Below are 243793 nucleotides of genomic sequence, written 5' to 3'. Positions count from 1 at the left end.
TGAAATCCATATATTAGAGGCTAATGAATATTTAAATTGACTGATTTCCATATATGAACTGTAACTCAGTAAAACCATAGAAAAATGTTGCATGTTGCGTTTATATTTTTGTTCAGAGTATAGTGATGTATACCTGGAGGTAATCAGACCTCTTTGAAATGAAAATTTGACCTTGACACAAAACAAAAACACTTTGGAAAAGCATCAAGTCTATAAAACCTGGTGAATTTTTTTTCTTTTATTAATTTAACCTTTATTTAACTAGGCAAGTCAGTGAAGAACAAATTATTATTTACAATGACGGCCAAACCCGGACGACGCTGTGCGCCGCCCTATGGGACTCCCAATCACGGACGGATGTGATGCAGCCTGGATTTGAACCAGGGACTGCAGTGCCTTAGACCGCTGCGCCACTCGGGAGCCCTGTGTTCGTAACATTCTAGATTTTGGAAGAGAAACATTTATTGAGATCAGATGTTTCATAAATGAGAAAATTGGCAGAACGTTGGCCCAGTTTCACCTAGTTCCATCCTCTCTCACTACCATATTTGGAGGTCAGAACGTTCTAATGGATGCTTCAGCATTATAGCCCATGTGACGTGACTGGGTTATCCCTTCTGTCTATGATTGTCCTCTCCAACAGGGAAAGCTGTCATTTAGGGCCCGATTCAGACTTAGGTAATGTATGCTTTTCTTATGCACTTCTCAGTACTTGGTATTCAGACATACCTTATGCAAGGTGCGTAACAAGCTTTGCACGCTGAAAAAATGGAATAGAGTGGTGAGGAGGAGGATGAAAATTAGCATACTCCAGCTAGTTTAGCCAGGGAAAAAGCTCGAGCGTAGTGCACATGCTCACCCAGCTAGGCTATTTCAGGAGATGGATTGTAGTTTTTATGCCCTGGCGGTGAAAAGTTTGAATAAACAATTCAGAGACTTTAATAAATCACTTATATTTAAGGAGAGCAAATTGAGATACAATCCTGAAATCAGCTGTAACTGTCAATTGTAAAACAACGCTTAAAATGTTTGAGTGTACTCCGAATACAGAAAATTGTGAATTCGTTTCCGGACACGGTAAACTCCAAGGGAACCACACCTGCAAAGCACATGCATAAGCTAAGTCTGAATACCAACTACTGAGACGTGCTTAAGAAAGGTGTACATTTTCTACGTCTGAATCGGACCCTAAATGACAGCTTTCCAGGTTGGAGAGGACCATCTTTCCTGGCCAAATCAATCCCTAAAACCCAGACAGGAGCACTTTCTCCCCAAGCCTAATGGATTGGTAGAGCAACGAGATGCCTTATGAGGGGGGGACAATGGATTATTTGTTGCCACAACAGCTGATAAATCACATCAATGAGAAAGCAGCATCTTTTACGCATATATTTATATGGTACATCAATGCAGGACCCGTCAGGAGCAGGAAATTAACTGAAACACTATGGAAGACTTTATGAATTGCATTTCAATGAATGCCCTGAAATTGACAAGAGTTTGGATGAAATTGGCCCCAACCATAATAAAATGGCCCTATTCATCATGACACAATAGACAAGAACAGTTTCAACTTTTTTTACTTGAAATGTGAGTTTACACAGGGAAACTGAATGTCATGTAGGTGGGTTAAAAAAATAAAAATCATTATGAAAAAACAAATCACACAAAATGGTGTGGCATGTCTTCGCAAATATAGCCCAAGCGTTCCACTAAATCCAAACCTTGACATACAGAGGCACCTCGCTCTTAAATAGTTTCATTTAAAGAATGAGAGTAATTAGTTATAAATATCAAGGCGCATATACTTTTTCCAAAAGCAAGTATAAATGTATTGTTGATACAATTACAAAATTAACAAAAGTATATTAGCCTAAACAAAATCAAGCAGAAATGCAAAGACAAATTATATTGGCAAACCATGACACTGGCACGTGAGGATAAATGAACAGATAAAAAGCACATTCAAAATAATAGGCACTAGTTCATTAATTTATGGCACACTAATACCATCCCTATGAATCTCAGCACTCCTGATTTATTTTAAAGCACAATGGCAATGGCCACTAACCTATTGAACTTTTCCATTATAGTTTTATTTACGATATTAGGATCATTGATTCCATCTTGACATAACATACACTGACAATATTGTTGCAGGTTTTAAATGAACTACATCAAGCCTTTGCTGCATGCTCAGGTCTCATGGCTACAAGGGTTGGATTTGATATATTTTACTTGCAATGACATATTAATCTAATGGTGGAAAGCAATAGAATTAACTAACCAAACCAGAAGTAGATCTGGATTGAGATTGTGACTACTGCTATTGACTGGCGCAGCTCAACATCACTAGCCAGCCCTGAAACAGATGTGATAGTCGATACAGGTTAAACCATAGTTATGGTTAGGTCTGGGATGGGGCTTTGGCCTGTTTCTACCAGTCACCTGTGTTCTCAACATAAAAACATCAACACTCAAATATCCTGTTATGAAACCATCTAAAAATACTTTGGAGAATTAGCTTTGCAGTAGAGGTTTTGAATTTTTTTTCAAATAATAATAATAAAAAAAATATTCAAATCAATAGAAAACAAATACTGAATATGGATATTTGGAAAATGAACTCTTTAAATAATGATTTGAATAAATAATGTCAAACATTTCAATACATTCTAGTTCATTCACAAGAGGAAAAAACTGATTTTTGACAAGACTTTGTAAAATGTTCACAATTCTTTAACATTAAGGGAACATTTTACCTGCACAGCATCATCATCATCATAGAGATCTCTGACAAAGGCATCTGTTGAGAACAGACTGCAAAAAGAGAAATGTGTACAAACACTTCAACCTGAGGGAGGTGAAAAAATAGAGAGTGAGAGAAGCATTTTGTGAAGACTTATTGACTGATTGCTGAACAGACACACTGAGGCAGATGAGAGTGCCCTCTGGTGGCACTGGGATGCTGGAGCTCAGCTGGTTTCTTTGGCATTCTCTCTAGGCTTCCGCCTCCCAGCCCTGCCTGGCCCCTTCAGATCCTCTCCACACAGATCCTCTCCACACAGATCCTCTCCACGCTGCTTCAGCTGTTCAGATCATGTTCCTCATGATAGTAAGACGAAAGACGAATTTGACTTTGTCTTTGTTATAGTTTATTCATGGTAAAAGTAATCTTGGTTGATAAAGTGCCGCATTGTAATGTTGGTCTGCCTCTTTGTGCTGATCAGAGGGCCACACAGTGCCCCATGCTGACCAGGCCAGCCTCAGTAGCAACCCTCCCTCCAGTTATCTCCTTCCCTTCCGCCATTGTAGGTCCGAGGGGCAGGTAGAGACCTGAGGAAGAGAAGAACCAGAGAAACAGATTAGTTCTGTGAGGCATTAGGCAAGACTAAAAAGGTCTGATACACCTGCAATCAACTGACAACTACACTTGCCTTGAAGCTGTGTGTAATGTGTGTACCTACCTGCGTACTGGCTGGGCCAGTTTGCTGCGAGGCACAGGGATGCCGCCGCCTCCCCCCCCCCCTCCTGCACTGGGCCGGGGCAGGCCGCTGCGTGCTGGGCCCAGGGAGCGTGTGGGGGTGGAGGCTCCAGAGCCAGGGGTAGACGTGGCCTTCACAGGTTGCCTCAGGGCCAGGGGAGACGGAGTGGCCGGGGTTCGCAGCTTACTGGGAGAAGGGACTGGATGAGCAGGAGACGGGTCAGTACAGTACACTATATTATGAACAGATGGAATAGAGGATGACACTTCACTACACACACAACAGAGATCTACATCACTCAGTGTTTCACCACTGAGCAATTAACAACAATGATCTGAGGCACATATGATACAAAAACAATATGTATGAAAAATAACATATGTAGACTATTACCTAATATGCATTCAGAAGAATTCTTTAAATAATTTGATAATGGAATTTTGCATTAAATTACAAGACCCATGAAACCAAGGAAAAGGAAACGATGACTGAAGATAAGAGGCCTTGTATTAAGTATTTACACAGACTACATAGTCCCACTATAGTTGATGTGTAGGATGGATGAGCACATGCCCTCCAGTGATAGGGAGGCTACAGATAATGCCACAACATTAAGACATCATGAAACCACAAACACAATATATAAAAGTTGGGAGCATGATCAGTGAATACTCACTGAAATCACCTTCTTCTCCAAAGCAACAGGAAAGATGGACTAAACAAAGATGAAGACAGGAGAGATTTGACTTCATTCAGAACAGCAGGAGAAAGTGCAATAGATGACATGGATGGAAAAAGATCTCTGGACTAAGAAGTCTTCTAGAGCCTATACTATCACATACTAACTACTAATACAAACCAATCCACAACCATTACCAAGAAGAGTTCGGGAGTGACTGCAGTGTGGTCAACCACATCAGCAGTGCCATCAGAAACTGATATGATCAGAAACAGCCTTGAGGTCTGTGAGCCCAAAGGCATTCCAGCAGGTTCTCCCCATCACCAGTAGGGGAGATAAGAGTTATCTGTTCCAGACAAGACCCAGCAACACCATGGAGACACTCAAACTTTCAAGACCACACTCCCGACCAGAAGCTGCCTACCTGACCATCCCAGAAAACAATTACTTGGCTGGAAAATTTTCTGGCACTTTATATTTGGTCGAGTGCATGCAGGTACGTCACACAGGCAGGCACACAGCCAACCAGTCACAGTAAAACACAAAATGCTTTACGTTTGGTAAAGAATGTGGTCGTGTGTATTACTGAGGATGTGTGAGTATATAGGAACCTTAACTCGTAAGGTGAATGATTCCAGGCATTGGCAGACTTTTACCTCGCAGAGAAGAAGGGCTTTGGAGGTGCTGTTTGGGTTTCGGGGACTGTAAGGATCGAGGGGGAATTCCTGTTTGGGAGGAGCGAGGGGGAGTCGAGTACCGGGAGTGGAGTGGAGTGGAGGAGTGCTGGGCTACTGGGAGAAATGGAGATGACAGTTGGGGAGAGAGAGTCAGCCCTTACTCTGACCTGCTGTACTGTTACGGTTACTGGACCAGGGAAAGGAGATGATAGAGTTGAGCCAGGCAGCCAAAGAGGAAGGAGGGGTGTGTCAGTGAGGCAGTTCAGCCACTGTAAAAATCAGCCAAGCCTGGCTTAGTGAGTGTCATTCTCAGGCAAAGGTATAATAGCAGCCTGAAACACTAGGGGGTGCTGCAGTCAGACATTCACAGTCCAGAGAGACTGCCAGGGGTAAAGTACTGCCAGAGTAAAGCTGGGCCAACACTAGGCCAAACCACAGCCAGTGCCTCAGCAGAAAGAGAGGGGTGGGTGAAAGGCAGCACATGCTCTGCAGTCAGATAGAGAGGCAGGGATAGTGATGTCAATGCACACCACAACCAGAAGAAGCCCTGAAAGGTAAAGGAGATGACCCCTATTATCAGCCAGTGTCAAGAGCGAAACAATACAACAGTGATATAGTACAGGATAGTACAGAACATATGTATATTGCACATATAGTTCAAGTCAAAGGTTTGGACACACCCACTCATTCAAGAGTTTATTTATTTTTTACTATTTTCTACATTGTAGAATAATAGTGAAGACAAACTATGAAATGACACAAATGGAATCATGTAGTAACCAAAAAAATTGTTAAACAAATCAAAATATATTTTATATTTGAGATTCTTCAAAGTAGCCACCCTTTGCCTTTGACAGCTTTGCACACTCTTGGCATTCTCTCAACCAGCATCATGAGGTAGTCACCTGGAATATATTTCAATTAACAGGTGTGTTAATTAAAAGTTAATTGGTGGAATTTCCTTCCTTCTTAATGCATTTGAGCCAATCAGTTGTGTTGTGACAAGGTAGGGGTGGTATACAGAAGATCGCCCTATTTGGTAAAAGACAGTCTTACTTTAAGACATAAAGGTCAGTCAATCCGAAAAATTTCAGGTCGCAAAAAAAAACCATCAAGCTCTATGATGAAACTGGCTCTCATGAGGACCGCCACAGAAAAGGAAGACCCAGAGTTACCTCTGCTGCAGAGGATAAGTTCATTAGAGTTACCAGCCTCCGAAATTACACAGACTTAAAGTAACAGACACATCTCAACATCAACTGTTCAGAGTAGACTGTGTGAATCAGGCCTTCATGGTCGAATTCCTGCAAAGAAACCACTACTAAAGGACACCAATAATAAGAAGAAATGTGCTTGGGCCAAGAAACACGAGCAATGGACATTATATGGGTGGAAATCTGTCCTTTGGTTTGATGAGTCCGAATTTGAGATTTTTGATTCCAACCGCCGTGTCTTTGTGAGACACAGAGTAGGTAAACGGATGATCTCCGCATGTGTGGTTCCCATCGTGATGCATGGAGGAGGAGGAGGTGTGATGGTGCTTTGCTGGTGACACTGTCTGATTTATTTAGAATTCAAGGCATACTTAACCAGCATGGCTACCACAGCATTCTGCAGCGATACGCCATCCATCTAGTTAGCGCTTAGTGGAACTATAATTTGTTTTTCAACAGGACAGTAACCCAACACACCTCCAGGCTGTGTGAGGGCTATTTGACCAAGAAGGAGAGTGATGAGTCCTGCATCAGATGATCTGGCCTCCACAATCACCCGACCTCAACCCACTTGGGATGGTTTGGAACGCAGAGTGAAGGAAAAACAGCCAACAAGGGTTCAGCATATGTGGAAACTCCTTCAAGACTGTTGGAAAAGCATTCCAGGTGAAGCTGGTTGAGAGAATGCCAAGAGTGTGCAAAGCTGTCATCAAGGCAAAGGGTGACTACTTTGAAGAATCTCAAATATATTTTGATTTGTTTAACACTTTTGGTTACTACATGATTCCATATGTTATTTCATAGTTTTGATATCTTCACTATTATTCTACAATGTAGAAAACATTAAAAATGAAGAAAAACCCTTGAATGAGTAGGTGCGATTAGGCAGTAAGAGATTTTAACTATGAGAATTCAGTTGGTGGTGATATCAAAATAACATTCAGTGTTTTATTCAGTTCTCTCTGCATTCTAAATCCTCACAATAATCTACTTTTAAATTTGGATTCTAATTGATTTGGATAAAAAGGAGAAGAGTGCACGGAAGGAAAAATTATTCAAATAGTGAAATGAATCAAAAGGAGAGAGAATCCCAAACCATCAAAGCCAAGACAGTACAAAGCAAGAGGTTTAATAAGGGGGAGCGAGAGGGATGTATGGTATACCCACTCACACACTGACTAGCTACAACATCACCAAACTACAACACTACACATTATTCCTTTCATAACATTACTGATGTTGAATATGCTTGAGAAACAAAAGTTATGTCAATATACAAGAGAGAATAATATGAAAATGACAGACTGTCTCAGATTGCTATTACCGAGTGAACACGCGAAATGATAAACATTGTGTATGTGTGTTTAGTACTCACTGGCTGACTGACTGACTGCCTGGTGTCTGGGTGAGCCTCCGTTTGGCACTTGCAGGTTGGACTCAAAGCTCCTGCTGTTCCTCACGGGCTCTGGGCCCTGCTGGGCCACGTTGGAGCGGGTCAAGTTAGGAAGACTCCGCCTCAGCTTCTCTACAAATAACACAACAAAGGAAAACAACTGAAAACAGGACTGGACAACTACGCAATGGCCCAGAGTTACACATGACCTTTGACCAGCAGTGGTCCTAATTTGAATCAGAATATATAATTGAATCATGTAATTTGTCCTTCAGATAACTATGAACAAAACCATTTCCCCTCTAGTCTCTCAATCCTCAGGAAGGAGTCCTGAGGTGTAGTGAACCAGTGTCTCCTTACCTTCGTTCTTCACCACGTTGGTCTGCAGGTCTTGGGGGGGTGTGGCTTTGCAGGGAGTGACGTGGTGCTTGCAGCCGGCTGATGATTGGCTGCGGGGAGCCTCGGCTGTGGGGGTGGCTGTACTCCAGGGAGCGTGCGGGGGAGCGGGAGCGGGGGGAGTTTCTAGGGGAGGCGTGAGGGGAGTGTCTGGGGGGAGGGGGAAAAGCGGTTTGAGGGGATGTGGAAGGCGGGGTGTACGGCCTCCTCATCGTCCTCTAGACTGTGGGCGTCCAGCTCCTGGTCACTGAAGGTGCTGCGTCTCAGAGAGTGGCAGGACGAACCAGAGCTTCGTCTGGACGCTGTGGCATAGTCCTGCCGAAGACCTGGAAACACAGACGGTTAGACATACATCGCTCGTAGTGTGTACTGAGAAAGACAGTATAAACACACAGCATCTCTGACAGGTGGGGAAATGTTTTCCCCGGACAAACAGACAGAGTTAGAAGATGGTACGTACTCTCCTCCTGCATGCGAGCCAGGATTTGGACATCAGTGACATCGTTGAGCTTGTATGTGGTGGAGGATCCTACAGAGTCCTCGTCCATCTCTGAGGTGCTCAGCTCACTGTCTATTGAAGACTGAGGGCTGACCGCCGGGGGGTTCCTTTCTCTCTCTACTGAGCCACCACGCTGCTGCTGGTGAGCTGCTGGGACACACATATTAGGTGTTCATACTGGTCCAACACACACACACACCTGTAGGTCTAAACCAAGCTGTCAACTAAAGTTTATGTTTTAACATAAAGAAGAAGAGAGAGGGCCACAGAAGGAGAGTTAAAGACAGGCTTTATATGCCAGTGTACAGTACCCTGGTTGACGGGTGGCATCAGCTGCTGTCTGACGATGGGCACCCTGCTGGGGGTGGAGGAGGGGGAGTTGAAGCCACTGCTGTAGGGGCTGTTAGCTGTGTTTGTGCAGTATGGGCTTCCGTAGTTCACCTGCGGACTGTAGGGACTTCCATACAGGCTCCTACGCTTGTTTGCTGTGGAGAGAATTCAAATAAAAGTTTATTGGTCAAGTGCACCAATTTTCAGGTGTTATGGCTGGTGCAGCAAAATGCTTATGTTACTAGGCACCAAACAGTGCATTAGAATGTCTCACAAATACAATGGAAATAATACATAAATAAGAATTGCCATAAACATACTGTGATAAAGCCTATATCTTCATCACATAAGGGACTGTTGTACAGCCATCAAGCTACATCGTAATAACCAATCATTCACTGAGATAATATCTTACATGGGAAGTCATTACCGGTTGCCCCCTCACAAGCTGCATTATACCAACCACTGACACAAACACTAATGTGCACAGTACACAGTCACACACATGTTCTGAGTCCTCTCCTCTGTAGTGTGTTGACAGTGGTGCATATTCTAGAGTCACTTAAAACACATGGCAGGCGTGGGCGTCTTTATGACGGACTGGAGAAAGAGTTAACAATACGGCCTATTCAACTCAGTAATACACAGTGAGAGCAGCACTGTGATATCTATCCAGCTCTCCACAGAGACTCTATTCAACCAGTCAGTCAGTCAGTCCCAGGGAGGCAGACTCACCATGGACCCTCCCTTAGCTGAGTCATTAGACCAGGCCTGGCTGGCTGGCTGGCTGGCTGGCTGCTCTGACAGAGATACAACGCATTAGCCAATAGCCATTACTGTTGTTGACTGTTGTACTGCAGCCCCACTCGGCTCAGCCCGCAGTGCTGCATACACTCCAATCTCCAGAGCCACTCGTTTGCTCATCACTCTCTCTCCCTTCTTCCCCTGTCTAGATGTGTTTACACAGCTGGGTGGTGACTGGAAAGTAGCCTTTAATGATCAACTCGCTCTCCTTTCTGTTTGAGTTTATTTTGACAGGGACAGTGCACAATAATCAACGTTTCAGTAAAAGTGCCAGTTTTAGCCAGCCGGCTAATTTTTAAAAACACTTACAATACAGACAAACAATGAGCAGTGAGCACATGCAGCGCAACGTAGAACACGCAACACATTCTCTCCATCGCTCTCTTACCCTCTCTCTCAAAATAACATGTCCACTCAACTCACTCACTTCCTTAGAGATCAGCCACTGAGGAATACTAGGATCACAACAACATGCCACAACCCCAGAACCACCTGCACACTTAGGCCTTAACCAGGGACACAAGTACTCTTCTGCAGACTTACACACTTCTTGATCACTTTGTCCTCTGTGGATTCGCAGATAAGGTCATAAGTGTCTAACATATCTAAAACAGTGACCTCAACAGAGACAAACGTGTCTGTAGTACAGATTATGTCCAAACTCCTAGTGCTGATAGAGCTAGTTATAGCTGAGATATGTTGTGTTATGATCAACAGTATACCTATAGGCCTACAGGATACAGGTCCTCAGTCCGAGAGAGCTGATAAGGATCTAACACAGTGAGCTACCAGCCTCTGAGTTGCACCTCCATGGGTCTGTGTCATCTGTGACCCAGAACACAACCCCTGGCAACGCATTGTTGAGGTCAACCTCTGGTGGTCCCAAAGGGGAGATTACTGCAGCTACAAACCACAAGGACAGAGTTTCAGAGGATGCATTCAGAGCTGTTCCCCATGTATCCAATGGTGCCAGGCTAGGCAGGGGTGAATGAGTTAAGAGCTAGGAGGGGATTAGATGGAACAGTAAATCAGTAGGAGTAACAGTCAGTCAGACTGCTGGCTCCCTCTCAGCAGGGATCTGCAGCACTGGGACAAATTAAAATAGTGTTGTCCTAAAATACTGTACTAAAACAAACCATGCAAAAAAAAAAAAAATATCCCAGAAACCTAAATAATGGTTAACATTTATATACCTGTCATACAGAGGTGCTTAATCAACATTTAACACTTGCTTCCTCCATGCTAAAACCATCCCATAACACTACTAAGTTGAGGAAATGCAGGAAAGCTACTAAGGAGTAGGGTTGCAAAGGGTCAGAAACTTTCCATGGGAAGTTAAGGCCGGGAATTTTGCTTAAATAAAAAACAAAATTAAGTTGTTTTTTTTTGGGGGGGGGGATACACGTAAGGCAATTCTAAGTCTTGTGGCATATTTTGGTTAAACTATCCCCAATTCAATGGAATTGCAACCCTCTGCATGCACAGTGCATTCTTCCATCACATGTACAGCTGATTCTCAAGATCTTGCACACTAATGAGATGCTATTGAGCCCACACTATTACACTGTCTGGGCCAAGGACTACATGCTTTCTGGTAAGTTGATTACAATACTGGGTGGGGTGAATACATTTTATATGACATTTGTTAACTAGTAAATAGTAGCCTACAGCGAAGTGTGTTTAAGTCATTTCTAACAATTTCTGCTAGTTAGTTTTTGCTACCATGTGGGTTTTAACTTACATTTACATTTACATTTAAGTCATTTAGCAGACGCTCTTATCCAGAGCGACTTACAAAATGGTGCATTCACCTTATGATATCCAGTGGAACAACCACTTTACAATAGTGCATCTAAATCTTTTAAGGGGGGGGGGGGGGTTAGAAGGATTACTTTATCCTTTTTAACTTGCTTGACCCTGATAACTGAGGAGTGTTAATTCACCTGTTTCCATACACGTTTCATTTTAAAACATTTATCTTACAAAAGGAGTTGTTCAATCTAACTACACTGCTGAAAAAAAGTGTGTATATATATATATATATATATATATTTTTTTTACACTTACTTCCTAATCTTTACAGGAAAATGCCACGGGCACTACCTGATGTGTGGAGACATTTCACTGCAGCTAATGTAGAAGGAAAAGCTGTGTACATTTGCAAATACTGTGTCAAATCATACACTACCGTTCAAAAGCTTGGGGTCACTTAGAAATGTCCTTGTTTTTGAAAGAAAAGTACATTTTTTGTCCATTAACATAAAATCGATCAGAAATACAGTGTAGACATTGTTAATGTTGTAAATGACTATTGTAGCTGGAAACATCAGATGTTTTATGGAATATCTACATCATCGGTGTCATTGGTGTTAAAGTCGAGTTGCAAGTCATCATATTTGTGACTCGAGTCTGATTCGAGTCCAAGTCATGTGACTCGAGTCCACAGCTCTGCATAGGCGTACAGAGGCCCATTATCGGCAACCATCACTCCTGTGTTCCAATGGCACGTTGTGTTAGCTAATCCAAGTTCATAATTTTAAAAAGGCTAATTGATCATTAGAAAACCCTTTTGCAATTATGTTAGCACAGCTGAAAACTGTTGTCCTGATTAAAGAAGCAATAAAACTGTCCATCTTTAGACTAGTTGAGTATCTGGAGCGTCAGCATTTGTGGGTTCGATTACAGGCTCAAAATGAAACAAAGAACTTTCTTCTGAAACTCGTCAGTCTATTCCATGCGAGAACTTGCCAAGAAATTGAAGATCTCGTACAACGCTGTGTACTACTCCCTTCACAGAACAGCGCAAACTGGCTCTAACCAGGTTAGAAAGAGGAGTGGGAGGCCCCGGTGCACAACTGAGCAAGAGGACAAGTACATTAGTGTCCAGTTTGAGGAACAGACGCCTCACAAGTCCTCAACTGGCAGCTTCATTAAATAGTACCCGCAAAACACCAGTCTCAATGTCAACAGTGAAGAGGCGACTCCGGGATGCTGGCCTTCTAGGCAGAGTTACTGGTGTTTTGCAAAAGGGATAAATTATCCTTTTAAAATTATAAACTTGAATTAGCTAACACAACGTGCCATTGGAACACCGGAGTGATGGTTGCTGATAATGGGCCTCTGTACGCCTACGTAGATATTCCATAAAGAATGTAAAAAAAAAAAAAAAAGCAGTTTCCAGCTAAAATAGTCGTTTACGACATTAACAATGTATACACTGTATTTCTGATCAATTTTATGTTATTTTAATGGACATAAAAATGTGCTTTTCTTTCAAAAACAAGGACATTACTAAGTGACCCCAAACTTTTGAACGGTAATGTATGTGAAGAATGCAACAAAGATGCAGAATCATCTGGCCAAGTGCATAAAGTTCCCTCAGCGCTCACAACAAGCAACCTCTGACAAAAGTCCCTCTACTTCTATTCGAGGTGAAAATGATGAATCAGACACCTTATCGATAGCAACAGCTCATGGTCCTCCTGGAATCAGAAGTTTTTTTGACTCAATGGAGGAACATAGACAGAGAAATGCTGATGAATGTCTTGCTCGAGCTGTGGTTGCAACTGGTTCACCTCTGATGCTCACAGGCAATGTGTATTGGAAGAGATTTCTGAATGTTCTTCGCCCAGCATGCACCCCTCCAAGCAGACATGATTTATCTACTCATTTGCTGGATGCAGAGTTCAACAGAGTTCAAGTGAAGGTCAAGCAAATCATAGAGAAAGCAGACTGTATTGCAATCATCTCTGATGGCTGGTTGAATGTTTGTGGGCAAGGAATAATTAACTACATCATCTCCACCCCTCAACCAGTATTCTACAAGAGCACAGACACAAGGGACAACAGACACACAGGACTCCACATTGCAGATGAGCTGAAGGCAGTCGTCAATGAGCTTGGACCACAGAAGGTATTTGCACTGGTGACAAACAATGCTGCGAACATGAAGGCTGGTTGGTCTAAGGTGGAGGAGTCCTAACCTCACATCACACCCATTGGTTTTGCTGCTCATGCATTGAATCTGCTCCTCAAGGACATCGTGGCACTGAAAACAATGGATACACTCTACAAGAGACCCAAGGAAATGGTTAGGTATGTGAAGGGTCATCAAGTTATAGCAGCAATCTATCTCACCAAGCAAAGTGAGAAGAATAAGAGCACCACATTGAAGCTACCCAGCAACACCCATTGGGGAGGGGAAGGAGTGTCTCCAAAAAAATGGCCATATCACAGTCTGCCGATATGGACCGCACCATCAACAGGATCCTCCTGGATGATGTATTTTGGGAGAGAGTGGTAAGCAGCCTGAAACCTATAGCAGTACCCACTGCACGGATTGAGGAAGACAATGCCATCCAATCTTATGTTCAGAATCTGCTTGCAGATGTAAGAGAAGAAATCCGTACTGCCCTGCCCACTTCACTGTTGCGCCAAGCAGAGGAAACTGCAGTTCTGAAATACATCAAAAGCGTGAAGACTTCTGCCTGAAGCCCATACACGCTGCAGTGTACATGTTGGACCCCAATTACGCTGGCAAGAGCATCCTGTCTGGTGCAGAGATCAACAAGGCCTATGGTGTCATCACCACCGTGTCTCGCCACCTTGGCCTGGATGAGGGCAAGGTTCTTGGCAGTCTGGCGATGTACACTTCCAAGTAAGGGCTTTGGCATGGAGATGCAATATGGCAGTCGTGCCAACATATCTCATCAGCCACCTGGTGGAAGGGACTTTGTGGATCTGAGGCTCTTTCGCCTGTTGCCTCCATCATACTCTAAATCCCACCAACATCAGCCGCCTCAGAGCGCAACTGGTCCTTGTTTGGGAACACACACCAAAGCACACAACAGGCTGACCAATACAAGGGTTGACAAATTTGTGGCCATCCGGGCCAATTTGGGGCTTTTTGAGCCTGACAACGAGCCATCCTCAACAAGGTTGGAAAGTAACAGTGAAGATGAGGCCTCAGAGTCTGATGTTCAAGAGGGGGACATTGAGGAGGTCCAGGGAGAAGACATGGAAGCCTGACAGGAAGACAACCAAAGCTTTAGTTTCTAGACTATCATTTTACAGAAGTATGTTGAAAACGTTATTGGGAGATGTGATGGATCATTCAATATTCCTTTTCTTTTGTTGTTCAGTGAAATCATCCCATGTGAAGAGTCAACTCATTTAATTAAAGTTCATTTTACATTTCTATTGGAAGGATTTAATAATTTGCAATTATGTCTACTTATGATAAGGTAAAAAGGTTTATGTTTCTGTCTCCATATGATATGGTAAATATATCCAATGCAAAAAACATCTACATTTAAATGGTATTAATATTAATTCCCATATATTCCCGTTAATTCTCATGGAAAGTTTCCATCTGTGAATATTCCCCAAAATGTGCAACCCTATTCAGGAGTATAACCACTAGTGATGATGGGGGGGCGGGAATCGCTAGTTACATGTCGGGATATTATTTTTGACAATATATCGTATATTTTTGACAATATCACAATATTATTTTTGTGCTAGTTGGCTGTACTTGCACCACAACTCAATTTTTCCTTCATAGATTGGCTCCCTATTTAAAAAGATTAAGAACAATTTGTTTTCAGCACTTTAATTTCCCTGACTGATCAAAACACATTTTCTCATGGCTCTCTCTTGTCCCTCTGCAATAGACACATTGTGGGTAACATGTCTGGAACATTGAATAGCAATTGATAGCGAAGTATCGTGAGGTCCCTGGCAATTCCCAGCCCTAATAACCACTATTTCCATTCATTTTTAGCCAAGAGACAAGCAGTAATAAAAGCTCTTTCCCAGCTAATGGTTTGACTGCAGAACCTCCAGTTTCCACTGGAATTAGCTTAGACAACATAAAGCCTGTAACCAACAGGAAAAAAAAGGATTGTTCGGTATAATTAAACAGCTAAGCTAGACAAAGAAAATGTAAACAATACTTTGCATTGAAGCCTCCTTAAAGTGAAAAAGAAAAGGTTCTTGAGACGGACTGGGACAGCTACACTACATGGCTAAAAGTAGGTGGACAACCATTCAAATGAGTGGATTTGGCTATTTCAGCCACACCTGTTGCTGACAGGTGTATAAAATCGAGCACACAGCCATGCAATCTCCATAGAGAAACATTATCAGTAGAATGACCCGAACTGAAGAGCTCAGTGACTTTCAATGTGGCATCATAGTGATGACACCTTTCCAACAACTCAGTTCCTCAAATTTCTGCCCTGCAACATCTGCCCCAGTCAACTGTTATTGTGAAGTGGAAACATATAGGAGCAAAAACGTCTCAGCCGCGAAGTGGTAGGACACACATGGTCACAGAACAGGACTGCCGAGAGCTTAAGTGCGTAGCGAAAATCGTCTGTCCTCAGTTGCAACACTCACTACCGAGTTCCAAACTGCCTCTGGAAGCAATGGCAGCACAATAACTGTTAGTTGGGAGCTTCATGAAATGGGTTTCCATGGCCGAGCAGCCGCACACAAGACTAAGATCACCATGCGCAATGCCAAGTGTCGGTTGGAGTGATGTAAAGCTCTCCGCCTTTGGACTCTCGAGCAGTGGAAACACGTTCTCTGGAGTGATGCATGCTTCACCATCTGGCTGTCCAAAGGACTAATCTGGGTTTGGCGGATGCCAGGAGAACGCTACCTGCCCGAATGCAGTACCAACTGTCAAGTTTGGTGGAGGAGGGGCTGTTTTTCATGGTTCAGGCTAGGTCCCTTAGTTCCAGTGAAGGGAAATCTTAACACTACAGCATATAATGACATTATAGACAATTCTGTGCTTCCAACACTTTGTGGCAACAGTTTGGGGAAGGCCCTTTCCTGTTTCAGCATGACAATGCCCCCTTGCACAAAGCAAGGTCCATACAGAAATGGTTTATCGAGATTGGTGTGGAAGAACTTGACTGGCCTGCACAGAGCCCCCACCTCATCCCCATCGAACGCCTTTGGGATGAATTGGAACGGCAACTGCGAGCGAGGCCTAACCGCCCAACATCAGTGCCAACCTCACTAATGCTCTTGTAAGCAAGTCCATGCAGCAATGTTCCAACATCTAGAGGAAAGTCTTCCTAGAAGAGTGGAGGCTGTTACAGCAGCAAAGGGGGGAATCAAGTCCATATTAATGCCCATGATTTTGGAATGTTCAAAGAGCAGGTGTCCACATACTGTAGCTCTTAGCATTTCACATGAGGAGCAGGCAACATAATTGTGTGGCTCAGGGAGAGAAAGGAAAAAACAATCAGGGGAGAGAGATTAACAAGTGAAAGAACATGACCTAGAGAAGGCGGGGATATCCAATTCATTATAGCTTAAGTACTGAAACTACATGTTAGGGCGAGCATGGCTGGATAGGCCAGCTATCAGCCTGGGGTTAGGGACTGACTTTCTGCTGTAGAGAAGAACTGGACTGAATCTGTGGACAGTTTTCAAAGCACAGTTCTACATGGGCTACATTCTGAATATAGCCCAGCATGACAGGTCTGGTACTGGCAGTGTAGTCCCTTTCTGGGCCATGCTTCCAGTTGTATAATGTTATAACAACGACCAGAATCTACTTTTGCAGAATTTCACAGGGACATTGAAGGCTCAAACCTCTGAAAGGATTTTCCAGAAAGCATTGAATATAATCTTATGATGTGGTCCAAATCCACGACCAAGCTGTGTATTACATTAGTCATGAGCCAGACGCCATGCCCTGCTCGGTCCTTCACCAGAACAAACACAATCCTCACACGACGCCATGGGAAAGAGAGAGGGGTGTGGTAGAAAGGAGCCAGCAGCCATAAAGGAGCTGAGGAGCCCACAAACAGTACAACCACACAAGATGCATAGTACACGCTTAGGCCCGCTCTGCTTGTCATGTGGTTGACGTGCAGTCATGTCTGACAGCTGTCTACCTCTTCTTCCCTCAGGTATAGGCAGATAGAACCCAGTCACCAGGTGGGTGAACCCTTGTTAAAGGTAGAAAACGACGTTGTGACGAGCAGCACTGCAGAGATTGAGATGAGTTTGGTGCAAGACTTCTCTCTCACACAGTATCTGCGCATGTGCACGGGTGTGCTTCACGCTGTTTGCAGCGTGGTAGCCAGGGCACCAAAACAGCGGAGAAGTTGAGCCTTGCGGCACATCATGTGCTCACTAACAGATCATGTGACTTGTATCTGCTCTGTGATAGGACAATAAAGACCGCAAGACCCATGGTTAGTGTAGGTTGTGGTGCTCTTTGAAACAGAAACTGACCGTAAAAACACGATTTCTCAACACAGAGGTTGAAACATACATAACTAATGGAAGCTACTTTAACGTACAAATAGTTTTGCTATCTCAGCAGTAATATCACCATGCGTTACAAGGATTGAGAATCCACTTCGGAACCCCTAGGTGCAGCCCTATAGCCTGCACTACTGTTTTCTGCTGGTTAACGCACACCTAAATAATAATGGGTCAACCAGTTGATCTGTAGAACTTCCCTTTGTCCTTGGAGTGAGGTAGAGATGGGGGGCACGGCAGTGACTGAAGCATTAGGTCATGTCCATACTTTATGGATGACATAATCCTCTCCTAACCTAGTATGATGATATCACCACCACCCATTCTCCCCCTCCCTCCATTGCTTCTGTGAATAGTAATACCCATTTAGTATGTTGTCACCCACCAGAGCCCCAGTCTCTTCTGATATAGTCTGAATTTAACTTCAGTGTACTATGCACATAAATCCACAGGAAGGGATGTGAGAACTGGTCAGGTGTTGACTCTGGATGACAGGACAGATACCCCATGAGGATGCTGTCTGTCCGTCCGCCTAGGGGTGTGTGACTGGAGTGTTTCTAGGGCTGTAACGATTATGGAATTTTGAGAAATGATTATTTGTCATAACTCTAATTTTAGTTGAATATTTTTTTGAGCTTGTAATGCATCTTTGTAAATTAACTAGGACATAATGAATACAAAACAGTTTTGGTGACCCCTGTGACCGCTGACAACTTTTGGAAATGAAGCTTCTCCTCCCGACCGTGCTGTTCTGCTCATACAATGATTACCAACTTTACCCACATCATGTAAAAATGAAAAACTGCTATTGGGTAAACTATATCTACTTGAATATGAAGTTGAATATGATATTTGTGCCAGCCTTAGGTGTTGCGTAACTACTATTGCCACCTGATCAGTGATCATTACTCAGAACACACAGGATTAGGGATAGCGATCTTCAGCAAAATATTGCTCAATACAATATGGGTGTTACATGAGCATACCTCCAAAAATGTAACCTATCTCACTTTAGCCGGGAGTATTTGGCACCTTGGTGTCCTGATTGAAGGGATTGTCTATTATTATCCCATAGGGCGGCGCACAATTGGCCCAGGATCGTCTGTTTTAGGGTTTGGCCGGGGTACGCCGTCATCGTAAATAGAAATGTGTTATTAACTGACTCGCCTAGTTAAATAAAAGGTTAAATAAATAAAATCTCTCATAATACGCAGAGGGAAACAGAAAGACACACACTCATACAGGCCATGATAATGCAGAAAACACTTTCATACAGCACATATGCCTACTACAAAACAAACGCATATTTGTCCTAGATGTGTGTATGCTTGTGTGGAAAAGAGGAGATAGAGAGGGAAGAAGAGAGGAGGAGAAGAGAGGGGAGAGGAACGAGGAAGGAGTAGAGAAGCATGGTGACAGTACCTGACATGGTGACGTCCAGTCTGTGGATGAGGGAGCGCTTGGCTGACTCCATATCAGGACTGGGATTGTCCAGAGCCTGGCGACACCACACAATGGGACTCAAGGCTTTCTGCAGTGGGCTGTTGAGCTTCGCCTCATACAGCCTGAAGGAACACAACACATTCATTTAACACACATACAATCAATGGACATCGCACACGAAATACAAGACATCCTCTTATCTAATACATGATGGTTGATGATACAGGTTTGGTGAGTGTTATAACCTGCTTAGGCCTATATCTCATCACAGTTGCTATGGCTGATACTTAGGCCTTATACTTTGACAGAGAAAGTGCCTCTACCAGGAAGAGGAATCTGAGTGAGCAACTGTGTGCTGTCTCAGCCACAGAGAAAAGCACTCGGATAACCACTGGACACAAACACCAAGGCCTACTATTAGAAAGATGTAGGCCAAGTCTACATATTTTGTACATTCTATAGGCAACTAAAAGTATGCCACAGAGGTTTCACCATAACATTTAAAGAATCAAAGTTCAACCAGATGTATAGGCCTATTGGGCCTACTCTAGTCATTAGGCCTAAATAATGCTGTGGATCCACATGGCTATGCCTTTACATAGTGCTTATAAGCCTAATTATCCTGTAAACGTGCATGGATGGATCATCCTAACTGTAGCAGCAGGGTGGTGCTGTGCGGTTGTCAAACCGTTGCAAATCCTGTCTGATGCTAATTCAGGGATTATGGGAGTCAGTCTATGACCAGGACTGGCAAGTCCTCAGTTAGTAGTACTATGGGTAATCCTGTGTTTGTGTTAATCACCAGCCAGAGGAGAGGTGTGTGTGGGGATTGGGTTAGCGGGGCAATAGGGAACTGGTAGAGAGGCCATAGTAAACTTCTAGGTCCTTCTTCCTCATCCAAATATAGAAAATATAGTTTCTTGAACTGTAGTCGAAGACGTTTCTGTATCCAATGCATTCACATAGCAAACTCACACACTGAGCCAGGCTTGGGAAAGGCTCTTTTGCTCTGATCATGTTTTTAGGGGTTACCAGGGCCCATTCACAATTACTATCCAGACCATTGGAGGCTGCTGAGGGTTGGAATGAATGGCTCATAATAATGGCTGGAATGGAGTAAATGGAATGGTATCAAAAACATGGTTTTCATGTGTTTGATACCATTCCATTCCACCCCATTCCAGACATTATTATGAGCTGTCCTCCCCTCAGCAGTCTCTACTGATCCAGAGAGTCTGGCCATCATTAGTGACTTTCCTTTCTATAGCTGGACTCCTCTGATTCTTGACCTAAAGCACAACCCATTACCATCAAGAGGCCCATTATATGCCAATAAATAACATTCCTGAAACCGTACCATGGCATACAAGGGCCTATCTCTCAGAGAATGAGAGGAGGAGAGAGCTGGGCACTGACTGTCCTCATTATAGGCTAAAGCTTACTATGGCTCTAATAAAACTACATCTCATTTATAAACAGGGCTTATTTCACATCAGCTCTACAGTGAGGTCTCATCTCCCTGTAACTCTCTAAAACCGTTTGAGGGATTTCCTCAAGTTGGGATCAGCAGTGAGATGTGTGCAGCCTCACAAATCCAATCAAACATCTCCAGTTTCAAGGATTAGGCTACACTTCTAAAAGTGAATCTGTGTAAGGCCCTTACCCTATAACCCACAAATGCACAACAAACAATACATGATCCTGAAATTCCGTGTGGTGGTTGAAACTGTGGCTTGGCTGTCAAAACAATTTGGATACTATAACATTGTCAAAATCACATAGGGTCTAGTAGGCAATTACTTTCTCTCAACCTCTTTTCATACAATTATGGCTGGTGTGTGTCATTATTGGGAATCCTTCTAACAAAGAAGGTAACCATGGTTGTGGCTCTTGCACTTTCCCCATAGGCTTTGGCTGGGTAAACAACTTTCAATTTCACTGTGCACACTGCTCTCTTCCCACTACCATGACAGTTGTCTAACATATGTCACCAAAATAGTGCAACTGGCCAACATATGAACTGAACTTCCCTTATGCTGAAGACACTATATACTGTAGACTTAACGGATGACTACTAGTTTTTGTGGGTGATAATTTGACAATAAACAAGACAGCTAAAATGCAAATGTTATGATTAAGGCCTAATAATAAAGGGCTGTGATGAATTAAAGCACAGGAGCAACAACCACAGAACAATGAATGCCAAGTTTCACTAATATAATATTGAAGAGTATGTAATGTGACAAGTGCAGGGGGTGGTTTGACAGTTCCCACATGTGATCCCCTTTCCATTTGATTTTCATTCCAACCACCACCCCTCACTCACGCACTCACTCACTAATCAACAATGAACGACAGACAATCTGTCTGCAGTGTGTGTGATGACCTCAGTGTCTGTGGCCGGCTATTATTGTATTGAGAACATGACCATTCCTATGCTGCAATTTCAGCGAGGATTATTTCCCTCCCAGACGGTTGTCATCGTAGATAGCTAATGTCTGGAACAGCTGCGCTCGGCTTTTGAGGTGTCACATATATGGGCGTACAGGTACACTGGTTGACTGGTAGCCAAATGCATTAGGGCGTGCTGTGCGAGAACCCTCAAACTACTTGAATTGCAGATGGTGTAATCGTGTTGTATCACTCACCAGCTGTCTTGATCTTCGTTAAGACAATCCATGTCTTCGAGATCGAGGATTTCTACTTCATCCAATATAGAAGTTTCTGCTTCATCCATAAAACCCAGTGTTTCCCCTGCGTCAGTAAAATAGGAATTGGTGCCAGTAAAAGAGGTGGCAGCCGATGCCCCCTCGCCCTCATATGCTCTCCTGAAACTGATGCCATCATATGACAGTCTGGGGCTCAAACAACGGGAGTTTTCCAAAAGCCCTCCATACCCCGTTCCGCCGAACCCCACCCCAGGGAAGCCGGCCAGCCCCGCCGCTGAGGCGGCTGATAAGCGAGAGTCGTATCCTGCACTATGGGGTCTATGGTTCCCTGACACTGCTCCAGACGAAGACCGACTACGGAGCTGCTCGTTTTGTTGTTCGAGTTTCTTTACCAAGTCCTGTAGCTTCCGCACCTCCAAGTCCGCGTTGATGTTTGAGTTGATATCCTCCATAGCTAACGTCGGTTAGCGCCACCACCAGCAACACAAAATAAAAATGCCGCTGCTGTGTGGTCTTTCGTTTCCTCTTTTTCGCTGGTGGTCACGATATGTTAGTCACAGTAAGCAATATTTAGGTGTTTACTGAAGACACTTTGGTGTTCAAATAAGTTATTGAGCTCATCGTCGTCATCTTCTCCAAATATTCATACAGACAGGCAGGGTTGAGGCCATTTTCGCTGTTCCCGTCGCCAACTATGAAAGACCAACAGGCAAGGCTAGGTCACGTCATCACGTGAAACATCGGTAACGAGCACGTAACCAAGCTCGGGTTTACAGTATCGATAATACCGCACACTGTACTGAATGGACAGTATTGTGTGAGCTAAAATACAGTACAATGAAAGTATGGTGGTTTCAGCTAACTGCTGCTAAGTATCAGCTAACTTCTGCTAACACGTTGCTTATCAAGGATCTAGAATTCAGTTTTACTTTGCTCTCCAGAACCCAAGGCATTAAGGCATTCTGCCTTATCCCAATGGTTCTCAGCTAGAAGCACTGTTTACCGGTGGGACCATGTGAACTCCAATCCCCGACGCTCGTTTCAATAGTCATTGCTTGCTATACGGTTTTGGAAAACATATGGTACTTATCTTTCATATCAGTGAGAATTCAAATAAAAAAAGATACTACTCTATGTAGCAGATTTGCACAGCTATGTCTCCAGCCGACCAACAACACTACATTAGTCCCCTCCTCTACTCCCTGTTCACCCACGACTGCCGGCCAAGCACGACTCCAACACCATCATTAAGTCTGCTGACGACATGTAGGCCTGATCATCAACAATGATGAGACAGCCTATAGGGAGGAGGTCAGAGACCTGGCAGTATGGTGCCAGGACAACAACCTCTCCCTCAACGTGAGCAAGACAAAGGAGATGATCGTGGACTACAGGAAAAGGAGAGCCGAACGAGACTTTCAAGTTCCTTGGTGTCCACATCACAAACAAACTATCATGGTCCAAACATACCAAGAAAGTTGTGAAGAGTGCACAACAACGCCTTTTCCCCTCAGGAGACTGAAAAGACTTGGCATGGGTCCCCAGATCCTGAAAAAGTTCTGTAGATGCACCATCGAGAGCATCCTGACCGGTTGCATCACCACCTGGTATGGCAATGGCTCGGCATCCGACCGTAAGGAGCTACAGAGGGTAGTGCTTACAGCCCAGTACATCACTGGGACCAAACTTCCTGCCATCCAGGACCTAAATACTAGGCGGTGACAGGCCCAAAATATTGTCAAAAACTCCAGTCACCCAAGTCATAGACTGTTCTCTCTGCTACCGTATGGCAAGCAGTACAGGAGCGCCAAGTCTAGGTCCAAAAGGCTCCTTAAAACCTTCTACCCCCAAGTCATAAGACTGCTGAGCAATTAATCAAATGGCTACCCAGACTATTTGCATTGACAAACCCCCCCTTGTTTTTACACTGCTGCTACTCGCTGTTTATTATCTATGCATAGTCACATTACCCCTACCGACATGTACAAATTACCTCGACTAACCTGTACCCCTTGGGCTCCCAAGTGGTGCAGAGGTCTAAGGCACTGCATCTCAGTGCAAGAGGTGTCACTACAGTCCCTGGTTCGATTCCAGGCTGTATCACATCCGCCTGTGATTTGGAGTCCGGCAGGGCACAATTGGCCCAGTGTCGTCCAGGGTAGGCTGTCATTGTAAATAAGAATTTGTTCTTAACTGACTTGCCTAGTTATATAAAGGGAAACAAAAAAAACCTGACTTGGTACCCCCTGCATATAGCCTTGTTACTTTTTTATTTATTTAGTAAATATTTTCTTAAAACTGTGTTGCTGGTTAAGGGCTTATAAGTAAGCATTTCACAGTAAGGTTGTACCTGTTGTATTCGGCGTATGTGACAAATAACATTTGATTTCCTCCCCAGTTATGTCACCCGATTAGACTACAATCACCCCATTACTTTTAATAAATGAATAAACCTATTACAGATCATCTGGCTGTATATACAGCAGAGCTGATGGCCATACTGTTATTTGCTCTGATCCATGTGCAGTGTTGATGAGTCTCCAATCCTTTAGGTCACGTAGCAGACAAGACCTGCTTTATGAGGTGCTACAAACCCATGGCAGGATTAGAACAGATGGGTATACAGATAACATTTACTTGGGCCCCAGCCCATGTGGAGGGGAACAAGGAAGTTGATGTACTGGCTAAACAAGCACTTAGTAGTGGGGATGTTGATGTTGTAGTTTCAATGAGCAAGGCAGAGGGGAAAAGCCTGACATGGACAGTGATGGTGCAGAGATGGCAGGAGCAGTGGAATAGAGAAACTAAGGGCAGGCATTTATTTCAGGTACAGAGGAGAGTTGGGGAGGATGGCAAGAAGGGACAGAAGAGGCTATGTTTTACAAGATTATGGGTGGGACAGTTGAATAAGACCTAAAATGTGATAGGAAAGCATCCCACAGGAAAGTGTGATTATTTCCAGGAAACAGAGACCGTGGAGCATGTATTGATGCAGTGTGAGCAGTATCAGAGGGAAAGAGAGAGGCTGAGATCTAGTATGAGGAAGAAGGAGATACAGGAAATTAGTTTAAAGAGTATGTTGAGTAGAACATCATCAGATATAGTGTCAAATATTTTATTATCTTCTTTAAGAGCAACAGAGCTGGCAGGTAGGATTTAGTTTGGATGGACTAAATTTAACTTTGCCCACATATATAGGTGTGGTCTAGTCTACAGTCGTGGCCAAAAGTTTTGAGAATGACACAAATATTAATTTTCACAAAGTTTGCTGCTTCACAGTGTATAGATATTTTTGTCAGATGTTACTATGGAATACTGAAGTATAATTACAAGCATTTCATAAGTGTCAAAGGCTTTTATTGACAATTACATTAAGTTGATGCAAAGAGTCAATATTTGCAGTGTTGATCCTTCTTTTTCAAGACCTCTGCAATCCGCCCTGGCATGTTGTCAATTAACTTCTGGGCCACATCCTGACTGATGGCAGCCCATTGTTACATAATCAATGCTTGGAGTTTGTCAGAATTTGTGGGTTTTTGTTTGTCCACCTGCCTCTTGAGGATTGACCACAAGTTCTCAATGGCATTAAGGTCTGGGGAGTTTCCTGGCCATGGACCCAAAATATCAATGTTTTGTTCCCCGAGCCACTCAGTTATCACTTTTGCCTTATGGCAAGGTGCTCCATCATGCTGGAAAAGGCATTGTTTGTCACCAAACTGTTCCTGGATGGTTGGGAGAAGTTGCTCTCGGAGGATGTGTTGGTACCATTCTTTATTCATGGCTGTGTTCTTAGGCAAAATTGTGAGTGAGCCCACTCCCTTGGCTGAGAAGCAACCCCACACATGAATTGTCTCAGGATGCTTTACTGTTGGCATGACACAGGTCTGATGTAGCACTCACCTTGTCTTCTCCGGACAAGCTTTTTTCCGGATGCCCCAAACAATCGGAAAGGGGATTCATCAGAGAAAATGACTTTACCCCAGTCCTCAGCAGTCCAATCCCTGTACCTTTTGCAGAATATCACTCTGTCCCTGATGTTTTTCCTGGTAGAGAAGGGGCTTCTTTGCCCCCCTTCTTGACACCAGGCCATCCTCCAAAAGTCTTTGTCTCACTGTGCGTGCAGATGCACTCACACCTGCCTGCCGCCATTCCTGAGCAAGCTCTGTACTGGTGGTGCCCCGATCCCACAGCTGAATCAACTTTAGGAGACGGTCGTGGCGCTTGCTGGACTTTCTTGGGCGCCCTGAAGCCTTCTTCACAACAATTGAACCGCTCTCCTTGATGTTCTTGCTGATCCGATAAATGGTTGATTTAGGTGCAATCTTACTGGCAGCAATATCCTTGCCTGTGAAGCCCTTTTTGTGCAAAGCAATGATGACCGCACTTGTTTCCTTGCAGGTAAGCATGGTTGACAGAGGAAGAACAATGATTCCAAGCACCACCCTCCTTTTGAAGCTTCCAGTCTGTTATTCGAACTCAATCACCATGACAGAGTGATCTCCAGCCTTGTCCTCGTCAACACTCACACCTGTGTTAACGAGAGAATCACTGACATGATGTCAGCTGATCCTTTTGTGGCATGGCTGAAATGCAGTGGAAATGTTTTTGGAGGATTCAGTCCATTTGCATGGCAAAGAGGGACTTTTCAATTAATTGCAATTCATCTGATCACTCTTCATAACATTCTGGAGTATATGCAAATTGGCATCATACAAACTGAGGCAGCAAACTTTGTGGAAATTAATATTTGTGTCATTCTCAAAACTTTTGGCCCCGACTGTAGTACCTCCCAATGCAGTCTGTACTGTATTCTAGGAATGTGTTAATCTCTCATCTTAAAATACTACAGTTATGACTGAAGCATTGGTTGCTCAAAACAAAATGATTGACTCTTATCTGTGAGGATCAGATTCATGTTACATTATCTATCTACACTTGCCTTACAGACATAGGGAACAACCACATGAAAACATAAACCAGAAGGCTCTTTTCTTATCAAAACATTGATTTATTTATTACTTTGTCAGGGATAAAAAGTGCTGGGAGGGGGACGTCGGCTTTGCAATGGTGGCATTAATTATGATTACTGCAAAAGTACAGGGGGGGGGGTTAAATTGTTATTCTGGCCTAGATAAGGTAGTTAGTTCAGCAGGACACAACGTTTTAGAACATTCAGATAGGCTATTTCTATGTAGAAGAAACATGCCTCACATGTAGAATAGGGAATCATATCAGCTCTATTCATGTAATTTCTATCTGCAGCGTTCAAGAACATTTGGCAACTGAATGTGGGCAAGGTGTTGCTATGAGAGCTCCAGTGCTTCCCCAGACTCTAGAAGCTCCTTAGCCCTTTGTCCCCCTCCCTCAGTCTCTCCTCCCTCCGCCTCCCCCTGGATGGCCGGCGTCTCCTCCAGGCCATCCTGGTTAGAGCTAGCGTTCTGCGACTCAGGCCGCTCTTCATCTTCCTCATCTTCCACGTCCATCTCATACACACGGACGTGCCGCAGGTTGGAGCTCAGCTGAGAGGGAAAAAAGAGAGAGGAACCTCAGACAGAGATTCTGAACCATTTCTCAACCACTGTTAGACCAAACTGTTTTGTTGTTCAATACATGGTCATTGAGGTGCATAGCTGCTTAGTGAAGCCAGATAAAACCTTAGTAAGGGAATCCCCTTTCCATTGTCTTACCACACAGGCCACTTTCCGGATCCCATTCACAGCCACAAACTGGGCCTTCATGTTCTCCAAGTCTCGCCACTGGTTCTCTAGCACCAGCCCCTTGACAGGGATGGCGCCGCTCTGCTGGTCCAACCTGAGAATACAGATACCACAGGTGACCCATGGTGACTACTACAGTGGAGATAACTAAAGTAGACACATAGCAAATATCTACAGTAAATCTCTAGCTTAGAACATGTGAATTACAGGTTAGGGTTATAGTTGATGTTTACTTGCACTGGAGGTGCAAGTCTTGAGTTGCAGCTTGTAATCAGGTAGATCATAATTGAGGGTTTGAGGTGAGTTGTAGGTTACAGTTACGAGTAGATCACTATTTGGGTTTAGGAATATAGGACTAGGTTTGCATGTTGGGGAGACAGGTGTTTCAATCACACACACCTAAGACTGGGGTCCCAGTTGAACTCCTCCTCACAGCTGAGGGCGGAGCCAAGAGGGAGCTGGGCAAGGACACGCCCCCTGTTATCCTCTTCTGATGCTCGCAGCACCACTGTCAATGTCTCGTCATCATAGAAACGAGCATCCTGGCAACTGTACACACAGTCAGAACTGAAACATAGACATGCAACAAAAAACATGGTTCTATAACAATTATTATCACTAATAGAAACGCACAGGGAATCCATTGCAGATCATCATAAGAGCAAAGTAATATGCAATGCATGAGCCCATCATTTGCCTGTATAGTTGAGGTTGAGGTAATTGAGTGGATTCTAGGAAAGCGAGGAAGACAAGAGGCACTCACCTGGCCCCCGCAGCATCATCATCAATACTGTGACTGAGAACATTACTCAGATCTATCGCCATGAGAGTATTGGGAACAGGCCTGTGACATACATAAAAAGATAAACAATCAGACAAACAAAAAAAGCACATGCTCAGTCATAAACATTGGGCTATTTGGGGATCAACGACAAAGCAAATCTGGATTGAACCAGACTAAAACAGGGTACAGTGTTGTATTGTACCTGAATGGGTCAGTAAACTTCCGCAGTAGATAAAGCTTGCAGGGTGAAATCTCTGGCATGCAGAACACTCCATAGTGCATATTGGTCTTCTTATCATTGTACCTGATCATCAATTAAAAATGTGCATCAATGTTAACATAATAACAACCTTGGTAATATACATTATCTACATTACCATTATGAACAGAGTGTTTGTGTTTTTTTGTTACTTACAATGATGGAAGTTCAAAAAGCCTTGGAGTGTTTTCTGAGCTGCAAAGACAAACAATAAAATGAAACAAATAAACATAACTATTTTATTTAATAATTTGTGGTATTGTCAAGAGTAGATAAATATGTCCTTACCTCTCTGGTACAGTGTAGAGGGGCAGACAAACAGCCTGTTTCACCGACTTACCAATGACCTCCTACAAACAGAGAACAAATAAGTATCACCACAACTAGCGTCATGTCATGACTCGACTCAAATTCATATGCCTTCGTTTGGATTCATGTAATCTCTCAACACTGCTGTCCAGTTATAGAAAAATTATTCAATTAGAAAGATAACCGTTTCATGAACCTGCAACATGCAAACAGTGTTCCTTGGGTATGTGGCGATCACAGGAGGCTGCTGAGGGGAGGACGGATCATAATAATGGCCAGAACAGAGCAAATAAAATGGCACCAAACACCTGGAAACTATGAGTTTAATGTACAGTTGTTGAAGTCGGAAGTTTACATACACTTAGGTTGGAGTCATTAAAACTTGTTTTTCAACCACTCCACAAATTTCTTGTTAACAAACTATAGTTTTGGCAAGTCGGTTAGGACATCTACTTTGTGCATGACACAAGTAATATTTCCAACAATTGTTTACAGACAGATTATTTCACTTATAATTGACTGTATCACAATTCCAGTGGGTCAGAAGTTTACATACACTAAGTTGACTGTGCCTTTAAATAGCTTGGAAAATTCCAGAAAATGATGTCATGGCTTTAGAAGCTTCTGATAGGCTAATTGACATAATTTGAGTCAATTGGAAGTGTACCTGTGGATGTATTTCAAGGCCTACCTTCAAACTTAGTGCCACTTTGCTTGACATCATGGGAAAATCAAAAGAAAATCAGCCGAGACCTCCACAAGTCTGGTTCATCCTTGGGAGCAATTTCCAAACGACTGAAGGTACCACTTTCATCTGTACAAACAATAGTACGCAAGTATAAACACCATGGGACCACGCAGCCGTCATACCGCTCAAGAAGGAGACGCGTTCTGTCTCCTAGAGATGAATATACTTTGTTGCGAAAAGTGCAAATCAATCCCAGAACAGCAGCAAAGGACTTGTGAAGATGCAGGAGGAAACGGGTACAAAAGTATCTTTATCCACAGTAAAACGAGTCCTATATCGACATAACCTGAAAGGCCGCACAGCAAGAAGCCACTGCGCCAAAACCGCCATAAAAAAGCCAGACTACAGTTTGCAACTGCACATGGGGACAAAGATCATACTTTTTGGAGAAATGTCCTCTGGTCTGATGAAACAAAAATAGAACTGTTTGGCCATAATGACCATCATTATGTTTGGAAGAAAAAGGGGGGAGTCTTGCAAGCCGAAGAACACCATCCCAACCGTGAAGCACGAGGGTGGCAGCATCGTTGTGGGGGTGCTTTGCTGTAGGAGGGACTGGTGCACTTCACAAAATAGATGGCATCATGTGGTAGGAAAATGATGTGGATATATTGAAGCAACATCTCAAGACATCAGTCAGGAAGTTAAAGCTTGGTCGCAAATGGGTCTTCCAAATGGACAATGACCCCAAGCATACTTCCAAAGTTGTGGCAAAATGGCTTAAGGACAACAAAGTCAAGGTATTGGACTGGCCATCACAAAGCCCCGACCTCAATCCTATAGAACATTTGTGGGCAGAATTGAAAAAGTGTGTGCGAGCAAGGAGGCCTACAAACCTGACTCAGTTACACAAGCCCTGTCAGGAGGAATGGGCCAAAATTCACCCAACTTATTGTGGGAAGGTTGTGGAAGGCTACCCTAAACGTATGACCCAAGTTAAACAATTTAAAGGCAATGCTACCAAATACTAATTGAGTGTATGTAAACTTCTGACCCAATGGGAATGTGATGAAAGAAATTAAAGCTGAAAGAAATCTCTCTCTATTATTCTGACATTTCACATTATTAAAATAAAGTGGTGATCCCAACTGACCTAAGACAGGGAATTTTTACTAGGATTAAATGTCAGGAATTGTGAAAAACTGAGTTCAAATGTATTTGGCTAAGGTGTATGTAAACTTCTGTCTTCAACTGATACCATTGCACTTATTCTGCTTCAGTCATTACCACGAGCAGGTCCTCCCCAATTAAGGTGCCACCAACCTCCTGTGGTGGCGATGTGTAGCTTGTTACTGCAGTGAAATCCTATTACCACCGGAAAACAAAAGAAAAGTTGGGAAGGAGGATAGAGAAGTGATGGACAAGGTAACTAAAAGTGTGGGAGACAGAGGTGGGAGAGAGGGATAGAATGCAATATGAAAACTCTGTTGCAGAGAGTTAGTCCGATTTATAGCTGCCTGGAACTCCTGGCAGAAGGCTTATGACTGCATGACTCAGCAGATTCTGAGCCAAATTTCACACGGGCAGTGTGGGACAAATTACTTTCGTATTTGTAAGAAAAACTTTGGCAATGTACTTCTTATGCCAGGGACCAAATTAAGTAGTGTACACTTCAGTACTAAAGGCAAATGAAATTGGGTTTCACTGTGTATGTGTTTCAGACTTACAGCAGGTTTCTGTAGACACAACTCAATCACCCCCTCCATCATCCTCTTCACAAAGTGTAGGGACTTCTGAGAGTACGAAGGGAAGAGGAGCGGGCTCTCTGGATAAACCAATCAATTAGGTACAATGTCAGTTCAGTAAGGCAGTCACAACAATAGAGAAATACAATGGCAAAGCAATCTTCCGCCATCTAATTACAACATGATGGATAACCACACACTTTATTAAAAAATATATATATTTGACCTTTATTTAACTAGGCACTTCCTGCATAGTTGTCTATTCTGAGATAAAGGTTATAGTTCACCTTTCAGTTGTGTGCTCTCCTGCAGAAACTTCAGCCATTGGTTCCCCTTGGTGTTGGGCGGAGACACTAGATCTTCATCCTCATCCTTCAGGTACTGCAAAAAAAAAGGACAAAAAGTGTGTCATTGTACACTGATCACACACACACACATACTAAAATATACACAGAGACTACGCTTGTCCCTCACCTGACCGACCCGCTCCACATTAAAGTACTTCCCTTTCCGGTCAAACAGCTCTTCGTTCTGTCAGAGCAGAGGAGAGGGCATGTAATTGGCTAGTTTGTGAAAAGCTGTGGAAATGAAGTGCTATTCTATTTATCCAATATTTATCTTACCTCACTGAAGTGCTCAGACAGGAAGTCCGCCACAAAGGCAATGTCCTTCTGGGTCATCTGAGGTCAATGGGATAGATTGACATTATACCAACAGATGAGAAAATAATACACATGGAACCATTTATCACACTACTTTGATCAACTCTTCCTCTGTCTCACATTCACAACCTGAATCTCACCTTATTGAGTTCTGGAGGCACGTGTTCCTCTGACATTCTTAGCATAGCTGCAGGAACATAAAAATGTATTAAAACACTTGCATTTAATAATCAATGATATTTTAAATATACTAAAATGTTCCATCAGTCGCTAAAAGGTGGTATATATCTCAAGCTCCCAAAAAAGGTGAGGTCTTACCAACATACAGCCACCGGAAAAAGGCTTTGAAGTTCTTCATGCTCTTGTCAATCACTCTGAGTAAGAGACAGACAGTGAGGAATGACATGAGGGGGAGAGGTTTAACAAACACCAGGGTTGAAGTCAACTCCATTTAAAATTAGTGATGTGTTATTAAAATAACAAAATACTAATCTAATAGCATGTCAATAAGCATGAAAACTCACTGTAGAAGTTCATTGGCTTTCAAAGTGAATGAACCCACAGCTGTAATGGCATCTATAACAAAACAGAAATATTCACATAACTTTAATTTGATCAAATCCTGCGAGCAGCTTAGAAAACACATTTTGAACAAATGTTCCAGTCATGCAAATTACTAATGAGTGTCAGTCCTGATCTCATCACAGACAAATTAATTGCACAATTACATCCACTTTAATCTTGTATTTATCAGTAAAGATATCACAGTCATGGTTTATGCAGGATCTAAGCACTATACGTTCTATAGCTGCTGAGTCCAGGCCTAGAGGCTGGAACTTCTGTTTCCATAGAGACATCCCCTTCACCTCACTGAGGTGGTACAACAGAGCCTCTGAACCACTGGAGAGAGGGAGAGGAGAGGAAAAGAAGGGATGAGGATTGGTACCAAAGATTGTGATACCAATCATGATGCAATTTCTTGACATTTGCATTGTATGGTCCCGAAAAAGTGCATTATGGGTCACGATAAGTGAAGTGATAATTATTCATGTCAGTTGAGTTGCTACCTCTGCAGGTGGCTGATCACCAGCTTCTGAATGCTGGAGTAAGAGGTTTCTATAGACTGGCCCAGCTTCTTCAGCCCCTATGAAACAAACAAATTACATCAGTCTTACAAAGCTACAAAATGACCACCCACAATCATACTCAATCTTTGAACAACTTTATTATTCAGCTCACCTTGACGGTCAGCTGATTCATGAGGAGAGCCTGTAGTTCAGGGCTGGTCAAAAATAGAGAATTTGGTTAAATAAAAAAAACGTTTAACATCTCTAAATCAGTCTTTTCCATGTCAGATGAGGTTTATGATGTAGTGCCACCTACAGGACACTTTGAAGTTCTACATCTCAAATGAAAGGCCTGTTGAACATGTTTTTGCATTAGTGCTCACAACTACATGCACTATTACTTATTAGAAAGCATGTTGTGGAGGACGTGGTAGTGTACAAGGGTCATTGGATCACAGTAACGGTTCTCACCTCGACTGTCCCCATAGTAGAAGCTCCAGAAACTCATCTTGGACTTGTGTGCTGGTGTTCTTCTCCTAAAAATAGGAATTGGTTCAGATCATGTCTTTTAGGTGTGCTGTCATTATTGGAAAATGGGCTGGAGGCAGACTGAACGGGGCCGGGTTTCCTGATAGAACTTAGGCTTCCGAGTGTTTTACATGATGCATCTTTCCTACAACGGCCGAAGATGTAATGCGTTTCCCGAAAGACCACGCAGAGAGAGAACCTTCGCTAAGTGCGTCGTTGAGGCATGTGTCAATACTGATCTAAAGAAAGGCAGCGCTGCCCCTTTCATATATTACCTTAACATTAAAATTATTCAACAATACTGGACGACGGTTCAGCTCCTATGAGATAGTATGACCTATGGCTACAAATATTGACGAGGCTTATTCTAATGTTTAACCTATAATAATAATAATAATGCACTAAATCTTTGGCACATCAAGGCGCACATGTCACACATCATAATATATTAGGCAACAGAAAGACAGTAGCCACAATGAAAATAGAACCATTAACTGAAACTATGAGTTCTATAATTGACATACAGTTGTTGAAGTCGGAAGTTTACATACACTTAGGTTGGAGTCATTAAAACTCGTTTTTAAACCACTCCACAAATTTCTTGTTAACAAACCATAGTTTTGGCAAGTCGGTTAGGACATCTACTTTGTGCATGACACAAGTAATTTTTCCAACAATTGTTTACAGACAGATTATTTCACTTATAATTGACTGTATCACAATTCCAGTGGGTCAGAAGTTTACATACACTAAGTTGACTGTGCCTTTAAATAGCTTGGAAAATTCCAGAAAATGATGTTATGGCTTTAGAAGCTTCTGATAGGCTAATTGACATCATTTGATCATTGAATTCCTTGGATCAGACACGCAAAAATCAAATCAGCCGAGACCTCCACAAGTCTGGTTCATCCTTGGGAGCAATTTCCAAACGCCTGAAGGTACCACTTTCATCTGTACAAACAATAGTACGCAAGTATAAACACCATGGGACCACGCAGCCGTCATACCGCTCAAGAAGGAGACGCGTTCTGTCTCCTAGAGATTAATATACTTTGTTGCGAAAAGTGCAAATCAATCCCAGAACAGCAGCAAAGGACCTTGTGAAGATGCAGGAGGAAACGGGTACAAAAGTATCTATATCCACAGTAAAACGAGTCCTATATCGACATAACCTGAAAGGCCGCACAGCAAGAAGCCACTGCTCCAAAACCGCCATAAAAAAGCCAGACTACTGTTTGCAACTGCACATGGGGACAAAGATCATACTTTTTGGAGAAATGTCTTATAAACAACAATATAACTGTTTGGCCATAATGACCATCAATGTTTGGAAGAAAAAGGGGGGAGTCTTGCAAGCCGAAGAACACCATCCCAACCGTGAAGCACGAGGGTGGCAGCATCGTTGTGGGGGTGCTTTGCTGTAGGAGGGACTGGTGCACTTCACAAAATAGATGGCATCATGTGGTAGGAAAATTATGTGGATATATTGAAGCAACATCTCAAGACACAGTCAGGAAATTAAAGCTTGGTCGCAAATGGGTCTTCCAAATGGACAATGACCCCAAGCATACTTCCAAAGTTGTGGCAAAATGGCTTAAGGACAACAAAGTCAAGGTATTGGACTGGCCATCACAAAGCCCCGACCTCAATCCTATAGAAGATTTGTGGGCAGAACTGAAAAAGTGTGTGCGAGCAAGGAGGCCTACAAACCTGACTCAGTTACACAAGCCCTGTCAGGAGGAATGGGCCAAAATTCACCCAACTTATTGTGGGAAGGCTGTGGAAGGCTACCCTAAACGTTTGACCCAAGTTAAACAATTTAAAGGCAATGCTACCAAATACTAATTGAGTGTATGTAAACTTCTGACCCAATGGTAATGTGATGAAAGAAATAAAAACTGAAAGAAATCTCTCTCTCTATTATTCTGACATTTCACATTCTTAAAATAAAGTGGTGATCCCAACTGACCTAAGACAGGGAATTTTTACTAGGATTAAATGTCAGGAATTGTGAAAAACTGAGTTCAAATGTATTTGGCTAAGGTGTATGTAAACTTCCGTCTTCAACTGATACCATTGCACTTATTCTGCTTCAGTCATTACCACGAGCAGGTCCTCCCCAATTAAGGTGCCACCAACCTCCTGTGGTGGCGATGTGTAGCTTGTTACTGCAGTGAAATCCTATTACCACCGGAAAACAAAAGAAAAGTTGGGAAGGAGGATAGAGAAGTGATGGACAAGGTAACTAAATGTGTGGGAGACAGAGGTGGGAGAGAGGGATAGAATGCAATATGAAAACTCTGTTGCAGAGAGTTAGTCCGATTTATAGCTGCCTGGAACTCCTGGCAGAAGGCTTATGACTGCATGACTCAGCAGATTCTGAGCCAAATTTCACACGGGCAGTGTGGGACAAATTACTTTCGTATTTGTAAGAAAAACTTTGGCAATGTACTTCTTATGCCAGGGACCAAATTAAGTAGTGTACACTTCAGTACTAAAGGCAAATGAAATTGGGTTTCACTGTGTATGTGTTTCAGACTTACAGCAGGTTTCTGTAGACACAACTCAATCACCCCCTCCATCATCCTCTTCACAAAGTGTAGGGACTTCTGAGAGTACGAAGGGAAGAGGAGCGGGCTCTCTGGATAAACCAATCAATTAGGTACAATGTCAGTTCAGTAAGGCAGTCACAACAATAGAGAAATACAATGGCAAAGCAATCTTCCGCCATCTAATTACAACATGATGGATAACCACACACTTTATTAAAAAATATATATATTTGACCTTTATTTAACTAGGCACTTCCTGCATAGTTGTCTATTCTGAGATAAAGGTTATAGTTCACCTTTCAGTTGTGTGCTCTCCTGCAGAAACTTCAGCCATTGGTTCCCCTTGGTGTTGGGCGGAGACACTAGATCTTCATCCTCATCCTTCAGGTACTGCAAAAAAAGGACAAAAAGTGTGTCATTGTACACTGATCACACACACACACATACTAAAATATACACAGAGACTACGCTTGTCCCTCACCTGACCGACCCGCTCCACATTAAAGTACTTCCCTTTCCGGTCAAACAGCTCTTCGTTCTGTCAGAGCAGAGGAGAGGGCATGTAATTGGCTAGTTTGTGAAAAGCTGTGGAAATGAAGTGCTATTCTATTTATCCAATATTTATCTTACCTCACTGAAGTGCTCAGACAGGAAGTCCGCCACAAAGGCAATGTCCTTCTGGGTCATCTGAGGTCAATGGGATAGATTGACATTATACCAACAGATGAGAAAATAATACACATGGAACCATTTATCACACTACTTTGATCAACTCTTCCTCTGTCTCACATTCACAACCTGAATCTCACCTTATTGAGTTCTGGAGGCACGTGTTCCTCTGACATTCTTAGCATAGCTGCAGGAACATAAACATTTATTAAAACACTTGCATTTAATAATCAATGATATTTTAAATATACTAAAATGTTCCATCAGTCGCTAAAAGGTGGTATATATCTCAAGCTCCCAAAAAAGGTGAGGTCTTACCAACATACAGCCACCGGAAAAAGGCTTTGAAGTTCTTCATGCTCTTGTCAATCACTCTGAGTAAGAGACAGACAGTGAGGAATGACATGAGGGGGAGAGGTTTAACAAACACCAGGGTTGAAGTCAACTCCATTTAAAATTAGTGATGTGTTATTAAAATAACAAAATACTAATCTAATAGCATGTCAATAAGCATGAAAACTCACTGTAGAAGTTCATTGGCTTTCAAAGTGAATGAACCCACAGCTGTAATGGCATCTATAACAAAACAGAAATATTCACATAACTTTAATTTGATCAAATCCTGCGAGCAGCTTAGAAAACACATTTTGAACAAATGTTCCAGTCATGCAAATTACTAATGAGTGTCAGTCCTGATCTCATCACAGACAAATTAATTGCACAATTACATCCACTTTAATCTTGTATTTATCAGTAAAGATATCACAGTCATGGTTTATGCAGGATCTAAGCACTATACGTTCTATAGCTGCTGAGTCCAGGCCTAGAGGCTGGAACTTCTGTTTCCATAGAGACATCCCCTTCACCTCACTGAGGTGGTACAACAGAGCCTCTGAACCACTGGAGAGAGGGAGAGGAGAGGAAAAGAAGGGATGAGGATTGGTACCAAAGATTGTGATACCAATCATGATGCAATTTCTTGACATTTGCATTGTATGGTCCCGAAAAAGTGCATTATGGGTCACGATAAGTGAAGTGATAATTATTCATGTCAGTTGAGTTGCTACCTCTGCAGGTGGCTGATCACCAGCTTCTGAATGCTGGAGTAAGAGGTTTCTATAGACTGGCCCAGCTTCTTCAGCCCCTATGAAACAAACAAATTACATCAGTCTTACAAAGCTACAAAATGACCACCCACAATCATACTCAATCTTTGAACAACTTTATTATTCAGCTCACCTTGACGGTCAGCTGATTCATGAGGAGAGCCTGTAGTTCAGGGCTGGTCAAAAATAGAGAATTTGGTTAAATAAAAAAAACGTTTAACATCTCTAAATCAGTCTTTTCCATGTCAGATGAGGTTTATGATGTAGTGCCACCTACAGGACACTTTGAAGTTCTACATCTCAAATGAAAGGCCTGTTGAACATGTTTTTGCATTAGTGCTCACAACTACATGCACTATTACTTATTAGAAAGCATGTTGTGGAGGACGTGGTAGTGTACAAGGGTCATTGGATCACAGTAACGGTTCTCACCTCGACTGTCCCCATAGTAGAAGCTCCAGAAACTCATCTTGGACTTGTGTGCTGGTGTTCTTCTCCTAAAAATAGGAATTGGTTCAGATCATGTCTTTTAGGTGTGCTGTCATTATTGGAAAATGGGCTGGAGGCAGACTGAACGGGGCCGGGTTTCCTGATAGAACTTAGGCTTCCGAGTGTTTTACATGATGCATCTTTCCTACAACGGCCGAAGATGTAATGCGTTTCCCGAAAGACCACGCAGAGAGAGAACCTTCGCTAAGTGCGTCGTTGAGGCATGTGTCAATACTGATCTAAAGAAAGGCAGCGCTGCCCCTTTCATATATTACCTTAACATTAAAATTATTCAACAATACTGGACGACGGTTCAGCTCCTATGAGATAGTATGACCTATGGCTACAAATATTGACGAGGCTTATTCTAATGTTTAACCTATAATAATAATAATAATGCACTAAATCTTTGGCACATCAAGGCGCACATGTCACACATCATGAAATATATTGAGGCAAACATGAAAGACAGTAGCCTACAATTAGCAAAATAGAACGATTGAATGAAACGTATTTCTATATCATTGACATACAGTTAAAGTCAGAAGTTTACATACACTTAGGTTGGAGTCATTAAAACTCGTTTTTAAACCACTCCACAAATTTCTTGTTAACAAACCATAGTTTTGGCAAGTCAGTTAGGACATCTACTTTGTGCATGACAAGTAATTTTTCCAACAATTGTTTACAGACAGATTATTTCACTTATAATTGACTGTATCACAATTCCAGTGGGTCAGAAGTTTACATACACTAAGTTGACTGTGCCTTTAAAGAGCTTGGAAAATTCCAGAAAATGATGTTATGGCTTTAAAAGCTTCTGATAGGCTAATTGACATCATTTGAAATAAATCAGCCAAGACCTCTACAAGTCTGGTTCATCCTTGGGAGCAATTTCCAAACGCCTGAAGGTACCACGTTCATCTGTACAAACAATAGTACGCAAGTGTAAACATCATGGGACCACGCAGCCGTCATACCGCTCAGGAAGGAGACGCGTTCTGTCTCCTAGAGATTAATATACTTTGTTGCAAAAAGTGCAAATCAATCCCAGAACAGCAAAGGACCTTGTGAAGATGCAGGAGGAAACAGGTACAAAAGTATCTATATTCACAGTAAAACGAGTCCTATATCGACATAACCTGAAAGGCCGCTCAGCAAGGAAGAAACCACTGCTCCAAAACCACCATAAAAAAGACAGACTACTGTTTGCAACTGCACATGGGGACAAAGATCGTACTTTTTGGAGAAATGTAACAACAATTTAACTGTTTGGCCATAATGACTATGTTTGGAGGAAAAAGAACATCATCCCAACCGTGAAGCACAGGGGTGGTAGCATCATGTTGTGGGGGTGCTTTGCTGTAGGAGGGACTGGTGCACTGCACAAAATAGATGGCATCATGAGGTAAGAAAATTATGTGGATATATTGAAGCAACATCAGTCAGGAAATTAAAGCTTGGTCGCAAATGGATCTTCCAAATGGACAATGAGCCCAAGCATACTTCCAAAGTTGTCGCAAAATGGCTTAAGGACAACAAAGTAAAGGTATTGGACTGGCCATCACAAAGACCTGACCTCAATCCTATAGAAGATTTGTGAGCAGAACTGAAAAAGCATGTGCGAGCAAGGAGGCCTACAAACCTGAGTCAGTTACGCCAGCTCTGTCAGGAGGAATGGGCCAAAATTCACCCAACTTATTGTGGGAGGCCTGTGGAAGGCTACCCGAAACGTTTGACCCAAGTTAAACAATTTAAAGGCAATGCTACCAAATACTAATTGAGTGTATGTAAACTTCTGACCCACTGGTAATGTGATGAAAGAAATAAAAACTGAAATAAATCATTCTCTCTACTATTATTCTGACATTTCACATTCTTAAAATAAAGTGGTGATCCTAACTGACCTAAGACAGGGAATTTTTTACTAGGATTAAATGTCAGGAATTGTGAAAAACTGAGTTCAAATGTATTTGGCTAAGGTGTATGTAAACTTCCGACTTCAACTGAATATAGGCCTATAGCCTATGCTGTGTCTTAATTCAGTCATCTCGGTTTTCATTTGAAACATCTTTATATGCTTCGCTTGTTTATAACAATTGCAAAAATATTGGCAACTTTGTATGTGTTCACATTCATTCTAAAGTTATTGGCGATAAACAGAAAGACAGTTAAACATCTTGATTTTATATTCAGCGGAGATCTTCTCTCTATAAAGTGATGCCGAAAAAGCTAAAAAAAATATCTAATGATGCACTTAGCTGGTCTGAGCCAGCCGTTAATTAACAAGCCTTTTCAAGTGCAACTTTAGTAACGATATTGGGGAACGGCTCGGAGATTCTAACAAAGCTCCTACAAAGATTCTAACGATGGACTAAGCCTAAAGATGCTTTTTGGAAACCGGGCCCTAAACAGTGACCACTAACCTGAACGAACTTAGTGAGCCGAAGGTCCATCTGCATGAGGATATCCTCCCAAGCCTCACACATACAGGTGAGAGAGAGACGCAGGTACTGAAGGAACGATACAGAGAGACAGAATAAGTTGGAGAGAGAAAGACCAATGGCCAGACTAGTCTGATGAATGCCCTCAAATATCACCATGGAAATATGAACTATGAGGAGACTTCTAGTCATATTCGTTACATAAGGAGGGCACTGACCTGCAGCAGAGTGGATATGTGGGTGAACTTGCGTGCCATCCTGGTGACCTCAGGGAGACAGTCGGACAGCAGCCCTGTGTCGAGCTGGATGAGACAACAAACATACACAGTCAAAGACCTCAAATAAGCGAAGAATATAGAAGATGACGGTCAAGATGGGTAAGAAACATGCTTCATTTCACTTAAATGGGGGCATAACGGATTACCTGGATGTAGCAGACCTCTGGGTCGTTGCCAGCTGACCTGATCTCTGTGATGATAGACAGGGACTTCAGGTCACTGGACAGACACAGGCTGCTACACATCCCAGGAACCTGACGAAAATAATCTGCTGGTTACATCATAGTTACTGCAGAGAGTGGGTGACTGAACCAGTGCATAAGTGTGTGAGTGCAATCTTACCCCTGGTAAAGTGGCAATCTTATACATCCCATAGGCATACAGCTCCACAAAGCCGGAACCTCCACCAAGAACCAGGATGTTTAGTCTGCAGACAATTGACGATGTGGAAGTATTTGTAGGTGTACATGAGATTGTGTGTTAACAAAATGTTCAATAATAAAGCATGTGAAACCTTCAGCACACACCTCACTTCTCCTAACAGGTTCAGGATCTCGTCTGACTTCTCCTCACTACGAGACAGAGGGTTGGTTATGAAAAAACATGTATTCTAATGCAGACAGATTGTCTGAAATATCATTTAAATGAATCATCGTTGCTGAAGATATATAAACATACCTGAATATCTTTGATGTAGTACTGTAGCTAAGAATAAATAAAACATTCCTTTAGGGGTGGGGGGGCAGATGGTGCAAAACAAGCAAAATGCTGTACTGTTTAACACAAGAACCAAGAGTTTCCATAAATGTATTTTACTTTAATAAATGTCAAATGGCTGATGTGTTGTCGGTGACATTATACAGACATGTTTACCTCTTGGGAAGAGTTGGCAACTTGGGAAGAAAAAGGTTTGACTCATCTTCAGAGGTGTAGAATGAGTTGAGGATGCTGAAAGACAGGAGGTTTATATTTGACTATGCAGTTCACACACACTCAAATAGAAGTCTAGTGTAGCCACACATCCCCTCTACAGACCTGCTCTCCTCTAGCACCTCCATCCAGTGCATACAGGACACAGGGTTCTCCAATGGAAACAAGTGAAGGATCTCTGCCTTCTCTGCATCACACAGCACCACCAGTTTAGTGTCCCCAAGGCTAAAGGCCAGGACTGAACACAGCACAGAGGACATACATTAGATAGGCAGTGAAACAAGGCTTACACACTGTGCTGTAGTAAATATGTTGTGTTCAGTGTACAATGGTTTATTGTTGTAACAGTGGTAAAGTAACATAACTCTGCAATGCTTCCAATGTGATTAGTTATTTAAGATAATCAGGTCCATATCTTGCCATCTCTTACTTTTGCCATCAGGTCTCCAAGCAAGTGCAGTGATCTCCTTTCCCGTATTCTCATTGGGTGGCAAGCTCCAAACGCGCTGGAAATTGGCAAGGCGATGCAGTAGCAGCTACAACACAAACATCAATTGACACACAGATTAATGAAATTACTCCCAATATAAGCAAATGTGATCTGGCATTAATCTGGGTATGAAACATATGGGGGTGTGTTTCTTTCCCTACCTCGCCAGCAGTGTTAGCGAGGGCAATAAGATCCCTCTTTGGAGACCATGCCATACACAGAACAGGGTTGGGGAGCTGCTTCTCCCCCACTTGACGGAATGCAGGCATTTTTGTGGGCTGAAAATAGAACACAGAAGCATTAACAAGGAAATAAGTGGCAGTCAAGTTTTGCTATACTTGTCAGTGAAGAAGTAGCTAAATTGACAGTGGCTGGGTGAGTTTGGGAATCATCTATAATAGCCCAGACCAGGCAGGCAGTGACACCTATCCAATAACCTTGTACCCAGACTAATTGCAAATATTATGATAACTAACCCATTTCATCTGTGCTAATTGTGCATATGCGGAAGTGTTTGGTGAAAAAGATTACCTGTGGTGTATTCATTATTCGGGTTTCCATAACAAAACGTTTCGTCTGTTGCAAACTTTTAACGTTTACTCTAGGAACCAAAACGGTAACAGAGCAAACGGAACGAAACGGTGATGGACCTAGCTGCATTTGTCCAATAGAAACTCTCGTTTTCGTTGCAAAATGTTTTTCGTTTGGAGTAAACTGTTTCCGTTGCAAAACGTTTTGCAACGGAATCCGACTAATAATGAATTGCTTTTTGTTCTATGTTGCTCTGTCTGTATGCTACGTCTTGCTTGTCCTGTGTTGCTCTGCGTGTGCTCACTGCTCATTGTTTGTCTGTATTGTAATTGTTTTTAATAACCTGCCGAGGGACTGCGGTTGAAAATTAGCAGGCTGGCTAAAACCGGCACTTTTCCTGAAACGTTAATTAATGTGCACTGTCCCTGTAAAAACAAAACAAAAAAAACAAACAATATACGACAGGTAATCTCGTTCACCAAACACTTTCGCATATGCGCAATTAGCACACATGAAATGGGTTAGTTATCATAATGAATACACCCCTGTCCTATCCGATGCAAAATAAAAATACAAGACACCTTTATCAGTTAGCTAGCTTGCATGCTATACTATCTAACGTTATTACAATGTTACCCCTTTGCACTAACTATAAAAATGTTAGTTAGTTAGTTAGTTGACGCTGGATTTATCAAAAATACAAAATGGGTTGTAAAATTCACTTGTCAATAGCTACTAACTAGCTAGTCAACTTGCTAACAACAACTGCGCGGTAAACATAAATAGCCAGTTATAGTATCTTACTGTACTGGGATGTCTGAGGACCAACTATGTTACTGTTACTTTGAAACTAGAAATAAACAATACGCTAATGTTTACTTCTTTGCAGGATACTGTTAGTGTGATCTAGCTAGCTAACTAGCTCCATATTCGCCACGACCAGCGCCACTGAATAAAGTCTTAACCAATCATGTTCAAGTCTGAATAGCCAATGAAATTGACGCAACGGAGACCCTGAATGGACAAACTGAACTACTGTGCTGCTGCAGTGCAAAGATTGCTTCTTCCTATCTGGCTCACTGATCAGGCTGCTACATAGAGATAGATAGAGGACAATCTCTAAAACGGTTCACCTGATATGGATGAAAATACCCTAAAATTAAAGCTGACAGTCTGCAATTTAACATCATAGTTACCGCATAATTTCAAAACCCAAAGTTCTTGAGTACAGAGACAAAACAACAAAACATGTGTCACCGTTCCAATACTTTTGGAGCTTACTGTATCTCATAAATGTCTGGCCACTTTGTGGATAGGGATTGTGGCCTCTTGGATGATTGGGACACCAACCCACCTAGAGTTTAGTACAGGGGTGGAAAATAATTTTGGCTTGAGTGCCACATTGGGATAAAAAAATGTAGTGGAGGGCCGCACAGACCAATTTGTTCGTAAAAAGCAATTTGCGGGCCAGAAAAAGGGCAGTTATTTAAAACGTGTAGGTCAATTATAACTTCAACATACTTTCTATCTAGTTTAACACGTTGAAAAGTGGCCATTAGTGTTTTTTAACTCAAAATAAAAAATTGTTTTACTCAAACATACAGGTGCCTGATTGAATGGGCTCGCATGTTCAGAAGGTTTTATGTTTATTTCCACCGCTGGTCTAGAAGTGAATCATTTAATGTGTGAGGTAAAAAAATGTATAAAAAAATAAGAAGAAATCTGAAGTAAGTGATAAATGGCCATAAGTGTTAACTGACAGGATGTCAGGTCTGTCAACTCTAGCTGAAAGGATGATCAGATTTGGAAAGCTCAATTTCTATTCTTGCCAGACCATGAGCGAGGCTATTCGAAGTCACCAATTAATGCAGTTATTTTTAAATGATACCCTCAACAAGGTACACTTAAGCTATTTCCATATATGAGTTGGATTGTGTGAGTGCATGGGGCTTTGGAAAGATGAGTGGGGGGTTGGTTCTGGGGCAGTGAATGAAGGGTCAGTGCTGAAGGATAGTCAATGGTAAAGTGTTGTTGAGGTCAGTTGCTTGGCAGCATGTGTGTGTGTGTGAGGGGGGTTGATGGTTTGAGAGAGCAGTCCAATGGACATTCCTCCCTGCCCTGTCACTAGCACTTAACTGTAATCAGTAGATAGTTGGAGAACCGGAATAGCTCTGCGCTGTTAGGATCAACCGTCTGCGATATCGGCCCACAAATAGACCAAGTGAGGCTGCAGAGTCAGAATGTGTCTGTGCCCTTTTAACCCAACCATGAGATGCGTCAGCCATCAACTTTTCCACGCGAAGTGGATAAATCGAGCTCAAGCAGAGAACTGGGTTACTACCAGTCACTCAGGGTATACAATTCCGAGGCATCATTGAGACACAGCCTGCAGAGAGAGGCCAGAGAGTATTTCAAGGCTACTGGAGAGGATGGGGGCTCAGAGAAGGCAATGAACTTTGACCATAAGTTACCCTGGCCCCCAACCTCCATTGTGCAAAAAACGCTCATACACTGAAGAGTCTATACTAATAACACTGAAGAGTCTATACAAATAACACTGAAGAGTCTATACTAATAACACTGAAGTGTCTACAATAATAACACTGATGAGTCTATACTAATAACTCTGAAGAGTCTATACTAATAACACTGAAGAGTCTATACTAATAACACTGAAGAGCCTATACAAATAACACTGAAGAGTCTATACTAATAACACTGAAGAGTCTATACTAATAACACTGAAGAGTCTATACTAATAACTCTGAAGAGTCTATACTAATAACACTGAAGAGTCTATACTAATAACACTGAAGAGGCTATAATAATAACACTGAAGAGGCTATAATAATAACACTGAAGAGTCTATAATAATAACACTGAAGAGTCTATACTAATAACACTGAAGAGCCTATACAAATAACACTGAAGAGTCTATACTAATAACACTGAAGAGTCTATACTAATAACACTGAAGAGTCTATACTAATAACTCTGAAGAGTCTATACTAATAACACTGAAGAGTCTATACTAATAACACTGAAGAGGCTATAATAATAACACTGAAGAGTCTATACTAATAACTCTGAAGAGTCTATAATAATAACACTGAAGAGGCTATAATAATAACACTGAAGAGGCTATAATAATAACACTGAAGAGTCTATAATAATAACACTGAAGAGTCTATAATAATAACACTGAAGAGGCTATAATAATAACACTGAAGAGGCTATAATAATAACACTGAAGAGTCTATACTAATAACTCTGAAGAGTCTATAATAATAACACTGAAGAGGCTATAATAATAACACTGAAGAGGCTATAATAATAACACTGAAGAGGCTATAATAATAACACTGAAGAGGCTATAATAATAACACTGAAGAGGCTATAATAATAACACTGAAGAGTCGATACTAATAACACTGAAGAGGCTATAATAATAACACTGAAGAGGCTATAATAATAACACTGTGTCATGTCCTGGCCAGTATAGGGTTAATTGGTATTGTAGTTTGGTCAGGACGTGGCAGAGGGTATTCGTTTTATGTGGTTCGGGGTGGTGTGTTTTGTTGAAGGGGCATTTGGTTTAAGTATTCCGGGGTTTTTGGGCACTGTTTGGTTTTCAGGTATTCTATGTTTAGTCTAGTATGTCTGTTTCTATGTTTGGTTAATTGGGGTTGGGACTCTCAGTTGAAGGCAGGTGTTGTCTATCTGCCTTTGATTGAGAGTCCCATATATTAGGGTGTGTTTGTTATTTGTGGGTGATTGTTCTGTGTTTCGCCTTGTGCCTTACCAGACTGTTTTTGTTGATCGTTCGTGTTTTGTTATTTTTGTACGTTCATTTTGAAAGTAAATAAACAGCAAGATGAGCATACACATACCTGCTGCGTTTTGGTCCTCTTTAACCGACGACAAGCGTGACACACTGAAGAGGCTATAATAATAACACTGAAGAGGCTATAATAATAACACTGAAGAGTCTATACTAATAACACTGAAGAGTCTAGTATACTAATAACAGCTTGTTCAGAGGCTTAGCGGCAGATCTCGGGTCGAGGAGTGAACTCAACTGGCCACAGTAGAGCAGTGTTACAGTTCAGAGAGAAGGGTGATGGTTGAATCAACTTTGTTTCCAAGTCATTTCAATTAAGTTACATTGAACCAATGTGGAATAGACATTGAATTGACACCTGTGCCCAGTGGGATGGTACTGACAGATGCATGTACTCTGTAGGTAGCAGAGTACACACATTTTTCATGACCACCAGCTGTGTGGGTTTGACAGTGCAACATGGTAAGGTACAAAGAGAAAAGCCCCTCAGTTACATGTGTCAGATGTGTGTGTGTATGTGTGAGTATTTTGTTCTGCGTATTGAAGTACTGTATTTATTGCCATCAGTAGAAAACATTGCACCCCTGTGATTTTCTCAAATACAGCGAGGGGAAAAAAGTATTTGATTCCCTGCTGATTTTGTGCGTTTTCCCACTGACAAAGAAATGATCAGTCTATAATTTTAATGGTAAGTTTATTTGAACAGTGAGAGACAGAATAACAACAAAAAACTCCAGAAAACGCATGTCATAAATGTTATAAATTGATTTGCATTTTAATGAGGGAAATAAGTATTTGACCCCCTCTCAATCAGAAAGATTTCTGGCTCCCAGGTGTCTTTTATACAGGTAACGAGCTGAGATTAGGAGCACACTCTTAAAGGGAGTGCTCCTAATCTCAGTTTGTTACCTGTATAAAAGACACCTGTCCACAGAAGCAATCAATCAGATTCCAAACTCTCCACCATGGCCAAGATCAAAGAGCTCTCCAAGGATGTCAGGGACAAGATTGTAGACCTACACAAGTCTGGAATGGGCTACAAGACCATCGCCAAGCAGCTTGGTGAGAAGGTGACAACAGTTGGTGCGATTATTCGCAAATGGAAGAAACACAAAAGAACTGTCAATCTCCCTCGGCCTGGGGCTCCATGCAAGATCTCACCTCGTGGAGTTGCAATGATCATGAGAACGGTGAGGAATCAGCCCAGAAGTACACGGGAGGATCTTGTCAATGATCTCAAGGCAGCTGGGACCATAGTCACCAACAAAACAATTAACACACTACGCCGTGAAGGACTGAAATCCTGCAGCGCCCGTAAGGTCCCCCTGCTCAAGAAAGCACATATACATGCCCGTCTGAAGTTTGCCAATGAACATCTGAATGATTCAGAGGACAACTGGGTGAAAGTGTTGTGGTCAGATGAGACCAAAATGGAGCTCTTTGGCATCAACTCAACTCGCCATGTTTGGAGGAGGAGGAATGCTGCCTATGACCCCAAGAATACCATCCCCACCATCAAACATGGAGGTGGAAACATAATGCTTTGGGGGTGTTTTTCTGCTAAGGGGACAGGACAACTTAACCGCATCAAAGGGACGATGGACTGGGCCATGTACCTTCAAATCTTGGGTGAGAACCTCCTTCCCTCAGCCAGGGCATTGAAAATGGGTCGTGGATGGGTATTCCAGCATGACAATGACCCAAAACACACGGCCAAGGCAACAAAGGAATGGCTCAAGAAAAAGCACATTAAGGTCCTGGAGTGGCCTAGCCAGTCTCCAGACCTTAATCCCATAGAAAATCTGTGGAAGGAGCTGAAGGTTCGAGTTGCCAAACGCCAGCCTCGAGACCTTATTGACTTGGAGAAGATCTGCAAAGAGCAGTGGGACAAAATCCCTCCTGAGATGTATGCAAACCTGGTTGCCAACTACAAGAAACGTCTGACCTCTGTGATTGCCAACAAGGGTTTTGCCACCAAGTACTAAGTCATGTTTTGCAGAGGGGTCAAATACTTATTTCCCTCATTAAAATGCAAATCAATTTATAACATTTTTGACATGCTGGACATCTGGATTTTTGTTGTTGTTATTCTGTCTCTCACTGTTCAAATAAACCTACCATTAAAATCAATAGACTGATCATTTCTTTGTCAGTGGGCAAACGTACAAAATCAGCAGGGGATCAAATACTTTTTTCCCTCACTGTACCCCACACCTCTCTCTCTCTCTCTCTCTCTCTCTCTCTCACTCTCTCTCTTCTTCTCTCTCTCACCAGCATTCTGGCTGTGAAATCTGAGCCCGGGGCCAAATATAGCCAGACACAGTGAGTGGTCAGATGCTGGGACAGATGGGACAGCAGGCCACACTGGAGGAACCACTCAAGTAGACCTCGACCTGCTCACAGTGCTCGCACTCACTGCCTGACCAAAAAAAGCTACTCTGCTGGGAAAATACGCTTCTGTCTATTCTCACAGACATATAATTTTAACAGCAAACTGGAACTACTAGACTGGGACAATACCTTTGGACAAAAACTTGAAGGTAAGGCTGTCCTTTCTCATTTCTTGTTGACATTATTAGTGGAATGTCCTGGAGGCGCTGTTGTTTCCTTTGTTTTATATTGAAATGCTACTTACAGCCTATCAGCAATCAAGAGATCCTTCGAATTTTGGATATTAGAAAAACGCTTAGAAAAATCTGTTGATATCAATTTACTGTCAGTGTATGTGAGGATATTCACTTTTGCATTTGAGATCAGGTTAGTGTCAGGGCTACAGGTGCAATATGGTTATTTTCACAAGATATTAAAGGTATATTAAAGTACATTACAATGGAAGTACTAAGTACATAGTTATTGAACAGTGACAGCAGAAATGATGTACTCTGTTCTATTCTGTAATTGACGGCATTGGTGACAATGACCATTGACAGTAGTTATTGACCTTTTGTCAATTAGTTTTAATATTTTTTAATAATCCCCATTCATATTTAATCAATGTTGTATAGTAAATGCATTTTTTCACATGGAAAATAACAGCCTCTGAAGAGAATACTATCCCTTGTGTCTGACTGTGTATGCATATGTGTGTATGCATGTGTGTGTCTTGTGTGAGCTCATGTATGTGTTATACTGCAGTGTGTTTAAAGGGCCCTTATTGAGGGTGGGGTTGTGCTGCTGCTGTGAAACATAGCCCAAGGGGATTCAAAATAACAACACCTGGTCTCCTGGACGCCATAGAAGGCAGAATGTCACACTCGTATATGTCCAGTATACCATACTGACACACAAACACACTAATTTCTATACAGAGTGACTATTGCAAGTTCGGTTTCATTCACATGCTCCATCCTCTACATTATAGTCATGGAGCTCACATGTACAGTAGCCTACGGTACAGTCGTGGCCAAAAGTTTTGAGAATGACACAAATATTAATATTCACAAAGTTTGCTGCTTCAGTGTCTTTAGATACTTTTATTGACAATTACATGAAGTTGATGCAAAGAGTCAATATTTGCAGTGTTGACCCTTCTTTTTCAAGACCTCTGCAATCCGCCCTGGCATGCTGTCAATTAACCTCTGGGCCACATCCTGACTGATGGCAGCCCATTCTTGCATAACCAACGCTTGGAGCTTGTCAGAATTTGTGGGGTTTTGTTTTTCCACCTGCCTCTTGAGGATTGACCACAAGTTCTCAATGGCATTAAGGTCTGGTGAGTTTCCTGGCCATGGACCCAAAATATCGATGTTTTGTTCCCCGAGCCACTCAGTTATCACTTTTTCCTTATGGCAAGGTGCTCCATCATGCTGGAAAAGGCATTGTTCGTCACCAAACTGTTCCTGGATGGTTGGGAGAAGTTGCTCTCGGAGGATGTGTTGGTACCATTCTTTATTCATGGCTGTGTTCTTAGGCAAAATTGTGAGTGAGCCCACTCCCTTGGCTGAGAAGCAACCCCACACATGAATGGTCTCAGGATGCTTTACTGTTGGCGTGACACAGGACTGATGGTAGCGCTCACCTTGCGTTCTCCGGACAAGCTTTTTTCCAGATGCCCCAAACAATCGGAAAGTGGATTCATCAGAGAAAATGACTTTACCCCAGTTCTCAGCAGTCCAATCCCTGTACCTTTTGCAGAATATCAGTCTGTCCCTGATGTTTTACCTGGAGAGAAGTGGCTTCTTTGCTGCCCTTCTTGACACCAGGCCATCCTCCAAAAGTCTTTGCCTCACTGTGCGTGCAGATGCACTCACACCTGCCTGCCGCCGTTCCTGAGCAAGCTCTGTACTGGTGGTGCCCCGACCCCGCAGCTGAATCAACTTTAGGAGACGGTCCTGGCGCTTGCTGGACTTTCTTGGGCGCCCTGAAGCCTTCTTCACAACAATTGAACCGCTCTCCTTGATGTTCTTGCTGATCCGATAAATGGTTGATTTAGGTGCAATCTTACTGGCAGCAATATCCTTGCCTGTGAAGCCCTTTTTGTGCAAAGCAATGATGACGGCACGTGTTTCCTTGCAGGTAAGCATGGTTGACAGAGGAAGAACAATGATTCCAAGAACCACCCTCCTTTTGAAGCTTCCAGTCTGTTATTCAAACTCAATCAGCATGACAGAGTGATCTCCAGCCTTGTCCTCGTCAACACTCACACCTGTGTTAACGAGAGAATCACTGACATGATGTCAGCTGGTCCTTTTGTGGCATGGCTGAAATGCAGTGGAAATGTTTTTGGGGGATTCAGTTCATTTGCATGGCAAAGAGGGACTTTTCAATTAATTGCAATTCATCTGATCACCCTTCACAACATTCTGGAGTATATGCAAATTGCCATCATACAAACTGAGGCAGCAGACTTTGTGAAAATGTATATTTGTGTCATTCTCAAAACTTTTGGCCAAGACTGTACACACCTATGTTCCCAAGCACATTCTACATATGCATATAGATGCTTCTACTTCCATCTGATGTGTGTTCTAGACCACCTGTTTAGGAAGTGACAGAGCTATGCTTGATGTTACGACTGCCACTGAAGGTGGCTCCTCTCCCTGTTCGGGCGGTGCTCGGCGGTCGTCGTCGCCAGCCAACAAGCTGCCACCGATCTATTTTTCCTTTTCGTTTGTGTCTGTCTGTTTTTTCACACCTGTGTTCATTTAGTTGATTTCGGTGGGTTTATTTACACCCCGCTGCATGCTAGTTTTTGTGCGGGATTGTTTGTATGTGTTTTACATTTAGGGGTGCGTGTCTGCACCACGGGGTTTTCGTTGTATTCGGTAGTGTTACCGTTTTTCGAGACTTTGTTTAGGAGTCGAGGTTTCTCCTCCGTGTGTGCAATTAGTTTCCCTGTGTGGCGACTTCGTTTTGTACGTGTTTTTCCCTCATGTTGTATTTGAGTTCGGGACTACCATATTAAACGTTTTGTGCCACTGGAACTTCCTTGCTCTCCTGCTCCTGATTCCTGCACCCCCCTCCTACTAGGAGGCATTGTAACAATTGAGCTATTGACCACTGTCAGTGGAGAGTTTCATAAATGTGTGGTATGACCAAAACAAACACAATCCCGCTGTGACGGTGCGCACACGTGGGTGTGTGTGTTTGTGTGGCTGCCGCTGTAGTTTATCTAGTCTTTTGCAGTGTATGGACAGTACAACTCTAATTATAACAGAATTATCATGGTTAAAACTTTAACTATTTTATAGTTGTAGTGAATTGAGACAGAGGGAGAGAGAAGAATAAGGAAGCGAGAGGAGAGTGAGGGAAATAGACGATTAGGGAGAGGGTGGGATGGTGACAAATGCCAGTCATGCACACTTTGACCTCCCAAAAGCCTTTGTTAATACCAACCAGCTGAGCCCAAAGAATGCCAGCCTAAATCATCCTCAACTGTATGTTGATGAGGGAGGGTGTGTTGCTGTTGACTGTGAGTTCTGTTTTTATTTATTCAGATGACTATGTGTATGTTGTTTATAATTAGTGTCTGGCTATATCTACTGTGTTAACTGAATGTCATATTGTGTGTGTGTGTTTCAGGATGCAGGACGGGAGCTGGAATCAGTCCCTCCCCCTCTCTCTGTTTATGAAGGATGGGGGCAGGGTTCTAGAGGGAGACGGAGGGGTGTTCTCAGAGACGTCGTCTGATGGGGATCTGTACCTGGACTCTATGGCGGGTACTGGATACCGGAGTCGGGGACTTTTCAGATCTTACCGCCTTCCTCAGCCAAGACGAGATCAACCGCAGCCTGGACCTGGCTCGGGAGGCCTTCAGTGATGCAGAAGACCGGGGAGTCCCTGTCTCCCCTATTCCCAGATCCCAGGAGCCGGCTCTCTACTTCCCCTCCCCCACCCCCCTCAACACCACAGAATACCTGACCAAAAGCCCCAGCTTCCCCCACCAAACCAAAGCCCACTCCCCAGATGACAGCCACTCAGTCAAAGTCACCTCCAGCCAGAGTTTCTACCTCAGCAGGCCCATACAGGCCACATGCGAAGCCATGGCCTTGCCTGAGAAGTTTGTCTGCCACAAGAACATCACCCCAGTCTACAAGCAGGACAAGCCCCGACTGGTCCATGAGGGCTTGGAGCTGAATGAACGGGCTGCCTCCGCCACTGAGTTCTGTAGCCGTGCTGCCACCTTCATCGAGGAGCTGTCCTCCATCTTTAAAGGCTCTGCCCGGCCGGAGCAAAAGGGGGAGGAAGACTCCTCCTCTCCCGACAGCGGGTATCTGTCTCCTAAGAGCCACTTGCCGGCCCCCCAGGGCTCTGCCTCTGTCCCCCCACAGCCTCTCATCCAACAGGGGGCACCACAGCAGTGTGAGTCAGGCTTGGGTATCCAGCCAGCAAGCATGATGGGTGGAATGGGTGTGACGGGTGTCCCTCCTCTGAGTGTGATGGGGGTTCCAATTGTCTCTGATCTGATGAGTGTGAATGAGTTGATGGGGAAGCAGCAGCACAGTGGAGCCCAGTTGATGGGGAAGCAGCAGCACAGTGGAGCCCAGTTGATGGGGAAGCAGCAGCACAGTGGAGCCCAGTTGATGGGGAAGCAGCAGCGCAGTGGAGCCCAGTTGATGGGGAAGCAGCAGCACAGTGGAGCCCAGTTGATAGGGGAGCAGCAGCACAGTGAAGCCCAGTTGATAGGGGAGCAGCAGCACAGTGAAGCCCAGTTGATGGGGGAGCAGCAGCACAGTGGGGCCCAGTTGATGGGGGAGCAGCAGCACAGTGGAGCCCAGTTGATGGGGGAGCAGCAGCACAGTGGAGCCCAGTTGATGGGGGAGCAGCAGCACAGTGGAGCCCAGTTGATGGGGGGGCAGCAGCACAGTGGAGCCCAGTTGATGGGGGAGCAGCAGCACAGTGGAGCCCAGAGCGTAGATGGAGACTTGTCACTGCCACACTTCACCCAGAAGCTGAAGAGCCAGGAGGTGGCAGAGGGACACCCCATCCGACTGGAGTGCAGGGTGGCAGGAAACCCTCAGCCGCTGGTCAGGTAAGGAGAATGGTGGTAGGTGGAAGTCTGATTTGGTTGTGATCATATTGGTGATGAGTATCAGTAGAATGAGACGGTTAACACCAGTGGTAGAACACAAGAGGTTCATTGTGTGCATTATCAGTATAGTAAATATGACTGCTGCATGTTCCTCAACATAGTTGATTTATACGCTACTGTATATCTGTTTATCCTTTTATTAATTAAGATCTCCAATGGTATGTGTTACCCATTTGATGTAGTGGGTAAAGATCAGAACTCTGTCATCATACTATATTTAATGCTATCGTTGCAAAGGCAGTTGATCCTCTTGTTGGTCTGACACCAATTTCCTTCACCTCTAAGGGAAGTGGATCCCCATGGTGGAGACTTTTAAAACGATCCCCCTCGGTAAGGGAGTCAAATCAAACACACTGACTCCAGTGGAGGCTGATGAAGGGAGGACGGCTCATAATAATGGATGGAACGAAGCAAATGGAATGGCATACAAACCATGTTTGATGTATTTCATACCATTCCACTGAGTCCTCTCCAGCCATTACCACGAGCCCATCTTCCCTAATTAAGTTGCTACCAACTTTCTGTGACTGACTCCCCATTTGGACACGTGGTAACTTTGGAGTTTTGTTGTGAGAGGATTTGGATATATGGCGAAAAAGACCCAACTAAAACACTTGGGCACATACTCATATAGAGTGGTGTCTTTGGTAGGAAGCAGAGCCTTCAGTCAGAGATAGGGTTGCCCATTTGGGTGTGGGAGTGGGATGTTGAGGGAGCGGGAGGAGGTAGGAGGTGAAAGCTGTTGGGTGTCGACAAGGCCTCCACGGAACACCTGCTGTGGGGTTGGACAGTTACACTGTATGTAACCACAGTAACCGATAAGCCTTGCGACCAGGTGCTAGTGGAGACATTGTCAGGTCAGGGAGTTTCTGCCTGGGCAGTCATTCTGCTCTTTTTTTAAAATATAGCACCCCTTGGCTGTAGGGATTTGGACCAGTCCACCGGGAAACTAAGCTGAGACACTTTTCAGAAAGTTAATTTACTGTGCCCAATGGACTCAGGCTGTACAAGCCTTTATTTGTTACTGTCTAGTTGAGGCCAGGCGTGAGGTTCATTTTGAGGAGAAGGCCTTCATCCTGCCTGGTTGAGGTTGACTAACAGAGTACAGAGGGTGAGAGGCCTGGGGACTGTGGTTCTGATATGGTTCTCTCCTGTCCGGGTGAGCTATAAGGGGCCTCTTCCTCTGCTGTATAAATAGTCTCCAGGCCAACAGGAGCCAGGTCCTGAAACGTAAGCAATGTCATGACACAGCGTTTTCTGTCATTCTCCACCTCTTCACCTCTCCACACCTTCTTGGGAAATATGAAGGTTGTAGTATAGTGTTGTATTTGACCAATAGGAGACAGTGGCCATGCCCGAATACCCATACTAGCGTACTGTACCACATACTTAAACTGCATACACATTTCGGCGTTTGATGTAATAGAATTCACTCGTCTTTTCCGAGTCCATAAATTTAAGCCCTGTACCAAAATGAAGGAATAGAGGGAGTCAACGCAATCGCGCATTAGATTAAGCATTCAGAGTAATATTTTCAAAATTTCACATACTATTTAGTATGCTAGTGTGATTATTCGGACACGGCCAGTGTAGCAATGCAGTCATGGAGAGGGGGAGAGTGAATGGGAGAGGAAGAGGGGGAGAGGTTAATATGGGCTCAGACTGGAATATTGTTTTTGTTTTGTGTTTTCCCTAACCTATATATACACTGAACAAAAATATAAACGCAACATGCAACAATTTAAAAGATTTTACTGGGTTACAGTTCAGATAAGGTAATCAGTCAATTGAATAAATTCATTGGGCCCTAATCTATGGATTTCACATGACTGGGAATACAGGTATGCATCTGTTGGTCACAGATCCCTTAACAAAAAAGGTAGGGGCATGGATCAGAAAACCAGTCAGATCTGGTGTGACCATCATTTGCCTCATACAGCGCAACATCACCTTCACATAGAGTTGATCAGGCTGTCGATTGTGACCTGTGGAATGTTTTTCCACTCCTCTTCAATGGCTGTGTGAAGTTGCTGGATATTGGCGGGAACTGGAACACGCTTACGTACACGTCAATCCAGAGCATCCCAAACATGCTCAATGGATGACATGTCTTGTGAGTATGCAGGCCATGGAAGAAATGGGAAATGTTCAGCTTCCAGGAATTGTGTACAGATCCTTACAACATGGGGCCGAGCATTATCATGCTGAAACAAAAGGCGATGACGATGGATTAATGGCACGACAATAGGCCTCAGGATCTCGTCACGGTATCTCTGTGCATTCAAATTGCCATCGATCAAATGCAATTATGTTCATTGTCCGAAGCTCATGTCTGCCCATACCATAACCCCAGAGTGCCACCATGGGGCACTCTGTTCACAACGTTGACATCAGCAAACCACTCGCCCACACAATGCCATCTGCCATCTGCCAGTACATTTGAAACCGGGATTCATCTGTGAAGCGCACACTTCTCCAGCGTGCCAGTGGCCATCAAAGGTGGACATTCGTGCAGTCAGCATGCCAATTGCACGTTCCTTCAAAACTTGAGACATCTGTGGCATTGTGTTGTGTGACAAAACTGCACATTTTAGTGTGGCCTTCGATTGTAACCCGCATAGGGTAAACCTGTGTAATGATCATGCTGTTTAATCGGCTTCTTGATATGCCACACCTGTCAGGTGGATGGATTATCTTGGCAAAGGAGAAATGCTCATTAAACAAATTTTAGAAAAATAAGCCTTTTGAGTGTTTGGAACATTTCTGGGATCTTTTATTTCAGCTCATGAAACATTACATGGGACCAACACTTTACATGTTGCATGTATATTTTTGTTCAGCATAGTATATTTATGTGTGAATGTTGCTGTAAAATCAGTCTGGGATTGTGATTTGGAAGTTCAGAAGTCTTGAATTATCTATGCATTGTTCATGTGGAACTGAGGTCTTGTTTACTTCAAGTCATTGGGATCTGGATAGAACGTCACACAGATGTTTTGTCACTTCTTTTATCCTGCAGATACCCACTTTTAAGGCTTGACTTGTTTTCTGTCTATTGACACTAGGTGGCACTATGGTGTTTATAATTCATAAACATGTTGCACAATGTCTTCACAGTCCCCAATGGAATCTGCAATGTCTAGGAAGTTCAAATGACATCCCAGTATTAAATGAATATGTTGACAACATGTTGAAATAGATATGTAAGAACATCTACTGGTGTTGCTTTCACTGGTATGAACAAAGGTCAGGGGTTTTCCACCTCAACATCCAGGCAACTGCTTCAGTTGTGTATATTTTGTGTGTTCTCCAGGTAAATGGATGGTGTATCAGGGTAAATACAGTGTGGTTAAAAGGCTGAGCTAAGGCGTTTCGTAAACACACTTTTCCTCTGCTCTTCATCCATCTCACTCACTAGGACACACACAATAACATTCAGACTGCCTCTGGGAATGGTGTGTGGTATAAAGAGAACAGGCCTTGTATCCTGGTGAAGACTATTCAAATCAAACTTTATTTGTCACATGCGCCGAACACAACAAGTGTAGAACTTACCGGAAAATACTTACTTACAAGCCCTTAACCAACAGTGCAAGAACAGTTATGAAAATATTTATCAAATAAACTAAAGTAAAAAAAAAATTGTAAAAAGTAAGACAACAAAATAACAATAAACAAAACAAATGGGGGGGTTAACGTAAATAGTCCGGTTGCCATTTCATTAATTGTTCAGCAGTCTTATGGCTTGGAGGTAGAAGCTGTTAAGGAGATTTTGGTCCTAGACTTGAAGCTCCGGTACCGCTTGCCGTGCGGCAGCAGAGAAAACAGTCCATGACCTGGGTGACTGGAGTCTGACAATTTTATCGGCTTTCCTCTGACACTTCCTGGATGGCAGGAAGCTTAGCCCCAGGGTACTGGGACGTACACACTACCCTCTGCAGCGCCTTACGGTCAGATGCCGAGCAGTTGCCATACCAGGCAGTGATGCAACTGGTCAGGATGCTCTCGATGGTGCAGCTGTAGAACTTTTTGAGGATCTGGGTACCCATGCCAAATCTTTTCAGTCTCCTGAGGGGAAAAAGGTTTTGTCGTGCTCTCTTCACGACTGTCTTGGTGTGTTTGGACCATGATAGTTCGTTGGTGATGTGGACACCAAGGAACTTGAAACTGTTGACCCTCTCCACTACAGCCCCGTCGATGTTAATGGGGGCCTGTTCGGCCCGTCTTTTCCTGTAGTCCACGATCAGCTCCTTTGTCTTGCTCACATTGAGGGAGAGGTTGCTGTCTTGCCACCACACTGACAGTTCTCTGACCTCCTCCATATACGCTGTCTCATCATTGTCGGTGATGAGGCCTACCACTTGTGTCGTCAGCAAACTTAATGATGGTGTTGGAGTCGTGTTTGGCCACGCAGTCGTGGGTGAACAGGGAATACAGGAGGGGACTAAGTACACACTCCTGAGGGGCCTCAGTGTTGAGGATCAGTGGCAGATGTGCTGTTGCCTACCCTTACCACCTGGGGGCAGCCCATCAGGTAGTCCATGATGCAGAGGGAGGTGTTGAGTCCCAGGGTCCTTAGCTCATTTATCACGTTCACTATCTTCAAACTCCCGATCATAAATAAACCAAGGCGCAGCGTGCATGGAATTCCAAACCTTTTAATGAAGATGAAACTCACCAAACAACAAAACAGGAGAAAAACAAAACGTGACGTTCTGGGCTGCTCACAGGCAGCTACACAAAAATAAGATCCCACAATCACAGGTGGGAAAAGGCTGCCTAAGTATGATTCCCAATCAGAGATAACGATAGACAGCTGCCTCTGATTAGGAACCATACTCGGTCAAAAACAAAGAAACAGACAACATAGAATGCCCACCCCACATCACACCCTGACCTAATCAAATAGAGAAATAAAACGAATCTCTAAGGTCAGGGCGTGACATTATTGATCAAATTTCAAATGTATTTATATATATATATATAGGTTCAGAACTTTTGTGAAACATCACAGCACAGTGGAAAAATATATGGCAGCTAGAAATCAAAACTGGATGGTGTTCAGAGATGGATGGGAGGGGTAAGGGTAGTTGAAGCCTGGGACTAAAACAAACAGAAGATAATTAAAGTAAAATATACTGTGCCCGTAAAATGTATATAAACTCAGCAAAAAAGAAACGTCTCTTTTTCAGGGCCCTGTCTTTCAAAGATAATTCGTAAAAATCCAAATAACTTCACCGATCTTCATTGTAAAGGGTTTAAACACATCAAATGTATTTATATAGCCCTTCTTACATCATCTGATATATCAAAGTGCTGTACAGAAACCCAGCCGAAAACCCCAAACAGCAAGCAATGCAGGTGTAGAAGCACGGTGGCTAGGAAGAATTCCATAGAAAAGCCAAAACCTAGGAAGAAACCTAGAGAGGAACCAGGCTATGAGGGGTGGCCAGTCCTCTTCTGTCTGTGCCAGGTGGAGATTATAACAGAACATGGCCAAGATGTTCAAATGTTCATAAATGACCAGCATGGTCAAATAATAGTAATCAAAGTGAACAGGTCAGGGTTCCATAGCCGCAGGCAGAACAGTTGAAACTGGAGCAGCAGCACGGCCAGGTGGACTGGGGACAACGAGTCATCACTGGACACCGGATAAGATAGGAGAAATACTCCAGATATAACAGACTGACCCTAGCCCCCCGACACAAACTACTGCAGCATAAATACTGGAGGCTGAGACAGGAGGGGTCAGGAGACACTGTGGCCCCATCCGGGCTAAACAGGCAGGATATAACCCCACCCACTTTGCCAAAGCACAGCCCCCACACCACTAGAGGGGTTTCTTCAACCGCCAACTTACCATCCTGAGACAAGGCCGAGTATAGCCCACTAAGATCTCCGCCACGGCACAACCCAAGGGGGGCGCCAACCCAGACAGGAAGACCACGTCAGTGACACAACCCACTCAAGTGACGCACCCCTCCTAGGGACGGCATGGAAGAGCACCAGTAAGCCATTGACTCCGCCCCTGTATTAGGGTTAGAGTCAGAGAATCCCAGTGGAGAGAGGGGAACCGGCTAGGCAGAGACAGCAAGGGCGGTTCGTTGCTCCAGTGCCTTTCCGTTCACCTTCACACTCCTGGGCCAGACTACGCTCAATCATAGGACCTACTGAAGAAATGAGTCTTCAATAAAGACTTAAAGGTTGAGACCGAGTCTGCGTCTCTCACATGGATAGACAGACCATTCCATAAAAATGGAGCTCTATAGGAGAAAGCCCTGCCTCCAGCTGTTTGCTTAAAAATTCTAGGGACAATAAGGAGGCCTGCGTCTTGTGACCGTAGCGTACGTGTAGGTATGTACGGCAGGACCAAATCGGAAAGATAGGTAGGAGCAAGCCCATGTAATTCTTTGTAGGTTAGCAGTAAAACCTTGAAATCAGCCCTTGTCTTAACAGGAAGCCAGTGTAGGGAGGCTAGCACTGGAGTAATATGATCAATTTTTTTGGTTCTAGTCAGGATTCTAGCAGCCGTATGTACGTTGAGGAACATCGAAATTTACAGTTGATTTGTCAGAGGACAAACCATTCACAGACAAGCTGATATCTTTCCGACAGATAAGATCTAAACCAGGCCAGAACTTGTCTGTGTAGACCAATTTGGGTTTCCAATCTCTCCAAAAGAATGTGGTGATCGATGGTATCAAAAGCAACACTAAGGTCTAGGAGCACGAGGACAGATGCAGAGCCTCAGTCAGACGCCATTAAAAGGTCATTTACCACCTTCACAAGTGCAGTCTCAGTGCTATGATGGGGTCTAAAACCAGACTGAAGCATTTCGTATGCATTGTTTGTCTTCAGGAAGGCAAACATTTTGGAGAGGAATGGGAGATTCGATATAGGCCGATTCGTTTTTAATATTTTCTGGGTCAAGGTTTGGCTTTTTCAAGAGAGGCTTTATTTATGCCACTTTTAGTGAGTTTGGTACACATCCGGTGGATAGAGAGCAGTTTATTATGTTCAACATAGGAAGGCCAAGCACAGGAAGCAGCTCTTTCAGTAGTTTAGTTGGAATAGGGTCCAGTATGCAGCTTGAAGGTTTAGAGGCCATGATTATTTTCATCATTGTGTCAAGAGATATAGTACTAAAACCCTTGAGTGTCTCCCTTGATCCTAGGTCCTGGCAGAGTTGTGCAGACTCAGGACAACTGAGCTTTGGAGGAATACGCAGATTTAAAGAGGAGTCCATAATTTGCTTTCTAATGATCATGATCTTTTCCTCAAAGAAGTTCATGAATTTATTACTGCTGAAGTGAAAGCCATCCTCTCTTGGGGAATGCTGCTATTTAGTTAGCTTTGCGACAGTATCAAAAAGAAATTTCGGATTGTTCTTATTTTCCTCAATTAGGTTGGAAAAATAGGATGATCGAGCAGCAGTGAGGGCTCTTCCATACTGCACGGTACTGTCTTTCCAAGCTAGTCGGAAGACTTCCAGTTTGGTGTGGAGCCATTTCCGTTCCAATTTTCTGGAAGCTTGCTTCAGAGCTGGGGTATTTTCTGTATACCAGGGAGCTAGTTTCTTATGACAGATGTTTTTAGGGGTGCAACTGCATCTAGGGTATTGCGCAAGGTTAAATTGAGTTCCTCAGTTAGGTGGTTAACTGATTTTTGTCCTCTGACGTCCTTGGGTAGGCAGAGGGAGTCTGGAAGGGCATCAAGGAATCTTTGGGTTGTCTGAGAATTTATAGCACGACTTTTGATGCTCCTTGGTTGGGGTCTGAGCAGAGTATTTGTTGCGATTGTAAATGTAATAAAATGGTGGTCCGATAGTCCAGGATTATGAGGAAAAACATTACGATCCACAACATTTATTCCATGGGACAAAACTAGGTCCAGATATGACTGTGGCAGTGAGTAGGTCCGGAGACATGTTGGACAAAACCCACTGAGTCGATGATGGCTCCGAAAGCTTTTTGGAGTGGGTCTGTGGACTTTTCCATGTGAATATTAAAGTCCCCAGAAATTAGAATATTATCTGCTATGACTACAAGATCCAATAGGAATTCAGGGAACTCAGTGAGGAACACTGTATATGGCCCAGGGGGCCTGTAAACAGTAGCTATAAAAAGTGATTGAGTAGGCTGCATAGATTTCATGACTAGAAGCTCAAAAGACGAAAATGTAGTTTTTTTTGGTAAATTTGAAATTTGCTATCGTAAATGTTAGCAACACCTCTGCCTTTGCAGGATGCGCGGGGGATATGGTCACTCGTGTAACCAGGAGGTGAGGCCTCATTTAACACAATTCATCAGGCTTAAGCCATGTTTCAGTCAGCTCAATCACATCAAGATTATGATAAGTGATTAGTTCATTGACTATAACTGACTTAGAAGTGAGGGATCTAACATTAAGTAGCCCTATTTTGAGATGTGAGGTATCACGATCTCTTTCAATAATTGCAGGAATGGAGGAGGTCTTTATTCTAGTGAGATTGCTAAGGCGAACACCGCCATGTTTAGGTCGAGGCACAGACACGGTCTTAATGGGGATAGCTGAGCTGACTACACTGACTGTGCTAGTGGCAGACTCCACTAAGCTGGCAGGCTGGCTAACAGCTAACAGGCCTGCACCCTATCTCATTGTGGAGCTAGGGGAGTTAGAGCCCTGTCTATGTTCGTAGAAACGATGAGAGCACCCCTCCAGCTAGGATGGAGTCTGTCACTCCTCACAGGCCAGGCTTGGTCCTGTTTGTGGGTGAGTCCCAGAAAGAGGGCCAATTATCTACAAATTCTATATTTTGGCAGGGGCAGAAAACAGTTTTCAACCAGCGATTGAGTTGTGAGACTCTGCTGTAGAGCTCATCACTCCCCCTAACTGGGAGGGGGCCAGAGACAATTACTTGATGCCGATCTTTCTAGCTGATTTACACGCTGAAGCTATGTTGTGCTTGGTGACCTCTGACTGTTTCATCCTAACATCGTTGGTACTGACGTGGATAACAATATACCTATACTCTCTACACTCGCCAGTTTTAGCTTTAGCCAGCACCATCTTCAGATTAGCCTTAACGTTGGTAGCCCTGCCCCCTGGTAAACAGTGTATGATCACTGGATGATTCGTTTTAAGTCTAATACTACGGGTAATGGAGTTGCCAATGACTAGGGTTTTCAATTTGTCAGAGCTAATGGTGGGAGCCTTTGGCGTCTCAGACCCCGTAACGGGAGGAGTAGAGACCAGAGAAGGCTCGGCCTCATACTCCGACTCGCTGCTTAATGGGGAGAACCGGTTGAAAGTTTCTGTCAGCTGAATGAGCGACACCGGTTGAGCATTCCTACAGCATTTCCCTCCAGAAGCCATGAGAAAGTTTTCCGGCTGCGGGGACCGTGCTAGGGGATTTATACTACTATCTGTACTTACTGGTGGCACAGATGCTGTTTCATCCTTTCCTACACTGAAATTACCCTTGCCTAACGATTGCGTCTGAAGCTGGGCTTGCAGCACAGCTATCCTCGCCGTAAGGCGATCGTTCTCCTGTATATTATGAGTACAGCGACAGAAATTAGAAGGCATCATGTTAATATTACTACTTAGCTTCGGCTGTTGGAGGTCTTGACGAACCATGTCCAGATAAAGTGTCCGGAGTGAAAAAGTTGAATGAAAAAAAGTTGAGTGAGGGGAAGAAAAAAAAATGTAAACGCACAGCAGCACGTAAACAAGTCTGCAAGTTGATGAGCTTCGTGGGCACTATGGTGTTAAACGCTGAGCTGTAGTCAATGAACAGCATTCTCACATAGGTGTTCCTTTTATCCAGGTGGGAAAGGGAAGTGTGGAGTGTGATTGAGATTGCGTCATCTTTGGAGCTTTTGGGTCGGGATGCAAATGGAGTGGGTCTAGGGTATCCAGGAGCATGCTGTTGATATGAGCCATGACCGGCCTTTCAAAGCATTTCATGGCTACTGACGTGAGTGCTACAGGGTGGTAATAATTTAGGCAGGTTACCTTCGCTTCCTTGGGCACAGGGACTATGGTGGTCTGCTTGAAACATGCAGGTATTACAGACTTGGTCAGGGAGAGGTTTAAAATGTCAGTGAAAACACTTGCCAGTTGGTCCGCGCGTGCTTTGAGTACACGTCCTGGTAATCCGTCTGGCCCCGCGGCTTTGTGAATGTTGACCTGTTTAAAGGTCTTGCTTGTATCGGCTACCAAAAGAGTTAACACACAGTCATCCAGAACAGCTGGTGCTCTCGTGCATGCTTCAGTGTTGCTTGCCTCGAAGCGAGCATAAAAGGCATTTAACTCGTCTGGTACGCTCGTGTCACTGGGCATCTCGCGTCTGGGTTTCCCTTTGTAGAACTTAATCATTTTCAAGCCCTGCCACATCTGACAAGCATCAGTGTAGTAGGATTCAATCTTAATCCTGTATTGCCGCTTTGCTTGTTTGATGCTTTGTCTGAGGGTATAGCGGGATTTCTTATAAGCGTCCGGATTAGTGTCCCGCTCCTTGAAAGCGGCACCTCTAGCCTTTAGCTCAATGTGGATGTTGCCTGTAATCAATGGCTTCTGGTTGGGAAATGTACGTATGGTCACTGTGGGGACAACGTCAGGCAAATGTTGAGTACCAGAGAATCCATGCCAAAAGACGCTTTCCCTGTAAAATTCTACCCAATATTTCTGGTTCTGGACTGGCCCTAGTTCTGTAATACACCATGGTCCAAACACACTAAGACAGTCATGAAGAGGGCACGGCAAAGCCAATTCCCCCTCAGGAGACTGAACATTTTTGGCATGGGTCCTCAGATCCTCAAAATGTTATACAGCTGCACCATCAAGAGCATCCTGACTGGTTGCATCACTGCCTGGTATGGCAACTGATAGGCCTCCGACCACAAGGCACTACAGAGGGTAGTGTACATCACTGGGGCCAAGCTTCCTGCCATCCAGGACCTCTCTATCAGGCGGTGTCAGAGGAAGGCCCTAAAAATTGTCAAAGACTTGTCATGTCCTGACCAGCAGAGGGAGTAATTGTATTAGTTTTGGTCAGGACATGGCAGAGGTTTTGTGTTATGTGTAGGTTGGGTTGCTGGACTCTCAATTGGAGGCAGGTGTTTCTAGTTGCCTCTGATTGGGAGTCCTATAAACAGGTGTGTGTTTTTCTTTGGGGTTGTGGGTAGTTGTTTGTGAGCACTGCTTTGTTTGGCCTGCCACACTGTTCTAGTCGTTCATGTTTATTGTTTTCCCGTGTATGCTTTAAAGATGAGCATCCAAATTCCCGCTGCGTATTGGTCTTCTCTCCTCTACGACAAATGTTACAGAACTACCCACCAGACCAGGACCAAGCAGCGGAGGAATTCTGGCGAGGACTGGGGAACACGGCGGGTAAGGGAGCCCGAGAGGCAGCCCCAATAATTTTTTTGGGGGGGCACAAGGGCTGTTTGGCGGGGCGAGATTGGAGACCCAGGCCAGCTCCCCGTACCCTTTTTGGACAGAAAGAGACTGGACAGGTCCCGTGCTTTGGGGTAAGGGCTGTGGTGAGGCCTGGTATTTTCAGGCTGGTAAGCGCAGTACCAGCGCCCCGCATGTGCCAGGGGAGAGTGGGCATCGAGCCTGAAGGGGTGATGCCAACCCTGCACTCAAGACCGCCAGTGCGCCTCTACGGCCCAGTATTTCCCGCTACACGCACTAGCCTTGAGGTGTGTGTCTCCAGGCTGGCACGTCCTGTACCAGTCCCACGTATTAGGCATCTAGTGCGTCAGCCCAGCCTCGCCAGTCTGGGGCCGCCAGAGCTGCCCGCCAGTCAGGAGTCGCCGGAGCTGCCCGCCAGTCAGGAGTCGCCGGAGCTGCCCGCCAGTCAGGAGTCGCCGGAGCTGCCCGCCAGTCAGGAGTCGCCGGAGCTGCCCGCCAGTCAGGAGTCGCCGGAGCTGCCCGCCAGTCAGGAGTCGCCGGAGCTGCCCGCCAGTCAGGAGTCGCCGGAGCTGCCCGCCAGTCAGGAGTCGCCGGAGCGGCCCGCCAGTCAGGAGTCGCCGGAGCGGCCCGCCAGTCAGGAGCCGCCAGAGCGGCCCGTCTGCCCGGATCAGCCGGAGCGGCCCGTCTGCCCGGATCAGCCGGAGCGGCCCGTCTGCCCGGATCAGCCGGAGCGGCCCGCCTGCCCGGATCTGCCGGAGCGGCCCGCCTGCCCGGATCTGCCGGAGCGGCCCGCCTGCCCGGATCTGCCGGAGCGGCCCGCCTGTCCTCCGGCGCAGCCAGAGCGGCCCGTCTGCCCGGAGCTGCCAGAGTGGCCCGCCTGTCCGGATCTGCCTAAAGTAATTAAAAGATGAGCATCCACATTCCCGCTGCGTATTGGTCTTCTCTCCACTACGACAAATGTTATAAGACTCCAGCCACCCTAGTCATAGACTGTTCTCTCTGCTACCACACGGCAATTGGTACCGGAGCGCCAAGTCGAGATCCTAAAGGCTTCTTAACAGCTTCTACCCCCAAGCCATAAGACTCCCATTACAGCTAATCAAATGGCTATCCAGACCCCTCTTTTATGCTGCTGCTACTCACTGTTTATAATCTATTTATAGTCACTTTAACTCTACCTACATGTACATATTACCTCAATTACCTCAACTAACCGGTGCCCCCGCACATTGACTCTGTACCAGTACCCCCTGTATATAGCCTTGCTTGTTATTTTACTGCTGCTGTTACATTTTTTTGTTACTTTTGTTATCTATTTTCTATTTTCTACTTAACACATATTTTTTTCTTAACTTCTTAAAGCATTGTGGGTTAAGGGCTTGTAAGTAAGCATTTCACTGTAAGGTCTACACCTGTTGTATTCGGCGCATGTGGCAAATAAAATTTGATTTGATTTGAGAGGTCATATCCCCTCCTACATTGCAGACAAGGAATAAGTAACATCTTCATTCGAACTGTACAGGGATCTTATACTTCTACAATACACCCAATCAGTTCCAGGTGTGGAGAGGCATGCCAGTATGTAAACATTGGGTTTGGCATAGCAGACAGTGTAAATTGCACCCAGGCCTTGTAGGCGCTGTATGGATTTATGCAGGCAGGGTTTGTTTACATAGGCCAAGTGGGGTCTGCATGCATGTGAGGATTTTAAGGATGAATGTACCTCCCTGTGTGTGTGTGTGTGTGTGTGTGTGTGTGTGTGTGTGTGTGTGTGTGTGTGTGTGTGTGTGTGTGTGTGTGTGTGTGTGTTACAGTCACATCTGTTCCCTGCGGTTGTACCCCAGGAGTTGCAAAGGGGTTGTGTTTTGGGAATTACCCTGTAATGTGATATCAGGGGTGATATACTGCGGAAAAGTACCACATGGATGCAGTGAACAACGGCTAGGAGCTAAAGGTTATGTTGTTTCATCAACATTTTACAGAATGTTTAGCATTTAGCCTGCATATTCCTTGCTATTTAATTATAATATTTGAAGAATGACATACAAATAAACCAAACACACACAACCACAGAGGAAACTTGAGGAAGATGAGAAGCTAGAGAGGAATTTTGCGATGAAATCCAAACAAGGCAGCTTTTCCAACACCAGGAGCACACGGCATTCCCTACGCTGAGGTTGGAATTTGTCATCAAATATAGGATTCTTGTTTAAATTAAAAGCTCATATTTTCACAACCAATGTTTACTCTTTTTTCCCTCCTAGTGTGACAGATAACTCAGCTATAGCTGTAATCCATATCAGCTACATCATATGGTACCATAGGGCTTCGGTCCTCATCCTCATATATTGAGACAACTGGACAGACATGGGTAGATGTGAGATTCAAATGAGAAAAGAGAGAGCGAGAGTGATAGGGGAGGGGGGATAAAAGAGATGCTGGCAGAGTGTGATGTTGCTAGTAGTAAAGAGATATCTATCCATAGATACCTGGCTGTGGAGATAGCCTTGATAATATGGACAAGGTTTATTATCTGTCATAGCAACTTCTTAGGAAGGTCATGATTTCTTATTTATTTTTTATTTCACCTTTATTTAACCAGGTAGGCCAGTTGAGAACAAGTTCTCATTTACAACTGCGACCTGGCCAAGATAAAGCAAAGCAGTGTGACAAAAACAACAACACAGAGTTACACATGGGATAAACAAACGTACAGTCAATAATACAATAGAAAAATCTATGTACAGTGTGTGCAAATGTAGTAAAATAAGGGAGGTAAGGCAATAAATAGGCCATAGTGGCGAAATAATTACAATTTAGCATTAACACTGGAGTGATAGATCTGCAGATGATGATGTGCAGGTAGAGATACTGGTTGGGAAAAGAGCAACAACAAAAAAATAATATGGGATGAGGTAGCTGGATAGGCTATTTACAGATGGGCTGTGTACAGGTACAGTGATCGGTAAGCTGCTCTGACAGCTGATGCTTAAAGTTAGTGAGGGAGATATGTCTCCAGCTTCAGTGATTTTTGCAATTCGTTCCAGTCATTGGCAGCAGAGAACTGGAAGGAAAGGCAGCCAAAGGGGGTGTTGGCTTTGGGGATGACCAGTGAAATATACCTGCTGGAGCATGTGCTACGTGTGGGTGTTGCTATGGTTACCAGTGAGCTGAGATAAGGCGGGGCTTTACCTAGCAAGGACTTATAGATGACCTGGAGCCAGTGGGTTTGGCGACAAATATGTAGCGAGGGCCAGCCAACGAGAGCATACAGGTCGCAGTGGTAGGTAGTATATGGGGCTTTGGTGACAAAATGGATGGCACTGTGATAGACTACATCCAATTTGCTGAGTAGAGTGTTGGAGGCTATTTTGTAAATGACATCGCCAAAGTCAAGGATCGGTAGGATAGTCAGTTTTACGAGGGTATGTTTAGCAGCATGAGTGAAGGAGGCTTTGTTGTGAAGTAGGAAGACTCCTAGGTATTTGTAGTTGTCCACATATTCTAAGTCAGAACCGTCCAGAGTAGTGATGCTAGGCGGGCGGGTGGGTACGGGCAGCAATCGGTTGAAGAGCATGCATTTACGTACTTCCGGTTTGGAGCGAGCAGTCGCACTACGCTTCGCTCCACAGGTAATATTACACTTCACTACATTACAACGGCTTGATTTGTTTGATCTGAGCAATTCTTCTTAGCTAGCTACATAGCCGTCTTTGTATCAAAGATAATTGTGTATTTTAGAGTAATTGAGTAATTATCGAGGCTAGCTATCTTCGTCCTCCTAACGTAGTCAACACTGCTAGCTGCTAGCTAGCTAGCTAGTCATCACTGCTAGCTAGCCAACTTCTACCGACTAGCAGCACTGTAGAAACTATTACATTACAACGTAACGACTTGATTAATGTGGTGTTAGTGTTAGTTAGCCAGCTACATAGTTGTCTTTGCTGTCTCTGTATCTAAGATAATTGTGTAGTTTGAGTAATTATCGAGGTGAGCTAGCCAGCCGCGACGCGGCGCCAGACTTAGTCAACACACCTAGTCATCATTAACCCACTACTAGCTAGCCAACCGTTATCGACTAGCAGCGCTGTAGATACTAATACTTTACAACGGAACGATTTGACTAGTGTAGTGTTAGCTAGCTAGCTACTTAGTTGTCTTTGTCATAGCTTGATAATTGTGTAGTTTAGTAATTACCGAGGTTAGCTAGCCAGCCATCGAGCTTAGCTAGCCAGCTATTTCCGTCCCCCGCGACGCCATTTTTCCTAACCCAGCCAACTATTACCGACGAGCAGCATTGTAGAAACTAAATACATTACAAGGAACGTCTTGATTAGTGTTATGTTAGCTAGCTAGCTACAAAGTTGCTTTGTATCATGACAAGGTGTAGTACTGAAACTATCGAGGTTACCTAGCCAGCTACACGTTCAAAGTCAACAACGCAGCCACTGCTAGCTAGCCTACTCCACCAGCCAGCAGCACTGTATCATTTTAGTCAATAAGACTTTTGCAACGTAAGCTTAACTTTCTGAACATTCGAGACGTGTAGTCCACTTGTCATTCCAATCTCCTTTGCATTAGCGTAGCCTCTTCTGTAGCTTGTCTACTATGTGTCTGTCTATCCCTGTTCTCTCCCCTCTGCACAGGCCATACAAACGCTCCACACCGCGTGGCCGCTGCCACTCTAACCTGGTGGTCCCAGCGCGCACGACCCACGTGGAGTTCCAGGTCTCCGGCAGCCTCTGGAACTGCCGGTCTGCGGCCAACAAGGCTGAGTTCATCTCAGCCTATGCTACCCTCCAGTCCCTAGACTTCCTGGCGCTGACGGAAACATGGATTACCACAGATAACACTGCTACTCCTACTGCTCTCTCCTCGTCTGACTACGTGTTCTCGCATACCCCTAGAGCATCGAGCCAGCAGGGTGGTGGCACTGGAATCCTCATCTCTCCCAAATGGACATTCTCTCTTTCTCCCCTGACCCATCTGTCTATCTCCTCATTTGAATTCCATGCTGTCACAGTTACCAGCCCCTTCAAGCTTAACATCCTTATCATTTATCGCCCTCCAGGTTCCCTTGGAGAGTTCATCAATGAGCTTGACGCCTTGATAAGTTCCTTTCCTGAGGATGGCTCACCTCTCACAGTTCTGGGTGACTTTAACCTCCCCACGTCTACCTTTGACTCATTCCTCTCTGCCTCCTTCTTTCCACTCCTCTCCTCTTTCGACCTCACCCTCTCACCTTCCCCCCCTACTCACAAGGCAGGCAATACGCTTGACCTCATCTTTACTAGATGCTGTTCTTCCACTAATCTCATTGCAACTCCCCTCCAAGTCTCCGACCACTACCGTATATCCTTTTCCCTCTCGCTCTCATCCAACACTTCTCACTCTGCCCCTACTCGGATGGTATTGCGCCGTCCCAACCTTCGCTCTCTCTCTCCCGCTACTCTCTCCTCTTCCATCCTATCATCTCTTCCCTCTGCTCAAACCTTCTCCAACCTATCTCCTGATTCTGCCTCCTCAACCCTCCTCTCCTCCCTCTCTGCATCCTTTGATTTCCTCTGTCCCCTATCCTCCAGGCCGGCTCGGTCCTCCCCTCCTGCTCCGTGGCTCGACGACTCACTGCGAGCTCACAGAACAGGGCTCCGGGCAGCCGAGCGGAAATGGAGGAAAACTCGCCTCCCCTGCGGACCTGGCATCCTTTCACTCCCTCCTCTCTACATTTTCCTCTTCTGTCTCTGCTGCTAAAGCCACTTTCTACCACTCTAAACTCCAAGCATCTGCCTCTAACCCTAGGAAGCTCTTTGCTACCTTATCCTCCCTCCTGAATCCTCCTCCCCCTCCCCCCTCCTCCCTCTCTGCGGATGACTTCGTCAACCATTTTGAAAAGAAGGTTGACGACATCCGATCCTCGTTGCTAAGTCAAACGACACCGCTGGTCCTGCTCACACTGCCCTACCCTGTGCTTTGACCTCTTTCTCCCCTCTCTCTCCAGATGAAATCTCGCGTCTTGTGACGGCCGGCCGCCCAACAACCTGCCCACTTGACCCTATCCCCTCCTCTCTTCTCCAGACCATTTCCGGAGACCTTCTCCCCTACCTCACCTCGCTCATCAACTCATCCTTGACCGCTGGCTACGTCCCTTCCGTCTTCAAGAGAGCGAGAGTTGCACCCCTTCTGAAAAAACCTACACTCGATCCCTCCGATGTCAACAACTACAGACCAGTATCCCTTCTTTCCTTTCTCTCCAAAACTCTTGAACGTGCCGTCCTTGGCCAGCTCTCTTGCTATCTCTCTCAGAATGACCTTCTTGATCCTAATCAGTCAGGTTTCAAGACTGGGCATTCAACTGAGACTGCTCTTCTCTGTGTCACGGAGGCTCTCCGCACTGCTAAAGCTAACTCTCTCTCCTCTGCTCTCATCCTTCTAGACCTATCTGCTGCCTTTGATACCGTGAACCATCAGATCCTCCTCTCCACCCTCTCCGAGCTGGGCGTCTCCGGCGCGGCCCACACTTGGATTGCGTCCTACCTGACAGGTCGCTCCTACCAGGTGGCGTGGCGAGAATCTGTCTCCGCACCACGTGCTCTCACCACTGGTGTCCCCCAGGGCTCTGTTCTAGGCCCACTCGTATTCTCGCTATACACCAAGTCACTTGGCTCTGTCATATCATCACATGGTCTCTCATATCATTGCTATGCAGATGACACACAATTAATCTTCCCCTTTCCCCCTTCTGACAACCAGGTGGCGAATCGCATCTCTGCATGTCTGGCAGACATATCAGTGTGGATGACGGATCACCACCTCAAGCTGAACCTCGGCAAGACGGAGCTGCTCTTCCTCCCGGGGAAGGACTGCCCGTTCCATGATCTCGCCATCACGGTTGACAACTCCCTTGTGTCCTCCTCCCAGAGTGCTAAGAGCCCCGGCGTGACCCTGGACAACACCCTGTCGTTCTCCACTAACATCAAGGCGGTGACCCGATCCTGTAGGTTCATGCTCTACAACATTCGCAGAGTACGACCCTGCCTCACACAGGAAGCGGCGCAGGTCCTAATCCAGGCACTTGTCATCTCCCGTCTGGATTACTGCAACTCGTTGTTGGCTGGGCTCCCTGCCTGTGCCATTAAACCCCTACAACTCATCCAGAACGCCGCAGCCCGTCTGGTGTTCAACCTTCCCAAGTTCTCTCACGTCACCCCGCTCCTCCGCTCTCTCCACTGGCTTCCAGTCGAAGCTCGCATCCGCTACAAGACCATGGTGCTTGCCTACGGAGCTGTGAGGGGAACGGCACCTCCGTACCTTCAGGCTCTGATCAGGCCCTACACCCAAACAAGGGCACTGCGTTCATCCACCTCTGGCCTGCTCGCCTCCCTACCTCTGAGGAAGCACAGTTCCCGCTCAGCCCAGTCAAAACTGTTCGCTGCTCTGGCACCCCAATGGTGGAACAAGCTCCCTCACGACGCCAGGACAGCGGAGTCAATCACCACCTTCCGGAGACACCTGAAACCCCACCTCTTTAAGGAATACCTGGGATAGGATAAAGTAATCCTTCTAACCCCCCCTTAAAAGATTTAGATGCACTATTGTAAAGTGGTTGTTCCACTGGATATTATAAGGTGAATGCACCAATTTGTAAGTCGCTCTGGATAAGAGCGTCTGCTAAATGACTTAAATGTAAATGTAATGTATGTAGTTTTACTAGCATTTAAGAGCAGTTGGAGGCCATGGAAGGAGTGTTGCATGGCATTGAAGCTCGTTTGGAGGTTTGTTGACACATTGTCCAAGAAAGGGCCAGATGTATACAGAATGGTGTCATCTGCGTAGAGGTGGATCAGAGAATCACTAGCAGCAAGAGCGACATCATTAATATATACAGAGAAAAGAGTCGGCCTGAGAACTGAACCCCGTGGCACCCCCATAGAGACTGCCAGAGGTCCAGACAACAGGCCCTCCGATTTGACGCACTGAACTCTATCAGAGAAGTAGTTGGTGAACCAGGCGAGGCAGTCATTAGAGAAACCAAGGCTGTTGAGTCTGCTGATAAGATTGATTCTAACAAGCACATCAACTGCTAATCTTATCAAATGAGATACCAGCACAGATACTAAATAGATAGCTTTTCCTTCCTTCCTGCCCCCCCACCCCCTCCGTTTGCATATTACCCACTGGCATGCTTGTCTCAAAAGGCATTCTCACGCACACACGTTTTCTATGTGCTATTATCCCTACCCTTTGTTCCTCATTACACATATTTCATTAGCTAATTTTCTCTCTAGTGTGAGTGTGTTCTCAGGTGTGTACATGATTGTGTGTGTGTCTGTGTGTGTGTGTGTGGTGTGTTTGCATAGGTGTTGAGTGTTTGTATCTCCCTTTAATTCCCACCAATCTGTCTTTAATGGTTGCACCTCATTTTAACGCTAATTTCCCCTGGGTAGGGGCTTTGATGGGGTTGCCAGGTCTTGGCAAGAGATCCCCCGTCCTCACCTCTAAACAAGCCTTTTGTACATTCACTCTCAGGATAACGAATTGGTGATGAGCTTTTAGTGTCAACATTTTACATTCCCACTGGGAGAGGCATTCCTGATGGCTGGGCGCGGTCTCCCGTGGTCATGGGCGACTGCAGCCATCTGTGGTCTTGGTGCGAGAGTCCTACGGTCCCTGAGCGCCTGGTATTCCTCAGTGTACACTCCAGCTCCTCAACCTTTTTTTTATTTTGAAATTAGATTTTTTTATTTATTTAACCTTTATTTAACTAGGCAAGTCAGTTAAGAACAAATTCTTATTTACAATGACGGCCTACACCGGCCAAACCCGTATGACGCTGGGCCAATTGTGCGCCGCCCTATGGGACTCCCAATCACGACCGGTTGTGATACAGCCTGTGATACACTAGTTTATACTGAGAGAGAGGCCTGTTTGGCATCAGGACGGTGTGTGTGTGTCTGTGTGTGTGTGTGTGTGTTTATCAATGTGTGTGTGTCTGTGTGTGTGTGTGCATGTGTGTGTGTCGGGGTTGGTTTTTTTTATGTGAAATTTTGTGCCTTCTTCCCTTGATTTCCTGTATAAAGTGCAGCCAGTACAGCATTACAGAGAGAGTGAGGGGAGAGGGCAAACTCCACTGAACTAGTTTCAGTGTATTGAATCACTTGTGAGGTTCTGGATTTTGGGTGAACTTCTCCTTTAATGATTCCAGCTTTAATTATTGTGTGTTTGATGTGTTATTTAAAGGCTTGTGTAATGTTCCTTCTTGTCATCAGCATAACTGCTTGTCGTGCAAACAAAGCATTTTCTAAACTGTTCTTGGAGTATAGAGTTGGTAGTAAGACGTAGAAGGAGACAGCTGTGGGGAAGCAGCCTTGGCTGCATGGGATAAACCAAACACACACAACCACAGAGGAAACTTGAGGAAGATGAGAAGCTAGAGAGGAATTTTGCGATGAAATCCAAACAAGGCAGCTTTTCCATCACCTGGAGCACACGGCATTCCCTACGCTGAGGTTGGAATTTGTCATCAAATATAGGATTCTTGTTTAAATTAAAAGCTCATATTTTCACAACCAATGTTTACTCTTTTTTCCCTCCTAGTGTGACAGATAACTCAGCTATAGCTGTAATCCATATCAGCTACATCATATGGTACCATAGGGCTTCGGTCCTCATCCTCATATATTGAGACAACTGGACAGACATGGGTAGATGTGAGATTCAAATGAGAAAAGAGAGAACGAGAGTGATAGGGGAGGGGGGATAAAAGAGATGCTGGCATAGTGTGATGTTGCTAGTAGTAGTAAAGAGATACATTAGCCCTTCCTCTTTCTTTCCGTTTAATAACAGCTACGGTATGAGGTCATAACAGCCAGCCGACCAATCCACTTCCGACCTATGACGTAGTGGGACTGTAATGCTGCTGCTGACTGTTTGGCCCATTTTAGGATGGCTGTCATTTTTACATCTGCCTCATGGGCCCGTTTCATCTCCCATGTTGGAGAGCTACCTGGCATTTTCATACCTTTTGTTAGCAGTGCATGGGAATGATGTCAAATCGTAGTTCTCAATAATGACAAAGCTTAGGATAGGGATAATCAACTAGATTCAGCCGCGGTCCGGAATATAATTACAAATAATTTGTAGACTGCAAATTGACCTCAAGAAGCCCAAGCGTGGCAATGCTTTGGAACAGATTTCCAGAATTAAAATAACTTGGAGCTGATTTCTGATTTGCTGCTGTTTCTGCAGTCTTTTTATTGTTTGCAGGCATATGCGAAAGTTTTAGTATTACTCACAGGTAGTTCTGGCTATGCTGTGGGTTGAAGGATGTGTATGTGAATATGTGTGTGTGTGTAAATACATGAGTAGATGTGTTCTGGTAGTTAACACCATGCTGTTTGCGAATGTAGTGAGGTAATGGTGTAAGAGCAATCGTCAGTCAATCCATATGCTCATACAGTGCATCATTACTGACACTTTTATACAGTATGTTTGATGTGCAGAGCTGTGGTGTAGTGGTAATACTCCCTGGCACCAATCACATGTAGACTCCCCACTGGGGTTCAATCCCTGCGTCTGAGCTTCCCACTGTTGATCCCAACTACCTGTATCCCCCTCTGAATTCCAAAGTGTGTCAATAAAAGTGTGAAATACCTTTTTTTAAAATAAACATGCACCCTTGAACAGAGGGGTGCACACACAAGTACAGTAAGCTAGCACGTCAGCAGTAAAGCCTTCAGATGGACACGTGTCACTGCTGTTTGTCAGTGTGTGTTAACGGCAGGCATGACCATGTGAGCCGTTGGTTCCCAGCCTTCCTTCTGGCCCTGGACCCGGACTCTCCTGGGCTGGAGATAGGGTGTGAAGTTTCCCCCCTGGAGGTGAGACTTTTCCAGTTCCGCTGTCTGGCAGCCTGGAGCATCAAGGACAAGAAGGGTCCTCCTGTGCTCTGGCTCTTATCATCACACACAAACAGCTTCGCTAATACTATTTACACATTTTGTTTTGTGTGTATGATTGTTCGAGGGAAGTAACAGCATTGCCTGTAATTCTATGACCATGTCTATTTGTGCTAACATTATAGCTGATATTGAGGGTAATCCTGATGTCTGTGGTATATGGTCAACTCAGGGTCTGTACACAAAATGACTAACTTACCAAACCAGAGGGAGATAAAGGAGGAGTGAGGAGAGACAGGGTAAAGAGAGAATGCAAAGGGAGGTAGATAGGGAGAGGAGGAGAGAGAGGGTAAAGGGAGGTAGATAGGGAGAGGAGGAGAGAGAGGGTAAAGAGAGAATGCAAAGGGAGGTAGATAGGGAGAGGAGGAGAGAGAGAGGGTAAAGAGAGAATGCAAAGGGAGGTAGATAGGGAGAGGAGGAGAGAGAGAGGGTAAAGAGAGAATGCAAAGGGAGGTAGATAGGGAGAGGAGGAGAGAGAGAGGGTAAAGAGAGAATGCAAAGGGAGGTAGATAGGGAGAGGAGAAGAGAGAGGGTAAAGAGAAAATGCAAAGGGAGGTAGATAGGGAGAGGAGAAGAGAGAGGGGGATTCAGAGTTAGATTTATATAAGTGCATTAGTGAGAGACAGTTTGGAGAGTTGAAAGTGAAATACCAGACTTGACATAAAGTGTGTCAGAGCCAGACAAAGGCAGCAGTCGTGACGTTGGAGGCGGGTAATGCTATAGACTAGCTACAGACAGTACAGAAGGACAGGGGACAGGACAATACATCTCCCACAGCTTCTTCAGATACTCTGAGTGTCCTCCGTTCCAGTTCAGCTCTCAGGGTAAACACTTAGACATGCACTTACCTCCCATCATCTGGAAACACTGATCGCATCTCATCACATACTCACTGACATACACACTAGCGTAGCGCAGTATTCATCAGCTAACGTACAGTACGTCCAAAGTACCCCTAAAGCACACAGATAATACCTCAAGCACATACAAACTACACCTCAAACACAAAGTTACAAGCACGTTTCTGGAACACACTTGGTTATAGAACCATGATAGATCTTATGAATTTGGATGAAAGGAGACTGGGATATACTTGAATACGTCACATCTAATCTTGATCCGAACAGAAGAGTTACAGTTCTGAGATCAGTTCACTGTGTGTTGTGAGTCAGCGGTGAGGGCCTGTTCTACAGCTAGGCCTGGTACAGTACAGCACAGAGCTACATTCCTGGGCTCACCTGCATAATGACTCCCTCCAGCCATTCATCATGCTTGATAAGGCACGACCATTAGATTCAGCTTACAGTAAGATGCCTTTTGATGTGTGATATTTTGGGCTGTTTGTCTTGGGTTGGATTCCTGTGCGGCTCCCAGGACCCAGTGTTTGAGGGCTTGTAAGGCTTGATTCAATTATCTGTCTGATATTTAAAAAGGAGGAATTCTTCATGGAATTACTGTGTGTAGACTGTGTGACTGCCTGTGTGAGTAACTGGTGGTTTGTAAAATAGTGTGTGTATGTATCTATTTTAACATACCGTGTGCATTTAAGTGTATTGTGTGTTTGACTATGTGTTCATTTGAATGTGAATGTGCAAGCGTGTGTCAGTCTGTGTGAGTGTACAAGCCTGTTTTATGACCAGACGAGGGTCATATGGGACTCATAAACCCAAGGTTGGGTTTTTCCCTCCCAGATCCATGTCCATGTGACAGGATTACAGCTGTACACGTTAAACTGTCTCACTCAGACTCAGGAGAGGTATCTCCATCTCCATCTCTCTTTTCTCATATTGTCTCTTCTCTCCACCATTGTCATTATCTCCATTCCTCGTTTTCTCCTCCTCCAGCTCTCTGTCCCTGTTTTCCATTCCCCCCTCTCCTCCCACTCTGCACGCACAGCCACCGTTTTTCTGTGACCCAGACCCACAGGTCAGTGATAAGGCACTATGTTTGGTGATGATGTCATATAGACAGTAGTATTCGGGGGTCCGTGTGGGGGTATTCATTTTCATGTAAAGGGTAGGATGAGACGTCTCATGTCTGTGCATTAAGAGATGAGTTTGGAGGTTGGAGAGGTTACAGAGTAATATGTCTCCTGCTGCTCCCTGTCATCTCTCTCAACTAAGAGATAACAACAACATACAGGATCACTTCATAGTTATTTATAGAGGGCACATTTATTATTTTTCAGCATTTTATCAGTGTTCATCCTTTTCTAAGCATCTACTGTATATCAAGATTTTTTTGGCAGCAGATAGACAGTAGATAACTGTCTTAAGTTTTAAACAAGGACTTCCGATGACTCAGAGTTACAGCAGTTTAGATGTAGGCTATAGCTCCTCTTAGGCAACATGTTTCTCAGAGTTCAGAGTGAGGAACACGTTTAACATGGCGCCGGATTTCTGAGACAGTCTGTCATTGAAGGTGGTTTTCTTAAAGGGGCAGTGCAGTCAAAAACGTGATTTGACAGTTTTTTTCACATATTTCCACACAATTTGAGTGTAAGAGCTGTTTGAAAAGACTACCTGAAATGTCTGCTTGCTTTGCATGGGTGGGGTTTTGGACTGCCTGGCGACATCACCAGGCGGTAAACGTTTGTTGATCATATTTATTTTACAGTTATAAGAATGGTGAAATCGTAAAGTGAGAAGTTTATAATCTGATTGTTATTATATTTAGAAAGCATTTCAGTCATTTCAAGGCATATTCCTCCACTTTTGTTGAATAGCAAAAAACATATGATTTTTAGTATTTTAATATTTTAATAGTATTTGTACTATGCACTTGAGCTTGTGTCCTCAAAAGTCAGGACATCTCAGCAATTTATAACTATTTTTTTATCAGAAAGGTGAGGTCCAGACCTTTCTAGAACTATGCGGCATTACTAGTTATTGTTTATTGCCGTCCCATGAATGTTTCATTTTTTGGGGTATGTCTATTTATCTACAAATGTATAGAAATCTACATTTTGCCATAACGTTCATTAATAGACCAAATAAGAAAGAGAGTTTGCCCTCCTCTCTGCCATTAACAGCTAGTTTTTAGGTTACATGTCCCTCCCATTTAGCTCATCCAATTAGCCCCCTCAGACCACTCCCAGACGGTCCTAGCAAAATTCTTGCTTGAGAAATTGCTTTTTGCTAAGCAGCTACTTTTGTTTCTGTTTAACATAATAATTGAAAAGAATCTCAGGAAGATACTCAATTGTTACCCTGAAATGATTTGATATTGAGATAAAAACAGCTGCTTTGGTGTCACGACTTCCGCCGAGGTCGGTCCCTCTCCTTGTTCGGGCGGCGTTCGGCGGTCGACGTCACCGGTTTTCTAGCCATCGCTGATCCATCTTTCATTTTCCATTGGTTTTGTCTTTATTTTCTACACACCTGGTTTTCATTATCCAATTACATGTTCATGTATTTAACCCTGTTCAGTTCGGTTCATGATGGCTGGTTTTTTGACGGGTGCTGTGTTCACCCGTGCGTAATATTTACCGTTGGTTATTGGTCAAGTGTATTTGTTTACCTTGTGCCTTTATTTTGAGTAAAGTACGTTGAACACTCATTTTGCTCTTTTGCGCCTGACTTCCTGCACCAGCTACACTCACCTTCTGACATTTGGACCTTTAATTTGTGGGGAACATCTGAGAGAAAGATAAAGATAAAAATAGTTAGAAATTCACATCATGCTGAGGCCAGGGATCAATGCAGACACAGAGTGCTCATTTTTCTGTATTTTCCTGGATAGACACCTGTTGAAGTGTCCTGGTGTTAAGGAATGCTTTTCCCTAAGTTGAGCACCTGATTCCTTTTTTGTTCAAGCTGGGCTGAAATGCGTTTGGGTACACTTTCTCAGACTCTGTCACGATTCCCACCGATGGTGGCGCCCCCTCCTGCTCGGGTGGCGCTCGGCGGTCGTCGTCACCGGCCTATTAGCTACCACCGATTCCCTTTTTGGTTTTCCCTTTTTTTGGTTTTGGGCACCTGTGTTCAGTTTAGTTAATTAACGGGGCTATTTAATTTAGCTGGCCCGCTTCCGTATTGTGCGGGATTGTTTCTTGTCAGACGGCTTATGTTCGTGTCGGCGTTGTTTTATGCCGTATGTGTTTTCTCCCCTGTGTTTGGGAACATTTGTTTTTGTGTGAGTGTATATTAAAAACACCACTACCCTGTGTTCGCTGCTTCCTGCGCCTCATTCCTCCTCCACGATTACCAAGCCGTAACAGAATCCCGCACCACAATAAAAGGCATGGAATCAGCGGGAGCAGCGGCCACCCCTCTTCCCTCGATGGAGGAACACGTGCTCCACCACACTACGGTCCTCCACCGCATCGGATCAGCAATGGACCAGATGATGGAGAGGATGGACCGATGGGAGAGAAGTGGTCTCCACCTCCACCTCCTCCGATGCAGCCACCTTCGCCTCCCACTACGTCTGGCTCTGGCGCGCTTCGTTTGGCGCTCCAGAGGGAGTATGATGGGGCGGCGGCTGGGTGCCAGGGGTTTTTGCTCCAGCTCGAGCTGTACCTGGCCAACGTCAGACCTGCTCCCACGGGAGAGGAGAGCGTGAGTGCCCTCGTTTCCTGCCTGATGGGCCGAGCTCTGGAGTGGGCTAATGCGGTCTGGAATGGCCCAGACTCGGCGAGGGACCACTACCCAGAGTTCACCCGCCGCTTTCGGGCCGTGTTCGACCACCCTCCAGAAGGAAGAGCGGCGGGTGAACGGCTGTTCCACCTCAGGCAGGAGACGAGGAGTGCTCAGGACTTCGCGTTGGATTTCAGGACCTTGGCTGCTGGGGCGGGGTGGAACGAAAGGGCCCTCATAGACCACTACCGATGCAGTCCCCGGGCGGACGTCCGCAGGGAGCTGGCCTGTCGAGACACCGCTCTATCCCTGGACAAGCTGATCGACATGTCCATACGTCTGGACAATTTGCTGGCTGCCCGCAGGCGTTCAGAGAGGGTTCTGCCCGTTCCACCTCGGTGCACCCCCGCCCCTACCCCTATGGAGGTAGGGGGGGCCGTGCCAAGGGGCACCGGAGGAGGTGGCTCCTCCTGCACCAGCTGTGGTCGGAGAGGACACACGGCCGACCGGTGCTGGAGGAGCCAGTCTGGGAGTCGAGAGGGCAGGCAGAACACTTCTCGGTCACCCCAGGTGAGTCAGCACCAGATTCACCCAGAACCCCCTGTTGGTCACGTGTTCTTACCTGTTGTGTTTACAACATTTTTCCCCTCTTCCCAGCATAGGGAGCTAGTCAATTCAGGCGCAGCTGGGAACTTTATGGATCGTGGACTTGCCATTAAGCTGGGCATCGAGCGGGCATTAGTGTTGGAACCTGCGCCTGCGCAGGTGCCCGTGGGGCGCATGTATGTGCCGCTCGGTGTTCGTGATCGATTGATTCGGTGGGCGCACACACTACCTACTGCGGGTCATCCTGGTGTGACGAGGACAGTGCGGAGTCTCAGGGGGAAGTACTGGTGGCCCACCTTGGCTAAGGACATGAGGTCCTATGTCTCTTCCTGTTCGGTGTGCGCTCAGAGTAAGGCTCCTAGGCATCTACCGAGAGGGAAGTTACAGCCCCTCCCCGTTCCACAACGGCCATGGTCGCACCTGTCTATCGATTTCTTGACAGATCTTCCCCCCTCTCAGCGGAACACTGCGATTCTGGTGGTTGTGGATCGGTTCTCTAAGTCCTGCCGTCTCCTCCCGTTGCCCGGTCTCCCTACGGCCCTGCAGACTGCGAGGCCCTATTTACCCACGTCTTCCGGCACTACGGGGTGCCGGAGGACATTGTCTCTGATCGAGGTTCCCAGTTCACATCCAGGGTCTGGAAAGCGTTTATGGAGCGGCTGGGGGTCTCGGTCAGTTTGACCTCCGGTTATCACCCCGAGAGCAATGACATTTGTTTTTGTGTGAGTGTATATTAAAAACACCACTACCCTGTGTTCGCTGCTTCCTGCGCCTCATTCCTCCTCCACGATTACCAAGCCGTAACAGACTCACCATTACTGCTCCAATCACTGGGTGTTTTAAACCTGTGTTTCAAATCTGTTCAGGAAGTTTCAATGGTTTTTAACCCCATTCTCCTGGATTCCTGTGTTTCCTCCTTACAGAGGAGGGGTGCCACAGGGTTCAATTCTCGGGCCGACTCTCTTCTCTGTATACATCAATGATGTCGCTCTTGCTGCTGGTGATTCTCTGATCCACCTCTACGCAGACGACACCATTCTGTATACATCTGGCCCCTCTTTGGACACTGTGTTAACTAACCTCCAGACGAGCTTCAATGCCATACAACACTCCTTCCGTGGCCTCCAACTGCTCTTAAAATGCTAGTAAAACTAAATGCATGCTCTTCAACCGATCACTGCCCGCACCTGCCCGCCCGTCTAGCATCACTACTCTGGACGGCTCTGACTTAGAATATGTGGACAACTACAAATACCTAGGTGTCTGGCTAGACTGTAATCTCTCCTTCCAGACTCACATTAAGCATCTCCAATCCAAAATTAAATTTAGAATCTGCTTCCTTTTCGCAACAAAGCATCCTTCACTCATGCTGCCAAACATACCCTCGTAAAACTGACCATCCTACCTACCCTCGACTTCGGCGATGTCATTTATAAAATAGCCTCCAACACTCAACTCAACAAATTGGATGCAGTTTATCACAGTGCCATCCATTTTCTCACCAAAGCCCCATATACAACCCACCACTGCGACCTGTACGCTCTCGTTGGCTGGCCCTCGCTTCATACTTGTCGCCAAACCCACTGGCTCCAGGTCATCTACAAGTCTCTGCTAGGTAAAGCCCCGCCTTATCTCAGCTTACTGGTCACCATAGCAGCATCCACTCGTAGCACGCGCTCCAGCAGGTATATCTCACTGGTCACCCCCAAAGCCAATTCCTCCTTTGGCTGCCTTTCCTTCCAGTTCTCTGCTGCCAATGACTGGAACGAACTGTAAAAATCACTGAAGCTGGAGACTCATATCTCCCTCACTAGCTTTAAGCACCATCTCTCAGAGCAGCTCACAGATCACTGCACCTGTACATAGCCAACTACCTCATCCCCATACTGTATTTATTTATTTATCTTGCTCCTTTGCACCCCAGTATTTCTACTTCCACATTCATCTTCTGCGCATCTACCATTCCAGTGTTTAATTGCTATATTGTAATTACTTCGCCACCATGGCCTATTTATTGCCTTACCTCCCTTATCTTACCTCATTTGCACTCACTGTATATAGACTTTTTGTTTTCTTTTTTCCTACAGTATTATTGACTGTATGTTTTGTTTATTCCATGTGTAACTCTGTGTTGTATGTGTCAAACTGCTTTGCTTTATCTTGGACAGGTCGCAGTTGCAAATGAGAACTTGTTATCACCTAGCCTACCTGGTTAAATAAAGGTGAAAAAAAGTAAATAAAATAAGAGGTGATCTATCAAACACTATATACCACCACCATCAGGAAGCAGAGGAAGTTGGGCTATGGGTGCAGGTGTGTGTGTGCATGTGTGTTTGTGTAAGTATTTGTGTATGCATGTGTTTGTGTGTGTGTGTGTTTGGGAAGGCTTTTGCTGTCATGGGCTCCAGATGGCCCTAAGTGTCTGTCACTTCCTCCTTGTTAAAGGTCTACCCCACTCGTCACAAACAGGCAGTAGTCAAATTAGATGTTTGATTGAGCCAGCAACATCTAAGGGTGTTGGAGGAATAAGACATTGAATGGAATAACAGATGACAGAGGTCAGGGGTCACATTCATTGGTCTAAGGATAGCTCTACATGAGACCCAGAGCCTATAGCATGTGACCTGGTCATGGATCAGGCTACTCTTTGTTGCTGTGGTCCATGTACTGTATGTCAGCAGAACTGATGTTGCTGCTACGGCAGAAACCGTAGTTAAGATGAAGTTCACCTCATGGTCTGAAAGCCTGCTATGAACTTTCCTGTTCTCTTATCCTTCGCTGGCCTGGTAGATGGAAACATAAGGGTGTTCTTGAAATCTCTCTACATTTTAAATTCTCACATCAGGCATTTTTACGACAACGACTTGTTTGTTTTGCCTCAGCTGAAAATGTGGCATCCTCTCATCTCCATGTTGAGATTATAAATCAGTTTAGAGGTTAGAAAACGTTTAAACGTGTTTTCCTAGATGTCTGTTTTGTTGTATTACATTTGCAATTCATTGCATATTTGTTGTAATTTATGCTCCCATCGAAGTGGACTTCATGAGTGGTCCAACTTATTTTTGTTTGTGTCAGTTGGTTTCCTTTGGAAATGTGGAGGTTGTCATGATGATGCATACCTTGTATGATATCTTGCGACACTGACTTGACCCATTTAAAAAGTGAAATAGCGTATTCTGTGTAAATGGGTTTGCCTACGTGTAAGCAAGAGTGTACATGTTTGTTAATGGGTGTTTCCATATGAAGTGGGTGTGTAATGTGATAGTGCTTGTGTTGGGCAATGTGGATACTGTACTGTACGTGTGTTTTTCATAAGGCAATGGCTGTTCATAGGGAGGAGGCTCTTCATGCTCAGTCAGTTGACTAACATCTGGGAAAGTCCTGATGCTCTCAGCCAGAACCATCTCTTCCAGTTCTAAACGATCTCTCTCTTCCTGAACCAAGCCTCCCTGAACATTGTGTTATAGCCCTAATGATTACAAAGAAGGCAGGGCAGGCCAGGTTCTATACAGACCAGAGAGCACTCAGCAACAGCTGGCCTGAGGTTGAACTACTGTGGGCCAGCTTATTATTAGTAATGGGAACATCCAGAAACAGTCAAACTCATTCTCTCATTTACCTGTGCTTTATGTTCACTTAAGCCGGAGGATACACGCACAGTTATTTTCATGTCATTATCACAGTAGTGTAGCTCTAATGGAATGGATATGAAACCAAACAATTTCTTGAGAAACCAAACCCTAGCTAAAAAACCGAACCCTTTCTAGAGAAACCAAACCCTAGCTAGAGAAACCAAACCCTAGCTAGAGAAACCAAACCCTAGCTAGAGAAACCAAACCCTAGCTAGAGAAACCAAACCCTAGCTAGAGAAACCAAACCCTAGCTAGAGAAACCAAATCCTAGCTAGAGAAACCAAACCCTAGCTAGAGAAACCAAACCTAGCTAGAGAAACCAAACCTAGCTAGAGAAACCAAACCCTAGCTAGAGAAACCAAACCTAGCTAGAGAAACCAAACCCTAGCTAGAGAAACCAAACCCTAGCTAGAGAAACCAAACCCTTTCTAGAGAAACCAAACCCTTTCTAGAGAAACCAAACCCTAGCTAGAGAAACCAAACCCTAGCTAGAGAAACCAAACCCTAGCTAGAGAAACCAAACCCTAGCTAGAGAAACCAAACCTAGCTAGAGAAACCAAACCCTAGCTAGAGAAACCAAACCCTTTCTAGAGAAACCAAACCCTTTCTAGAGAAACCAAACCCTAGCTAGAGAAACCAAACCCTAGCTAGAGAAACCAAACCCTAGCTAGAGAAACCGAACCCTAGCTAGAGAAACCAAACCCTTTCTAGAGAAACCAAACCTTAGCTAGAGAAACCAAACCCTTTCTAGAGAAACCAAACCTTAGCTAGAGAAACCGAACCCTAGCTAGAGAAACCAAAACCTAGCTAGAAAACCGAACCCTAGCTAGAGAAACTGAACCCTAGCTAGAGAAACCAAACCCTTTCTAGAGAAACCGAACCCTAGCTAGAGAAACTGAACCCTAGCTAGAGAAACCAAACCCTTTCTAGAGAAACATAACCCTAGCTAGAGAAACCGAACCCTAGCTAGAGAAACCAAACCCTAGCTAGAGAAACCAAACCCTAGCTAGAGAAACCAAACCCTAGCTAGAGAAACCAAACCCTAGCTAGAGAAACCAAACCCTTTCTAGAGAAACCAAAGCCTAGCTAGAGAAACCGAACCCTTTCTAGAGAAACCAAACCCTAGCTAGAGAAACTGAACCCTAGCTAGAGAAACCGAACCCTAGCTAGAGAAACCAAACCCTTTCTAGAGAAACCAAACCTTAGCTAGAGAAACCAAACCCTTTCTAGAGAAACCAAACCTTAGCTAGAGAAACCGAACCCTAGCTAGAGAATCCAAAACCTAGCTAGAAAACCGAACCCTAGCTAGAGAAACTGAACCCTAGCTAGAGAAACCAAACCCTTTCTAGAGAAACCGAACCCTAGCTAGAGAAACTGAACCCTAGCTAGAGAAACCAAACCCTTTCTAGAGAAACATAACCCTAGCTAGAGAAACTGAACCCTAGCTAGAGAAACCGAACCCTAGCTAGAGAAACCAAACCCTAGCTAGAGAAACCAAACCCTAGCTAGAGAAACCAAACCCTAGCTAGAGAAACCAAACCCTAGCTAGAGAAACCAAACCCTTTCTAGAGAAACCAAAGCCTAGCTAGAGAAACCGAACCCTTTCTAGAGAAACCAAACCCTAGCTAGAGAAACTGAACCCTAGCTAGAGAAACCGAACCCTAGCTAGAGAAACCAAACCCTAGCTAGAGAAACCGAACCCTAGCTAGAGAAACCGAACCCTAGCTAGAGAAACCGAACCCTAGCTAGAGAAACCAAACCCTAGCTAGAGAAACCAAACCCTAGCTAGAGAAACCAAACCCTTTCTAGAGAAACCAAACCCTAGCTAGAGAAAGCTAGAGAAACCGAACCCTAGCTAGAGAAACCGAACCCTAGCTAGAGAAACCGAACTCTAGCTAGAGAAACCAAACCCTAGCTAGAGAAACCAAACCCTAGCTAGAGAAACCAAACCCTAGCTAGAGAAACCAAACCCTAGCTAGAGAAACCAAACCCTAGCTAGAGAAACCAAACCCTAGCTAGAGAAACCAAACCCTAGCTAGAGAAACCAAACCCTAGCTAGAGAAACCAAACCTTAGCTAGAGAAACCGAACCCTAGCTAGAGAAACCAAACCCTAGCTAGAGAAAGCTAGAGAAACCGAACCCTAGCTAGAGAAACCGAACCCTAGCTAGAGAAACCGAACTCTAGCTAGAGAAACCAAACCCTAGCTAGAGAAACCAAACCCTAGCTAGAGAAACCAAACCCTAGCTAGAGAAACCAAACCCTAGCTAGAGAAACCAAACCCTAGCTAGAGAAACCAAACCCTAGCTAGAGAAACCAAACCCTAGCTAGAGAAACCAAACCCTTTCTAGAGAAACCAAACCCTTTCTAGAGAAACCAAACCCTAGCTAGAGAAACCAAACCCTAGCTAGAGAAACCAAACCCTAGCTAGAGAAACCAAACCCTTTCTAGAGAAACCAAACCCTTTCTAGAGAAACCAAACCTTAGCTAGAGAAACCGAACCCTAGCTAGAGAAACCAAAACCTAGCTAGAGAAACCAAACCCTTTCTAGAGAAACCAAAGCCTAGCTAGAGAAACCGAACCCTTTCTAGAGAAACCGAACCCTAGCTAGAGAAACTGAACCCTAGCTAGAGAAACCGAACCCTAGCTAGAGAAACCAAACCCTAGCTAGAGAAACCAAACCCTAGCTAGAGAAACCAAACCCTAGCTAGAGAAACCGAACCCTAGCTAGAGAAACCAAACCCTAGCTAGAGAATAAACAAACTGGGAGTGAGCAGCAGGAACCAGCCCACCATTGGTTTATGTATGTGGGTGTGTGTGTTCATCGTAGTGGGTTACATACTCTTGCCCTCACCCATTTACACACACACACACACACACACACACACACACACACACACACACACACACACGAGTTGGGCTCAATTCAGAATTTAATTGAGAATGCCTTAAAAATTCCAATTCAGTTCTTGAATTTGAATTGATGTAGTAAACAGGACACAGAATTGCAATTTTTTATTTTAATTATAGAAAATAGTAAAATTCTATGAAATTCAAATGCCTCTTCTATTCTGTATTAGGTGTAATCTATAAAAATAGACACATTGTACATAAAACATCAAACATGTCATTATATACACTACCATTCAAAAGTTTGGGGTCACTTAGAAATGTCCTTGTTTTTGAAAGAAAAGCATATTTTTTGTCCATTAAAATAACATCAAATTGATGGGAAATATAGTGTAGACATATTTCATGTTGTAAATGACTATTGTAGCTGGAAATGGCAGATTTTTTCTGGAATATCTACATAGGTGTACAGAGGCCCATTATCAGCAACCGTCACTCCTGTGTTCCAATGGCAGGTTGTGTTAGCAAGTCCAAGTTTATCATTTTAAAAGGCTAATTGATCATTAGAAAACCCTTTTGCAATTATGTTAGCACAGCTAAAAACTGTTGTTCTGATTAAATAAGCAATAAAAGTGGCCTTCTTTAGACTAGTTGAGTATCTGGAGCATCAGCATTTGTGGGTTCGATTACAGGCTCAAAATGGCCAGAAGCAAAGAACTTTCCTCTGAAACTCGTCAGTCTATTCTTGTTCTGAGAAATGAAAGCTACTCCATGTGAGAAATTGCCAAGAAACTGAAGATCTCGTACAATGCTGTGTACTACTCCCTTCACAGAACAGCGCAAACTGGCTCTAACCAGAATAGAAAGGGGAGTGGGAGGCCCTGGTGCACAACTGAGCAAGAGGACAAGTACATTAGAGTGTCTAGTTTGAGAAACAGACGCCTCACAAGTCCTCAACTGGCAGCTTCATTAAATGGTACCCGCAAAACACCAGTCCTAATATCAACAGTGAAGAGGCAACTCCGGGATGCTGGCCTTCTAGGCAGAGTTCCTCTGTCCAGTGTCTGTGTTCTTTTGCCCATCTTAATCTTTTATTTTTATTGGCCAGTCTGAGATATGGCTTTTCTTTGCAACTCTGCCTAGATGGCCAGCATCCAGGAGTCGCCTCTTCACTGTTGACGTTGAGACTGGTGTTTTGCGAGTACTATTTAATGAAGCTGCCAGTTGAGGACTTGTGAGGCCTCTGTTTCTCAAACTAGACACTCTAATGTACTTGTCCTCTTCCTCTTGGATTAGCTAACACAACGTGGCATTGGAACACAGGAGTGATGGTTGCTGATAATGGGCCTCTGTATGCCTATGTAGATATTCCATAAAATAAATCAGCCATTTCCAGCTACAATAGTCATTTACAACATTAACTATGTCTACACTGTATTTCTGATCAATTTGATGTTATTTTAATGGACAAAAAATGTGCTTTTCTTTCAAAAACAAGGACATTATAAAGTGACCCCAAACTTTTTAACGGTAGTGTACATACATATCAAATATTGTTGAAACAATCGATTTTCAGGACAAACACTTAAAATGAATGATTATGGAAAACAAAACCTGTATGCAAATATTCAAAGTTATTATGAAAGTTATTATATTTCATTAATCACTTAAACCCCCGCTGTTTATTTTCTATGCATAGCCACTTTACCCCTACCTACATGTACATTTACATTTACATTTACGTCATTTAGCAGACGCTCTTATCCAGAGCGACTTACAAATTGGTGCATTCACTTTAAGATATCCAGTGGAACAACCACTTTACAATAGTACATCTATATCTTTTTTTTTGGGGGGGGGGGGGGTTAGAAGGATTACTATATCCTATCCCAGGTATTCCTTAAAGAGGTGGGGTTTCAGGTGTCTACGGAAGGTGGTGATTGACTCCGCTGTCCTGGCGTTGTGAGGGAGCTTGTTCCACCATTGGGGTGCCAGAGCAGCGAACAGTTTTGACTGGGCTGAGCGGGAACTGTGCTTCCGCAGAGGTAGGGGGGCCAGCAGGCCAGAGGTGGATGAACGCAGTGCCCTTGTTTGGGTGTAGGGCCTGATCAGAGCCTGAAGGTACGGAGGTGCCGTTCCCCTCACAGCTCCGTAGGCAAGCACCATGGTCTTGTAGCAGATGCGAGCTTCAACTGGAAGCCAGTGGAGTGTGCGGAGGAGCGGGGTGACGTGAGAGAACTTGGGAAGGTTGAACACCAGACGGGCTGCGGCGTTCTGGATGAGTTGTAGGGGTTTAATGGCACAGGCAGGGAGCCCCGCCAACAGGGAGTTGCAGTAATCCAGACGGGAGATGACAAGTGCCTGGATTAGGACATGCGCCGCTTCCTGTGTAAGGCAGGGTCGTACTCTGCGAATGTTGTATAGCATGAACCTACAGGATCTGGTCACCACCTTGAGGTTAGCGGAGAACGACAGGGTGTTGTCCAGGGTCACGCCGAGGCTCTTAGCACTCTGGGAGGAGGACACAATGGAGTTGTCCACCGTGATGGCGAGATCATGGAAAGGGCAGTCCTTCCCCGGGAGGAAGAGCAGCTCCGTCTTGCCGAGGTTCAGCTTGAGGTGGTGATCCGTCATCCACACTGATATGTCTGCCAGACATGCAGAGATGCGATTCGCCACCTGGTTATCAGAAGGGGGAAAGGAGAAGATTAATTGTGTGTCGTCTGCGTAGCAATGATAGGAGAGACCATGTAAGGGTATGACAGAGCCAAGTGACTTAGTGTATAGCGAGAATAGGAGAGGGCCTAGAACTGAGCCCTGGGGGACACCAGTGGTGAGAGCACGTGGTGCGGAGACGGATTCTCGCCACGCCACCTGGTAGGAGCGACTTGTCAGGTAGGACGCAATCCAAGAGTGAGCCGCGCCAGAGATACCCAACTCGGAGAGGGTGGAGAGGAGGATCTGATGGTTCACAGTATCAAAGGCAGCAGATAGGTCTAGAAGGATGAGAGCAGAGGAGAGAGAGTTAGCTTTAGCAGTGCGGAGAGCCTCCGTGACACAGAGAAGAGCAGTCTCAGTTGAATGACCAGCCTTGAAACCTGACTGATTTGGATCGAGAAGGTCATTCTGAGAGAGATAGCAGGAGAGCTGGCCAAGGACGGCACGTTCAAGAGTTTTGGAGAGAAAAGAAAGAAGGGATACTGGTCTGTAGTTGTTGACATCGGAGGGATCGAGTGTAGGTTTTTTGAGAAGGGGTCAGGGGCGAAAATCTGATATCAACTTTGGAGGGGACAATTACATGAAATTTTCTCAAGAGCAATTCCTGAGGGGGACACCAAAAGTAGTGCTGTAACACATAGCCTACATTGTAATATGGTAAATGTATATTGAGGAACCAAAGAAATAAGGTGTTTGCCGTACTCCTAACTACCGGTACCCAAAACTACACAACTAATCACAACAGCAATACCATTGCCTTTAACAAATCTTAGTTCAGTCACCAGTTTAAGTTGAGAGTGGGGGTATCCATGGCATTTTCCAATTATGTTCCTATTTTACAAGTAAAAAAAATTGAGAACCTTTCATAATGTTGCCAAACAAAGACTCAACAAACTTACCTGAGACTCCCTGTCTCTGCCAGTCTGTCCCTGCATATCTGTCCCCAACTCTGCTGTCTGTGTGCCATCTGTTGCCTGCTCTGCCTAATGACATCATTGTGAAACATTTCCATTAGAATTTCATTTCTTTCTTATGAACATTTTATCAACTAGTCTTTGAGATATTAGGTTACTAGGGTTCTTACTATGCGTTTTGGTGTATTGAAAAATACTCTGATGTCCGTCTTTTATTTTTCTGCCATTTTTCTACCTGGCTGGCTGGCTGGCTACACACACACACCGTGTGTAGGTTATTTACAGTAGGAGATGGGCTTCTATCATCTTCTATCATTCTATTTGGGCTTCGATCTAAAAGGTAGCTAGCAAATGTGAAACGGATTAAAATGACAAGAGTTGACAGCTGTATGAGTTCACCATTTACACAACATATGCTGCAACCTTTTATAATTTTAATAGTTTGTTTCATATTGGCTGGCTTCCAACAATAGCTGAATTTGCAAAGCTAGCGAGCACCAATTCCGTTTCAGTGGTGTTTGCTATAATCTTTGCTACCCAGGTTAAATAAAGGTGAAATAAAATAAATAAACAAAAGTTCCCTTGCGACAATTTAGCTTTTGCAACGAGACCATTAAATATATTTAAGACAATGGTAGAAGAGAGTGTAGTTCTCTTCAGTTTGGACTTCAGTTTATCGCTAACCTTATCACAGGGACTTTGAAGCACTAACTTACATCATCTGCATGCTGATCTTGGAATAAATTGACGATAGCAAAGATTCCATCTTTGACGACGCCACATAAATGGAATAGGTACTAGCTAGCTTAATAGTTAATATTTGCGCACTAAATCTGCATATTCAGCTAGTGTGTGTGCGCGATTGACTGGATTAACCTTACGTCAGTTACGTTCATTGAGTGCCTTTCAGACAGTAGACACGACCCCTCTGTTACCTTGCCAACTAAGGAACTGGCAGTGGATCAAACCATTGTGAGGCAAAGGGTGGGGGGGTCGCAATCTTTTGAAACTTAACTTCTCTAGGGCCGGCGGGACGAAATCGTCCCACCTACGTAACAGCCAGTGGAATCCTGTGGCGCGTTATTCAAATACCTTAGAAATGCTATTACTTCAATTTCTCAAACATATGACTATTTTACACCATTTTAAAGACAAGACTCTCGTTAATCTAACCACACTGTCCGATTTCAAAAAGGCTTTACAACGAAAGCAAAACATTAGATTATGTCAGCAGAGTACCCGGCCAGAAATAATCAGACACCCATTTTTCAAGCTAGCATATAATGTCACAAAAACCCAGAAGACAGCTAAATGCAGCACTAACCTTTGATGATCTTCATCAGATGACACACCTAGGACATTATGTTATACAATACATGCATGTTTTGTTCAATCAAGTTCATATTTATATCAAAAACCAGCTTTTTACATTAGCATGTGACGTTCAGAACTAGCATACCCCCGCAAACTTCCGGTGAATTTACTAAATTACTCACGATAAACGTTCACAAAAAACATAACAATTATTTTAAGAATTATAGATACAGAACTCCTCTATGCACTCGATATGTCCGATTTTAAAATAGCTTTTCGGTGAAAGCACATTTTGCAATATTCTCAGTAGATAGCCCGGCATCACAGGGCTAGCTATTTAGACACCCAGCAAGTTTAGCACTCACCAAAGTCAGATTTACTATAAGAAAAATGTTATTACCTTTGGTGTTCTTCGTCAGAATGCACTCCCAGGACTTCTACTTCAATAACAAATGTTGGTTTGGTCCCAAATAATCCATAGTTATATCCAAATAGCGGCGTTTTGTTCGTATGCGTTCAAGACACTATCCGAAAGGGTAAATAAGGGTTACGAGCATGGCGCATTTCGTGACAAAAAATTCTAAATATTCCATTACCGTACTTCGAACCATGTCAACCGCTGTTTAAAATCCATTTTTATGCCATTTTTCTCGTAAAAAAGCGATAATATTCCGACCGGGAATCTGCATTTAGGTAAACAGACGAAAGAAAATAAAGCATGGGGTCGACTCGGGCACGCGCCTAAGCCCATAGTACTCTGATCGGCCACTTGCCAAAAGCGATAATGTGTTTCAGCCAGAGGCTGCCTCGATATCGTTCAGCTTTTTCCCGGGCTCTGAGAGCCTATGGGAGCCGTAGGAAGTGTCACGTTAGAGCAAAGATCCTCAGTCTTCAATAAAAAGAGCCCAGATGAACAACAACTTGTCAGACAGGCCACTTCCCATATAGAATCCTCTCAGGTTTTTGCCTGCCATATGAGTTCTGTTATACTCACAGACACCATTCAAACAGTTTTAGAAACGTTTTCTATCCAAAGCCAATAATTATATGCATATTCTAGTTACTGGGCAGGAGTAGTAATCAGATTAAATCGGGTACGTTTTTTATCCGGCCGTGTCAATACTGCCCCCTACCCCCAACAGGTTAAAAACGCGCTATTAAGTGTCTATAATCAGCACAATTGCTTTCATTGCGTATTATTAATATTATTTAAATGACATAGTTATGTTTCAGTGATATATTGGGGGGGACAAATCATATTTTTCCCAGGATGGGGGGGTCGTGTCCCCCCCGTCCCCCCGGGATTTCCGCCTCTGGAAGGGGTGCAACTCTCGCCCTCTTGAAGACGGAAGGGACGTAGCCAGCGGTCAAGGATGAGTTGATGAGCGAGGTGAGGTAAGGGAGAAAGTCTCCGGAAATGGTCTGGAGAAGAGAGGAGGGGATAGGGTCAAGCGGGCAGGTTGTTGGGCAGCCGGCCGTCACAAGACGCAAGATTTCATATGGAGAGAGAGGGGAGAAAGAAGTCAAAGGTAGGGCAATGTGAGCAGGACCAGCGGTGTCGTTTGACTTAACAAAAGAGGATTGGATGTCGTCGACCTTCTTTTCAAAATGGTTGACGAAGTCATCCGCAGAGAGGGAGGAGGGGGGGATTCAGGAGGGAGGAGAAGGTGGCAAAGAGATTCCTAGGGTTAGAGGCAGATGCTTGGAAGTTAGAGTGGTAGAAAGTGGCTTTAGCAGCAGAAACAGAGGAAGAAAATGTAGAGAGGAGGGAGTGAAGGTACAAACCTGTACCCCCGCACATTGACTTGGTATCGGTACCACCCGTATATAGCCTCGTTATTGTTATTTTATTGTGTTACTTTTTAAACTTCTGTTTATTTAGGAAATATTTTCTAAACTCTCTTTTCTTAAAACTGCATTGTTGATTTAAGGGCTTGTAAGTAAGCATTTCACAGTAAGGTTGTATTCGGCACGTGACAAATTTATTACAATTTTATTTGACTTGACTATATTTCCCAGAATGCACCAGTATCCCTCAAGTTGACCCTGATGCCTTCAAAAGGAAGCCAAACAAATGAAATGATCTGTGGAAATACACAGTAACTAGCTATTCTATCCACAAAGGTTAAAAAAGTATATGAACATTGTTTACAGAGAGAAGTTATATATTTTGCAGTATTTGGAAGTGTGACCTGTCAGATTGAATGGCACTCTCATGTTCTGAGTGGAATTTCTTTGAATTGCACTGAATTTAAATCTACTTCCTGTCACTCAAACTCAAATTGAAATTCTACAACATGTGAGGTGTGGCGAATTCAATTAGAATTTCAACTCATGAGTTCAACAGGAGTCAATTCTAAAATTCTGACTTGAGACCAACCCTGACCCACACGCACACTCTCTCTCTCTCTCTCTCTCTCTCTCTCTCTCAATGTGGAGTATAAAATTATTTCATACTCCACATTTAGGGGGACCACAAGGGAGTCCAAAATTGTTGTCACAGGGGCACTGCCCCCCCCCCAGAACCGCTAGTGTCGCTCTCTCTCTCTCTCTCTCTCTCGCACGCACGCACACATTGTCTATAGTATTAACCCCTCCTAGCAACAAGTACCATGAGTTCAGTAGGATTCAATTCCACAATTCTGAATTGAGCCCAACCCTCACACACACACACTCTCTTTCACTCACTCACTCACTCACTCACTCACTCACTCACTCACTCACTCACTCACTCACTCACTCACTCACTCACTCACTCACTCACTCACTCACTCACTCACTCACTCACTCACTCACTCACTCACTCACTCACTCACTCACTCACTCACTCACTCACTCACTCACTCACTCACTCACTCACTCACTCACTCACTCACTCACTCACTCACTCACTCACACACACACACACACACACACACACACTGTCTATAGTATCAACTCCTCCTAGCAACAAGTACCATAAATAATTCCACCTGCTGCTTCGTCCCAGTGGCAGCCACTCAGACGGCGCCGCCATTGACACACACAGACCAAAATATCACTGGGCAATTCACCCAACGCTGTAAACCCCAAAACCTGAACCCCTGCTGAGCATTTCACTGAGTGAAAAACTACACCCTTTCATTCTGCATTTTATGTTAGCTCTTGTATCAGGCCTTGACCCAGTGCACTAGAGAAACCTCAACCACTTTACTGTATGTTAACTGTACAGTCAGGATGGGGAAAAACTACTAAATACAATTACAAAATACCATAAAGATCAATGTATCAAAAATAAACTTCCAGACACTTATATTTAATACTGTGACTGTGATATGTTGTTGTTTATGTAAGTCAGTCTTGATAAGTGTGTCTGTTAATGACCAAAATGTATATGTGATAATGAACATACCAAAATTAACTGCAAAGCACACTGGGTATTATTATTAGGGCTGAGCTCATTAGAATAATACTCAGTGTGCTTTCTAATTGTTCATTTTTATATATACATTTACATTTTGCTCATTAACAGACACACATTTTCACACCATAGTGCCATCAGACTTCTGATACCATGCGGGGTGAATGGGGGACACAAAATGGTGAACCGCTATCAAAAATGGTATAGAAAATGTTTATGTATTTTGAAAATACAAATTACAGCTCTTGAAAGTATCTTGTTACAAAATACATTGGAGTGTAGTTTAGCCCAGTGTAATGCAAAATAGTCAGGCGTAATTGAAATATATATATATATATATATATATTTTTTACTACATGTCATTATGTCATTATGGGGTATTGTGTGTAGATCGATGAGGAACAAAAATTAATTTAATACATTTTAGAATAAGGCTGTAATGTAACGAAATTTGGAAAAGTCCAGGGGTCTGAATACTTTCTGAATGCACTGTACATATTTCACATAGATGCAACAGAAATACTGCCCATCTCTGTGTACAGTAAGCGTTTGGAGTGTGAGGGCTGTAGCCGGTCTCAGGGCTGGGTGTGTGTGCTGTGCAGGACATGATCAGGCAGGGTTTACAGCTATCTGTCCCTTACTGACCAGGTGCTATGCGCTCTAAATGGGAATAGTTCCATCATAACTAATCAAATCAAATCAAATGTATTTATAAAGCCCTTCTTACATCAGCTGATATCTCAAAGTGCTGTACAGAAACCCGGCCTAAAACCCCAAACAGCAAGCAATGCAGGTGTAGAAGCACGGTGGCTAGGAAAAACTCCCTAGAAAGGCCAGAACCTAGGACGAAACCTAGAGAGGAACGAGGCTATGAGGGGTGGCCAGTCCTCTTCTGGTTGTGCCGGGTGGAGATTATAACAGAACATGGCCAAGATGTTCAAATGTTCATAGATGACTAGCAGGGTCAAATAATAATAATTATAGTGGTTGTCGAGGGTGCAACAGGCCAGCACCTCAGGAGTACGGTCCCGTGTGGCACAGTTGGTAGAGCATGGTGTTTGCAACGCCAGGGTTGTGGGTTCGATTCCCACGGGGGACCAGTACGGGGGAAAAAATGTATGAAATGTATGCATTCACTACTGTAAGTCGCTCTGGATAAGAGCGTCTGCTAAATGACTAAAATGTAAAAAATGAATAAATGTCAGTTGGCTTTTCATAGCTGATCATTCAGAGTATCGCTCCTGCTGTCTCTAGAGAGTTGAAAGCAGCAGGTCTGGGGCAGGTAGCACATCCGGTGAACAGGTCAGGGTTCCATAGCTGCAGGCAGAACAGTTGAAACTGGAGCAGCAGCACGGCCAGGTGGACTGGGGACAGAAAGGAGTCATCAGTCCAGGTAGTCCTGAGGCATGGTCCTAGGGCTCAGGTCCTCCGAGAGAAAGAAGGAAGGAAAGAAAGAAAGAAAGAAAGAATTAGAGAGAGCATACTTAAATTCGCACAGGACACCGGATAAGACAGAAGAAATACTCTAGATATAACAGACTGTCTCTTGCCCCCCGACACATAAACTACTGCAGCATAAATACTGGAGGCTGAGACAGGAGGGGTCAGGAATCACTGTGGCACCATCTGACGAAACCCCCGGACAGGGCCATACAGGCAGGATATAACCCCCCCACTTTGCGAAATCATAGCCCCCACACCACTAGAGGGATATCTTCAACCACCAACTTACCATCCTGAGACAAGGCCGACTATAGCCCACAAAGATCTCCGCCACGGCACAACCCAAGGGGGGTGCCAACCTAACTAGGCTGTTTTAGACCAGGCCAAAGTGGGCTATATAAGTGGCCTATTTCAATTTGGCACGCAAAACAAAATATCTAATGTCACATCTGATGTCATCATTCTACCACACACAGAATTAAGCCCCAAAGGCCTCCTTTTCCTCATTCATCTGGCCCTGTGTCAGTCCTAGAACTGAGGGGTATTGTGGGGCTTTTAGATGACCAGTAGACTGTGACCCAGCCTGCTAAACTTGTCAGCAGGATAAAAACAGACAGAATACAGGGGATGACTTTGTTTCAGTATAGGAAACAAACTTGACAAAGAAGCCGCTTGGATAACATTTGGCCTCTGCTGCTTTGCTCATTAAACTTGTGCCACCCACAAATATAATCATCTGAGGGAAACATACTACTGCCACTGTTGTTTCAACCCTCCTGGATATAAATGTTTTAAGGATGCACCAGTATCATCCTGTTTCAGTATGGGGTTTTTATATTCACCAGTGTTATTGACCCAGAGAGAGTAATTGGAATGGATGGTGTGGAGTTGGGGTGTTTAACCCACTTTGTGTCCCAGCCTGGGAGGCTCTGGACAGTCATGGCTAGAAGAGAGCCGGCTTTTGTCAAATTAATGTCAGACTTGAGTTTTCATAGTAGGTTAGGAGAAGTTACGCAGCAGGTTAGAATAATTCATGTGGAAGGTTAGAATAATTAGATTAAGGTCAGGAAAAGGTCTAAGGTTTGCAAAAATGCAAAAAAGGTCAACGTTTGATGTTCATTTGAAAAAGCTGGATCCCTTCTAGCTATGACCACTCTGGACAAGGTGTCAGCGTCTCTCCTTCCTCATTGGGTCCCTGGTCCAGCCACAGTGGGCTCTAATGGGGATAGATGTGTTATTTACTGATACTGATAGCAAGAGAGCAGGAGAACAAGCGAGACAGTGATCAAAAGAGAGTTCAACTGGAGTCATTCCAAGAGATCAGAGTCCGACTCACGTGTCTCACAAGAATCTTTGTTGATTCAAAAAATCATAATGTCTCTCTCTTGCTCTGTCTCTCTCCATTTGTGTGGAATTTGGCAGCTCTTTCCGCTGCTCCCTCCCTCTCTTCTCTCTCTGTGCCTCGTGTGTGTCTCAGTATTACTCGCGGTGGCAGAGTTGGTGAGTGTGTCAGTGTTTCTGGCAGTGGCTTAGTGAGGGTCTCTCTCTCAGAATTTGAAACTTTCTATCAATCTTCAATCTCTTAACTTGAAGATAAAGGAAATCAGAAGTGACATCATTCTGATATTCAATAACTCGGGAAGTACATCTGCACAGGTAAGGAACTCTGAGCTTTGAACCTTGCTGTTGTTGTTGATGTAGCCTACTATGGTTCTCAGTTTTAAGTTGACTTACTTGTTGGTGTCATTGTTTGGTGAATCTGTCATATTTTATTAACCTGTTAATGTGTTTGCTTGGTTTTAATAGCTGTTTAATTTGGTGCTGGGGTGAGTGACTATCCCAGGACTGGACTTTATTCATCAGATCAAATCAAGTTGTGGTTCCAGTGCCTAGATGAGTGTGGGTCTCAAATTCAGCGATGTTGTAAGCTGATGGTTATAATGTTGATTTGTGGTGTTTGATAGAGAGTTTTACTGGGTCATGGTATAAGTTACAGTGACTTGAGAAAGTATTCACCTCCCTTGGCATTTTTCCTATTTTGTTGCCTTACAACCTGGAGTTGTGGGGGGTTTGTATCATTTGATTTACACAACATGCCTACCACTTTGAAGATGCAAAATATTTTTTATTGTGAAACAAACAAGAAATAAGGCAAAAAAACTGAAAACTTGAGTGTGCATAACTATTCACCCCCCCAAAGTCAATAATTTTTTAGAGTCACCTTTTGCAGCAATTACAACTGCAAGTCTCTTGGGGTATGTCTCTATAAGCTTGGCACATCTAGCCACTTACATTTTTGCCCATTCTTCAAGACAAAACAGCTCCAGCTCCTTCAAATTGGATGGGTTCCACTGGTGTACAGCAATCTTTAAGTCATACCATAGATTCTCAATTGGATTGAGGTCTGGGCTTTGACTAGGCCATTCCAATACATTTAAATATTTTGCCTAAAAACCACTCGAGTGTTGCTTTAGCAGTATGCTTAGTGTCATTGGAAGGTGAACCTCTGTCCTAGTCTCAAATCTCTGGAAGAGTGAAACGGGTTTCCCTCAAGAATTACCCTGTATTTAGCGCCATCCACCATTCCTTCAATTCTGACCAATTTCCCAGTCCCTGCCGATGAAAAACATCCCCACAGCATGATGCTGCCACCACCATGCTTCGCTGTGGGGATGGTGTCTTGGGGTGATGAGAGGTGTTGGGTTTGCGCCAGACATAGCATTTTCCTTGATGGCAAAAAGCTCAATTTTAGACTCATCTGACCAGAGTACCTTCTTTCATATGTTTGGGGAGTCTCCCACATGCCTTTTGGCAAACACCAAATGTGTTTGCTTATTTTTTTCTTTAAGCAATGGCTTTTTTCTGGCCAGTCTTCCGTAAAGTCCAGCTCTATGGAGTGTACGGCTTAAAGTAGTCCTATGAACAGATACTCCAATCTCTGCTGTGGAGCTTTACAGTTCCTTCAGGGTTATCTTTGGTCTCTTTGTTGCCTCTCTGATTAATGCCCTCCTTGCCTGGTCTGAGAGTTTTGGTGGGTGGCCCTCTCTTGGCAGGTTTGTTGTGGTGCCATATTCTTTCCATTTTTTAATAATGGATTTAATGGTGCTCTGTGGGATGTTCAAAGTTTCTGATATGTTTTTATAACCCAACCCTGATCTGTATTTCTCCACAACTTTGTCCCTGACTTGTTTGGAGCGCTCCTTGGTCTTCATGGTGCCGCTTGCTTGGTGGTGCCCCTTGCTTAGTGGAGTTGCGGACTCTGGGGCCTTTCAGAACACGTGTATATATACTGAGATCATGTGACAGATCATGTGATACTTAGATTGCATACAGGTGGACTTTATTTAACTAATAATGTGACTTCTGAAGGTAATTGGTTGTACCAGATCTTATTTAGGGGCTTCATAGCAAAGGGGGTGAATACATATGCACGCACCATTTTTCCATTGTTTATTTTTTTGCATTTTTTAAAACCAATTATTTTTTGCATTTCACTTCACCAATTTGGACTATTTTGTGATTGTCCATTACATGAAATCCAAATAAAAATACATTGAAATTACAGGTTGTAACGCAAAAAAATAGGAAAAACGGCAAGGGGGATGAATACTTTTGCAAGGCACATGTATTTTGATGCTGAACATGGTTTCCTTCAGTGTTGGGCCACTCATTAACAAAAAACCTAAGTTTGTTTGTATTTCACCACCTCAGGGCAGCTCTGGCCCCTTGCCTCTCACACTATTTCCCTACCTTTATCACACTATTTTCCTACCCTTATCACATTATTTTCCTATCCTTTTACACGGGACTATATCAGTTTATTTTATATCAGCTTATTTTATTGTGTGTGTGTGTGTCTGTGCGTGTATTCATGCTCATTCATCATTTACAGCTCAGCTGCTGCAAATGCGTCTGTCACTGTCTCCGTGGAGCTTCGTTCCCTTTCTCTCTCACTCTACAGTATCTTCTCCAGCTGTCCTCTGTTCAGAATACTCCCTCTGAACCCTGGCCCATGACCCCTAACCCTGCCTCATATAAATGGCGACTCAAGTATCAAATAGCGTTTTCCACTAATTTACTTAGATGGGTTGTAGCATTTATCATTATTTCCCTCCCTTTTAGTGTATACACACACACACACACACACACACACACACACACACACACACACACACACACACACACACACACACACACACACACACACACACACACACACACACACACACACACCCTAACTTCAGATATCTGATGCCATCCAAGACTTTCCATATTTCCTGTTGACAGTATTCCTCCCCAGAGAGAGAAAACAGATTGAGAAATAGGATCTAAGACAGGACCTTCCTTTGCTGCTGTCAGCACTTCTGCCAGTTTGGTTTCCCAGATTATCAACATACAGTACATTTGGAAAGTGTTCAGACCCCTTGACTTTTTTCCACATTTTGTTACAGCCTTATTCTAATATTTATAAAAATATATATTTTTTCTCATCAATCTACACGCAATACCCTTAATGACAAATCGAAAACAAGTTTTTAAACATTTTTGCAAATGTATTAAAAATACAAAAAATAAATAACTAAGTCAGAAGTTTGCATACACCTTAGTCAAATACATTTAAACTCAGCTTTTCACAATTCCTGACATTTATTCCTAGTAAAAATTCCCTGTCTTAGGTCAGTTAGGATCACCACTTTATTTTAAGAATGTGAAATATCAGAGTAGTAGTAGAGAGAATGATTTATTTCAGCTTTTATTTCTTTCATCACATTCCCAGTCGGTCAGAAATTTACATACACTCAATTAGTATTTGGTAGCATTGCCTTTACATTTTTTAACTTGGGTCAAACGTTTCAGGTAGCCTTCCACAAGCTTCCCACAATAAGTTGGGTGAATTTTGGCCCATTCCTCCTGACAGAGCTGGTGTAACTGAGTCAGGTTTGTAGGCCTCCTTGCTCGCACACACTTTTTCAGTTCTGCCCACACATTTTCTATGGGATTGAGGTCAGGGCTTTGTGATGGCCACTCCAATACCTTGACTTTGTTGTCCTTAAGCCATTTTGCCACAACTTTGGAAGTATGTTTGGGGTCATTGTCCATTTGGAAGACCCATTTGCGACCAAGCTTTAACTTCCTGACTGATGTCTTGAGATGTTGCTTCAAAATATCCACATCATTTTCCTACCTCATGATGCCATCTATTTTGTGAAGTGCACCAGTCCCTCCTGCAGCAAAGCACCCCCACAACATGACGCTGCCGCCCTCGTGCTTCACGGTTGGGAAGGTGTTTTTCGGCTTGCAAGCCTCCCCCTTTTTCCTCCAAACATAACGATGGTCATTATGATGGTCATTTCTCCAAAATGTATTATCTTTGTCCCCATGTGCAGTTGCAAACCGTAGTCTGGCTTTTTTTATGGTGGTTTTGGAGCAGTGGTTTCTTCCTTGCTGAGCGGCCTTTCAGGTTATGTCGATATAGGACTCGTTTTACTGTGGATATAGATACTTTTGTACCTGTTTCCTCCTGCATCTGCACAAGGTCCTTTGCTGTTGTTCTGGGATTGATTTGCACTTTTCGCACCAAGGTATATTCATCTCTAGGAGATAGAACGCGTCTCCTTCCTGAGCGGTATGATGGCTGCGTGGTCCCATGGTGTTTATACTTGCGTACTATTGTTTGTACAGATGAACGTGGTACCTTGAGGCGTTTGGAAATTGCTCCCAAGGATGAACCAGACTTGTGGAGGTCTAAAGAGGTCTTGGCCGATTTCTTTTGATTTTCCCATGATGTCAAGCAAAGAGGCACAGAGTTTGAAGGTAGGCATAGAAATACATCCATAGGTACACCTCCAATTGTCTCAAATGATGTCAATCAGCCTATCAGAAGCTTCTAAAGCCATGCCATCATTTTCTGGAATTTTCCAAGCTGTTTAAAGGCACAGTCAACTTAGTGTATGTAAACTTCTGACCCACTGGAATTGTGATTAAGTGAAATAATCTTTCTGTAAACAATTGTTGTAAAAATGACTTGTGTTATGTATAAAGTAGATGTCCTAACCAACTTGCCAAAACTATAGTTTGATTACAAGAAATTTGTGGATTGGTTGATAAACGATTTTTAATAACTCCAACCTAAGTGTATGTACACTTCTGACTTCAACTGTAAGTATTCAGACCTTTTGCTATGAGACTAGAGATTGAGCTCACGTCCATCCTGTTTCCGTTGATCATCCTTGAGATGTCTCTTCAACTTGATTGGAGTCCAACTGTCGTAAATTCAATTGATTGGACATGATTTGGAAAGGCACATATAAGGTCCCACAGTTGATATTGCATGTCAGAGCAGAAACCAAGCCATGAGGTTGAAGGAATTGTCCATAGAGCTCTGAGACAGGATTGTGTCGAGGCACAGATCTGGGGAAGGGTACCAAAACATTTCTGCAGCATTGAAGGTCCCCAAGAACACAGTGGCCTCCATCACTCTTAAATGGAAGAATTTTGAAACCACCAAGACCCTTCCTAGAGCTGGCTGCCCAGCCAAATTGAGCAATCAGGGGAGAAGAGCCTTGGTCAGGGAGGTTTCCAAGAACCCATGGTCACTCTGACAGAGATCTAGAGTTCCTCTGTGGAGATGGGAGAACCTTACAGAAGGACAACCATCTCTGCAGCACTCCACCAATCAGGCCTTTATGGTAGAGTGGCCAGACGGAAGCCACTCCTCAGTAAAAGTCACATGACAGTCCTCTTGGAATTTGCCAAAAGGCACCATAAGGACTCTGACCATGAGAAACAAGATCCTCTGGTCTGATGAAACCAAGATTGAACTCTTTGGCCTGAATGCCAAGTGTCACGTCTGACACCATCCCTACGGGCAAGCATGGTGGTGGTAGCATCATGCCTTGGGGATGTTTTTCAGCGGAAGGGACTAGGAGACTAGTCAGGATTGATGGAAAGATGAATGGAGCAAAGGACAGCGAGATCCTTGATGAAAACCTGCACCAGAGCTCTCAGGACCTCAGACTGGGGCGAAGGTTCACCTTCCAACAGGACAACGACCCTAAGCATATAGCCAAGACAACGCTGGAGTGGCTTCGGGTCAAGTCTCTGAATGTCCTTGAGTGGCCCAGCCAGAGCCCAGCCTTGAACCCGATCGAACATCTCTGGAGAGACCTGAAAATAGCTGTGCAGCGACGCTCTCCATCCAACCTGACAGAGCTTGAGAGGATCCGCAGAGAACAATGGGAGAAACTCCCAAAATACAGGTGTGCCAAGCTTGTAGTCATACCCAAGAATACTTGAGGCTGTAAACGCTTCCAAAGGTGCTTCAATATAGTATTGAATAAAGGGTCTGAATACTTACACTACCGTTCAAAAGTTTGGGGTCACTTCGAAATGTCCTTGTTTTTAAAAGAAAAGCACATTTTTTGTCAATTAAAATAACATCAAATTGATCAGAAATACAGTGTAGACATTGTTAATGTTGTAAATGACTATTGTAGCTGGAAACGGCAGATTCTTTATGCAATGTCTACGTAGACGTACAAAGGCCCATTATCAGCAACCATCCCTCCTGTGTTATGGGCAGAATCTAAGTTTGTTGTTCGGATCACAAAGAAGAATATTCATGAGACGCAGAAAAAAATGAAATGATGCTGGAGGAGTGCTTGACGCCATCTGTCAAGCATGGTGGAGGCAATGTGATGGTCTGGGGGTGCTTTGGTGGTGGTAAGTGGGAGATTTGTACAGGTAATAGGGATGTTGAAGAAGGAAGGCTATCCCTCCATTTTGCAACGCCATGCCATACCGTGTGGACGGCGCTTAATTGGAGCCAATTTCCTCCTTCAACAGGACAATGAACCAAAGCACAGCTCCAAATGATGCAAGAACTATTTAGGGAAGAAGCAATCAGCTGGTATTCTGTCTATAATAGAGTGGCCAGCACAGTCACCTGATCTCAACCCTATTGAGCTGTTGTGAGAGCAGCTTGATCGTAAGAAGTACCCATCAAGTCAGTCCAACTTGTGGGAGGTGCTTCAGGAAGCATGGGGTGAAATCTCTTCAGATTACCTCAACAAATTGACAACTAGAATGCCAAAGGTCTGCAAGGCTGTAATTGCTGCAAATTGATTATTCTTTGACGAAAGCAAAGTTTGAAGGACACAATTATTATTTCAATTAAAAAGCATTATTTATAACCTAACTTCATGACTATATTTCCTATTCATTTTTGGTTTGTCATTATGGGGTATTGTGTGTAGATTGATGAGGGGGAAAAAAACTATTTCATCAATTTTAGAATAAGGCTGGAAAAAGTCAAGGGGTCTGAATACTTTCCGAATGCTCTGTATGGGCGAGATTAGTCTGTAAACCATTAGTGCCCCTTTTTCTAATCAGTTTTCAGATAAACTCGTTATGTTTCTGAATGTATGCATATTTTATATATATAAAAAAATATATATATTTAACCTGTATTTTGACAGGGAGTCAATGCTGAGACCAGTCGAGCCCTGTTTAGCACAAACATACACATCACAATGAAATAAACACATTAAACTACACATTCATATACACATTAAAATACATGTAATTATACACAACAATACACAAAAAACAAAACACAATCCTAAAAAACAGACATATTCTTCAGTAAAAAGGTCCCAAACAACAATATGGAATAATGCTGCCTGTTTCCTTTCCAACAATGAATGTGTTAAATCAGTGCATTATGTTGTCGGTTACTTTCATGGGTGCATAGGTAACTGCAATAGGGGGAGCTCAGTTCTCTGTTTAGTGTTGAGTCCCAGCCATATATGTACCCACTGTTCCAAAGCCTTTAAGTGTCATTGTGCTTTTAGATCTATTCACAGTGATGTTTGCACAAGTTCTATAAAGTTCCTAAAGCCCAAGAGCCCTAGATTTTGCATGGCATTTCACAGTCGGGTGACTGTGTATTGGTTTTTAGTGAGGAGATTGATACACTGCTCCCCAACTGGTGCATCTGTATTAGTGAAAGAGTTTCCTTATGTCTGTGAGTGTAGGTGGGTCTGTGAGTGTAGGTGGGTCTGTGAGTGTAGGTGGGTCTGTGAGTGTAGGTGGGTCTGTGAGTGTAGGTGGGTCTGCGAGTGTAGGTGGGTCTGCGAGTGTAGGTGGGTCTGCGAGTGTTGGTGGGTCTGCGAGTGTTGGTGGGTCTGTGAGTGTAGGTAGGTCTGCGAGTGTAGGTGGGTCTGCGAGTGTTGGTGGGTCTGCGAGTGTAGGTGGGTCTGAGAGTGTAGGTGGGTCTGCGAGTGTAGGTGGGTCTGAGTGTGTAGGTGGGTCTGCGAGTGTAGGTGGGTCTGCGAGTGTAGGTGGGTCTGCGAGTGTAGGTGGGTCTGCGAGTGTAGGTGGGTCTGTGAGTGTAGGTGGGTCTGTGAGTGTAGGTGGGTCTGCGAGTGTAGGTGGGTCTGCGAGTGTTGGTGGGTCTGCGAGTGTAGGTGGGTCTGCGAGTGTAGGTGGGTCTGCGAGTGTAGGTGGGTCTGCGAGTGTTGGTGGGTCTGCGAGTGTAGGTGGGTCTGAGAGTGTAGGTGGGTCTGCGAGTGTAGGTGGGTCTGCGAGTGTAGGTGGGTCTGCGAGTGTAGGTGGGTCTGCGAGTGTAGGTGGGTCTGTGAGTGTAGGTGGGTCTGAGAGTGTAGGTGGGTCTGAGAGTGTGCATGTATACTGTACTGTATGTGTGTGTGTTTGGAGAGTTTTTTAAACAAAAAACAAGCTGACTTGAGAACTTTACAGACTGTGGTCTTGGCCTGTCTTTGAAACTCTTCCAAGGGCATTATTGAATACTTTTTGATATAAAACATGTTGGTCTAAAATTCACTGTTGGCTGGTTTTATTTCAACTTCATGGTGCAGTTTGTAATTATGAATAAAGACATAAGTGTTGCTCCTTAACTCTAGTCCAGTTTTTTTCTTTGCTTGATTCCTGTGGTCACCATTTGAGGAGAGACTGAGCATTATGCATGCCGTACATGCTCTATCCTCATATACACTTTTGGGTGGTGGGTGTGTTCTGCCTCTAACCCTCTGTGCCTCTGTACTGATGGAATCCATTCAAGGGCATCTCTCTCCCTCTCCCCAAATGACTTTGTATTGTTCTGTGATTTCAAGTCTGAATCAGCCGTTTACGAAACCTAACAGTCTCTCTCTCTCTCGGCTCTTATGGCTTTTTGGTCTTGTGGTGAAACTGAGCTTCGCTCTGTAAATCTTTCCATCAACAGCAGCAATTAACGACAGGGTCAGATGAGGTGACTGTGGCCCTCGGTACGCACCAGAGAAGACCGAGGATAGTTTTGTGGATGGTTTTATCTCACCCTTCACAATTCAACTTTCTTGTCATGGCTTGCAATTTTTAGCATTTTTGGTGGATCAGCCTTTGTGTTTACATCGATGTGTTGTGTAACAGATACTAGAAGGACCAGATAGCCCAAAATCCCTATTTTACGCCTCAATGAGGCACATTTAAAATAACCAGCTCTCCTACGCCCCACTCCCTCTGATAAATCCAACTGTTGGATACTGTACAGAACTCAAGTCACCTCAGGTTTATTTGGAAAGCTGGTAGGAGCAGCTGTTCTGATGGACAGAGGGGTGTAGTCAAGGTTCTGATGAAGTAGGGTTAGTGCATGTGTGTGTGGGGGAGGGTTGTGGGGGAGGGTTGTGGGGGATGTCTGGAAGTCGTCTGGCTTGGGGCCTAGGGGTGGGAGAGGAAAGGAGAGGCCAGGATAAAACACTCAGGTAATTTCTTCTAGCTACACACCCAGCCTGTGTGTGTGTGTGTGTGTGTGTGTGTGTGTGTGTGTGTGTGTGTGTGTGTGTGTGTGTGTGTGTGTGTGTGTGTGTGTGTGTGTGTGTGTGTGGACCAGAGTGTGTTTCCTAATGTTATTGTACTACAGGGTGTGTAATAGGATGGTGAAGGTGAAGGGTGTGTTAATGAAGGGCTATCGTTCAGATCATTAAAGGTCATTTTTACATGGTGGCTGCGTCCTGCTCTCACACCCACAGTACCCACAGCTGCTAGGCCACATCTGGACCAGTCAGCCCAGCCCAGTGCTGCTCCATCTGAACAGTGAGAATGACACGTCTGCTCCCACTCCCCCTCTCTGTCGCTCGAGGTCGCCAGGCTGCTCATCATTACGCACACCTGTCACCATCGTGACGCGCACCAGTGCTTCATCGTTCACCTGGACTCCATCACGTCATTAATTGCCTCGCCTATATCTGTCACTTCCTCAGTTTCATTCCCCTGGCTGCATTGATGTTTTTTTGTTTCTCTTGTCCAGGCGCTGTTCTTTTTTAGTTTCATGTCTATTTGTTATTAAATCCTCACCCTGTACTTGCTTCCCATCTCCCATCATCTGTAGTTACGGAACAGTTACAAGAATAGTGAGGAGGAACGGTGAGAAGGAACAGTGAGAATAGCAAGGAGGAACAGTGAGAACAGTGAGAAGGAACAGTGAGAACAGTAATAAGGAACAGTAAGAAGGAACAGTGAGAAGGAACAAACAGTGAGAAGGAACAAACAGTGAGAAGGAACAGTGAGAAGGAACAAACGGTGAGAAGGAACAGTGAGAAGGAACAGTGAGAAGGAACAGTGAGAAGGAACAGTAAGAAGGAACAGTGAGAAGGAACAGTGAGAACAGTAAGAAGGAACAGTGAGAAGGAACAAACAGTGAGAAGGAACAGTGAGAAGGAACAAACAGTGAGAAGGAACAGTGAGAAGGAACAAACGGTGAGAAGGAACAAACGGTGAGAAGGAACAAACGGTGAGAAGGAACAAACAGTGAGAAGGAACAAACAGTGAGAAGGAACAGTGAGAAGGAACAGTAAGAAGGAACAGTGAGAAGGAACAGTGAGAACAGTAAGAAGGAACAGTGAGAAGGAACAAACAGTGAGAAGGAACAGTAAGAAGGAACAGTGAGAAGGAACAGTGAGAACAGTAAGAAGGAACAGTGAGAAGGAACAGTAAGAAGGAACAAACAGTGAGAAGGAACAGTGAGAAGGAACAGTAAGAAGGAACAGTAAGAAGGAACAAACAGTAAGAAGGAACAGTAAGAAGGAACAAACAGTGAGAAGGAACAGTAAGAAGGAACAAACAGTGAGAAGGAACAGTGAGAAGGAACAGTAAGAAGGAACAAACAGTGAGAAGGAACAGTGAGAAGGAACAGTGAGAAGGAACAGTGAGAACAGTAAGAAGGAACAGTAAGAAGGAACAGTAAGAAGGAACAGTAAGAAGGAACAAACAGTGAGAAGGAACAGTGAGAAGGAACAGTGAGAACAGTAAGAAGGAACAGTAAGAAGGAACAAACAGTGAGAAGGAACAGTGAGAAGGAACAGTGAGAACAGTAAGAAGGAACAAACAGTGAGAAGGAACAGTAAGAAGGAACAGTGAGAACAGTAAGAAGGAACAGTAAGAAGGAACAGTAAGAAGGAACAAACAGTGAGAAGGAACAGTGAGAACAGTAAGAAGGAACAGTGAGAAGGAACAGTGAGAACAGTAAGAAGGAACAAACAGTGAGAAGGAACAGTAAGAAGGAACAAACAGTGAGAAGGAACAGTAAGAAGGAACAAACAGTGAGAAGGAACAGTGAGAACAGTAAGAAGGAACAAACAGTGAGAAGGAACAGTGAGAAGGAACAGTGAGAACAGTAAGAAGGAACAAACAGTGAGAAGGAACAGTGAGAAGGAACAGTGAGAACAGTAAGAAGGAACAGTAAGAAGGAACAGTAAGAAGGAACAGTAAGAAGGAACAAACAGTGAGAAGGAACAGTGAGAAGGAACAGTAAGAAGGAACAGTAAGAAGGAACAAACAGTGAGAAGGAACAGTGAGAAGGAACAGTAAGAAGGAACAAACAGTGAGAAGGAACAGTGAGAAGGAACAGTGAGAACAGTAAGAAGGAACAAACAGTGAGAAGGAACAGTGAGAAGGAACAGTGAGAACAGTAAGAAGGAACAGTAAGAAGGAACAGTAAGAAGGAACAGTAAGAAGGAACAAACAGTGAGAAGGAACAGTGAGAAGGAACAGTAAGAAGGAACAGTAAGAAGGAACAGTGAGAACAGTGAGAAGGAACAGTAAGAAGGAACAGTAAGAAGGAACAGTAAGAAGGAACAAACAGTGAGAAGGAACAGTAAGAAGGAACAGTAAGAAGGAACAAACAGTGAGAAGGAACAGTGAGAAGGAACAGTAAGAAGGAACAGTAAGAAGGAACAGTGAGAACAGTGAGAAGGAACAAACAGTAAGAAGGAACAGTAAGAAGGAACAGTGAGAACAGTGAGAAGGAACAGTAAGAAGGAACAGTAAGAAGGAACAGTAAGAAGGAACAGTAAGAAGGAACAGTAAGAAGGAACAAACAGTGAGAAGGAACAGTGAGAAGGAACAGTAAGAAGGAACAGTGAGAACAGTAAGAAGGAACAAACAGTGAGAAGGAACAGTAAGAAGGAACAGTAAGAAGGAACAGTGAGAAGGAACAGTAAGAAGGAACAAACAGTGAGAAGGAACAGTGAGAAGGAACAGTGAGAACAGTAAGAAGGAACAAACAGTGAGAAGGAACAGTGAGAAGGAACAGTGAGAACAGTAAGAAGGAACAGTAAGAAGGAACAGTAAGAAGGAACAGTGAGAACAGTGAGAAGGAACAGTAAGAAGGAACAGTAAGAAGGAACAGTAAGAAGGAACAGTGAGAACAGTGAGAAGGAACAAACAGTGAGAAGGAACAGTAAGAAGGAACAGTAAGAAGGAACAGTGAGAAGGAACAGTAAGAAGGAACAGTGAGAACAGTGAGAAGGAACAGTAAGAAGGAACAGTAAGAAGGAACAGTAAGAAGGAACAGTGAGAACAGTGAGAAGGAACAAACAGTGAGAAGGAACAGTAAGAAGGAACAGTAAGAAGGAACAGTAAGAAGGAACAGTGAGAACAGTGAGAAGGAACAGTAAGAAGGAACAGTAAGAAGGAACAGTGAGAACAGTGAGAAGGAACAGTAAGAAGGAACAGTGAGAAGGAACAGTGAGAAGGAACAGTAAGAAGGAACAGTGAGAACAGTGAGAAGGAACAGTAAGAAGGAACAGTAAGAAGGAACAGTGAGAACAGTGAGAAGGAACAGTAAGAAGGAACAGTAAGAAGGAACAGTGAGAAGGAACAGTGAGAAGGAACAGTGAGAAGGAACAGTGAGAAGGAACAGTGAGAAGGAACAGTGAGAACAGTGAGAAGGAACAGAGAGTCATGTTCAGCACATTCCACAGTGCCTGGCTAAACGGAGTTACATGGAGTGGGGTTTAAACAAGGAACATTGCAGATAGTCTGTTTCTAAATGAGTTTCCTCGGTAATCATACATAATAGCAGGTCATTAGGGTTTGATTAATATGAGGTTTTATTGTGGTGCTCACTGGGAGTGGGTTAAGTTTACTCTGCAGTTCTGGCTGCCTGTTAGGTTGAACATCAGCTCCTGGCTGCCTACTCTGCTCTACTCTCTTTCCCTCTATATTAAGTGTACCCTCTAGTGAATGTATAGTCCAAATGATTCTGTTACAGCTAAAGTGGAGTGTATGCAGTATGGGATACTTCAAACTGGGAGCATGTGGCACTGAGAATCTGAGGGAGACTACGAGTCATTGTGATTATCATAGAGAAATGGGGACTCAACAGAAACAGTTTGGCATGAGAGCAAAAGAAAACACAAATCGCCTTGATTTTTAATTCAGAGCTAATTCCCAGAAGATGGATTTTAACCAACCAAGTTATTTAGTTATTTCTTCCCCGTTGTCATAATGTGAGAAATGGATCCTGAACCACGCAGACATATTGCTTTGCTCAAACAATCAAGACTTGCAATTGCCTGCTGCTGTCAGCTCAGTGCACTGTATCCCTGTAACTGTTTCAGTGCCTCAACACAAGCCTTTGATATTACTGAGCATTAAAAACAGATCAAACAGCAAACCCATGTTCTTGGGTAGAAGGAAGAGTGCTGTACAAAGGCTTGGCATGTTTGTCACGGTCTGTCTCATCAGTACAGTGGAGATAGCTGTGGATGTTTGGAGCATGGCTGACTCTTGGCCTCCAGCTGCCTGTGTGGATGACATGCTGCTGCTGCTGGATAACACAAGGCCTCCCTTCCTCCCTGCTCGAGGCCTCGTGTCACTAACAGCCCTGATCTGTTTCCTATCATTTAACACATTTAACCCAACTGTCTTGCTGGACGATAGGCTGTGGCTAACTTTCCTTCATTTCACTTAATCAGGAAATAAGGAAGAGAACCCAGTTACGAGAGGTTAATATTAGAGCTGTAGCAGTAGGAGCAGTTCAATGCCGTCACAATATAGGGTTATGACTAGCCTCGCTAACCATGCTAAGACACACGACTGGTATCGAGACTAGGTCATTACTAAGGGTAAAGCAGTGGTTGTAGAAACAGTTCAGAGCAGTCCCAGTTATAGCACACTCTTAGAAAAAAAGGCGCTATCTAGAACCTAAACGGGTTCTTCGGCTGTCCCCATAGTGGAAGCATTTGAAGAAGCCTATTTGGTTCCAGGTAGAACACTTTTGGGTTACATATAGGACCCTTTCCACAGGGTTTTACATGCAACCCAAAAGGGTTTTACGTGGAACCAAAACGTCTCCTCCCTGGAACCAAATACCTTTCTCCTATGGGGACAGCTGAATGTCCCCAAGTGTAGGCTTATGACTAGCCTTGCTTACCATGCTAAGACATACAGTTGTGTTTACATACACTTAGGTTGGAGTCATTAAAACTCATTTTTCAACCACTCCACAAATTTCTTGTTAACAAACTATAGTTTTGGCAAGTCGGTTAGGACATCTACTTTGTGCATGACACAAGTCATTTTTCCAACAATTGTTTACAGACAGATTATTTCACTTATTATTCACTGTGTCACAATTCCAGTGGGTCAGAAGTTTACATACACTAAGTTGACTGTGCCATTAAACAGATTGGAAAATTCCAGAAAATGATGTCATGGCTTTAGAAGCTTCTGATAGGCGAACTGACATCATTTGAAATAAATCAGCCAAGACCTCTACAAGTCTGGTTCATCCTTGGGAGCAATTTCCAAAAGCCTGAAGGTACCACGTTCATCTGTACAAACAATAGTACGCATGTATAAACACCATGGGACCACGCAGCCGTCATACCGCTCAGGAAGGAGACGCGTTCTGTCTCCTGGAGATGAATATACTTTGGTGCAAAAAGTGCAAATCAATCCCAGAACAACAGCAAAGGACCTTGTGAAGATGCAGAAGGAAACAGGTACAAAAGTATCTATATCCACAGTAAAACGAGTCCTAAATCGACATAACCTGAAAGGCCGCTCAGCAAGGAAGAAGCCACTGCTCCAAAACCGCCATAACAAAGCCAGACTACGGTTTGCAACTGCACATGGGGACAAAGATCGTAGTTTTTGGAGAAATGTCCTCTGGTCTGATGAAACAAAAATAGAACTGTTTGGCCATAATGACCATCGCTATCTTTGGAGGAAAAAGGGGGAGGCTTGCAAGCTGAAGAACACCATCCCAACCGTGAAGCACGGGGGTGGAAGCATCATGTTGTGGGGGTGCTTTACTGCAGGAGGGACTGGTGCACTTCACAAAATAGATCGCTTCATGAGGAAGGAAAATTATGTGGATATTTTGAAGTAACATCTCGAGACATCAGTCAGGAAGTTAAAGCTTGGTCGCAAATGGGTCTTCCAAATGGACAATGACCCCAAGCATACTTCCAAAGTTGTGGCAAAATGGCTTAAGGACAACAAAGTCAAGGTATTGGAGTGGCCATCACAAAGCCCTGACCTCAATCCGATAGAAAATTTGTGGGCAGAACTGAAAAAGTGTGTGCGAGCAAGGAGGCCTACAAACCTGACTCAGTTACACCAGCTCTGTCAGGAGGAATGGGCCAAAATTCACCCAACTTATTGTGGGAAGCTTGTGGAAGGCTACCTGAAACGTTTGACCCAAGTTAAACAATTTAAAGGCAATGCTACCAAATACTAATTGAGTGTATGTAAACTTCTGACCCACTGGGAATGTGATGAAAGAAATAAAAGCTGAAATAAATCATCCTCTCTGCTATTTTTCTGACATTTCACATTCTTAAAATAAAGTGGTGATCCTAACTGACCTAAGACAGGACATTTTTACTTGGCTTAAATGTCAGGAATTGAGTTTAAATGTTTTTGGCTCAGGTGTATGTAAACTTCCGACTTCAACTGTAGCTATAACAGGGAATAACCCTTTTGCTCATCCAGTTAAGTGCAGTCTGACAGTCAGAATATTATGACTAAATCCCTTTGGCTCATCCACCTGCCAGTGGTGCTAATGAATTGTGTTGTGCGATCCCGTTTCGATAATGACAGAGTGTTGTGTATGCAGTTGTCCTGTCAGAGCCTGCCTGACACACCACTCATCCATACTCTTGTTCTACCCAGCACTCTCATTCACTTTCTCCATCCCTTTCTTCTCTCAGCATCTCTCTCACGTCAGGTGTAAATCATAGGGGATTAAGTGATGTCTGTCTGTCTGTCTGTCTGTCTGTCTGTCTGTCTGTCTGTCTGTCTGTCTGTCTGTCTGTCTGTCTGTCTGTCTGTCTGTCTGTCTGTCTGTCTGTCTGTCTGTCTGTCTGTCTGTCTGTCTGTCTGTCTGTCTGTCTGTCTGTCTCTGTCTGTCTGTCCTGGCATCTGACTGGCAGGGTGAAGTGAGGGTATAATGTTAAGTGTATAATAGCCAGGCAGAGGAATGCAGGGCATTTTATACAGCGTTCCAGAAAGGCTGGAATCTCCCGAGGTCTGCCATCGGCGGAACGGAACAGCTGTGCTTCCTCCATTCTGAATTCCTGCTCCTCCTCCTCCTGCTACTCCTCCTTCTCCTCTCACTGCTGGGGTTAATGGGCAATACAGTTACAGCTGTATAGGAGCATGTGCTCTCATTTTATAGGAGGAGCAAAAACATGGAGAAGCAGGAGTGAGATGGTTCTGGGAATATTGTGGCTGTGTTTGAAGTGGTGACGTGGCATCAGTAGTGGTTGGTTTGATCATCGGCTCTGTGAACAGAGATGAGACAGATTGGGTCTGGTAGACTGTCTCCTTTCTGTTTCTTGTGATAGACAGTCTGTAGACTATTTTAGGCCTGTTTGCTGTAATAGATGGTCTCATGCATGTTTAGTGTGGTAGACTGTCTGAGGCCTGTCTAGTCTGGTAGGCTGTCTCATGCCTGTTTAGTGTGGTAGACAGTCTGTAGACTATTTTAGGCCTGTTTAGTGTGGTAGACTGTCTGTAGACTGTCTTATGCCTCCTGCGATCCAGAGAGGGGAGAATTGAGTGAAGCCCTCTGAAGGGGTATCGAGCAAGGCAGGTCCCACCAGGCCACGCTCCAGCCCAGGCAGAAACTCAGACGTCTGGGGGTGGAGAAGGAGGGGATATGCCTGTTTCCTGTAACTCTGTGTTTTGTCATTGCCTCATGGCTGAGCTTGAGCAGGTACAGAAACACTCTTTGAGACATGCCCAGAGGGTAGAGGTGTCTGTGAAGGCATATGTGTGAGAAAAAGTCTAATACGACTTTGTATCTACACCTCACAGTGGACATGGTGTTGAGAGAAGTGAAAAATGGGACTCATAAATGAATGCACAGTATAAACAGTAGCCACACATAAACTGAGGTTGGATAACATTTTAATGGAAACCATGAAAGATCTCAATGATCCCAAAACCAATGTATCACAGATGAGTGTCGGTGTCTGTCTGGCAGTGCTCAGGTGTGTGGGTGCGTTTGGAGGGGGGTTTACAGTAATCTGATTAATTACTCTGATTGGCAGACCACATTCTTCACAGTCTTGATTATAACCGCTAATCTGAAATGAATTAAATAGTTTTATCTTGAGTGATGGCTCTTACTTGTATCAACACATTGGTAGGGCCTATGGCTGTTTGTATAATGGTATTTAAGTGACCGTTATCTCTGTGTGTGTCCAGGTGGTTCTGTGAGGGGCGGGAGCTGCACCACTGTCCTGACATCCAGATCTGGAGGGATGGTGCCCTACACACGCTGGTGATCGCTGAGGCCTTCGAGGACGACACGGGACGCTACACCTGCGTGGCCTCCAACAGCCAGGGGGCTGACAACACCTCGGCAGAGGTCTACATCCAGGGTAACTGCTACTACCTCTGGACTCACTGTTATTCAATTCCTGTCATTTGAATGAATGTACAGACAACTCTCATTGAAAGGTCTCTATTTCTCATCCCTCTGTACCTCTGTTCAGGTGCTTCATCCTCCGACTCAGAAGGAGAAGTGTCCAAGTCCAGATCAGGAGCCATGCCTCAGTATGTTTGTGTGTGTGTGTGTGTGTGTGTGCATGAATGCGTGCGTGTGTGCATGCCTGTGTCTCAGCATGAACCTCTCACCACCCCTCACCTTGAGAGCCTTAACCCCTTCCTAACCCTGTGGTTGGGTCAAGGTTAACTCCAGGTGGTAATCAGGCTAGCTGCTTGCTATAATTTAACTCGCCCTATAAACCTGTCGATTTACCTTATAACCCTGGCCAGTGAAACTCTGGGTCATTTAGATAATGAGAGGTCTCTGGGGGGCTGCCTCCTCCCTCTCTCTTTCTCAATTAAATTCAATTTCAATTTAAGGGCTTTATTGACATGGGAAACATATGTTTACATTGCCAAAGCAAGTGAAATAGATAATAAACAAAATGAAATAAACAATACAAAAATGAACAGTAAACACTCACAAAAGTTCAAAAAATAATAAAGACATTTCAAATGTCATATTATGTGCAAATGGTTAAAGTACAAAAGGGGAAATAAATAAACATAAATATGGGTTGTATTTACAATGGTGTTTGTTCTCCACTGGTTGCCCTTTTCTTGTGGCAACAGGTCACACATCTTTCTGCTGTGATGGCACACTGTGGTATTTCACCTAATAGATATGGGGTTTGTTTTCAAATTCTTTATGGGTCTGTGTAATCTGAGGGAAGTATGTGTCTATAATATGGTCATACATTGGGCAGGAGGTTAGGAAGTGCAGCTCAGTTTCCACCTCATTTTGTGGGCAGTGTGCACATAGCCTGTCTTCTCTTGAGAGCCAGGTCTGCCTACAGCGGCCTTTCTCAATAGCAAGGCTATGCTCACTGAGTCTGTACATAGTCAAGCTTTCCTTAAGTTTTGGTCAGTCACAGTGGTCAGGTATTCTGCCACTGTGTACTCTCTGTTTAGGGCCAAATAGCATTCTAGTTTGCGCAGTTTTTTGGTTTGGGTCTAATTGTGTTGCTGTCCTGGGGCTCTGTGGCGTCTATTTGTGTTTGTGAACAGAGCCCCAGGACCAGCTTGCTTAGGGGACTCTTCTCCAGGTTCATCTCTCTGTAGGTGATGGCTTTGTTATGGAAGGTTTGGGAATTGCTTCCTTTTAGGTGGTTGTAGAAGTGAACGCCTCTTTTTTGGATTTTGATAATTAGAGGTTATCTGCCTAATTCTGCTCTGCATGCATTATTTGGTGTTTTACATTGTACACGGAGGATAGTTTTGCAAAATTCTGCATGCAGTCTCAATTTGGTGTTTATTCCATTTTGTGAATTCTTGCTTGGTGAGCGGACCCCAGGCCTCACAACCATAAAGGGCAATGGGTTCTTTAACTGATTCAAGTATTTTTAGCCAGACCCTAATTGGTATGCCACATTTTATGTCCCTTTTGATGGCATAGAAGGCCCTTCTTGCCTTGTCTCTCTCTGTCTCTGTCATTATCTCTCTGTGTATCTCCCACCTGTCCCTCCCTGTCTTCACTCTGCCTTCACTACTCCTTCATCCGCTCTTCTGTTTACACATTAACGTCTTGGCTCTCATTCTCAGTGACATCATCTTAGTCCATTTTCATATGGTCCAAAGTCATTTATAAGGTGTAAATTGACGGCTTTGTGTGTTTATAGCATCAGATGTGTGTGAGAGCAGACAATTATTGCAAAGAGTAGTAATTATACATTTACTGCACAGTTTTGTTTTCTCTCTCTAAATGGCTATGAACAGACCTAATGCTGTCTGTTTTAGTGTCCAGAAGAAGACAACTTCAATCTCCCTGTCCATTCGTTCACCTTCACCCAAGAGCCCTGAGGCTGTACCTCACCGCTCCACCCTGGTCCTATCTGCACCCCCACACCGGGTAGGAGACACGCACGCACACACACACACACACACACACACACACACACACACACACACACACACACACACACACACACACACACACACACACACACACACACAGCAGTATACGATCTGGAAGGGTCATTATGAATAACAACAGCAGGTGTTCTCAAGATGGATACTTTATGGTCAGATTACATCTCTCTATCTTGTCCTCCAGATGCAGAGTCCAGTTTCTTCACTATATGGAGGTGGTGGTCCTCTTACAGCGCCCCCTATCTTTACCAAGGTAAGACTACATTTGGAGTTATGGAAAAGTTGTGCATCACACACACATAAATGCAGACACCCGCACGCTGCATCTCCCTGTAATAACACAGTGTAAGACGGGCGGGGGCCAGATAAAACATTCCATTTGAAGGAGTGCAGCCAGAAAGTTTCTGTCTCCTGCTCTAACCATTCTGGAACCTACAACTGCTCCTCCCCTCCTCCCTCAGCCCACCTCAGGCCATACGTCATGGTCTGTGTGCTGGTGGGATGTGAGGCAGCGCATCAAACAGGCCTGCCAAACCGACATGGGTCAGGAGGGTCTCACTCCCATCCAGCCCTGCAGACTACAAATCATTTTCCAGCTCGTTACAGAAAGACATTTGTTTGTCTTCACCCCCTCCTCCAGGAGCTGTAGGGCTTCATCTCAATGAGAATATGTGCTCTTTTTGGGTGAAGTCAGGGGTGTGATGTCACCCTGGCGGTTGCACACACACATAGGCATAGACACACACACACACACACACACACACACACACACACACACACACACACACACACACACACACACACACACACACACACACACACACACACACACACACACACACACACACACACACACACACTGAAACACACATACGCACACACTTGTAAACACACACACACACACATTTCACCCAGGTCGTCCCAATATATTCAGTCACATTGCAAAACCCAGTTCATACACTCACAAAGAGAGGCACTGATTCACACACAGTACACACACAACGAGAGAGTTTCTGTTGCTGATAGACAGGATGAGTCCTTTCACTGTGAGACCTGTTGACTGGTTGGAGAGGTAACACAATGCTGCCGTTGGCCCCTGCCTTGGCCTCTCAACGGATGGTTTCCTGCCTCTCTGATTGCAACACTAGAAGCTGTCACAGGATTGTCTGGATAGCCCTTCTCTGTCCTGTCCTTTTGTGAGACAGAGTGCTGTAAATGGGGTCAGTGTCTGCTGGCCTCCCACTCCCACGTGTGGTGTTCTGTTCTGCTCTGCTTACTGACACTGTGTTGTCTTCCTCTCTCTCTATGTCTTCATTAATTTCCTCTTCTCCCACTTTTTTTTCTTAATCTTCCTTTCTTCCATCCGATGTCTCTTTCTCCTCCTCTCCTTTGTTCTCTCTCTGTCTAACCCTGACCCTTTCTCTCTGTTTCTTTCTCCTCTTTACCTTGCCCCCCGTCTCTCTCTCTCATCTCTCACCCTCCCTCCCTCCCTCCCTCCCTCCCTCAAAACTCTGTCTCTCTCCCCATCCAGCTCTTACAGAATGCCCAGGCATCAGAGGGTCAGGTGGTTGTGTTGGAGTGCAGGGTTCGAGGCAGCTTTCCTCTGCAGGTCCAGTGGTTCAGACAGGGACAGGTCATCCAGGACTCTCCAGACTTCCGCATCCTGCAGAAAAGTGAGACATTCTCAGTAGAGTCAGAATACTTATTGGTGTGAGAGGTCATCGAAAAGTTAAAAAAGGACTGAATGATTTATGAGTCTTACTCCCTCCTCTCCCTCTCTCCCTTTGATGTCATGTGAAACACAGAGCCACGGTCTGCAGCAGAGCCAGGTAAGTTACTTCACTTCCTCCTATGTCATTCTCAGGCATGTTGTCATCAACATAGTCACTGCTATATGTCTACTCTCGTCAGCTCCATCATGCATCCAAACCGGTCTCAGTCTGTATGTTGTCTCAGTCTGTATGTTGTCTCAGTCTGTATGTTGTGTCAGTCTGTATGTTGTCTCAGTCTGTATGTTGTCTCAGTCTGTATGTTGTCTCAGTCTGTATGTTGTGTCAGTCTGTATGTTGTCTCAGTCTGTATGTTGTCTCAGTCTGTATGTTGTCTCAGTCTGTATGTTGTGTCAGTCTGTATGTTGTGTCAGTCTGTATGTTGTCTCAGTCTGTATGTTGTCTCAGTCTGTATGTTGTCTCAGTCTGTATGTTGTCTCAGTCTATATGTTGTGTCAGTCTGTATGTTGTGTCAGTCTGTATGTTGTCTCAGTCTGTATGTTGTCTCAGTCTGTATGTTGTGTCAGTCTGTATGTTGTGTCAGTCTGTATGTTGTGTCAGTCTGTGCTGTCACTTTGGCACTGTGATGATGTCATCTACTGTTGACCTGGATTTGACGAAGGCCTCAAAACAACAGTCTGGGACAACAAGAGGGAATGTAATAAACTCTGAGAGGCGAACACAATCTCTTACACAATCATATTTACTAAGAGACTTTTCCACTTTGAGACGTGACTAAAGAGGTACATCAGGTGTTACCGTCAAGCTCTCATAGCTCTCCCACTTTCTCCCTCTCACACTTTCTCTTTTTCTTTGTGTGTGTGTTTGTGTGTCTACATGTGTTGGTATGTCTATCTGTCTGTCTGTGTATGTGTATGTTTTCCTACTTCACCTGTCACATTCAGAGTGGTCTGTCTGTCTGTCTCTGTTTGTCTGTCTCTCGACCCTGATACCCTGTCTGATATTTAGTCTCTTCCTTGGCAGTGAGTCACATCTAATTGTCAGTCTCCTGTTTAACATGTACATACCAAATGTCTACCTGTCTATCTATGTCTGTCTTACCTCCAACTACAAACATATAGATAGTAAACCTTACACTCTTTCTATGGCTGTGTAAACATCTATTAAACCGGTCCAACTGTCTGTCTCATTCAACTGTTACAAACTTTCCCTAACCTGTTTATACTGACCACCAGTATTTCTTTTTTGCTGTTAGTTTCAACACTGTGCCACTGCTAGTTGTTTAATTCACCACAGTGTATGTGATGAGAGTTGTGATTGGTTTTCTCCAGAGGAGATCTGTACGCTGGTGATAGCAGAGGCCTTCCCAGAGGATGGAGGTCAGTTCTGCTGCACTGCAACCAACCTTTACGGCTCCGTCAGCAGCACAGCCCAACTCTCTGTCACCGGAGGGGCCTTCAACACTCCCACAGGTGAGGTACCATCATTATTGTATTAACTTGAGCACAGTTTCTATAACTTGTAGCAACTTGTAGGTGAATTTGCTTAAAGTGTAATTGAGTTAAACTTTAGTGCATGTGAGTTTGTAGTTTGCACAGTGTTTGTGCAGTATTTTGGTACATCTGGGTCAAGTATGAGGGCCTGTCTGGCTCTACGTCATATCAATGATTACCAATAGACAGTCAGCCTGGGAGGTCTAGTGTATCCCTGTGTGGTTTCCTCTGGTTCAGATGACTGTCCTGGTCCTGTTTATTATCCTGGATAATCCTGGATCTATATGAGGATGAGAGGAGGAGACGGAGAGGGGGAGGAGGAGAGGAAGAGAGGAGGAGAGGGGGAGGAGGAGAGGAGAAGGAGGGGGGACTGGGGGAGGAGGAGAGGGGGGAGGAGGAGAGGGAGAGAGGAGGCGAGGAGAAGGAGGGGGGAGTGGGGGAGGGGAGAGGGGGGAGGAGGAGAGGGAGAGAGGAGGCGAGGAGAAGGAGGGGGGAGTGGGGGGAGGGGGAGAGGGGGAGGAGGAGAGGGAGAGAGGAGGAGAGGAGAAGGAGGGGGAGTGGGGGAGGAGGAGAGGGGGAGGAGGAGAGGGAGAGAGGAGGCGAGGAGAAGGAGGGGGAGTGGGGGAGGGGGAGACGGGGAGGAGGAGAGGGGGAGGAGGAGAGGGAGAGAGGAGGAGAGGAGAAGGAGGGGGAGTAGTAGAGGGGGAGGAGGTTAGTTAGGTGATGATCAACTATCTCAGTGTGGGAGAAGGGAGATGTGTTTATTCTCTCTGATAACTCTGTGTACTCTCAGTTCACCACGCAATCAGAGGAAATCCAAGGACCAAATAAACAGGGGTTACATCAAGACCTCCCCCAGACTAACAGGCTGACTGGACACAGCTGCTACTTTAGATCACATCACATTCCAAACTAAATATAGAACTGCCATGTTTAGTAGGCTATAAGAGGGGGATGTGGGGCAGTCTGGGATCTGCTGCAGGTTATTTTAGTGCACTGTGTGAGGAGATGTCTGTAGTGTGACACTTCTTGTCTCTCTCCCTCTAGCGGTGTATGACTCGGTCAGGAATGGTGTGGCGTCCGGGGACGACTCTGTCTTCGAGGACACCCAGGCCTTTCCCCCTCCCCCGCCCACAGAGATCAGCCTATTGGAGGTTCCGCCCAAGGTCCCACCCAGTACCTGCGCCGAGGGTTTCCACGTCAACGAGCTGGAGATCTGGCCCAGCATGTCGGGCCTGCAGCCTGTTCACATGTACCACGACGTGCAGGGTCAGGACCGGGCCAACTGGGCACTGCAGAACGGCAGGCCTGCCAGCCCCCCTCAGCCCTCCTTCAGCCTGCCTCCCCGAGAGGCCCAGCCAGACTTCCCAGGCCCAGCCAAGATGTCTCCGGCCCCGGTGAAGGAAGGTCCTCCGCTGCCCACCAAGCCCAAACTGTGAATACACCCTCCATCCTGCCATGCTGCCACCACCCTGCCACTCTCCTTACCCTTGCCTCCCTGCTCATCTCACCGCATCCCACTGCACCAGAGGAGGGCTGTCATAAGTGATGTCTGATTGAGCTGGCGCCATGACTCTCATAATAAGTGATTGTATTGTGGATCAGTGATCTGGGTGTATTCTGCTTCTGAAAGGGTTACAAGGGGAATCCCAGTATTTACAGAACAAAAGCATTCTGGTCTCTTTATGATGGTGTCAGTGCCATGTCAGTGCTGTGTTCTGTTGTGTGCCAGAGAGTTGGCCTGGCTGGCAGCTGTTCTGTGGCTGAAAACAGATTGGCTTCTGTTCTGATGGATGGCTCCTATTGTCTCTGTGTGACTCCTATATGCACGACCAGGGCCCCTGCTTTCTCTGTATGGCCTCCCCCTGTGGCCTCCCTGTGTTTTATTAAAGGCAGTGAGTATGATGTCTGTGTTGTTGCAGTAGAGCATTTATTGTCCTTGTATGGTTTGTGTATGTCTTGATTTGGGACTGTGTATGGACTTGACTGCACAGTCTTGTTATGGATGGCCTCTGTTCGTGTTGCAGGGTCTAGCTTCTGATTTAATGTTGTGGTTCAGACATGATATATGTCTTATGCATTAGTGAGGGGGTCTGAGACTGACATATTTCTGATGCATGTGGAACATGGATGTTGTGTAGGGTTCATGCTCTGTGCTTTGTACATAGCATATGTGTTGTTGCGTTGGATTGCCTATTTGTGTATCTCTTGCTAAATGTTGACATTGTATCCTCTCTGCTTCCAGAGCGGAGGGTATAGAGGAGGAGACAGAACGTGACAGGTAAATAACCGAAGGGTTGGTCTGGGTCTGGTCTGGTCTGGGTCTGGTCTGGGTCTGTTTCTGGGTGTGATGTGAGTGGAGCCATATTGTTTAGCAGTGGAGTTGGAAGAATAATGGCATCATAACGATGTGTTGGCACATTCAGATTGTTTTGCTGTATTTCTTTTGGTGTCCCGGCTTGAGTTTCTGCAAATAGTAGGATCACCATAAAGCTGCTTCCTTGAGTGAGTTTTTCCACAATAATAACACAAACATACTGCCAAAAACAATCAGCTCCCCGTGGTGAAGCGTGCAGAGGGACGGTGCACTGACCCCCCTCTCCTCTGCTACATACACTCAGTAATTACACAGTAAAAACACCAGCCCTGCCATTACCCAGGGGTCAATGTGTTGTGCCATGCCGTGCTGGAGTTTAGCTTCCTCTCTGTCCCCTGGTGACCTGTAGAAGTGTTGGCTGACAAACTAAAGCCTCAGGCACCGGCCACTTTTTACCTTCAACCTCTGACCTCACGGCAGGGGTCACTGCCTCTCATTTGTTCTCCTGAACACCTCCTGAAAACAATAACGTTTTTTAAACGGCATGCTTTTGCACAATGTTGAAGCCACGGTTCTACAGTGTCTACGTCTGTGAAAGGGGATCCTGTTGTGTGACTTTTACTGCCTCTGATGTAAAAGTCTGTTTTTCTCTTATCTGGATTTGATTTGAGGCCTCCAATGTAACTTTAATCGAGTTTCTGATTGAGTCGTTTTTCTAAATTGCTGTGAATCCAATGGGGAACTGAATGGAAACTATGAGCCCACTGTCTTAGCTCTCTGTCTCCTAATGTGAAACAAAGCACTATCATGCAACACCTACCATTTCACTGGAGCCAGTAAGGTCTGTGAATCAGTGTCTGTTTCGACGGATGTTTTTAATAGATAAATCACAGTCACAGTTACTGCTTTAACTGCTGTATTTTATTCACAAGGAAAGAAAGTCCTTTTAGTGTGATAGTCTAAGAGGAAGTACTATTGCATCCATGCATCTCAACCATTACATAGGCCAAAACCTGTTATTTATGCCTCTCAGTGCCTTGACCTGTGAGCTGTGGGTCTGTGGGCTGGTATCTTGATGAAAGCTCTCCTGTCGATGCTATCTCAGAGCTGCATTAACAGAGCTGGGCTGTGGAGTAGAGCTCTCCTCCTACCTGACCAGAGCCTGACGGGTCTCGACATTATACATCGGTTAGGGCCGGGTAGGGCCTGTTTTTTCATCAATAACTAGGGTACTGGCAGGGCTCAGGTATCACTAAAATGATGACTAACATTTTAAAGCTGAGCCATTTGCATGTACTCTGCTGCGCAGCACAGTTATATCTGACTAAAATCCTAACATGGTGTCAGAAGAGCTTCAACCTCGTCAAATATAAGACAGTTGGAGTTTAGAGTGATGAAAAGTAGCTAACAGCTAACTGCTCTCTCATGTCTCTTTATTGAGCAGAGCAGCCCAAGCAGAGCTATTGCTATGAATAATCACAGACTCAGAATGCCATGAGCAGAGCGCATGCACAGCGAGCTGTGGGCAGGGAGCGAGTGACAGACAGAGAGGAGCAGCAAATGGATTTACTAACAGAGGAAGTTTTTTCTGATTTGGGGTTTTGGGCAGGGCCTTAAATTTGGCAGAAGCAATCGGGCCTGGGTAGGGTAGGGCCTGAACGTCATGGGCATGGGTAGGGCTCGGGCTTAAAATTCATGCCTCTACTGTGGAGATTCATGCCTCTACTGTGGAGATTCAGGGCTCTACTATGGAGATTCATGCCTCTACTGTGGAGATTCATGCCTCTACTGTGGAGATTCAGGGCTCTACTGTGGAGATTCAGGGCTCTACTGTGGAGAGGAAGTTGCTGTATGACTTGGCAGGCTGAGGTGACTGTACAAGACCTGATCTGGGAAAACACGCCTGCTGTCCGTCTGCACTGTGACTGTTCTGTACTGGAGGAAGATGGAGCTGGGCCAGTCAGCCAGTCAGTCAGTCAGTCAGTCAGTCTGTCAGCCAGTCAGCCAGTCAGTCAGTCAGTCAGTCAGCCAGTCAGTCAGTCAGTCAGTCAGTCAGTCAGTCAGTCAGTAGTTCTGATGGCTGTTGTTACTGGTGTTGCCACACCTGGTGGAAGAATCAGAGGAAGCTCTCAGGGGAGAGGCCACAGGTTGGTGTTAGGATCAGAACACTGGCCTTGTGTTTTAAGAGTGGGAGAGAGAGGGAGAGAGGGGAGAGAGAGAGAGAGAGAGAGAGAGGGGGAGAGAGAGGGGGAGAGAGAGAGAGAGGGAGAGAGAGGGGAGAGAGAGAGGGGAGAGAGAGAGGGGAGAGAGAGAGAGAGAGAGAGAGAGAGAGGCAGGTTGAGTCTGTTTTGGGGCTTAAGGGCAGCAGTGTATAACAGTCTGTATTAAGCTGTTAAAGGTTGTTGGGTCTGTAGCCATGCCTTGAGACAGGTCATAAATCACTTAGATGGGAGCTATCGTATCAGTGTGAGGTCACTGGGCTGCCATTTTGGAGAGTTTGCATGTTCCATCCTGATTTATGATTCAGATTCACCAGGGGTCTGATCAAGAATAAAGCCGTATCACACTGGACTGTTAACACCTGGAATTTGTCAATCTGCTTTCCCTATGTGTGTGTAGGAGGGTGTGTATGTGTGTTTGTGTCTGTTTGTGTGTGTGCGTGCATGTGTGTGTGTACGTGTGCGAACCCCCACATGTGTACGTTGTGATGGAGTGTAAGCGGCAATGGTGTTCAGTATCAGCTTTCTAGTCTTGTACATGCTTACCCAGTGTGACACATCACAGGAACTGTTTCATGTTGAATGGTTACGACATACTCTGAAAACAAGGTGTGTATGTATGTGCTGGCGTGAGCATTTTTAAATGCAAGGGATTTAGAAAGTGCCTCTTTCCTGGAACTGGTGCCTCAGAGTCCCCCTGAGATTCCCTGTGGCTGCTGTGTGGCAAATCGTCAAGTTATTAATTGCCATCTTGTCGATTACTGTCAACATTTACTAGATTCACATGCAAAACTTAACCTACAAAAGATAATGATACAGTATTTATTTGTACAGAAACACTGACATTCAGTTCAAGCGGCAGCCTCTGAAGGGAAAGTCCAAACCCAGACCATGCAAGGTTTTTGAGGAGAGGATCATAGAGAAGAGCCAAGTGAATGGGGCTCAGTGAGGTGTGACTGTAGTACTAACTGTGATCACGGTGGCACAACATTAGATTATGGGTTGGGATATAATCTGTGGGTGGGCGTCGTCAAACACACAAGCAGGAATTATCCTGCCAACATTTTATATCTTAATCACTGTTTCATAAAACAAAGAATCAAAACCTGACAGTTGAAATAGTTATCTTGCACATATCCATTTTATAAACAGCCTACTGTTGAACCCTCTCTGGCAAACACTCTGTGAGAATCTCCACCAGGCTTCATCTTCTTGTTTGCTTTAGATTATTTGAGGATTACGGATTGTGAAAAGCAGAGGAGTCAAGCACAGATCAGGGGTTTAAACAACCTCAACACTGCCATGTCATAACCCGCTCACAATCTAAACTTAAAAACATTCCATAAAATAACCATAACCATCATAACTCCATCCTTGATTGAGGACTACTTGAAATGTGGTTGAGTTCTGGTCAGTCTAAAAACAGGTTGTGGATCATAAGATCATAATGTGGCACTGTCGTCACGGTGAGGAGGAAGTGATGCTGTAGTGCCTCTCAGAACCCCTGCAGGGTGTGAGGGTCATCATGATCAGACAGCTGTGTTAATCCTCACTGTTCCAGACTGATCTGTCACAGCCTCCACCATGAGAGACCTAACACAATGAGTCACATAGAGAGAGAGAGAGAGAGAGAGAGAGAGAGAGAGAGAGAGAGAGAGAGAGAGAGAGAGAGAGAGAGAGAGAGACAGAGAGAGACAGAGAGAGAGAGAGAGAGAGAGAGAGAGAGAGAGACAGAGAGAGAGAGAGAGAGAGAGACAGAGAGAGAGAGAGACAGAGAGAGAGAGAGAGAGAGAGAGAGAGAGAGAGAGAGAGAGAGAGAGAGAGAGAGAGAGAGAGAGAGAGAGAGAGAGAGAGAGAGACAGAGAGAGAGAGAGAGAGAGAGAGAGAGAGAGAGAGAGAGAGAGAGAGAGAGAGAGAGACAGAGAGACAGAGAGAGAGAGAGAGACAGACAGAGAGAGAGAGAGAGAGAGACAGAGAGAGAGAGAGAGAGAGACAGAGAGAGAGAGAGAGAGACAGAGAGAGAGAGAGAGAGACAGAGAGAGAGACAGAGAGAGAGAGAGAGAGAGAGAGAGAGAGAGACAGAGAGAGAGAGAGAGAGAGAGAGAGAGAGACAGAGAGAGAGAGAGAGAGAGAGAGACAGAGAGAGAGAGAGAGAGAGAGAGAGAGAGAGAGAGAGAGAGAGAGACAGAGAGAGAGAGAGACAGAGAGAGAGAGAGAGAGAGAGAGAGAGAGAGTGCGCGTGTGTCCGCGCGTTCGTTTGTTTATTCGTTTGTTTCTTGAAATCACAGAACAATACAAAGTCATGTTCTGACCCTGTGTGTCCAAAGAGGAGGAAGTGGAAGGTGTGGGCTCTGCTGGAGCCACATGGCAGATGAGGTTCAACACATTATCTTTCAGGGGTCAGATGTCAAAGGTGACTAATATGTGTTAAAATGCTGCCAGCAAATGGCTGCGAATGGGGTCACAACCTCACCATGTGGCGTCTCTCCCCCTCATGGCATCCGAGAACTCCCATTCCTGACTTAAATGTCTGTCATACACGCACACGAACACACATGCACAAACACACACACACTCACACACGCACACGTACATATGAACCGGGCTAACAATCCCAAACATGGGGGAGCTTAGAACAACAGCCTGCTTGCCTGTAAGTGACACCATGTGTGTATGTGTGTGAAGCCTGCATATGCCCAGAGAGGTAAAGATGAGGAAGCTACTAATCCCCTTTAATGTGCTATATATCGCATGTGGATTGACTCAGTGCCACTCAAACCCATGCCGTCTGCATAATTGTCATACCACAGAGATTAAATGATTGGGCCAGCTCCAAACCTCTTTAACCTCCTCTGAGGTCGTTGTCAGGGTAACAGAAAACAACTGCAACAAACTGAAGGCCACGTTCCAAACCATCCTACCCTGCTCTGTCTCTCTCACTCATACACAGATACACATAACTTGTTTACAGAGGATCCTGGATACTGTTTAGTTTTTTGTACTGAGAGTTAATCTCAAATGTGATTTTGATACTTTGGAATGTTAATTCGTTCCCAAATCGAGCTTATACAGTATAACTAAACAACATGTTTAATATACATCTGTGGTCTTGTTGAAACTATGTTTCATGCCTGTTGGAGTCAGAGCTTTGTGTTGATCTTGCAAACTCTTGCGTTCAGGGTTTTTTGTGTGCCGTATTGCTCTCTGTCAGTCCTTGTCATGGAGCGCATGTCCATGACTTGTAGACAATGACACTGAAGCAAATTATTGGTTGAAGAAAGACTCTTTATTGTATCTCTTCAAGGTAAAGTCAAGAATCCTGAAACCAAAGAGAATGTTGGATTGAGTAGCGCATTCCGTTTGCCAACAATACTTTGACATAATGCGCCAAAGTCGAGTGTTTGTTGATCACGCCAGTTACTAAAACAATGTAACTTTTAACAATGTTTCTATCGTGTATAAAGCTGCCCATTTAAACAAATATGATCCAGCAATGTGAAATATATTATTCTAATAACGATCAAAGTATTGGTAGAGTATAATCATATAATTTAACCTACCTTGTGTTTGTCTGAAGCACCGAACTGTTTTCTTGTTGAAGTGCTGGTGTGCATTATGCATGAGGCAAGTTAGTCTACGAGTCATCGATGATGGCCTACCAAAAGGCAAAAAGCCTCCTGAGGGGATGGGGGCCTGGGATTAAAAATAAATACAATATAAATATAGGACAAAACACAGATCAAAACAAGAGAGACAGCACAACACTACATAAAGAGAGACCTAAGACAACAACATAGCAAGGCAGCAACACATGACAACACAGCATGGTAGCAACACAACATAACAACAACATGGTAGCAACACAACATGGTAGCAGCACAAAACATGGTAGAAACATTATTAGGCACAGACAACAGCACAAAGGGCAAGAAGGTAGAGACAACAATACATCACACAAAGCAGCCACAACTGTCAATAAGAGTGTCCATGATTGAGTCTTTGAATGAAGAGATTGTGATAAAACTGTCCAGTTTGAGTGTTTGTTGCAGCTCATTCCAGTCACTAGCTGTATGTGCTTTGGGGACCTTTAACAGAATGTGACTGGCAGAACGGGTGTTGTATGTGGAGGATGAGGGCTGCAGTAGATATCTCAGATGGGGGGAGTGAGGCCTAAGAGGGTTTTATAAATAAGCACCAACCAGTGGGTCTTGCAACGGGTATACAGAGATGACCAGTTTACAAAGGAGTATAGAGTGCAGTGACGTGTCTTATAAGGAGCATTGGTGGCAAATCTGATGGCCGAATGGTAAAGAACATATAGCCGCTCGAGGGCACCCTTACCTGCTGATCATTAAATTATGTCTCCGTAATCTAGCATGGGTAGGATGGTCATCTGAATCAGGGTTAGTTTGGCAGCTGGGGTGAAAGTGGAGCGATTACGATAGAGGAAATCAAGTCTAGATTTAACTTTAGCCTCCAGCTTTGATATGTGCTGACAGAAGGACAGTGCGCCATCTAGCCATACTCCCAAGTACTTGTATGAGGTGACTACCTCAAGCTCTAAACCCTCAGAGGTAATAATAACACCTGTGGGAGGAGGGGCATTCTTCTTGCCAAACCACATTACATTTGTTTTGGAGGTGTTCAGAAGAAGGTTAAGGGTAGAGAAATCTTGTTGGACACTAAGAAAGCTTTGTTGTAGAGCATTTGACACAAAATCCAGGGAGGGGCCAGCCGTGTATAAGACTGTATCATCTGCAATTAAATGGATGAGAGAGCTTCCTACTGCCTGAGCTATGTTGTTAATGTAAATTGAGAAGAGCGTGGGGCCTATGATTGAGCCTTGGGGTACTCCCTTGGTGACAGGCAGTGGCAGAGACAGCAGATTTTCTGACTTTATACACTGCACTCTTTGAGAGAGGTAGTTAGATAACCAGCCAAAAGACCCCTCAGAGACACCAATACATCCCACGAGAATGGAATGCTCTACCGTATCAAAAGCTTTGGCCAAGTAAATAAAAATATCAGCACAATATTGCTTAGAATCAATGGCAATGGTGACATCATTGAGGACCTTTAAGGTTGCAGTGATACATCCGGAAACCAGGTTGACCGGAAACCAGGAAACCAGATTGCTGGTTTCCTGACCGGAAACCAGATTGCATACCCGAGAGAATACTATAGACATCAAGTATGCCAGTCAGTTGATTATTGACAAGTTGTTCCAACACTTTTGATAAACAGGACAAAATAGAAATAGGCCTATAACAGTTAGGATCAGCTTGATCTCCCCCTTTAAATAAAGGATGAACCGTGGCTGCCTTCCAAGCAATGGGAACCTCCTCAGAAAGCAGAGACTGGTTAAAAAGGTTGGAGATAGGCTTGGCGATGATAGGGGCAGCAACCTTAATAACCTCTTACATCTAGACGTTCCGCTAGCGAAACACCTGCTCCAATATCCAATGATGGGCGTGGCGCGAAATACAAATTCCTCTAAAATCCGAAAACTTCCATTTTTCAAACATATGACTATTTTACAGCATTTTAAAGACAAGACTCTCATTAATCTAACCACACTGTCCGATTTCAAAAAGGCTTTACAACGAAAGCAAAACATTAGATTATGTCAGCAGAGTACCCAGCCAGAAATAATCAGACACCCATTTTTCAAGCTAGCATATAATGTCACAAAAAACAAAACCACAGCTAAATGCAGCACTAACCTTTGATGATCTTCATCAGATGACAACCCTAGGACATTATGTTATACAATGCATCCATGTTTTGTTCAATCAAGTTCATATTTATATCAAAAACCAGCTTTTTTACATTAGCATGTGACGTTCAGAACTAGCATACCCCCCGCAAACATCCGGTGAATTTACTAAATTACTCACGATAAACGTTCACAAAAAACATAACAATTATATTAAGAATTATAGATACAGAACTCCTCTATGCACTCGATATGTCCGATTTTAAAAAAGCTTTTCGGTGAAAGCACATTTTGCAATATTCTCAGTAGATAGCCCAGCCATCACGGCTAGCCATTTAGACACCGACCAAGTTTAGCCCTGATCAAACTCCGATTTACTTTTACAAAAATTTCATTACCTTTGTTGTCTTCGTCAGAATGCACTCCCAGGACTGCTACTTCAATAACAAATGTTGGTTTGGTCCAAAATAATCCATCGTTATATCCAAATTGCGGCGTTTTGTTCGTGCGTTCCAAGACACTATCCAAAATGGTAAATCAGGGTCGCGAGCATGGCGCAATTCGTGACAAAAGATTTCTAAATATTCCATTACCGTACTTCGAAGCATGTCAACCGCTGTTTAAAATCCATTTTTATGCCATTTTTCTAGTAAAAAAGCGATAATATTCCGACCGGGAATCTCCGTTTAGCTAAACAGAGGAAAGAAAACAAAGCTTTCGGTCGACGCGGGCACGAGCCTGAGTCTCACAGTACTGTAACCAGCCACTATCCAAACACGCTACTTTGTTTCAGCCAGAGCCTGCAAAGCCACGATTCAGCATTTTGCCACCTTCTGAGAGTCCATGTGAGCCGTAGAAAGTGTCACGTAAGAGCAGAGATCCCCTGTAATAGATAGAGATAATCAACAAGGCCAAGAAATGGTCAGACAGGGTACTTCCTGTACAGAATCTTCTCAGGTTTTGGCCTGCCAAATGAGTTCTGTTATACTCACAGACACCATTCAAACAGTTTTAGAAACTTTGGAGTGTTTTCTATCCAAAGCTAATAATTACATGCATATTCTAGTTTCTGGGCAGGAGTACTAATCAGATTAAATCGGGTATGTTTTTTATCCGTCCGTGAAAATACTGCCCCCTAGCCATAACAGGTTAAAGAAGAAAGGGTCTAAACCATCTGACTCAGATGTTTTATGGGGTCAGGTTTCAGGAGCTCCTTTAGCACCTCGGACTCAGTGACTGCCTGCAGGGAGAAACTTTGTAGTGGGGAAGGGGAAAAAGAGGGAGATGCATCGGGGATAGTCGTATTAGAAGGGGTGGGAGATGAGAAAATGTTGGACGGGCAAGGAGGCATGTCTGAGTCAAATAGGAATCCTGACTTAATGAAGTGGTGATTAAAGAGCTCAGACATGTGCTTCTTGTCAGTAACAACCACATCATCAACATTAAGGGACATGGGCAGCTGTGAGGAGGAGGGTTTTTTCTCCAGGTCTTTAACCGTTTCCAGAACTTCTTGGGGTTAGACCCACAGAGAACTGCTCCTTAAAGTAACTAACTTTGGCCTTCCGGATAGCCTGAGTGCTCATATTTCTAATTTGCCTGAACGATAGCCAGTCAGCCTGAGTATGCGTGTGCCGAGCCTTTCACCAAATGCAATTCTTGAGGTGGAGTAACTTAGCAAGATCACGGTTGAACCAGGGGCTGAACCTGTTTTTAATTCTCATTTTCTTTATGGGGGCGTTTTTGTTAACAATACCACTGAAGATATTAAAAAAGAAGGTCCAAGCGTCTTCGACAGAGGCGATCAAGCTGATTCTATACCATTTTACAGAGGCCAGTTCATGAAGGAAGGTTTGCTCATTGATGTTTTTTAGCAAGCGTCTATGACAAATCAGGACAGGTCGTTTCACTGAGCAGCCATTACGAACACATGCTGTAAAACAGTGATCACTAAGGTCATTACAGAAAACACCAGACTGATACCTATCAGGATTATTTGTGAGGAAAACATCGAGGAGAGTTGCCTTTTCTGGGTGTTTGGAGTCATACCTTGTGGGATTTGTAATAATCTGAGAAAGATTTAATTGCTTTAGGACTTGGTCAGGTGGTTTAAGCAAGTCCCAGTTTAGGTCACCTAGCAGGATAAATTCAGACTTAGTGTAAGGGGCCAGGAGAGAGCTTAAGGCAGGTAGGGTACAGGCCGGTGCTGATGGAGGACGATAGCACCCAGCAACAGTCAACAAAGAGCTATTTGAAACTTTAATGCTTAAAACCAGCAAATCAAGCATCAGTATTCAAAACACTCTTCAGATGGCAACAAGATCATATTGTACAGCAATTTCATCAGGTAACATGAATACACAGCCGGTTTATGTAAAACCGTTGTTTATGATACAGTATATGTCCATGGGAAATTACGCATTTATGGTAGAAATGTGTTTTGGGGCTATCATGATGGAACATTCCTAGCTGAAGGGAGTTCCTGGAAAGAATACTTAGGTGCTCAGTTGGCTTTTGCCTGGGAGAGAGCAGGCTGGGCAGGTAACAGGTTGACTAGAGTAGAGTTATACCTGGGAGAGAGCAGGCTGGGCAGGTAACAGGTTGACTAGAGTAGAGTTATACCTGGGAGAGAGCAGGCTGGGCAGGTAACAGGTTGACTAGAGTAGAGTTATACCTGGGAGAGAGCAGGCTGGGCAGGTAACAGGTTGACTAGAGTAGAGTTATACCTGGAGGAGAGCAGGCTGGGCAGGTAACAGGTTGACTAGAGTAGAGTTATACCTGGGAGAGAGCAGGCTGGGCAGCTAACAGGTTGACTAGAGTAGAGTTATACCTGGGAGAGAGCAGGCTGGGCAGGTAACAGGTTGACTAGAGTAGAGTTATACCTGGGAGAGAGCAGGCTGGGCAGGTAACAGGTTGACTAGAGTAGAGTTATACCTGGGAGAGAGCAGGCTGGGCAGGTAACAGGTTGACTAGAGTAGAGTTATACCTGGGAGAGAGCAGGCTGGGCAGGTAACAGGTTGACTAGAGTAGAGATATACCTGGGAGAGAGCAGGCTGGGCAGGTAACAGGTTGACTAGAGTAGAGTTATACCTGGGAGAGAGCAGGCTGGGCAGGTAACAGGTTGACTAGAGTAGAGTTATACCTGGGAGAGAGCAGGCTGGGCAGGTAACAGGTTGACTAGAGTAGAGTTATACCTGGGAGAGAGCAGGCTGGGCAGGTAACAGGTTGACTAGACTAGAGTTATACCTGGGAGAGAGCAGGCTGGGCAGGTAACAGGTTGACTAGAGTAGAGTTATACCTGGGAGAGAGCAGGCTGGGCAGGTAACAGGTTGACTAGAGTAGAGTTATACCTGGGAGAGAGCAGGCTGGGCAGGTAACAGGTTGACTAGAGTAGAGTTATACCTGGGAGAGAGCAGGCTGGGCAGGTAACAGGTTGACTAGACTAGAGTTATACCTGGAGGAGAGCAGGCTGGGCAGGTAACAGGTTAGCTCAAGTAGAGTTATACCTGGAGGAGAGCAGGCTGGGCAGGTAACAGGTTGACTAGAGTAGAGTTATACCTGGGAGAGAGCAGGCTGGGCAGGTAACAGGTTGACTAGAGTAGAGTTATACCTGGAGGAGAGCAGGCTGGGCAGGTAACAGGTTGGCTAGAGTAGAGTTATACCTGGGAGAGAGCAGGCTGGGCAGGTAACAGGTTGACTAGAGTAGAGTTATACCTGGGAGAGAGCAGGCTGGGCAGGTAACAGGTTGACTAGAGTAGAGATATACCTGGAGGAGAGCAGGCTGGGCAGGTAACAGGTTGACTAGAGTAGAGTTATACCTGGAGGAGAGCAGGCTGGGCAGGTAACAGGTTGACTAGAGTAGAGATATACCTGGGAGAGAGCAGGCTGGGCAGGTAACAGGTTGACTAGAGTAGAGATATACCTGGGAGAGAGCAGGCTGGGCAGGTAACAGGTTGACTAGAGTAGAGATATACCTGGGAGAGAGCAGGCTGGGCAGGTAACAGGTTGACTAGAGTAGAGTTATACCTGGGAGAGAGCAGGCTGGGCAGGTAACAGGTTGACTAGAGTAGAGATATACCTGGGAGAGAGCAGGCTGGGCAGGTAACAGGTTGACTAGAGTAGAGTTATACCTGGGAGAGAGCAGGCTGGGCAGGTAACAGGTTAGCTCGAGTAGAGTTATACCTGGAGGAGAGCAGGCTGGACAGGTAACAGGTTGACTAGAGTAGAGTTATACCTGGGAGAGAGCAGGCTGGGCAGGTAACAGGTTGACTAGAGTAGAGTTATACCTGGGAGAGAGCAGGCTGGGCAGATAACAGGTTGACTAGAGTAGAGTTATACCTGGAGGAGAGCAGGCTGGACAGGTAACAGGTTAGCTACAGTAGAGTTATACCTGGAGGAGAGCAGGCTGGGCAGGTAACAGGTTGGCTAGAGTAGAGTTATACCTGGAGGAGAGCAGGCTGGGCAGGTAACAGGTTGGCTAGAGTAGAGTTATACCTGGGAGAGAGCAGGCTGGGCAGGTAACAGGTTGACTAGAGTAGAGTTATACCTGGAGGAGAGCAGGCTGGGCAGGTAACAGGTTGGCTAGAGTAGAGTTATACCTGGAGGAGAGCAGGCTGGGCAGGTAACAGGTTAGCTCAAGTAGAGTTATACCTGGAGGAGAGCAGGCTGGGCAGGTAACAGGTTGACTAGAGTAGAGTTATACCTGGAGGAGAGCAGGCTGGACAGGTAACAGGTTGGCTAGAGTAGAGTTATACCTGGGAGAGAGCAGGCTGGGCAGGTAACAGGTTGACTACAGTAGAGTTATACCTGGGAGAGAGCAGGCTGGGCAGGTAACAGGTTAGCTAGAGTAGAGTTATACCTGGGAGAGAGCAGGCTGGACAGGTAACAGGTTAGCTAGAGTAGAGTTATACCTGAGTTTTGTTATAGGCAAAGAGTTGTTGCCGGAATAGTTTGTACTGAGAATATGTTTGAGTTATTCAAGTCTTTGTCAACGACCTGTTTGTTATTTTCTGTACAAAGTTTATTGGCAAATAAAAGTCTCTAAGAGAGGTGAGCACCAGAACATTCTGTCTGTCTCCTCACTGTCTGATCCGTCGCTTCGGTTACTGCTTTGTCTTTCGTCTGTCGTTGTGTTGCGTTCAGGGTTGTGTTTGTGGACCGTAGTGCTCTATGGTCTTGTGTTCAGAGCCGTGTTGCTCGGGCTGCCAGGCTTTGTCACATATCTGTGCTGTGATTCAGAGCTGTACCCACAGCAGAGGCCTTGTGTTTATGAGGTGTAGCTCGTAAACTCTCTAATGCTGTATTAACAATCACTTTCTTATGGAGGCGTTGCGTGTGGTTTTATGGAAACATGTATGTTAAAGAGACACATATGGAACTGAGTTTCTACACAGAGAACTCTTGTTTCTTCATTATCAGCTGCCTGGCAAGCTCAAGACAGTCCTGAAGTTCATGTGCAACTTGAGGTTTTTCATTAGTCATGCCATTAATGTAAAAAAATAAAAACACAAGTGTTTTTGTTTATCAGCTATCTGATTGGTTACATTTGTTGCCCTAAATGTGGACCTGGAGTGTGAATGAATGCGTACAGAGAGAACTAGCCAGAGAAAGAAGAGAAAACACTTGAGATAAAGAATGAGGAAAAGTAGAAGAGACCCAGGAAGGATCGATAACAGGAAGGCAGATCATTCCTCAACAAACCCCAGACAGTGGGCAGTCCTTAAAAGGACATGGCAAGCAGCAGGATTGGCTGAGAGAGCTGACGCTGGATTGGCTCGTAAGGTTGAGTGACCTGCAGGGAATGGAGCAGGTTCTCAAATTAGGAAGAGAGTTGTTAGAGCTGACCTTCACAATACAAGAGGGAAGTGGAAGAGAGAGAGGGGTGAGCAGAGAGAAATACATGTAGAGTGGCGTGAAAGATACAGAGAGAGAGAAAGAGGGAGAGAGATGAGTGTGTGCTTGTTAGTTGACAGCATGGAAACAGAGGTCTTAGTTATCCCCTATGTTTCCCTGGACAGAGGGAATGGTATGTTAAACACAGGGAAGCCCTAGCAGTTACACACTTTTGGGAATCACAAGTCAATCAACCTCTTTGATTGAACCTGTCTTCCATAAGCAGCAGAGTGAGATACACAGACACTGACTTGGCCGTAAGTGGTGTGACTCGACACTGGGGAGATGACTGAATCCTCCTGAGAGAGGAGCTGAACCTGCCCTCGCCCTCCCTGCTCCCCCACCACGCCCCCCCCCTGGTCCCCACACTGTCCCACCTGGTCCCCACCCCAGCCCCACCTGGTCCCCACCCCCCCACGATCTGGGTGTCACGTTCTTTCACAATCTCTCTCTCTCTCTCTCTCTCTCTTACTTTTAATCTTTTATTTCTGGATCAAAAATAGCTGGCTGTTGTTATTCTAGGAGCCTGGTTCTGATAGGGAAGTCTCTAGATCAGTGGCCTGTGTTGCAGAGCTTTTATTGTGAAACAGAGGCTTTTATTGTGAAGAAGGTTTAGGCTGACTCATGCAGAGAGCAAGGGAGGCTGAGTCTGGCTGCTGACTGCTCTATATATGCGGCTTCGCTACCTGGCAGACCGGCAGAAACAACCACACACACACCTCCTGGGGAATACCTGAGCCACAGACAGACATACTCACCTGGGCCACGTCACTGAAGGTACTACTCTTTCTTACAAATTCTTTACAGAATCAGACACAACTTTTGTCAATTTAACACACTTCAGTGGAAGTGAGCGTTTATGGAGAGAGGGGAAGGGAGAGGGAGAGAGGGAGGAGAGGGAGAGTGAGGGAAAGGGAGGAGAGGGAGAGTGAGGGAAAGGGAGGAGAGGGAGAGTGAGGGAAAGGGAGGAGAGGGTGACAAGCAAGTAGCAAGATGCTTTTCATTAACGCTCAGTCAAGTTCAGTTCATTAGAGAGAGAGAAGACGATGTGAACACACCACATTAGCATAGCCACTGTTGCTTTATGCTGAGCTCACTGCTTCAATGAAAGACAGTGTTGCCATTGTTCTTTTTTCTGTGGTAAAACTTTGTGGGCTAAAACTGATCTCAAAATCAGTTGAAATCACAATCTGTCATTTATGCTTCTGAAGAACTAAAAAGGGTTGAATTGAGAGATGGAATGAAGGAGTCCAGAATAAGGAGAGACACAAATGATAGAGAAGGAGAACCAGGAACACTTTTTCATAATTTCTGTCTGCTTTGCCAGCCCCTCAGACAGTTAATGTAAAAAGCATGTGTTGGAGTATGGATGTGTGGTTTATAGGACAGAGAGAGGCGGAGATAGAAACCCATTCATTTACTGGAAGTTCTGGGAAGTGGTTAGTCTGGAGAGGAGAGGGCTGGAGGCAACTGGCTGCTTTACTGAGGGTGATCGGGTCTATGAGGTTGATAAAGCGTAGTTGTGTGAGATGCTTTATTCTGGGTTGTGTCTGTGTTGTGTTAGTGGTGAAGGACCAGTTGTGTTTTTATATAGGTCAGTTGTGTGGTGCCACTTTGGGGTCTGATAGATTAGTTAGCACAATAGTGCCTGTCAGGTCAGAATAGTAGTGTCAGGTTTGGCTTTAGTCCTTCACTGGGTTCTCTGGTTTCTACCCCCTCCCTTCCCCTCACTTTCTCTGGCTCTCCTCCTCTTTCTCATTCTCCCTCTCCACTCCTGCTGCTAATCCCATTTGATGGCGATGTCTTTCCCATTCCAATCCCAGGAAGAATGTCTTGAGCATTCCTGCAATACAGAAAAACACTCTAAACGGGGGGGAGGAATGGAAGGAGGGAGGGAGGGAGGTAGAGAGGGAAGGAGGGAGGAAGAGAGGGAGGAAGGGAGGGAGCTCACTGTTCATTCTCTGCACTTCTCACCTATTATTTGATTCTACATAAAATGGCTCCCAAGATAGACTGATTAAATAGAGGGGAGAGACATAACTTAAGGGGTTGATGGGAGCTGGAGCAACCCTGAACTGTTAGTCTGGTCAGAATGAGCCACACGCTCTGTGCAGTTGTTAAAGCGGGAAAAAGAAAACAGTCTGGTTCTGTTTTATGTGCTGTGTGTGCAATTAGAGCCAGAGAGAGAGGGAGGGAGGGAGTGGGGTACAGACGGAGCAAGGGAGGAGGTGAAAGAGAGAAACATGGAGAGGTTGAAAATACATTTGGAAGTCTAGGAGAACAAAGACAGAGAGAAATTGAGTGGGACAAGGAGAGAGAATGGGAGTTGATAACAAAAAGTCATATTTTACTTTATGCCTTTCTGGTTTCCTTTGTTGTCTATATGAAAAATGTCAGGAACTACTCCTACCAATACAGAACCTCAAGTTGAACTGATCTAGGAGCTGAGTCTAGAGGGGTATGACATGTCCATGGAAAGGACTACTCCTACCAATACAGAACCTCAAGTTTAACTGATCTAGGAGCTGCGTCTAGAGGGGTATGAAATGTCCATGGAAAGGACTACTCCTACCAATACAGAACCTCAAGTTGAACTGATCTAGGAGCTGCGTCTAGGGGGGTATGAAATGTCCATGGAAAGTTGGACGGCTCCTCTGTCTCCTCTCTCTCTCTCCTGAGGAGGAGCACTCAGCCAAACCATGGGAGGAGGGATTAGGGAGAGCTGTATGAGTCGCTGTGAGTGAAGAGTTTGGGCCTGCATGGTGGTAAATTAGCCTGTGATGTGGGTCAGGTCAATGGGTTAACTCTGGTTCTAAACCTGACTGGACTGGAGGTTCGGCCAACATGCACCTCCATGTGGAAAAGGATATGATTTAGACTGATGATTTAGACTGTACTTTCATTCAAAATATCCAAATTGTGTGTGTACATGTAGGCCTACTTGTGTATGTACTGTCTCTGTTTGTTTTTGTGCGGTTTGTGTTTGTGTGCGCACAGCCCACACCTGTTTGAGGGCTTCACTTGAATTTGTTGATGGAAGTTTATCACGCCCACCAGTTGATCTCATCCAGTGATCTAAAGTGATGATGTCAAAGATAAACATTCAGCTATCTTGCTGGGGGTGTTTGTATACAGGAGTCCTGTGAACTGTTATTGTAGCCCCTTACCGTAAACTTAACAAAGGACTTTAGTCTCCCCCTCCTCTAATACAACTCCACATGGTTGTCTAAAAAAGAGCTTTGTTCTTCTTAGAGACCCTTGGTGACCAATGTATGTGTAATGACCTGCTACTTTGCTGTTGTAAATACAGATGTCATAGTGTAAACATTATTCTGCAGCGATAGGACAAATCATTATGGTGATTTTGGCCCATAGCTATAAGATTCCTGTTTCTTGCTACAGCCACCTGTGTTATGTGTCTCCACAACAGGAGAAGATGCACATCGATCCATCAGTATTTCCTTAATTAAAGTCAACCAAATAAGTAGTAGCTAGTAGTCAGTCAGGTAGATAACCAGCCAGTTAGTCAGTCTGTCAGTCTCAGTCAGTACAGTCAGTCAATATGTCAGACAGTGTGACAGACTAGGCTGTTTCTGTCATGGATCAGTCAAGTGCAGGTTGACGCACTGTAACAATGATGTAATGGGGCTGTGTTAATACAGGTGAGGGAAGTGTGAAACATGCTGTCAGGCACAGTGAGACACTGATCATACTGTACTGTCTGTCTGCTCATGCTTGTGGAGGTGTGTTTGACAGAGAGAGCAAGGTGTATTTGCATACGTGATTGCAGTGGGAGTCAAACTCAGGAGTCTCTGGTATTTTCCCATGCTCCTATTGATTTCACCCTGCGTTTCTGGATCTGGTCTGATAAACTCTTGGCCCGGGGCATGGTTTGGGGCCAGCATGTTGTTGTGTCACCACTTTGGTGTGTTTCCACTGTATCTCACACACACACACACAGCGGCTGTATTTGTTTTGGAGGTGTAATGCCAGAGCTCCATTCTCTTGTTTAGGTATATATCATTCATGTTTGACAAGGCCACACTTTTTAAAAGCTGTAGACTGGCATGGTGACGTGTGGTTAAACAGTGACACACACACAATCATAAACACACATTAATATGTAGGTACAGGTCTGATTGTGGGAAAATGTACAACTGTTGTTCAGACATTTGAGTAGATCAACAGCTTTTCACTTCTACATAGCTGGCTTGTACAGTATGTACACACAGTGCAGCAGGAAGCTTAGCCCCTTGTTGTTGTTTACAGAAAGAACCCCCTCATTATTGGCTATTTACACTCAACTACTTCCTGTCATCCCATGGTCGCTTCCTGTCATCAGTGAGTGCTGCTGGCGGAATCCCATAAACCCTTTCTCTCCTCTACTCCTAGTCAACCAGCGGCTAACCAAAGACATTCCCCGTACCCAAACAAGCGAGCTTGTAAAACCCAGCGATGGCTCACAGCTTGCATGGTGGCATGTCAGTCGTCAAACTGTAGATCCGTATATCTGTATAGACTTGAGGCCGTCATTGTCTAGGAAGCACAAACCAGTGACTGTGTGTGTAAACAGGACCTTTATAGACAGGTTGATTAGAGAGAGCATTGATTAAAGACAGCATGATTAGAGTCTACGGAGGAGAGGCAGCTCTGTGGCTGGCATGGTCTGTTTCAGCTTGCTTGCTCTGACTGCTACAACATGGTCTGTTTCAGCTTGCGCTGACTGCTACAACATGGTCTGTTTCAGCTTGCGCTGACTGCTACAACATGGTCTGTTTCAGCTTGCGCTGACTGCTACAACATGGTCTGTTTCAGCTTGCGCTGACTGCTACAACATGGTCTGTTTCAGCTTGCGCTGACTGCTACAACATGGTCTGTTTCAGCTTGCGCTGACTGCTACAACATGGTCTGTTTCAGCTTGCGCTGACTGCTACAACATGGTCTGTTTCAGCTTGCGCTGACTGCTACAACATGGTCTGTTTCAGCTTGCGCTGACTGCTACAACATGGTCTGTTTCAGCTTGCGCTGACTGCTACAACATGGTCTGTTTCAGCTTGCGCTGACTGCTACAACATGGTCTGTTTCAGCTTGCGCTGACTGCTACAACATGGCCTGTTTCAGCTTGCGCTGACTGCTACAACATGGCCTGTTTCAGCTTGCTTGCGCTGACTGCTACAACATGGCCTGTTTCAGCTTGCTTGCGCTGACTGCTACAACATGGCCTGTTTCAGCTTGCTTGCGCTGACTGCTACAACATGGCCTGTTTCAGCTTGCTTGCGCTGACTGCTACAACATGGCCTGTTTCAGCTTGCTTGCGCTGACTGCTACAACATGGCCTGTTTCAGCTTGCTTGCGCTGACTGCTACAACATGGCCTGTTTCAGCTTGCTTGCTCTGACTGCTACAACATGGCCTGTTTCAGCTTGCTTGCTCTGACTGCTACAACATGGCCTGTTTCAGCTTGCTTGCTCTGACTGCTACAACATGGCCTGTTTCAGCTTGCTTGCTCTGACTGCTACAACATGGCCTGTTTCAGCTTGCTTGCTCTGACTGCTACAACATGGTCTGTTTCAGCTTGCTTGCTCTGACTGCTACAACATGGTCTGTTTCAGCTTGCTTGCTCTGACTGCTACAACATGGTCTGTTTCAGCTTGCTTGCTCTGACTGCTACAACATGGTCTGTTTCAGCTTGCTTGCTCTGACTGCTACAACATGGTCTGTTTCAGCTTGCTTGCTCTGACTGCTACAACATGGTCTGTTTCAGCTTGCTTGCTCTGACTGCTACAACATGGTCTGTTTCAGCTTGCTTGCTCTGACTGCTACAACATGGTCTGTTTCAGCTTGCTTGCTCTGACTGCTACAACATGGTCTGTTTCAGCTTGCTTGCTCTGACTGCTACAACATGGCCTGTTTCAGCTTGCTTGCTCTGACTGGTACAACATGGTCTGTTTCAGCTTGCTACATGGTGCTATAAAAGACAGATGCAATTAACTCTAACTCAGACAAGCGGTGCCTGACTCCGTTAAGCTCAGTGATGCTGCTAATGTTTGCATGTAGGAACTGGAGTTAAAAAAACACCACCAGAATAATTGTATAATTGACGTGTTATTATGAGTGTAATTGAATGCTGAATGGTAAGTCAATCAAAAAGTTTTTCCTGAAGCGCTCTCTCATTGTGTTCAATGTTAAAGAATTTACACCCAGGAACCAGGCCAACTGAGTGGCGCAGTGGTCTAAGGCACTGCATCTCAGTGTTGGAGGCATCACTACAGACACCCTGGTTCGAATCCAGGCTGTATCACAACTGGCCATGATTGGGAGTCCCATAGGGCGGCGCACAATTGGCCTACTATTGTCCGGATTTGGCCGGTGTAGGCTGTCATTGTAAATAACAATTTGTTCTTAACTGACTTGCCTAGTCAAATAAAGGTAAAATTATTCTATATTTTTTTAATAAAGTAATTTTCAAGATGAGAGAAAAAGAGAAATAACATTTAACAGCCTATTAATACCTCCAAATGGAGGCTGAGAGAGAAGGATAAGGAGAAAGAAAGAGATTTAACTGTAATGTAGCGTTACAGTTTGGAATGACAGAGCTGAGCTCTGCAGTTTTTTCACACTGTAACTGGGTGTTGTGTGGGCCAGTTGGCTCAGCTCGGTACAGCACAACACTGGGCCGTTGGCATGGAGACAGAGAGCAGGACGGTTCCCTCCCTGCAAGTCCCCACTGCACGTCAAGACAGAGGAACAGACTGTCAGAGGAACTAAATGAATTAACATCAGTAATTTCAGCAGTTTCTGTCATTTATTAGCTGCTCACAGGAGAGAGAACGTTTTTACCAAGTATCAACTCAGAGCTTTGTACCTTGTAGAAATGCTGTCTACATACAGTAAGTGTAGACCTACAGTTTTGTTTCTTGTACCCCAGAGAGTCAGACTGGCATCAAGAAAACATGCAGTTGAGAACAGCTGTAGGAAAAGACCCTTTCAGACTAAACAAGGCATATGGAGAGTTGAATGTTAATTGCTGTAAATGAATAGGCTGTATGGTTTTAAGTCAATGAATATATTTTTAAGAGGGGTTGATTGGGTGGAATGCTCCTCTTTTTGTTCCCAGAGTTGGTGACTAAATCAAGTCAAATGACCATGAGGAGAAATTCATGGTGTTGTTGGCTCATTCAAGACTAACAGATCCGTCCTGTTCGGTTATTAATAGAGAAAGAGCTTGATTGATAGAGATGGAATAGTTCTCTGAGTAATTTCATAGGTGGATGTTGGCTGGGCAGATGAGGTTGAAGACTGGACCATACGGGGTCAAAGTGTCAGGGTTACGTAGTGTCAGGCTGGCCCACACCTGCTATCCTGGAGGCAGACAGACCTTTTAAAGGACAATAAAATGACGGATGAAGCTGAACAATTACACTGTCTGATCTTCTCACTGACAATATGATAATATGATATTATCTGACAAATGCTAATTCAATGGAAACATTGAAATTAAAGTAAAATGTCAGAGTTGACATACAATACAATTGGAAAGTTAATCATATGCGGAAAGTGGGACAAATAAATCTTAATCATGTGATTGTCCTTTAGTAAAATAAGAAAGTGGAATTGGACTGTAGTAACTGTTCTATATAAAGAAAGAACACCTTTTAAGGAAAGGAGATGATGTCAGTCAGTCATAGACATCCAACATCCACTCTGCCTCCCCCATATACTCCGGAGAATTCTAGAGACCGGAGAAAAAACACTAAGACAACTTTTTGGATATATTTGTAAATTCAAACTGGCCTTCTAGCAATGAGATTCTGTAAGATATTCTAGGCAGGCTGGAAACCATCAGGTGGGTTATTAACAAATGCAGGCACGTGGTCAAACTGTTTTAAAGGCTCTCCAAATGATTGAACGCACAACACAGGCTGTCCGGCAGTGAAGGAGTCTGTTGAAGAGAGAAAGACAGAGAGAAAGATAAAGCGCTGAGGAAATGAAGCGCGTTTCCCCTCTGCTTGAGCGAGCGGGTGAGGCGAGGAGAGGCGCTTCTGCCTCATGCGCTGAGAGAACATAGCCAAAAAAGGAATGAAAACGGTACAGAGGAACAGAGGAGTGGAAGCCGAGGCTGGCTCTCTCAGCAGATGCCAAACTATTCCTGTAAAAGTGCTCTTTTGGTGGAGGCTTGAATGTCCGACATTGCTGGGATTTTAAGGAAAACACATGGTGAAAAGTACACTGCACTATGTGCTAATTCTTATAAACTGTAGCCTACAACAGCACACAGGTTATGACAGGTTGGAGTGATTGAAATAATGAGTGTTTATTTGGGTCTGAAGTTCCACTGTTGATACACTCTTAGAAAAAGGGTTCCAAATGGTTCTTCGGCTGTCCCCATAGGAAAACACTTTTTGGTTCCAGGTAGAACCCTTTTTGGTTACATGCAGAACCCTCTGTGGAAAGGGATCTCTAAGGAACCCAAAAGGGTTGTTCCTGGAACCAAAAGGGTTCTTCAATGGATTCTCCTATGGGTTCTCCTATGGGGACAGCCAAATAACCATTTTAGATACCACATTTTTTTCTAAGAGTATACTAATGATGGGAGCATGTTTATTTTACCTTTATTTAACTAGGCAAGTCAGTTAAGAACAAATTCTTATTTTCAATGACAGCCTAGGAACAGTGGGTTAACTGCCTTGTTCAGGGGCAGAACGACAGACTTGTACCTTGTCAGCTCGGGTATATGATCTAGCAACCTTTCTGTTACTGGCCCAATATTCTAACCACTAGGCTACCTGCCGCCGAAACTGATTTGGAAGCATGTCGAATATCTGTCTTATGATGTTTTCACTGACACAACTGACATTTTATTGTAAAATGTTCACTACCTTTGTTTAGTTCTTAACATGTTTATTATTCTTTTTTTATTATTCTTTATTCAGGAAAACCCCATTGACACCAGGGTCTCGTTCTCAAGGGTGTCCTGATCACAGTAATACAACAAATACAATGTATAACAAAACAGCAATCAATACAATGTAAAATAAAAATTAAAAACATACAGTAGAAAGAGGGAGAGGAGGCTGGGGGAGGGGGTGTGGGGGGGTGGACCCTCAGACAGAAAATGAAAAATAGCAGAAAAAAGTCTTCCTGATTATTCAGCATCTGGAACAGATTGTGAGAATGCAGGTCTAGTGGAGTCCTGATGACAAGGCATGTTGCTGTAACTATAGTCTTCTACCCAGGCTATCTGAAGGACTCACTACTAGTCACACTAAGACTGGGCCATTAACATGAAGGTCTCTGACACATTGGGGTTTTATAGCTTTCCCAAAGACCCCTCTCCCCTTCTGCTACCCTGAGAAGATAACTCTTCCATTTCATGTGTGTCCTGGAGTTCCCACACTACAGTCATGTTACAAGCCCCCAGATGCAAGTAAAAGATGTCCCTGTAATTTACCCCTTCAAAGCATGGATTGGACATAGGATGCGTAGTTTACTCGCCCCCCTTTTTTCATTCCAGTCTACAATGTCACGTTGTATAAATGATTGGAGACAGGCGCAGGAATATGTGATAGGGGGTTTTAATACTCCACCAAAAATATACAACATGCAAAGGCATGGGGACGAAGCCCTAAACAAACATGTATACAAAAACACAGGAATGTAACCCAAACAAAATAGCGAGGTAAAACCGCTAATAAATACAAGGGACGAGACCCACAAAGGACATGGGAACAATAACCGACAAGGGAATGGTGAACAGAGGGCACATATATATACAGTTATTAAATCAGGGGAATTGAAGTCAGGTGTGCATAATGAGACAGTTCAGTGACGCCTAGAGGCCGGTGACGTAGACCTCCGAGACCGGTGCACGGAATGAGCAGCAGTAGGACGGGTCAGAGGTTTCGAACGCTCTTTCTTATTGGTCTATTAACTAATCTACAGCATGGTAAATCCATGAGGCGATCTTTTCAAACATCTCTTCCACTAAAAGGGCATTATCATCATGTTCACAATTTCACAATATTTCACTTACTGGGCAGTTTATTAGGGACACCCATCTGGTACTGGGTCAGACCCCCCTTTGCCTCCAGAATAGCCTGAATTCTTCGGGCATATGTTCTACAAGGTGTTGGAAACGTTTGTTGCTCAGTTGGTGTCAAGGGACCTAACGTGTGCCAGGAAAACGTTCCCCACACCATTACACCTCCACCACCAGCCTGTACTGTTGACACCAGGCAGGATGGGTCCATGGACTCATGCTGCTTACGCCAAATCCTGACTCTGCCATCAGCATGACGCAACAAGAACCGGGATTCGACGGACCAGGCAATGTTTTTCCACTCCTCAATTGTCCAGTGTTGGTGATTGTATGCACACTGGAGCCACTTCTTCTTGTTTTTAACTGATAGGAGTGGAACCCGGTCTGGTCGTCTGCTGCAATAATCCATCAGTGACAAGGATCGACGAGTTGTGCATTCCGAGATGTCGTTCTGCACATCACTGTTGTACTACGCCATTATTTGTCTGTTTGTGCATGATTCTTTTCATTCTCCTTCAACCTCATCAATGAGCAGTTTTCTCCCACAGGACTGCCTCTGACTGGATGTTTTTTTGTTTGTTGCACCGTTCTCGGTAAACTCTAGACACTGTAGTGTGTGAAAAGCCCAGGAGGACGGCCGTTTCAGAGATACTGGATCTGGCACCTCACGTAGGTCACTCGTTTTGCCCATTTCTAACCTTTTAATGGAACAGTAACTGAATGCCTCAATGCCTGTCTGCCTGCTTTATATAGCAAGCCATGGCCACGTGACTCATTGTCTGTAGGAACGATACATTTTCATGAACAGCGTGGTGTACCTAATAAACTGAGAGGTGAGTTTGACTGCACTGGGCCTTTAAAACGGTAACAATTTTGCTACGCCCCATGGCAAAATGTGTTGAATTACAGGAAATCAGTAGGATCAGTAACCTCCTGAAAGTCTTAGTTTCCCCATTCACTGATCCCAGACCAGGCCGGGCCAGAAGTGATGATTGTACAGTGAGTAGACAGTGTAGGAGGGCTCAGTGTGTGAAATCCTCAGGCAGCCATACCTCTGTGACAGAATACAATACTCCATCATTAGGACTCACCCCTGCCTGAGAACAAGATGCGACAGAGACGTTTTTGTTGTTTCATCACATTGCTCTTTAAGAGATGTGAGCCGCCACACCTTGTCCCTAGTGCAGTACTTGTCTAGGTATGTCTCTCTCCTGTCTGTACCGAAATCAATTACATTATTACAATGTAATTATCACGTATTTTATGACCATGCCTAGTCTTGTCCTTGACCCAGCAGAGGTCATCACACTGTTCAGCATTTGTCATAATGGAAGACAACATTGGCAAAACTTCCTCACATTTTGTACTCCAGTCTCCTTTTGAATTTTTTTTATTGTTTGATGTGGTTGTCGACAGGCTGGCCTTTTAACAAGTCTTTCTGGAGCTATCAGTCCCTGTTCCCTGTGCAGTGGTTTCCTCCCCACTAATCAGCACTTCACACACACACACACACACACACACACACACACAGATGGTAGCTCGGATGGCTAGCTGAATTAACCACACCCCACGGTCCCCTGAACCCTTTAACCTCAGGCCTGACAAGCTATCAATTCCAGGCTGGTGAAAAAACATAATTCCTGATCGAGGACCCCTGGACGGTCCAGTGCTGATGTCATCCCCACAACTCTGTGTGGTTTTCAACTACTCACAGTAACAGCCTGTAACTTTAGAACAATGTCTCAGCATGACTGGGATGCTCATTCTCTATGATAGACAATTGTGATTGTTAAATTGCCAATGTAATTTGCGTAACCAGAGAGAGCCGGGGAACGGTGTATTGTGTCAGTCACGGGAAAATGGATGACAGCCGCATGCTTTCGTAACATTTCTACAACGTGCCTGAAACCTTGAAGCAGTGATAACTCATCCTGTCCAGCATTTTAGTGGGGTTGTGTCACCACTTCCGCCGAAGTCGGCTTCTCTCCTTGTTCGTTCTGTGATCGACGTCACCGGCTTTCTAGCCATCGCCGCTCCATTTTTCATATATCCATTTGTCTTGTTTCCATACACACCTGGTTTTCATTTCCCCAATTAAGCTACTTGTATTTAACCCTCTGTTTCCCATCATGTTTTGTGTGTAATTGTTTCATGTTGCTGTGGTGTCTTTTTACGCGCTTTACTTTTGTTATGTTCCGTGTTTTTGAGCGCATTTGATTTATGTTGTGCTCTCGTATAGGAACTTTAATAAAGTGTGCCTGTTTACATCACGCTACTCTCCTGCCTAGCTATCTAGGCATTTCTACTGACTCAAAGATGTGGATATACAGTATGGAGTCTAGGCCTTTACTGTATGAATTCCATTGGTCCAAACTTTGTTATGCTTCTGATCTACGTGTGTGTGTGTGTGTGTGTGGTGTGTGTGTGTGTGGTGTGTGTTCCTGCTTTCATTTAGCTGACAAGCTTGTTTGAACTTTGTCCATTTTGTTGATTTCTTTTTTTACTGTTTGACACGATGATTCACAGTGATCCCACTGCTCAGTAGATGATGCCCTTGTGTCCTTCCTTCCAGGAACGCAGAACAGTTGAAGCAGCTGCAGGATCAGATTATATTGGAACAGCAGGAAGCAGCCAATTGGATCCAACATCAGGAACAACAGCAGGAAGTCCCGCCTCTGCCACAGCAGCCCCAGGAAGTGCCCTCTCCACCCTCTCCCACTCTTCCCCCTCCTCCCTCCTTCCAGGAGCTGGAGAGCAGCGCCATGCAGACCAGCACCTTCAACTACGCCCGGCCAAAGCAGTTCATTGCTGCCCAGAGCCCTGGGGGGACTGGCCCTATGGGGGGCTATGTCACCCAGTCCTCGGGGTCCTCTGGTTCCAGCCTGCCCTCACCCCTCTCCCCACCCACCTCACAAAAACCCTTCACCAGGGTTGTCCTGCCTCCCTTCAGTAAGGGCAGCAGCATTGAGTCTCAGTCCCCTTCCTCTCCCTCCTTCCCACCTCCACCTCCTCCCTTCCTCAGTAGCAGCATTTCATCCTTGTCAGGCCCCGCCAAAGACTTCCCTCCACCCCCTCCTCCCCCTCCTCCACCCATCTCTTCGGCTCTTCCCTTCTCCCTCGCCCACTCCAACAGCTCCTCCCCCTTCACCTCCCAGCCCCAATCACCTGCTGGCTTCCTGGCCTCTGTCCTTCCAGCCACACCCACTAGCCCGTCCTTCAATGCCCTGGGCCTGCCTAAAGGGAACGGGACTATGTGAGTATCTATACACTGACTGTGCACACAGTTACACTGGCTCCCTGTGGGGCAGTACCCTATACTTTCAGACCCTTTCATTCCATAGTCAAATGGTAGTGTAATGTGTGCATATCAGTCAGTGAGTGACAGCCTGTAGCAGGTCTGTCTCTGCGGAGCCAGGCTGGCTCTCCCTCTCCCTCCAACCCCATCAGGACAGCCTGCCGCCTAGCAGCAGTTGGAGGCTAGAGGTCTGCTGCTAGATGGAAGATGACGTGTTTACATTCTTATACAGCATGTTTACAGCACAGAGACCAGCCAGGGCTATTACAGACATACACTCAACCTCAGCTCAGAGAGCACCGTCTCCTGAGGTGTGTGTGTGTGTGTGTGTGTGTGTGTGTGTGTGTGTGTGTGTGTGTGTGTGTGTGTGTGTGTGTGTGTGTGTGTGTGTTAGAATGTTTTGCCCATATGGAAAATATACACAATGACTTGTGTGAAGGGAGTGACAAAGTCAAGTAAACAGATATTTGAAGGGTTTATGCATAGCTGAGATTTCAACTCACACTGCTGTACTCCAAAAGGGTTCTGCAGGTGTTCCCATAGGAGAACCCTTTTTGGTTCCAGGTAGAACTCTTTTGGGTTCCATGTAGGACCCTCTGTGGAAAAAGTCCTACATGGAACCCAAAATGGTTCTACCTGGAACCATAAGGGGTTCTTCAAGGGTTCTCCTATGGGGACAACCAAAGAACCCCTTTCGGGTTCTAGATGGAACCTTTTGAGAATTTTCCAAAATTCAATCATATTACTCAAGTCAAAAAAGCCACCCCATCTCAGGCCAGTCCTGACTATGAGGCGGATGCACCCAGAGTGAGCTTGGTCATGTTTATGTTTAGTTAAGTGATAGAGATCTGGTGTTGTGTAGATAATCCTGACTCTGATTTGTCTGATGATGCCTGGCTGGCTGGAGAAAACATCCACTATACTCTGCTGTCAAACACACTCTCCTCCTACAAGGCCATTCCACCCCCACCCCCCCACCCCTCTTTTTCATCAAGCCCTTTCCTCTGTCTGTTTTTCCCCTCACCATGGCATTCCTGCAGCAGGGGAGAGAGATAAGAGGACCCTGTGTAGAATGCTTGAGTTGGACAGATAAGGGAGAGAGAGAGAAAAAGAGAGGGAATGAGAGAGAAGGAGAAGGGGCTTATTCTGACTATCACAGGTTCAAATAAATCACAGTCAGTCCAACACACACAAACAACAGATGATATATCATGATCTGCTGTAGAACGACACAGCAGCCGCTATTGAGTAAAGTGGGTTTAAAGGTCTGGGATGCCATGTTCTAATCCCCTGGTCAGTTGTGGTGTTCTGTCAGGTAAAGTGGGTTTAAAGGTCTGGGATGCCATGTTCTAATCCCCTGGTCGGTTGTGGTGTTCTGTCAGGTAAAGTGGGTTTAAAGGTCTGGGATGCCATGTTCTAATCCCCTGGTCGGTTGTGGTGTTCTGTCAGGTAAAGTGGGTTTAAAGGTCTGGGATGCCATGTTCTAATCCCCTGGTCGGTTGTTGTGTTCTGTCAGGTAAAGTGGGTTTAAAGGTCTGGGATGCCATGTTCTAATCCCCTGGTCTGTTGTGGTGTTCTGTCAGGTAAAGTGGGTTTAAAGGTCTGGGATGCCATGTTCTAATCCCCTGGTCGGTTGTGGTGTTCTGTCAGGTAAAGTGGGTTTAAAGGTCTGGGATGCCATGTTCTAATCCCCTGGTCGGTTGTGGTGTTCTGTCAGGTAAAGTGGGTTTAAAGGTCTGGGATGCCATGTTCTAATCCCCTGGTCGGTTGTGGTGTTCTGTCAGGTAAAGTGGGTTTAAAGGTCTGGGATGCCATGTTCTAATCCCCTGGTCGGTTGTGGTGTTCTGTCAGGTAAAGTGGGTTTAAAGGTCTGGGATGCCATGTTCTAATCCCCTGGTCTGTTGTGGTGTTCTGTCAGGTAAAGTGGGTTTAAAGGTCTGGGATGCCATGTTCTAATCCCCTGGTCTGTTGTGGTGTTCTGTCAGGTAAAGTGGGTTTAAAGGTCTGGGATGCCATGTTCTAATCCCCTGGTCGGTTGTGGTGTTCTGTCAGGTAAAGTGGGTTTAAAGGTCTGGGATGCCATGTTCTAATCCCCTGGTCGGTTGTGGTGTTCTGTCAGGTAAAGTGGGTTTAAAGGTCTGGGATGCCATGTTCTAATCCCCTGGTCGGTTGTGGTGTTCTGTCAGGTAAAGTGGGTTTAAAGGTCTGGGATGCCATGTTCTAATCCCCTGGTCTGTTGTGGTGTTCTGTCAGGTAAAGTGGGTTTAAAGGTCTGGGATGCCATGTTCTAATCCCCTGGTCGGTTGTTGTGTTCTGTCAGGTAAAGTGGGTTTAAAGGCTTGGATGCCATGTTCTAATCCCCTGGTCTGTTGTGGTGTTCTGTCAGGTAAAGTGGGTTTAAAGGTCTGGGATGCCATGTTCTAATCCCCTGGTCGGTTGTGGTGTTCTGTCAGGTAAAGTGGGTTTAAAGGTCTGGGATGCCATGTTCTAATCCCCTGGTCGGTTGTGGTGTTCTGTCAGGTAAAGTGGGTTTAAAGGTCTGGGATGCCATGTTCTAATCCCCTGGTCGGTTGTTGTGTTCTGTCAGCAGTGCTTTTCCCCGGAAGCAATCCAGAGGAACCCCACGCCTGGCCTCAGACTCTGACATCCAGGGAACCAAGGATGCTGTCATTCAGGACCTGGAGAGGAAGCTACGATTCAAGGAGGAGCGCATGAGCAACGGACAACAGGTGTGTGTGTGTGTGTGTTACAGAGTGCCTTCACAACACTGTAGATGAATGTGTGTTTGTAGGGAATGAAGCTGTTTTGTAACATTCATTAATACAAGCACTCCAAGTCAAATGTCAATCCTATTTCATTTCCAACCATTCATACATACTACATAGCGTAACTATACCACAGATATGACCACAGGCATACATACTACATAGCGTAACTATACCACAGATATGACCACAGGCATACATACTACATAGCGTAACTATACCACAGATATGACCACAGACAAGCAGCTTTTTTGAGTCCAAAATATACTTTTGAAGTTGAGCGGACAAAAAATATTTTTCCATGTCATCCATTTCACAGTGTTAATAGTTTCATTAACAACCATTTATCTCAAGAAGACCATGTCTTAATATTTGTAACGAGTGTGTGTTGCTGTTGTGACTGACACACTAACCCCAGCTGACCCATTAATCGGTGCTTTCAGAGGTTAACCTATGAGGAGAAGATCGCTCGCAGGCTGCTGGGGGCAGACAACGCAGCCACAGTACTAAACACACAGCAGCAGGACGAGGAGCCAGTTACACAGGTATGCTGCTGCTGCTACTGTAGGCACGCCAAGGAAGACCATCTGTGTGCTACACCTTAGTTCACTCTATTATTGCATGTGTATGGCCCATATTCAGCTACACATTCAGTCATAGTTTGCAGTCACACACCAATGTGATGAAGTGTAAAATATAGGCTATAACTGGAAATATTAACTTACACATTTAGTCTTAAAGATTTACTAAACACAAAACCTCAGTACAGAACACGCAGATTTGTTTCATTGACTAAAGCCAAGTCTCACTGCAAAGTAAACAGACTCTAGAAGTGAGCTGCACAGGGTTTGTCCTCTCATAGCTGCAGACAGTGGCGGTGGTCTTTAGGTCAGGCTGTTCTGTGCTGCTGTCCTGTAGTGATGTTGGGCTCTGGCTGCCTGGAGCTCCATGGGACTGAACCTGGTTCCCTGTCTGATAGAGATTTGTCTGGCCACTACTCTGCCTGAGGCTGTGAGTTTGCCTGAGAATAAAAGCCACAATTGCACCTTCCAATTCAGAGCAAATGATATGGAAATGTGTGTGTTTTGTGGAAATGGTGGTTACAGTCATAATGTTAATATATTGTATAAGACTGATCGTGCTGTTACACACTCTTTAGTGTGAATGCAGGTAATTACACGGTTGGACCTCAGGACATGACATCATACAGTAACACAGAGACCACACCTCTGTTCTTTTATCTTTTCACAGGATTCCAGTTCATCTGATATAGAATCTGTCCCTCAAAAGGTTATTCAAGCCTCTTTCTCTCCTTCCTTCTCTTCTCTGCCTCTCGCTTTCTGACTCACTGTGTGGTCACTCCCCAATCTTAAGCCGTTCAACAAAGCCACACTGATAATAATGATATCAGATGTGTTCACACACCCTCTGACTGGAGCAGGATCCGACCTTGAAACCTGGGAATGAACTGAGGATAACTAAGACATACATTACTGTTCAAAACTTTGGGGTCACTTAGAAATGTCCTTGTTTTTGAAAGAAAAGCACATTCTTTGTCCATTAAAATAACATCAAATTTATCAGAAGTACAGTGTAAACATTGTTAATGTTGTAAAAGACCATTTTTTTATGGAATATCTACATTGGCCCATTATCAGCAACCATCACTCCTGTGTTCCAATGGCACGTTGTTAGCTAATCCAGGTTTATCATTTTAAAAGGCTGATTGATCATTAGAAAACCCTTTTGCAATTATGTTAGTGCAGCTGAAAACTGTTGTCATAATTTAAAGAAGCAATAAAACTGGCCTGGCCTTCTAGGCAGAGATGCAAAGAAAGTCCTATCTCAGACTGGCCAATAAAAATAAAATAAAAGATTAAGTTGGGTAAAAGAACACAGACACTGGACAGAGGAACTCTGCCTAGAAGGCCAGCATCCTGGAGTCGCCTCTTCACTGTTGATGTTGAGACTGGTGTTTTGTGGGTACTATTTAATGAAGCTGCCAGTTGAGGACTTGTGAGGCTTCTGTTTCTCAAACTAGACACTCTAAAGTACTTATCCTCTTGCTAAGTTGTGCACCGGGGCCTCCCACTCCTCTTTCTATTCTGGTTAGAGCCAGTTTGCGCAGTTCTGTGAAGGGAGTAGTACACAACGTACGAGATCTTCAGTTTTTTTGGCAATTTCTCACATGGAATAGCCTTCATTTCTCAGAACAAGAATAGACTGACGAGTTTCAGAAGAAAGGTCTTTGTTTCTGGCCATTTTGAGCCTGTAATCGAACCCACAAATGATGATGCTCCAGATACTCAACTAGTCTAAAGAAGGCCAGTTTTATTGCTGTGCTAACATTACATTTACATTTTAGTAATTTAGCAGACACTCTTATCCAGAGCGACTTACAGTAGTGAATACATACATTTCATGCATTTCTTTTTATTATTTTTTGTACTGGCCCCCCCCTTGGGAATCGAACCTGGCATTGCACACACCATGCTCTACCAACTGAGCCACAGGGAAGACCATAATTGCAAAAGGGTTTTCTAACAATCAATTAGCCTTTTTAAAATGATCAACTTGGATTAGTTAACACAACGTGCCATTGGAACACAGGAGTGATGGTTGCTGATAATAGGCCTCTGTACGCCTATGTAGATATTCCATAGAAAATCAGCCATTTCCAGCTACAATAGTCATTTACAACATTAACAATGTCTACACTGTATTCCTGATCAATTTGATGTTATTTTAATGGACAAAAAATGTGCTTTTCTTTCAAAAACAAGGACATTTCGAAGTGACCCCAAACTTTTGAACGGTAGTGTACATACATTTGACAAAAAACTGATTAAACAGGTTCATTCATGGTTCTGTTATGGTCATTGTGGTGGTTACATAGCTTTTGACCAGCTGTAGTCTTCAGCCAGTGCTGACTGTACCCAATTACTGACCAATGCTCTTCATGAAAAATCGAGTAAGCATGTCCAAGGCTTTGTCACTGTACATGTCTGGCACTTTTAAAGGTCCAATGCAGTGTTTATCTAAATATCAAGTTATTTCTGGGGAACAATTAAGTACCTTATTGTGATTGTTTTCTATTAACATTGTACAAAATGAATTAAAATAGAAACAAAAATAGCTTCTTGGCAAAGACTGAAAAGTAGCTGTTATTGGCAGAGAGGTTTGGAACCTTCTTTCTTATTGGTCAATTAACTGTAACAGTATTATTCCAACCTCATAGTGTGGAAATGTATATAAAACACAAGAAATTCAAATGCACTGGGACTTTAATGTATATGTTGATTAATTTAGTGTGTGTTAATTGGTCACTTTTGATATGTTAATCAAATATCGGAGCATGCATGAGTTTGTTCCCAACACCACCCCGACATGAGATACTAATATGAACATGGTTCACTGTCATTAGAACTATGAGATGAACCTGCTGTGTGTGTTACGTGTCACATGTCCTATATATCTCTTGTTTGTGTACGTGCATGAGCGAGTGAACGAAAAACTGATCAAAACTGAGAAAACAATAAGAATTTGCGGGCGGGGGAGAGAGAGGAAGAGAGAGGGGAGAAGAGAGAGAGATCAGACTCCTGCAGCTGTGTCTTGGGCATGTAATTATCTGTCAGTCAGTCAATTCACACTACTCTCCAGTTGCTTCTGCCTCAACAGCTCGAGCCAGGATGGTGAGAGATTGAGATAGGAATAGACAGAAAGAGGGGAGGAATAGAGAGAGTTGAGAGGGAATAGGGAGAAACTGGGTATACGCAAGCTGATGGGGAAAAAGGAATTCCTTAACTCATTGTTCTTGAATGAATAAATCAATGAATTCATGCATGAGTGACACAAAATGCTCATGGCAGAGTGTGCTTCTTGTTCATCAGATTTTTCTGTGATCCAGTTCCTCTGTGATTTCAGTCTCTTCCTATAGTTGTGATGATGCTCTTTGAGCTCCATCACCCAGCATTAACCCTGCTTCCTCTCTGTGTGCTCTGCAGGAGTACAAGGTGTCCAGCTTCGAGCAGCGCCTGATCAGTGAGATCGAGTTCCGTCTCGAACGCTCTCCAGTGGAGGAGTCTGACGACGATGTGCAGCATGACGAGGATGCCACCGGCACCGGGGTGGTGCCCTTCTTCGACAGCAAGCTCAAACACTACAAGGTGTTCGAGGGCATGCCCGTCACCTTCTCCTGCAAGGTCATTGGAGACCCCAAGCCAAAGGTCAGAGGTCACACTGATCAGCCGTTCTTAATGTCAATATTACTGTCACTTTATTCAGGGTGTATTGTTGTATGGTGTAAATGTTTAATGTACCAACATACAGTATTGTTCTGATAATTGGGAGTTGAGGATGTGTAGTGTTGTTAGTAGGAGGTTGAGGTACATGTACAGTGAGTTGCTATAAGGGCCAGGCTTGGTGTACTAACATCTGTGAGTCCACCACTGCCTATCCCTAGCTCATAGGGCTTCTGTAATGACTGGGTGATGACAGGCATCAGATAAACGGAAGAGAGAGAAAAGGAGAGGACCGATAGAGGGGGGATTGCAGTATAATATACTCTCTTTTCTCTCTACTCCTATAGGTCATTGTGTAACTCTGTGTTGTGTCTATCCTGTCCACTATAGATCTACTGGTTTAAGGATGAGAAGCAGGTCATTGTGTAACTCTGTGTTGTGTCTATCCTGTCCACTATAGATCTACTGGTTTAAGGATGGGAAGCAGATCTCTAAGAGGAGTGAACACTACAGGATCAGCCGCGACGCTGACGGGACCTGCAACCTCCACACCGCCGCCGCCTCATTGGACGATGACGGCAACTACACCATTATGGCTGGTAACCCTGAGGTGAGAACACCTGACCCACCCAACACACACAGGACCTGACTGACTCATACCCCATGTACTCTCTGTTTAGAGCCAAATAGCATTCTAGTTTGCTCTGTTTTTTTGTTAATTCTTTCCAGTGTGTCAAGTAATTATCTTTTTGTTTTCTCATGATTTGGTTGGGTCTAATTGTGTTGCTGTCCTGGGGCTCTGTGGGGTCTGTTTGTGAACAGAGCCCCAGGACCAGCTTGCTTAGGGGACTCTTCTCCAGGTTCAGCTCTCTGTAGGTGATGGCTTTGTTATGGAAGGTTTGGGAATCGCTTCCTTTTCGGTGGTTATAGAATTTAACGGCTCTTTTCTGGATTCTGATCATTAGCGGGTATCGGCTTCATTCTCCTCTGTATGCATTATTTGGTGTTTCCGTTGTACACGGAGGATATTTTTGCAGAATCTATTTGTCTCAATTTGGTGTTTGCCAAGAGTGTGCAAAGCTGTCATCAAGGCAAAGGGTGGCTATTTGAAGAATCTCAAATATAAAATATATTTAGATTTGTTTAACACTTTTTTGGTTACTACATGATTCCATTTGTGTTATTTCAAAGTTTTGATGTCTTCACTATTATTCTAAAATGTAGAAAATAGTAAAATAAAGATAAAACCGTTGAATGAGTAGCTGTTCTAAAACTTTGGACCGGTAGTGTATATGTTGTTGCTGTTTGTTCTTTGTTATAGAGCCAAAATGATTGGAGAAGTGGTTTACCCATACATCTCCATTTTGGATAGATAGCTCTTCGTGTTGTTGTTTGTTTAGTGTTTTCCAATTTTCCCAGAAGTGGTTAAAGTCCATGGATTCTTCAATTACATTGAGCTGATTTCTGACGTGCTGTTCCTTCTTTTTCCGTAGTGTATTTCTGTATTGTTTTAGTGATTCACCATAGTGAAGGCGTAGACTCAGGTTTTCTGGGTCTCTATGTTTTTGGTTGGACAGGTTTCTCAATTTCTTTTTTAGGTTTTTGAATTCTTCATCAAACCATTTGTCCTTGTTACTTTTCTTTGGTTTTCTGTTTGACATTTTTAGATTTGATAGGGAAGCTGAGATATCAAATATACTGTTTAGGTTTTCTGCTGCCAAGTTTACGCCTTCACTATTACAGTGAAATGTTTTCTCCAGGAAGTTGTCTAAAAGGGATTGAATTTGTTGTTGCCTAATTGTTTTTGGTAGGTTTCCACACTACTTTCCTTCCATCTGTAGCGTTTCTTAATATTATTCAGTTCCTTTGGCTTTGATGCCTCATGATTGAGTATTGCTCTGTTCAAGTGGACAGTGATTTTGCTGTGGTCTGACAGGGGTGTCAGTGGGCTGACTGTGAAAGCTCTGAGAGACTCTGGGTTGAGGGAAGTGAAAAAGTAGTCTACAGTACTACTGCCAAGAGATGAGCTACAGGTGTACCTACCATAGGAGTCCCCTCGAAGCCTACCATTGACTATGCACATACCCAGCGTGCGACAGAGCTGCAGGAGTTGTGACCTGTTTTTGTTGGTTATGTTGTCGTAGTTGTGCCTAGGGGGGCATATGGGGGAGGGAATGCTGTCACCTCCAGGTATGTGTTTGACCCCCTGTGTGCTGAGGGTGTTAGGTTCTGGAAATTATTAATTTCCCCCAACAGGATGGAGAAGCTGTCTTCATTAAAGTATGGGGATCATAGTGGGGGATATAGGTAGCACACAGGAGGTCATTTTTCTCTGTTGAGATCATTTCCTTTTAAATAGCCAAATGTAACATTTTCTTGTTTTGATTAATTTAATAGAGTGAGTTAGGTCTGCTCAACCAAATTTGCCGCAGGTCTGGGCGGGGTGTCTCGCAGGTCTGGGCGGGGTGTCTCGCAGGTCTGGGCGGGGTGTCTCGCAGGTCTGGGCGGGGTGTCTGTTGAGCTGTTGCTCCTGTGTAAGGTGTTGAGGGTGATGTCCTTTAGGGTCCAGGCGAAGGTGGGCATTGCTGCCTTGTATAGATGGACCTGGTCATAAAGGCTGTTCAAGTCCAGGATGGAGTGGTGGTTCAGGTGAACATTTGGTTTTGAGGCAAAGTCACGGGAAATACTTGCGTTTACCTGCTGTATGTTAGCAGGGTGGAAGTGTTTTTGTGGTAGCAGGGTGGAGATAACCTCTCTCTCTCTCAGGGGAGGGTGAGCTGTACTGGAAGGATGATGGTCCAGGCAGTGAACCAGAGGGGGAGGAGCCAGCGCTCTGCACCTGGACACATCCGCAGGTAAGGACACAATGACTGACAGACACAATGACTGACAGACACAATGACTGACAGACACAGTGACTGACATAGACACAGTGACTGACATAGACACAGTGACTGACATAGACACAGTGACTGACATAGACACAGTGACTGACATAGACACAGTGACTGACATAGACACAGTGACTGACATAGACACAGTGACTGACATAGACACGGTGACTGACATAGACACGGTGACTGACAGGCACGGTGACTGACAGGCACGGTGACTGACAGGCACGGTGACTGACAGGCACGGTGACTGACATAGGCGGTGACTGACATAGACGGTGACTGACATAGACGGTGACTGACATAGACGGTGACTGACAGGCACGGTGACTGACAGGCACGGTGACTGACAGGCACGGTGACTGACATAGGCACAATGACTGACATAGACGGTGACTGACAGGCACGATGACTGACATAGACAGTGACTGACAGGCACAGTGACTGACAGGCACAGTGACTGACAGGCACAGTGACTGACATAGACGGTGACTGACAGGCACGATGACTGACATAGATGGTGACTGACAGGCACGATGACTGACATAGACGGTGACTGACAGGCACAATGACTGACAGGCACAATGACTGACAGGCACAATGACTGACATAGACGGTGACTGACATAGACGGTGACTGACATAGACGGTGACTGACATAGACGGTGACTGACATAGACGGTGACTGACATAGGCACGGTGACTGACATAGGCACGGTGACTGACATAGGCACGGTGACTGACATAGGCACGGTGACTGACAGGCACGGTGACTGACAGGCACGGTGACTGACAGGCACGGTGACTGACAGGCACGGTGACTGACAGGCACGGTGACTGACAGGCACAGTGACTGACATAGGCACAGTGACTGACATAGACGGTGACTGACATGGCACGGTGACTGACATAGACGGTGACTGACATAGACGGTGACTGACATAGACGGTGACTGACATAGACGGTGACTGACAGGCACGGTGACTGACAGGCACGGTGACTGACAGGCACGGTGACTGACAGGCACGGTGACTGACAGGCACGGTGACTGACAGGCACGGTGACTGACAAGCACGCCAGTGACTGACAGGCACAGTGACTGACAGGCACAGTGACTGACAGGCACAGTGACTGACAGGCACAGTGACTGACAGGCACAGTGACTGACAGGCACAGTGACTGACAGGCACAGTGACTGACATAGACGGTGACTGACATAGACGGTGACTGACATGCACAATGACTGACAGGCACAATGACTGACATAGACGGTGACTGACATAGACGGTGACTGACATAGACGGTGACTGACATGCACAATGACTGACAGGCACGATGACTGACAGGCACGATGACTGACAGGCACAATGACTGACAGGCACGATGACTGACAGGCACGGTGACTGACATGCACAATGACTGACAGGCACAATGACTGACAGGCACAATGACTGACAGGCACAATGACTGACAGGCACAATGACTGACAGGCACAATGACTGACAGGCACAATGACTGACATAGACGGTGACTGAAAGGCACAATGACTGACATAGACGGTGACTGAAAGGCACAATGACTGACATAGACGGTGACTGACAGGCACGGTGACTGACAGGCACGATGACTGACATAGACGGTGACTGACAGGCACGATGACTGAAATGCACAATGACTGACATAGACGATGACTGACATAGACGATGACTGACATAGACGGTGACTGACATGCACAATGACTGACAGGCACAATGACTGACATAGACGGTGACTGACAGGCACAATGACTGACATAGACGGTGACTGACAGGCACAATGACTGACAGGCACAATGACTGGCATAGACGGTGACTGACATAGACGGTGACAGACAGGCACAATGACTGACATAGACGGTGACTGACAGGCACGATGACTGACAGGCACAATGACTGACAGGCACAATGACAGACATAGACGGTGACTGACAGGCAGTGTGACTGACATAGACGGTGACTGACAGGCACGATGACTGACTGACATAGACGATGACTGAGAGGCACGGTGACTGACAGGCACAATGACTGACTGACATAGACGATGACTGACATAGACGATGACTGACATAGACGATGACTGACATAGACGATGACTGACAGGCACGATGACTGACAGGCACGATGACTGACATAGACGGTGACTGACAGGCACGATGACTGACTGACATAGACGATGACTGACAGGCACGGTGACTGACAGGCACAATGACTGACATAGACGGTGACTGACAGGCACGATGAATGACTGACATAGACGATGACTGACAGGCACGATGACTGACAGGCACGATGACTGACATAGACGGTGACTGACATAGACGGTGACTGACAGGCACGATGACTGACAGGCACGATGACTGACAGGCACGATGACTGACAGGCACGATGACTGACAGACACGATGACTGACAGACACGATGACTGACAGGCACAATGATTGACAGGCACGATGATTGACATAGACGGTGACTGACAGGCACGATGACTGACATAGACAGTGACTGACATAGACGGTGACAGGCACGGTGACTGACATAGACGGTGACTGACAGGCACAATGACTGACACAGACGGTGACTGACAGACGGTGACTGACATAGACGGTGACTGACATAGACGGTGACTGACAGGCACAATGACTGACAGGCACAATGACTGACATAGACGGTGACTGACATAGACGGTGACTGACAGGCACAATGACTGACATAGACGGTGACTGACATAGACGGTGACTGACAGGCACAATGACTGACATAGACGGTGACTGACATAGACGGTGACTGACAGGCACAATGACTGACAGGCACAATGACTGACAGGCACAATGACTGACAGGCACAATGACTGACATAGACGGTGACTGACATAGACGGTGACTGACATAGACGGTGACTGACATAGACGGTGACTGACAGGCACAATGACTGACAGGCACAATGACTGACATAGACGGTGACTGACATAGACGGTGACTGACATAGACGGTGACTGACATAGACGGTGACTGACAGGCACAGTGACTGACATAGACGGTGACTGACATAGACGGTGACTGACAGGCACAATGACTGACAGGCACGATGATTGACATAGACGGTGACTGACAGGCACGATGACTGACATAGACGGTGAATTACATAGACGGTGACAGGCACAATGACTGACATAGACGGTGACTGACAGGCACAATGACTGACATAGACGGTGACTGACATAGACGGTGACTGACATAGACGGTGACTGACAGGCACAATGACTGACAGGCACAATGACTGACATAGACGGTGACTGACATAGACGGTGACTGACATAGACGGTGACTGACATAGACGGTGACTGACATAGACGGTGACTGACAGGCACAATGACTGACATAGACGGTGACTGACAGGCACAATGACTGACAGGCACAATGACTGACATAGACGGTGACTGACATAGACGGTGACTGACATAGACGGTGACTGACATAGTCGGTGACTGACAGGCACAATGACTGACATAGACGGTGACTGACAGGCACAATGACTGACAGGCACAATGACTGACATAGACGGTGACTGACATAGACGGTGACTGACATAGACGGTGACTGACAGGCACAATGACTGACAGGCACAATGACTGACAGGCACAATGACTGACATAGACGGTGACTGACATAGACGGTGACTGACATAGACAGTGACTGACATAGACGGTGACTGACAGGCACAATGACTGACAGGCACAATGACTGACAGGCACAATGACTGACATAGACGGTGACTGACAGGCACAATGACTGACAGGCACAATGACTGACAGGTACAATGACTGACATAGACGGTGACTGACATAGACGGTGACTGACATAGACGGTGACTGACAGGCACAATGACTGACATAGACGGTGACTGACATAGACGGTGACTGACAGACGGTGACTGACAGGCACAGTGACTGACATAGACGGTGACTGACAGGCACAGTGACTGACATAGACGGTGACTGACAGGCACAATGACTGACAGGCACGATGACTGACAGGCACAATGACTGACAGGCACGATGACTGACAGGCACGATGACTGACAGGCACGATGACTGACAGGCACGATGACTGACAGGCACGATGACTGACAGGCACGATGACTGACAGGCACAATGACTGACAGGCACAATGACTGACAGGCACAATGACTGACATAGACGGTGACTGACAGGCACAATGACTGACAGGCACAATGACTGACATAGACGGTGACTGACAGGCACAATGACTGACAGGCACAATGACTGACATAGACGGTGACTGACATAGACGGTGACTGACAGGCACAATGACTGACATAGACGGTGACTGACAGGCATAATGACTGACAGGCACAATGACTGACATAGACGATGACTGACAGGCACCATGACTGACAGGCACCATGACTGACAGGCACCATGACTGACAGGCACAATGACTGACAGGCACAATGACTGACAGGCACAATGACTGACATAGTTGGGTGACTGACATAACGGTGACTGACAGGCACGATGACTGACAGGCACAATGACTGACAGGCACAATGACTGACATAGTTGGGTGACTGACATAGACGGTGACTGACAGGCACGATGACTGACAGGCACGATGACTGACAGGCACGATGACTGACAGACACGATGACTGACAGGCACAATGATTGACATAGACAGTGACTGACAGGCACGATGACTGACATAGACGGTGACTGACATAGACGGTGACAGGCACGGTGACTGACATAGACGGTGACAGGCACAATGACTGACATAGATGGTGACAGGCACAATGACTGACAGACACGATGACTGACAGGCACAATGATTGACATAGACAGTGACTGACAGGCACGATGACTGACATAGACGGTGACTGACATAGACGGTGACAGGCACGGTGACTGACATAGACGGTGACAGGCACAATGACTGACATAGATGGTGACAGGCACAATGACTGACATAGACGGTGACTGACATAGACGGTGACTGACATAGACGGTGACTGACATAGACGGTGACTGACATAGACGGTGACTGACATAGACGGTGACTGACATAGACGGTGACTGACAGGCACAATGACTGACATAGACGGTGACTGACAGGCACGATGACTGACAGGCACGATGACTGACAGGCACGATGACTGACAGACACGATGACTGACAGGCACAATGATTGACATAGACAGTGACTGACAGGCACGATGACTGACATAGACGGTGACTGACATAGACGGTGACAGGCACGGTGACTGACATAGACGGTGACAGGCACAATGACTGACATAGATGGTGACAGGCACAATGACTGACATAGACGGTGACTGACAGGCACAATGACTGACATAGACGGTGACTGACATAGACGGTGACTGACATAGACGGTGACTGACATAGACGGTGACTGACAGGCACAATGACTGACATAGACGGTGACTGACATAGACGGTGACTGACATAGACGGTGACTGACATAGACGGTGACATACAGGCACGGTGACTGACGGGCACAATGACTGACAGGCACAATGACTGACATAGACGGTGACTGACAGGCACAATGACTGACATAGACGGTGACTGACATAGACGGTGACTGACATAGACGGTGACTGACATAGACGGTGACTGACATAGACGGTGACTGACAGGCACAATGACTGACAGGCACAATGACTGACATAGACGGTGACTGACATAGACGGTGACTGACATAGACGGTGACTGACATAGACGGTGACTGACAGGCACAATGACTGACATAGACGGTGACTGACAGGCACAATGACTGACATAGACGGTGACTGACATAGACGGTGACTGACATAGACGGTGACTGACATAGACGGTGACTGACAGGCACAATGACTGACAGGCACAATGACTGACATAGACGGTGACTGACATAGACGGTGACTGACATAGACGGTGACTGACATAGACGGTGACTGACATAGACGGTGACTGACATAGACGGTGACTGACAGGCACAATGACTGACATAGACGGTGACTGACAGGCACAATGACTGACATAGACGGTGACTGACAGGCACAATGACTGACATAGACGGTGACTGACATAGACGGTGACTGACATAGACGGTGACTGACAGGCACAATGACTGACAGGCACAATGACTGACAGGCACAATGACTGACAGGCACAATGACTGACAGGCACAATGACTGACATAGACGGTGACTGACATAGACGGTGACTGACATAGACGGTGACTGACATAGACGGTGACTGACATAGACGGTGACTGACAGGCACAATGACTGACATAGACGGTGACTGACATAGACGGTGACTGACATAGACGGTGACTGACATAGACGGTGACTGACATAGACGGTGACATACAGGCACGGTGACATACAGGCACGGTGACATACAGGCACGGTGACTGACAGGCACGGTGACTGACAGGCACGGTGACTGACAGGCACGGTGACTGACAGGCACGGTGACTGACAGGCACAATGACTGACAGGCACAATGACTGACATAGACGGTGACTGACAGGCACGGTGACTGACATAGACGGTGACTGACATAGACGGTGACTGACATAGTCGGTGACTGACAGGCACAATGACTGACAGGCACAATGACTGACATAGACGGTGACTGACATAGACGGTGACTGACATAGACGGTGACTAACATAGACGGTGACTGACAGGCACAATGACTGACAGGCACAATGACTGACAGGCACAATGACTGACATAGACGGTGACTGACATAGACGGTGACTGACATAGACGGTTACTGACAGGCACAGTGACTGACATAGACGGTGACTGACAGGCACAGTGACTGACATAGACGGTGACTGACAGGCACAATGACTGACAGGCACGGTGACTGACAGGCACGGTGACTGACAGGCACAATGACTGACAGGCACAAGGAGTGGAAGGACAAACAAACACTGTTGGCTATTATTCATAATTAATAATGGGCTTTAGAAATGTGTTGGCAGTGTTCTTTCTTGCTATTATTTGCCATCTGGACTGCCTTTATGCATCAGTACTGTGCAAGTACAGACTCACACTCATTCACAATAAGTGGTCAATACACCAGGTGTATGAACATCTGTCCTAAGATACAGCTATTATAAACTATTAAAATAGTTATGGGCATATACAGGGTTTACAGTACACTTCTGTTGACATTAGTGTGTATTAAATCAAACCTTTTGTGTTGTTGACATTTTTATATTAGTTGAATAGTGTGAGTGGGCGGAACCTGTTGGTTCTTGATCTGTTAGATTGCCATGTGCAATGATTTTTCAATAAAATACCTCTCCCACATATAATAACTGTCACACACACACACAAAATCAATCCAATAACCTGATCTGATCCACTCCCAGATAAGGCTTTCATATCCGGTCTGCCTGAGTGAAGCTTTTTAAGATATCCATCAGAGCCTCCCTCTCTCTTCATTTCTCTCCTTTTTACCCTTTGTCTTCCCTCTGCTCTTTCTTTTCTTCTCTCTCTCTCCTCCCCCCTCTCTCGCCTCAGACCTAGGTCTCGGTCCAGAGACAGTGGTGATGAGAACGAGAACATCCAGGAGCGTCACTTCCGCCCCCACTTCCTGCAGGCGCCTGGTGACCTCATCGTCCAGGAGGGCAGGCTCTGCCGGATGGACTGCAAGGTGAGACCACGGCCCCTGAACACTGAACACAGCCCTTCTTGACCTCAAACTACAGCTACACCTTTAGGATTCTACCATTGTTGGCCTGTTGGTTAGGGAGGAGTGTGAGGCTTTTAATTACTGGAAGCATTACAGATTCTAAGAATTCAAAAAAGGAACATTCCAACTTTCCAAAATGAACCCTGGTGTTGAGCACATAGTAAATCATAGAAAATGGAGGAAAGGAGTCCACCCTCAAATTCTCTCTGTGTCAGTGATGAGGAGTGTCTGCGGGCCTGAGAAAGGCATCCTCCCTATGCATTCCATATACTGGAGAATAAATTATTGCGGCTATATATTTCATCTCCTCTTCCATGATGAATGGCTCAGAGCGAGTGAGGAGAGGAAATGCTGGTGTCATTTTTCTAGGATTAAGAGGATTCACTCTCACTCTTTCTGCCATTATTTCTCCCTCCACACTTTCCCTCCCTCTGTTTTCTCTTTCTCTGTGCCTTCCCTTTTCTCTGTTTCTCACTCGGTCACTAATCGTTCCTCTGCAGCCTGCGGCAGTCAGACAATTACAAAACGGTTACAAAACTGTAATAAAACCTAACAGCACCATACACGGAATTCACACGCTATAACAAGACTCTTTTTATACTCGTCAAAAAATAAACTGAGTGAGTCTCCAATGGCCTGGGGCTCTTAATGTCAATGATATTTATAAACAATATTTATTTCCAAATCATTTGTAGTTTTCAAACTTTCCATGCCCAAAATGGACTACAGGAAGTGTACTACATGGATGTTGGACCATGTTGAACAACAAATTACTTAATTCTACTTCTAGCACTTAATACACTCAAGGCCGGATACACACACACACACACACACACACACACACACACACATATAGGTGGGCTCTACCGTGCACAACTGAAGGAGGGGCAGGTGTAGGGTTTCTCTGGCATGCAGCGGGTGCTGAAAAGAGAGGCAGGTCCTTTCACAGGCCAGGCAGTTCCCATGAGAAAACATGCATGCGACCGGGAGACTCCAGACAAACGACAATAAAACACTGTTGATCTCACACTGCAGACAGAGACACACCATAATACCATACTCACAATGCAAATAAATACCAGCACATTTACCCTGCAAATAAACACTGTCATGCTCCAGCTCCAGAATCAAAACATTACATTGTATAAATAAACACAATGTGATGAATGAGTTATTGAGTGTTTGTTGTGTTCCCTCTTTAGGTGAGTGGCTTGCCCACACCAGACCTGATCTGGCAGCTGAATAGTCAGACCATCCGTCCTGACTCTGCCCACAAGATGCTGGTGAGGGAGAATGGCGTCCACTCGCTGGTCATCGAGCCCGTGTCCAGCCGTGATGCAGGCATCTACACCTGCATTGCCAGCAACCGCGCCGGACAGAACTCCTTCAACCTGGAACTCATTGTAGCAGGTAGACACCCATACAGTACATATGTGTATAGGCATAGACAGATGAACAGCATTGAAACATTGTCACAGTAAAGTACCCATAATATTTCAGATGTCTTCTCAGATATAAAGACCCTTTGTCTACTTTTAGTTGTTGATTCAAATAATGTAGTACTAATCACTATACATCATAGTTTGATATATATGATTGACCTTGGTCTCTCTCGTTTCTAGCCAAAGAGATGCACAAGGCCCCTTCGTTCATCGAGAAGCTGCAGAACACTGGTGTTGCCGAGGGTTACCCGGTGCGTCTGGAGTGCCGTGTGTCGGCTGTTCCCTACCCACAGATCTTTTGGAAGAAAGAGAATGAGTCTTTCACGCACAACACAGACAGGATAAGGTAAGACAGCACTACCATTCACCGTCTATGGCTTGTATTACATAAATCCAAAAGAATACCAATATTATTGGTAAGCAGCCTCTCTAAACTGGAGATGCTTAATGATAAAGATATTGATGATCTGACAACATTCGGTGAAACTCGGGCCTAAGGGTGTGTGTTGAACAATTTTTTTTCCCAGCATGCACCAGGACAACTGTGGCTATCTGTGTATGATCATTCAACCAGCCATGAAGGAGGACGCTGGCTGGTACACCGTGTCGGCCAAGAACGAGGCTGGCATTGTGTCCAGCACTGCACGACTCGACGTCCACAGTAAGTCCACCAGACAAACACACAGGACCAAATGTAAACTGCAAAAGAATCAATATCTATATATACTCCTTCCCCCTCTTTCCTCAGCTCAGTGGCAGCAGCCCAACACTCCCAAGCCTAAGAAGGTGCGTCCGTCGACGAGTCGCTATGCAGCGCTGACAGAGAGAGGACTGGACGTGAAGGCAGCCTTCTTCCCTGACTCCAGCCCCCTGCAGCCGGGAGGCCTGGTGGAGAGTGATGACCTGTAGAGACCAGCAGGGGCACCACATGCCCAAACAACTCCCTAATGTAATTCCTTAAAACTGACCCATGACCCCAGTACCACCAGCACCAGCCCTGTTCCGCCCTGTTCTCCCCAGACATAGGGGTAAATGTAACCCCCTCCATCCGAGGTGTTTTACGACAAGGCCACAGATACCTTTCTGGAAGATGGATGACGGGCAATGTGACACCCCATAATATCTCAGTGTCAATCATACATGGATCCCAATTTTGGATCAGATGGTTCCATTTTGTCAACCATAAAAGCAGAGGAATCTACCCTGAGTGGCCATTGAAGTTTATTTTCGATTGGAAAACTGCCATTACCACACAAAAGCGGGTTCACCTCTTAAGTGGCTGAGGTATCTCACATGATCTCTTTGTAAAAATGATAATTGAAGGTTTAAAGTTAAAGTTGAAGGTAGCATTATTATGCATGTTACAATGTTGCCATTTGTAATGCTGTATCTAAATGGATGATGTTTTATGAAATACTCCCTCAACAAAGGCACCAAATTGTAGGGGCAGAGATATGTAGAAACGGGACAGACTTTGGATCTGCAATGGAAAGTCCAAAGCATGGGAGCAGCACGTCATGTTTCCCTGGACTGTTGAGTGACAAAGGAGAGACAAAGTTATTATTTTATATGGGTATCACAGCATAGTCTGGGTAATATAGCACAATATGGATATCAGCAGTGTCTAATTGTTTTGGGTTATAAGTAGCACAATACCCTAGATATCAGCATTGTCGGGTTCAACATTTATCATAATTACCATAGATATTGCACAAGGCCGGGCCTTACATACTTTTCGCTTCTGTTTTTTTGTCAGGTCAAATGACCTTGGAAGTTAAAACTGTTTAGTAACTTTAGATGAGTTGTGAAAAAGAGAATGTTGGCTGAATGATGCAGACACCGTTGAGAGCATTGTGTTACCATCGTAACTTCAGTGATTGATTGATGGAAAGAGAGGTCCGTGACATGCTAGGAGGTACTACTGGCATGTGAAGGTTGATTGTAACAGGGACAGGATGAGGGGTTATCCTGGGCCAGGAGGCCCACAAGAACAGTCACTTCAACGCTTGTGAACTGTGTGATCCGTGAGTGGGAGACGTCAAGGACAGACAAAAGCAAGTTTTTCAGAATGGAATTCAGTGTGAGAAGATGACAAAGCAGTGGATTATGATGATGAAATGATGGTGTTGATGATTATGAAAATGACCGTTATGACAGATTCTGGAGATAATTTATTTCCTTTGATGGTTTCAGTTTAAAATCTTCACAAACACATGAGACAGTCCTAAAAATGGCTTCAGTGGATTGATCACACACTACAGATGGTCTGCTTTATTTTTGTATGGAAAAAAAAAAACTATTTCCTTTCCCAAGAAATTTGACAAATTCTATTAGTGATTTTTTTTCTTCTCAAATGTTCAATGACAAAACATAATCCTGTCTGCATTAAAATATCATACTATATTGCCTTAAAAGATCACTTGGGCCTATTTCAATCACAATATCTATCCATATTTCTCTGAGGCACTTACACCAAATGACAAGTATAAACTGTTTAGAAGGGAGAATATATGCACAGAATTGTATTGAAATAAGTAATTATATATTTTATTTCACTACTGTATTACCAAATGGGCATCTTTTGCTGTATCTGTTCAGATCATGTTTCATCCTGCCATTACTGTGGTCACTCACACAAACATATACGACACCTTTTTGATTTATATGCCAATCTGTGCCTGTATATGGAATGTTCTCCTGATATCATGTTAGTTTATGAAAGATAATAAAAAATCAAAGTCTGGAGTTACCGTGTTTATGTTGAGTAAAGAGACCCTGGACAAATCAATTCCACACCAATGTACTCAGCAGCCATATTTTCCATCACAGGGAAAATTCCATTCTTTATTGAAAAAGCTTATTGGATTATATTTTACCTTGATCCCAGGTTTAAATTGTCTCCACCTTGATCTTAGGTTAAAGAACATCACAATGATTACAGTTCACAAGGCAGACAGCAGCTGAGCCAGATCCATGAAGGCTTCTAATGGCATGCAAATGTATGTGACTGGTGAGTACCAGCTGTGTGAGGGGACTAGGGGACTGGGCAGCACTCTCCAGTGAGGCACAATGTTTATCCACTGGAGGAAATAACAGATGAGATGCCATTTCAAATCTCTGCAATACCATACTGTACTGTCTTTAGTCATCCTATTTTGCTAGGCTAGTTTGCCAAAGTAGGCTGCAGAGCTGTCAGACGAAATCATTTTACTCGTTCTTCAAAGTAGATAAGGCCTACTTTCACAAACGGCCTCTATCAACCTCGACGTGTTGCACATTCCTCTCTCATGCGATCTGTGTGCATCTAACCTAACGTACAGTAGCAGGCGTAAAAGTGTATGCGTCTCTGACCCGTGCCGGTAAGAACAGGTGAAATGGATTATGGTCATTGTAGTTAATTACCACATTTCTGCGCTGAACCACGTTGAATATTTGCTTAATGAAACTCCATTCACCCCGGCCTCCCACATAGCTCTTGACTTGATTTCTCTAGTGAATGACTTGATTTCTCTCTAGAGAAACGGCGCGTTGGGCTCCCCCCAAAAAAGAACTAAATGAAATTCAAGTAATTGAACCGACGTCGGCCAATTAGCCGTTTAATTTAAAAAACCGAAATTTTGCTTAGCACTAATTTTCTCACATTCAAAGGCAAGGTGAATCAGAATTAAAAAGTACACTCCAAAATCACGACATAAGCTTGAGTAGACGAAAAGCTGATTAAAAAGCAGATATTAAAAATCTGATTAAAAGCAGATATTTATAAAAAGCAGATATTTAAAAACAGATGGTCCATACCCCTCCCCCAGCCCCGCAGTCATGTCTGTCCCGAGGAAACCTAGCGGAGAGAAGAGAAGGGGAGAGAACTAAATTCGAGCTAAGAGAACAGTGGAAACTAATATCCTAGGTACAGTACAAGACTGTTTCTAATTTAGCATGCCAATGACGGAGATGACAAAATCATAAGCAGACTAGGGCAAAGGCTAGGAGTTGAGGAGAATAAGCAGACAGATGAAAGAGAGAAACAGTAAAGAAAGGAGGAAGAGACAGTTCCATACCTGGAGCCAGCAAGTTAACCCTGATGTTTCGCGAGGCCACCTTATTGGCCAGAGAGCGAGAGAAGCCCTCCAGACCTGCTTTACTGGCACTGTACACACACTGACCTGCGTTCCCCTTCAACCCCACCACAGAGCCTACAGTACAAACACTGACCTGCGTTACCCTTCAACTCCACCACAGAGCCTACAGTATACACAGATCACATGAACACACTAATTGGGTTAACTCAAGGTAAAGTGAAGTGGGAAATTATGTTTATTACCTGGACCACAACCACCACCTTGTGGCCAAAATGCAACATTGAATGCATCTGATATCTCAAATAATGACAAGGGGCTGTACATGCAGTAACAGTACCTATGTTGACAATGGCCACTCCCTGAGTGTGGAGCATGCTCCGTAGCGCTGCCTTGCAGCTCAACATGCTCCCCAGTAGGTTGGTATGAAGCATAGCCACCATGTCTTCTAGCCTGGTCCACAGTAACAGACCATCCCTGAACACACACACACAGGATATGGACGAGTTGTTAAAAAAAGATAGGTTTTTACACATGTAAGCTCACCTGCTTGAGACTGCCATGGGAGTCCTGAAGGTATGAAACTAACCTATACGAGTACTGATTCATTCACAGTCACACACCTGTTGGTGCCTAGCTGCATTGACCAGGTATGAGATGTTTCCACAGGTCTTCAGGATAATCCTAAACGTCTTCTGCACTTCCTCTCCTTTGGAGATGTCACAACAAAAGCCCACATGGTCAGCTAGAACATGAAAGATTGATTTAGCATTAGGTAAACAGAAAATTACAGCTGTATTTAATTAACAACAGTAGTTAGTGTGGCATTAGGCTCATCATCTGGTTTTGAAAATGTGAACAGAAGAGCCCAACAAACAGGTGCATGACACCCCTGCAGGTATTATACCGTACCTCCATCGCGGGACGCTACAGTGGCCTGAGTAGCATGCTAGTTCCTGGACACCACAACAACCCTGCAGCCTCTCTCTGCCAACAGCCTTGATACAGCCCTGCCAATGCCCCTGGAGCCCCCACACACCACACACAGCCTGGGCATGCCCCTGCCCTGCAGGAGACCAAAACACAGCGCAGAGCAAATCAAAGATGAGATGACATAGGCAAGTGGCTTCAGGGGCAGCCTGGTTTAAGGTCTACTGAACCCCCTTGACCTCTCAGAGCACTCACTCTCCTGAACCCAGGCAGCCCACGCAGACAGACAGTCACTTCCCCGAACTGTCTGTGTAGATCATGTGTCAAACTCATTCCACGGAGGGACGGAAAAATATCTGCGGGCATTCGGTCCTCCCTTGTTCTTAATTGATGAATTAAGGTCACTGATTATTAAGGAATTCCCCTCACTAGTTGTCTAGGACTTCATTGAAAGGAAAATGAAAAAAAAACAGCACACCCTAGTCCCTCCAGGGAATGGGTTTTACACCCCTGGTGTAGGTGACCTAACAGCTAGCTATAGCTAGCTATGCTACCAAGATCATTTTAAAGAGTTCTGAGGGAAATGTCACATTTTCACGCAACACTGTTGTGGTTTAAGATGGATAACAATTTGGTATTTCTCTCTATATAATTATCATAACGTGAGTATACGTCAGTTGGTCATTGGCACACTACACACATGGAGGTCGCCATTTGTTCTATAGTGTGTTTATTAATTCAACCACATGGGGGAACAAGAGACTCACATAAACCTCACAGCTAGTGCCAGTGGCCCCTCACAGGTAGCTGGACCCACAGACATCTGAAACAAACCAAACCAGAGCCTGTCCGCAGTATATAAATGACGATAAAATCTAGGCTAGGATTAAGATTGAGCTAGGGGTTAAACATAGGCTAGGTCAGCCCTTACCCTAGCTTCATGTCAACATCCCAGGTCAAGCCGAACCCTACCCTCAACCCCAACCCTAACCTTTTATCCTACGTTCCTCTTTGGACCCGTACGGTTGTCTCTGTCTGACTCTCCTTCTGACCCAAGGTCCAGAAGCCCGGCTCAATGTCACCAGTGAAAAACAATAGACAAACACAGCTGGACGGTTTGAAACATTTGGAAGTTGTTCAGGATTTATTTTCTGTCCTCAGTGACTGGGTTACAGGAGAGTAAAGAAGAGAGGTAAATCACAAGCTGATGTTTGACCTGTCTTATGAGCTACACCCTCAGATGGAAAAACACAGATGTAAGAAAATAAAAATACAAAAACTGTTGAGCAACATTTTTTAGGTGTTGACTGAAATGTTTTATGCATTGTATGGAGAGAGAGTTTGTGTGTGTGTGAGACAAGGCTTAATTTGTATTCAGATCATCATCCTAAACATCATGACCTCATTTTCCTCCTTCACACTCCTGTAGTCTAATGACACATGTAAACACAGACACACACTTTCTGCAGTCTTCCTCACCATATAGACAGTATACACACACACACACACTTTCTCTATTTCTTCTTACATAAATACATACTTTTTTACTGTATGCTCCAGAGTCTGTGACCTTGTATCAATCCATAAACACTATCACTCTTGGTCACATCTACAGATATTTACACCGCCTCACTCAGTAATATGAATATATAATGTATCTAATAGACTTACCCGCCCCCACCTCCTCACCAACATGTATTGTACACAAACACACATTTACACTGTTTGTAGTAGAGCTAATGATTCCCTCCTTCTCCAGTAGGAAGGCCCGGTCATGCCAGAGCAAGGCTCATTGATTAAACAGACACCTCATTAATCTGTTAGAGTACCCGATACCATTAGATACCAGAGAGCAAAGTGAACCAGACAGTCAGAGTTGACAGGAGAGAGGGAAAAGAGAAGCCAACAGAGCCAAGTCAGATGAAAAGCAAGCAATTCTCTTTATCTCAATATCCATCTCTTTGTCCTTGTATCCCCCATCAGGCCACCTAGCCCCTTCTGTCCACCACAGTCATACTCACAAATTGGAATAAGCGATCTCCATGGCAACCCATCATCTGGATGAAGCATACCAGTGTGACCTCAGAGAGACCCTGTCAGCTCCTTTAGACATTATCCAGCTGAGCATCACCACACACACAGACGAGAGACTGCATGACTCACCTACCTCACAGAGCACCACCTTAAGAGTTTATTGCATTGTGGGAAAAGCAGACACAGCAAGGAGCTATTCTCCCGGTAATAAAGGCATGCATTGTTATATAGACTCGATGTAGTATTTGGCTGTTGGGGTTTGTGTTTGACCTCCATTTTAAGTGAAAATCAGGCTTTACCTTTGTATTGTGACCTGATCTCTGTGTTTTGTACACACAGTTTTTTTCAATCACTTTGGTTCACAAGTATGTAGTACGTTTTCTTAACTCTAAGCACAAATATCAAAATAGATTATCAAAATGGTTTGTTCCAAATCTCTAAGCACAATTGAATGAGTACACAAATTCACAAAATCACTTGTACTTTGCACCAAATCACCCTTCCATATTCAATCGAAGTATCTTCTTTTCAAAATGCAATACTCACTTATATCATTGTCTTCTCATTTGTTAATACAATTAACTCTTAAAACTGCTATCAAACTGCTCAAAACGGATAACTACTGAACCAAAACGCACTGCTGAAATTCCTGGGTTATATATAACAATATACAGTTGTGGCCAAAAGTTTTGAGAATGACACAAATATTAATTTCCACAAAATTTGCTGCTTCAGTGTCTTCAGATATTTTTGTCAGATGTTACCATGGAATACTGAAGTATACAGCTCAAAAAAATAAAGGGAACACTAAAATAACACATCCTAGATCTGAATGAATGAAATAAAATTATTAAATACTTTTTCTTTACATAGTTGAATGTGCTGACAACAAAATCACACAAAAATAATCAATGGAAATCCAATTTATCAACCCATGGAGGTCTGGATTTGGAGTCACACTCAAAATTAAAGTGGAAAACCACACTACAGGCTGATCCAACTTTGATGTAATGTCCTTAAAACAAGTCAAAATGAGGCTCAGTAGTGTGTGTGGCGTCCACGTGCCTGTATGACCTCCCTACAACGCCTGGGCATGCTCCTGATGAGGTGGCGGATGGTCTCCTGAGGGATCTCCTCCCAGACCTGGACTAAAGCATCTGCCAACTCCTGGACCGTCTGTGGTGCAACGTGGCGTTGGTGGATGGAGTGAGACATGATGTCCCAGATGTGCTCAATTGGATTCAGGTCTGGGGAACGGGCGAGCCAGTCCATAGCATCAGTGCCTTCCTCTTGCAGGAACTGATGACACACTCCAGCCACATGAGGTCTAGCATTGTTTGCATTAGGAGGAACCCAGGGCCAACTGCACCAGCATATGGTCTCAGAAGGGGTCTGAGGATCTCATCTCGGTACCTAATGGCAGTCAGGCTACCTCAAATCAAATTTATTTATATAGCCCTTCGTACATCAGCTGATATCTTAAAGTGCTGTACAGAAACCCAGCCTAAAACCCCAAACAGCAAGCAATGCATGTGAAAGAAGCACGGTGGCTAGGAAAAACTCCATAGGAAAAACTCCCTAGAAAGGCCAAAAACCTAGGAAGAAACCTAGAGAGGAACCAGGCTATGAGGGGTGGCCAGTCCTCTTCTGGCTGTGCAGGGTGGATATTATAACAGAACATGGTCAAGATGTTAAAATGTTCATAAATGACCAGCATGGTCAAATAATAATAATCATAGTAGTTGTCGAGGGTGCAACAAGCACGTCCGGTGAACAGGTCAGGGTTCCATAGCCGCAGGCAGAACAGTTGAAACTGGAGCAGCAGCACGGCCAGGTGGACTGGGGACAGCAAGGAGTCATCATGCCAGGTAGTCCTGAGGCATGGTCCTAGGGCTCAGGTCCTCCGAGAGAAAGACAGAAAGAGAGAAAGAGAGAATTAGAGAGAGCATATTTAAATTCACACAGGACACCGGATAAGACAAGAGAAATACTCCAGATGTAACAGACTGACCCTAGCCCCCGACACATAAACTACTGCAGCATAAATACTGGAGGCTGAGACAGGAGGGATCAGAAGACACTGTGGCCCCATCCGATGATACCCCCGGACAGGGCCAAACAGGCAGGATATAACCCCACCCACTTTGCCAAAGCACAGCCCCCACACCACTTGAGGGATGTCTCCAACCACCAACTTACCGTCCTAAGACAAGGCCGAGTATAGCCCACAACGATCTCCGCCATGGCACAACCCAAGGGGGGGCGCCAACCCAGACAGGAAGACCACATCAGTGACTCAACCCACTCAAGTGACGCACCCCTCCCATGGACGGCATGGAAGAACACCAGTAAGTCAGTGACTCAGCCCCTGTAATAGGGTTAGAGGCAGAGAATCCCAGTGGAAAGAGGGGAACCGGCAAGGCAGAGACAGCAAGGGCGGTTCGTTGCTCCAGCCTTTCCATTCACCTTCACACTCCTGGGCCAGACTATACTTAATCATAGGACCTACTGAAGAGATCAGTCTTCAGTAAAGACTTAAAGGTTGAGACTGAGTCTGCGTCTCTCACATTGGTAGGCAGACCATTCCATAAAAATGGAGCTCTATAGAAAGCCCTACCTCCAGCCGTTTGCTTAGAAATTATAGGGACAATTAGGAGGCCTGCGTCTTGTGACCGTAGCGTACGTGTAGGTATGTACGGCAGGACCAAATCGGAAAGATAGGTAGGAGCAAGCCCATGTAATGCTTTGTAGGTTAGCAGTAAAACCTTGAAATCAGCCCTTGCCTTAACAGGAAGCCAGTGTAGGGAGGCTAGCACTGGAGTAATATGATCACATTTTTTGGTTCTAGTCAGGATTCTAGCAGCCGTATTTAGCACTAACTGAAGTTTGTTTAGTGCTTTATCCGGGTAGCCGGAAAGTAGACCATTGCAGTAGTCCAGCCTAGAAGTAACATAAGCATGGATTAATTTTTCTGCGTCATTTTTGGACAGAAAGTTTCTGATTTTTGCAATGTTACGTAGATGGAAAAAAGCTGTCTTTGAAACAGTCTTGATATGTTCTTCAAAAGAGAGATCAGGGTCCAGAGTACCTCTGGCGAGCACATGGAGGGCTGTGCGGCCCCCCAAAGAAATGCCACCCCACAGCATGACTGACCCACCGCCAAACCGGTCATGCTGGAGGATGTTGCAGGCAGCAGAACGTTCTCCACGGCGGCTCCAGACTCTGTCACGTCTGTCACATGTGCTCAGTGTGAACCTGCTTTATCTGTGAAGAGCACAGGGCGCCAGTGGCGAATTTGCCAATCTTGGTGTTCTCTGGCAAATGCCAAACGTCCTGCACGGTGTTGGGCTGTAAGCACAACCCCCACCTGTGGACGTCGGGCCCTCATACCACCCTCATGGAGTCTGTTTCTGACCGTTTGAGCAGACACATGCACATTTGTGGCCTGCTGGAGGTCATTTTGCAGGGCTCTGGCAGTGCTCCTCCTGCTCCTCCTTGCACAAAGGCGGATGTAGCGGTCCTGCTGCTGGGTTGTTGCCCTCCTTCGGCCTCCTCCACGTCTCCTGATGTACTGGCCTGTCTCCTGGTAGCGCCTCCATGCTCTGGACACTACGCTGACAGACACAGCAAACCTTCTTGCCACAGCTTGCAATGATGTGCCATCCTGGATGAGCTGCACTACCTGAGCCACTTGTGTGGGTTGTAGACTCCGTCTCATGCTACCACTAGAGTGAAAGTACCGCCAGCATTCAAAAGTGACTAAAACATCAGCCAGGAAGCATAAGAACTGAGAAGTGGTCTGTGGTCACCACCTGCCGAACCACTCCTTTATTGGGGGTGTCTTGCTAACTGCCTATAATTTCCACCTGTTGTCTATTCCATTTGCACAACAGCATGTGAAATGTATTGTCAATCAGTGTTGCTTCCTAAGTGGACAGTTTGATTTCACAGAAGTGTGATTGACTTGGAGTTACATTGTGTTGTTTAAGTGTTCCCTTTATTTTTTGGAGCAGTGTATAATTACAAGCATTTCATAAGTGTCAAAGGCTTTCATTGACAATTACATAAAGTTGATGCAAAGACTCAATATTTGCAGTGTTGACCCTTCTTTTTCAAGACCTCTGCAATCCCCCCTGGCATGCTGTCAATTAACTTCTGGGCCACATCGTTACTGATGGCAGCCCATTCTTGCATAATCAACGCTTGGAGTTTGTCAGAATTTGTGGGTTTTTGTTTGTCCACCTGCCTCTTGAGGATTGACCACAAGTTCTCAATGGGATTAAGGTCTGGGGAGTTTCCTGGCCATGGACCCCCCCAAAAAATCTATGTTTTGTTCCACGAGCCACTTAGTTATCACTTTTGCCTTATGGCAAGGTGCTGGAAAAGGCATTGTTCGTCACCAAACTGTTCCTGGATGGTTGGGAGAAGTTGCTCTCAGAGGATCTTTTGGTACCATTCATTATTCATGGCTGTGTTCTTAGGCAAAATTGTGAGTGAGCCCACTCCCTTGGCTGAGAAGCAACCCCACACATGAATGGTCTCAGGATGCTTTACTGTTGGCATGACACAGGACTGATGGTAGCGCTCACCTTGTCTTCTCTGGACAAGCTTTTTTCCGGATGCCCCAAACAATCGAAAAGGGGATTCATCAGAGAAAATGACTTTACCCCAGTCCTCAGCATTTCAATCCCTGTGCATTTTTCAGAATATCAGTCTGTCCCTGATGTTTTTCCTGGAGAGAAGTGGCTTTTTTGCTGCCCTTCTTGACACCAGGCCATCCTCCAAAAGTCTTTGCCTCACTGTGCGTGCAGATGCACTCATATCTGCCTACCACCATTCCTGAGCAAGCTCTGTACTGGTGGTGCCCCGATCCCGCAGCTGAATCAAATTTAGGAGACGGTCCTGGCACTTGCTGGATTTTCTTGGGTGCCCTGAAGCCTTCTTCACAACAATTGAACCGCTCTCCTTGAAGTTCTTGATGATCCGATAAATGGTTAATTTAGGTGCAATCTTACTGGCAGCAATATCCTTGCCTGTGAAGCCCTTTTTGTGCAAAGCAATGATGATGGCACGTGTTTCCTTGCAGGTAAGCATGGTTGACAGAGGAAGAACAATGATTCCAAGCACCACCCTCCTTTTGAAGCTTCCAGTCTGTTATTCAAACTCAATCAGCATGACAGAGTGATCTCCAGCCTTGTCGTCATCAACACTCACACCTGTGTTAACAAGAGAATCACTGACATGATGTCAGCTGGTCCTTTTGTGGCAGGGCTGAAATGCAGTGGAAAAGTTTTTGGGGGATTCAGTTCATTTGCATGGCAAAGAGGGACTTTGCAACTAATTGCAATTCATCTGATCACTCTTCATAACATTCTGGAGTATATGCAAATTGCCATCATACAAACTGAGGCAGCAGACTTTGTGAAAATTAATATTTTTGTCATTCTCAAAACCTTTGGCCACGACTGTACAGTGCATTCGGAAAGTATTCAGACCCCTTGACTTTATCCAAATTTTGTTACATTACAGCCTTATAAAATTTATTCCCCCCCCCCTTCAATCTACACAAAATACCCCATAATGACAAACCAAAAACAGGTTTCTAGAAATGTTTGCAAATTTATATTTAAAAACCTGAAATATGACATTTACATAAGTATTCAGACCCTTTACTCAATACTTTGTTGAAGCACCTTTGGCAGCGATTGGAGTCCACCTGTGGTAAATTCAATTGATTGGACATGATTTGGAAAAGCACACGCACCTGTCTATTTAAAGGCCCCACAGTTGAGAGTGCATGTCAGAGCAAAAACCAAGCCATGTTGTCGAAATAATTGTCTGTAGAGTGCCAAGACAGGATTGTGTCGAGGAACAGATCTGGGGAAGTGTACCAAAACATTTCTGCAGCATTGACGGTCCCCAAGAACACAGTGGCCTCCATTCTTAAATGGAAGAAGTTTATTTATTTTATTTATTTATTTCACCTTTATTTAACCAGGTAGGCAAGTTGAGAACAAGTTGTCATTTACAAAAACACTGGAATGGTAGATTTGTAGTGGAAGAAATGCCAAGTAGAAATAGAAATAATGGGGAGCAAAATAAATGAATAAATAAATACAGTAGGGGAAGAGGTAGTTGTTTGGGCTAAATTATAGATGGGCTATGTACAGGTGCAGTGATCTGTGAGCTGCTCTGACAGCTGGTGCTTAAAGCTAGTGAGAGAGATAAGTGTTTCCAGTTTCAGAGATTTTTGTAGTTCGTTCCAGTCATTGGCAGCAGAGAACTGGAAGGAGAGACGGCCAAAAGGAGGAATTGGCTTTGGGGGGTGACCAGAGAGATATACCTGCTGGAGCGCGTGCTACAGGTGGGTGCTGCTATGGTGACCAGTGAGCTGAGATAAGGGGGGACTTTACCTAGCAGGGTATTGTAGATGACCTGGAGCCAGTGGGTTTGGCGACGAGTATGAAGCGAGGGCCAGCCAACGAGAGCGTACAGGTCGCAGTGGTGGGTAGTATATGGGGCTTTGGTGACAAAACGGATGGCACTGTGATAGACTGCATCCAGTTTATTGAGTAGGGTATTGGAGGCTATTTTGTAAATGACATCGCCGAAGTTGAGGATCGGTAGGATGGTCAGTTTTACGAGGGTATGCTTGGCAGCATGACTGAAGGATGCTTTGTTGCGAAAAGGAAGCCAATTCTAGATTTAACTTTGGATTGGAGATGTTTGATGTGAGTCTGGAAGGAGAGCTTACAGTCTAACCAGACACCTAGGTATTTGTAGTTGTCCACATATTCTAAGTCAGAACCGTCCAGAGTAGTGATGCTGGACGGGCGGGCAGGTGCGGGCAGCGATCGGTTGAAGAGCATGCATTTAGTTTTACTTGTATTTAAGAGCAGTTGGAGGCCACGGAAGGAGAGTTGTATAGCATTGAAGCTCGTCTGGAGGGTTGTTAACAGTGTCCAAAGAAAGGCCAGAAGAAGTATACAGAATGGTGTCATCTGCGTAGAGGTGGATCAGAGACTCACCAGCAGCAAGAGCAACATCATTGATGTATACAGAGAAAAGAGTTGGCCCAAGATTTGAACCCTGTGGCACCCCCATAGAGACTACCAGAGGCCCGGAAAACAGGCCATCTGATTTGACACATTGAACTCCATCAGAGAAGTAGTTGGTGAACCAGGTGAGGCAATCATTTAAGAAACCAAGGCTATTGAGTCTGCCGATGAGGATGTGGTGATTGACAGAGTCGAAAGCCTTGGCCAGGTCAATGAATACGGCAGCACAGTATTGTTTCTTATCGATGGCGGTTACGATATCGTTTAGGACCTTGAGCGTGGCTGAGGTGCACCCATGACCAGCTCTGAAACCAGATTGCATAGTGGAGAAGGTGCGGTGGGATTCGAAATGGTCGGTAATCTGTTGACTTGGCTTTCGAAGACCTTAGAAAGGCAGGGTAGGATAGATATGTCTGTAGCAGTTTGGGTCAAGATTGTCCCCTCCTTTGAAGAGGGGGATGACAGCAGCTGCTTTCCAATCTTTTGGAATCTCAGACGACACGAAAGAGAGGTTGAACAGGATAGTAATAGGGGTTGCAACAATTTCAGCAGATAATTTTAGAAAGGGTCCAGATTGTCTAGCCCGGCTGATTTGTAGGGGTCCAGATTTTGCAGCTCTTTCAGAACATCAGCTGACTGGATTTGGGAGAAGGAGAAATGGGGAAGGCTTGGGCGAGTAGCTGTGGGGGGTGCAGTGCTGTTGACCGCGGTTGGGGTAGCCAGGTGGAAAGCATGGCCAGCCGTAGAAAAATGCTTATTGAAATTCTCAATTATAGTGGATTTATCAGAGGTGACAGAGTTTCCTATCCTCAGTGCAGTGGGCAGCTGGGAGGTGTTCTTATTCTCCATGGACTTTACAGTGTCCCAGAACTTTGAGTTTGTGTTGCAGGAAGCAAATTTCTGCTTGAAAAAGCTAGCCTTGGCTTTACTAACTGCCTATGAAAATTTGTTTCTAACTTCCCTGAAAAGTTGCATATCACGGGGGCTGTTTGATGCTAATGCAGAACGCCACAGGATGTTTTTGTGTTGCTTAAGGGCAGTCAGGTCTGGAGAGAACCAAGGGCTATATCTGTTCCTGGTTCTACATTTCTTGAATGGGGCATGCTTATTTAAGATGGTGAGGAAGGCATTTAAAAAAAATAACCAGGCATCCTCTACTGACGGGATGAGGTCAATATCCTTCCAGGATACCCGGGCCAGGTCGATTAGAAAGGCTTGCTCGCTGAAATGTTTCAGGGAGCGTTTGGCAGTGATGAGTGGAGGTCGTTTGACCGCTGACCCATTACGGATGCAGGAAATGAGGCAGTGATCGCTGAGATCTTGGTTGAAAACAGCAGAGGTGTATTTAGAGGGCAAGTTGGTTAGGATGATATCTATGAGGGTGCCCGTATTTACGGCTCTGGGGTGGTACCTGGTAGGTTCATTGATAATTTGTGTGAGATTGAGGGCATCAAGCTTAGATTGTAGGATGGCTGGGGTGTTAAGCATGTCCCAGTTTAGGTCACCTAGCAGCATGAGCTCTGAAGATAGATGGGGGCAATCAATTCACATATGGTGTCCAGGGCACAGCTGGGGGCAGAGAGTGGTCTATAGCAGGCGGCAATGGTGAGAGACTTGTTTTTAGAGAGATGGATTTTTAAAAGTAGAAGTTCAAATTGTTTGGTTACAGACCTGGATAGTAGAACAGAACTCGGCAGGCTATCTCTGCAGTAGATTGCAACACCGCCCCCTTTGGCTGTTCTATCTTGTCTGAAAATGTTATAGTTAGGGATGAAGATTTCAGAGTTTTTGGTGGACTTCCTAAGCCAGGATTCAGACACGGCTAGGACATCCGGGTTGGCAGAGCGTGCTAAAGCAGTGAATAAAACAAACTTAGGGAGAAGGCTTCTAATGTTAACATGCATGAAACCAAGGCTATTACGGTTACAGAAGTCATCAAAAGAGAGCGCCTGGGGAATAGGAGTGGAGCTAGGCACTGTAGGGCCTGGATTCACCTCTACATCGCCAGAGGAACAGAGGAGGAGTAGGATAAGGGTACGGCAAAAAGCTATGAGAATTGGTCGTCTATGACGTCCGGAATAGAGAGTAAAAGGAGCAGGTTTCTGGGGGCGATAAAATAGCTTCAAGGTATAATGTACAGACAAAGGTATGGTAGGATGTGAATACAGTGGAGGTAAACCTAGGCATTGAGTGATGATGAGAGAGATATCGTCTCTAGAAACATCATTGAAACCAGAAGATGTCATAGCATTTGTGGGTGGTGGAACTGAAAAGGTTGGATAAGGTATAATGAGCAGGGCTAGAGGCTCTACAGTGAAATAAGCCAATAAACACTAACCAGAACAGCAATGGACAAGGCATATTGACATTAAGGAGAGGCATGCTTAGCCGAGATAAGGACCACCAAGGCTCTTCCTAGAGCTGAATACCCGGCCAAACTGAGCAATCAGGGGAGAAGGGCCTTGGTTAGGGAGGTGACCAAGAATCCGATGGGGACTGACAGAGCTCTAGATTTCCTCTGGAGATGGGAGAAACTGCCGGAAGGACATCCATCTCTGCAGCACTCCACCAATCAGGCTTTTATGGTAGAGTGGCCAGACGGAAGCCACTCCTCAGTAAAGGCACATGAAAGCTCGCTTGGAGTTAGCCAAAAGGCACCTAAAAACTCTGACCATGAGAAACAAGATTCTCTGGTCTGATGAAACCAAGATTGAACTCTTTGGCCTGAATGCCAAGATTTACGTGTGGAGGAAACCTGGCACCATCCCTACGGTGAAGCACTGTGGTGGTAGCATCACGCTGCGAGATGTTTTTCAGCGGTAGCGGCTTTCCGAAGGCACTGTATACACAGTCTCAGACAGACCAACTGGCGCATTGCACAGTCAGGGTTGAGGGAAAAATGAACGGAGCAAAATACAGAAAGATTCTTGATGAAAACCTGCTCCAGAGCACTCAGGACCTCAGACTGGGGCGAAGGTTCACCTTCCAACAGGACAACGACCCTAAGCACACAGCCAAGACAACACAGGAGAGGTTTCGGGACAAGTCTCTGAAAGTCTTTGAGTAGCCAGAGGTCAGACTTGAACCCGATCGAACATCTCTGGAGACCTGAAAATAGCTATGCAGCAACGCTCCCTATCCAACCTGACAGAGCTTGAGAGGATCTGCAGAGAATGGGAGAAACTCCCCAAAAACAGGTGTGCCAAGCTTGTAGCATGAAATGAAATGCATGAAATGAAATGTATGCATTCACTACTGTAAGTCGCTCTGGATAAGAGCGTCTGCTAAATGACTAAAATGTAAATGTAGCATCAAACCCAAGAAGACTCGATGCTGTAGTCGCTGCCAGAGGTGCTTCAACAAATTACTGAGTAAAGGGTGTGAATACTTATGTAAATGTGATATTTCCGTTTATTTGTAATACATTTGTAAAATTTGAAAAACCTATTTTTGCTTTGTCATTATGGGGTATTGAGGATTTTTTTAAATCAATATTAGAATAAGGCAGTAATGTAACACAATGTGGAAAAAGTCAAGGTGTCTGAATACTTTCCGAAGGCACTGTATACACAGGCTCAGACAGACCAACTGGTGCATCGCGCACACACACACGATCTTAAGCAGGCCCCGCAGAGTAGGAAGGGATGGATGAGAGAGGGGAAGAGAGGTGACTTTGCTGTCATGTCCCTCATGTCAGTGGTAATGTTTACAGACAACTCAACCCTGGTAGGAAGAGACCATCTAAACACAAGGGCGAAAACAGACTGACAAAACCATGGAAACCATTCGCTTTTATTGTTACAGTCATGTTTACAAAAATGTGCTATTCCCTTCGATACTTAAGAATGTTTTGCACATAGTATTGTACCAAATAACAAGTGGATGCTAATTTTTCCATGATCAGACTTAACTATATAAAAATAACTATAACCCCCCAAAAAATCAAGTAAGTCACCTTGGCATAAGGAGAATCTGTTTAGTTTAATAAAGCAAACTTTAGTGCTACCTTGTGTTCCAACAAGGCATGAGATTACAGCAAAAACAACATGTTCACAGGAACACCGAAGCTAACTGGTTCGGTTGTTCTTGCCAGTCAGAGAATGTAAAGAAAATAAGCATTATTTGATCATCCAGCTATAGACATGAAAATAAATATGACTAAAATGACTACGGTATATACTGATGGTGTGGTAAGTGTAAATGTATGGGGGGTGTGTGTGTGTGTATGAAAAAAAGGCTCATCAGTAAGCAAGACCCAGTTCAGGACAAGAGGTGAGGTGGAGAATGCCAAGACAACAGTAAAACATTAGGTTAATTCTACACAAGCAAATTGAGAAGCAAACCGGTCTTTACAGTGTTTCGTACCACTTTATACAGCCTCCACCCACCACTCAAAACATCAACTACAACATATTCAGAAGTTAGTCACACACAGTGGTCCCCATTACTCTGCCTGACACAAACACCCAATCACGCTTTGGAAAATTCAGTCACCTACATTCCACTCAGGTCCAAAATGTAGCACCATCTGGTGTTTAAAATGTCCTCAAACTTTAAATGTGACCCCCAAACCCCTTCAGACTTACTGCTGTTGACACCCAGTTGCTAAGAGCAAACCGCTTGTTGGGGTGGATTAGTGCCTAAAGGTCCATTCTGTCATTTAGACAGAAGCCTTAGCTGATACTGCACCACAGCATCTGATAGGAGAAAGGCTGCAGCAGGAATAAACAGAGGACGTTAGCCTCTTGGTGTCTGCCTGGTGTGCTCTAGTGAAGGTAGGCAGACGTCCCTCACAGCCCACTAACAATGGAACAGCCACTTACTGTCCACCGTTGACTAATATAATCCAATTTAAACTCTTCTCTATTGCCAACAAATATGAGATTGGATCAAATCAATTCCTCATTATGTGGTGCCTGATGATTCTGTCTTTGTTACTAACAGTGCCGTCAATCTCATTACCATGACTAAAGGCACAGGGAGGAGGACAAGAGGGAGGGAGAGTGAAGAGTGCCATTTCGACCCCAATGGAATATTTTGAAATGAAAGGAGTTGAAAATAAGTATGACCCAAGGCTCTGAGGTTTCACATCCTCTAAACCCACTCAAATCACACCTCTTTTTTTTTTGTGCTTTGAGACAAACAGAAAACAAAACCCCATCTAACCAACCACGCACAAATCATATGCAAGTCTATAGAACACTTAGACACATTGAATAGATGCACTGTACAGCTTAATCAGACAAGTCATGGATGAGTATTAAAAAACCTTGCAACTTCAAGGATAAATATACTAACTTGTATTGGAGTGATAATATGTTACATTAGGAAAACAGTCTGTGCTTTATAAGTAAGCAGTGTTTTGTCTTGTAGCGACAAGACACATTAGGAATGAATGAATCATTGAAATGAGGGTTGAGAACCCATGAAGGTCATACATACATCAGGTCTGTCAGATGTCTTGCTGCATCTCTATGTTGTAGGCGACACAGTCCAGAGCACCTGGTGTTGTATAGATCCATGTGGCTATAAATATCAATATATTATTCAAATGTAGCTGTCAGAGTCGTAGCACGTTTACTGTACTGTATGTGATGTCTGTGGTTCCGATAAGGTTGGTCTACTACTAGAGGAGTGGGGGAGCAGCTACCATGTTCAATAACTACACATAGAAGAATATACACTAAGTAACACTTGATTGCAACATTTATGGAGTGTTTTAGTTTTAACACATCAAAAAAGGCAAGAACATAAAATCCCTCTCCCAGTACCTAATAATGTACATCAACAGCAGACGGCATTCCTAACGTTATGGGAACGTTTTGATAACCTCATCCGACATCAGAGCATCAACAGCATAATCATTTTCACCACGATGTCTCTCTTTCTCTCCAATAAGCCCATGAGAACCCAGTTTGGGGCACCAAGAGTCCAAGGGATAAAGGATGAGGTTGTGCAAATTCCATTGTTGGAGAGAGGTCCAGAGCCTAATTCCAATCAAGTCCTCTGCCTCTCATGGATCTCAAATGACTAGGTGTTTGCAATAAATCAGAAACTCAAACTACCCAACCAGAGGGTATGGAGCTACTGCCATATGGCTGATACCTTCCAGTCAATAGAAGAATAGGCTCAAGGGATCAGATTGGAATTGGGCCCACCTCTACCCCTTTTCTTGCTACACTGTATGTGCTGATGACATCGCTCATTCTCCTCCCATCTGCTGTATTGTTTGTTTGCTCTTAAAATCAGCAGACACCGTGCAGTATTAACATACAGCACCACAGCCAATAAGAGTCGAGCACAAAGTGATGTAGGAAATGTGTCTTAAGGCAGGCGTCAATTGAAACCCTAAACACAACGAAAGGCCAAGCACATCTTTTCCAGAGAACAAAAAAATAAGTTACAATTTGTCATATTTCCATCTATTAACAGTTCATATGGTTTCTTACATTTAATAAAGTGAGAAACAGTACAAGGCACACATTTAACGTTTTGAAATGTTAAAGATATAAATAAGTGACAAAAAGAAAATCAACATGAGTAGTGTGCTGTCCTCCAGTCATCTCTGTTTAAACTATTTCATCATTCTCCTCTGTGCTTTGAGGACCTCATAAGGTTGTGTATGGATCCATCTAATGTTAGTGTGCCTAGCAACCTGATCTGGTTGACTCACAGTTTGACCCTAAAACAAGGCAACAACCAAGTGGTTCCATTGATGGTCAGTTGATGGTGTGGTCACGGTCGGTCCACTGTGGTCCAGTGTGAGTCAGAAAGGTCAGTCAGATGATGTCTACGAAGCTGCCAGGGAACAGTCCGGTCCTGCCGTTCCTCTGGAGGGTTCCTTTGAACCAGCCGTCCTCTCTCTTCCTGTGGACAAACACTATGTCTCCCTCCTTCAGTTCCAGCTCTGCCTCACTCTGAGGGGGGTAGGACACCACCACTCTGTACCTGGGGAGGAGAGATGGGGGATCAGAGAGGATACTGTACTGACACACACCCCCTCCCCCACAAAGCACAGGAGACCAGAAACGCTACACAGACACACATCATCAGACAGACCATTTTATAATTACATGTCACTGTCATTCGATATAAGAAATGCAGTACCTCTCGCATATGATTGGCCGAGCATCGTGCTGCTGGGAGATGAGGGAGGAGCATGCCTGGCGAGGGGGCGGGGCGATGGGGGCACAGGCATCCAGGGGGCTGCTCTTACGTTGTGTTAACTCTGGGGTGGTGGCTAAAATAAACTCAGGCTCCACGGGGCAGGGGACTGCACGGCCATGATTACCCATGCCAACGGTAGTGGAGGAGAGCGAGGGAGTGGTGTCGGGGCCCATGGCCCTTTGGAAGACCTCCCCCGTAGCAGCCTGTTCTGCCTCCAGGGTGGGGGAGGAGGGGGGAGAAGGGCGAGACTTCTTCTTGTTAGATGACAACAGCTTCAGAAGACCTTTCTTCTCCCTCTGCAGAACGACAGAACGAAACAAAGAGAAAGCGAGAGGAAAAAGTCAATTATGTTGCTACTATGTTGCACTTGTCTGATAACAGTGTAGGCTGGATATAGATTGTCTTACAGGAATTCATTGTATGGACATTAGAATCTGCATAAACAGAAACCATTGTCTTGGTCATTAGGTTGTTGGCTGACTAATCAGGGTTGTAATGTCATCATCAGGCCTGCTGCCTGTTCTGTTTGTGTTGGCTGGACTGGACTGACTCCCATCTCTAGTCTCTTAACTCAATTCCCAAGGCTCGCCCGTGAAACAGACTGAGCTTTGTGGGTCAATTTGTTTCTGAAGATAAACTGGAACATCTGTGTTCAACAACATACAGAGCGCATGGTATTCAAAATACTCTGCAGTAAACAAGAGCACCAGACACTCCAGGCGAATGTCAACTAATTTAGCAATCCACTGTAGACGTGTTGAACACCAGCCAAATACGCAAGGCATAATAGAAGTATATGGAAACATGAGAAATATGCTAACATTGTTGATAGCAATACTGATGGCTAGGGTGCTATCATGAATGCCCACCTTGCCGTCCTTGTCCAGCCGACAGGCAAGGGAGGAATTAATTGACGTTAAGTTGCCGTTGCCTGGGGCGACGGGCATGGTGAGGTCTGCCACTGGTCGCAGGGCATCACGATCCAGCGAGGCGGCACTGACATTGGGCGGGGTGAGGGAGGCGGCGGCACAGCCCAGTGCTACACCGGCACGGACACAGCCCTGGGCAGGGTTGGAGGGCTGGGACTGGCACACGGCCAGGTGGGGCAGATAGGTTACAGAGGTCTGGGACTGGATGGGTGTCACAGCAGCGGTGGGCCGGTCCTGACTGTGGCAGGCTGCTGGGGCCAGAGGAGAGGCACAGGGTTAGATCATACACACATACCATTTGCCTATATATTCATTATCAAATACACTATCCCACCCTCAGGCTACATAGAATGTATACTTGCACACCTCCATTCCCCTAGTAGGTGACCCTACCTGTCCTGACAGCATTGCGTGCCTGGTTAACAGTCATCTGGGAGGTCATGTGCATGAGAACCTTGGCCTGTCCGGTCGCCACGTGAGCAGCCGTCACCATGGCAGCAGGTAAAGGGCTGGAGGGGGCAGGGCCGGGACAGATGGGCATGGGCTTGTTGAAGTCAGGCCCTGGAACGATGGCCCCCAGAGAAGTGGAGGGGCTGACGATGGTGACCCCTCGCCCAGCCTGGGTGCACAGAGTCAGGGGGACCTTGGGCTGGGTGCTGCTTGATGCCGTCCTAATGGGACCAACAAGAGGAAAGGGGTTAGGGCTGGGAGCCTTATGGTAGCTGCATATACAGAGATAATCAGTGTGTGTATGCATATGTGTACGTGGATATGTGTGTGTGCATACACCACCGTTCAAAAGTTTGGGGTCACTTAGAAATGTCCTTGTTTTTGAAAGAAAAGCAAATTTTTGGTCCATTAAAATAACATCAAATTGATCAGGAATACAGTGTAGACATTGTTAATGTTGTAAATGACTATTGTAGCTGGAAATGGCTGATTTTCTATGGAATATCTACATAGGCGTACAGAGGCCCATTATCAGCAACCATCACTCCTGTGTTCCAATGGCACGTTGTGTTAGCCTTTTAAAATGATAAACTTGGATTAGCTAACTGATCATTAGAAAACCCTTTTGCAATTATGTTAGCACAGCTGGAAACGTTTGTTCTGATTAAAGAAGCAATAAAACTGGCCTTCTTTAGACTAGTAGAGTATCTCGAGCATCAGCACTTGTGGGTTCGATTACAGGCTCAAAACGTCCAGAAACAAATAACTTTCTTCTGAAACTCGTCAGTCTATTCTTGTTCTGAGAAATGAAGGCTACTCCATGCGAGAAATTGCCAAGAAACTGAAGATCTCGTACCACGCTGTGTACTACTCCTTTCACAGAACAGCGCAAACTGGTTCTGACCAGAACAGAAAGAGGAGTGGGAAGCCCCGGTGCACAACTGAGCAAGAGGACAAGTACATTAGTGTGTCTAGTTTGAGAAAGAGACGCCTCCCACAAGTCCTCAACTGGAAGCTTCATTAAATAGTACCCGCAAAACACCAGTCTCAACGTCAACAGTGAAGAGGCGACTCCGGGATGCTGGCCTTCTAGGCAGAGTTCCTCTGTCCAGTGTCTGTGTTCTTTTGCCCATCTTAATCTTTTTATTGTCCAGTCTGAGATATGGCTTTTTCTTTGCAACTCTGCCTAGAAGGCCAGCATCCCGGAGACACCTCTTTCTAGCATGCCCCTCTTTCTAGCATGCCCCTTTTTATGTGTAACTCCGTTGCTGTTTGTGTCGCACTGCTTTGCTTTATCTTGGCCAGGTCGCAGTTGTAAATGAGAACTTGTTCTCAACTAGCTTACATGGTTAAATAAAGGTGATTTTATTTTTATAATTATGGCAAGAACAGCTCAAATAAGCAAAGAGAAACGACAGTAGATCATTACTAAGACATGAAGGTCAGTCAATACCTTGAAAGTTTCTTCAAGTGCAGTCGCAAAAACCATCAAGCACTATGATGAAACTGGCTCATGAGGACCGCCACAGGAAAGGAAGACCCAGAGTTACTCTGCAGCAGAGCTAAGTTCATTAGAGTTAACTGCACCTCAGATTACAGCCCAAATAAATGCTTCACAGAGTTCAATTAACAGACATCAACATCAACTGTTCAGAGGAGACTGTGTGTGTGTCAGGCCTTCATGGTCGAATTGCTGCAAAGAAACCACTACTAAAAGGATACCAATAAGAAGGAGACTTGCTTGGGCCAAGAAACACGTGTGGTTCCCACCGTGAAGCATGGAGGAGGTTGTGTGATGGTGCTTTGCTGGTGACACTGTCTGATTTATTTTTAAATTCAAGGCAAACTTAACCAGCATGGCTACCACAGCATTCCGCAGCGATACGCCATCCCATCTGGTTTGTGCTTAGTGGGGCTAACATTTGTTTTTCAACAGGACAATGACCCAAAACACACCTGTAAGGGCTATTTGACCAAGAATGAGAGTGATGGAGTACTGCATCAGATGACCTGGCCTCCACAATCACCCAACCTCAACCCAATTGAGATGGTTTGGGATGAGTTGGACCACAGAGTGAAAGAAAAGCAGCCAACAATTGCTCAGCATGTGGGAATGTTGAGGTCCTGCACTTGCATGGTTACACATGGCCTACGTTTGTCAGGCCATTTGGAAGTATTTCCAAATTCTCTAAAACATTGGAGGCGGCTTATAGTAGAGAAAATTAACATTAAATTCTCTGGCAACACCTCTGGTGGACATTCCTGCAGTCAGTATGCCAATTGCACCCTCCCTCAAAACTTGTGGCATTGTGTTGTGTAACAAAACTGCACATTTTAGAGTGGCCTTTTATTGTCCCCAGCAAAAGGTGCACCTGTGTAATGATAATGCTATTTAATCAGCTTCTTGATATGCCACACCTGTCAGGTGAATGGATTATCTTGGCAAAGGAGGAGAAATGCTCACTAACAGGGATGTAAACAAATTTGTGCACAATTTAAGAGAAGTAAGATTTGTGCGTATGCAACATTTCTGGGATCTTTTAGACCAACAGTTTCCATGTTGCGTTTATATTTTTGTTCAGTACGTATATATAATTATTACTTTTTTTTTTGGGGGGGGGGTAGATCAGCTTTAATATTGCAGATAATCCTCTGCATCATTTGCAATACATTTTTGTAAATAAAAATAAAAAATGTTCCTTATTTTCCTTTAACCCTACCACCCCTCCCCTCATTGAAGTAAACTACTGAACAACACTTAAATGCTGACCAGACCACGGGTGCAAGTTGATTTTGTCCACCCACAACAGACGCAATCAGGACACACAGGTTGAAATATCAAAACAAATATGAACCAATTATATTAACTTGGGGGAAAGGTCGAAAATCATTAAACATTTATGGCAATTAAGCTAGCTAGCTTGCTGTTGCAAGATAATTTGTCCTGGGATAAACATTGGGTTATTATTTTACCTGAAATGCACAAGGTCCTCTACTCCGACAATTAATCCACAGATAAAACGGTCAACCGAGTTTGTTTCTAGTAATCTCTCCTCCTTCCTCAGGCTTCTTCTTCTTCGGACATTATATGGCGGTTGGCAACCAACTTTAAGGTGCATTACCACAACCGACTGGAGTGTGGACCTCAGTTCATATTTCAACCACCCACGTGGGCATATGCCCCTAAAAACCAATGAGGAGATGGCACGTGGGTATATGCTCCTAAAAACCAATGAGACGGGAGAGGCAGGACTTGCAGCTCATCGAGCGTCACAAATAGAACCAAGTTCTATTTTAGCGCCTTACTACACTGACGCGGGCAAGCAGTGTGGGTGCAATGATTGAATAAAGTATGTGCAAATGTAATTTACATCGCACGCAACGCATCCGGTGTGGTCAGCATGTTAGGCTTCTACTTCCAGCTTATACATACTAAACTCAGCAAAAACAGAAATGTCCTCTCACTGTCAACTGCATTTATTATCAGCAAACTTAACATGTGTAAATATTTGTATGAACATAAGATTCAACAACAGACAAACTGAACAAGTTCCACAGACATGTGACTAACAGAAATGGAATAATGTGTCCCTGAACAAAGGGGGGGACCAAAATCAAAAGTAACAGTCAGTATCTGGTGTGGCCACCAGCTGCAGTGCATCTCCTCATCATGGACTGCACCAGATCTGCTGTGAGATGTTACCCCACTCTTCCACCAAGGCACCTGCAAGTTCCCGGACATTTCTGGGGGGGGGAATGGCCCTAGCCCTCACCCTCCGATCCAACAGGTCCCAGACGTGCTCAATGGGATTGAGATCCGGGCTCTTCGCTGGCCATGGCAGAATACTGACATTCCTGTCTTGCAGGAAATCACGCACAGAACGAGCAGTATGGCTGGTGCGATTGTCATGCTGGAGGGTCATGTCAGGATGAGCCTGCAGGAAGGGTACCACATGAGAGAGGAGGATGTATTCCCTGTAACGCACAGTGTTGAGATTGCCTGCAATGACAACAAGCTCAGTCCGATGACGCTGTGACACACTGCCCCAGACCATGACGGACCCTCCACTTCCAAATCGATCCCGCTCCAGAGTACAGGCCTCAGAGGAACGCTCATTCCTTTGACGATAAACGCGAATCCGACCATCACCGCTGGTGAGACAAAACCGCGACTCGTCAGTGAAGAGCACTTTTTGCCAGTCCTGTCTGGTCCAGCGACGGTGGGTTTGTAACCATAGGCAACGCTGTTACCGGTGATGTAAGGCAGGTCCTCACCAGACAACAGGCCTACAAGCCCTCAATCCAGCCTCTCTCAGAATATTGCGGACAGTGTGAGCACTGGAGGGATTGTGCGTTCCTGGTGTAACTCGGGCAGTTGTTGCCATCCTGTACCTGTCCCGCAGGTATGATGTTTGGATGTACCGAACCTGTGCAGGTGTTGTTACACGTGGTCTGCCACTGCGAGGACGATCAGCTGTCCATCCCGTCTCCCTGTAGCACTGTCTTAGGCGTCTCACAGTTCGGACATTGCAATTTATTGCCCTGGCCACATCTGCAGTCCTCATGCCTCCTTGCAGCATGCCTAAGGCACGTTCACACAGATGAGCACGGAGCCTGGGCATCTTTTCTTTGGTGTTTTTCAGAGTCAGAAGAAAGGCCTCTTTAGTGTCCTAAGTTTTCATAACTGTGACCTTAATTGCCTAACGTCTGTAAGCTGTTAGTGTCTTAACGACCGTTCCACAGGTGCATGTTCATTAATTGTTTATGGTTCATTGAACAAGCATGTGTTTATTGAACACACTGTGTGAATGGTTTGCGCTCTGACAAATCAGCTGTAAATTTCGGTGTTCCTCAAGGTTCTGTTTTAGGACCACTATTGTTTTCACTATATATTTTACCTCCTGGGGATGTCATTCGAAAACATAATGTTAACTTACACTGCTACGAGGATTACACACAGCTGTACATTTCAATGAAACACGGTGAAGCCCCAAAATTGCCCTTGCTAGAAGCCTGTGTTTCAGACATAAGGAAATGGATGGCTGCAAACTTTCTACTTTTAAACTCAGACAAAACAGAGATGCTTGTTCTAGGTCCCAAGAAACAAAGATCTTCTGTTGAATCTGACAATTAATCTTGATGGTTATACAGTCGTCTCAAATAAAACTGAAGGACCTCGGCGTTACTCTGGACCCTGATCTCTCTTTTGACGAACATATCAAGACTGTTTCAAGGACAGCTTTTTTCCATCTACGTAACATTGCAAAAATCTGAAACTTTGTCCAAAAATGATGCAGAAAAATTAATCCATGCTTTTGTTACTTCTAGGTTAGACTACGGCAATGCTCTACTTTCCGGCTACCCGGATAAAGCACTAAATTAACTTCAGTTAGTGCTAAATACGGCTGCTAGAATCCTGATGAGAACCCAAAAATTGGATCATATTACTCCAGTGCTAGCATCCCAACACTGGCTTCCTGTTAAGGCAAGGGCTGATTTCAAGGTTTTACTGCTAACCTACAAAGCATTACATGGGCTTGCTCCTACCCATCTTTCCGATTTGGTCCTGCCGTACATACCTACACGTACGCTACGGTCACAAGACGCAGGCCTCCTTATTGTCCCTAGAATTTCTAAGCAAACAGCTGGAGGCAGGGCTTTCTCCTATAGAGCTCCATTTTTATGGAATGGTCTGCCTACCCATGTGAGAGACGCAGACTCGGTCTCAATCTTTAAGTCTTTATTGAAGACTCATCTCTTCAGTAGGTCCTATGATTGAGCGTAGTCTGGCCCAGGAGTGTGAAGGTGAACGGAAAGGCACTGGAGCAACGAACCGCCCTTGCTGTCTCTGCCTGGCCGGTTCCCCTCTCTCCACTGGGATTCTCTGCCTCTAACCCTATTACAGGGGCTGAGTCACTGGCTTACTGGTGCTCTTCCATGCCGTCCCTAGGAGGGGTGCGTCACTTGAGTGGGTTGTGTCACTGACGTGGTCTTCCTGTCTGGGTTGGCACCCCCCCCTTGGGTTGTGCCGTGGCGGAGATCTTTGTGGGATATACTCGGCCTTGTCTCAGGATGGTAAGTTGGTGGTTGAAGCAATCCCTCTAGTGGTGTGGGGGCTGTGCTTTGGCAAAGTGGGTGGGGTTATACCCTGCCTGTTTGGCCCTGTCCGGGGGTATCATCGGATGGGGGCACAGTGTCTCCTGACCCCTCCTGTCTCAGCCTCCAGTATTTATGCTGCAGTAGTTTGTGTGTCGGGGGGCTAGGGTCAGTCTGTTATATCTGGAGTATTTCTCCTGTCTTATCCGGTGTCCTGTGTGAATTAAAGTATGCTCTCTCTAATTCTCTCTTTCTCTCTCTCTCGGAGGACCTGAGCTCTAGGACCATTCCTCAGGACTAACTGGCATGATGACTCCTTGTTTTCCTCAGTCCACCTGGCTGTGCTGCTGCTCTAGTTTCAACTGTTCTGCCTGCGGCTATGGAACCCTGACCTGTTCACTGTGATTACTATTGTTTGACCATGCTGGTCATTTATGAACATTTGAACATCTTGGCCATGTTCTGTTATAATCTCCACCCGGCACAGCCAGAAGAGGACTGGCCACCCCTCATAGCCTGGTTCCTCTCTAGGTTTCTTCCTAGGTTCTGGCCTTTCTAGGGATTTTTTCCTAGTCATCATGCTTCTACACCTGCATTGCTTGCCGTTTGGGGTTTTAGGCTGGGTTTCTGTACAGCACTTTGAGATATCAGCTGATGTAAGAAGGGCTATATAAATACATTTGATTTGATGTGTTTAAACCCTTTACAATGAAGATCTGTGAAGTTACTTGAATTATCTTTGAAAGACAGGGTCCTGAAAAAGAGACGTTTCTTTTTTGCTGAGTTTATATACATTTTACGGGCACAGTATATTTTACTTTAATTATCTTTGTTTGTTTTTAGTCCCAGGCTTCAACTACCCTTACCCCTCCCATGCATCTCTGAACACCATCCAGTTTTGATTTCTAGCTGCCATATATTTTTCCGCTGTGATGTTTCACAAAAGTTCTGAACCTATTCATTCTCAAAGTTCCTAAAGATTGTAAATTAAAGATTTTTAGTAAGAGTATTATTATATTATTGATCGGATTGACTGACGTTTCAAATCACCCAGCAGTGCTATTTGCAGCGTTAGCTCAAAGTAAATGTTGCAATTTGTCAGCCATTCCTGAACCTGTGACCAAAAATAAACTACTTATGTACAGTACCAAAACAAGTGATCTAATGATTCTTATTAAATTATATGAATTCCAATTAAGACTTTTTTTTTAAGCCCAATGCACTGTTCTCTAGAGAGAAATCAAATCAATCATGAAAGAAATCAAGTCAAGAACTATATAGGACGCTGGGCTTAAGGGAGTTTCAGTTTTCATTAAGCAAATATTCAACCTAGTTCAGTGCAGAAACATTGCAATTAACTACATTGACCATAATCCATTGCTCCAGTTTTTTCCAGATCAGAGAGGAATAGGTGAAGCGAGAGGTTTCACCCTTGCCAACCTCTGTCCAAAATAAGCCCAATGCGTTTCTATGGCCTTATTTTGTACCGAAGCTTGTCATCTGCCTTTACGCCTTTGGGACAACGACTCCCATTGTTAGGGCGGAGACATGAGCATCTCTCGTCATTATATAGATCTCTGGACTGATACCGCATGAGAGAGGAATGTACACAATGACGAGAGAGACAGTTTGTGAAAGTATGCCTAATCTACTTTGAAGAACTAGTAAAATGATTTCGTCAGACAGCTCTGCAGCATAATTAGGCAGGCTAGCTAACTAGGGTGACTAAAGACAGTACAGTATGGGGAGCACAAAACAGATGGCCTGGCTGGCTGACTGCTACTGCCTGAGCAGATGATTACTTTAAGGAATGAAGTAATCAAATATAAATTAAGTAATATACACAACTGAAATATTTTGTAATTTCATAGCAATTTCCTATTTTTCTATTGATGTCTACCCAATGTGAACCTGATCAGAGACTATGGTTGACTATTTTTGGCCTTGGAATTTCCATTAAAATGTAGTTTTTTAAATCTAAGTAACATCTTTATTTCCTAATGCCTTTCATGTAAAAAAAAAAATGTTTTATAGAAAGCGAAGTTGAAAACCGTGAATCTGATCGAGCCATGGTCTGTAGTAACGGCTCTAGCACAGTGATGCAGTGCCTTAGACCGCTCCACCACTAGGGAGCCAAACTTTGTGGCAACAATTCAGCATGACAATGCCCCCGTGCACAAAGCAAAGTCCATACAGAAATGGTTGGTTAATATCGGTGTGGAAGAACTTGAGGCGGTTATAAGAGCAAAGGAATGAGATGTTCGACGAGCCCGAGCCCTGTCCACATACTTTTGGTCATGTAGTGTGTGTGTACATGCGTAAGGTCTGTGTGTGTGACAGACCTGCTGACAGGGCTCATGTAGTTGCCGGGAAAAACTCCTATCTTGCCAGTGTGCATGGAGGTGCCTTTGAACCATCCGTCTTGACAGCGCTCCAGCACCAGGAACATCTCTCCCTTCCTCAGCTCCAACTCATCCTCCTTACGGGGTGTGTAGGGGAACAGGGCCACGTAGCTGCAGTGGGGGGTGAGAGAGATGGGACACATCAAACACACACACACATACGTGGCCATCCACAAAGGGACTGTCCAATTAACCTCAGGAGGAAATTAATCGAAGACATGTTGTGGATTCAGAACATCTCGTCTGTGACACGAGCAAAATGTACCCCCCTTCCACAGGCTACAGTATATCCATCAACATCTCCCCTCTCTTTCTAGTAGGCACTTACAGGCTGATCGAGATGGACATTCCCCTCTGGACTGGTCTTCCAACAGTTCATAGAAAGCCGCACTATATGTCTGTAGAGCAGGGATAGGCAACTGGCAGCCCCTTTTGTAGGCCCGCAGATCAATCACCCCCCCCAAAAAAGTAAAACAAATATTCAACTCACTGTTGAGAGTTAAAATAGTAGAATACACAAGTTGCAAGGTTTCCATCCAATTGGGGACAGATTTGAATGCAAATGTAAAAAACAATCTGCATAAAGAACATTTGCATTTTCCCATCAGTGGTGTTTCCACCAAACTGATTTGTTGTACTTTTTAGCTTAAGTTTTCAAGTACCAAATAAAAATCTAAAAGTTCTGTGTTTCCATCGCATTTTCAACTCTACCGATAGTTGTCAAAAAAAACTGTTGGCAAAATAGCAAATGTGCCTACTCTGATCTTACATTTTTATGTGTTATTTTAAATGTAGGGCTACACTGGTCTTGGCATGTGTGCCCTCGCCAATAGCTCACAGATACAGCGCGGTTAGGCTGGTCTACATGATGAGATTATGGATAAGTGTGAGAATATTTTTAATTTGTCAAACGGCAGTCAGGCATCCATAATCATGTGACCAGAATAAGACCCTCAATATTTATTGGAAAGGAGCATCAAGATCACTGTGCACTTTCACCACCCTGTGAAGTTCATATCTTATTTCACCTGGTGCCTAATAAAGTGTACGGTTTCCTGAGTTGTAGTGGGAGGTACACAGAACATACCATTGAGTGACTCCAAGTTTTTTTCCGAAATGATGGTTGTTATATCAACATTTCCACATAAAGCTGTTTCCACCGCCATTTATCGCATAATTAATTTTAGACAAAAAGATCCCACCATGCCGAACGAACAAATGATCTGTCTGCATTTATAAAATTGTACAAAAACTTCCTATTTCCATCACAGCTGCTGCATAAACTGTGGATGGAAACATGGTTTCTGACAGTCACTCAATTAGCCATGTCAGCCAAGTTATTCTAGCCAGCTACAGTGCTTGCTACACTTACAGTGCATTCGGAAGTATTCAGACGCCTTGACTTTTTCCACATTTTGCTGTTATTGACAAATAGACACACCCCCGCCCCTCGTCTTACCAGACATAGCTGCTCTGTTCTGCCGATGCACGGAGAAGCCAGCCAGCTCTATATTATCCGTGTTGTCGTTCAGCCACGTCTCGGTGAAACATAAGATATTACAGTTTTAGTGTCCCGTTGGTAGGATACCTTTAAATCATAGATCGTCCAGTTTTCCAATGATTGCACGTTGACCAATAATACGGACGGTAGGTGGTTGTTTACCTACTCGTCGGCTAATTCTTACAAGACACCCCGTCCTCCTCCTCCGTCTTTTCTTCATGCTGATGACAGGGATTTGGGCAACGTCTTGACAAAGCAGTATATCCTTCACATTGGACTTAAAGAAAAAATCTTTGTCCAGTTCGAGGTGAGTCATCGCTATTCTGATGTCCAGAAGCTCTTTTCGGTCATAAGAGACTGTAGTAGCAACATTATGTACAAAATGAGGTACAAACAATGCGAGAATAAAAAATAAAAAAAATAGCACAGTTGGTTAGGAGCCCGTAAAACGGCAGCCATCCCCTCCGGTACCATCATCTCTCCAGAGTTCCTCTGTGGAGATGGGAGAACCTTCCAGAAGGACAACCATCTCTCTGCAGCACTCCACCAATCAGGCTTTTATGGTAGTGGCCAGACGGAAGCAAAAAGGCACCTAAAGGACAGACCATGAGAAACAAGATTCTTTGGTCTGATGAAACCAAGATTGAACTCTTTGGCCTGAATGCCAAGCGTCACGTCTGGAGGAAACCTGGCACCATCCCAACGGTGACGCATGGGATGTTTTTCCTAGCCACCGTGCTTCTACACCGGCATTGCTTGCCGTTTGGGGTTTTAGGCTGGGTTTCTGTACAGCACTTTGAGATATCAGCTGTTGTAAGAAGGGCTATATAAATACATTTGATTTGATTTGGTGGCAGCGTCATCATGCTGTGGGGATATTTTTCAGTGGCAGGGACTGGGAGACTAGTCAAAACCGAGGCAAAGATTAACGGAGCAAAGTACAGAGATCGATGAAAACCTGCTCCAGAGCACTCAGGACCTCAGAATGGGGTGAAGGTTCACCTTCCAACATGACAACAACCCTAAGCACACAGCCAAGACAACACAGGAGTGGCTTTGGGACAAGTCTCAATGTCCTTGAGTGGCTCAGCCAGAGGCGAGACTTGAACCCAATCGAACATCTCTGGAGACCAGAAAATAGCTGTGCAGCAACGCACCACATCCAACTTGACAGAGCTTGAGAGGATCTGCAGATAAGAATGGGAGAAACTCCCCAAATACAGGTGTGCTAAGCTTGTAGCGTCACACCCAAGAAGACTTGAGGATGCAATTGCTGCCAAAGGTGCTTCAACAAAGTATTGAGTAAAGGGTCTGAATTCTAAATTTGATATTTCAGTTTATTTTTATAGATTTGCCGAAATTTCTAAAAACATGTTTTTGCTTTGTCATTATGGAGTAGGTATTGTGTGTAGACTGATGAGGGCAATTTTAGAATAAGGCTGTAACGTAACAACATTTTGAAAAAGCTAAAGGGTCTGAATACTTTTCGAATGCACTGTATATAAACTTGTATTAATCAGGGTCTAATTACCGACCAGGGGGCCCCCATTGATTTTGTTAGTCACTCAAAATGTGTAGAATGCATGAAATTCACATCTCCAAGGGGAAGAGGCTTTAAAGAACAACTGCTGACAGACAGCATAGACACTTTCACTGGTGTCAGGGAGGGGGAAATTAAGAAATGCAGAAACACAAACACACTCACTTTGGGGAGGTGGGTCGTATCTAATTCCTATCAGGTGTCTGGAGTCTCTCAAAGGAGTAATGATGTGAGAGGTCCAGGGTCACAGGCAGGATCTCTGATAGGACCCAGGAGACTCCATACCCCACAGCGGTTGACCTTTCACCCTTCACCTGTGCTCTGGGTCAACCTCTGGTGTTCCACACTGACAGCTGAGCGGTCATTTAGAGGCTTGGAGAACTCCCAGAACACATTAGACGGCCCCACGCCCTAACCATGTGTGGAACATGCTCTTAAAACGGCATGTTCTCTCTGGTTTAGTGTGCTGGTACTTTATACATGGAAGAGTGTTACATGTACGTGTGTGTGTGTGTGTGTGTGTGTGTGATATATACACTCACACTGTGGGTCTTTGTCTCCCACTCTGGTCGCTTGTGCTTGGGGAAGGTCTCTGACCGGCAGCCAACGAGGAGGTTGCTCCCAGCGCTGAAGATTGTGGGGGAGGAGGTGGGGGAGGAGGGAGAGCTTCCTGTCAAAAATAAATAAAATAACAGTCTGAAACACAGCACAGAACAGTTCACAATAAGGTTGAAGCGAATCCCTCACATAAAAAAAACTGCTTTGTTTGGAACCAAAAGACAGGAAACAAGTAAACAACTCACTGGCTTCAGCGCAACATGAGAGTTACATTAAAGCTCTTGATGCAATGATACATGAGAACCATACCCCTGGCCTTTTAACCAATGACTAGGTGTTACATAATGAGTGAAACTGCTCGGTGAAAAAGGGATATTATTTACTCTCTGTTCAATGAGGGAGAGTATCGCCTGGCACAGAAGTTTGGTCTTGTCCCCAACTTCCCCATAGAACTGGGAAGGAATCTCCAGTGTTTGTTTGTTGCTATAGAAACGACACCGGGGCCTTGTGAATCCATTGCTGTGTTTAATTGGGACCATATGAAAGTAAAAACATTTCTGTAAACATTACATAGTTTAACCCTCAGGGGCGCTCCAAGCAGATTCTTCTGGGCTCTCTTATCCCCCTTGTTCTGCCTCTAACGTGACAGAAACCAGACCAAAACAACTCTTACACAATCATACACACTGACATATCGGTGTACTGGGAAAGGGGTTTGTTTTCTCCTAAACATGCAAAACTATTAATACATCTGCAGAGAAAGGCATTGTAGACGGTAAATAATTCAGGCCCCATCACCTGGAACAAGACAAATGTATCTCAGCTTGACATTAACAGGCCTGAGGAGCAGACGGACAACACCACCATGGAGCAGTAGGGGAGGGGGGTGGAAATACATTCAGAAGAGCCTACATGCTACCATGCGTGTATGTGTGTGTGCTGTTGACGCTGGAGCTGAGATAATTACATTGTCTGCAGGCCAGAGAAATCATCATGTAGTGTTAGTTCCCCAGTGAAGTGGAGAGCTTAACCTTTGTGTACACATAGTCCCCCGTTCAGCAGTACCACATACCAACACAGCCACACACAGTCAGTTGAACATGACAAAGCAGCAGATACATCAGTCTCCTCCATAGACGATAGCATGTAAATGAAGTAACACAGATCAACCTAAACAGTTGTTAAAACCATTATTAGGGTAGGAATGGGCATTTGAAATGTTTTGACTGTTCGAGTACTCACATGATAATTAAAAATGGGGAGAAAAAAATAAATCTAATTTTAGAATTGCACTGGAGAACAAAAAAATATGCATTTATCTATAGGCCTATGCCAACAGTGCACAGCAATGCCTCATTTATCATAACCATTACAGATAACAAATCCTAATAGCTAAATTGCTCAATTCAGTCAATAAAAAAGCAAGTGCCATTTAATTTACTGAAAGCGTAATATCAACTGGTTATATTATATGGTGGAACAATCTTGTAAAAGATAGTAACCTCAGCAGTGGTGATTGATTGTAGAAGCATATGGCTGTGCAATGGCATAGCCTTGTTTTGTTCATTTAGCAGACATGCTCTTTTCCCCCAAGCCCTTATCACAGCCAAGACACACTTATTTTAATAGTAAAAAACATGTAATATAACAAAATAAAATAATTTAAAAAGATGCTAGTGCATAAAAATGCGGATCTTGAGTCTCGAACAGTTCACCTCAGAGTGATCAATTGTAACAGGGCTCAATTTGGCGAGTTGAAGAATGTTTTCAAGGTTCAAAATATATATTTTTGATATACAGACGCTCTATTTAATTTATTTTGCCTGTTCTTGGGAATTTTCAAAATAGATGAATAATTCCTCATTGAAAACTGCATGGTGAAGAATTACTGCCACAACATCTGTTTGGGGAGTAGGCATATGCTTAATGAGTCTGATGAAAATATGCTCCTTGTTTCTATCAAACTAATGTTTTTACACACTTTCACTGTGGAACTTGTCTATGTTTAGGGGGTTAAAGCCTAACCAATTAGAAATGGCACTAGCAGTTCGCCTAAGCGGAAAACAGACGGGATGCAATTATTCCAAAACTGGAGCTCATTGTTGGAACGTGAGATAAAACTGTCATCATTTGGCAAGGAATGTAGCCCGTCTATCCCATCAGTCAGATACGTTTTTATAGGCATTTATTTCTGTCGTCTTAACAGGAGCACACGAGTGTGTGTAGGGAGTGGTTGGAATGCAATTGAGTGAATGAGGCACGCCGAGGAAAGGGAATTTAGGGAGAAGAACTGTATAATGCTTGGCTTCTTTCTTGTTGTGCCCCGCAAATGCACATGTACAAATGGCACACTAGAGTCAAAGCAAATGAATGTTGTCTTCAAGACCAAATTTCACTTTCCTGTTCTGGGAGCCACAAACACATTCCACCAAATAGCTTTACAGTATCATTTATTTTTTATTTTTTATAATCTCTGGCTAAAGTTGGAGCTTTGACGTCCGTTCCAATACTCATGTCCATCCCTAATTAGGGAAACCGTAGCGTAGTTGCAAGAACCCTATTGTTATATTGAACTGTTGGGTGTGAACACTGTAGAATATTTATAGAGAACTGCACCTACCACAGGAACGGACATGTAACTTGTCTCTGGGGGAAATGTGAACACGGTTGCCGTAGTAACAGGACTGCTGGGGGGAGGGGTCACTAGGAGTCCAGTTGTACAGATGTGTACCTGTTGAGGAGAGAAGACAGAAAGTCAGTCAACTTACTCAACCAATACCACTACCCTACAATATAATACTTTCAGGCATATACATTACACACAAAACAGTGTGCTAGAACAACAATGGCATTTTTCAACGATAGTTGCAACTGAATAGAGCTCCATCAGAAGGGACAGATGTCTTGGTCAATTTGTGCCAGTCTGTCCCCTCACATGCAGTCTCACATGGGTAGAAGTAGGCTGTCATGTTTGAACTAACAGACTAGTTATTTAATCTCTTAACCATCTCACACATGGTCTTAATGTCCCATTGAATGGAAATGTCGCCTTCACAGCAGTGGTGAACCCAATTGGCCAAATCAAACTGTGCTAGTGTCCCAATAACCAGATTGGCTGGGTTAGGTCATATGACTGCCAAGCACAAGTTTTAATTGGCTGGGTGAAGACAGGTGAGTGCTGAAGTCTCTTGCTGAGAGACAGGGAACCCCAGCGGTGTGACACTGACTCATTCACTGTGGCTGTCCTGCTAACAGGGCGATTCTGTTGGACACAGTCTCCTTGTACCATGTACTCTCCATCACTCCATGCATGACTGCCCCAGACAGAGCAGAGCTGCCTTTCTGGGTGAATCATTACAGAGGACCCACCTCAGACTCAATCAACTGTACCGTGTGGAAGGGGAAGGTGCAATCAGGCAAGACAGAAAGTACTAGGCTATATCTATCTGTGTTTTGCATTTTGTTATACATGTGTATGAGCTACATGGAACATGTGTGTGTATGCACAGCACTGGCACATCAATTACACTGGAAATTAACTGAAAATGTTCAGTTTTACAACAGGTCTGTTTTCATATACTGCAGGCTCCTTTATACATCTGACATAAAAGCAGTAGACAGAAGGCGTGTTCATTTCCATACGCTCTCTCTGGCCCCCCAGGAAACTACTGCTTCCCTTTCTGTCTGCTTTGAAGGAGGGAGAGAAGAGGAGCGAGAGAAAATGAGAGATACCGAGCCGCATAGATTTCGCCTGGGGAGTCTGTCTTTTTATTAAACACATTCATCTATAAATCAAACCCATCTTAAGTCCTATAGCTTCCAGGAGTGCATGGAGGATCTATAATACTGAGTGTGTCTGGTTCATAATTAGCGCAGATAAAGCCAGGTCTGGAGAGTTTAACATGATTCTCCCCTCATCACCCTGTGGGTCCACGGCTTTAGTGAGAGATGGATCACCCCAACATGAAAAGAACTGTCTGCACACACACACACAAACAAGCTCTGATAGCATAGTGAACACACACATACGAGAGCACTACGGGATGCCACCAGTTGTAGGAGGGCTTTGTGTGGCTGCTGTTTCCGATGGGAAGCTGTGGGTAAATCATGTCAGTGTGTCTGAGCTGTGTTGCAGCCCTGAGCCCCGGAAGGTGAGACAGAAGAGGACGCTAGGGTTGGCCGGTATACCATATACCGGTATTGATGCATGGACCGGTTTGAGTTTTATAACGGTAGTTTGGTTTGTTAAATGTGATAGTTTACTCCACTACTTGAGTCATCTCTCAGCTCTCTCTCCATGCCGCATTCCACACAGGCCTAGCCCCGTCACTCAAGGAGCACATTTGTTGTAGCTCGACCATGAGACATTTGCTTTCATTCTGCATGGTCATGCAACAATGTTGAGGCAAATGTTCTGCTTGGTTCTTAATACAAATCCACAAGCGTTCTATAATTCATTTGTTTCTTACATGTGCAAACATCTACATAGTTTGTCTTTCATTAGCAAGTTGTGGCTAAATCGTGTTAGCCACTAATGCTAATCGCTAATTTCGTGTTAGCCGCTAATGCTAATCGCTAGTTAGATGGCTAGCTAATAAATGTACTGAGTCCGAGCAAACGCTAGTTAGATGGCTAGCTGTTGCCAGATAATATAATGTTAATTTCTCTACCATAAGCTACCTCCAATGTCGTTTTAGACAATACGGCCGTACGTCCAACGGGCCTCAACTGCAGACCGCGTGTATGGCGTTGTGTGGGCGAGCATTTTGATATTTTATTAGGATCCCCATTAGCTGTTGCAAAAGCAGCAGCTACTCTTCCTGGGGTCCACACAAAACATAATACAGAATGACATAATACAGAGCATCAATAGACAAAAACAGCTCAAGGACAGAACTACATGCATTTTTTTAAAAGACACGTAGCCTACATATATCAATGCATACACACAAACTATCTAGGTCAAATAGGGGGAGAGGCATTGTGCCGCGAGGTGTTGCTTCATCTGTTTTTTGAAACCAGGTTTGCTGTTTATTTGAGCAATATGAGATGTAAGTTCCGTGCAATAAGGGCTCTATATAATACTGTATGCTTTCTTGAATTTGTTCTGGGGACTGTGCAAAGACCCCTGGTAGCATGTCTGGTGGGATAAGTGTGTGTGTCAGAGCTGTGTGTAAGTTGACTATGCAAACAATTTCGGATTTTCAACACATTGTTTCTTAGAAAACGAAGTAGTGATGCAGTGAGTCTCTCCTCAACTCTTAGCCAAGAGAGACTGGCATGCATAGTATTTATATCAGCCCTCTGATTACAATTAAGAGCAAAACGTGCTGCTCTGTTCTGGGCCAGCTGCAGCTTAACTAGGCATTTCCTTGCCGCACTGGACCACACGACTGGACAATAATCAAGATTAGACCAAACTTTTTTTTGTCGTTCTGCCCATAATTTCATTGATAGGTCAACATTGTGAACAGTGTGCCCCATGGTGGCAGTGGGGTTATGGTATGGGGAGGCATAAGCTATGGACAACGAACATAATTTGCATTTTATCAACGGCATTTTGAATGCATAGAGATAGCGTGATGAGATCCTGAGTCACATTGTCGTGCCATTTATCTGCCGTCATCACCTCATGTTTCAGCATGATAATGCAAGGCCCCATGTTGAAAGGATCTGTACACAATTCCTAGAAGCTGAAAATTCTTCCATGGCCTGCATACTCAGACATATCACCAATTGAGCATGTTTGGGATGCTCTGGGTCGACATGTTCCAGTACCCCGCCAATATCCAGCAATTTCACACAGCCATTGAGAGGAGTGGGACAACATTCCACAGGCCACAATCAACATCATAATCAGCTCTATGCAAAGGAGATGTGTTGAGCTGCATAAGGCAAATGGTGGTTACACCAGCTACTGACTGGTTTCCTGATCCACACACCTACCTTTATTTTTTTTTAAGGTATCTGTGACCAACAGATGCATATCTACAGTGCCCTCCACTAATATTGGCACCCTTGGAAAATATGACCAAACCGGGCTGTGAAAAAAAATGTCGCCATTGTTTATCCTCTTGGTCATTCATTCAAAATATTCACAAAAATCAAACCTTTAAAGTTAAATAATTGGAAGAAAAAATGAATTCTTATATATTTTTTTAATCTCAAATGTGTGCCACAATTATTCATTCAATACTTAGTGGAACCTCCCTTTGCCAAGATAACAGATCTGAGACTTCTCCTATAATATGTAATGAGGTTGGAGAACACATGGCAAGGGATCTGAGGCCATTCCGCCATACAGAATCTCTCCAGATCCCGAAGTCCACGCTTGTGGACTCTCTGCTTCAGCTCATCCCACAGGTTTTCTATCGGGTTCAGGTCAGGGGACTGGGATGGCCGTGGCAAAACCTTGATTCTGTGGTCAGTGAACCATTTGTGTGTTGATTTTGAGGTGTGCTTTGGATCATTGTCCTGCTGGAAGATTCAACCACGACCCAGTTTAAGCTTCCTAGCAGAAGCAGTCAGGTTTTGATTTAATATCTGCTGGTACTTGGAGTCTATGATACCATGTATCCTAACAAGTTGTCCAGGGCCTTTGGAAGAAAAACAGCCTCATAACATTAAAGATTCACCACCATACATCACAGTGGGGATGAGGTACTTTTTCGGCATGGTTGTCCTTCTGTCTACGCCAAACCCACCTCTGGTGTTTGTTTCCAAAAAGCTCTATTTTGGTCTCATCTGACCATAGAACCCAGTGCCATTGAAAGTTCCAGTAACGTTTGGCAAACTGTAGGTGCTTGAGTTGGTTGTTTGATGACAGCAAAGGCTTTTTATGGCAACCCTCCCAAACAACTTGTGGTTATGTACAAGACCCAACACAAAACCCAACTAACGTCTGCAATTCTCCAGCTGTGATCCTTGGAGATTCTTTGGCCACTGGAACCAGCCTCCTCAATGTGTGTGGGGTTCAATATAGACACACGTTCTCTTCCAGGCCGATTGCTAACATCTCCAGTTGCTTTAAATGTCTTAATTATTGCCCTGATAGAGGAAATGGGCATTTTCAAACCTTTGAGCTATTTTCTTATAGCCATTTCCTGATTTGTGCAGCTCAACAACCTTTTGTCGCACATCATTACTGTATTCTCGGGTCTTTCCCATAGTGAAGGATGACTATGGGAACTTGTCACCTCATATTTATACCCCAGTAAAACAGGAAGTTATGGCTTACCACTTAAGTGTTCGTAATCACTCAGATGAACTTAAAAATATGAATGGGAATATACTTCAGTTAGATTTTACTAATAACAACTTCTAGGGATGCCAAATTGTGGCACACATGTTTCAGAGAAAAATATTTATTTAATTTATTTCAATTTTTTTTCAATCATTTTACTTCAATTAAAGATTTGACTTTTGTGAATATTTTGAATGATAGACCAAGAGGATACACAGCAAAGAAACATTTTTCACAGCCCATTTTGCTCATATTTACAAAGGGTGCCAATATTATTGGAGGGCACTGTATATTGCCAATTATGTGAAATCCATAGATTAGGGGCTGATTTTCCTTATATGAACTGTAACTCAGTAATGTTTTGCATGTTACGTTAAGATGAATGCTGTCAAACCATAGACAAAGCCCTGTTGGCTTAATACAAAAACACATTTCAGAAAGACTATACTTATTTTGAGATACTTCAAACTTCAAGCCAAAAAACACTGATAAGATGAAGTCAACATCTGATCTTCATATAACGAGTGTATGGTCATTTGCAATATCAGTATAAAAGTCCCGACTCTGTATACCAGGCATGCTGGGGTGAGGCAGTTCTCCTCTACACTGTTCTCTGCTCAGCTGCAAAAAACTAAGCAACATTCTAAAGCTTTCCTCACTTCACAGCTTCCGTCGGTCACAGAACGTCTGCTTAAGACGCTGACAAATCTGTCTGTCATGTCCCCGGCCCCTCTCTCTCTACAGTGCCAGGCAACCACAGAGCAGCTGTGAGTTGTTGCCATTCCGAGGTTGCTGTGGAAACCTCGGGGGCTAAGCTGCAGTCTTTTTTGCGGGCGAGTGGAGTCACGCATCCATGATTTCAAACGCTTGGACCGAGCGATGGCCTGTTTTGAATGACGGGGGGAGAGAGGGAGGGAAGTGTGTGGTGACAGAAGGAGACTGGGAATCTTTGTCAGGGAAACAAACATCGGATGAAAACAAGAATGTTAGTTGAATCTGCTTGTTTGTGCTTGCTGCGTGAGCATCTTGCGTGCTCATTGTTTCCCCCTGTTCCTCTCTCCCACTCATTTCCCCTGATTAACAGGCCCAGATGGACAGTGTGAAGCCGACATGTGCAGGAGGCTGGACACACTGAGGGCTATGACAGACTTGGTGACAGAGAGGAGCACATCCATTTCCAAGACAGTCTATCATCAGCTATCCCATGAAATAAATGGCAGTGATTATACACTTGTCCATAGTATAGACACACAACCATAGACAAATGAGCTGCTATGCTGGACAACATGATGGTTTTTCAAATTGTAGTTTAAGGGGGACAATATTATTCAGAACAAAAATATGCAGTCAATTCTGGATGAATTCATTAATGGGGACAATAGGGGGAGAGTGTGGGTTCTGGACAAATTAAGTCCAGTGATCATACAGACTACTTCAGAGAGACATAAGGTTCTCCATTTAGTGGCTTCCTCGTTGAATACCCCTAGCCAAACAGTACAAAGACACTGGACTAGGGGGAACATAGAAGCCCTCTCCATTTTTCCCCTTCATCTCACCATACAGTATGTCATCTGTGAGGGTGCGCTGCAGAAGAGCCCTCCCTTATTATCTCCCATTTACTCCTGCCCTCCTCCCTATCTCACCTGTGAGGGTGCGCTGCAGGACAGTCCTCCGCTGATCTCTCCGATGCGTGCGGCTGCCGTGGGGTTGGAGGAGCTGATGAGGACGGGCCCACTGATCTCCATGGAGTGTCTCTGGGGGGGCGGGGCCAGACAGGGCTTGTGGGACATGGTGAGGGAAGTAAACGAGTGGCGCTTCTTACTGTTCTTCTTCTCCCCGGCCCGGTGGGGGCCACCGTTACTCTGGGGGCCCGATGAGGCCCCCTCGCCAGAGTCCCCACTGGAGTCCCCAGGCTTGTCCAACTCAATCAGCTGACGGGCTGCTGTGTTAAACTACAGGAGGAGTGAGGGAAGAGGGGAAGGAAAGGAGGGCAGGATGGGGTAGATATGAGAGAAAAGGAGTCGTTGTCGTTAATATGATAATGAAAGCCGTAACTCTTCATAATAAACCTAGTTGGAGTAAGAACCACCCTGTGCCTTTATCTGATGGGAGAAAGCAGTAGGCTGAGAATGCTGCCAGTACCAGGGGGTTGAGAGAGAACCTTGGGCTCAGGGGGAGTGGGAGTCAACGGTTTTCAGGCAGGCAGCGGAGCAGACAGCAGCCTTTCATGTGATGTAGGAATCAAAGGAGGAACACTAAAAAGGGTTTAGCTAATCACAGGGAGAACAAGGGAGCACTCCACGACACAGATAGCCCCGAGCTGCTCTCCCTCTACTTGGGACATAAAAGTGGAGAATTTCACACCAATCCTGAGGGGCAGTGCTAAATGTGTACACACGTAGCACTAGATCAGATATACAGCCAAGTATATACAACCAAATATAGAATGGGTACCAGTATAAAATCACTGTACAGAAATAACTCAGACACAATCAAGTGAGCCTACAAAAAACTAGATTATAACTTGTCCTCCACGACAGTTCCAGAATTGCTCAAATTTTGTTTTAAAATGAAAGCTGTTTACTGTCTGACATATGCTGAATATACAGTAATCATCAGTTGCACATTTGTTTAAGTAACCTGTGCGAGACCCGAGTCAAAATGTCCTTCCTTGGAGGAAAACGTTGTATTTCTCTGCTGTGAAAACATAGTCAATTGCATCCATTAGTTGTTTTGCATCCGTTCTCTTCAAAATATCCACCCTTGGGATATTTTGAAAAATCTAAATCTGTCACATGAATAGTGCCATGAAAAATGAGAAGAAACATCTTTTAATTCTCCTCTGCTTCTAAGAATGTAATTTTCAATGTCAGAGTCAAAGATAACCTTCACAAAAGCATTCACACGGAAAATGTCTTGCCTTCTCAAATTGCCCTTCCTTTTATGGCAAGCCTCTGCCCACTCCCGGGCTTCTCTCTACCATTAGAAGTGTAACGATTCACCAAACCCACAGTTCAGTACGTATTTGGGGTCACGGTTCGGTTTCGGTACAGCAGGAAAATTAAATGCAATTAACAATCTTCAGCATTCACAAATGTTCCTGGCATTGTCTGTTGTGACAGGATTGTTATGTTAGGCCTCTTAAGGTTCCACTCTGATGCTGCGTTTGTAACCATGTGGGAGGTGGGAATTTACCAGTTGTGAAGTCATAAATGCCAGTTGGATGCATTCATGTGACTTGAAAGCTGATTGGCCAACAAGCTGCAACCAAACTAAAAGTACAGCTATCATGCTTGTAAACAAATTAGAGTTCATAAACAACATTAATATATTGCTTTTTATAAATAATGTTTTGTTATATTTAACTGCAGAAAATGCTGTCTGAGGCCTTTTCCTTAGTCGGTGATGTTAGAGGTTACCATTTGGGAGAAGTGGGTGCTCAGGATGATAGAGGAGTTTCCCACAAGTGATTACCAGTTGGAGGGGCGTTCAAGTGGATTTTTCCCATTCGCATGTGGTAAATTCCCACTTCCATCTGGGTTACGAATGCACCATGACACTGCCTCCTTCACTGTCAAATGCGCACTTGAGTCTCATAAAGGGGGTGGGTCTGTAGCATGGTACATCTCCCACTGCGGAGTAATGTGATGGGCTGTCACTGTTAAATAATCATCATTAAAATCATTAAAAACTTCTGCTTTGGCTTGCTTATATAGAGCGGGTAATATCTGTTTGCTGAAATGGGTGCAAGAGGTAAGTTCGTAACGTGGCTCAAGCACTTTCACGAGGTGCTAAAACTCCCTATTCTCAACAACCAGGAAGATTCAAATGAAAACAGAGATGACTGCTTTAAAAGATAAATAGCCTACAGTATAGGCTACAGGCCTATACAATTCAATAATATTGAAATCAATTTCATGTTCATTCAACTGAGTTCTATTTTGCTAATTGCAGGCTGCTGTCAAATGTTTGCCTCAATATATTTCGTGTAATGTGCGCCCAAATCTTGATTTTAGTGCATTAGGGTAAGCCGCCTCAATTTGTGCAGTCATGATAATATCTTTCTAGGAGCTGATCCGTCGTCAGTATTGTGGAATGATTCTAATGTTAATGTAGATTAAAATGGAGAAAGACAGCGCTGCTCTCAGATCAGCTTTCTTTTGATCCTATCAGTATCAACACGCCTCAACACCCACTTAGTGAACCTTCTCTGCGTGGTGTTTTGGGAAACGCATGTTACATCTTTGGTCGTTGTAGGAAAGATGCATTGTTAAAACACTCGTAAGCCTACATTCCATCACCATCGGGAAACCAGGCCCATTACACAGGTAAGGTTCCTACCAGCAGACAGTTCTCTCAGCAGTGATCATGGAAGCTTTTATAGGACAATGGTGAATTACCTCAGGATGTCAAGCTAAAGATGTCTAAAGCTTTTTAAAGCTGGCTGTATTTAAGGGGCACATGGAAATTTGGACAGCTGCTCAGAAGGTGCTCAATGACCAGTCAATCTAATGGCATGTTTAGTACTTTGGTGAAATATATTGTGACCGTTTTCATGGGTAAAGCAAAAGGGGAGAGCATTAATGTGTACATTTTGCAAGATGTCTAACAAAGCAACAACAAAAAAGATTGCACTAACATACTCTGCATTTTCCAACCTCTTACCTGAGGTAAAATGCTTGCCTGGACATATCAGGGACACTCCGGTTGTTAAGACTTGGAACATTTCGCTTACCTCAACATATGATATAGGGAAGATTCCAATTTTATCCCCCAGCATTCCCTCTGCCCAGTTTTCGTCCACTCTGCGAATCACAGTTAGAATATCATCCTAGAAGAGAAAAGATGCAGAGCTTGTTACTGGGAAGACTGTCATTAAAGATGCTGCTAAATAGGAGATTTTCAGATCTTCTAGGAACAAACACACAGGATAGAAGAATAATGAGGCTGAGAGAGAGAGAGAGACCATGTTTTATTACAACTTCCAGAAGTACCCAGTTAGGCTACATTATTAGAGTAATACAGTACAGTGGATCCTGTTTAAAAAGGAACAAGATAAGCACTTTTGTTTGCTGGATCGAATCCCGAGCTGACAAGATAAAAATCTGTCGTTGTGCCTCTGAACAAGGCAGTTAACCCACTGTTCCCCGGTAGGCTGTCATTGTAAAGGAGAATTTGTTCTTAACTGACTTTGCCTAATTAAATAAAGGTTTAAAAAAATTCAAAGATATAAAACAGCAGACTGCTTATAAAAGCCAAGGATAGAAAGCTCTAATCTACCCTTTCAGTTGATTAGAATAGATCGAGAAATGTAGTAATTTAGCAATGGTACAGTAGCCATCTAGTTCTAGGTGTGTGAGTGGATAACTGGTCCTCTACACTAGGAGGAAAAATGCCTTGCATCCGCAGGACACGTCTGCAGAAAGAGACAGAGCAACACAGTTTCACTGAGGTTTGGTCAGGGTTAAGCCACAGAGCTTTTACAATCAACAGTTGTTGAGATGTTAGATGCTCCAAACTCAGGAAAATTACAGCTTAGAAAAAACAGTATAGGTTGTAATTAAAACTCTTGCTAGAAACTGTAGTTCCAACTTTAGCGACAATGTCCTATGTGGTAGGGCTGTGGCCTGTACAGTGGTCTAGAACTCACCTTTGTGAAGGGCAGGCAGTCCTTGTCTGCCTCGTTATCTTTCAGCTCAAAGTCATAGAGGGCCTTGCACTGTGGCGGGGGCTGCGGCAGGGGCTTGATGATCTGGACAAAGTTGGTGGGGAAAAAGCCGTGGACTCCGCCCATCTCTCCGTGGTACCAATTCTCATCCACCTGGCGTCGCAGGATGATGACGTCACCCTTACTGAACTTGAGGTCCCCAGGTTCCTTGCCATCGTAGTTGTACAGTGCCTTGGCACAGGGCAGCTGGGGTACACCCTGTAGAGGGAGAGAAAGAGAGATGGAGTGTTCAGGCTGTGTCCAAAACATCAGGACTCATGCATAATTGAGCACCACTCAGAACCACATTAATTTTTCAAAACACAGAAGTGTAAATGTGGACCAGAGCCATTAGGGACAAGAGCACAGTGAGGGGTTGTAGTGATGGTCCATATGGGCCACTGACCACACGAGGGAATCAGGAATAAACCACCCTGACCTGGGTAGCGCCACACTTTCAGACAGACCCCATCACCCTCACAGCTAGCATTTCACTCACTCATTGTATAATCTTCTTCCACCAAGTCAGAGTGTGCCTCAGTCACCACTCACTGACATTCATTCTCTGTTGCTTTCTAACCGAGAAAGAGACCCAAATGATGTACCGAAAAGAATCTTGGCCCAAAACAGACACCAGTTACTATGGAAACCGAAGAAAAGTGTGAAAGCCTACTTGTTATGGGAACATGCAGAAACAAGAGAAAAGTAAACTGCATTCCCAAAACAAGGAGTAAACTAAATGTGCATCAATAGCTTGGTTTCCATCTAATTGGCAACAGATTTTCATGCGAATATTCTAAAATGAATTAAGCGAGAAACCGCAAAAGTAATTTTTATGTGCACTACGTCATCACGCACAGCTTTTTATCTGCAATAAGTGAATTTGATGGTAACACATCTCTGGTGGTATGCACATTTACAATCAGAGATGCATTTCCATCAAATTGACTTGTTGAAGCGAAAAGGCTGTGCGTGACGTAGGGCACATAAAAATTACTTCTGCAGTTAAATTCCCATGTACGAATAAAAATACAAGTTAAATGGGTTTCCATCGCATTTTCAACTCTACTCATGGTTTTGTGACCAATATTTTTGCATTATATAGTGAATGTGCCCACTCTGGTCTTGGCACATGCGCTCTAGCCAACAGCTTGCATATACAGTGCAGTATAGCCTACATGATGAGAATATTATGGACAAAAGAGCAAGATTATTTTTATTTGCGAACGACAAATAATATTTATTGGAAAGGAGCATCAAGATCACTGTGCACTTTCACCACCCTGTGAAGTTCATCATATCTCATTTCACCTGGTGCCTAATAAAGTGTACGGTTTCCTGAGTTGTAGTGGGAGGGACACAGAACATACCATTGAGTGACTCCAAGTTTTTTTCCGAAATGGTTACTATGTCAATATTTGGGCATAAAAGTGTTTCCACTGCCATTTATTGCATAATTCAATTTTAGACAAAAAGATCCCACCTTGTCTAGCGTATTTTGTTTTGTCAACATTTGGAAAGTTTACTGACAAATTTGCTGTTTCCATCAGGCCTGTCATGACATTTCTATCCGACATGTAAACTCGGCAAAAAAAGAAACGTCTTTCAGCAAACTTAACATGTGTAAATATTTGTATGAACATAAGATTCAACAGACAAACTGAACAAGTTCCACAGACATGTGACTAACAGAAATGGAATAATGTGTCCCTGAACAAAGGGGGGGTCAACATCAAAAAGTAACAGCCAGTATCTGGTGTGGCCACCAGCTGCATTAAGTACTGCAGTGCATCTCCTCCTCATGGACTGCACCAGATTTGCCAGTTCTTGCTGTGAGATGTTACCCCACTCTTCCACCAAGGCACCTGCAAGTTCCCGGACATTTCTGGGGGGTAATGGCCCTAGCCCTCACCCTCCGATCCAACAGTCCCAGATGTACTCAATGGGATTGAGATCCAGGCTCTTCGCTGACAATGGCAGAACACTGACATTCCTGTCTTGCAGGAAATCACGCACAGAACGAGCAGTATGGCTGGTGGCATTGTCATGCTGGAGGGTCATGTCAGGATGAGCCTGCAGGAAGGTAACCACATGAGAGAGGAGGACGTCTTCCCTGTAACGCACAGCGTTGAGATTGCCTGCAATGACAACAAGCTCAGTCCGATGATGCTGTGACACACCGCCCCAGACCATGACGGACCCTCCACATCGATCCCACTCCAGACTACAGGCCTCGGTGTAACATTCATTCCTTCGACGATAAACGTGAATCCGACCATCCACCTGGTGAGACAAAACCGCGACTCGTCAGTGAAGAGCACTTTTTGCCAGTCCTGTCTGGTCCAGCGACGGTGGGTTTGTGCCCATAGACGACGTTGTTGCCGGTGATGTCTGGTGAGGACCTGCCTTACAACAGGCCTACATGCCCTCAGTCCAGCCTCTCTCAGCCTATTGCAGACAGTCTGAGCACTGATGGAGGGATTGTGCATTCCTGGTGTAACTCGGACAGTTGTTGTTGCCATCCTGTACCTGTCCCGCAGGTGTGATGTTCGGATGTACCGATCCTGTGCAGGTGTTGTTACATGTGGTCTGCCACTGCGAGGACGATCAGCTGTCCGTTTGTCTCCCTGTAGCGCTATCTTAGGCGTCTCACAGTACGGACATTACAATTTATTTCCCTGGCCACATCTGCAGTCCTCATTGCAGCATGCCTAAGGCACGTTCACGCAAATGAGCAGGGACCCTGGGCATCTTTCTTTTGGTGTTGTTCAGAGTCAGTAGAAAGGCCTCTTTAGTGTCCTAAGTTTTCATAACTGTGACCTTAATTGCCTAACGTCTGTAAGCTGTTAGTGTCTTAACGACCGTTCCACAGGTGCATGTTGATTAATTGTTTATGGTTCATTGAACAAGCATGGGAAACAGGGTTGAATCCCTTTACAATGAAGATCTGTGAAGTTATTTGGTTTATCTGAATGTGTGTGACACTGAATGGGTCTTGTTGGGTGGCTTTTTAAATGAGAAAGTCTATTATAGTACAGGATCAGTGTGATGAGCTTGGCTGGCTCACTGTATGTATGCATGTCTGTCTGTGTAATACAGAAGTCTAAATGCCCCAGACCTGGCCCAGTTCTCTCCCTGAGGAAGGTTAGGTGGTCTCGACTCGCTAGTCTGGAGCCCTGAAAGGACCATTCAGGGGTGACAACACAGAGGGGACGGGAAGGCTCAATGAACCCCATTCAAGATGGCTGTCCAAGAGGGCGGCACCAATCCAAAAAGCCTCTACCCCCTCACATCCCTCCCTCTACTCTGTTAGAGGCCTTTGATAGTGCTCAGAAACACAAATACTACCGACAGCGTCAATCTGAGCACTGACAGATGAAATTAACCAGATATCAGGGAGAAAGATAGTCAGAGGTAAAGAGAAATAAGGAAAATGAGGGTCTGGGACAGAGCGAGAGCTCAGCGCGAGGCGGCAGGCAGACAGACCGAGCGCGCGAGGCGGCAGAGAGCGAGAGAGAGGCGGCAGAGAGCGAGAGAGAGGCGGCAGAGAGCGAGAGAGAGAGGCGGCAGAGAGCGAGAGAGAGAGGCGGCAGAGAGCGAGAGAGGCGGCAGAGAGCGAGAGAGGCGGCAGAGAGCGAGAGAGGCGGCAGAGAGCGAGGCGGCAGAGAGCGAGGCGGCAGAGAGCGAGGCGGCAGAGAGCGAGGCGGCAGAGAGAGAGGCGGCAGAGAGAGAGGCGGCAGAGAGAGAGGCGGCAGAGAGAGAGGCGGCAGAGAGAGAGGCGGCAGAGAGAGAGGCGGCAGAGAGAGAGGCGGCAGAGAGAGAGGCGGCAGAGAGAGAGAGAGAGGCGGCAGAGAGAGAGAGAGAGAGAGAGGCGGCAGAGAGAGAGTCGGCAGAGAGAGAGAGAGAGAGAGGCGGCAGAGAGAGAGGCGGCAGAGAGAGAGAGAGAGAGAGAGGCGGCAGAGAGAGAGAGAGAGAGAGAGAGAGAGCGGCAGAGAGAGAGAGAGGCGGCAGAGAGAGAGAGAGAGAGAGGCGGCAGAGAGAGAGAGAGAGCGCACGCGAGCGAGAGCGAGGCGGCAGAGAGAGAGAGAGAGAGAGCGCGCGAGACGGAAGTGTTTAGAGCTGGCAGGCGCTGCAGTCTTGTTAAAGGCTAACGAAGCGTTTAGCGGCTGAGAGTAGAATGAGAGTACAGAACACAGAGCTGTGAAGCTGAGCCAGGGTGACATCACCCGCTGCACACAATCACACAGCCCTGCCTGGACTTGGCCTGGGCCTCACAGCCAATCACACGCTGCACAGGATGGCCAGGGCTGTGAGGTGGGGGTGTGAGGGGGCCTGGGGGAGAAAGAATTGATGAGCGGGGCAGGCAGCCCCCTCAGCCAGCACGCTGCTGCTGCTCTAGAACTGGTCTCTGAGGGGAAAGCAGGTCTTTGAGTCAGCCTGGCCCTGTGCTGTCAGGGAGCATTGTGATGTAAAAGCACATTAGTGATGTACATTGTGATGTACATTGTGATGTAAAAGCACATTAGTGATGTACATTGTGATGTAAAAGCACATCAGGTTCTGCAGAAGAGGGGGAGGAGATCCAAAAGCTGACCCCTCCTGTCTCAGCCTCCAGTATTTATGCTGCAGTAGTTTATGTGTCGGGGGGCTAAGGTCAGTCTGTTATATCTGGAATATTTCTCCGGTCTTATCCGGTGTCCTGTTTGAATTTAAGTATGCTCTCTCTAATTCTCTCTTTCTCTCTCTCGGAGGACCTGAGCCCTAGGACCATGCCTCAGGACTACCTGGCCTGATGACACCTTGCTGTCCCCAGTCCACCTGGCCGTGCTGCTGCTCCAGTTTAAACTGTTCTGCCTGTGGCTATGGAACCGTGACCTGTTCACTGGACGTGCTACCTGTCCCAGACCTGCTGTTTTCAACTCTCCTAAGACAGCAGGAGCGGTAGAGATACTCTCAATGATTGGCTATGAAAAGCCAACTGACATTTACTCCTGAGGTGCTGACCTGTTGCACCTTCGACAACCCCTGTGATTATTATTATTTGACCATGCTGGTCATTTATGAACATTTGAACATCTTGGCCATGTGCTGTTATAATCTCCACCCGGCACAGCCAGAAGAGGACTGGCCACCCCTCATAGCCTGGTTCCTCTCTAGGTTTCTTCCTAGGTTTTGGCCTTTCTAGGGAGTTCTTCCTAGCCACTGTGCTTCTACACCTGCATTGCTTGCTGTTTGGGGTTTTAGGCTGGGTTTCTGTACAGCACTGAGATATCAGCTGATGTAAGAAGGGCTTTATAAATAAATTTGATTTGAAAAGCAGGACTGATATGAACATTTGTACAATCGGACTGTACAATTCAGGTAGCCTCATTTTTATGACATGGCTGTTTGTTCAACAATGGTCCAAATGCAGTGCTCTAGACACGGCACTACACAACAGAACCAGAACTACACTCAGTGAATTGACTATAATCTCCTCACAAGCCCATTGCTCTGCAGTCCAGGAGTGTTTTCCCCTACATACCCCTCTTCTGGCCTCACACAAGAGGGGCTGTCAGCAGATTTACATTTCCCTGTTTCACCCAGCTTAACAGAGGGAGAGAGAGAGAGACAGAGTGGAGAAAGAGAGACGGTGGGGGGGTTGAAGAGAGGGAGTGGGCTTCTGAATGGAAGAGTTGGTCTGTATGAATGAGATGGAAAAGGAGGGGGGGAGGAGGGGGGTGGGTGTTTCCGGTTTGCAACCATGGAAACTATGCAGATGTGTCTGAACTGGACCAACATGCATGAGTTGAATCCAGGCTTCAGTCCAGTCCCAAACACCTCGAGGTCAGCTCCCCACCCCACAGTTGTAGTTTCCAACAAGCCAATTTTCTACTTAGTTTAGCACAGAAAACATGGTAATTAACTACAATGGCCATAATCCATTGTCCGTTGTGTGTTTCTTTGACACCTGCTACGTAAAAGAGAAGAATGCATAATCGAGAGAGATAGAGCAGTTGCTTCACAAGGTATGAAAATACCTGAAAATACCTGATCTAAGTGATTGATAGTTGGTACTCAGGAGTCAAAGTATGCCTTATTTACTCTGAAGAACTAATAACATTTTGTTTTTGTCAGACAGCAGCAGCTCTAGAGATGAGATGATGACCCGGAATTAAATAAAGTCATCAAATAAAATAAATGTAATACAGAAAACTGAAATATTGTATTAAAGTAATGTGAATAAATGATGGTTAATAAGTGATAAGCAGTATTAGGCAGTCACTACCATCATGGGACTTTTATTCATTGCTTTATTCTGTGTTGTTACAGCATTCAACTCACATAATGCAAACTGCACGAATCCCTCAACACTAGGAGAGACACACTACTGGGTTTCTCAATGTACCAGTCTCTGCCAGTGCCTGCTTGTTTATAAAAGAGAGAGAGTATCCTCCATCCAACCCCACACATATGGTACAATCCAGCTAGTCTCTTTCCAGAATGAGAGTCACTGTGCCAGTGTTTTTATGGCTTTTCCCCTCACCCAGAGAGCGAGGCAGACAGAACAGACTGCATTAAGGGACATCTTCCCTCCTTGCCGCAGCTCAGCCTCTCCACTCCCACAGATAAAGCCATGTCACCTCCCACCAATGTGTTGTGTTGAGGTGGCCGGGCCCAGATCACATCCCTTCCCAGCAATGAGATGGAGATCTATAATATAAACCCAACATTAAAGTGTTGATCCTATGTTTCATGTGTTGAAATAAATGATCCCAGAAATGTTCTATACGCACAAAAAAACATATTTCTCTCAAATCTTGTGTACAAATTTGTTAACATCCCTGTTAGTGAGCATTTCTCCTTTGCCAAGATAATCTACCCACCTGACAGGTCTGGCATATTAAGAATCTGATTTAACAGCATGATTACAAAGGTGCACCTTGTGCTGGGGACAATAAAAGGCCACTCTAAATTGTGTAGTTTTGTCACAACACAATGCCACAAATGTCTCAAGTGTTGAGGGAGCATGCAATTGGCATGCTGACTACAGGAATGTCCACCAGAGCTGTTGCCAGAGAATTGAATGTTCATTTCTCTACCATAAGCTGGCTACAACGTCAATTTAGAGAATATGGCGGTACGTCCAACCGGCCTCACAACCGCAGGCCTCACAACCGCAGAGCACGTGTAACCACGCCAGCCCAGGACCTCCACATCCGGCTTCTTCACCAGTGAGATCGTCTGAGACCAGCCATCCGGACAGCAGATGAAACAGAGTATTTCTGTCTGTAATAAAGCCCTTTTGTGGCAAAAAAACTCTTTCTGATTGGCTGGGCCTGGCTCCCCAGTGGGTGGGCCCCTGCCCAGGCATGTGAAATCCATAGATTAGGGCGTAATTAATTTCAATTGACTGATTTCCTTATATGAACTGTAACTCCGTAAAATTGTTGAAATTGTTGCATGTTCCATTTATATTTTTGTTCCGTATAGATACTAAGGCTTTAATTACAGCTCTCTCCCTCCCTCCCTAGCCCACATAAACAGCTGCTCTGAAAGAAACGTTTAAATGGAAGTCATCATTCAGCGGCATAACTCTGTAAGACAGACAGAGCACGTCTAATGAGAATCTGACTACAAGCCACAACTAATCACTTCTGTCCTGGTTATAGATTTAAGCACATGATTAGACAATACACGTCACAGACCCACAGTGTGTGCACTATGACTGATCAATACAAGTACACACATTTCCACATCATGCATGAGAAGCTGACTACACAACACACTATTTTGATCCACAATGCACACCTACATGGGAATCTCAGCCACTCTCTAAATTGTGTGCGCGCACAATAACAATAGTAACAGGCTGTGTGTAAGGCAATATTGCATGGCATCAGATGGTGTGTATAATCCTACCTTCATCAGAGATAATGCAATTAGACAGAAGTGGAGTGCCAAGGGGATTTGGCTGTAATAGTGTTTACTTAAGTTCCACAGCATCGGATCATAACAGAATTACAACACTGTTCACTCTACAGCACCGCCAAATGTCAACAACCAGCGAGCAAACAGATAACACAAATACACAATGCACACAGACACACAGCAAGACAGACAGGGTAAGCTTAGGTCACAGCCTGTGGACTAGACTAACCCTAACCATATCCTAGCCGCCAGTGACGACAGCAGCACTAGAAACACACAAATAAACTGCAATTTTAACTGAGCAATCATAGGTTATGAACCTGCCATCTGGCATGATTTATATGTACAGTAATAGATTATGAAGAGAATGTGTGCTGCTCATCCACACAGCTACTCTACCCAGTAAGAGCAAGCCTACTGTTTGAAGCTGTCATAGATGGCCATTGGAGTCTATAGGCAGGCCTTGGCCAAGAAATCTCCAGTCTGGAAGATTGAGGATGACAGTAGAGTGGTTCTTCTTCCAGACAGCATGTCTTCATTTCCAGCCAGGCCTCCTGTCTCTCCCCCGTGGGCTAGGGCTCCCATATGAAGACCCCTAGAGACTCAGCAGGGGGTGGGGGACAGGCAGGCAGGCGGCCGACCCTACAGCCACAGGGGGGGACGTCTGCATCTGCCTGCCCCCACCCCAACCCAGAGACATCACAGACATTCCTGGAGAGGGAACAGTATTGTGTTCTGACCAAAACATGGCATTCTGTCTTCATCAACATGTCAGTGTGTACTGCTCAGACTACCCTAGTGTTGAGAAAGCACACGAAGGGAGTGACACATTGGGGAAGTGTGGAATTCGAGGGGCAGGAGCAATCTTGTTTTCATTAGAGCGCCATTACTTTAAATTGGTTCCTAATGGTCTCGTTTATGACCACTGGGAGACAACAGCCTTCCCTGTTCCCTCCCTGTACACACAATCCTGGGGGCTTCGGACTGTGTGCCTGTCATATGCAGGGACAGGACTAGGGACAGTCAAGGAAAGAATGAACTAGTTTGAAGAGAGGAGGTGGTATGATGTATAGGTTGATTTGAGCCAGACTCAGTCAGGACATATGGAGACAGAGGAAATGAGTATCAGGAGAGAGGTTGAGTGACATGTTACAGGGTGATTTTCACCCAGAAATATACTTACTACTCCTGCCTGAGTCCTCTAAAGGTTATCTGAGTCCTGTTAAAAGTTGTTCAGACTGAGCCGAATCTACCTCAAACTGGTCTGTTCATTGAGCTAGAGAGAGCAGCTACCTAGTGCTACTGCTCCTACTCCTGCCCCCCTCTCGCATGGAACCAACACTGAGACAAAGGCTAACTTCCAACTACTGGTTTCTAAGGCAACCCGTCTCTGCGTGCCTTTTCTGGGACTGTTTATGGGTCTATTGACAATGTACTGAATCTTGTGAAAGAGTCATTCAAAGTCAGCGGGGCAGTGCTGAAGTCAGAGTGGTAAAAGCAACATTATAAACTGGGTAGTTCAAACCTTGAATGCTGATTGGCTGACAGCTGTGGTATATCAGACAGTAAACAACAGGTATGACAAAACATTTCTCGTTGCGAGAACAGCCCTTAGCCGTGGTATATTGGCCATATACCATACCCCCTCGTGCCTTATTGCTCAAGTAACACCCAATATCGGAGTGAACAGATGCACGTCTTCTAACATGAGGAGTTTTCAAATAAACCCTTAGTTTAGCTTCCTTTGTGTTCTTGTTGGAAGTCTTCACTACTTACAGTGAGAGAGAGAGGAGGCAGACAGACAGGGGTGTGGAGGCCAGACGGAGCTCTGGCTCACACATGAACTTCTCACGAGTCCTCTCAGGCAACTCTACTACTGGCTCTGTGTATTATTGGCACTGTAGATCTTCCTGTTCCTCCTCCTATCCCTACATCAGGTCACTATAGGGCTTCCTCATCCAGACTAATACACATACCAAGAGGCATTGCTTCCCCTCCTCTGAGTGCCAGTTATAAACACACACCTCAGGAGTAACCACTCGTTGACGCCAACAAATTCTCCCTTTACGGCCTGTCCACTGGCCCTGGGCTGCAGTGTGGGGGCTCCTGGGAATTGCAGTCATTGGCTATGATCAACGCGGCCTCTAATGGAGTCTGGACACAGAGGGTCCATGAGGGAGCCATGTGTAGGCCTAAACCAGGAACTAGGCTACATTCAGAATTCACTTTAAAAGAGGGGAAAAACCTATAAAAACTTTAAACACATGGAAGTACAACTAAGACATTGCTGAGGCAAGAGCATTTAGTAAGCTACAGATTAGTCATAAAAAAGACACCAGTTTGCCAGGAAAGGGGTCTGGGTTTATGAAAGACTTATGGCAACAGCGCACTCAGCCATACGGTTTTCATAAAGCTGTGAGTGGCTGGGTGTGTGTGTGTAATGAAGGTGCCATTTTACGTGAGCATGTGTGTGCAATACATGTGTGCAGACTCGCTGTGAGTGTGCATGTGAGCGTGCGTGTCGTGCGTGCGTGTCTAGCCTTTACCTGGCTGATTGGCCCCGTTCCAGCGTTGAAGGCTGGTTCTGGGTGGCCCGGGATCACACAGACCTGAAAGCACAGAACTCTCCATCTCTGTGCCAGTTCATACACTGACTATGCTTTAAGACTGTCTCTCACACGGGAAAGAGCCAACTCACATTACACTGAGGAGAGGGAAGAAGCATGACCAAAAGACAGATGGACTAGAGGAAGATGGAGAGAGAGAGAGGAGGAATAGAGGGAGCGAGAGACGAGAGAGAGGGAGAGAGAAAGAGAGAGAGGGGAACACTGAGATAGGAGTGTCAATGTGATGGCGTTTGATGGGACTGACAGAACCTCCACTCCAACATGAGCCAGAAAGACACAGAAACATGTAGAGACAGGGTGGCCCAGCAGACCCTTCCAGCCAGGACTAATCTAATGCAGCAGGAACAGCTGGGAAAGCTAGGACAAACAACCAGAAATCTGTTCCCTTCACATCCCTGCCTGCAGTGGGGCAAGAAAGAGAGTGAAAGAGTGAGGGTACAATACAGGTTCTTTCACTAATCCACCACAGATATCTTTCACCGGGCCAGCTTGGCCACGCAGTCACTAAAAGCAATGATTCTAAAACAACTCCTCCGCTGTCACTTCTCTCTCCTCCCACTCTCCTCTTCTCCCAGTCCATCTTGCTCTGGCTGAGGGGGAGGTATGTTAAATGGGATGAGTCGTGCTGCTCCAGACTGAAGGAGAAAAGGCTGGGGTCATGAGTGTTTGGTGACGGGCTGAGAGAGATGAAGAGCGGAGCAGGCTATTAGTCCGGCCCCGAGAAGCTCAACATCCATACATTCAACTCCTCTCTCGTCAGTTCACTTCTCCCTCTCCACAGGGCTCTTTTCTGCTCAGCCTCCCTCTTTTGCCCTCTCCCACAGAGGTCAGCCTATTGGCCCCCTTTGGAACCACAGAGGTCAGAAGGATGTCAGTGGGTGTTTAATATCATGTTTCCATCCATGAGTTTAATGCCTATTCAGATACAAGAGAGGAAATAGGAATCTCCCAATCTAGAATGAGCGGACAGAGGCTTTAGCATAAATAGAGATTAGGATGAATACTGGGGGATTACTACAAATGTCACAGTTATCAGTCTATCGAGTGCGGCTTGGTATGAGCTGAATATTAAGCGCCTCTTCAGATCTCTCCACTCCCCTCCACTGCCGGCTCTTAGAAGGGAGCGATATGTCTGCAGGCTTTTGTTCCAGTCAGCCAGCCAGCCATTCAGACTGAGGCAGAGCCAGCTGTTCCTGTCCTGCTGGGTCAGACTGGACTGATTTAGCCCTGTGTGGGGTAGTGGCACAGAGGGTTAATGGTTTAAGGATTGGATCATTTGCCAGGCAGACAGCAGCTCCCCAGATCCTGAATTCACAGTACCTAGACTAGAGACATACCAACATAGTTAAAATTCACTCCAGGCAATTTCTCTTCCTTCTTCTGATTACAGGGCTGTCAGTTGGCACTGATGGGCCATGAGCAATGAACATTGTTTGGACTTTAGGTCATGGGTTGGCCCTGGTGGTTTCAGACCAGTGGCCTTTAAGCCGGAGTTTGACCTCTTGGGTCTCAGACAAGTGGGCATCAGACTTTGGGGGCAGAAAGGAAACAGTGGGCAGCTGAACGGTTGTTTGCATTGGCTGGTATTTGGACACCTCTACAGTGGACAAACAAAGACAGCGTATTGACGCAGTCGTGAAAAAGGGCCAGTTCACAAATGCTGCATCGGTTCCCCCTCTCAAAGACCATCACAGCTATGTCCATCATTCACCATTCTGCGAGAAAGTGTGTGTGTGTGTGTCCGCCCATGCAATTCAGTATGGGAGTGTGTGTGTGTGTGTGTGTCTTGTTTGCAGTGTTCTTCCCCAAACACCCACAGCTCAGACCTAACATCTAACTGCTAGCTTTTCTTCTCTGATGAATGCTGGCAGAGAGCTGGAGCCACGGAGCCAGAGAGCAAGGGACAGGCTGTTCAGGAGCTCAGCATAGACAGACCACTTTACTATACACTTGTTTTCCTCCAGAGTGGATTGGCTTTGGCAGACCTGTCCACCAGCTTATGCAACCCCCTTACTAGACGTGACCCCAGTCTGTCCAGTCTACCAAGACCATGACTGAGTCTCCTGAAGTCATGTCTTAAATCTTGAAGTATGGGAAACAACAAAACTGTTGTTTTTGTGGGTAAATATGTGTAGAGGTTGGGTTGGTCCAGACTGGCCTGAGTCTCTGTAGAGCAGCCAGCCCTCCCATTATCAGCTTATCAGACTGAAGGCGTCAGGTCAGAAAAACAACAGCCAGGCAGGGAGGGAAGGGCTCCTGTTCTGTTGAGGCCCACACCACAACACTCCCTGGTTGCTGTGGTTACTGATCAGCCCCCCCTAATGACATTATGGTCTGGCTGGCGCTGAGAAGGGACTAGGAGGGGCTGTGTGTTTCTGGCTCCAGAAGTCATGAGGCAGTGAGACACAGTAGGAGCTAATGAGGTACCCACCCTGCCATTATCAGTAGCTCAGAGCCCAGCTCACATACATACCACACACAATATCAATACACCTGGACTGTGACACCTGGCTTAGATGTTAACACTGCACTGACTGCATGGTTACAGAGTAGAGACATGGGTCTCCCTGCACCTGTGTGGGTGTGGGTCAGGGTTTCTGTTACCCAGTAATGGTTTGCTTTTGACCAATAAATATAATTGCTGTCGGCCAATTGTCCTGGAGAAAAAGAAAAAGTCACATTTCAAAATAATGATTTTTAGCCTATTAATTTATGCTAATATCAGTCGATGTAAATCCATTTGAATTTGTGATGCACCAATATGACATTTTTTTGGGCCGATACCGATATTTTTCTTGCCAAAGAAAAACCGATAACCGATATTACAGTTTTTGCGGCCTTAAGCATTCTAGTACAGTTAAATAGTTAACACACACACACACACACACACACAGCGGTCTAAGGCACTGCATCTCAGTGCAAGAAGCGTCACTACAGTCCCTGGTTCGAATCCAGGCTGTATCACATCCAGCCGTGATCGGGAGTCCCATAGGGCGGCGCCCAGTTGGCCCAGCGTCGTCCGGGTTTGGCCGTCATTGTAAATAAGAGTTTGTTCTTAACTGACTTGCCTTGTTAAAAAGGTCTCACACACACCAAAAAGTTATTTTGTTGGCATTTTTCCCCATTACCAGTAAAACATCATCAAAACCTATTTCACTTGCTGTGCTGTTTTGTTGTTCATTTGTTCAGTTGTTTCATTCCCAACCAGGATTTCGTCAAGCAGTGATGTTTCAGCTCTGTCTGTCCGTGGCCTCTCTTCCTTGGTGCGCACTGTCACTGTGTGTTTCCATCTTATCCAGCTGTGTATGTAACATTTCATGTAAACCCTGTTTCTTGTCTGCGATGAAGTAGCGGTCCTTGTACCTAGCATCGAGTATGGTGGCGACACAGTAAAGAGAGAATGCCACCGAATAGCTTGTTCACAGCTTGTGTGGGCAGTTTTGTTGAGCAGGTGTTTCAATGCCATGACAGGAGCAGTTGATGAGCTTATTTCTCCAGTCAGTTGTTGGAATGGAGCTAGGAGTGTGTTCATGTTTCCAAGTTTCAAACATGTTCTCAAATACCATTGAAATGGCAGCAACGGTATGACAACCAGCACATTCATGAGCATGAAATACGACTTTCCCCAGTACGAAATCCTCGTCAACTCACTGTGCTGTCAGACTAAGCATGCTCATGGGGCTGATATCGCTGGTCCAAATGTCAGTCGTGAAGCTAATAGCAGTGACGCTATTACTGTGTAACTCCGGTAGGGAAACATCTGAACAATACCACACTTTCTAATGTTAGTGTGTACCGGTGCTCATCCAGTCGCAAAAGCAACATCACCAACAACAGAGAACAGTTGATTTTCAAGGGCAATGAATTCCATTATCTTGGCTTTAATGGACTTCGCCTTTGAGTTGTCTCAGTGACATTTTCTTACTCTTTCAAATGACTGCTCGACTTGTTGACTGCTCGATCCACACAGCAGATATTGTGGGCTAGGTTAGGAATGCTGCGTTGCACAACATTTTACGTGGCGTCATTACTTCATGCACCCATGTTATATAGGTATGCACCTCAGTGTTCACAACAGTTTTGCACATCAGCATTAAACTAGACATCAAGCAGATGTCGGCCAATTCCGATATCGTCACCGATATATCGTGCATCCCTAATTTCAATAGTTATGCTTATCGGTCTATAGGTTAAGTAGCATAATTAAATTGGCACGTGTACAGTATATTCGTTATGCATCTTATTTGTCACACGTACTGTACAGCATACAGAAAGCCTTTGACCGGAAAATCTGTCAGACCGCGTGAGAGCAGCTGCTACAGCATCTCAAACAGAAAATGCACAGGCACCAGAACACAGGCTTTATCGGCACGTCACACACCACTTTGCAATGAGCTGGAGGCAGTATTGCATTTAGAAAACAATCGTTTGAAACCTCAACGTTTTTTTTCTTTACATATGAGGCAGGTCTTACCTTACTTCCAAGTATCCTAGCCAAAATCAGGCCATATGCAGAGGCAATCATTTTAAATAAACTTTATTTAATTTTCCAGTAGCCAAAGGCACAATCCTATTCATATTAGCAACACATGCTAGTTGTTGCATATTAAATCTCATCTTTCAAAATTTCTAACGGATACTTTGATCTCTGTCACATGAAACCACTCACATGTGCAACGTAATGTGAAGAAATAGTTTATCAACACTGTAAGCAAAAATGTTTTGATCTGTTGCAGACTCATTTCTTTTTAACGTTAAAAGTTTATGTAGCCTAGGCATACCAGTTGTATGAATTTGGGATCCATCCTCCCACAACTGTCCCAGAGTCTGTTTGGAAAAGGCTATTTCTTTCTTGACAAGCTGACCAATAGAATAGATCAACTTCCTAGTATGGGGGATAGTAGATTGATTTTGTTGTTCGTTACGCATCTTGGTTGCTGAAGAAAAGTAAATGTGGACTGTTTACCTATTCTATTGGCCCTGTCCGGGGGTATCGTGGGAACGGGGCCACAGTGTCTCCTGACCACTCCTGTCTCAGCCTCCAGTATTTTTGCTGCAGTAGTATGTGTCGGGGGGCTAGGGTCAGTCTGTTATATCTGGAGTATTTCTCCTGTCTTATCCGGTGTCCTGTGTGAATTTAAGAATGCTCTCTCTAATTCTTTCTCTCGGAGGACCTGAGCCCTAGGACCATGCCTCAGGACTACATGGCCTGATGACTCCTTGCTGTCCCCAGGCCACCTGGCTGTGCTGCTGCTCCAGTTTCAACTGTTCTGCCTGGAACCCTGAACTGTTCACCGGACGTGCTATGATGTCCCAGACCTGCTGTATTCAACTCTCTAGAGACAGCAGGAGCGGTAGAGATACTCTCAATGATCGGCTATGAAAAGCCAACTGGCATTTACTCCTGAGGTGCTAACCTGTTGCACCCTCAACAACCACTGTGATTATTATTATTTGACCCTGCTGGTGATCTATGAACATTTGAACATCTTGGCCATGTTCTGTTATAATCTCCACCTGGCACAGCCTCTCGGTTTCTTCCTAGGTTCTGGCCTTTGTAGGGAGTTTTTCCTAGCCACCGTGCTTCTACACCTGCATTGCTTGCTGTTTGGGGTTTTAGGCTGGGATTCTGTACAGCACTTTGAGATATCAGCTGATGTAAGAAGGGCTTTATAAATAAATTTGATTGATTGATTGATTGATTGATTATCTTCAAAAAGTGTGCATCAGAATTCGGTAAGAATGACACACGTCATTGCATCCTCGACTTGCATGTTCTGTTAAAATGAATTACCATAATCTAAATGTGATTCTTAGCACCGTGGGTGGACACCATAATCAGGTTACACACCCAATGCATATGGGCCTGGGAAATTTCTCAATCTCTCAAAATGTCCGGTAACTGAAAATGCTGCTGGTAAAATGTCTGGTGTCACATTTTCCTAATGGAAACTCTGGTGTGGGTCATGCAAGACTTTAATTTACCAGACATCCATATGCATTGGGTGCGTAACGCATTTAGGCTTCCACCCACGGTGCTCAAAATCACATTTCGATTATTGTAATTAATTTAAACAGAATAGAAATTGACCTGTAAAGTTGTAATAAAATTAAGTAGGACGATGTTCTTAAACAACATGACAGGTTGTATTGAAAAGCAAAACATTGCCCGTTGAGTCTTCATCCCTGCTATAAATCATAACTGAATATAATTTAAAACAAAGAAAAAATTGCCTAGAAGAACAAGTCGCCTACAGTGCAATAAAACAGTGCAATTTGTATAATATAATTTGCAAACAACTTGTCCTATCGGCTATTTGTATGAACATGTATTAATAAATAAAACAGCTGTTTTCAAATACAATCTAGGCCTCTAACTTAAATTAGGCCTAATAAATTTAAAAACATGGCTGTCTACGAACACCATGGCCAGCCGGTCATGGCTAGAAGGGATCCAGATTGTCAAATTAACGTCAGATTTGACTTTCCGTAGCAGGTCAGGAGAACTAGGTTAAGGTTAGGAAATGGGTTAGCTAAAATGCAAATAAATTCAACCTTTTACATTAATTTGACAAAAGCTGGATCCCTTCTAGCCATGACCAGGCCGGCCCGCCCGACTCCCCCTTCCTTCTGCGATTCAGCACCACAGCAGTGGAAAGAGGACACACTAGGCAGCCACAAAAATGAAAGAGAAAAAAAAAAGTATAAAACTGATGTTGGACAATCAAATTAGATATGTAAATAAACAACATTTTACAAAGTTCCTGTGAAACAAGGCCTGCACCATGCATTTACTGTATGAAAGCACAAATTCTCTTTTTACAGTTCTACTGGATGATGTTAAATGGTATGTTTATTTTCATTTGAACTATCTTGGGGTTGTGACTCGTGTCATGTGTGATATATGTGACTTATTGATAACTGTTTCCTATAATAGGCAGATGGCTGCCTAGTGATTGCAACATTGTAACTCTCCGATGTGAATAGTTGGTAACAATGTTCCGTTTCCAAGTGCTACTGAATAAGCGTGACTGAAATGCACCAATTGTGCATAACACACATTACTCTAATGTTTATCAATCGTTCTAAATCTTTATACTATACATGGCAAGCATATGTTGAGGACCGGGCTTGACGAACACAATTAATTAACCTCTAATTGACTTGCGTTTGCGGTGGACTGTGGCCTGTTCAAAGTGAGCCGCTGCTGTTCGGAAGTCAAAACTTCCCAACTCTTGGAGCAGCTTGTGATGCGCAACAGCCTTCTTAATTTGTCCACAGGAAGGAGCGATCTTGAGGCTGTCTTAAATCTGTTTGAGAAAGAATCCCCTCTCGACAGGCACACTGGAAATAGGAATAAACAATCTTTGCCAATTTTGCCCAGCCTGGGTACAGTTAGCTGAGGACCTCGAGTAAAACATGGAAACACACAACACTGATTTCCAAGCAGCTTGGGGATTTATTGGCATATGAAGTATATTTGACTTTGAAGTTGGAGCACATTTACTGATATGTCCATCAATGAATAAAAAAAACATTATTTTGCAATGGATTTATATTTTATTTTTGGACAATTTGGCCGGGTAACAATTTTATTTATCGGCTTTTCATGCATTTAAAAAAAAGGAAAAAAAAGAAAGAAAGAGAAAAAAAGCTGGCATTTACCGGCTAATGGAAACCCTGGTGTGGGTGTACATCAGTCTGAGTCACCAAAACAAACAAGACACCGAACACTAAACATATCTCGTCAGCCCACCTGGGAGAATCGTGTGTGTGACATATTACTCAGGTGTGCCTAGGTTGATTCTCTCCGCCACCCTGACCAGAGTCAGAAAGAGTCGGCGTGTGTGTGTGTGTGTGTGTGTGTGTAAGAGAGCGAGAACGTGTGTGTGAGAGAGGCAGAGAAACCAACAACTACTAGAGCCCCCTCTCAGTCCTCAACAGCTCTCCTCTTCAAGTCAACTTCAATAATTAAATCACACACTGTCAGGAGGCCCCAAGCATGGAAAGTGAGAACACTGGCTCTCTCTTTCACTGACTCCCTCATACTGGGTACGTACACACACACACACACACACACCACACTTCATCTCCGTGGCTCTGTGGGAAACAGATGCGATATCAAATAATCATAGGACTGTCGAGGTATGTGCTGAGAGCAGCTGAAATATTGGAGTAGAACCAGTAGGAGCTGATCAAATGACTCAACCATTGGCTGATAAAGAGCAACAGAGAGAGATCGTTTGGTTTCATCTCACAGGGTTTCCAATGCTATTCCCCATCTCCATCCTCAGAGCACTGGGACACTGACTGGATGTGACATCAACAACTATCACACAGGCCAAGGGTCAAAGCTCCACTGGGACCAGGATCAGACTGTTCCTATCAAGCCAAAACATACTACTGTGTGTTTGGTTTTACTATCCATGTGGGGACCAGAAGTCCTCACAAGGATAGTAAAAAAAAGGAAAAGTGTGGACCATTTGCCAGTCCCCACAAGGAAAAAGGCTACTTTAGGCTTAGGTGTTAGGGTTACAATTCGGGTTAGAATTAGAGCCCAATCACTTTTTTTGGGGTCCAATACCAATTCTTTTGAGGACAAAACTTACCGATACATCTGCTGATATATTGTTTTAGTGAGGAAATGAAAGTCATTTTCCCACACTGAATTCTCATAAATTGCCATCCAAAATAGCAATTGCACAATACCTATGCTTCAAATGTAGATTTCACATTGTGACATCAATGACATGAGAAGTGTTCAGATAAGCATGAGATTCCCTTTTTACATTCCATTTATTGAATATTGGTGGAATTATCAGCCGATACCGATATTGCGGTAAAAGGTCAAAATAGGCTGATAATAATCAGTGAACGGATAAATATCGGTTGGGCTCTTGTTAGAATTAGGGTTCGTGAAAGTAAGGTTTTGAATGGGAATCCTTTTTTTGGTCCCCACAAGGATAGAAAAACAAACCTGTGTGTGTGACATGGTGCGGAGAGGAGACAGGTCAGAGGTTAAGAGAGTATTCTTGTATATGACACATTCCCTTCTACAACGTCAACCTGAAACTCAGCGCTCCCACCAGATCTGAAGGAAGAGCGAGCAAAAAGGGAGTGGGTGGAAGAAGTGTGGCTGCTTTCCTGCCTATCCATCCTTTTCAGAGGATGGACCATGCATCTGTATCAAAATCCTCAGAGGTGGGCACACACACACACACCTCTTCCACGGTGGAAGTAATGGGCCAGAGGTCAAACTGAAAACTAAACTCCCACCACCATGAATCAGCCCTGGGGATAGGTAATGGACACTTAACATGCCAGCCAGCCTGCCAATGGGCCATGGTCAACCAATCACAGGCCACCAATTACAACACAGGGTCAGAGGTCAAGCGGGACAGGGATTATGATCAACCCAAGGCTGAATAACCAGATGTCCGCTGTGGTGTGTGCTTAAGACACTAACAAACTCATGGAGTAAGTATCTAAATCAGGAAGTCTCTGTGGTTGGACCACACACACGCACACACAGCTACTCTATAGAGCTGGTTGTTGGAAGAGAGTGTTTAGTTGGTCATCACAGGTGTGAGTGTCTCAGCGCTAGGGCTGTAATGGTCTTGGAATTTGAGTTATCAGTAATTGGCCAGGGGGGTGGGGGTCAAAAGCGGGGAGGTAACAATTCATTATTAGGCCATTATTCAAATAAAGATATGCCTACCATGTCGCTTTTCTGCATATAATCTTTTTCATACAGATCCTATTTCTACGCACAAAACCATTCAAACAAAGTCCGATGGGGAAAGGGGGTGGGGGCAAAAACTGGGAGGTAACAATTAATTAGGCTATTATTTATAAAAATGCATCAACAAATGAAGAAATGCTTGGTTGGAGAGGAGCTGTCACAGTTTTCTATTGACAACATTAATGGAGTCAAAATAAAGATAGCAGTCAAAAGTTTGGACACCTACTCGTTCAATGGTTTTTCTTTATTTTTTACTATTCTCTACATTGTAGAATAAAACTATGAAATAACATACGGAATCAGGATTTTTCTAATACTGTGAGGAATTATTAACATTTGAACGGGTGTAAAAAAAACAAGACTTCTTTGACACTGTGTGAGGTGAAGAAAAAAAGAAAAAATACTGAGAAGCCCAGCTGGGCACTTCCCTACATTTCACATTTGTGAGAAACAGGCCAAGTACTTTATGCATGCTCAGGTGCACACACTCAAACATTAACAGGACAGAGAAACCAGACATGTTCATTGGTCACATGGAGCGCCTAAATGCTATGAAATAAATCAAAACTTGTTTCTCACAAGTGTAGCAGGTTTTGAACTCTGCAAACGTTTCCACTCCGAGAATGAGAAGGGTAAATTACTGTAATTAATACATGCATTAACAGAAATGTATGTAACCAAATGAAAGAGATTAACTGTAAAAAGTGCCTGTTTTACATACAGTAGGCTACCACATGGGCATTCGTACAAGTGCATTGTGGGCCGACACTGTATAGCCAAGGCTACTATTCTACTTTGTGCTAATAGGAGGGCGACAATTTAATGGGTCTCGCCCTAGGGCGGCATATCGGTTAGGACAGGGCCTGATCAGCATTGATTATTCTATAAGAAAAAAAAAATCTTCTGTATGAAATTATACCATGCCAGGTTGGAGGATTGGCGCATTGTCCATTTGACACAATATTAGCGCATTATAGGCCTCAGAGCCAGAACAACCTTGTCGACTGCTGTTGAATAATTCATGAAGTCAGACACATCCAACATTTTTAAAATTAATATCAATTTACTTACTAGCAAGCAATGAAAATGTGCTTTCTTTAAAAGGAAGTCCACACATCAACATTTTTATTACCGAAGTGCCATGGACTATCGCTCTCTACATCCCAACACATCTAGAAATTAGCTGCTCCAGAATCAAAGGAATGTTAAAGGGGATGTAGAAAGTTAGAAAAATAATAGGTTAGTAAAAACTCCCGCTATTAGGTAAAGTTTATCTACATGAAAATAAAGTTAATAAAAATAAATTCTAAAATAAATGTAGGCCTATTTAAACGGTTGAAGATTATTTTATTTTCATCCAGTCTTCATCCAAAACAGTCAGTTACACGGTTATTCAACTAATGTGGTATCCCTAGTCAGAAGGGGGGTTGAGTTTAGGCCACCCAGAGTCTAGTCTTACACAGGATCAACATTCACACCACACCTTCACAGACAACAGAACACACACACTGAATTGTGACAGATCACAGTCTATATATTCCACACAGTTGTTGTTGTAATGCAAATAAATATAAGAAGCTTCACACCTTACATTACATTATACCATGGCACTGTTGAATACTCAATTCTGATTGGCTAGAAGGACATGCTAGAGAGTGCATTATTCCCCTATAATGAGCGGTTTAATTTCCTTTTGAAAGCAAAAGTCGAATTGAAATCATTGGCATTGTTGAATTCGATTTTCATAATAGCAAGCTACTGTATGAGGACTGATGGTTTGGTTAGTTAGCTAAGCTAGCAAGTCTGTTTGGTTACCAAGGCAACTACAGTAGCTTTCTAGTAAACTTGATAGCTACTTCAGTGGATGATGAACACATTTCTATCAGCAAATATAGCCTTGGTATAAGCGGTATAATCAACTCAGGGCTCTATGCATTCTCTGGAAAATAGTGCAACTTCATGGAATGTTAGTGCCACACCGCTAACGACATGGGACACACCTACCACGTCATGCATTCTTTTCCATAGAACGCAAAGCCCCTCGTTGATTATCCGTTACATACCTGAAAGTAAAGATGGCTGCCTCGCCCCCTCATGAATATGAGAGTCAATCTGTCAGGACAGGAGGCAGAAGGTGCAGGTGACTCTGCCCTGAGGGCAACAGCTGCTAAGGCGCCTGCCTGGTTGCCTGTGTCTGCCTGGTTGCCTACCTCTCTGCCTGATTAATTCCGGATGATTCCCTTCTGCCGGATGCCTTTGATTCCTGCCTTCCTGATTCCTTTCTGCCTGCCGGGCTTATCGACACACTGCTAAAACCTTAATGTACAGCCACCTCATATCAGAGCATAACCCAAAGTTCAAACAGCTTGTAAACTTCACAACAAAGACGCAGAACACACACACAGGAACAACACAAAAGCAGTGTGGACGAGACCAGACAGGCCCAGTGTTTAGAAGGAAAACAGAAACCTGCGACTCCCTGTGCCATTCCCCCCACACACACACACACACACTCAGATGTCTGAAAACACAGCTTTTCAGGTCTGTCTGAACACACACAGCTTCTAAGGTATGTCTGGGGAGGCAGATAAAAAGATCAGACACACATTAACACAAACACACCGTTCTGTCTGGGGAGATAGACTCAAATGGAGAAAAAAACCTGAGATTTAATTCGCCTTACGTGTCTGAGGTGAAAACATTCTCAAAATCCCAAACCCACACACCCCCCTCACCAAGGGACCGATACTGCCTTATAAAGGAGGTAGTAACCATAGCTACGCCTTAATCTTATTATTAAGTCTTTTGATCCGCTCCCCTGGAATTATGTCAACCCCAGAGCGGGACATAGTCATTCCCATAGCATAACCAGCATGGGCAACACGTAGACCCACACATAATGCCGTGACAACGAGCATACACACACAGCACTCACAGTACAGCCAAAGTCTAGGCTAAGTGTTTGCTCGTGCCAGAATGTGAGCAGTGCTGTCTCACTAGACTGGTATTGATTGGCCAATCTCATTAACCTTTTCAGGCTACAGCCAGAAGGAAAGGGAGATGGGCACAGGCTCCAGCTAGATATGAGAGAGAGATCAGATGGAGAGGCAGAAGAAGCCACTTAGCAGAAAGGATGGGCTCCTTAGAGACATGAAATAAGAGATGGTGAGGGTTTCACAAAGACAGACATCAGGTGGATGATCAAAACCCTCCCAGCTCCCTCTGGACTTCCATGGGAAACTCACAGGAGAGCAGAGGGTTGGGGTCAGGATAGGGTAAGGCAATGTGTGAAAGAACGAGAAGGGGGTAAATCCATTTCAATTAAATCACTTTTTGACAGCATCCCTTTTGATTTGAACGAAACCTTCAATACATACTTGCCCATGGAAAGTGGTCAGAAAATGACTTTTTGGACAAAACATTCAGGAGATAGAGCTGCTCAAAGTTTACCCATTTTGCATATCATACCATGAGACATCCATCTTCATCACTGGAAAAAACAAACGTTTGAGTTTGATATCATTTAAAAGCTCAATTTTTTTTTAATAAAAAAATTGCCATTTTTAAATCTAACATCAATGATCTAAAAACGCGTAAACTCCTTTTTTCATATTCACATATGATTGAGAGGGGGTTGGTTAAATGCATAAGACATTTCAGTTGAATGCATTCAGTTGTGCAACTGATTAGGTATCCCCATTCCCTGTTGTAGTTTAGGCTTGACAGTATAATTTAAAACTGATATTCCCATTCAAGTCAACATTTTCTGATGTGTGGACCTCCAACCATCTTTGTGGTACTATTTTAAAGTTGATGTTTCTATTTTATTCCCATTAAACTACATTTATCAGCCAAAACATGCAACCCACCCTGTACTCAAGAGCATGTTGTGTCTCAACCGATGGTGGGCACAATAAAAACACCTCAGATTATGTAAAATAGGGTCTAAGCTACAACATACACTACCAGTCAAAGTTTTAGAACACCTACTCATTCAAGGGTTTTTCTTTATTTTTACTATTTTCTACATTGTAGAATAATAGTTTAGATATCAAAACTATGAAATAACACATATGGAATCATGTAGTAAGCAAAAGTGTTAAACAAATCAAAATATATTTAATTTGCGATTCTTCAAAAGAGCCACCCTTTGCCTTGACAGCTTTGCACACTCTTGGCATTCTCTCAACCGGCTTCATGAGGTAGTCACCTGGAATGCATTTCAATTAACAGCCTTGTTAAGTGAATTTGTGGAATTTCTTTCCTTCTTAATGCATTTGAGCCAATTAGTTATGTTGTGTTAAGGTAAGAGGGGTATACAGAACATAGCCCTATTTGGTAAAAGATCAAGTCCATATTATGGCAAGAGCAGCTCAAATAAGCAAAGAGAAATGACAGTACATCATTACTTTAAGACATGAAGCTCAGTCAATACAGAACATTTCAAGAACTTTTAAAGTTTCTTCAAGTGCAGTCAAAAAAACCATCAAGCACTATGATG

At 44.6% G+C, this 243793-nt stretch overlaps 4 protein-coding genes and 1 pseudogene across 17 annotated transcripts in view; 1 reads left to right on the top strand and 4 right to left on the bottom strand.

Annotated features, from left to right (window-relative positions):
• Positions 1-1563: 1563 nt before the first annotated feature.
• Positions 1564-22596, bottom strand: slain2 (SLAIN motif family, member 2). Its single transcript, XM_014122933.2, is given in 10 exon segments — positions 1564-3336; positions 3468-3684; positions 7431-7580; positions 7809-7848; positions 7850-8000; positions 8002-8170; positions 8305-8490; positions 8655-8828; positions 19189-19331; positions 21858-22596. Coding segments are annotated over 10 exon segments (1773 nt in total). The 5' UTR covers positions 22331-22596; the 3' UTR covers positions 1564-3266.
• A 4269-nt stretch (positions 22597-26865) lies between these two features.
• On the bottom strand, positions 26866-43322 carry anapc4 (anaphase promoting complex subunit 4). Its single transcript, XM_014122922.2, has 29 exons — positions 43127-43322; positions 42757-42873; positions 42536-42641; positions 42211-42343; positions 42049-42123; positions 41854-41880; positions 41703-41747; positions 41518-41602; positions 41322-41429; positions 41116-41199; positions 40880-40966; positions 38397-38461; positions 38098-38140; positions 37926-38002; positions 37658-37758; positions 37383-37434; positions 37177-37232; positions 36999-37045; positions 36820-36876; positions 36671-36727; positions 36486-36579; positions 36181-36278; positions 28927-28988; positions 28795-28833; positions 28582-28683; positions 28359-28439; positions 27995-28162; positions 27566-27689; positions 26866-27397 (listed from the first exon to the last, which is right to left on the bottom strand). Exons 1-29 carry the CDS (start codon positions 43253-43255, stop codon positions 27182-27184), a joined length of 2535 nt encoding a protein of 844 aa, XP_013978397.1. The 5' UTR covers positions 43256-43322; the 3' UTR covers positions 26866-27181.
• Positions 43323-49289: 5967 nt separating this feature from the next.
• On the top strand, positions 49290-174069 carry palld (palladin, cytoskeletal associated protein). Of its 11 annotated transcripts, XM_045687652.1 has the most exons (24): positions 49290-49507; positions 52989-53887; positions 53921-54438; positions 117302-117477; positions 117592-117652; positions 119360-119492; positions 119697-119765; positions 121044-121185; positions 121318-121341; positions 122574-122714; positions 123783-124170; positions 124981-125016; positions 151487-152167; positions 154797-154938; positions 155418-155519; positions 156226-156264; positions 158979-159200; positions 159676-159825; positions 161982-162070; positions 169711-169843; positions 171085-171292; positions 171505-171670; positions 171852-171985; positions 172073-174069. In XM_045687652.1, the coding sequence occupies exons 2-24, from the start codon at positions 53096-53098 to the stop codon at positions 172231-172233; spliced, it is 4707 nt and encodes a 1568-aa protein (XP_045543608.1). In that variant the 5' UTR covers positions 49290-49507; positions 52989-53095; the 3' UTR covers positions 172234-174069. The 11 variants fall into 11 exon arrangements, with proteins under 11 accessions (XP_045543608.1, XP_045543607.1, XP_045543606.1 ...); XM_045687651.1 differs by having other exon boundaries at positions 52989-54438; positions 119381-119492; XM_045687650.1 differs by having other exon boundaries at positions 52989-54438; positions 154800-154938.
• Positions 174070-174125: 56 nt separating this feature from the next.
• LOC123724400 (carbonyl reductase family member 4-like) lies at positions 174126-176541 on the bottom strand (annotated as a pseudogene).
• Positions 176542-189195: 12654 nt separating this feature from the next.
• LOC106560245 (E3 ubiquitin-protein ligase SH3RF1) overlaps positions 189196-243793 on the bottom strand; it is a 63005-nt gene continuing 8407 nt past the window's right edge. For 2 of the 4 annotated variants that reach the window (XM_014122902.2, XM_014122903.2), the window contains exons 3-13: positions 229470-229532; positions 218956-219231; positions 218041-218136; positions 214949-215257; positions 208683-208793; positions 206047-206174; positions 202404-202574; positions 193909-194186; positions 193456-193766; positions 192527-192882; positions 189196-192367 (exon numbers count right to left, since the gene is read on the bottom strand). In XM_014122902.2, the coding sequence (XP_013978377.2) occupies positions 192199-192367; positions 192527-192882; positions 193456-193766; positions 193909-194186; positions 202404-202574; positions 206047-206174; positions 208683-208793; positions 214949-215257; positions 218041-218136; positions 218956-219231; positions 229470-229532 (2268 nt within the window). In that variant the 3' untranslated portion in view covers positions 189196-192198. The remainder of the gene's footprint in view (positions 192368-192526; positions 192883-193455; positions 193767-193908; positions 194187-202403; positions 202575-206046; positions 206175-208682; positions 208794-214948; positions 215258-218040; positions 218137-218955; positions 219232-229469; positions 229533-243793) is intronic. The other 2 variants (XM_014122904.2, XM_014122905.2) reach the window with 2 other exon arrangements.

This window comes from Salmo salar, chromosome ssa10 (genome assembly GCF_905237065.1).
Source record: "Salmo salar chromosome ssa10, Ssal_v3.1, whole genome shotgun sequence".
Taxonomy (NCBI): Eukaryota; Metazoa; Chordata; class Actinopteri; order Salmoniformes; family Salmonidae; genus Salmo; species Salmo salar.
The sequence above is the reverse complement of the archived record's forward strand: the minus strand, read 5'-3'. Positions and strand labels throughout refer to the sequence as shown.

What these genes read in the sequence shown, in the direction of transcription:
- anapc4 (XM_014122922.2), bottom strand. Translation starts at nt 43,255, where the DNA reads ATGCAGCTAGGTCCATCACCGTTTCGTTCCGTTTGCTCTGTTACCGTT. An exon ending in TCGCTAACACTGCTGGCGAG is followed by an intron (nt 42,642 to 42,756) that starts GTAGGGAAAGAA and finishes TTTGTGTTGTAG; the next exon opens with CTGCTACTGCATCGCCTTGC. An exon ending in CTTTTTGAACTTCCATCATT is followed by an intron (nt 28,684 to 28,794) that starts GTAAGTAACAAA and finishes ATTGATGATCAG; the next exon opens with GTACAATGATAAGAAGACCA.
- palld (XM_045687649.1), top strand. Translation starts at nt 53,096, where the DNA reads ATGGGGATCTGTACCTGGACTCTATGGCGGGTACTGGATACCGGAGTC. An exon ending in CCTAAAGGGAACGGGACTAT is followed by an intron (nt 152,168 to 154,796) that starts GTGAGTATCTAT and finishes GTGTTCTGTCAG; the next exon opens with CAGTGCTTTTCCCCGGAAGC. An exon ending in CACAACACAGACAGGATAAG is followed by an intron (nt 171,671 to 171,851) that starts GTAAGACAGCAC and finishes TTTTTTTCCCAG; the next exon opens with CATGCACCAGGACAACTGTG.